The sequence below is a fragment of the Onychomys torridus genome, chromosome 2 (assembly GCF_903995425.1).
Source record: "Onychomys torridus chromosome 2, mOncTor1.1, whole genome shotgun sequence".
In the NCBI taxonomy this organism is placed as follows: domain Eukaryota; kingdom Metazoa; phylum Chordata; class Mammalia; order Rodentia; family Cricetidae; genus Onychomys; species Onychomys torridus.
In genome coordinates, this window is record NC_050444.1 from 112890803 (window position 1) to 113126220 (window position 235418).

The window sequence follows — 235418 nt, forward strand, 5'->3', positions numbered from 1 at the left end:
CCCTGCTCTCAGCTACTCCATACAGTGCAGAACAGGTTTTTCAGCCTGTGCTTTGCCCTGAAACCCTGATACCCGATAAGTTTTGGCTCCACTTTGAGTATAGAAGATAACTGTGTACCTGGGTGAACATATGAATGAAGCCATCTGTCTGTCACCACTCATGGAGCAATGATTGATAAATGACTTATTCTAGATTGTAGAAAGAAAGTCACCCTAGAAATTTATTGGCATGAACTGGTATAGTAGGGGCACATGGGTATATTAGAACATATAGGGAAATATGTTTCACTTTGTGTACAGAAGCATGTCTTTTGCCCAAGTAAAATTTGGTCTCATCTTGAGAATAAGCACCATAGCCTTGCAGACATAGTTGTCTATCAGAAGTTGTATTCACAGCAAGCCTCCACAGGCTATGAGATGAAGAAAAGATCTCTACCACTTTCAAATGAACCAATTTAGCATCCAGAAGCAAATGCACATTTATGAAGGAGGCACAAAGCAAATTGAAGGTATAATTTTATGATATGACATAATGATTTCCATGCTGTTTCTAACCCACCATTTCATGTTTCCAAAAACTTTCTTTACAGGAGGAACCAACATTCTCATTGCAACCCTCAGATGAAAAGATTTATAAGTAATTTATTCAACATCAATTTGGAGATCACAGTAGTCTAGGACATAGATCCAATAACCTTAGCCTAATTCCTCTTCCTCTCATCTTTCCCCAGTCACCTCCCTTGTCTCCCTTTACATATGTGTTGCCCCAGTGGCTCAGAGCATTCCTCAGTTCTTCCTGTTCTTTCTTTTTCTGTGTCTGACATCACAGTCTGGGGACAGCGCAGAGGCGGTGACTGACTGGGGAAAGGGTGATACCCATTCTGAACTTCAGGCTCAGCTTCTCATTGACTGGCGGCTTGAAGGTAAACTTTTGCACAAGAGCAGTGAAGAAAATAAAGAGCTCAGACCTGGCCAGTTGTTCTCCGGGGCAAGCTCGCTTTCCTGCAGGAAATAAACAAGATGAGATACTTTCTCAGCTGCAATTGATGTATGCAGGGACTGGTGTTTCCATTTTCTCCTTCAAATCCTGAACTGTCCCTGGGCTTTGTGTCCAGCTGTTTATTTATGTCTCATATGTGTCTGAATGTGGAATGTTCCACTGAATGTGGAACTCCATGATCACAGTCTACATGTGGGATAATAGAAAGGAGAGGCCTGAGCTGGCTGAGAGAATGTATGACTAGTCTCAAGGCTTTTCAAATTCACTTACAAACATATATGATATACTACACAATGGCTGAACAGCAAAATCATGGACTGCCATAGAACTCTTTTGAGGAGAGATAGCTTAATGATTAAGGTTTTTTACTACTCTATCAGAGGACTGGAGTTCAGATCTCTGCACCCATATCAGGAGGTGCACAAAATCCTGCAACTTAAGATCCAAGAGATTCAATGCCCCTTTCTGGCCTCCATGGGCACCATCACATGTACACAAAGACACGTTCCCACATATGTAAATAAAATAAAATACATCTTAGAGAATGAAAAAATATAAGCAGGTCCAAGAGCTGAATCCCTAGCATGAAAGACAGAGTCATACAGGTTGCCCTTGCAGAAGTTCTAGCTTGTAAATGGCAGGCAACTAGAAACAGATGAAGCCTGGGTCAACTAGAACAGATCAAGGCTTGACATCTCTGCATTCATTTTGTACCTGTCTCCTGTCTCAAACATTGAGTCAGATTCCTCCTCAACTCTCCAGACAGGCATGTCCATCATTTAGTAAGTGCACATGCAAATTTGGCCATCATCCCTTTCAAGGATGAAGATACCAAGACAGGAGGATCTAAGGTGTGGCTATCAAATTGACAATAGCCAGTGATTCTCCTGAAGAGCCTGTAGTAGCATCTAGAAGTCTTCAGTGATTCTCTTAATATCATTCATGAGTAGCAGAGCCTTGCTTGGTGAGACTGTCCCCTAAGCAGGACCTGTCATCTCATAGAGAACAACTGCTCTGCTTCCCTTAAGAACCTCTGCTCTGACAGGACCATATACTGCAAAGAAAATGGAGAGTGCTGCTCACTGTCTGCATGGGCAATGGAGATTTGCTCAGCACCAAATGCAAATTGCTCATAGAAGTGGATGCTTTCTGAAGACTAATGTCCCGTATGACCAGAACTGAGATAATAATCAGCAAGATTCAATGTGATATAGACCAAGGTGGCCTGAGAGTACATATGCCTCTTTTTACCCTTTTGGTATAATCTGAGCACTCATGTCCACAGACTTGAAGACATGTTAGGCAGCTATGTGTTCTACTTCCCTGTATCATGGAAAATATAAAATTACTTGCCTGTCTTTCTTCATTATATTTTGCTTAATTTCTGGAGAAAACATTAGTGGGACTATCTCATGCCACAAATCATTTCCTGGCTTAGGATTCTGGTTACATTGTCCTTCATCTCAGGCACCTCTGTGGCATGGATGGTTAACACATGACATGATGACACCATTGATTTCAGATGCTATGATTAGCTGTGGTGTCTTTTTGTACTCTTCACATGGGGCATGTGTCCCCAACCTTTGTATAACTTTCAAGCGTTCATTTTCTTAAAGATGACAGGAGATATTTTTCTAATTATTTCATTATCTACCTAATGGGCAGACTGGGGCCATAAGCATCTGCCTTGTTTGGAAGACATGACTCCTGTTACATGGTGTTCTCATCTAACCTCTGCTGGCAGTTGGTTTTGAGATTTTATTGTTGGAGAACACTTGATGATGATGGTGTCTACCATGTTCTTCCTTAAACAGCATTTTAATTTTTGTGAGTGAACATATTTTGAGACTGTAAATAAACTAATCTTCATCTGCATGTTTCTATTGGTATTTCTCTTTCAAATTTTGCATGTAGCTGAAAAATGTGACATTAAAATTCTATCACATCTCTTATATATATTGCCATTCTTAAAAAAAAACAAAAACTAATCTTTATTTTTATTTTATGTATGTTGGTGTTTTGTCTGCATGTATGTCTTTGCACCACATGTGTGCAGTGCCCATTGTGGCCAGTAGAAGGGATCAGATATCCTGAGACTGGAACTAGAGATGGTTGTGAGCTGCCATGTGGTACTGAGAATCAAATGTGGGTCCTCTGGAAGAGCAAACAGTGCTCTTAACCACTGAGACCCCTACATCTCCAGGCCCTGTGTTGACATTCTAATAATGGTTGCGCTCTCTCTATTTTATCACTCATGAATATCAGTAAGTGTTACAACCTGGTGCTAGCCAGTACTTGTTTTAAAATCCCAAACATTTCTCACTTGGACATTTAAGCTGGCATTTTCTGATTTTTGGATAATAGTGTATTAAAAAATTATAGTATTCCCTTCCCCTGAATTGAATTTTGTCATTTTCCAGAAGTCCTTGTTCTTTTTATCAAACAATAATATGTACAATATAATATGAAAGACCTGGTCATGAAGTTTGCAGTGTCAGTCATGGAGCGACAGTTCCCAAGTTGGACCCAACAGGCCTTTGTGCTTTTCTGTTTTGTCTCTAGAGCTATTTATCACAACTGTATGAGCATCCAGGATGAGATGTAAAGCAGGAGAACCAAGATTATCTAAACTAATGACCCCATGATCAGTATGGGTTCTTACAAAGCTATGATTAGTAATAGGTTCTTACAAAGTAATAAAGATTGTGACTGCTTATTAAACAGAAAGATGTTGACTAATACATAGGACATGAACTTGAAATGGATGGGCCTGTATTCAGGTGGCAAGTTACAGTCTGGATGTAATATAAAGAGAACTAAACTTCAAGTTAAAACATAAGTCTTGAACCCTGTTCTGTCAATTCTTTGGGCATGTGATCATGAATAAGAAGGAAGTCTCTTCTTATCTCTCCTTGTTTATTACTATTATTATTATTATTATTAACTACATTGCTGTGGTGATTATGTGACACAATTGTTCTGTTAAGTGAAGTATATAATTTACAGTAATGATAGCAATCTTAATCATAGCACCAATGTTTCTGTGTGTTGCCACTTTTATTTTACAGCTGGTGCAGACGGGAGAATTGTTTAAACTGGGTGAGGCCTGAGGCCCCTTTTGGAATAACATTTTTATAGTGAGGAAAAGGCATGTTGAAGGGCAGAAATGGGCCTGGAGGAACATTTTTCTGTGGAAGCCATGATGGGGGTCTACTCACATTCTTCTCAGGAATTATAACACAAAGCATTTACTTGGAAAATAAAAAAGATCATCTTCCTAGACTTTCCATATTTCATGGATCTGATTCATTAACTTAGAATAATTGAATAAGTGAAATATGTAGCTGAGGTTTTGTACTACAATTCAAAACTTTAAAAGTTTTTATTAACTGGAAGACTGAAAAGAGTCTCTGAATGTCATCAGCTTTCCTATTAAAGTGAGTTGAGAACAGTGAACAAGGGAACAGACAGTCCCAGATGGAAAGACAAAGAGGTCAGAAGCAGCCCCTGAAAGACATAACCAGGGCAGTCCAGTCCCAATCAACACTGGCTCTGGATCCACACTAGCATGCAGGCAAATGCAGGCTCCTCTCGGCCTGAGCCTCAGTGTCATGAGAAGTGACATTGCCTCAGATAGTCCAACAACTCAATAACATGTCAAACATTCCGGTGTGGCTTCTGGGCAGCATTTAGTCACCTTCTGCAGACAATGTTTTCAAACACAAACTTCAGTGGGAGAAAATTTAGTGGATATTGAGCTCTAGCTGCAGCACACTTGGCTAGATCTGTGTCCTTACCTCTGCAGTGATGACTAATTTCAACTAGAAAGGCTGCAGGGGAACACATGCTCCAAGGGGCAGCTCTGCTTCATCTATCCCACTACTTTTCTGCTTTTAGGGTGGATGTTTGATAGGTAATAATTGCTTAGAACACATTTATCAAATTAAAGAATTGTAAGGCTGCTTGAGAAAACATATGCAACATATATAAACCAATATTTAGAATATACTAGAACATTTGGTTATGGATTTAGCAATACTGCTGCTACAGTCTTCAGCAACTTGCCTGGCAGAAAACACAAGGGAGAAAAAAAATCATCACTGCATTCCCTTTCTTGCTTATCAGGTGGTGTAGCAAATGCATGTACTAACTATATTTAACAAAGAGGATTGTAATTTACAAAGATAATACCTATTTAGGCAGTGTTTATGGGACTGAAGCCAATTCACTTAATCAAATGCCAGTTAAAACTCAGCTCTCTTCCTTATAGTAGGTAGCCATTCTAGCCTTGGCTTGGAAGTTCCAACACCCACTGAGGCTTCAGTAGTGGTCACGCCTAGAAGGCAGTACTGAGAGAGGATGCTGAAGACCCAGGATCCAAATTCGAGGGAGCTCTTGGTGCCTGGACCCTGGACACTGGAGGTAGACTGAGCAGAGTTCTCCAGAGAACACCGCCAGACTGTGCCATACCTTTGCCAGATCCTCCAACCTACCTATCCCTTCATTTGTAAGTTACCCCACAAAATATACCTTCCCTTTAACTACATAGCTGGAGAACTTCTCTCCAGGTGCCACCAAGCCCCCGCAGTCCCACAACCCACCTATAAAATAATCATTCAGATGCTTATATTACTTATAAACTGTATAGCCACGCCAGGTTTCTTGTTGTCTACTTTTCTATCTTAAATTAACCCATTTGTATTAATCTATAAGTTGCCACGGGGACTCATGGCTTACTGGTACCTTACATCTTGCTTGTCATGGCAGCAGCTGGCAGGTCTCTCCTCAGACTTCCACTTCCCCAAATTCTCCTCTCTGCTTGTCCCACCTATACTTCCTGCCTAGCTACTGGCCAATCAGTATTTTATTTATTAACCAATCAGAGCAGCACATTTGACATACAGAACATCCCACAGCACTTCCTTCTAAGGAGTTATTCCCTTAAAAAGAATTTGTGACCAAACTGCCTACACAGTGGAAGTATCCACTTCTCTGCTCAGCAAAAGGAAGAGATTAGGTCTCTGCTGTCAGTGCTGTAGAAAACAGAACGAAGAAAGTTGAAATCTCCATCAGAAGCAAGGAAGCATTGATAGTGTATGTGTGGAGGTGCTGGACTGAAACCAATTGCAAAATGGAGATCTGCTGGGAAGGCTCATCTGTAAGGATCCCAGAAAGAAGGGAAGGGATGAGATGGAACTCTGAACTCTCTCCTGTGCATCACAACTCACCCATTGAGAAAGGCAGGAAAGATTCTCTCTTCTTAAACTGTCCATTTTCCAAAAAGTGCTCTGGATTGAAGATGTCTGGGGTGGCCCATTCTTTCGGGTCCATGTGCAGTGCAGTCAAATTGGTATGGACTACAGTACCCTAGAGAAGGTAGTAAAGACTCAAGACAATGTAAGGACAAGACACGGACAGATGGCTGGTGGTTACCAAACTTCCATGCCTGAGCCTACTTACCTTTGGCAGGTGGAATCCAGCCAATGTAGTGTCAACTGTCACTTCCCTGGGAACATTTAGAGGGATGATATTCCCCATTCTCAGCACCTCATGGACAACAGCATTGGTGTAGGGCATGGCGTCTCGGTCAGCCAGGCTGGGCTGCTTCTCCTGGCCAATCACTCTGTCAATTTCAGCCTGTACTTTTTCTTCAAGGAAACAAGATGCTCCATTAAGTTTTAAACTTCAATGCTTTCTTCTAAAGATAGAGAAAGCTGTCTTCCAAAACTTATTTGCTTTTATTTCATCCAGTGTCCTGATTGTGAGGAAATAAAAGTTCTCTACCCTTTAAAAAGTCTGATATAGAAAACTGCAGCCTCTCTACCTTTCTTCAAGCCTGCAGCATAACTATGGATTTATATATATCCTGAAGTTAATAATCAGAATGGCCATGGCTGAGCTCATATCAGTGTCTATTCAGACATCTATAAATAAATACTTTTTACTGAAAATATTATCATCAGTACACTTTTGCTTTTTTTTCTTGTAGAGTCTATGAATTCTAAGATTAGGACATCAACAGATTTCTTTTCTTTCTTTCTTTCTTTTTGCTTTTTATTTTTATTTTATTTTATTTGTTTTTGGTTTGTCAAGACAGGTTTTCTCTGTGTAGCTTTGCGCCTTTCCTGGATCTTGCTCTGTAGCCCAGGCTGGCCCTGAACTCACAGAGATCCGCCTGCCTCTGCCTCCTGAGTGCTGGGATTAAAGGTGTGAGCCACCACCACCTGGCTGACAGATTTCTTGTCTGGTAACGACAAATTTCTTTGTTATAGTTGAGAAATCCTCGTTGGATCATCATGCCATAAGGTGGAAAGAACCCATCTACTTCCTCTTCCTAAAGCACAAACTCCCTTCATAACAGTGAATCACCTCCTCATACCATCCCATTGGTAAATAAGTTTCAATGAGTTTATAGGGAAGCCACAAACATTGAGACCACAGTGTATCCACCGACTAATTTCTCAAGGGTATATGTCATCATGGGCAATGAATTGTAATGTGTTTCTGGGCAAGGTTGATGGTGAAACTAGTAATACTTTATGAGCTTCAATTTCTTCATCTGATTATTGAGAATAAATCAGCTTTATCGTAAGGGCATTCTGAGATTTCCTGATTCTGCATAATCATTAAAAACAATTGTAGATATTCCTCTTAATATCTTCACTATTTTAGAGCAGTAGAGATTCAGCTGTTAACCTGATTTTCAAGGTAAAGATCTAATTTCCCAGATTCCCTGAAGAGGAAATGTGACTGAATTTTGCAAGTAAAACGTAAATGCTGTGGGATGGTCCTTCTGTAAGCTGTGAATGGTTATTTCTCTCATTGATTGATAATAAAGCTGTTTTGGCCTATTTCAAGGCAGGGTACAGTTAGGCAGAACAATCAAAGAACTCAGAGGAAGAGGAGAGGAGTCTACAGAGACACAAGAAGCCACTTAAGAGGCTTCAGAGGATCAGTAATCCAGGGACCACATGGCAATACATTGATTAATAGAAATCCGTTAATTTAAATGTAAAAGCTTGTTATGTTGGGGACTTGGTTTTGCTTTTGTTTCTACAGGAGAAGAAAAGCTATGGATACCATAACCTCTTAATTAGAAGAGGTGATAGTTCATTAACCAGCATGACCATTCAATTTAAACTAAGTTATACCACTAACAAATGCTTTTCATTTAATCAGATATAACTTGCCAAAAGGGAACCCAAAGTTCGGCTTGGGGAAGGCTTTTGTTTTTGTCTTTCAGGAGAATGAAGGCTAAGGAATCTGGAGAACACTGGACAAATGAGACACCTGAAGAAAAAGGACAAATCATCCAGAAAAGATGTCTCAAAACAAAGAGTAAATTGGTCTATTGGTGTATCACATATAAAATTTTATGTCTTCCTAAATGTTTGTTTCTGCTGTTCTTTACAGATACTTAATGCAAATAGTCTTTATGTAGTCCCAGTTCAATTAAAAATTAAAGCTAGCTTTGGAGTTGGAGTGTGGTTCTCTCCTTCTCTAAACTCAAGCATGCTTGTCAAAAGAAAATGCAAAATCTCTGTATCATGTCAGAAGAGCCATCTGATATGGGGCAGATGAAAGCCAAACTTAAGGGACTATTCTGCTGCCACTAATCTCATAATTATTTAGTACTATTTTGATTCTTTAAGACTTTTACTAAGGTATGACTTTTATATCAAAATTTATAAGATTAATATACATATATACTTTAAACTCTTGTCATGATATTAATGGTCATATAGAGCACTAACTAATCCTAGACAAAGGCTTCATTTAGTCTCTTGCACATGTTTTCATGTTTGCGTCTCTATCAGTTTTCTGCAGGGAACCATGACTGTGCCTAACAGCAACTTTAAAGCCTCCAAAAAGATGACGAGGCCCCACAATGATGAATCCATCAGGATGATGATAATACCACTAATTTGACAAACGTCACCCAAATATGAGCTTTTGACTACAAACTGCTCAGGACAATTTCAAGATGGCTAGCTGAGATGATCCAGCCTCACAGACTACTGGAGAGAGCACTGGCGACAAGCCCTGCATTTTCACATTATGGACAACAAATGATACAGCGAACTCTACCAGAACTTGACAATTAACCCCCAAATTTTACTTTTCAGGATCCCCTAAAGATACCCTTGCCCCTAGAAAGCAGGAAGTAATTTTAAGAACACAACACCCATATTCCCAAGAGGTGGGGTGGGTGGTTTTTGGCCATTCAATGGGTTTTGGATAATTGTCATTGTTTAGGATGGTTGGTTACAAGTTGTTAATTGATAATGGTCAGGAAAAAAGCTAAAAGAGGAGATTAAATTCAGTATTTTTGTTTGAAAAAAAGAAAAAGAAAAAGAGGATATACATAAGAGGTAGATTACTGAATCTACTCTGCAAAGAAAAAAGAGAGAATATGGGTATGATAACATAAAAAGGTAGATTATTGAATCTATTTTTAAAAGGCAACTACTAGTTTTAAATATATTACATTGGATTGTATTTTTTGTATATTATATACAAATTATGTATATTGATACAAATTTGAGTTGATTTGTTAGAAAATGCTATACATATATTTCTATCTTGTTCAATGTCTTGCACCTATACAGTTCATTTAACAATGTAATACAATTTGCTAATCCTTGAAAGTTATTATTACCAACTAATTAGGATACAAAGAAATATAAGTTAGTAGTTTGTCATTACAATTGAACTTATAGTCATATTACGTATGTTTTCAAGGCCAAGCAGAAATATATTTTAGACAGACAGATCATCATTTTCAAACCCTTCATAGATCTGAATAATATGGCATTTAAGATGTTTTAATAACAGATTTTTTTTCTTTTTTTATGACTATGAAACATGTCTGCTCCTGGAAGGACCAATCTACTTCAGAGAAGATGATGTGCATTGAAGAAACTCCATATGGAGCTTACCTTCATTGTGGCAAAAGTTAGTCACTGGGCAAGAAAGTGACCTTACCTCAACTGCTGACAGTATGCTGTCCAAAATGGAAAATCAGGACACACAAAAATGACTGTTGATCCTTGCCAGGACAAAGTAGGAAGGCTCTTTAGAAAATCCTGCATCATAGATGAGTCTGTCAGATATGCTAATCCTATAGGCCAAAGATGATGCCCCAATGTTGCAGAGAAACTTCGTGTGACTGTCTAGGCAGCTGGCTGTTTCTATCATAATTCACATTTTTTGGAAGTTGCTTACTTGCACTTACTGTTTGTTTTACTAGGTAATATTATTTCCTTCTCAGGTCTCTGAGAGAGTTGAAGATTAGATAGTTATACTTATAGTTTTCCCTGTTAACAATTTTAGAAAAGAAACTCACTAAAGAGGTGTAAAGTGTATATATATAGTTTGCAAGACATCAAAAGATATTTTTGGTAATGCAAATTAGGATAGAAGATAAATTAGATACAATCCTTTGCATTCACAAAGATAGGACAGATAATGGAATATTTTCTCTGAATTTGTCAAAAGCAAATGGACTAGACATTGTTGATGTATTTATTGCCTGTATATACTGTATATAGTTTTTCTCAGATTAGTTATAACTTTTTTATTTTAGACAAAAAAGGGGAAATGTGGTGATATTTTATTTGTGCTCTAATAAATAAAGCTTATCTGGGGATCAGAGGCAAAAACCAGCCATTATATTAAACATAGAGGTCAGGCAGTGGTAGCACATGCCTTTAATCCTAGCATTTGGGAGGCAAAGTTCCATCCAGGTCTCATGAGTTCAAGGCCACATTGGGAACAGAGCCAGACATGGTGGCACACACCTTTAATCCCAGTGTTAGTTAACCATAGAAGTCTGGAGGTCTAAACAGACAGACAGGAAGCGATAGAGCTGGGCAGATAGAGGAAGTGATGCAGCTGGACAGAGAGAGGAAGTAACATGGCAGGGCACAGAAAGGTATGTAGGCATGAGTATATAGGACGTGGCTCTCTTTTTGGCTGAGGATTTCTTCGAGGTAAGACATGGCTGGCTTGTTCTCTGATCTTTCAGCTTTCACCCCAATACCTGGCTCCAGGATTTTTTTTTTTTTTTATTAATAAGTCCGTTTAGCAACTTGTGTTACAAGAGCGAGTTTATATAAGCTTGAGCCATCGACCAAGCATTTATAATTAATATAAGCCTCTGTGTGTAATATAAGTGGCTGCTGGGCATTTGGGAGTTGTCTGAAGGACAGAAACTTCCATTTACAAATAAGTATACACAATGTATCATCCTTGAAACCAGGCTTGTAGAGACAATGTCTACTTCCTTCTCTAGTTTTCTCCCTGGGGTGCAAAGGCAGTCCTCATAGGAGCCACTGCAGAGTCTGTGAGCCTCAGCTGAGCTCATCACTGCTATAAGGTGAAAGGAATTTGGAACCCGAGGCCCTTTACAAGGTCCTGCATGGTTCTTTGTCCTGAGAGAGATTATATATACATGTCTAACACTGGCACTACCATACACATAAAAATGTGACAAGGGAATAAAATTCACCTAATGTAAATCAGATCTCAAACACTATGATGATTTTGAGGTAGGGCAGTTTGTGTCCATGATCATCTTGAGTTTTCAGCAGTCTTGCCTCAGTATCTTAAGCATTTATATTAATGATGTAGATCACTACTCATAGTTCTTTCAATTTTTAAGTGTACAATGATATAATACTAAATATACGTTGGGAGATATTTGATCATACTGAGAAACCCAAGTTTGTATTTTAATAAATTAAATAAAATTAACCTTGGGTTGGGAGACTGAGTTAGCAACTAGTTGACAGAAAATAATAATGGGTCATCAGAGGGCATCTTGAAGAGACAGAGAAATGCACTGGAAGTAGTAGGGAGGGGTTTTGAGTGGTGTGGCTTTTTTGTTGGGGGAGCAGAAAGACATGCTTCTGGGAGACACCAGCTATGAGAGAGGGCTAGCTAGTTGCTACTCAGCCTCTCTGAGCTAGCAGGTTTTCACTTCAGCCTTTGACTCTCAAGTTTTACTTCTAAATAGAATGATATTGGTTTTGTTAAAGCTACCTTTAGCAGCAGTGGCAGAGCCAATTCCAGAGGGAACAGAATTCCTACCAGGCTGCCACTGGAGAAGCAGGCAGGTAATGTGGATTGCAATTGCTGACTGAAAAGACAGTAGGTTAAGGTGCAGCCACTGTGCCGAAGTTGAAACAACAAATATATCTATATTGTTGGAAAGCAGTGGCAGGACCAGTTTATTGTGCAAAACAAACTACTTCTTCACAATTCTTGGTTTATCCCTCTTATAGTCGACCTTCTATTTTTACAAATGTAACTATTCTATATTCCAGAAAATTTATATAATGAAATATATAAGATATTTGTCTTCCATATTCATGGATGCATCTAGATGTTTTTCCTTGAGGGCTGAATTTCTGCACTTAACTTTACTCATGGTTAATGAGTATCTTCGGGTGCTTCCAACAGCTGACTACTGTTAATACTACAAAATGAACATGAATTAAAGTTCTATCAATTAATATACTGGATAGTGACATGGCTTAGCACTTATTACCAAAGCTGATGATATATGATTGAGTTCAGGAATCCATATGATGGAAAAGACCAACTTCCTTAAGTTGTTATTCAATCTCCATATGTACACTTGTAAAGACAGCATGCAAGTGCACACATACACAGACAAAATAAAAAATATATTTAAAAAGCTTTTAAAAATATGCTGATATCTTAGAATCTTTTTCAGAAAGCAAGCCTGAGCTGTAATTCAATAGGCTCTAAGCTTTCTTCAAAATGGAACCTTCATCAAGAAAGGCATTTTAGATAGTAGCCCAGATGTGCATAATATAAATACAGAATATATATATATATATATATATATATATATATATATATATATATATATATATATAATATGTATTAATAACATTTGTGTGTGTGGATAACTTAGAGTAAATTGATTGCCAAACAAGCATGAGAACATGAGTTGGAATTATAGAACAAAGGCAAGAAAGCCAGATGTGGAAATCTGCACTTGTTTGTCACCCTAGCACTTGTGAGGCAGAGACAGACAGATCCCTGAGCAGGCAGAGCGGTGCAAATCACAAGACATCAGCTACCAGAATAAAGAATTAGGACAGTACTCAAACTGGGAAGGGTTGTTATAAATGAAGGAGGGTGTGGATGAATGCTGTGTGGTAAATCCACTCTTTGCTGGAACATACCACAATGTAAACTTACTTCTCTCTTTACTCCTGAACTCCAAGATTGCTGATGGTACAGAGTGTAATATCTGCACTCCAGGAACAGTCACAGTCCTGAGGTCAGTTCAGGATGTGCCTCTCCCAAGTGCACAGCGCCTCACAGCGCTGCCCCTCTTCTCACTCCACCAGGCCCTCCTCTTACCCCATTCTGCCTGAGTTAGATGCACTCTCATGGGCTCACCTTGGACTTCTGGGTAGAGGGCCATGTAGAGCAGAGCCCAGCGCAGGGTCGTGGATGTTGTCTCTGTTCCAGCAAGGAAGAGGTCCAGAGTGCTGCAGATGAGGCTTTCTTCATTGAAACTTGTAGCAGTCTTGTCTGGGTGCTAGAAAAGACAGTGTGAATTTGTTTATTCAAAGGATTTGTGATTGTCTCATAATAACCGGTCCTCGCCCTGAGGAATGAATTGCATTAAGTCATTTAGAGTGATGCTCCCTTTGATATTCAACAGGTGACTTTGCTGATACCAGAAAGATTAATATGAATTTTCTGTACTCATTGGTTCTCCAATCTTGCAAAGTCAAAACCTCACTGATTCCATCAAGAGTTATTCATGGCAAAACATCACCTTTGCTCACTTCCTCTAGAAGCATCTGTTTGCTAATACTGCTCTTAATATTGTTGTTCTCATACCTATACTTTATATGGTAAATTATTTGTCTCTTCTTCTGGGCATAAATATTGCTTATATCAATATTATATCAGGAAGATGAAATAAGAGAGAAAATAGCGCACACACACACACACACACACACACACACACACACACACACACTACCATTTGCTCCAGGCAGAGGAGTCCATAATCCAGTGAGCTGAAACTTCTATGACAAATTCAGTGATTTGTGTTTGCCAGAGGTATACTAGGATCAAGGCCTTACATTTTACTGCATGGCTTGAATCCAAGATGTTCCCCCACAGGCTCATGTATTAAATACTTGGTTCCTTGCACTGATAGTATTTGGGGAAGTTCTTAGAAATAGGAATATAGCATCTAGCTGAAGGAACTTGATTCTTGTAGGGAGCGATGGTAACTCTTAGAGTCACACCAAACCCATGGTTCCTTCCTTGCTTGCTGCTTCCTGCTGCTCGGTGATGTGAAAGCCTCCACCATACCCTTCTGCCCCATGAGCTGAGCTGCTTTGCCATTCACCATGATGAACTGAAACGTCCTAAATCTTGATCAGAATACATTTTTGCCTTTTTTCACTTGTTGCTACCACATATTGTTGTCACATGATGCAGAGTTAACTAATATGTTCCCTCAGCATCTTCTTGCTTTGATCTATTATTGAATAGTGCTGATATGGAGTCCAGGGAAAGGTAAGTGCCCCACCTTCATATGAAAGTTAAAAAAATCTCTACCATTTACTTATCTGAGGTTTGTCTCTGCAGTGGGGTCTGAGTTAGGAAGACTAACCAGCCCTGAGCCAACTCATAGCAAAATAAAGCTCTGAAATTTAACTGCTATTTTTATTTTGTGTGTATCTCCTTCAGATATGGGAAAATGACCAAGGAGGAGAATAACAAAGAATCTGTGTCTCACCAGTACCTCAAGCCAATATAAAGGGTAGCAAACCCCTTATTTCTAAAGACCTCAACAACCCTAGGTTATGTTATCATACATTTATAAATGATTATTCCTATGTTTTACTCTCAAGGATGTGTTAAGTAATGACTTACAAAGATGTTCATATTTTCATCCTTACAATCATAGCATGTTATTCAATGCACAAAATAGATCTTGTACATATAATTAATCTCAGGAGGAAAGGTTATCCAGAGTTATCCTTAGGAAAGGGCCCTCCAGGGTTAGAGCAGGATAAATGAGATGTAAAGGGATCAGAAAGGAAAGAGAAGTTGCAGTCTTGGCATTGAAGATGGAGCAGGGAGCCACAGAAACAAACATCAATGTTCCCTAGTAGATTAGAGATATGGACAATGAAGTTTCTATTGTCTCCCAAAGTAGCTTCCCTGGGATGGCAGGATTACAGAGACGATCTAGAATTATGAGAGAATAAATCTCTGCTATGCTAAAACTCTACCTTTGTGATAGCCTGATGCTGACTCAATTGCAAGCTATGCTACAACACTCTTTCTGAAAGAAGACACAGCAGGCATCTTCCCACCTTTGTCATTTCCTTGAGGAAAGCATCAATGAAGTCTCTCGGCTCATCAGGATTCCAGTCTTTGCGGTGATTGTCAACTATATCAGAAACACACGATTTCAGTTTTCCCCAGGTAGCTATTGCTGTTTGGTGTTGTCCAGGAAGATGTTTCATTATCCATGGCAACATATTATAGAACTAATTAGGGAGAAGAAAGAGATCATGGAGACAACATAAAGTCACTTTCTGTTTCAAGACAGTTTTGACTTTCCCTCTTCACCTTCTACACTGGAACTGTTAGAACACCTGAACTGCTGTTTCCTTTATATCCAGTGGTGGGCATTTCACCACTCTGTGCAAAACACATCAGCTTCAGACTACTTTGCACTGGTCCAACTGTTTCCACTCTAGGACACACATTGGCATAGCATTCAGTAGTTGTCCCAATTCTGTTCCTCATGTCATCAAGACACCGAAGGGCCAAAGGATGAAGGTACTCAGAAGTGAGATCAGGCTGGGAAGTATACAAGGGGAGATAGCTACAAATTGAGCTTATCAACTGAAATTAACACTGGAATTTGATATTTCTGAGTCTGAGATCATGGGCTGGGTCAAATTATGGAGCTAACCTCTTGTGGTTCATTGCTGTGGTGATCAGTACTCAGGGGCCCTGAATATGTAAAGGCAGGCCTTCTTGATTCTCACACTCCCAACACACTTGGGATACACCTCCACCTGAAAGTCTCACTAGGGGTTTTAATCTAGGAAGTCTTGGTAGTGTGAGAAGATGTGACCTGATCACAAAATGCAAAGCTAATTATGACCTGCAGAGGCCTCTGTTACCCACAGAAGGAAAAGAGCATCTGTGAAGACAATTCTGAAGACAGGAGATGCTTGTTCCAGCACAGACTCAGCAACAGCGTAAGCCAAAGACAAGACAAGACAGGAGTCCACAGACTCAGCTCACCTCCTCCATGCATGTAACCAGCAGTCTCCAATTTTTAATGACCTAGAACGCACCTGAGTCAGTTGCCTTTTCTTTATTGTTCTCTTTTGTCTGCTTTTTTTTCTCATTATATTTTTAAGTTTTAAGTGGACACTGTTTTTTTTAAAAAATATTATTATTACATTTTTAGTTTTTATTTCCCTTCATGAGTTCATCTAATGCTATTTATCATTTTTTATATTTAGAGACAGTAATGTTTCTCTTCCATAAATTATTTGTATAACCCCTTGCATTTTATATATGCCTTGCAATTTGGCAGTATTTTGACTTTACTTCGTTGACTTTTAAAAATAGTATCTTTATATTTTGCTTATTTTCTTACATTTATCTAATTTTACTTTTCAACTTTTTTATTGCTGAGCAATATTTTTGATGCCCCCCCTTAAATGTCTTGTGTTTTTCTTTTCTCCCTTATAACACTTCTCTCCACTACCTTATTATTGAACCTTACTTCTCTTTTTTCTCCCTTTTCTGGTCTCCTTCCTTTATCTCACTTATTTATGTTTCCACACTTACCTTATATAATTTTGATTCATAGTAAATCTCACAGCACCCTTCACATTATCATTTCAACAGAGACTTTTTGGTGAACTATCAATAATTTTAAGTGTGTTTTTATATCTATATAGTTTACCAATGCTGCTAGAACAGTTTCTTTCCATTTGCAAATGATACTAGCCTTCAAGAACAGGCTGCCCAATATGAAGATCATTTCAAAGAATCCAGAACAGATATCCCAATCAATAATGCATATATTAAAACAAATGCAAGAAACAAAAAGTGTAAGATGATGCCTCTAAAAATCATAACTTGATTTAAAGACCCTGAAATATGTCAAAGTCAAATACTGGGTCTTCAAGTATTTTCTGGTCAAAATGATCAGAGATTGAAAGAGATACAAACAGGCAGACGAATCTAGTATGGGCTCTAGAGGTGAAAGTCAGCCAAGTGGAGGAAACTGTAGCATAAATCTTAAAAGGTCTTATTAATAAAAAAAAACCTGGAACCATGTAGTGCCATACAGCCTAAACCTATGTTTAATATAGTGGCCATTCTGTTCTCTGACTCTCAGATAAGTTTATTGGGGTGAACAATATATCAACCACAGGAAAGAGAGGAAAGGAGGAGAAAGAGAGCAAAAAGATGAAAAATGGGCAGAATAGGAGAAAATATAGCAAGGAGATGGAGATTTTATAAAAGCAAATAACAAACAAATAGAAGTGTTGGAAATTTTAAAGTTGAATCAAAAATAAGACAAAACAAAACACAAAAAAAAACAAGCAAAAATCCTCATCAGAAAACACCAACAACAGTTTCCACCAAAGAGAAGATCCAGAAGGGAGAACACTGCTGAGGAGAAGCTACATTCCAACAACAGTAACTAAAAATGTAAGTAATGACCACAACCAGAATGTTGAAGAACCATGATATGATCAAGAGACCAAGCCAGGAATGTGCAGGATTTTATTCAGAAGCTGAGCTAAAAAGTAAAGGGATGGAGAATGAATTCAATTAAATTATAGCAGAAAGTTTACCAAGTCAAAGAAACAAAAAGACACTCAAATACAAGAGTCATTGAGATCCCAAAATAAACATGACGAAATAAGAACATCTCCATGTGAAATCCAAACTGTAAAGGAAAGAAGCAATATTTAAAGTTCAAAAGTGTTCATCCCAGGGGATGGCTCATTTAGTAAAGGTGTTGGCTGCCCAAGCCTGCCACCCACACCTTCTTCACACACATGTAATTAAATAAAAAAAAATTCCCTCTGACATGCAATGACCACCAAGGCAACACTGAAGAAGATGCTTAATCGGGTGCTAAACACAGAGAAGAAAGAAAGGTAAGTCTCTAGTTTGAGAACACAGGAAAGAAAAATTTAATGAGAACAGCTGAATAAAGAAGAGCTAGGAATGAATCCATCATGTCTAACACAGTAAACAAACCAATCCTTAATACTAATCAAGGGCAAAGGAAAAACCAAATAATCTGAGCAACCAGGAAAAACAAACCTGACAGAGCTGCTGTAACTAGTTAACCTCTCTCCGTGATAACCTTAGCCATGAAGCAAACAGAAACTGGAAACAAGCTGGGCTCGCCACTCTGATGTTAAATCAAAATTAGCTAGAAGAGATAAAGAAGGCCACTACACTCCATAAAAGGAACAATTAGCCAATTAGAACAATTGTAAATATATATGCTCCAAAATTTGGGACTCTCAATTTCATAAAACAAACAACAAGGAATACGAAGTTCAGACAGATTCTCATGCAATCATTGTGGGAATGTCAGCACTCCACTCCCATTCCTGCACAGGACATCCCAGTAAAAACCAGCAGAGAAAATTCAGAGCTAAACTGCACCTTAGATCGAATGGACTTAACAGACATCTGGAGAGGATTCCTTCTATCCAAATGAAACAAATTATTTTCTTCCTAGCTGTACCTGAAATTTTCTGTAAAATAAAGACTCAAGTCTTACTAAATACAAAAGAATGAAATAGTGTTAGATCCAAATAGACCATAGTGTGATAAAACTTAAAATCAATAGCAAAAACACTACAGAAACTACACAAACACATAGAGGCTGAAAAATAATTCCTTGAATGAACAGTGGCTCATTGAAAAAAACATGGAAAAATTGCCAAGCTCCTAGAACCAAATAAAGATGAAAGCTCAACCTATCAGATATTTCAGAGATAGCTAAGGCAATTCTAAGATGAATGTTTATATACAGATAAGCATAAGAACATACAGCCCAGCAACATGGGGGTAAAGATTGAATCCTAAAGGGCTACCTCTTATGGCATTACAATATTGACAGCTTCAAGTGAATGGACATGTAAATAGTGGAACTGGTTTTTAATCTTTTATGTCTAAATGGAAATATAAGAAAAATGGGTGGATGTGGCAACATGAATACTTAAAATATTTACAACAATGTTATTTATAAAAACCTTAATTTAGAAACAACTAAATTTCTAATCATTGAGAAAAGATTAATGAACAATGACAAAGGGTTAATAAAGAGGAGCATTGTACACAGGAAGAAAGCTAGAAAGTATACTTGGGGAATGCATGCATGATATAAGAAGAGAGGTATTGGAGAGACAGGGGAAAAATCAAAAATAATATCTCCATACTTTAAAAAAGAGCAGCATTTGGACATGCATAAATATCACATAAATGTTGGTATTTCATTAAAATATTAAAAATACTTTGTACACAGTAAGTTTTCTTATCAAAAACTTCCAAATCAACAGATCAGTTTGTATCAAACTCAACTTGAAGACATTATATTTATCTTCAAAAAGTTCTGAGAACAAAAAGAAAGAACCTACCTGTACTTGAATTAGCCCCAGTCCAACTTTCTCCCAAAATAAAGGAAGCCAGAATGCTTACATGGACCATCAGTGAGGAACCCAAATACATGGCCGCATCCAGTAACCTCAGCAGCTCCTGAAACTGACTGTCATGGTACTCAAAACGTTCGCCAAAAGTGATGGAGCAAATGATATTGGAAACAGCATTGTTGATCTTGAAATGAGGGTCAAAAGGCTGTCCTGGAGGTGGATAAAGAAATAGATGCATCTTTCAAAGATACTGGTTTCTTAATTCCATATAACAGAGAACCATGTAGGAGGCTCTGGGTATAGCTTGCTATGAGGTTTAACATACCACAAAGAATCTGTCAGTATCTGGGAATCCAGACTGATGACCAGGCCTTAAATGCAGTCCTGTGTCTAATGACCATTTGTTTGCTTAGCTGCATAACTCCTGGGGCATGTTCATAGCTACATGTTCACTGCTCAATCCTCAGTGCTCAGCACAGGGCAGGGCCCATGACAAGCACTTAGACACTTAGGAAGAATCCTTTCAATGAATGAAAGGGCCATAGCCTCCAGCACCTCCCTGTGAAATGCCCACCTCCCTCTTCTCCTATGGCTTCCACAAGGTGTCTGGCTTCCTCTTGTATGCGCTGTTCTAAGCTCTTCTTTCCCAATCCAAAGTTCCTCAGTGTCATCAGGGCAAACCTTCTTTGTTCCTTCCATGTCTGGCCTCTGGAGAAGATCAACCCTGGAAGGAAGAGATTCAGCGTTATGACATTGTGATTCTGATCTAAAATTACCTGAGAAACTGGCTGGGCACGTGCATGATGGAAGGAGAAGGGCCAATAGGGGGCTTGACAGCTAACTAGGCAGAATTTCACAAAGCAAAGGAGCATAATGGCTAGCGTCTCCTGGTGGTTTGCAACATCACACAGTTTTGTCAGTATTTCTAATATATACTTTAATTTAATACTCTTAGAAAACCCAAAGTCTTATTACCAGAACATTCCAGATCTATTAAAATGGATAGAAAAATTTGATAAAAGGTTAAAGTAAAATTTTTAAGGGAACATGGTTACTAGGTAGCTAATGAAGTGATCAATTTCAAGTCTCCCCAGAACCAATGCATCTACACTTTGTATTCAGAGTGCCCACATTTTTGTAAATATATGTTACACACACACACACACACACACACACACACACACACACACACACACACACAGAGTATAATATAGATATATCTTGTTATCTATGTTAAGATAAATGCTAAGAACCTATCCTGGTACCACAATCTGTATTAGTTGGGGTTCTCTAAAGCAGTAGTTCTCAACCTTCCTAATGCTGCTCATGTTGTAATAACCTCCAACCATAAAATTATTTTTGTGCTTGTTCACAACTGTAGTTTGGATGCTGTTATGAATCATAATATAAATGTCTGATATTTTCAATGGTCTTAGGTGATCCATGTGAAAAGGTCATTCCACCCCCAAGAGGTTCGTGACCCACAGGTTGAGAACCACTGCTCTAAAGGACTAGAGGTGATAGAATGAATCTAGAGATATTAAAGGGGGTATTTATTAGAGTGGCTTATAAGCTAGTCCCAAAATGACTGTTTCCTGAGGAAAGGTCAATAATTCTATGATTTTTTTAATCCATGAGGCTGGATGTCTCAGGTAGTCTTCCGTATACATTGGAATCCTAATGAAGTAGATTCTAATACCCACGAAGGAATTCTTTATCAGCAGGATAGTTGAACTTGCCAGTGAGAATGAAGGCAAGATAGCAAAAGGCAAAAGTTTTCTTTTTCCATGTCCTTTTATGTGGGCTGCCAACAGAAGATGTGGTCCAAATTTAGGGTGGGTCTTCTGATCTCAAATAATCCAGATTTAGGGTGAGTGTTCTTATCTCAAATAATCCAATGAAACAAAATTCCTCATTGTGTGCTCAGTTGCTAGAACTTTAATTGATTCCAAATGCAGTTAAGCTGACAACCAAGGTTAGTAATCAAACTCCTGGTGGAGTTCTCTCAGCATCCTGGCATCTAGATCATAGAGTCATGTTGCCTTCCCTCTGGCATGCCTGGCCTTGTGTTGATAAGGCTTCAAAGCCATCACCCTGGTCTAATCCACAGTCTGCTCTTGCAGCTGCAATGTGTAAGATCCCACACTTCATACTGAAAACAAGTTTCCCAATGCCTTTTCTCCAGTCTCTATCTGATATCGAAAGTAAGGTCTCTGCTAAAAAACATGCAGAATCTTTCCTAGCTGTTAGAATAAAAATTAACATTCAGCAAACACTGCTTGTTCTCTTTCTTATCAAGCTCAGAAATATCAAGGGCACTTAATTATGTCCTTTAAATACCATACCTGCAACACTAGATGTCTTTTAGTTCCTCAACACTCTCTCCTTCTTGTCATTTCAAGGATATTATATTCCCTTGAGTAATATATTTTCTGGTCTTTAAATGAATGTAATTTACTCAGAGAAGCTTTTCCAGAATCCTTAGACAATGTTAAAGCCTTCTTCATTGATTGCCAAAGGCCATGGCATAGTACTGCAGATGACATCTAACTTTCAAGGTGTCAAACCACCAGATGAATAATTCTCTGATGGGGAACCTCATTCAGCATGGACTGTGAGATCACAGACTCCAGAATATTGTTTGCTTCTGTCTGTAATTTCACATGTCATATTGTAATTTTTTTTCTAAGAGGCTATAGAGAATCCCCCGTTACCTGTATTGGTTGTGTGTTTCTTTCAGGAATGCAGCCCTATCTACTGGGAACGTTATCTGTGAAGTTGATTCCTCCTTAAGCTGTATTGTCCATTTGATATCAATAATGTTAGCTTATACAGAGTTTTGATAAATAATTGAATACAACGTAATGCTACACAAGTAAGGAATTATAAGTCCTTGAGAGTTTTTTTTTTAAATCATAGCTCAGGCTGAAATAGGAAAATAGTTGTATCTTCCCAGCTCTAAGATAGCTTTCATACTATTAGTTGATTTAAAGCTTTAAAGTAACTTTAAGATTAGACAAGGTCTCTTGCTAATGGTTTTTTAGATAAATATTCCCTGTCTTAGTTCACAACAGCACACTGACATTTCTGGCGAGGTTGTAAATACAAAAAGCCTACTTATTGCTAGCTGGCAAATGATTTAGTCCTTGCACCCATTCCTAACCAAAATTTGTGAAACTATCTTCTGACTAGTCTAGGCTATAGAAAATAACTTCTCTGTACAGCTTAATGAGGGCTGCAGGTGTTTTTCAGAAAATTAGAAGTAACACACAGGACAAAAACAATATACTTTAAGATTTAAAATGATTCCAGTGTCACTGTGCCTTGGAGGATGTCAAAGTGAGCTTGTATTAAGAAAAGTAAGGTAAACCTGAGTTCCAATCAAAGCATTTAAGACACAGCTCTCTGTAAACACTCCCAGGCTAAGAGACATTGACATTTTTATGATTGTTAATTACAAAATGTTAGTTTAAAATGTTACTACACTTAGAAATATAGAATATGTGCATGATTTCTTTACCTTTCTTAGAATTCTCCTTTAACTTCTTTAAACTTTAACTCCTTTAAAAACTCCAAATCACTAGTTCTTTCTTTAAAGCTGCAGCTGTAAATTACAGCCTTACTAATTAAGAAGTTGAGATTTATTACACGTGTGTTGTCAGGACAACTCTGTTTCTTATCATTTACTTAAGAGTTGAAATGCGATCCTCAAATGCAAGTCTTATATCACCTGAAGGATTCTGTTTGGGTATATATGGCTGTGAAGAACAAAGAAAATGCAGAGACAACACGAGAAAATAAAGGCAAGTAACCACCTAGGGTATGTATGAGTTTTCCCCCTATTCCCTAAAAAATCCCTCAATAGAAAAGTCTTAGTTTTGTGATGCTGTGGCATTCTCTCTGAGGCCTGCTGCAGCCTGAAGCTGGCTCCCTGGGCTGTAGTAATTGATACTGCTTTACTATTTTATATCCTGTTATTAACTTATACTGTGCTGGCTGGTTTTATGTTAAGCTAAATTCATTCTAGAGTGGAAAGTCTCAATTGAGAAAATGTCTACTTAAGATAGGGCTGTAGGCATGCCTGTAGGGCATTTTCTTAATTAATGTTTGGTGTGGGAGGGTCCAGTCCATGTGGGTGGTGCCAAGCCTAGGCTAGTGGTCCTGGATTCTATAAGAAAGCAGGCTGAATAAGCCATGAGGAGAAAGACGGTAAGCAGTATTCCTCCATGTCCTCTGCATCAGCTCCTGCCTCTAAGTTCTTGCCCTGAGTTTCTGTCCTGACTTCCTTTGATGATGAACAGTGATATGGAAGCATAAGCCAAATAAACCTTTTCATTCTCAAGTTTCTTTGGTCATGGTATTTCATCACAGCAATAGCAACTCTAAGACATGTATTTAGCACTTACCTTCTTATAGCAGACAACACAGTGAATTGATGTGGAATTATTTCAAGGAGCAATTAGAAGCATCTAAAATGCTGTTTTCTTGGATTAATAGATTTCAAATTCTGTTTTCAGCTTATGACTTTATTTGATGATGATATAAAGTATTCATACTAATAAATTGTAACATTAGCTAGGAGCCTAGAGATCTCATGACTCTAATGATGATGTATAAGCAGCTATCAGCAAGATGTAGTTCAAAAGCTGACTTCTATCCATTTTCCTAGGGTCAGAGTGGGAAAAATGGAAGTGAGAGCACATTGTGTCTGGCTGTGTTTGGTGCTGTGGTTACTTCTTATCAAATCATCAAGAGTTAGTTTTAATAAACATGTGAGTTCACCTGGTCTCTACTAGGACACACTATAAATCATCTTATGGGTGTTTTCATCCAAGAAATGTGGTATCCAGCTTCTAATAATGATGGCATTTCATGAAGGGATCGGCTTATGGGAGTGTTAGATAAATAAGGCATATAGATGCCTTTTATATATCATAAAAATTACAATACATCTTATAAAATGTGGTGATATTTTATTTGTGCTCTAGTTAAAAATCTTGCCTGGAGATCAGAGGGAAAAAGCAGCCATTATAAGTAAACATAAAAGCCGTGCAATGTTAGCACACACCTTTAATCCTATTACTTGGGAGGCAGGGATCTGTCTGGATCTCTGTGAGTTCAAGGCCACTCTGGGAACAGAGCCAGGCATGGTGGCACAAGCATTAAATTCCAACACTAGTTAACCATGAAGGTCTGGAGGTTTGTACAGATAGACAGGAAGTGACAGAGCTGGGCAGGAAGAGGAAGTGATGTAGCTGGACAGAGAGAGCAAATCAGATGGCAGAACAGCAAGGCATATAGGTGTGGGTAGACAGGAAGTATCTTGCTCTTGGAAGCTGTGGAGTTGGTGAGGTGAGGTTAGCTTGTGACTGTTCCTACTCCTCTGATCTCTCTCAGATTTTCACCCCTATATCTGGCTTCATGTTTTCTATTAATAAGACCGTTTAGAAATTTGTTTACAACAACACATAAAAGACTTACCATTTTCATTAAAGATATGTTTTTGCATAGGAAATTTAGGGCGACTTATAAAGTTTTCATCCAGGTGAGTAAAGGCTTCTTTGATTAAAGGCAGACTGCTTATAATCACGGAAGACATGATTCCCAAATCCAGACTGATAACATTCCCATACTTCTTCACAAGCTGTAAAATATTTCAATAATTAGAGGTGAGTGTGCTCATACCTATGTATCCAGGGATGGTAGGCACATGTGTAGAACATGCTAATCATATTGACAAGTCCTCATTTCCCTGTGAATGATAAACTTTGTATGGTGATATTTTATTTGTGCTGAAATGTGGTGATTTTTTTTTTGTGCTTTAATAATGCTTGCTTGGGGATCAGGGGAAAAGGCCAGCCATTTTAAGTAAACAAAAAGTCAGGCAGCACATGCTCTTAATCCTGTCATTTATCAGGCAGGTCTCTGTGTGTTCAAGGCTATACTAGGGAACAGAGCCAAACATGGTGGCACACGCCTTTAACCCCAATAACAACCATAGAGTCCTAGAGTTCTGTTCAGCCAGACAGTGACAAGGAAGTGAGTTAGCTGGGCTAAGATAGTCAATGAGAGGGCAGAACAGCAAGGCAATAAATGTGTGGGCAAGTCGGGAAGTAGCTCTTATTTGGAAGCTGCAGAGTTGGTGAGGTAAGGTAGGCTGGTGGCTTTCCCTATTTCCCTGATCTCTCTAAGGCCTTTACCCCTATATTTGCTCTGTGTTTTTTATTTAATAAGACCATTAAGAAATTCATCTACAACCTTGGTTTATGGAAATGGTCTTACATTTCTCTTCTTTGCTATTGCACTAACTAAACTCAAATTCACTGCAAGAATGGAATTTACCAATACAAATTCATTAACATGAATCAATGAGTGGATGGTGTCATAATGTGTATCCACAGAAGAAGGCTTGAGGACATAAATTTCAATAAATAAGCAAATTCTCTAACATCCAGCATTCTACAGTCTAGGGAAGGCAGAGAACACAGTGTATGCAAACTGCCAAAGACAAGTCTGCTGTAGCAAGCACAGAATAAGAAAATATATTTTTACATTGATTGATTGACTGACTGTGTGTGTGTGGGGTGGGGGGGGCGGTGTTGTGCTTGTGGAGGTCAGTGGACAATTTTCCAGAGTCTGTTCTCTCCTCTCACTGTGTGAGTCCAGGTGATCAAATTCAGATTACCAAGTTTTGCAGCAAGTGCCCTTACCCACTGTGCTGCCTCTGTGGCTTGCAAGCACTGAATTCACAGTAAATAAAAAGATCTTTTGATGGTTTGCTTGCATAAATCACTATGATAGCAGAAGCAATAGCAAAATAACTGTGGCTATTTAAATAATAGAATGTATTTAGAGGAGGGCTCTGGTAATAGAAGCAACAGAAAGACAGAGAAGCAGAGCCCAGAGACTGCAGATGGGTCATGCAGCATTCAGGTCATAAAATTCTTGCCTAATATGCAAAAATCCAAGTGCGTTCTCAGGAGTCTGATCTGATAAGATGTTAAAGATGAATAAAAGGAAAGGAAGGAGAGTGGAATGAGCATCAACTCATATAAGACATCCTAACAGTGACTTGGAATTTATTAAATAATTTTCTATATACAATGATCATATAAGGTATACTTAAGACCATTGTATGTTGGGGTCCCATTGTTACAGCTAGCTTGAAGTACATGCTAATATCTAACTTGTGTATCACATGCCCACTTCAGTCTGATAGGACTTTGTCTTGTTTGAGTAACATTCCTATAATAATTCTGTGAACTACTACAGAGAAAGCTAAGAAACTATGAGTTGGAGGGAAGTACAGTTCACACATGCTCAACAAGCAGCCCAGCTTCTTCCTGACCTCATTCTGTTTTAAATGATGTCATTTTAATTGATTTAAAATATCTCATCCCTTTACTACACTAGACACTTTAAACATTCCTTCTAAGCACAGCACAATTGATTTTACTTTCTATCAAAGGCTAGGCCCAGAGCTGCCTGTCCATCTAGATTTCATATGATATCACAATTGATTACCAGAATCCACAGGACTTATTTGACCATAGACTGTTCTGTGTTTGCCTGTCATGCTAAGTCTGGGAATAAATATCTCTTGTTACCAAATGTCATTTTTCTTCTATGTAGGATTTGTGAAAACAGTAAGTGTTGAGTCAAATCATGAAGGTTCAGGCCCTTGTTTTGTCATTATCTCACTGAACGACATGGAGGCATCAGATCACCCTTTCTTCAATGGGTTTACTCAGTGGAAAATGAAATGATAGTAGATGACTGCTCATGTGACTCTATGTGCTTATCATGGAGTCTGAATGAAGGGGAGAATAAAACCCAAAAGGAAGGCCATGGGTCAGCTTGTGAGGATTGTTTCCTAATAGCAAGAATTAAAATTTAATTATGACTAATTGTATCATTTAGCTCCATTTGTTTACACCCAGATATCAACATGTAAACCCATAGAAAACACAAAATAAAGGAATGAGAAATTACTGGACTGGCATGATGTTCCCAGCCTCAGGATCATCATGGCCTATTGTGAGACAACAGACACATTACCCAACCTCATAATGATTGTGTAGCAAGACATAGATCGAATATTATAACTCTGACAAGATAAAACAAAAGCATGTCATTTTTTTTTCCTCCCCTCCGCCCTCACGTCTCCCAGAGCCAAGACCCTCCTGGGGACCCAACTCAACCTGGTGGATTCAGCTCAACCTGGTAGATTCAGTACAGGCAGGTCCAGTCCCCTCCCTCCAGCCCGAACAAAGTGTCCCCGTGTAAGGCCAAGGCTCCAAACAGCCAGCCCATGCACCAAGGACAGGTCCAGGTCCCACTGCCTGGGCGCCCCCCAAACAGTTCAAGTGGTATAGTGGTGAGCAAAGCATGCCATTTTATTCTTGCGATTTATGAAAGCATTTCCCAGGAGCAAAACTCCAACCAAAGTTTATCTCTTTTGCTAAAATACAAGAAAACTGAGGTTTGATTTTGGTGTTTGGAGACAGGGTTTCTCTGTGTAGCCTTGACTGTCTGGAAACTGGCTCTGCATACAAGGCTGGCCTCGAACTTACAGACATCCACCTGCCTCTGCCTCTTGAGTACTGGGATTAGGGCCTGCACCACCACTGAGCTGGGATTTCTTAAGTGAGCATGTTTAGAAGCTAACCCTTTGCTTGGCCTTAGCCACTGAGAGTCTTAGAGCCCCGCCCACCTCCACACACTCCCGGAAGTCACAGATCTAGCAGTTCAGGATTAGGTCAGGGCAGAGCCAGGCACCCTCATCCCTTCCTACCTGTTGGATCGCCAGGTGTGACTGCTCTGAGTCTAACTGGAATATGTTGCCCACAAAGGGCAGGCGTCGCGGCCCTGGAGGGAAGTTCTTGGGGCGCCGGCTTCTGAAGTAGTCAGCCAGAAACAAGAAGATGACAGCAGCCAGCAGCAGAGTCCGGAGATGGAGCGCTGCCCAGATGGAGGCCACCAGGGAGCCCGCGGCGGCGAGCATGGCTGGTACCCGAGCAGACTCCAGAGGACTGAGGGTCTGAGCTGAGGCTCAGGGCTCCTAGCCTTAAACCTCTTGGCTAAATATATTCCTGCCCCCTCTCAACCACACCCTTCCATTTCCTTCTGATGCCCTTTGACCCAGACAGCACAGACACCTTGTCCTTACAGCCCCACCTCTCCTTCTCTGAACAGAGCTCTTAGCCACTCCTTCCTGGTAGCCCAGGACCCAACCCCCAAGAGGAGCTCACACTCTCTGCCCTGCCCCTTCATAAACTTAATTACATAAACCTTCAAACTTCAGTTACTTTACGAACTAAGAAGAATTTGGGTTTAATTTGGTAATTATAACTTGCACTTACTTATAAACTACTTTGTCACTATGGACATGATAGAAAACTTAAGTACCTGTAGACAGTACGTAGATACACATAGCTGTAACTGAAGGTGGTTGGTTGTCAAATCTGATTTTGTAGCTTCTTATATAGATCTTGCCAGTTTTTTTTTTTTAGTAGCTTTAAGCAATTGTGAATTACAAGTTTATACTCCTAAAGGTATGAGTCAATACTAAGCAGAAAACTTGATTTTTAAAGACCCCAAACTCAGCCTGAGCAGTGATGAGGCTTTGAGCAGGTTGAGCAGTCACTGACAGCTTCATTTTAAAATGGTCTTTTTTCTTTTACTATAAATTGGATGAGATAAGAACTTTGAAATACTCAAGTTTTGAATCCTAACCATAAAAAGAAAATATGTCCTTTTTACATGTATTACAGCCCAGTAAGATCCTTCCTTACGATTTTCATTTATATATTAAGAATATCAAGGAAAGAGGTATCTTGATAGAGGGAGTCATTATGAGGTTAGGGAGAAACCTGGTGCTAGGGAAATTCCCAGGAATTCACAAGTATGACCCCAGCTAAAACTTCAAGCAATAGTGGAGAGGGTGCCTGAACCGGTCTTCCCTGTAATCAGATTGATGACCAACCTAATCCTCATTATAGAACCTTCATCCAGTAACTGATGGAAGCAGATGCAGAGATCCACAGCTAAGCACTGGGCAGAGCTCCCAGGAGTCCAGTCCAAGAGAGGGAGGAGGGACTGTATGAGCAAAGGGTCATGATTAGGATGGGGAAACCTACAGAGACAGCTGACCTGAGCTAGAGGGAGCTTACTGACTCTGGACTGATAGCTTGGGAATCTGTATGGAACTGAACTAGGCCCTCTGAATGTGGGTGACAGTTGTGTGGCTTGGAAAGTTTTTTGGGCCACTATCAGTGGGACCAGGATTTCTCCCTAGTGCATAGACCAGTTTTTTGGAGCCCATTCCTTATGGAGGAATACCTTGCTCAGCCTCAATAGGGGCGGTGGGGGAGGGGAGTGGTTGTTCCTGCCTCAACTTGATGTGCTCAACTGACTTTATTGAATCCCCATGGGAGGTCTTATTTTTTCTGAGGAGTGGGTGTGGAGTGGGATGGGGAGAAGGTTGGGAGTGAGCCAGTTGATATGTAAGATGAAAAAAGCTTTTAAATAAAAAAAATTGAAAACAATTTATTTTAATAGGGTTTTTAAAATACATTTGTAAGGGGAATTTTGATTAACATAAAACATTTTGTGCCATATATTTCTTATTTTCCCATGACTATTACTTAATTGAAATAAAATTATAATTAATTTTTTTTCATTAGAACCTGTTTTGGAAGAAAAGCCTTGTGAAAATCTATGTGCATAACTCTCATAGTCTAATGAAACATTAGTCCTACAATTCCAATGAATGATGTTTTATATAAACAACATGTTAGGGTTTTTATAAAACACTTAATCAACCTCCAAATAAAATTTCAATAAATTTTAAGAACTTTAGCCTACCTGTATAAGGCAGTATATATTTATCAAGCCTTTTAATAAATAACCCCAACACTCACATTTATAAATATGTACTTGTGCATTTTAATTGAGCATTCTCTCTCTATATATGCATATATGTATATACAGTACTCAATGCAAGTAAATAAAAAATTAAAGTAGTCATAAGATTTGTCACTTAGTTTTTATGTGGGACACAAAACAACATGTTGCAATAATTATCATAGCTAGACTAGTCAAAATTACATGCAATCCAGCTATGCCCAGTATAATAACCAGGTAGAAAGCTTATATATCTTTATCTCTTTATGATATGAGAAAGACTGAGTAAAATGATCAAAAGGTCAAGTTTATCATGTGGACTTAAGGTAACATCCTTTTCTATTATTAGAGCTAACTATCTGAGGGTGAAATGTCATTACAGATAAAACTACCACACTCAATGTTATGTAAGTTAAAAAAATTCTCTTTTAATTTGTAGCAGGACTAAACTACATTTCCCATGCCTGCTTGCATATCTAAATGAAAGAAGAGGAACTATATGAAAGTATAGCATCCTGGACTAGCTGTCAGCTACTTGCTTAGACCCAATCTTGCCTGTATTTTATCCTGTTCTACATAAAGGTGATCTGTCCCATATTTACCTGACATTTGGTCATCACTAGTTCTTAGGTGGCTACTTTCCCTCTAGACTTCTTTAGTGTCCCTATAGATCAGAAATGATTCCACCCACTGATAATCTATGGAACATATGTTAAGTTACCCACCATGATAAGATCCTAATGCACATCCAGTACAAAGTCTAACAACAGCTGGAGTTTTATCTTCTTAAGAAATCAAAATGCAATGAGTTTGATTTCACCTATGATGGCCTTAAAAGTTAGAGGACTCAGTCCCTTCTCAGAAAATCTGGGGGTGGGGAAGCAGGCAGAGTCTCTTTTGTCTAAGCAATTAACCTTCCATAAAAAAGAGAACATGAAGATAAGGGAAGGATCAGAAGGTCCCTTGAGTAGTTTAGGAGAAACATAACCATCCTAATGTGATTTGAGAAAGCACAGTCCCCATCTTGTCTCGGACTCTCTCTTTTAGGCCAGAGTGGGACATCAGGACATCTGGAAGCACGTTTATGAAGGTGGCCCCTAGAAAAGTCACATGTTATTTCATCTACTCAGGAATAGGGTTTGGATGGGTCGAGATTTCTATCTTTGGTGCCAGTGGTTGTTGGTTTTAATAAGCGGCACTGTTACTGTGTGAGAAAGGTCACGGAGCATGTCAAAACTATCAAGTTTTATTAGGAGAGGGGAGAGACAGAAGAGAGTGACTAGGCCTGTGGAAGACAGGTGCAGAGAGGTGGGCAGGGGGGAAAGGAGAAGAAAGAAGAGGAAGGGGAGGAATCACTGTCCTGCTTCCTATGGATTCCCCTGCACATGTGTATATGGGTGTATGCCAAACATACATAGATTGCATGATCATGCAGTGCAAGGATTATGTAGGACATAACCCTTACTTGGCAACTGAACTGTGCATATGTGGTCATGTAAATGGAGGAGTGGCCAGGTATCCTAACAGTGTTACTTTTCAAACTAAGTGGGAACACAAGGTAACTTGTACATCATGCTTAGCAAGAAAGATAAGCTGAGTGATGATCAGGCAAACTCACGAAGAATGCTTCAAGACAGATTCTGGCATGAGCACCTACAAATCTTAGTTGGAACAGAGACATACCTGTACATTGTCATCAACAGCAACCTGAAGAGTTCCACTAGACTTCCCAGGACCCAACTCATGCCTAATCAGGATTTTTGATTTGTGGTATAGTAAAACAACAACAACAACAAAATAAAACCAACAACAACAAAAAAATCCAACTTTTAATGAAAGCTTAAGCATGAGAGTTAAGAGAAAGAAAGCTCTTCAAAGAGAGACTAAGACATCCAAATGGAGGTGAGAAAGAGCTGCTCAGTGGGAAGCAGCCTTTGAGTTTTTAAGCATAGAGGAAGATGTTCTCTTCTTTTGTTTATATCTTAAACTAAGCTGTAAGTATCTTCTCTTTTGAAAGGTAATTTTGCTCCCCTTGGAGATAAAGTATGATGAGGCAAAGTCCAAAGATGATAGTTGAGGTATGAGTCTGAAAATAGTTACATTTCTTTGACTGTTGATCAAATCAAGGGAAACTGGAGCCATGGAAAGCAATCACCAAAATCCACCTGAAGAGATAATACTGGCAGTTTGGATAGAGGGGAACCATATTGGTGCCTGTCTCATCCAAGGAAAAGTGGTTTATTTTGGAGGTTTCCACATTTGGGCACCATAACTGTTGGCATAAAATGCAAACTTCACCTGAAAGAGTAGGATCTAATTTACTCTAGACATAAGTGTGAGTAACCATGGCCCAGGAACACAGATTCATTTAACCCTAAATTTCATGTTGCAATGTGGTAACAATTTCATGAAGGGTTATAGTAACAGAAAAGGAAGGGACTCTTCAAATACATCGATGGACCCATCAGAAATCTGTGATAGAGGCCCAGAGGCTGTTACCCTCTGATGATAATCCCAGTCTTTTGGTTGGTGCAGTCAGTCCTCTGCTCAATTAATAGATTCCGAAGTTTGCAATTTGGTCATACACAACAGTCAATTATTAGTGACTAATAAGGGCACTAAGGATAATCTGTATTTGTCCCTGGGCCTGCAGCACTTCAATCTCTGCAGTCATTGCAGTTCTAATCAGTTAATCAGCCTTGCAGAAGATGCATTGAGGAAAGTTCTTTATAGGAACATCCATTCACAAGCACTTTGAGGAAACTGCTATTGACATACATGTAATCATAGAAAATACTGTTTTTTTTTTTCTATTTTTGTATCCCCTGAATTACAGCAGATTAGATTTTATAAGGTCAGGTTGGTTTCTAAGATAGTTAGGGTGAAAATAATCCTCCCTCAGAGTTCCTGAAAAAAATTAACAATACTCTAGCCACTTCATTTCTGCATTTACTTTCGAAAATATTGTTAAATCCTTTAAAGTCCTTTAGGAGGTAGAGGTAGAGGAAGTAAGTCGCTCTAGGTGAATTTGAGTTAGTTTAGCTTGACCCCATTTGCTGTTTTCTCTCTCAGCTTCCTGTGTGTATACTAAATATGGTCTGGCTGCCTCCCCATTGCCTGGTGGGTGAGCTTCATACTCCTGGTGCAATGCCTTCTCAATTATGACAAACTCTATACCCTGGAAGTATAAGGCAAAACAAATCCTTTTCTTCTCTAAATCAATGTTTTGGATGGTCAGAGTATCCTATCTAAGCAAAAGAAATGGAAAGAATGTAATTGCTAAAATGCTTTCTGCTTGGCAAACTTAATATGTAAATTTGAAAGATTAATTTTAGAAACAATTTAAGTGTAGAACTCCCTTTATATGATTTGTTTTTTTTTTTTCTATATGAGGTGGACATCTATTTTGTCTGTATTGACATGTATTTTGTCCTGCATTACATGAGGTAATTATTAATTGATAATATATTATTGTTGTAAGTAAAGTTATGAGTCAATATTTTAATATCTAACTTGGTATACAAATTATAAAATTATCAAGATAAAACTAATATCACAAAAAGGCAGTGTTATGTTTTAGTCTCTCTGTTTCATTGTGTCATTAAAAAGAATATTTGTGTTTGCAACAGAAAATGTTCTTGGAATATCAGCGGGAATATATATATATATATATATATATATATATATATATATATATATATATATATATATATAAAATGCTGACAGAAGTAGCATAACAAAATGTAAAAGTTTGTTTACTTTTCATTTTTTTAGATAAGTTTCTACTGAATGCACAATGGCTATGCCTACAAATGCCATTCACTATTTGTCTGGAATATAGAAATAAATTGATAAGGCTTATAGAGAAATAAATCTTAAAAGAAAAGAATTATCTGTAGTCACGTTGAACATAACAAAAGTGCTGTTTATTTTTTTAGGATTTTTATACAACTTTTTATGCTACTGCTTTTTTTAAATTAAAGTTTTTTTTTCATTTTATATACCATCTCCAGTTCCCCCTCCCTCCCCTTCTCTCTCCTCCCCATCTCCCTCCATCCCAACCCCCATCCACTCCTCAGAGGGGATAAGACCTCAATTGGGTGGTTAACAGAAGCTGGTATACCAAGGTGAGGCAGGGCCTACCCTCTCCTCCTTGCATCAAAGCTGAGCAAGGTATCCCACCACAGGGAATGGGCTCCAAAAAGCCAGTTCATGCACCTGGGATAAGTCCTAGTCCCATTGCCCGGGGCCCCACAAACAGCTCAAGCCTCACAACTGTCACCCACATTCAGAGGGCCTAGTTCAGTCCCAGAATGGGGAAAGGTTTTCACCAACCCCACATCTGACAGAGGGCCGGTCTCCAAAATATATAAAGAACTCAAGAAACTAGACATCAAAATACCAAATAATTTAATTAAAAAATGGTGTACATATCTAAACAAAAATACTTAGCAGAAAAATTTCAAATGACTGAAAGACATTTAAGGAATTGTTCAACATCCTTAGGCACCAGGGAAACCCAAATCAAAAAGACACTGAGCTGTTATACTTGTTGGAAAGGCTAAAACCAAAAACACTGATGACAGCTTACATTGGAGAAGATGTGGAGTAAGAGGAACACTCCTCTATTGCTAGTGGGAGTGCAAACTTGTATAACCAGTCTGGAAATCAGTATGGCAGTTTATTGGAGCATTGGTAACCAAACTATCTAAAGACCAAGCAATACCACTTTTAGGCATATACCTAAAATATATTCAATCATACCACAAGGACACTTGTTCAAATATGTTCATAGCAGCATTATTCATAATAGTCAGAACCTGGAAACAAGCTAGATGTCCCTCAAATGAAGAATGGATAAAGAAACTGAGGTACATTTACACAATGGAGTATTACTCAGCAGTAAAAAATAATATGAAATTTACAGGCAAATGGTTGGAACTAGTAAAAATCATCCTGAGTGAGGTAATCCACACATAGAAAGACAAACACAGTATGTACTCACTCATAACTGGATAGCAAAGGCAAAGCAAAGGATAACCAGGATACAATCCACAACCCCAGAGAAGCTAGGTAAAAAGGAAGACCCTAAGAGAGACAGGCATGGAGCACTCTAGGAAGGGGAAATAGTTAACTGGGAGGAGAGTAGAAGGGAGGGTTGAAGGAGGGGAACATGAGGGATCAAGATGGCCGAGTTGGGGGAGGGATGGAGAGGCAGAGCATTGAAAGAGACGTCTTGATAGAGGGAGCCATTATGGGTAAGGGAGAAACCTGGTGCTAGAGAAAGTCCAAGTATTCCACAAAGATAACCCCAACTAAGACTCCTAGCAACTGTGGAGAGAGAGCCTGAACTGGCCTTCCCCTGTAATCAGAATAGTGACTACCCTAATTGTCATCATAAAACCAAACTGATGGAAGCAGATGCAGTGATCCTTAGTCAAGTACTGGGCTGAGTTCCTGAAGAGCAGTTGAAGAGAGGGAAGGGGGATCCTATGAGCAAGGGAGTTCAAGTCAAGTTCATGATGGGAAAAACCACAGAGACAGGTGACCTGAGCTAGTGGGAGTTCACAGACTGGGGACTGACAGCTGGGGGAAAGGGTTATCCTTAAAAGAGAATTTAAAGGCTGGGAGGTTGGCTCAGTGGTATCAGTGCTTGCTTCCAAGCTTGTTAACCTGAATTGGATCCCTGACACCCAAGTCTTAGAAATTATTTACATACACAGGTTTACACAAACATACACATACATACACACCATTCAGTATATTAAAAAGAATAAAAACTATTTAGTACTCTATGTGTACTATTAATTTTTCAGACATTTGATAAAAATCAAAGTTTATTTAAGTATTAGCTTATGTTAAAGTATTGTAAATGACCACTTTTTTTAAGTGCTTGATGAAATATATGAAGCATGAAATAAACCTTCTTAAGAACTTCAGAGGATACAGTTCAGTAATTTTAAATACATTCACACTTTTTATATTGAAAATTCATACAATGTACTCTGGAGACAGTTTACCCTGTCCATCTCCCAGATCCCCCCCCCACCCCCCATCCATCTGACTCCGCACTTTTTTTTTAGTCTTTAGAAAACAGGCAAATATAAAAGAAAACAAACCATTATTTAAAAAAAAATCTCAAGAAACACACACACACATACTCCATAAAAACACAAAATCAGAAACTATAATACACAAGCAAAACACAAAAAACACAGAAAGCATTATAAGACAAAGAGTTCTATGAAAACACTATTGGACTCTTTTTGTATTGGCCATCAACTACTGGGCAGAGAGCCTGTCCATAAGTGTGATTTTTATACCCAGTGAGATTCCATTGAAAAAAAAGTGACTTTTCCTTTGCAAGTGGTTGAAATGATGATTTATAAGCAAGCATTTTTAAGTGATTTGAAGGATGGAAGGCGACTCAGTGGTTAAGATCAGTGATTACTTTTACAGAGGACCAGACTTTGTCTCTGATCACCCATATCAGGTGGCTGTACCTATACCTCCAGCTGCAAGAGATATGATGCCATGGCCTCTGCAATTTCCTGTATTCATGTGCATATACCCATACATAGATAAATACACATGATTAAAAATAAATGTTTGTTTTAAAATTTGTTTCAGTGCATTTAATTATCTATATAACTTCATTTTTCTATAGACACATACAAAGATGTGTGTCTAAACTTTATATAGTTTGTAAAAATTATCAGAATTAAAGGCATGTGAGTTTAGTACATGAAACTCTAACATTAACTGAATGTGCTCTGTGTTCTTGGTTGTATTATTTGTGATATTTGTTGGTGAGGCATATTTCACCACAAGATTTAGTGAGAAAAAACAAGAGTAGAGAAATGTAACCATCTTGGCAGGAATGAAGATATTTAGGAGACATTTGGCCCCCTCCTTTTATTATCAAATTACAGAGACATTGCATTGTAAGGAACTGAACCTTCTCCAGGAAGGAAAAGACTAGGAGCTAAATGCCATCAGAGAAAGGGTGTGTCTCCCAGAAAGGGATTTCACTTGGTACTGATGACTTGTCAAGCCACCTTAAAGTAGAGCCAAGACAATGACCATGAGTGGGATCCCATCATTACCTAGATATGCATATCTCTGGACCCATATTTAATTCAAATCTCATGTTAAAAATCTAAAGGTAGATTTGGAGCTGGTGACACTGGACCTCTTTGATCCTCCTCCCAATGTGTCTACATTGAGTAAACCTTTTCTTTCTTTCCTTGAAGTCTTATTTATGTGACCAACTGAGGAAGGTTGCACAAGCTGGGCTTATTAGGACTTCCTGGGGTGTAGGTGAATTTCTAAATGAGAAAACTTCTGACTATGCTTGGGTCCATCCTAAACTTCAATTCAGAGGAATCAGGGAATGTTAAGTTCCACAGATGGAACCAGAGGCTGAAGGTTAAATTTGTCTAGCAGAGATCACCATCACCAACATGACCAGTAACAGTTGCTGAGACAACCTGAATTGAGGGTTATAAGATGATATAGGCACCTGGATGGTTGAGCAAGGCAGAGCCCACTCCCCAGCTTTCTTGGCTCCCTTACTACTCAATTCTTGGACTCTGTGAAGATCAAGAGTCCCCAAGGATATTCTCAGTCATCTAGCATATGAAGAAATGTGCAGAGCAGATATATTATCAGAAGATGTCAGACTGAGAATACTTGGGCTTTATTAGTATCTGTAGTGGTTTAAATGAGAAATATCTCTCATAGGCTTATGTATTTGAACACTTGGTCTCTGGTTGATAGTGGTGATTGGGAGAGTTATGAACCCTTTAGGAGATAGAGGCTTGCTAGAAGAAGAACATCTCTGGGGATGGGCTTTGAGTGTTTATAGCCTTGGCTCACTCCACTTTGCTCCCTTTGCTTCCTTCATGTTCATGGAACTGTCTGTGATTTCTCAGTTTCTGGCTCTGGTCCCTGCTGCCATGTCTTCTCTGCAATATTGGAGTCTCCCTCTGGAACCATAGCCAAAATAAACTCTTTAATTCTTAAGTTGTCTTTTAAGTTCTGTTACAACAAGGGAAAGTGACTAACATTGATACTGGAACTCATTTTTTGATAAGAAGAACAATGTGGAAGATATTGGATCTTGCAAATAGCAAAATGATTCACTACTGTAATCAGAGCCTAAGAAGCTACTCTTTAGGAGCATAGAAGACAGAAGTACTGAGTATAATATGCAGTGGGGGTGCATCTCATGAGGTTGCAAAGGGAAGCAAGGTGTGCAACTACATGGGCTAAAGGTAATTTGTATGATATTTTGTCAAAGACTGGCTGCCATCTATTATTGTCATCAGAACTTGTGTGAAGCTAACTTAAAAGCAATGGATTCATTACTATGACAAAGGAGATTTCAAAACAGCATGATATTGCATCTGTGGCTATTAACAATAACTCTTATGCAGGTCTACCATGAAAAGAATGAAGTAGCCCAGAAACAAGTGGAAAAACAACAACAACAACAAACAAACATAGCTTGGAGAGCAAAAGGACATTAGGATGCTTAATGGTAGAGTCAAGACACGTGCTGAAAGAGAGGCTGCCATAGTTAAGAAGGTTAGCACTCTCAAAGAGTTGTTGCTCTGTACTGAAAAAAAGCAAGGGCGCCCAAGAGCAATATCCCACCTACTAAGTGGCCAACTTGTGAAAGGAGAAATCCCAAGGGGTTGCTTGTCCCCAAAAGGCAATTGCTTTACCTAGGAAGGCTGATGCTAACTTTAGGGAAATAATTCCAACTACAATAACATCAGAAACAATCAGACCTGTCCCTAGGAATAACCCCATGAAGGAATGGAGTGAAGAGGTTGCAAAACCAAGAAGAAAGATATTAAAGAAGATCCTAGACAATGGAAGGACCCTTCATGTTCATGGACTAGAATAATCAGTATTTTGAAATTTGTTCTATTACCAAAATTAATCTGTGTGCTCTCCTTGACAATGCCAATAATACCTATATGGTTATAGGAAAAAAAATCATAAAATTTTATGGAAGCACAAAAGGCTTCAGTAAGTCAAAGCAATCCTGAACAGAAGAGCATTTGCTGAAGGCACCATAGTACAATTATACTACTGAGCCATAGTAACAAAATAAGCATGGTATTGGCAGTATTGGCACAAAACACATATGTAGATCATAGAATAGAATAGAGGACCTTAAATCCACACTACTATAGTCAAATGATAACGTGTGCACTCACATACTAGGGTTGACAACATGTCCTGGATAAGCCAGTTAAACAAACCAAAATTAATACTAAAAAGCAAGCTGGGTATGGTGGGACACACCTTTAATTCTAGCACTTGAAAGACAGAAGGAGATGGATCTCTTTTTGGTTCCAGGCCAGCCTGATGTAAAAATCCAGTTCCAGGACAGTCAGGGCTGTCACACAGAGAAACCATGTCTTGGAAAACAAAAACCAGAATAAACAAACAAATCCAAACAAACAGGCAAAAAAATTGTAAAAGGCAGGAAACATGAGATTTATTTAATTTGGTCACAATTAAAACTGGGGCAGAGAGATCTAGGTAATTCCTATTCCACACCCATTATTGAGGTCCTGAAATGAAGCTAACATTTACATATGAGGCAAGAGATATGGCTAGCTAAACATCTAGCCAAGATGTGGTTCCACCCATCGTTGTCTCAGATCGAAGTCCCTTAGTAAGTTCAACTGAAAAGTTATAAATCTTTCTCCAGGAGACAAGATCCTTTTCTGGAAGGTAAATTTGTTCCCTAGCCAAACCCCAGGGCTTCACATTTGTCTTCTCTAGTAGGAGATTCCTCGGTTAATTTTAATGTCTTGAGTTCCATGGTTTCAATAATTTGATATCCAAAGAGAGAGGCATGAGTGTTTCTTTTGAATATATTAATTACTGCCAGACTTACTGGTGGACTGCACAACAAAAGAGATAAGTAACCAGTCAAGGGATAGCCTATAGAATAGGAAAAAAAAAAAGACTTTCTCTGCTATTCTCTTAACAGGTGGTTAATGACCAGACTATATAAAGTACTAACAAACAACCCAATACATTTCACAAATAAACTAAATAGATATTTCTCAAAAGAAGAAATACAAATGCTTAATAAATATATGACAAGGTTTTCACCATGCTCAGTCCCAGAAAATACAAATGACAACTCCACTGAGATGCCTTGTTACCCAAATCAGACTGTCTACCATCTCTGAAACAAAAGCAAACTATGATGGCAATGAACTGTTCCTGGTTTTATGAGAACCGGAGCCTCAGGCTCTGGCAGCCTTAAGGCTCTAGACTTGGTCACCTTTCCTCAATAGGACAATTTAACAGACACACAGAAAAAGGTGATTAATTCAATGTGGCCATGCTGGGAAGAAGAGTAAAGAGGTCCATTGATTGCCCAAACCCATCTTGGTTCCTATCATCAAGTTGAGGTTTAAGTGGAAGACAAGAAATGCCCACAGCTAGGCAGGCCTGGCCAAGGTTTAAAAATCCCCCATCATTAAGAATAGTTGTCTGGGGACCAGTGTCTCCTATGAAGTAGTCTGACAAGTTGTCAGGATGTAAGTTCCTCTTCACCCCTCTTCTTCTCCCAGAATGACTTTTCTGGGGAAATGTCAATCCCTAGGGGACAATTATTTCAATAGTTTAATAGCCAATCTAGTGGTAGTTACACATTTGACCCTTTAGAAGATCTTCATGTCACCACAGTTAGAGAAACTTTAATGATTGTTGGTGATAATGAATGTAAATAATTAATCCACCCTATATGGACATAAATATAGCAGATCCTTAAAAAAACTAGAACTTAGGTATAATCTAGCTACTCCACTCCTGGGCATATACCCATAGTAATAAAATTCAGGATGCAATAAAGATAACTGTATATCCATTTTTCATTTATGCACAATATAATAAAGATACTACATTAATCTTTCCTGGGAAGATGTAGACAAATGACTATTCACCTTAGCCAGGACAGCAATGAAAGAACAAGGTACTGCTCTACCAATGCCCAACTTGTCCAATCAATGTGTTTATTGGACTTAGTCACAGAGCATAGGTGAACCAAACCTTTTATTGAACTGTCTACAAATTTGATCATCTGATAAAGTTGTCAGTGAATATGGAGAGGTTAGAATGTTACAAGTCCAGAGACCAATTACAATTTATATCATGGTTTCTTTGGCTACACTTACAGTTTTTCCTTGTTTATTTGTTCTTTTATGACCAATTTAGGTTTGTCTAGATGGATAGTATCATCTGCATGATTATACACTGGGAACAGGGGTTGACAAGAGATAGAAAGCATTTTTCTTTTGTTTTGTTTATTAGAGTGTTTTAGCGATAGAACAATTGCTTTTGACAGGTCACTTTCCGTGGTTTTTAAATGTTATAGGGCCAAGAGTATGTGGTATTTGGCACTCACAATCAAGGAGGAACAAAATGATAGAAGTATTTACTTTTATCCAGGTCTAACTTGAGATCATCTCTGACTAGTGTGGGGCTGAGGACCAACTTTTGAAACTCTACACTCACAGTCACCCTATTTGCAAGTGGAGGAACACAGTCTGAAACCTTAATGAGTGAGTGCTGTCCACGCTACAGAAAGGTAATACTGTAATTGATATTTTCCATTAGAGGGCACTATTTATCCTCCAGTCTGAGATTAGGCCAGACCCCAGTGCAGTAAAACAGCACGTATTTCCTTTTTGAAGCTTGGGACAAATTGATACAGTCTAGGGGTATCTTGTTTCTTGTTTGCATGACTAAAGTAACATATATTGGAACATTTTCCATATCTCCTTCTATAATAGACTTGGCAAAAATGAGGATAGTAGGTGGGACCACACCTTTCCTGAGACTGCTTGCATTTACATATACTTGGCTCTCTAGTTAGACTTTCTTCTCACCACAGGACCCTGAGGATGACTCAGGGGGGGGGGGTTTCTGGATCTCTTTGTCCCTCTTCCTAATATGGCAAAATTTAATGAATAGCCTTTTTTATGTTTCCCACCTTTAATTTAGCTCTTTTATTGGCTTATTTAGGTAGGATGGTCAGGCCTGGCTTGGAGCATAGGTAGTGGCCCACAAGTTCAGTAACACATTGTCTTCCACTCCAGAGTACCCTCTGAAGATTTTCTCTTATCTATCCTCCCCTCATGAACAATGGGAAGGAGAAGCCTTTTGGACTAACCCCTCTTTTTGATGGAGAACAGAATTCTTCCATGTTTCTTGACCTTCCTCAGTAGTGACAAAGACTGTAATATCCTGTAACCTTGATGGTCCTTCTTGCATTTTGGGTGGTTAATCTTAGTCTGTCTGTGTAGGACCTACCATCCAAAAAACCCTCTGAAGAAAATATTAGCCCTCATGTATCAGGGGGATCAGCAAGCTTTTAATGACTACATGAGTCTGGGAAGGTGCTGGCTCCCTTGTGGTTTATGCCTCTCATAACTGCTTTACTGCCAGAGGATACATTTTATCTTCCAGTTCATGTATAGAGTAGGAGCATGGATCCTTTTACCAGGTGAGAGACTTCCATGTGCTTTGTAGCATCCCTAGAACTCCAAGGTTTAGGAGCACGTAGATAATTAAAGCTGCATGTTGGAAGAAGTCTATGAAAGTCTAGGAGTAGTGACTGCAGTACTACTTCCAAAAGATACTGCACTATTTTTGATTGTGTGACAAAGATGTGAACTTCTTTGAGCATGCCATAATAAGATTCCTCATCTTTCTCTTTTGGTGCTCAGATCATAAGTTGACCCTTCAGGCTTGAATGAACTCAAGTGGACAAAGGCTGGCTACTAGGAGAAAAACTGTGGAGCACCTTGCCCCAACTACTCAACTTTTCCTCTCAGGAAGCCTTCTTTGTTACAGCGGTACTAGGCCAGCTTTGCCTCAAGCCTATGGTTTCCTATACTTCTGCCTTGTACAAGCAACCCATCCATACCCAGTAAGACCCATTACCTTCTTTATTCTAAGACCTTCAAGGTCTTGCCTTATTTTAAATACTCACTGTGCAATGGTTGATCTACGTCACTTTATAGGAGGGTGGTGATGAGAAAATTCATTTCTTGAGACACCTTTGTACACTAGGGGTCAGGCAGAAGAGAAGAGCAGAAAGGCACATACATATATTGTCCAAATATAAGTGAGGAATGATGACTATACATTGCATTCACAAAATGTTTGTATAATTCTTGAATGGGAAAAAGACTTATTCTTTATAGAATATCCAATGAACTTAGAAAAAAGGAGACTTTTCCCCTTTTTTATTAAGAATTTTTTCATTCATTTTACATACCAATCAAAGATTCTCCCCCTTCCCTCCTCCTGCCCCCCCTCCAGCCTCCTCCTCTCAACCCTCTCCACATACCCTCCCACAAGAAGGCAAGGCCTCTCATGGGGAAGCACATCCAGTAGGGGCATGTCTGAGCCCTTCCTCCTGTCTCAAGGCTACAGGAGGTGTTCCATCTTAGGTAGTGGGCCCAAAAAAGCTCACTCATGCACCAGGGATGGATACTGACCCCACAACCAGGGGGACCCCCCAAGCAGATCAAGCTACACAACTATCTCCCCATGCAGAGGGCCTAGCTCAATCCCATAGGAGACATGTTTTATGGGTAGAAAATTCCATTAGGAGTCACAGTGAATGTCTTCCAAAGGGTCTGGTTCATTTCAGTTACATGATACTTGGTCCTGTGTTCCATTACTTTCTGACATCAGGCTGATGCCACCAAAATTTTTATATTAATTATGTTTAGTGTGTTGTGATTAGGTTGTGTTCTGACCTCATACTCCATTCCTTGTAAAATAATGGTTTTGTTGTTGTTGTTGTTGTCTAGAAAGACTTCATTTTACAAGCAGCTATTGACTCTATTTTTAAGATGACTATGGACTTGCATAAACAGCACCATCTGACTGTCACTACCCAAACAGCATAGACTGATGAGTGATTTGCTATTTGTAGAAAGAATGTCACCCTGTTAATTCATTGGGGGTGAATTGGTACTGTAGGAGCACATGGGTATATTGAAATCTTATCAGGAAAACCAGGCCCCAAACTTACTAGACAGATGAGACCAAGGGAGAGGTATAATGTCATTACAAGGACACCATATCAAGATAGACACCATCAATGTGATTGGGGTAGCCCCTTGACCTGTCATTTAACTTCCTAGTGTTTTCACTGTGAATAAAACTCCTGAAAATAAGCTGTGTTGGCAAAGACTGATTGACAGGTTAGAAGTTTAGTATTTTTGAGAGAGGTTGGAATATTATAGGTCTAAGGCTAATTAACTTATCTTGGACCAGCTTTAACCCAGGAACATCCAGCCATTCCTTGCTAACTTCTGTGTGGAAATTCACATTCTGAGATGAATAGATAAAAATATTTGGGATTCATGGACTTTTCAGATCCTCTGTCTTCTGCCAATTTAAAGTAAAGAATGTCATCAGGACGCATCCTGCTCTAATCATTTCTCTGATGCACTTCTAGAGTATTTTAGACATGTCTTGATACATGGCATTTTTGTTTTGTAAAAGCATAAAACTTGGTGCAACTGCTTCTTTGATGTAACATGGAATTTACGATAACTTAAACCTGTGTTCGGCCTTGGTCCCTCAGAATGGATCCAGAATAAACTATTTCTTATTCCCTTTAAGATGAGAGCCATGTTTTTTACAACCATATCAACAGCATCAAAGACCAACAGACAGAGAATTCCCAACAACCCCATGGGCCCCAGATTGGCTTATGTATCTGAACAGAAAATCTTTATCATTCTTCTCCCCAAACTTGCTTCTGTGGTTTGCTTATTGGTAACTACATGTTCCCTGGCCCTGAATCGGAGGGTAAGATCCAGCTATAATATGTAAATCACAGAAACTGTTTCAATGGTGCTTTCTTTGTCTGTGTGAGATGAGTGAATCATCCCTTTCCACCTGACTTCCAGGAAGACCACTCAGAGGCCAAGCAAGATAAGGCAGCTAAGGCCTTCCAAACAAGAGAGCCTTCAAATCTTATTTCTGTCAGTGCCCCAGAAGCCCAGTTCTAACTCTTATGCTCTCTTGGTACCATTTCCAAATGAACCCTTTCAGCGGTCCAGGAGTAAATCCATGTCTACAACTGGAGAAAGGAAGAGACTTGAAGGCACACCCTTGTGATTTGAGTTATGACTTAAACACCATTTTAATACATCATGTCATTTTACATATAATTTAAAAATGGAAATAGTCATCATTCCTTTAGCAAATTTTATGAGCTCCTAAATCCTATAACCAGTATCATCAACTTGGGAGTCCAGCAGTGTAGGAATCTGATTCAATTTCCTCTCTCCAGTGCTCCCATCTTTCCTCAGTTGCCTTCATTCTGTCTCCTCCTGTATGTGTATGCCATTCTCTTTTCTTTTCTTTTCTCTTTCTTTTTCCAGCATCACAGTCTGGGGACAGCACAGATGCGGTGACTGACTGGGGAAAGGGTCAGGCCCATTCTGAACTTCAGGCTCAGCTTCTCATTGACTGGGGGCTTGAAGGTAAACTTTTGCATAAGAGCAGTGAAGAAAACGAACAGCTCAGTTCTGGCCAATTGTTCTCCCAGGCAAGCTCTCTTCCCTGCAGGACAAAAGCCAAAGACGAGTCATATTCTCAGCTGACTTTGGTTCATGTTGTAAATGCTGAGCTGATCCTGTACTTTGTGTCCAGCTGATTATTTCTAACATCCTCCTGATTTGGCCCTTAAAGTCCCATTCAAGGTGGTAGATCCTGACCTTTGGCATAACAATGTAACTTAGACATGTGTTTTCACTTTGCCTGTCCAGGAAATTGCTATTTTCCCAGGTATCCTGGTCCTTGCATTGAATAATATGTAGAAGGTAAGACATGGGCAGGAGGCATTCTCCCAACTCCAAGAGCCACTGCTGTATGTTACCTCATGCCATACACGTATGCACATGTTGCTTATATCTATTTGTGTGTATCATGTATCAACATATGTATTGGGTCTATATCCAGCCTATTTACAATCTACATGTTAGTATCTGTATTGAATATCTGGGTTCACATGATTGATCTCTGATGATCCAGGACAACCCTAGCACTCCACTGTTCTCTTCCTTAGCGAACATCCTTCTCACATATCCCAACAGCACTGCAGGACTCCACACAGTCTCTAACTTATCTTTATGCCCATGTTTGTGTGGATGTATTTGTCCATATGTGTGCTCATTGTGTGAGGATATCAGAGGACAGCTATGGGTATTGATCTTCAAGTGCTACACTCACCACTGTATTTATATAGGGTCCTTTGTGCCATGTAGGTCTGGAAATGAGTCTCAAAGACCCTTCATCTTAAGTGCTAGGATTATAAGCACATGCCACCATGCTCCAAGGTTTTATGTAAGTTCTGGGGATCAAATTATGTTCTTTGCTTCCAAGGCAAGCACTTTGCCAAGTGAGCTGTCTCCTCTGCCACAAAGTATGTTCTTTCTTGCAAAAAAATACATTTTAGAATGAAAAAAATTTTAAGGAAAAGTCAGGGAAAAGAAATCTATAAAGATGATAACAAAGATGCTTAGACTAGCATCCAGACAAAACTGTTATTAATAAAATAAAAGCAGACCTGAAAGGTGCACAGTAAACATAAATATGTTATGATGATGTCAGTATCTTATGTAACATCTGTGCTTTTTTGCCATCATGTTTCATTCATCTGTGTTCTCCACATGCTCCTCCTGTTGCCTGCCATGAATAGCATGGCTAACAACCCATTGAACTCCTGAGATTCTCCTGTAAGAATCCACATACCATGATATGCAGCATTAGGACTCAGGGTTAATGACCTGACCTATCTGCAACCCCCTATGTGACTATGACTAAACCACTCCTTGTCATGAAGCTAAGCTTTCCTCCTTTGGCAGTTATGTAGGACAGTCTCTTCCCTCTCACTGAGCATAGCTGAGCAGGTGTCAATTAGTTGTTCCGCATGGAGCACATGATTTAAAGCTTGGCCTGTGTGATAGGTAATATCTATTACTGTGGTGGTTGGATTGAGAATGTGCCCCCTAAGCTTATATATTTTAATGCTTAGTCACCAGAGAGTGAAACTCTTTTGAGAAGAATTAGGAGGTGTGGAATTCTTGGAGGAGTTGTGTCACTGGAAGTGGGCTTTGAGGTTTCAAAAACCATGTAAGCCCCATCACACTCTCTGTCTCTTTGTCTCTGTGCTTCCCTGCCTGTGCATCAGCATGTAAAGCTCTCAGATATTGCTCCAGTGCCATGTCTGTCTGCCTTTTGCAATCATGATCATGGGCTAATACTTTGAAGTTATATGCAAGCCCCCAATTAAGTGCTTTCTTTTTATAAGAGTTGCCCTGCTCATGAGGTGTTTTCACAACAATAGAATAGTAACCAAGTCAGTGACCATCTTGACTGAGAGATGCCCAGAAAAACCAATGTCTGTCTGTGAGGTCATTTCAGACATGATTGGCATGTGGGTCATTGAAGTGAGAAGAAAGACCTGTCCTGAGCTCAGCTGATAGCATCGAGTTGGCAGGTACTTGCCACTTTGCAGGCTTGACTCTTCCTGAACCCTTGTGTTGCTGTGTCTGCTCATGACCATCACATTCCAGCTCTCTCCAACTCTGCAGAGACTTTTGAGTACTCAGGCACAGGCTGCATCATACGTTCTTATCTCAAGGCTTTCAGGTCTTTGAACTGGGAAGCCACTAGTTACCCACTTCATTTCTTCCAGTTTTTCATTTTCTACCCTCTCTCATTCATTAGTTATCTCTACTAAGGGCCCAGTTCACTATAGGAAGTTTCACTATTGAGCACATGGTCCTGGGTGGCATAAGAAAGCAGGCTGAGTAAGCCACTGGGAACAAGCCAATAAGCCTAACCTGTCCATGGCCTGTGCTTCAATTTCTGTCTCCATGTTCCTGCCTTGAGGACCTACCTTGGTTTTGTCAGTGATGGACTGTGATCAGGAAGTACAAGCTAAATAAATTAATTTCCTCTTCAAGTTACTTTTGGTCATGGTTTTTATCATAGCAACAAACAGCAAACTAAGACAGGGAATTTCGATGACTGAGGAAGACTGGAATTTTGGAATAACTGGGCAGGGAAAACTTACTCCTTTATGGTCAACACCCTCCACCCAGGGGAGTGCATCATCTGTAGGTTGGCTTCACTAACTTGTCTCTTATAGTATCACCAATGAGTACATCTCTTCAAAGAAGCACTGCCTGTGCTCATATCTAGTCCTTCACAGGAGATGGCAGTCACTAAGCTGGGAAACTTATGTGACAATGTTCAGCTAGATCATGTAACCTGAATATATATATATATATATATATATATATATATATATATATATATATATATATATATATATATATAGTTTACTTTCTGTTCATTGTTGACAAGGACTTCACTTACAGGCTTGGTTGCCAACTGTATCACTATTGAGAAATGGTGGAAAATTAAGTAGGTGTGTACCTAAGGTAGGTCATTTGAGCCATGCCTCTGATGGGATATCTGTAATCTGGAGACATCTTTTCCTTGATTCCTGGTCCCTGTGAGGTAGATATGTTCTTCACCACACACTTCCAACCAATGCTGTGTGTCATCTCAGGCACAGGTCACATGACCATGGACTGAGACCTCTGAAACCATGAGCCAAACCAAGCTACCTCCTGAGAAGTTATTCATCTCAGATATTGTTTCAGTGAGGAAAGCTGATAGACACAGACCCTCTCCCTTCCACCAAAAACCAGAAGAATGACCTATTGAGTGAAATAAGAGGGTTGACTTAGGTCATCACCAATGATCTTCATTAACCATGCCCTTAAGTTCTATGTCACCACTTTTAAATTAAAAAATACTCTTATTTAATACAATATTAATATAATTTATATCTATATAATTATATTAATTAATATTAATTATTCTAATGAATAGGAAGCTATTTATTAATTGACTCTAACATGGACAGACATAAATCAGCAGAATGTGCGAAATTATGAATTAGTTTTCTATCTTCTGTGATAACATACAAATAATAATTGTATAGCTGGTTATCTTTTCCAAGGGAAGAGAGCTGCCTAATATAACAGTTCCAGGAATGTTGTCTATAGAAAGTTCTAGAAATGATGAAGGAAAGCAGCTATATGCCAAAAACAGGGCTGTGGTAGAAAATACAGACTGCTGCTTTGTCAACCCAGGGAGTTTTTCAGGTTTGCTTCTTCTGGTCCTCATTGGGCACCTCCACGTAACTGAATTTCATTCACCTCTACCAGAAAGAAATGCTGAAAAAAGAACATCTGACTGCCCTTGGGCCATGGTTTCTTTTTATTTTTTACTGAGATTTCACAGCTATTCCAAAGACTGTAGGATTTTTCCTCCCTTGTAACTGGGGCTGTTCTTATGGATTTTATAGGTCACCAGAAGTCATGGGGTGACAGTCCCAGCCTAGATCTTACCAGGCCTGTGTGCTCCTTCTTTGTTTCTTGGGTTCTTAAGCCACACCATATGAAAGCCTAGGATAACATGTTTGTCAGGTTAACCAAGATCAGCTAAGCCATTGATCTGACCTGGAAACCTCTGAGGATAATATGCTCTTTGGAAATAATACAGTTTTGGATAGTTGTTACAGAGCAAGATTCTAACTAATACGTAGGCCATGGACTCAGGCAACCCTAAAGCAGAAAGGTCTATAACTAGGGTGGTCAGTTGCCATGCATATGTAATAGAGAAAGAACTAAAAAAGAACTGAAAACTTAAGCCTGGTCTGCTCTGCCAGTTCTTGTGTTCATGGTTTTGTATTAGAAAAAGCTCTCCTCTTAATTGGAGTTTGCTTATCTGACTAAATAGACACTAAGGTCCCTTTCCTATAGGATTACTAACAACTAAATTACCTTGATGACTGTCTGAGATAATTTGTCTGCTAATGAACCTCTAATTAAGAGAGAATTAAATAATTCTCAGTAGCAAAGTGTCAGTGAGACTCTGTGTTGCTGTTTTTGCTTTACAGCTGGTATGGATAAGAGAACCTTTTAAACTGGATGACACATGAAGCCCCCAAGGAGAAAAGAGTGCAATATGAAGAGATGCATATATGCAGCCTTCACTTGGCCTAGGGGATCAACTTCCTATGGAAGCCATGGGGATCTACCAACATTCCTTTCACTGCAATCCTAGGAAAAAACACATAGAGTACTTATAAAGAGTCATATTCTCAGACTCTCAGGATCTGCTTCAGTAACTAAGAATAAATAGAATATATGAAACATGTAGCTGAGAATTTGAGCTGTGATTCAGTTACTTTTAATTTTTTTTTTTTTTTTTGTGAACAGGAAGACAAGACAGATGTCCTCTATTTGGTCAATTTCCCCATTAAAGTGAATTATGAAAAGTCAACAAAGGTGATCCAGAAACATAGAGAAAGTAAGGAGAACCGAACCAGTTCCAACCAGACACCATTAGTGAAGCCTAGAATTCCACAGTGTGGCTTCTGGATATCATTTAGTCACCTTCTCCAGAAAGTGTTAGGAAACACAAGCTTCAATGTGAGAAAATCTGCTGAGCTCTAGCTGCAGCACGTTTGGCTAGGTTTGTGTCATTATCTCTTCAGTGCTCTCTGGTTCCAGCTTTAAAGGCCACAGTAGGACACATGCTACAAGAAACTGTTATGCTTCATCTTTCCTACTACTATCCTGCTTTCAGGTGTGTGTTGGACATGGAATATATGCTCAGTACATATTTATGGAACTAAGGAACTGCAGAACTATTTGAAAATACATGTGCCATGCATAGAGGCAAATAATTGTAATAACTAGGGCATTTTGTTGCTAGTTCAACAATTGTAAGACAACAAGTATTCAGTTACAATTGGCTGGGTAGAAAACACAAGAGAGGGTCATCATTACATCTTTCCCTAACCATCAATTTGAACAACATAGATGTATCTAACTATAATTTTAAAGCATGCTTAAAATAATAAAAGACAAAAGCCTTACTTGTTCAAGGAGTTCTTCTATAGGACAGAGCCAAATCCAGCTATGTAAATGACATTTCCAATTTTTGATTGATACTCTCATTGCAATGAGTAGGTAGCCACCTTCCTATGACTCCTTCCCATCTCATTACAAATCTGATATATTAGCATTTGAGAACCAATCACTTGAACATAATTTGGACACTAAAAATCATTGAAAAGATGGCATGTATTCAGATTTATTTATGAAGAGGAGGCAGGGTTTGGGTCTCTAGTGGAAAACAGGACAAAGGAAACCAAAATTTCACTCAGAGGCAAGGAAGAGTTTGAGAGACAGAAGTGCCCTTAAGCAGTGCTGTGTCTTGAGAACACGGAGCTGTAAACAACAGCTGTGAAGACAGCTGCATGGGATGGACCATATTGGAGATGTTCCATTAGAGTGGAGGTCTCTAGGGAGATGACTAGGGAAAGGATGAGACAGGAATCTGACTTGTTTCCTCACAACTCACCCATTGAGAATGGCAGAAAGGATTCCCTCTTCTTAAACAGACCATTCTCCAAAAAGTGCTCTGGATTGAAGGTGTCTGGAGTGGCCCACTCTTTGGGGTCCCTGTGTAGAGCAGTCAAATTGGTCAGGACCATGGTCCCCTAAGGAAGACAGAAAAGAGTCAAGTCTTGATGTTTGGAACAGACTCACACAAGGGATAGAGGTTCCCAAGCTCCCATTATTCTTCACACTCTCAGCTCCTTAAAAATCCTGTCCTTAGTCCCTATCAATGGTGGATTGGTCCTTAGGACAGTACAATGCTACTAGTCTGCACTTTATCACATAATGCAGGTCTGTCAGAAGAGTGTAGTGGCATTGTGTTCCCCAAAATATTGTGCACCCTAATAAACTTATCTGGGGTCAGAGAACAGAACAGCCACTAGATACAGAGGCTAGAAAATGGTGGCACTCACGCCTTTAATCCTAGTATTCCAGAGGCAGAAATCCATCTGGATCTCTGTGAGTTCAAGGCCACATTGGAAACAGCCAGGCATGGTGACACATGCCTTTAATCCCAAGAAATGAGCCTTTAATCAATCCCGGGAAGTGAGGGCAGAAAGCAGAAAGGTATATAAGGTGTGAAAACCAGGAACTAGGCTGGTTAAGCATTCAGGCTTTTGAGAAGTAGTTCAGCTGAGATTCATTTGGATAAGGACTCAGAGGCTTCCAGTCTGAGGAAACAGGGTCAGCTGAGGAAATGGTGAGGTGAAGTAGCTGTGGCTTGTTCTGCTTCTCTAATCTTCCAGCATTCACCCACATAATTGGCCTCAGGTTTGATTTTATTAATAAGTACCTCTAAGATTCATGCAACAGGAAGAGGGCAGCATATGCCTAGGGAAACCACACCTGACCATTTATGAGAAGATAAATGGACATTTGGTGAACAATCATCAACCCGGGTCCTTCCTACAGAGACATATGATGACGAAGCCTGTCTCTGGAGTTAAATGAATGGTTCTATCTGTGTTTCTAGGGTAGAATCTTCTGGTTCCAGCTCTGAAGACTTTTCTGGATAACAAAACATTCTGAGTATATAAGACAAAGTATTACAGATCCACAGAGGCTACTTCTGGCAGTTAATCTTGATTCTGCATTCTAGTAATTGAAAATTGTCTGTAGATTAGAAAAGAACACCACTGAGAGTAGCCATGAGGAGATTTCTAGAGATCACTAATTAAATGGCAGTAAACTTTCCCTGACTATGTGGCACCATCCCCCATGTTGAAGAACTGGATGGAGTAAATGGGGTGGGGAGATGGCCCCCTGCAGGCTTTCTTTCTTTCCATGACCACCAGCGTGAGGAACAATCTGCTAAACCACCTCCTTGCTGCCATGCTGAACTGAAACCTAGGGCATTCATTTTGTCACTGCCAAGAAATGTCTGACTTTGGTTTAGTGTCCAGTGAATAGAAAGAATTGTGCCTTGAACAGAAGAAGTGTGATGTACAGAGGTCAGGAAACCTCTGTACAGAAATCCTGAGGAGATCCTAAGCTGGGTTGTACATTTCATCTGTGATCAGAGGGAATGTAAGAGAGATCCATGAAGAAACGTATAAGAGAGATCTTTCAGTGTCTAATGTAGCAACTCCTCGGCAGTCAGTACAAAGAGCCAGAATAGTTCTGGATCCCAACTCTTCTGAGGCTGTATATTGTAGTGCAGTGATCTTAGGTAAACTTCTTTCCCAGAGTCTCTACTTTCTGTTGTTCAAATCTTAGATTGTCTTTTAATAAAAACCCAGAGCCAGATGTTTGAGTAAAAGCTGAAAGATCAGAGAAGCAGAGCAAGTCACAGCCAACCTCACCTAGAAAGGGTCTCAACTGAACTCTTTCCTCTTTCCTCATGCCTTATATACCTTTCTCTTCCCAGCCATGTCACTTCCTGGGATTAAAGGCAAGTGTGCTTCCCAGTACTGGGATTAAATGTGTGGGCCACCAACCACTGCCTGTCTCTATTTGCAGTGTGGCCTTGAACTCACAGAGTTCCAGTGGGTTCTCTGCCTCCTGAGTGATAGGATTAAAGGTGTGTGCCACCACTCTCTGGCCTCTATGTCTAATCTAGTGGCTGTTCTGTCCTCAGATCCCCAGGCAAGTTTATTGGAGTACACAATATATCACTACAACTTTCTAAGGTATAAAGTAGGTATCAATTGTTAGGAAAAAGGAATTAAGACATTTTGACATCATAAACATCCTCAGCACATGATTGCTTGGCAAACACCCCCTCCTTTTATCTCTCCCTTTCTTATAATTAATGTTTCACTTTGGATTTGTTTTCTTTGTGAGATAGAAAGATCTCAACTGTGGAGAGTAAGCAAGAGCTGGAAATCACCTATGAGCACAAATATGACAAAGAATTCCTGACACCTGTGAAGCCACATTAACGTCAGAAGATGCTAGGATATCCTTCAACTAATAAAGCCAACTTTTACTTTGCTGAAATCAAAGCAGATTCTACCAAGGAATCTTCCTTTCTCTACTCCCCTCTATATCCATAAATATCACTTAGACACATTGCATAAAGCTCTGTTTTTCTGGGAACAATATCTTTCTCAATTTAAATGATTTCTTGGGGCAGAAATGCATGTTACTTTTTATGTTTAGATTCCTCAGATGATGCCAAGGATGGACTGGACCATTGGAATCTGAGAGTGCAAAGTTACCTTGGGTAGATGGAATCCAGCAAGGGTGCTATCTGCTGTTACTTCCCTGGGAACATTCAAGGGGATGATGTTGCCCATCCTCTGCACCTCATGGATGACAGCATTGGTGTAGGGCATGGATTCTCGGTCAGCTGTGCTTGGCTGCCTCCCATGGCCAATCACTCTGTCAATCTCAGCGTGCACTTTTTCTGGAAGAAAATGGGGGATGAGGGTGGGGGCTCTGTTAGTTTCAAAGTTTGGTGCTTTCTTCTGAAGACAGTTGTCTCCATGATGTTATATCCTTAATTTCACCCCATGTTTTGTTTACAAAGAAATACCATGTTCCTCAACTCCTCAAAGGATAGTTTTAGAAAACTATTTACTCTGACTTTCATGTGCTTACAACATAACCATTGCTTTCCACTTAACCCTGAACTGAATAGCTGGCATCAGTATGGCTAAGCTCATAAGAGGGCCCTATTCATGCTTTTGCAAATTATATCCTTTCACCTTGTGGTCTATGAAAAATAAAAGCTTGGTTTTCAGAGTTTGAGAGTCTGGAAAATCTACAATCAGGAGATTTCTTGTGTAAGGATGAACTTTCTGTCTCATAGTTGGCAAAAGTTTGCTAGTTTCATAAAGAGAGAGGAATCTCTTTGGTTCCTGTTTATAAAAATAAAATTTAAAAACTATTCTATTTTTCTATTTGTGTGCATTTGCACATGTTTGGAGTGCAAAAGTAGAGTCCATAAGACAACTTGTAAGCATCAGTTGTCTTCTTGTGCCCTCTTGATGTCAGGGATTGAACTCAGGTTTTCAGGATTACAGGAAATAGCTTTACCAGTTGATTAATCTAACTGGCCTGGCCATACCTCTTTTAAAGGCACTATAGCCCTTCACAAAGATAAACATCCCCTAACACCATCCCAGTTGTAATTAAGTGTCAAGAAATGAATTTCTAGGGAGGATACAAACTTTCACTCACTAGTCTCTTTAGACTGATTTCTTAAGGAAATGTATCATAGTGGAAGGTACATTACAAACTCTTAGGGAACACGGTTGTTGCTGAAGCTGCTAACATTTTCCCAGGCTGTTTCCTCATTTGACTACTAAGAGTAAACAGGCCTTTGTTCAAGAATGTTTTGATAATTACATGACATTATATAAACATAAGAAATAATTTAAACAGCTATCCATACTCATATAATTTCCCACTTTATATACTAATAGAGACAGCACTGTTGTCCAGCTAAAAACTTAATTTCCTAGATTGCTTTTGGAATAAATGTGATGATCATGTGACTAAGTTCTGTCTGTGAAAATGCAAATAGACATGATTTTTTATTCTGGGACAAGCTCTGGGAAGATGGCTCTCTGCTTCCTTCACCTCTTCCTTTCCTGTGGAAACAAAGACAGTCTTCATAGGAGCCACCTTAGAGAGTGTTGATTCTTACTTCCAGCCTAACTCAGCAACAAGTTGAAAGGGTTTAGAATAATAAGTGCACTACAGGGTCTAGTTTAGATGTTTTTTCTGTGAGAAAACTAAATGTCTATCAGTGCACTACATTCCATAAATACGTAAACAGGCATATACATAGAACAAAAAAATCACAGAAGTCATCCTTTGTTTTTGAGGTAGGGTCTTCCCTTGTACCAAATAACCTCAAACTTATATTACTTAGACTCCCAAGTATTATGGTTAATTGTTTGTTCCACTGACCACAGATATTCATAGCACAATTTTTAAATGTATAGACCAATATTATTAAGTCTATTCATATTATTGTGGATGTAACTGCCAAGACATTTTCTTCTGAAACTGAAACTTCATGTTTACTAAATACACTCAGGTTATCATCCTCGTCCAACTTTTTGTATCTAGGAAATTTACTGTTCTAGATAACTTATTTGAATTGGATAGAACAGTTTGCACAAATTGTAATTTGTTACTTAACTTAGCACTGTGTCCAGAAAGCTCATCCATGCTACAGTAGTTATTAAAACTGTTTTCCCTCATGACTGAATTGCCTCTCTGGTTCATGTATGTCATACTTTATCTATTTGAGATCCACAAATTCTCTGTTTGGTCCTATCTCTTGACTCCTGTGCATATTGCAAAATGAACATGTGTGCAATATCTGTCACGTAAGTCAAGTGATACTCTGGAGCTTCTGCTACAGAAGTCAAATCTGATCCTCAATGGCATTCAAAGTTTGTAAAACTTAAATACTCAGGTAGACATGCATTTTAAATTGCAACCCAAGGTGCATGCTGTAGAATTTTGATAAAAATGTTTCCCATAGACTCATCTATCTGAACACTTGATGCAAGTCCTTGGCACTGTATATTGAAGTTTTTGAACCTTTAGGAGATGTAGCCTTGCTGGAAGAAATATGTCACTGGGGTCACCTTTGAAAGTTAGCAGTCTTGTCCCATTTCCAGTTTTCTTTCTGCTTCCTGTGTGTAGTTGGCATGTGATTGTTCTGTGAATCTGTTGACATGCCTCCCTCAAATTTATGGAGTCTCTTCTTGGACACATAAACCAAAGAAACTCTTCCTTCCATAAGTTTCTTTTTGTCATGAAATTTGATCTAGTTATAGTAGAATAACTAATACAGAAATTGGTACAAAGAAATGGGGTTGCTACTGGGAAGAACCTGAGCATGTTAGGCTTTATTTTATTTTACTTATTTTTGAGAAATATAGAAGACATTGAAACACTGGGTTAGACTGGTTCACTGCTCTAAATAGAGCTTAATAGGCCATTCAAGTAGCAGCCTGAAAGACAATAGTGTAGGCCAAGATCATGAGGTTTCAGACAGAAGTAAGGTCTTTATTAGAAACTCAGTAGTTGTAGGCCATTGGTTATCCTTCTGCCCTTGTCCTAAGATCTTTCCTGAGACTAAATTAAAAAAGGATGACTAGACTACTACTCACAACTCCAGGGAGGCTACTTAGTAAAGAAGACCCTAAGAAAGACACAGGAATCGTCCAATGACAGAGAAATGGATGAGATCTACATGAGAAAACTGGACATGAGGGGGGCTAATCAAGGGCAAGGGTCGGGGAAAAGAGAGCTTAGGGGAGCAGGAGATCAAGCTGGATCAAGAACAGAGAGGGAGAACAAGGAAAGAGAGATCATGATAATGAAGGCCCCATGGGAATAGGAAGAAGCAAAGTGCTAGAGAGGTCCCCAGAAATCCACAAAGATACCTCCACAATAGACTACTGGCAATAGTCAAGAGAAAGCCCGAACTGACCTACTCTGGTGATCGGATGGCTGAACACCCTAACTGTTGTGATAGAACTCTCATCCAATGACTGTAGTGGGTAGCCATTCCAGCCTTGGCCTGGAAGTTCCAACCCCCATTGAGGCTCTGGTAATGGTCACACCTATAAGGCGGGGCTCAGGGAGGACACTGAAGACCCAGGATCAAGAGGAGAGGCTTCTCTTGGTTCCAGGACCCTGGACACAGGAGGTAGACTAAGCAGAGTTCTCCAGAGAACACCACCAGACTGCGCCATCCCTTTCCCAGACCCTGTAACCTATCCCTTCATTTGTAAGCTACCCCACAAAATAAACCTCCCTTTTAACTACATGGAGTGACTTTAATAATTTCACTAATAAATGACTGATGGAAGTGGATGCAGAGATTCATGGCCAGGCCCCAGGTGGAGCTCCAGGAGTCCAATTGGCAAGAAAGAGGAGGGATTGTAAGAACAAGAGATGTTGAGACCATGATTGGAAAAAGCACAGGGACAAATAGTCAAACTAATGGAAACACATGAACTATGAACCAATAGTTGAGGAGCCCCCATGGAACTGAATCAGGCCCTCTGGATAAGTGAGACAATTGAATAGCTTGAACTGTTTGGGAGACACCCAGGCAGTGGGACCGGGACCTGTCCTTAGTGCATGAGCTGGCTGTTTGGAACCTGGGCCTTATGCAGGGACACTTTGCTCAGCCTGGGAGGAGGGAGGAGGGGACTGGACCTTCCTGGACTGAATTTATCAGGTTGAGCTGAATCCCCAGGGGAGTCCTTGCCTTGGAGGAGATGGGAATGGGGGGTGGGTTAGGGGAGGGCAGGGACGGGGGACAGGGAACGGGAGGAGGGAGGACAGGGGAATCTATGGCTGATATGTAAAATTAAATTAATTATAAAATTTAAAAAATAAGTAAAAAAAATTGAAAAAAATAATGAGCTACTACTGTTTTTTGCATAAAAAATTAAAGAAAGCATAACATTGATTCTGTGGCATGGCTATTATAGGTTATTCTTAATTCTATGACTAAAAACAGCAAGTTGTGTAGAATGAAAGTATATATATATATATATATATATATACATACATATATACATATACATACATATATACATATACATACATACACACACACACACACACACACATATATATATATATGTGTGTGTGTGTGTGTGTGTGTGTGTGTGTGTACATACTTTGGAAAGAAAAAGAGCACCAAGAAGGTTAATGTTTTCCCCAAAGCTCCTAGTGGACAAGATTCTGTCATTGTTCAATAATTTACTTTATTAAGGAGAGGCTTAGTGATCTTCACTGAAAAATGGAAAGGATTCCCTGACATTAAGACCCAGTTAAACTTTCAAATTGTGGAAAGAGAAGGTCTAAGGAAGTAAGTCTCCTGCCTCTGCAAAACAAAAGCCATTGCAGATGTGATCCAAAGGACCAAGGGGCTGTCACAAACTGGCAGCTGAACTAGTCATTGCCATCCTCATGCTTTGGAGGTATGGGAGATGCAAGAGTGAAGGAGGGCACAACGATGATTTCTTTGGAGTTTCAGAGAGAGCTAGTGAGGAAAGGTAACATCTAACAGTAGAGTCCTCATTAGAAGGCCATTAAAAATTATTGCATGGAGATTTGAAAGTGAAGGCTGAGTTGCAGTAGAGCTCCTAAGGCACTGGAGATGATAGACCCACGAGATACCGACAAAGGAGGCTGCATACAGGGAGTGTAACTAGCCCTAGAAAGAGATTTGCGATGTAGGCAGCAAAGTTAAATGGGTGGAGCTCTCTTAGTCCCATGAAACTAAATGTCCAGACATCAGCCATGGAATTACAGGATTTGGTATTTGACTTATTGGGTTTTAGTTTTTCTTTGTTTCAGTACTTCCTCACTATACCTCCATTCTTCACTGTTGGAATGGGAATAAATATTCTCGGCCACTTTCTGGTAGATGTATGTAAACATATTTTAGGGTTTTACAATGAGTCACAGTTAAGAGATTGACTTGAGTCTTAGAACAGACTTTGGATTTTTGAACAGTATTGAGGCTGTTAAAGACTATAGGGACTTTCAAAGTTAGATTAAATGCATTTTTCGTCCTAACAGCCATGACCCTAGAGGGACCAAAGGTCCAAATGAAGAAGATTAAATGATGTACTGTATAGGCTCTAGTTTTATAATACTTAGTCCTAGGTGGTGGTGCTATTGGGGAAGCCATGGAACCTTTATGAGGCAGAGCCTTGCTGGAGGAAGTATGTTACTAGGGATGGTTTTGTGGGTTTCTCTACTTGCTCTACTTCAGGGTTTTTCTTTGCTTCATTTTCACAGTTGAGATATGATGTCTCAGTTCTTGCTCAGGCTTCCCACTTCTATACTTTCTGCATAGTTGTCGACTCTGTCAGTCAAAATAAACTCTCACATATATAAGGTACTTTTGACTATTGTATTTTATCACAACAATGGCAATGTAGGTAAGATACATATGAATACATATAGAAACTAATATATACATTTTACATCATGAAAGAGAAAGATTGGTTATGAAGAATGCTCAGTCAGTAAAATGACAACCATGCTCACATGAGGGTCTGAGTTTGATCCCCAGAATTCATATAAAAAGTCCAGGTATGGTGGCATGCATGTCTAATCCCAGTTTAGTGGGGAGGCGTAGACAGACAGATTCCTGACTCACTGGTCAGGCAGTCTTGCATACTTAGTGAGTTCCAGACCAGAGAAAGATCCTGTATCAAGTATGGAGCCCAAGAAATGACCGATTTATCTTTACTACTTGGAAAACAATGTGACCACTACTCTTCATCTTTGGCAAAAAAAGAGTTGTCTTGAATGTGCTACAGTGAGTTTATGCCTCACTCACAAATGCTTAACAGAATTTGGAATTTTTATGACATGAAAATATTCTTGTATCCCACCTGATAAACTAACTCTTCTATAATCTAGAGAAATAAAAATAATGGCGTGGGCCACTATTTCTGAAGGGATGAAAGTCCCTGGGGAGGCATAAATGATGTGTAAAACCCCATAATGGGGCACACTTGGTCATATCTCAGGGGAGAGAATGGCAATAATTTGCCAGGCAGTCAGTGCTTAGCAGAATTTATACCATCTTAGGAGGTAGTATCTTAGAAGCTTCTTCTGAAATATAAAACAACAACAACAACAAAAAACCACAATGGGATGATACATTCTCATTAGGTAAAAAGCCCAATACCATTCTTACAGGCAAGACTAAGGACAATGCCAATGGAGAAAATGTAATGCATGGAGATAACATGCAGAGTATGTGTGGTTGAGCCTGGACAGATAGAGGTAAAATCACAGGAGGCCAGGTATCTGACTGAGGCATCTGGATGGTATTCAGGGCAAAATAGGAAGTCAATGTTGAAAAGAAAGAAGGGACTGAATGAATATTCATTAGACTGTGCCACTTTTTGCAGTAACCTACTTCATTGACAGCTGATTTATTGAAAACTACTGGTAGCAATAGTCCATGGGAGTATACAGCAGATGACAACCAGTGTTCAGGAGGCTAACCCACCAGACTCTCTGATGGGGAACCTCACCTGGCAAGACCATGGAGTTACTGATTGCTAATGACCAGTTGCTCTTGTCTGTAATTTCTCTCATATGCCATTTCATTTCTTCCCTAAGAATAGCTATGGCTGTTCTCCCAATGCTTGTTTGTTTATCTCATGTATATATTCCATCTATTGGGCACAGATATTCATGGATTGTCAGAAATATGACTTCTCATTTAGCAGTATAAAATTGACATATAGAAAATATACCAGGATATGCTTCATAAGTACATCTGTTGTCCCACAAGGACTGTAGACACTTAAAGCCTGCTTCGTTCCTTTTGCTGAGACTAACTGTACACAATCATCTCATCTTTACCTCAGAGCAGTTCAAAATACCCTAAAGACTTTTTGTAAATGCATCCTAAGTTTAAAACTTTACAGCTATGCACAAGGTCAGAGTTGCAGGTGTCTAACGATGGTTATCCATATAAAGCACCCTAAGAAAATCACACCAATTCTTCACTTGCCAAGTCTGCTGACAATAGACCTGTGTTTCAAAGTTGTCATTGGGTACTGTACACTCCCAATCTAGTCATAGTCTTACTCTTGTAACCTTGGAACCTTGTGTTGTCATGATAAATGATTCTGTCATTATCGCTTACCCTAGGAATGTGCTTTTGACCAATGACAAGTAACTCATAATTTTTTCTATTGCTATAAGCCTCCTGTGAAAGAAGAATTTTTAGGCTAGAGCAGCAGCTAGTGAAGATTTAGAATTAGGACAAGAAAATTAGATGAATAGGCAGAACAATAAAGAGACAACATAAGAAGAAGGAGTGTGTGAGTTGATAATTTGGCCTCAGTTTCTTATGTTTCTCTCGCTTGTTGTATCTTCTTTTCTGGACCCTGAAGAGGTCTGAGTGGCTGATACCTGATGAACCTCATTACTGATTTCTTTATATTGCCCTAGAATTAAAGATTCTTCAAAGCATAGAGTATAAAGTCTGTACCTGTGAATTATCAGAATCCTGAAAGGATGTAAAAAGACACTTTCTAAGGACATCTCTCCTCCCAGCTGTTCAATATGTTCTGTTCTAACTTCTAATCTATTTAGCTTTTGGCCACATCTAAGCAATGACTTCCAGAAGCACCACTGTGCCTTGTCTAGGCACATTCAGCATATGCTGACCTTGAACTTCTGAGTCTACAGACACGTAGAGCAGAGCCCAGCGCAGTGTGGTGGATGTTGTCTCTGTTCCAGCGAAGAAGAGGTCCAGAGTGCTGCAGATAAGGTTTTCTTCATTAAAACTTGTAGTTTTGTCTGGGTACTAGAAAAGACAGTGTACATTTATTTTAATTTTTTAGTTAGAGGATTTATAATTATCTCAAGAATAGAATCTTGAAACTGGGAAACAAATATGGAAGGAATCTTTCAGAAGGACATTCCCTTTGCCCTCTTTGGGTAGTATTGTTCTCCTTCAAATGAGAGGTTGATTAAAAGCACATAAGTAGGTAAAAGTAAAGACAATTGTTTTCTTATGATTATACTTTTGAAGAAGCTTTTAGTAAAATGGTAAACAATTGGATACAAAGGAGCACTTGGTTTCATGTATCATTTACATGACTAAGTTGTGACATAGCCTGGAGTGTTCACTTTACATTTCTCCACTTCAGTTTTATAGCAAGAGAATAACACTTATGATGGTTGTTCTTGGTGTCACCTCGATTATATCTGGAATTAACTAAAACCCAAATTGTTAGGTATAACTGTGAGAGATTTTTCTTATTTAGATCATTTAAATTGGGGAGACCTCTATGTAACTAGATATTTTGAGGTGGGTGGGAAGGTCCACCTTAAATCAGCCACACCTGCTGGTGGCAGACTCTATAGGGGATGTGGAAAAACATAGTGTTTGCTCTTCACCTACTTGTCCTTTCTCTCACTGACAAGTCAATGCTTTCACTGGCCTCAAAGCCTACTTCTTTAGGATTCTGGCATAAACTGAAGATTAGCTGAGACCTCCAGCCTTGTGGACTGAACAACTACTGGATTCTTATACTTTCTGTTGGTAGAACACCACTGTTGGGCTAGCTGGACCATAGACTTTAAGTTACTCTAGTTAATCCAATATATATGCATATATGTGTGTGTGTATGTATGTAATCATATTCTAATATGTCTTGTAGGCTGTGATGCAGCTAATTCAACAATGCCTGTCAACAAGAGAAAGAATACACACACACATATATTATATATATTCTATTAGTTTTGTTCCTCTAAAAAATCCTGAACAATACAACACACATTTTAAGCATGATAAATTATGTGACATGAAATAAGACTATAGCAAATGCTCTCTGGTTGCCCATTTCCTCCATTAATCCTTTATTATCAAAACCTCTGGGGTCCTATCAGTTGTCCTTTAGAATGTAATATTATCTTTACTAACTTTCTCTGGAATCATGAATTTGTTAATGTTGCTCTTAATGTTGATGGCCTCACACCTAAACTCCATATGGTAAATAATTTGCCACTTCCTCTAGGGATATAATTTTACTTCTATTGATATTATTCCAGGAAGATGAAATAAAAGAGAAGGTAGAAAGGCGTATGCCATTGTGCACTTGGTCAGAGGAGGAACCTGGAATCCAGTGAGTCATAGATTCTATGAAGATGCTGTGATGTGGATTCCCATGAGGCCTACTGATATTACAGCAGTACAATTAGTGTTATAACATGAATGTAAATAATCCCCTACAGGCTTATATTTTGAATGCTTGGTTCCTAGTTCTAAATTACTGTGACTAATTTAGAGGTTCGGGAGAATTAGGAGGTAGGGTCCATCATGGGGTGACAGATTCAATGTTATAACAAGGACCTGGACTCTTTGTTTCTTCTTCCTGATATACAATGATGTGCAAGCTCCCGCACACCCCTCTGCTACCATGAGCTAAGCTGTTCTGCCATTCCTTCTCTGTCATCATGAATCAATAGCCTCTGAAATAATGAAACAAAGTCAATCTTTAATCTCTTAAGTTGCTTCTGTGAGTAAAGTCACAATGATTCAGAGGCAGCTCACACATGCAAATGGCTGCAAATGGCCTATCAAGTTCTAGTAAGACTAGGCACCTCCCCTCCCCTCATATTAAAGCTGCACAACTCACCCTAGTAGGAGGAAAAGGATCCAAAAAGGAGGCGAAAGAGTCAGAGATAGTACCCACTCCCACTGTGAGGAATCCCATAAGAAGACGAAGCTACACAAACCATAACATGTCTGTAGAGGGCCTAGGTCAGACCCATGCAGGCTCCCTGCTTTTCAGTCACTTTGAGGTCCTTTGAGCCTCGGTTAGTTGATTCTGTGGGCTTTCTTGAGTCCTCTGGAAGCTTTTTCTCCCTCTTCTGCAGGATACTTGAACTCTGCCTAATACTTGGCTGTGGGTCCTGCATCTGCTTCCATCAATTGCTGGATGAAGCCTCTCTGATGGTGATTTTGCTAGGCTCCTGTCTACAAGTATAGCAGAATATCATTAGGAATCATTTCATTGATTTTTTTTCTGGTTGTGTTTGATTCTATCCTAGGTCTCTGGGTTATCCAGCCTCTGGTTCCAGGCCCTCTAGGCAGTGTCAGGGGTGGGCTCCCTCTCTTGGCATGGGTCTCAAGTGGGACCTGTCACTGGCTAGCCACACCCACAATTTCTGTACCACCTTTACTCCAGAACATCTTGCAGGCAGGACAATTTGTAGGTCGAGGGTTTTGTGTCAAAGGTAGGCTTCTCAATCCATCCACTGGAAATCTTGCCTGGTTACAAGAGATGACTTATTCAGAATACTTATCCCCATTGCTAGGAGTCTTAGCTAGGGTCACCCTCATAGATTCCTGTTGAGTTTCCATTGCACTGGGTTTCTAGCTCATCCCTAAGATGGCTCCCAGTTCCAGTTATCTCTCCCATACTCTCTCACCCCCATCCTCACCCTACATTATCCCTCTTGTTCTCATCCCCACCTGCCCTGAATCTACCCATGACATATATTCTATTTTCCCTTTCCAGGGAGATTCATGCTTCTCCTTGAGCCTTCCTTGCTTTTCAGTCTCTCTAGGCCTGTGGATTGCAGTTTGATTATCCTTTACTTCCATTCACTTATGAGTGATTCCAGAGCATCTTTGTCTTCTGGTCTGGGTTACCTCACTCAGAATGATTCCCCCCCCCCCAGTTTCATCCACTTGCCTTCAAATTTCATGATGATGATATATATATCTATCTATATCTATATCTATCTATCTATCTATATCTATATCTATCTATCTATCTATCTCTCTCTATATATATAGCTGAGCAATACTTCATTGTGTAAATGTACCACATTTTCTTTGGTTGAGGAATATCTTGTTTTTTCCCCCTTTTCTGGCTATTGCAAATAAAGCTAGTATGAATATAGTTGAACAAGTATCCTTGTGGTAGTATTGGTCTTCCTTTGGGTATATACCTAAGAGTCATGAAGTAATTCCTAATGATATTCTTCTGTACTCATAGTCAGGAGCCTAGAAAATCATCATCAGATCTTGAGGTAGACTGATTCACAAATTTCTGAGAAGCTGCCATATTGATTTCCAAGATGGCTGTGCAAGTTTGCACTCTCATTAGCACTGGAGGACTGTTCCTCTTGCTCCCCATCCTCCCCAGCATGAGCTGTCACTTGTGTTTTTGATCTTGGCCATTTTGACAGCTGCAAGATGGAATACTGGAAACATTTGGTTAGTATTTCCATAATGACTAAGGATGTTGAACATTTCTTTAAGTGCTTCTTGGGAATTTGTGATTTCTCAGTTGAGACTTCTCTGTTTAGATCTGTACCCTATTTTAAAATTTGTATTATTTGGTTTGTTGACATCTAATTTCTTGAATTCTTTATACATTTTGGTAATTAGCCCTCTGTCAGATGTGAAATTGGTAAAATTTTTTCCCATTCTGTAGGTTGCATTTTGTCCTATTGATGCTATCCTTTGCTTTACACAAACTTTTCAGTTTAATGAGCTCCCATTTATTAATTGTTGATCTTAGTGTCTGCAGTATTCATATTCTGTTCAGGAAATTGTCTCCTGTGCCAGTGTTTTCAAGGTTATTCCCTACTTCCTCTTCTATTAAGTCCAGTGTATATAATTTTATGTTGAAGACTTTGATCCAATTGGACTTGAGTTTTGTACAGGGTGACAGATATTGATCTACTTGCATTCTTCTACATGCTGACATCCAGTTGGACATGCACCATTTATGGAAGATACTTTCTTTTTTCCCCATTGTATTATTCTGGCTTCTTTATAAAAAATTAGATGTCCATAGGTGTACAGATTTGTGTCTGGGTCTTTGATTTGTCTTTATCGATCAACCTTTCTTTTTATGTCAATATCATGTGGTTTCTCTTACTATAACTCTATAGTAGAGCTTAAAATTAGGGATAGTGGTTCCTCCAGAAGTCCTTTTATTGTACAGGATTGTTTTAGCTACCCTGGGTTTTCTGTTTTTCCATATGAAGTTGAGTATTATTCTTTCAAGGTTTGTAAAGAATTGTGTTGGAAGTTTGATGGGGATTGCATTGAAACTGTAGATTGCTTTTGGTAGGATGGTCATTTTTCCTATATTAACCCTACTGATCTATGAGCATGGGAGATCTTTCCATCTTCTGATATCTTCCTCAATTTCCTTCTTCAAAGACAGAAATTCTTGTCATACAGTTTTTTTCACTTGCTTGGCTATAGTTATCCCACAATATTTTATATTATTTGTAGCTATTGTGAAAGGTATTATTTCCCTAACTTATTTCTCAGCCTGCTTATCATCTGCATGTTTGAGGGCTACTGATTTTTTTCAGTTAATTTTTGTGTCCATCCACTTCACTGTAGCTGTTTATCATCTGTAGGAGTTCCATAGTAGAATTCTTCAAACTGTGCTAGTTCCATGGTTAGCACTCTGGCCTCTGAAACCTTCACTTCTAATATTATTTCTGGAATAATGCTATTATGTATTTCTAAAATACTATTCATAACTTATATTCTCATGGCATGTTAATCATTGACCTACAAAGATGCCCAGATCTTCATTTTATAACCTGTGCATAGTACTTGCTAAGCTAAAATAGATTTTGCAGATGTGACTAATTTGAGAGAGGAATATTAGCCTGAATAATTCTTATTAGAGGGGACTTGGGTATAAGAACTAGAAAGAGGAGATGTAAAGATGGAAACAGATAATGATAGAGGAAAGACTCTACAAGCTTAATATTGAAGATGGAAGAAAGAGCCATAGCAAGGAATATCAGTGCTCTCTGAGAACTTGGAGCATTGTGGTGATGAGATCTCTATAATCCTAAGAAGAAGCTCAGCGGGCCAACAAACATAGAGATTAATTTAGTACTGAAAGAGTGCAAAGTAATACCATTAAATGTATGGCAATATGATGCAAGATCAATTGGGAACTAATAAACCATCATTTTTTTTTTTTCTAAAAAGACCCAAGCAGCATCTTCCTCACCTTTGCCATTTCTGTGAAGAAAGCATCAATGAAATCTCTTGGCTCAACAGGATTCCAATCTTTCCGGTGACTGTCCATCATATGGGAAACAAACAATTGCAGTTTTTCCCAGTTTCTGAAAACTGTTTGATGTGGTCCAGGAAGATATTTCATTATGGATGGAAAGACATTGTAGAGCTAATAAGGAAAAATAAGGAAGTCTTGGAGACACAGTGCTGTGTAATTTTCTACATTTCTAAACAGTCTTGTCCTTCCCTCTGCTACTTTTAGTGTAACTTTTGGCCATCCCTGTCACTGCTGTGTATACAGGTGTTCAACTATGTCCTGCAAAACATATGAAGCCCCAGCCCACTTTTCACTAGCCCTGCTTCTTGCCCCCTGGTCATATACCATCACCTGTCCTATCTGAATTCTGGCGTGCTATTCAGTTTTTTTTTTTTTTTTTTTTTTTGGTTCCACTATTCATGCCTTCTCAGATCACTTTGCAAATAGAGAGAATACTTACCAATTGTTGTGGAATGTTCTCTATGCTGTGAATGTATTGCTATGATTGATTGATTAAAAAACAAAAACCAAAAAAACCCCAAAACAAACAAACAAAAAAACAGAAACAAAAAAAAACAAAAAACAACAACAAAAAAAATCCACCGATTGGCCAGTAGCCAAGCAGGAAATATAGATGGGACTAGCAGAGAGGAGAATTAGGGAAACAGGAAGGTGGAGTGGAGGAGATGCTGCCAGCCGCCACAATGAGGAACAGGATGTAAAGTACTGGTAAGCCATGAGCCATGTGGCAAGGTATAGATTAATAGAAATTGGTTAATTTTATATAGAAGAACTAGATAACAAGAAGGCTGTCATGGTCATACAGTTTGTAAGAAATATAAGTCTCTGTGTGTTTACTCAGTTGGGTCTGATCGGCTGCAGGACTGGCAAGTGAGAGAGATTTGTCCTGACTTTGGGACAGGCAAGACTGGAGAAAACTTCAGCTACAAATGGCACCCAACCAATTTTATTAGAAGGCTTCACTCCTTGAATTACAATCCTCAAAAATCATCTACTACACTCAAAATCAGATACAGTGCCTTGTACCTAAAAGCCCTACAGAGATGCAACCCTCCAAATCCTTTTCATTATCCTTGATTCTCTACACTGTCCAGCCAGGGTGGCATCTATGATCATATTGAGGAAATTTCTTTTTCACGTCTAAGCAGTTTTTATTCATTGTGCCTAGAAAGTATCTTTGAAACTAGTATGATCCTATAGGCTTCTTTCTAATCCTTTGTCAGGACTCATTTTCCCTCACAGAAATTACCACACAATGTGTCCCCAACACAATTCAATTTTCATATGTTGAGATGGAAAAGTAAAATGGATGATGAATATGTTACAATAATATTTAGTGGGAAACAGATTGCACAGCACAGTGAAAAAAATAACAATACTTGAAATGAGGCAGATGTGTGGTTGTTACTTCTGCTACCTCAGGTTTGGTGACAGTAATAGTAATATTAATAATTTCAATATTATTAATAATACTAAAGAATGTCAATATCCATTGCTATTAGCAATATTATTAATAATATTAAAATGTGCACATATTTAATATTATTAATAACATTAATTTAGATAAATATTTAATATTATTAATATTATTAAGTATTTACCAGTGGCATTCACTCTGTGTGTATGACGCACCAAACATTTCATAGAGGTCTGGTGGATAACTATCTATACTTGCTTGCATACTCTTGTACCAGGTTTCACACATCATGTGGCATCATTTTATATGTAGAGGGTCACTGTGAAAATTAATGGACATGTACTTTTCAGTGTCTATCAAAGCGCCTCATATAATTATTATGTCAACAATATTTATTATCACTCTCTAGTCCCTCTTTGTTCCTTCTAATATCCTCACCTGCCGGTACATAACCTAGAAGTTGGCTGGGCACTCGCAGAACTTTACTGACTTCCTAGGCTCTATTTACTAGGAGGAAAGCAAAGGAGGTGCTGGACTTGGAACTACCACCATTAAAATAAGGAACATAAAATATTATAGATATTAGGAGCAACAGATCAAATTCTTTAAGCTCCTTTTCTTACCTATAAGACATACTAGCCAGTTCATCAGTTTTTAGTGAGGGCATCCCTGAACTTGATGGGAAAGTGCTGGTGGGGATAGGATAAGGTAGAATAAATCCACTTTTGGGTGCATCATAGAGAAGTGGATGCATAGAAACAGAAGGTCTTAGAGGGAAAGGGAACTTGTGGAGGACTAGTAACTGTACTTCAGATCCATTTTCTCTGGAACCCTTACGTACCCAAGCACACTATGCCTGCAAGGGGAAGGTGATGAAAGCAATATTTTATACAGAAGAGGAACAAAACAATGTCAATCATGAGGACAGGGAAGAATAAATTATATAAAATGGCTGAACTAATGAGAGCTATGAAGAAATTTATTTTAATTAACACAACTAACAAGCCAATTTGTAACAGCAATAAAGTAGAAAGCAAAAATGAACACTAATTCAACACACACACACACACACACACACACACACACACACACACACACACACGAGAGAGAGAGAGAGAGAGACAGAGAGACAGAGAGAGACAGAGAGACAGAGACAGAGAGAGACACAGAGAGAGACAGAGAGACAGAGACAGAGAGAGACAGAAAGAGAGAGGGGACATAGAATAGATGAAGAAACATACACTAATGTATTGTTTCTAAGAAACATACCTTACAGTCAAGTGTACCCACAGCTGGGGAGTTATTAGAGAGAAAATAAGGTATAATTGAGCAAAAGAAAATTAAAAAACATACAATTCTAACTATCCTGGTATCTGAGAAAGTAGATTTCAAGTCCAAACTAGTTGAAAGTGACTTTTATAAAAGCACTATAAGTTAGTAAAGAGAACAATCAGGACAATTGTAACTAAACATAACTCAAATCAAATTCAGGGCTGCCAAATTCACAGAATAAACAATAATGAAGATAAAATGCCAGAGGAAGCTTAAGTTAATACAGGGTGATTTCAGTAAGCTATTCTCATCTCTAGATAGCTTCTTCATAATGAAAATCAAAAGGAGAAAGGATTAAATTACACTTTAGATATAACTCCTTAAGAGATAGCTAGAGGATATTCCTTCCAACAGAAACATACACATAGAACCTTATCCAAAATGGAAAATACTCTGCACCAAGATGAACTCTTACCAGAAACAAAAGAAATAAAAATTATTTTTTGAGCTGAACAAGGACCATAGCAATGACATACCTATGAGACCCCAACCTTACACAAAGAACTACAGGCAACTAAGAAATGCGGAGAATGATAGAAAAAGTCTTCCCCAGGAAGAGTCCACCAATTGGTTATCCAATACCAATTCATCATCTGTGAAAACATACATGAAAGTAACATTATACAGGCTAAGCAGGTTGTATTCTATATTTAGGGATATGTATATATATATATGGACATGTACACAAGAATCAATAATTAATGAAAAATTGAGGCTGTGGTTTTGAAAGAGAGCAAGGAGGGGTATTTGAATGTGTTTGGAGGGAAGAAAGGGAAGGAAGAGATGGTAAAATTGTATTATAATATTAAAAATGTAATAAATAACTTTAAAAAATTCTCACTAAAAAGACCCAGATTAGTGGATGTATGCACTTGAACATTGGCACCAGAATATTTATGAATATATTATTCTTTATTTTTTTTTAAAGATTTACTTATTTATTGTGTATACAGTATTCTGCCTGCATGTGTCCCTGCAGGCCAGAAGAGGGCAACAGATCTCATTACAAGTGGTTGTGAGCCACCATGTGGTTGCTGGGAATTGAACTCAGGACCTCTGGAAGAGCAGTCAGTGCTCTTAACCACTGAGCCATCTCTCCAGCCCGAATATATTATTCTTAATACCCTAAAACTAGGGAAAACTCAGATACCTAACCACAGAGAAAATGACAACACATTCAGACACTGTACTGCATATAAAGAGGAATCTTAAAACAAGTTGATGAGCTAGAAAGTATACTCAGAAAGTGATACTGAGGTAGGAAGAGAGAGACATAGAAGGATATAATCATAGTCAATGATAACATTGTTATTTGTTTTCAAAAGGGAAAATCCCATATACATGGATATATTCCAATGTACATATTAAAATAGTTCATATAATAGTTAGAAATGCTTTACATATGCTAAGTTCTTATATTACCAATAGGTTAGTATCAAATTCAACTTTTAAGACATTATATAATAGCTTCAAAAAGTCTCGCAAATGAAAAGAAAAACATATCTGTTTATTAATCAGTCCCAATCCAATATTCTTTCCAAAATATGCAAAGGCAAAGAGCTTACCAGGCACATCTTTGATGCTTCCAAACATGTGGCCTCATCTAATAACCTCAGCAGCTCCTGAAACTGACTGTCCTCATACCCAAAACGCTCCCCGAAGGTGATGGAGCAAATGATATTGGAAACTGCATTGTTGATCTTGAAGTGAGGGTCAAAAGGCTGTCCTGAGGTGGGGAGAGGTCATATGTCTTTTTTTTTTTCATTTTTCTTCATTATGAAAATTTCTACTCACTCCAATGCTATCCACAGACTCCCCCTCCTCCCTCCTCCCACCCCAGCCCTCTTTCCCAAGCCACCCCGCATTTCCACATCCCCCAAATCGAGGTCTCCCATGGGGAGTCAGCAGAGCCCTGCACACTGAGCCTAGGCAGGTCCAAGCCCCTTACCACTGCACCAAGGCTGTGCAAGGTGTCTCACCACAAGAACCAGATTCCAGAAGCCTGCCCATAGACCAGGGACAGATCCCGATCCCCTTGCCTGGGTGCCCCCCAAATGGTTCGAGCCAAACAACCGTCTTCCCTATCCAGAGGGCCTAGTCCAGTCCCATGGGGTCGCCACAGCCACCAGCCCACAGTTCATGGGCTTCCACTAGTGTGGCCAGTCATCTCTGCACATCCTCCCATCATGATCTCAATGTCCCTTGCCTGCAGTGTCTCTCCTCTCTCTCAATTGGATTCTCAGAGCTCAGCCTGGTGCCTGGCTGCCTCCATCTGTCACTGGACAAAGGCTCTATGTTGACAGCTAGGTTATTTGCTAGGCTGGTCACCAGAGTAGATCAGTCAAGGCACCCTCTGGACTGCTGTCAGCAGACCAAAGGTGGGGTCAACCTAATGGATTCCTGAGAGCCTCCCCAGCACCCTATCTCTTCCTATTCCCATGTTGTCTTCATCTATCACGGTATCTTCCTCCCTGCCCTCCCACTCTGTCCCTGTTCCAGCTTGACCTTCCCATTTCCCTGTTCTCATCTCCCACTCCATACTCTCTGCCACCCCACCCCCCACCCAGTCCACTCACGTAGATATCTTCCACTTCTCCTTCACAAGATCATCCATGTGTCCCTCCTAGGGTCTTTTCCTGTTAGCTAACCTCTCTGGAGTTGTGGATTGCTGTCTGGCCTCCCTTCCCTCCCATTTAGTATCCACTTATGAGTGAGTACATACTGTGTTTGTCCTTCTGAGTCTGGGTTACCACACTCAAGATGATATTTTCTAGATCCATCCATTTTAAAATAATCTTTCAAAGATGCTGGTTTGTTTCCTTCCTTCTAACCTTTTTCTTTCTTTCCTTCTTTCTTTCTTTTTCTTTCTTTCTTTCTTTCTTTCTTTCTTTCTTTCTTTCTTTCTTTCTTTCTTTCTTTCTTCCTTCCTTCCTTCTTCCTTCCTTCCTTCCTTCCTTTCTCTCTCTCTCTCTCTGTATCCCTTCCTTCCTTTCTTCCTTCCTATTTCCTTTCTTACCCTCTCTCTCTATCTTTCTTTCATTTTTTATAAAGATTCTACACTCTGTGACATAAAGTATGTACAACAGAGAATCATATGAAAAGCTCTAGCTACAGCCCTCTACAGGGGGCCTGGCATGATTCAAGGTCTTTTTCAATATCTGTGAAGTCACATAGAGAACCAAGCTTTAAGTTCAACCATTTGTTTAATGACCCATTTGTTTGCTTAGTTGTGCAACTTCTGGGTCAAGAGCATGGCTAGATGTTCACTGTTCAGTCCTCAGTGCCTAGCACAGTGCAGACCAAAGACTAGGATTTAGACAATTAATAACAATCTGTTCAATGAATGAAAGGGCCACAGCCTCCTGCACTGCCCTATAAAGGGCTCACCTTCCTCCTCTCCTATGGCATCTGCAAGATGGAGGGCCTCCTCCTGTATTAGCTGCTCTAAGCTCTTCTTCCCCAATCCAAAGTTCTTGAGTGTCATTAGTGCGAACCTTCTTTGCTCCTTCCATGTCTGACCATTGGACATGATCAATCCTCAAAAGAAGAGATTCAACATTATGGCATTGTGATACTGGCTTAAAAGTACCAAGAAAGTACTAAGATATGTGCAAAGTGGAGAAGAAAGGCCAATAAGTGAATTGTTAGCTATCCACAGACAATCACAATGCAAGTTACTAACATGTTCTGGTAACTTGCAACAGTACATAGTTTAGTAAGTACTTCTTATATAATTTCGTACTGATAGAAACTCTATAGGTTTATCACCAACTAGCAAAATGTCCATTTCAATTGGTAAAACACTTAGGTATGATAATAAATTTAAAGTAATCTTTGAAAGACAACAAGTAGGTGGATATCCAGGTGTTCAAGTTTCCCTGGTTCTCAAGCCCCCCGTTGATTAGTAGGAAGATATGTATTTATGTTACAATGAGTACCAGGAATAAGCTCATGGATAGGACAAGTTACACATTCCTAACAAAGCAACAAAGGCATTATAGAAGAGGTTCTAGCAAAGACAAAATTAAAAAGGTGACAAAATGACTTAAGAAGTTAAGAAGGATGAATATTCCTCATACATACATACTCACATAGGCACAGAGGTGCAGCAGAGGAGGGACATGCTGCTGTGATTAGCAGCCAGCATGTCTCAGTGCACATATAATGCCAAATTCCTGTCCAGATGTTACCATTCAGAACAATATTCAACTCCTTAAAGAAAGGTCCTGGTTTCCAGATCATGTATACATTCATCAACTCAGTCATTTATTTACTGAAGCTCTACTTTCTATTCTGCATCTTTCAGTTACATTACAGGTTTCCCAACTTATTCTTTGCCAGAAATTTCCTATAACTTTTATTGTTTTATTTTAACTATCAAATCTTGAAACATTGGAGTGTTTTAAGACTAGATCTAAAACCTCCCTTCTATACCAAACTTTGTTTCAGGAAATCTAATGATCTCCAATAATTTAAATAACCTCTTTTTTCCACTCATGTTTAACTTTATATTTTATAATTTAATTTAATTTTACATATCAGCCATGGGTTCCCCAGTCCTCCCCTCTCCTGCCCCCACTTTCCCCCCAGCCCAACCCCTATTCCCATCTCCTCCAGGGCAAAGACTCCCCTGGGGATTCAGCTCAACCTGGTAGATTCATTCTAGGCAGGTCCAGTCCCCTCCTCCCAGGCTGAGCAAAGTGTCCCTGCATAAGCCCCAGGTTCCAAACAGCCAGCTCATGCACTAAGGACAGGTCCCAGTCCCAATGCCTGGATGCCTCCCAAACAGTTCAAGCTATTCAACTGTCTCACTTATCCAGAGGGCCTGATCCATTTGGGGGCTCCTCAGCTTTTGGTTCATAGTTCATGTGTTTCCATTAGTTTGGCTATTTGTCCCTGTGCTATTTCCAATCTTGGTCTCAACAATTCTCACTCATACAATCCCTTCTCTTTCTCACAAATTTGACTCCTGGAGCTCCACCTGGGGCCTGTCTGAGGATCTCTGCATCCACTCTGCATCATTATTGGATGAGAGTTCTATCATGACAGTTAGGGTGTTTGGTCATCTGATCACCAGAGTAGGTCAGTTTGGGCTTTCTCTTGACCATTGCCAGTAGTCTACAGTAGATGTAGCTTTGTGGATTTTTGGGGACCAATATAGCACTTTGCTTCTTCCTATTCTCATGTGGTCTTCATTTATCATGGTCTCTTATTCCTTGTTCTTCCTCTCTGTTCTTGATTCAGCTGGGATCTCCTCTTTCCCTAAGCTCTATTTCCCTTGAATCTTGCCCTTCAGTACCCCCACTCATGTCTAGGTTGTTCATGTAGATCTCATCTATTCCTCTGTCATTGGGCGATTCCTGTGTCTTTCTTAGTGTCCTGTTTTCTAGGTAGCCTCCCTGGGGTTGTGAGTAGCAGTCTAGTTATCTTTGTTTTACATCTAGTATCCTCCTATGAGTGAGTACATGCCATGTTTGTCTTTCTGAGTTTGGGTTACCTCACTCAGGATGATTTTTTTTCTAGATCCATCCATTTGCCTGCAAACCTCATGATGTCATTGTTTTTCTCTGCTGAGTAGTACTCCATTGTGTATATGTACCACATTTTGTTTATCCATTCTTCAGTTGAAGGGCATCTAGGTTGTTTCCAGGTTCTGGCTATTACAAACAATGCTGATATGAACATAGCTGAGCAAATGCCCTTGTGGTATGATTGAGCATTCCTTGGGTATATGCCCAAGAGTGGTATAGCTGGGTCTTGGGGGAGATGGATTCCCAATTTTCTAAGGATTTCCAAACTGGCTGTACAAGCTTGCATTCCCACCAGCAGTGGAGGAGAGTTCCCCTTGCTCCACATCCTCTCCAGCATCAGCTGTCTTCAGTGTTTGTGATCTCAGCCATTCTGACAGGTGTATCTGACAGGTATCTCAGAGTTGTTTTTATTTGCATTTCCTGGATAATTAGGGATGTTGAGCAATTCCTTAAGTGTCTTTCAGCCATTTGAGCTTTCTCTGTTGAGAATTTTCTGTTTAGTTCTATAGCCCATTTCTTAATTGGACTGTTGGGCACTTTGATGTCTAATTTCTGGAGTTCTTTATATATTCTGGATATCAGCCCTCTGTCAGATGTAGGGTTGGTGAAGACCTTTATCCATTTTGTAGGCTGTTGGTTTGTCTTGTTGACTGTGTTGTTTGCTCTAAAAAAGCTTCTCAGTTTCAACAGGTCCCATTGATTGATTGTTTCTCTCAGTGTGTGTGCCACTGGTGTTATATTTAGGAAGTGATCTCCTATGCCAATGCATTCAAGACAACTTCCTACTTCCTCTTCTATCAGGTTCAGAGTAACTGGATTTATGTTGAGGTCTTTGATCCACTTGGACTTAAGTTTTGTGCATAGTGACAGATATGGATCTATTTGCAGCCTTCTACACATTGACATCTAGTTATTCCAGCCCCATTTGTTAAAGATGCTTTCTTTTTTCCATTGTACAGTTTTGGCTTCTTTGTCAAAAATTACATGTTCATAGGTGTGAGCATTAATGTCAGGGTCTTTAATTTGATTCCATTGGTCCACATGTTGGTTTTTATGCCAGTACCAAGCTGTTTTATTTAATTGCTGTAGCTCCATAGTAGAGCTTGAGGTGGGGGATTGTGATGCCACCAGAGGCTGTTTTATTATACAGGATTCTTTTGGCTTTCCTGTGTTTTTGGTCTTCCATATGAAGTTGAGTATTATTCTTTCCAGGTATGTGAAGAATTGTGTTAGTATTTTGATGGGGATTGCATTGAATCTGTAGATTGCTTTTGGTAAGGTCGCCATTTTTACTATGTTAATCCTGCCTATCCATGAGCATGGCAGATCTTTCCATTTTCTGAAATCTTCAATTTCTTATTTCAGGGACATAATGTTCTCGTCATATAGGTCCTTCATTTGCTTAGTTAGAGATACGCCAAGGTATTTTATATCATTTGTGGCTATTGTAAAGGGTGATGTATCTCTGATTTCCTTCTCAGCTTGTTTGTCTATTGTATATAGGAGGGCTACTGATTTTTTTGAGTTGATCTTGTATCCTGCTATGTTGCTGAAGGTGTTTATTAGCTGTATCAGTTCCTTGGTTGAATTTTTGGGGTCACTTATGTACACTATCATGCCATCTGAAAATAGGGAAAGCTTGACTTCTTCCTTTCCAATTTGTATCCCCTTAATCTCCTTATGTTGTCTTATAGCTCTGGCTAGAACTTCAAGTATTATATTGAATAAGAATGGGGAGAGGGGGCAGCCTTGCCTTGTTCCTGATTTTAGTCGTATTGCTTTGAGTTTCTCTCTATTTAATTTGATGTTGGCTGTTGGCTTGTTGTAAATTGCCTTTATTATGTTTAGATATGTTCCCTGTATTCCTGATCACTCTAAGACCTTTATCATGAAGGGGTGTTGGATTTTGTCAAATACCTTTTCTGCATCTAGTGAGATGATCATGGTTTTTGTTTTTGTTTTTTGTTTTTTGTTTTCCTTTGAGTTTGTTTATATGGTGTATTACATTGATGGACTTTCGTATGTTGAACCACCCTTGCATTCCTGGGATGAAGCCTACTTGATCATGGTGGATAATTGTTTTGATGTGTTCTTGGAGTCTGTTTGCCAGTATTATATTGAGTATTTTTGCATCAATGTTCATGAGGGAGATTGGTCTGTAGTTCTCTTTCTTTGTTGCATCTTTGTTTGGTTTAGGAATCAGGGTAATTGTAGCCTCATAGAAGGAGTTTGGTAATATACCTTCTGCTTCTATTGTGTGTAACAAATTAAAGAGTATTGGTATTAACTATTCTTTGAAGATCTGGTAGAATTCTTCACTGAAACCATCTGGTCCTGGGCTTGTTTTGGTTGGGAGACTTTTAATGACTGATTCTATTTCCTTAGGGTTTATTGGACTATTTAAATGGTTTATCTGGTCTTGATTTAACTTAGGATGTGGTACCTATCCAGAAAATTATCAATTTCTTTTAGATTTTCCAGTTTTGTGGAGTAGAGGTTTTTGAAGTATGACCTGATGATTCTCTGGATTTCTTCATTGTCTTTTGTTATGTCCCCCTTAAAAACCTCTTTTAATAGTCAAACTGTAGTTTGTCCCAGAAGGCACACACTCCTGAATCACACATGTGATTATAAACACTGCTGTTATAGAACTTACACTCATCAAATATATGACAGATGTCATTATTAGATTCCTGAAACTCTCAAATGGAAGTCAACACCACTAAGGACATTGTCTTCTGCCATTGTTATCTTTACTCACTCACAGCTCCTGCAGTCTCCTGAGAACTCCATTTTCCTGGCATCTAAGTCATATGTCATGATGGCTTCTCTCTTGAATGACTTCATTCCATGAACCTGAATGACACCATCCCAGTCTAACCTACTGTCATTTTTGTCATCTTAAGTGTTCAGACTCCTTCTTGTATAACTTACAGTGATAATATCTTTGCTATAGTCCTTCTGTTCTCTACCTGGCATCCTAAGTGTGCCTCAAAATGTGTAATAATGGAATTTTTTCTCCCAACTGAACTACTTAAGAGTTTCTCTTGATGATATGAAAAACCAAGAGCTTGGCTCTTTCTTGCCAGACTCAACAGTTTTATGTCCACTTAATATGTCTTTCAGATACTACACTTGCACAGTGGATACCTTTCGATTCTTCAAGATCCCTGTTTTCTTATCTCTTCAGGGATATTCTATCCCTATTGTGTAATTTTTTTAAACTACTAAATGAAAATGTCATTATTTCAAAAACTTTTCATGAACCCTAAGCCAACTTGGATGTCTTTGATAAATGCTTTACTATTGTAGTATGACAGGTTTTTAATCAATATAGATAATTGATTCAGACTTTCTTGTTAGATGAACTATGTATCACAGAATGAGAATGATTTTTATCTATTCTGTTCAGTACTAATCAATTATGGCAATGATTCTGTTTCTTTTAGCAGATAATGTAGTCAAAGATGTACAATTAATGGCTGATTATTTCAAGGAGCAATTTGAAATGTCTAAAAATGAAGTTTTTATAGGCTAATATAGTTGGAATTTGTTTTAAACTTTCAGAAAGTTAAGTTGATTTAATGATTACTTTGCCTATTCATACTATCAAATGTCTATTCTCACACTGTCTGGAATGATAGAGATCCCCGTGCAGCATGGCTTTAATGATGTAGTTAAAGGAGTCATAATCAAGAAGAGCAGCCCCAGGAGGAAGCTGACTCACATCCATTTTTGTAGGACAGAGGGTTGGATTTGAAAAAGGGAAGTGAAGGCTTAGCATGTCTGGCTGTGGAAGGAATGTTGTTACTTCCTAGCCATGCATCCAGAGTTCTTCTGCAGGACCTGTGATTTCTCTAAGTGTCTGTAACAGGGATGCACTGTAAGTCCTTCGATTTTTGTTTCATCTAGGAAATGTTGCAGCTAGCTGACTTTGAAGATAACATTTCATGAAGGAATTTGTTTATAAGAATGTTGTACAATTACAGACGTAGAGGTACTTTTAATGAATCATATGCACACTTCATGCTGTACTACAAAGAATATATGCATTTTTTTTTTTTTACAAATTTCATACATGTAGTACATGTTGATCATACCCATTTTTCACTCCCTCCCTATACCTGTCCCTGGAACTTCTCCTAATATGTGTTCCATTTTCCATTAAAATTCAAGTTTTGTAAAAAAACAACCCTCTAAAATCAACAGTGCTGCCAGTCAAACTTACCATTATTTTTAAAGACACGTTCTCTGAGAGGAGTAATGGGGCGTTTCAAAAAGTTTTGTTCCATTTGAGTGAAAGCTTCTTTGATTAAGGGCAGTCCAGTTATGACCACTGAAGGGATGTTACCAAAATCCAGGCTAATTAGGTTTCCATACTTCTTCACAAACTGAAAAACATTTCAATAGCCATAGTTAAGTGTGTCTGTGTCAGTGTATCAAGGGATGTCAGACATGTGGGAGTCTAATGGGACTTGCGTTGAAAGGCCTCTATGTTAATATGAATGGAAGGATGCACCTTGGTCTATGGAAGTGTTTCTGATAAGGTTTTCTTGTACTCTGAATTAAGTTCAAATTCAAATTAAAATGGAATGTATTTTATAAAAATCATTGGTATAGGTCAGTATGAATTGGGTGGGCATCTATCATGTACTCCTAAAAGAAGGTATAAGGATATAAGTGTCAACAAATAAACAATGTCTCCACTCAACCATTCTAAAGTCCAATAAAAGCAGAGAAAAAGACTCATGTGACCTTATAAATGCTGAGGAAGTTCTGAGCATGTTTTGTACAGCTTGCAAGGACTTCTTAGAAAATCAAATGTCTGCTTATCTATAGGATGATGCTGTGTAGACAGCATCTGCTAGACATGGAGATGTATATGTGTAAACAATAAGACTAAAAAACTAAGAGGAATCCATACATATCTGTGTGGGAAAAGTCCTTGATGTAACAGGAATGTTTCAGTACTATTTTTTCATCTCAGCTTCACCAAATTCCAATTCTCTTTAGAATTTTAAATTTCTTCTTATACTTCCGTTCATGCATTTACCAACAAGAATTGAGTGAGTATCAAGTTTCCCTAGAAGTGTCTTAAAGAAAGCAAGCTCTCTAACCTGGAATCTAGTGAAGATAGAAAATGAAAGGCATCAGTCCTCAGAGTTTGAACTGTCTTTATGCAAGTCTGTTGTAGAAATCAAGGAAGCCTGAGTGAAAATTATAATATCAGTGTAGGGAAGAGAATATTCTCTGTTTAATCATTAGTATATATGGAAATGTAATAAAGACTTGATTTCTAGAATTGGAGACATCTCTGAAAATCTGAAGTGACGAAAGCATGTAGGCTCTATGTTTAACTGACTGTGGGTTCCTGGGACAGCTGCTTTCTTCCAAGTCTTAGACTCCCAGTTATGAAAGAGTAAAAAAAAAAAATCCTCCCTCAAATTGTTCTGTGGGGCATAATGAGAATGGCACTGTGAGAAGCACTCTGTTTAGTTCCAGGCACCCAGCCACTCATTGCATCTTTGACAAATGAATGAGCTCTGTGTTCAAAGGCTTGGAGATACAAATGCATGGTGAGAGCCAGGATAAGAGCCTACCAATCCCAGACAGCCATACACACTGTGTGGGTATTCAGCATGCTTTGTGCTTTACCTAATAATTTATAACCATTCTACTGTAGTTAGGTTCACCATCCTGAAAAGGCAAATAAGTTGTAGGCAGAGTAATCTAGATAAACTTAGCTTTTGCCTGGTGGACAGAAGTTGTCAGGCATTATATCAGATTGAAAACAAATACATTAATGTTGAGAATCCATAAGACCTTAGAGTTCAATGGTAGATAGACTGCAGAGCAGCCATGAGAACAAGAAGGTAGTTTAGTAGAGGAGAGTGCCCATTAAATGTATAATGTATAGACATTGTTTGGTTTGAATGATGTGATGTGATCAATATCAATGTTCCTTGCACCTGTGTGCTCAAGAGTCAGAAATATGTAGACCCAAGATCTGCTTTTTGTCTACCTGTGTCTTGTCTAACTGCAATAGTAGTTTCAAAGAGAAGGATTCAGTTCTTTCAGGTATCTTGGTCTTCTACCCATCTCCATGCATTGTTGCCCTACCACTTTGAGACCTGAACTTGTGGGAACAGTGTCAAATCATATGTCATGATTTGGGCTCATCTGAGAATTTTACACCCACATTGAAGATGATCTAGACTCAGTTTTCTCTTTGTTACTGATCCATAGACCTTAATAATTTCATTTAACCCCAGTCAGTCTGCCCTGTCTTGGTCATAAACGCAGAACCAATAAGTGAATGTATTTTAGTTTAAGAGCTATCATTAATAGATGTATGACTATCCAATAAATTTCTTATTTCATTTTGGTTAATACCCAGTGAAGAAGTACTGGGAATTTCTTCAAATTTGGTTTAATCTAAATGACTCCTCATTGACTCATGTACCACTTAGATTTTGTACTTGAACTTGAGAAGGATCCAGAGGCTAAGTTCTGAGGTAAAAGACCTCATCTACTTGCCTATGTATAATTCCTAGTTCAGCAGAATTATATCAATAAGTTTTTGCTGTGGATATAGCTCTGTGTAAATAAAGTTCTGATTGGCCAGTGGCCAGGCAGGAAGTATAGGTGGGACAAGAGAGAAGAGAATTCTGGGAAGTAGAAGGCTGGAGAGAGACACTGTCAGCCGCTGCCATGAAAAGCAACATGTAAAGACACTGGTAAGCCACAAACCAAGTGGCAAAGTATAAATTAATAGAAATGGGTTAATTTAAGATAGAAGAACTAGATAACAAGAAGACTGCCAAGGCCATACAGTTTATAAGTAATATAAGTCTCTGTGTGCTTATTTGGTTGGATCTGAGCGACTGTGGGACTGGTGGGTGAGAGAGATTTGTCCTGACTGTGGGCCAGGAAGGAAAACTCTAACTACAAGTTTCATATTGTTGCCAAATAAGTAAAGATCAGGAAGTCAATTGAGTCTGCATCTCTAGCCTTATGATTCTCAAATGTCTCCATTCAGTCTCCAATTGTTTCATGTGGATTAAATGACCCAGATGATGTCTCAGGATATGTCAGAAGACAGGACATGTTTGTTAACTATGTAACATTAAGCCAATAATTTTTAAAAAGGATAAAAGGAAGGTAGGCCATAGCTGAAGAGATGGTTTAGTTGGAAGGTTGCTCTTTAAGATAATCTGGATTCTATACATAGCACCCACATGACTGCTCACAGCTGTCCATAACTCCCATTCCAGGGTATCTGACACTCTCTGCAGGCCTCTGTGGGCACCAGGCAGGCATGCAAGCACAGAAATACATACAGGCAAAGCATTCATATACATAAAAAATAAAATAGTTAAAAAAAATATAAGCTAGTCCAGAATGCTAAAACAGGATTAAATATAAAACTAATAATAGAAAAATAAAGAACAATGGATTAAAATATGAAATAAATACTTAAGGAAGGCAACAGGGCAGAACATTAATAGGAGAAATGAAATCTCCAAATGTAGAGTAAGGAACAAGGATCAGCAGAGGGAATGCTTAAAAGAAAGAGAAATTTCATTCCAAGGATTAGTGAGACAAGACATTGAGTAATGAAGGAGCAACTTGAGAAAGATTTCACTATTTAAAAATTTGTAAATTTAAGAAATGAAACAGAGTCACTCAGAAAGAAAATAAAATTGTAGCAATTAATTTTCCCATAATGAGTAGGTAAGAAAGTTTATTAGCCTTCATTCTTAAAGCATTGGGCATTGAGGTGTGTGTGTGTGTGTGTGTGTGTGTGTGTGTGTGTGTGTGTGTGTTCCTAATGGGGACAAGAAACCCATAATCTCTGTCTTCTCAAAGTTTAATATGTTTCTTTGCATTATTGTTTATGTTCATTTGTGTCAATATGTATGTGAATGAATATGGAGACCAGAGTTTAATCCTAGGCATCTCTCTAAGGGGCCATACAATTGTTTTTTGTTGTTGTTGTTTGTTTTGTTTTTTTTTTTTTTTTTTTTTATAATCAAGGTCTCTCATTGGCCTGAGAAAGTTATGCTTGCTAGTCCATAAGCCTGGGAAATTTACTTGTCTGATCCTCCCTAGTCTTGAGATTAGAAATCCAGGCTACTACACTGGGCTTTTTTATGTAGGTTCTGGGTGCTGAACTCAGATCTTTCCACCTGCATGGTAAACATCTCCCCTCCAAAGGTCACTGCCAAGTGTTATCACAATTCAGTGCAGATCAACATTCAGTTCTTATCATCACAGTGTCTATCAATTACCTGACAAGGGAAAGTTGGTAAACATATGAGAGAACAGGAGCAGGTCAGGCTCCTGGAAGAAGTAGCTGCTCATTAAAAGTGAGGTGGGATGCAAGATGGAGGAGTGTGGTGGTTATATTTGTGACTTCTGGATCATAGGTCATCAAAGTTTCTTGCTTGTCAATTCCTCTTCCACATGAACCAGAACACATACAAATGAAACTATTGGAGGATTAAAGCAGTAATCCAAAAGCAACTGGATATCTCAGGTGAGCCTCAGGTACAAAGCAGTCTTTGTATCTTGTATATCTAGCCTCCAGATTTAACCCCATTTTGAGAGGTTAAAAATGTTAATCTTGTTTACACCATTGTATTTGGGGTGCTTTGTCACAATTAACTAGAAATGAATGCAAATATCTAATTTACATACCACTTTTCAGGTTGAAGAAACTTTCTTGTAAGAATGTTCCAGGGCTGAAGAGATGGCTCAGTGGTTAGAGACCTTCCTGCCCTTACAGGGGACCACAGTTTGGTTTCTAGCACCCATGTTGGCTCACAACTGCTTGTATTTCCATTTCTAAGGGCTCCAATAGTGTTCTCATCTGGCCTCTACAGGTATGTGCTCATACAGATATACACATACACACACAAATGAAAATAAAATAAATGTTTAAGAAAAAAATGTTCTTATAATAATTCAGTAGGTTGTACTAGAGAAACCTGCTATCCCACTGTGTGCTGTGAATGTGTTGCTCTGATTTGATTAATAATAAAATGCTGATTAGCCAGTAGCCAGGCAAGAAGTATAGGCAGGCCAAGAGATAGGAAAATTCTGAGAACAAGAAGGCTAAGTGAGGAGATACCAGCCCACCACTCAGGGAACAATATATAATGACAGACAGGTAAAGCCATAGAACATGTGGCAACATATAGATTAACAAAAATGAACTGAGTTTAAATGTAAGAGCTAGTCAATGGCCTGAGCTAATGGCCAAACAGTTTTAATTAACATAAGCCTCTGTGTGTTTACTTGGGTCTGAATGGCTACAGTACCAGAAAAACTTCAGCTACAAAAACCAGAGAAATTATGAAGTGGAAGGGAATACAGTTCCCACATGATGAAAAAGATCAACTTCGTCATTTTCATCATGTTTTAACTCATGCCAGCTCCTCCATTTAAAATAACTTATCCTTTTTTCTCTACTAGATATTGATTAAATATTCCTTTTATTGGTAGCCCAATGTAAGCCATCATTCACCCAAAGACTATCCCAGAACTTCTCACTCATTGTGATCTGATGTGATGCCACAATTGGTGACCAGAATCTACATATGATCATCTTGCATTGTGCCTGCCATGGTAAGCAATTAATAAATGTCTATTCACTAAATAATTCCATGGATAAACAGACTCTAATTGTTTGAAGAGCCAGGAAATGTAGGGAATACATGTTCAGACAAATCATGTTGTCATTTAAGCCCTTCATTGTCATTACCTCAGGGATCAATATGGGAAAGTTAGATTCCTGTTCTTCTCAGCAAGCTTACTCAGTGAAGTGTGGAAATGCTACCAGAAGGCAGCTCACAAGTGTGCCTGTCATGGAGCCTAAAGGAAAAGGAGCATGGGAACCAGAAGTAAGGTCTCCAGACTATGATGATTGTTTCCCAATGGCAAGAATCCAAATAATTATAAGTAAATTGTCCCTTTTACTCCACTTGCTCATACATAGAAATTTCAAAATGTAAACTCACATAAAGTACAAACTAAATGGATGAAAAATGACTCAGCTGGGAAGAAAAGCCCCAGTGGTTCATCAGAACAATTGTGTGACACTAGGCATTTCACCTAAGCCCTGTAGTCTCATCTAATTTAGTGGCAAAAGGAAGATATAACTCAATATTTTTAATTAATTCAGGATCAAGTAAAATAATCTCTTGATCTACCATGACAGAAGGTAAACTTTAATTGGACATTACTATTTTTCCCAAAGCCATGAAAAACGCAGACCAGCAGGACAAAATCTCTGCCTTCTGTGTGTTGTGAGTTTAACACCATAAAACCACATGGATGTCCCTAACCTACCATGGACTGCAGTAGTGGGTGGGGTTCCCAGGTGCAACCTTGCTACTTACTCTGCCTTTGCATCACATCTGGGCTGAGTCTCTGAGCAGAACTGTGAGACACACAGCTTCACTGTTACAAAGAGTCTGCAGCAGAGCCTGTAGTGAAATCTGATCTCTCCCCTTCTCTTATGGTAACACAGATGTCTCTTCCTCATTGAAAAGTTGAAGGAAGATATCTCTGACTTTTATGCCCCACTGGTGGGTGTGGTCCCCTTACTCTGATGGAGCCCCGAGTTCTGCAGCTATCCTCATTCTCACTGAACTATGCTGATGAGGCTTTGGGGTGAATTTCTGTGAGAGTGGGGACCATAGACTGAGGTTACATTCATACAATAGACCCATTTTAACCAAAATTTACTTTTCAATTACCATTCAAAAAGGAGAGTATTCAGATCCCCATAGTCTACCTCTGCAAGTAAAATTACTTTAAAACAGGAATATCTCAAGTCTACTGAGATGACACACTTTGGAATTCAGAATTATGAAAGATTTTAAAATCAACTGTCATAAGTTTTTCAAATATCAACATGTCTCAACAAAGAAATGAAATATACAAGGACAGAAAGCTGCAATGATGTAAATGGAGATCTGTACAAAAGATCTTGGCAAAGAAACCATGTGAGAACCAGCTTGGGCAGTGCAGAGAAAGCAGATGGTTAACAGCAAGATCAGACAAGCACCAGACATGTTATAGCTGTGCCTCAATGCCCATCTCTCCCTGAAAATCAGGAAAGAGAAAGTGTAGATGAGAAAATCTTGAAGAACGGTTGAAACTACCTAGTCTCACAAAATACAAACCTGCCATGAAGAAAGCAAGCTTAACTAAGCAAAATCTCCACAATCAAAATAGAAACTACAAACAGAAAATCTCTTGGAAGCAGAGAGAAAATAACTGACCACTTATGGGGAAACCACAAAGGCAATAATGAAGTGGGAAAATATCTAAAAATGATAAGTGTAGTAGATCTTCAAACTAGTGTCCTACCATCCAGAAAGACAGTATAAGAATGGAGGGGAAAGGCAGTCGGAGGAGAGGCAGAATGAAGAAGTTTCCTTCTTCCACAGCCTCCTCTGAAGGAACGGAGAGATAAAGTGCTTGATGTCAGAAAGGTAACTAAACTTGAAAGGTCAGAAAAAAGACAGTAACAGAGGATGAGTAAGGGAAAAAGACAACAGACTTCTTTGTCTTTGAGTTCCAGCTGCACTGGACACTGAAGAGCAGGTCAATGTGTGATGTGGGTCTCAGTGTGTGGGGACAACACCTGAGCAGTGTGTCCTCCCTGTTTGCAGCCTTGTAGCAGCTTCACTTCACATAGAAATGATGTGAGCAAAGTCTCATGACTGTACATGAATGTGGAATAACACAGAGCAGTGGCTGAGAGGATGGAAAAATAGGTGTAAAGAGAGAAGATGAAGAAAAAGGCATCTACTGGGAAAGTGTCCAAGAAACACAGAGGGAGCGGAAAATGGAAGAGTAAAGTAACAGAAATCCAAACAGAAAGCAATAAAAATAAAGAGTAAACATCCTTGTATAACAATAAATACACAAAATGATCTAGTCTCCCAAGCTAATGGTAAGAGGCAGAAATAAAATAAGGAACCAAAATGTAGGAATAATTACTTTAAAAAACTGACTCAAGCATACTCTTTCTAGGCAAAGAAATTGCTACAGATAAAAAGGGACGTTGCAAAGGAGGCTGATCAGTGAAGCAAAATTAACTGCTGATCTTAAATGTGTAGGACACATACACACACACACACACACACACACACACAGAGACAGAGACAGAGACAGAGACAGAGAGACAGAGAGAGACACAGAGAGAGAGACATACACATACACACACACAGAGACAGAGACAGAGACAGACAGACACACACACACACACACACACACACACACACACACACACAGGATTGCAACTGGAGAGGAAGAGGGAGAGATAGGAGGACAAACAGACTCCCAGTGGAGCTGGAGACTTGACTGCATCTTTCTCTGTATTACGTACTTGATCACGTAATTAGGTGAACAGTCAGCAAGGATGCACAAAGACTAAACAAGGGTCAATAAGAGAAAATTGATATTACAGAAAATTCTGATCAAGAGAGCAGTTTTTTGGTTTATTTTATTTTATTTTTTTTAATTCCCTGGTTGAGTGTTTAACAAATTAAGTGAAGGAGCACTTACACATTTCTTAAAGCAGCAGTATTTATTTAACAAGGTGAACTATTCTGTCATCCATCTACTTAACATACTTAGAAGAAATGAAATTATTATGTAGTATTTTGTCAAATCACAATGGATTAACAATGGAAATCTTTCATATACAGATAAGAAAATCAACTTTTTGGCATCAAAACATCTTGTGTCATAAATGAAGGCAAAGATTAGAAACCAGCTCTACTGGCTGAGTTAGCCTAGGGCCAGCATCAGCCTATAGCTGTGTCCTCCCGCCCCCAGTGCCAGGATCCCTGTTCCTGCAGCTCAGGATTGGGGCATGGCACAGCCAGGCACCCTTGTCCTTTCTTACCTGCTGAATCACCAGATGCGACTGCTCCAAATCCAATTGGAACAAGTTGCCCACAAAGGGCAGGCGCCAGGGCCCAGGAGGGTAGTTCTTGGGGCGCCTGTTTTTTAGGTAGTTGGTCAGGAACAGGAAGGTGACAGCAGCCAGCAGCAGAGTCCTAGGATGGAGCACTGCCCAGATGGCGGCCACCAGGGAGCCATGTGTGACAAGCATGGTAAAGGTTTGAGCTGGGGCCCTTTCCCTGGGTCTCTTCCTGTTGCTGAATGTAGAGACAGCGCCTTTGCTAAGTTTCACCCTGTTCCTTGCAGACCACGCCCCTGCTCTCAGTCCTACCAGAGCCCCTGCTTTGTGCATTGTTCATACCATCTCCATTGGCCCCGCCCCATCTCTCTGTTCTGCCTGGGAGCCTATATCCTGCTCATCAGTGCTGGGTAATGCTGGAGGCTTCCACAGAGCCCTCTGCTTCTCTGCACTTTTACCCAATCTCTTCCAGGCTCCTCCCTCCTAACCTTTATGCTGGTGCTCTCCGCTTAGTCCTTTCTCCCAAGTCCTTTCTACCTGCAAGTACTTCTCCTCCATCCCTAGGTAGGTGCCAGGCATTGTGTTCCCAGCACTCCCCTCAGTGTGGTTTAAAAGGGCTGGCAAAGAGTAGTTGCTTTTTTAGAAATTTGTTTCTCTGAAGCCTTAGTGTGGCTCTGGGAATTGTGATTTACATCCCAGCGGACTCCTGGTTTGTAAACAAGCTTTCTCCAGTGCTGGCAACCTATTCAGAGGAGAGAGATTGTGTGTTGGGGGGTGACCAGATTTGTGAGGCTGCAGCACCTGTGACATAACAGAGAAAAGTCACCACTGGGAACTTTCTGAAATGATTCCTCCCCATGAACGGTGCTGTGCAGGTATGAAGGTGAGGAAAGCTGTTTAAAGCTGTATGTGTTTTTTAAAATCTTATTTGGGTAGCCATTCCAGCTTTGATCTGGAAGTTCCAACCCCTATTGAGACTTAGGTAACTGTTATACCTACAAGGCGGGGCCGAGAGTGGACCCTGAAGACCCTAGAGCCAGATGTGCAGGCTCTCTTGGTGCCTGGACCCTGGACGCTGGAGGTAGACCGAGCAGAGTTCTCCAGAGAACACCGCCGGACTGTGCCACACTTTTCCAGACCCTGTTACCTATCCCTTCATTTGTGAGTTACCCCACAAAATAAACCTCCCTTTTAACTACATGGGGTTGCCTTAGTAATTGCACCAATAGGCATTCATTCTTAAGTTTAGCACATTAATGCCAATTTATTTGAATGTTTGTAATCCCTTTGCCCAATTCCATCAAGACTAGTATATATTCTGAAAGTGGAAGGCTCTAAAATTTCTCATATTCACAATTGATATCTGATATATAATATCCTATTGACAAATAATAATAAAATTGAATATAGTATCATGATTCTTGGTTTCAAAGTCCAGATGTATCCACCCTTACCAAGAAGAGGAAATGATTCCTATTATTTGGCTTCCACATGAGTATACATGGGTGTTAGAAAAACAATATAACTTTACCAAATAAGAACTACCAGTTGCAGCTTATAGAAAGGGAAGAGATTTTTACCAACTTCCATCTGAAAGAGGGCTAATATCCAAAATACATAAATAACACAAGAAGCTTGATATCAAAAAACCAAATAACCCAATTTTAAAATTGGAGCATATATCTAAACAGAGAAGTTCCAAGTAGGAAATTAAAATGGCTGAAAAAGACCTAAAGAAATACTCAGCATTGTTAGCCATCAGGGAAATATAAATCAGAACTATTTAGAAATTCCCTCTTATATCTGTCAGAATAGCTAAGCTCAATAATACAAATGACAGCTCATGCTGGCAAGGATGTAGAACAAGAGAAATACTTCACCATTGCTGGTGGAAGTGCAAATGTGTACAGTCACTATGGATATTAGTAGAGTGGTTCCTCAGAAAAATGGGGATTGATCTGTCTCCAGAGCCAGCTATACCACTCTTGCTTATATACCCAAAGAATATTTCATCCTACCATACAGACACTTGCTCAACTATGTTCATTGATGCTTTATTCACAATAGCTAGAAATTATCTAAAACAACCTAGATAACCCTCAACTGAAGATTGGATAAAGAAAACGAGGGACATATACACAATGGTGAATTACTCAGCTCATTAAAAATATGGAATCATGAAATTTGCAGGCAATGGATGGAACTAGAAATAAATCATGCTGAGTGATGTAATCCAAACCAAGAAAGATAAAGATAGTATGTATTCATTTACATCTGGATATTAGCCATTAAATATGATAATCAAGGAGCAATCCAAAGACCCAGAGAGGTAGGTATAGAGTAAGGAACTAGAGGGGAATATATGAATCTTACTGGGATGAGAAAATAGAATATATTTTATGGGTGGATTGCAACAGAGAGGGATAGAAGGACAAGAATGGGAGGATCAGTTGGCAAGAGGGAGGGAAGATGACATTGATGAAGGAAATGGGCAGAGAGACAGCTAGAATTGAAGGCCACTGGAGGGGAAGTATAGAAACCTAGTGCAGTGGAAACTTCCTGTAGTATAGGAAGGTGATCTACTGAATTCTCCAAATAATGAAGGAGACAGAACCTCTACTTACCATCCCTGATCAGCAAAGGAAGGTTCCAGTTCCAGGACTGAGTTTCATCCAATTGAGTTTTTGGCTCAAGTGTCCCATGGAAATCCCCAAGAAACTTAGGCTATTGTCAAGAGAACAGGTTTCTCTCCACAAAGTGACACAAAGGCCATATTACTGAAGACAACACCCACACAACACATTGAATATGGAGAGGTAGAGCTGGTGCCTATATAGAACATTCACTCCCATGTTCTAGTGCCAATTACAGAGAAAGGTACTCTGCAAGCTACCAAAAGAGAAAAGGAAATGCCAACGAAACCCAACTTCGAAACCTTTGATCTACAAAGCGATATTGATTTCAGCATATGCTAGGGCAATGATGGCATAAACCTTGGGGGAATAACTAATTGATGTTTGCTTTGCCTTTGCCCTTAGGCCACTACATATGATGGAACTCATAACTCATCCTGCTTGTGTAACCAAGAGCTAGAGTCTAGAGAGCCTAGATACTTAGCATAAAATCAAGCTATGCTTGTTTTAAAAAAGGTAACAATAAATGACTCTTAATAATATTCTACTATAATCATAGATCTCAGAGATCCATGCCTTATTCAGCCATCATCAGAGAAGCTTCCTTCTGCAGCAGATGGAAACAAATATAGAGACCCACAGCTAGATGTTTTTTACTCTTTAGGGGGGCCCACCATCTGGTTCCCAATAAATTGCTTATGGAGGTTTATTTTTAATTATAAATGCCAGGCCTTACCTTGGCTTTTTTCTTGCCAGATTTTATTAACTTCAATTATCCTATCTACCTTTGGCTTCTGGACTGTTTCCTTTCCTTACTTTTACTTTGACTCTCTGGCTGGCTGTGTGGCAGTCTGTCTGGTCCCTTGAGTCCTTCTCTGGCTCCTTCTTCTATCTCAGATTTCTTCTGTTTATTCTCTCTGCCTTCCAGCCCCACTTATCCTTTCTCCTGCCTCACTATTGGCCATTCAGGTCTTTATTAGACCATCAGGTGTTTTAGGCAGGCAAAGTAACACAGATTCACAGAGTTAAACAAATGCACATAAAAGAAGGCAACATACCTTTGCATCATTAAACAAATGTTCCACAGCATAAACAAATGTATCATATGTTCAAATAATATTCTACAGCAGACAGACATTACACACAGAAACACTAGAAGACTCAGATCTAAATGAGATGTCTCCATTTCAAACACCTCTCCTCAGGCCTCAGGGAACCCCATGGATGTGGAGGCAGAATGAGTGGGGAGACAGAGGGATGGAAGACAGCAGAAGAAGGCACTCAAAATCAACTGAGTCAAGCTTGTAAGAACACACAAAAACTGAAGCAGCAAGCAGAGGGTCTGCTTGGGTCTTCACCAGGTTCTCTGCATATACATTTTTTAGTTTAGTATTTTAATGGGACCCCTGAGTCTGTGAAGGAATTGGTCTCTGATTCTTGTTCCTATACTTGGGCCTTTTTTCTTATGTTTGTTTGCTTTGCCCATCCTCAATATGGAGGTTTTGGTTTTATGACATATTTTATTTTGCTATGTTTTATTGGTATCTCTTAGAAGTATGAGAGCCAGAAAGGGAGTGAATACAGATGGCACAGGAGATGAGAGAAACTGAGTAGATGCTGGTGGAAACTGATATTAAAATATATTGAATGAGAAAAGAATCTACTTTCAATAAAAAGGGGCAGGGAGAAACCATTAGCAGAGTTACCATGTTTTTGGATACTGCCACATACCCAAACTTAAAGGGATGAAAGAAAGGAATATCTACTTGTATGTGGAAATTACTGAGATTGAGAAATCCTCTTTGAGACAAGCTCTCATTCTGAACCTTACACTTCTATGATCATCCTGCCATCAACAACACTCTTTTTTTTGTTTTTTGTTTTTAGTTTTTGTTTGTTTGTTTGTTTTTTATTGTTCAGGTAAAACACAAATTTGGAAAATTCCATAAAAAACCACAATGAAGAATAAACCTTATTTGAACTAAATAATGACTAAAACATAACACCAAAAATTCTTGAAGAATACTGTTGTGCAAAAAATTACTCTTAATTGAGACAGTCCATTCTTGAGGGGGGTTCCTGAGACACAGGAAGTAAATAACAAACACGTTTCATGAAGTTCCTGAAACTTACTAGATTCAAAAAGTCATTCCCCAAGCTTATAGTAGCTTGTCAAAGTCCAACTTGCAGGTAGTCTTATAGATGAATTTTTGTTATTCAACACTCAATGCTGGGGTGGATATTTTTTATGACATGGCCACATTTGAGTTACCCATGCTTCTACATGTAACCTCTTTCTTGAACACATATAATGAAACTCTAATAAACTCACTGGTTCACCAATTTATTTGGTTGGAATCAATACTTTGTTTTGTTATTGGTTCCCTACCAGGAGTGAGGAGACATTTGTTCATATTTAGCAAGTAAAAGACATACAACAAAAATGGCTAGTCTCATTTGGTCCCCTCTCTCCTAACTAACTATACTCATTTTAATTTAGGTTGACATTTTTAAAAGGGCATATTTTCACCATTGATAAGTTTTGTGGGGTTAATGGCATGGGTGAGTTGGGAAATCATGATAATATAATTTTGAGTCCCTAGCACCTGAATTAAAAGATTGTTATGATAACCTCAACTCTGGGAATGTGGGATACAGAGATGATCAGAATCATGGCACATACTGCCTAGCCAGTTTAGCTGAATTATTGAGTTCCGGGTCCACTGAGAGACCCTGTCTCAGAATACATCAATGTCAACTTCTGGTCTATACACACACACACACACACACACACACACACACACACACACACACACAGAGGTTTCCTATGTATCTGTAAAGTACAATGGTCTTTACAAAAACTGCCCAATTCCATAAGGTATATTTTTTCTATCGTGTGTGTGTGTGTGTGTGTGTGTGTGTGTGTGTGTGTGTCCAGAAAGTTGGAGGAAAAACTGTATAATTGCTAAGATTGTTGAAGGACCATCAATATCTCTCTATTGAAAGTTACCAATCTGATCTAGGTTTAAAAACCTTAATCCTGAAACCTTTTGAATTACTGGATTTGCCTTTTATATTCACATATACTTGAAGTATGGATGCTCCTCCCACACTAAAGTAATACATATAAAGGAGACTAATCCATTACTGCAAAAATATATTTTGTAAGGATTAAAGAGGGCTATGAAATTATTTAAAAGTGAATAAATGAATTGCTATCCTTAAAGGAATTTATAGAGGTTGATGTCTTGTTTCACTTATAAATGTTGGGGTCTTCTGTAAAAGAAGGAGCTCTGTCTTAATATGAATTGTAGAACTAAGACTACAAAGGAAATTCTTGCTGATATTGTTAGCTTGATAGCATTATCAGAAGCTCTGGGTCTTGACTAGTTCCACATAAGTGCTCACAATGTATTAATGTCCTATTCTGTTTGCTTGGAAAAGCACAACTAACAAAAACACAAATTTTGGTACTGAGAATAGTTATAGAGGAAACGAAACCACAAGGGCTTCTATCTTAGCTTCCTGAGTAGCTGGGACTGTAAGCAAGTGCTACTGCAGCTGCAAGGAAGTTATTCTTAAAAATACCTCCTTTGTGGATTCAGTACAGGCAGGTCCAGTAGGAGATGGGAATGGAGGGGAGGGGCTGGGGGGAAGGTAGGGGTGGGGCAGGAGGGAGGAGGACAGGGGAACTCATGGCTGATGTGTAAAATTAAAACACAAATATAATAAGTAAAAAAAAAAAGGAGAAAAAGTATCTCCTTTGATCTTGGATTGGGTTCCAGAAATTGATTCCCTATGGTTGTTGTATAAGTTCGAAATTAAATTGCAAATTGCTACTGCTGAAATAGAAAGTAGAAATATAATGCATAACTGGATACTAAGGAGGAAGGGGTCAAGGGCTGACACTTAAATGTGGAGACAAAGTGGTGTAATGGACAATATATTCCAAATGACCATCAGCATACAATAAAAAGGAGATATAGTAATGACTAGTTGAATATAGTGTCCTTAAACTGAAGCTAATATGATGGTCAATGCATTAGTACATTTTTACCTGATCTCTTAAGAGTATCAAAATCAAAAGAATAAATGTATATCTTGAATAGAAACAGAATGTCACAGTTTTTCAAGTTTGTAGACAAACCATTTAGAGACCCAGATTCTCTTGATTGAAGGGAAGTTGAGTCTCCTAGCAGATGGGCACTGCTACAATGGCAACAGTTAACAGCTTCTCAGAATGCCTCAAGTTGGGTGGCCTTTTTCCCTAGAGTGATTATATATTGAGGGACAGCAGATGATTAGAACTTTTGGTAATGATTGAATGCTGGTTCTGAATTGAAATTAGTAACAAGAGAACAAAGATGCCATTGTGATCTGTTCATCAGAGTAGGAGGTTATATAGATTAGGCAACAAATAGAAATTGAGTTCAGATACATTACACAGTAGGTATAGTGGAAAACTAAATCCATCTTGTTACTGACACAGTTCTGATGTAATGTAACAGAGTGGACATATATGTTTTGTCTAATTGGGAGAGTATACATGAGTTACTGAGAGGCCTTTGGGTGCCAGGTTGGCACGGGTGGATGAATATGGTAGGGTTAATTTTAAGTAATCTTGACTGCACAATAAAGTAACAGATATTTGTTCAAATATTACTTAAGGTTTTAGTTTGAGAGTGTTTTGTGGTTTTCTGTTTCCTTTTTTTGAAAACAAAAACAAAAACAAAAAAACCTCAAGTCCAACTGGATCAAAGATCTAAATATAAATCCAGTTACATTGAACGCTATAGAAGAAAAAGTGGGGAATAGCCTTGAATTCATTGGCACAGGAGACAACTTCCTGAATAGAAAACAAGTAGCACTGACACAATATTGACCATTAATAAATGGGATCTCCAGAAACTGAGCCACTTCTATAAGGAAAAGGGCACTTTCTAAAGGACCAAACAGCAGCCTACAAAATCTGAAAGTATCTTCCCCAACCATACATGTGATAGAGGACTAATATCCAAAATATATGAAGAACTCAAGGAATAAGATCTCTGTGTATATTATAGTTTCAAGTTTAATGTTTGTATGAGATTCACGGATAAGAAACAAGTGGATCTCTCATTTTTGTATCTTTTCTAAAGCTTTTTCTTCTGTTTATTTTGGTGTTTTAGTTTTTGTTTTGCCTTCTTAAACTTTATTTTGTTATATCTTATAATTGTCTCTTAGAAACCTGTTGTTTTCTAATGAGAGACAGAAAGAGGGTGGATCTACATGTGAGTGGAGATGGGTAGAAGCTTGGAGAAACAGGAGAGGAAACGGTATCAGGATATATTATGTCAACAACACTCTTAAGGGAGGTTTAATCATGGCACCCATTTTCTTTTTGTGACTTTCTGCCTATTGACCTCTTTATCCAAAGACTGCTACAACCTCCTAGGATGAGTTAAATTTAGGATGCAGTTTAGTACAATGATGTGTTTTCTAATTGCTCCTAAATGAGAACCATGTACCACTTTAGCTACATTTTTTGCTTTGGATTTCTTTGACTGTGGGGATCTTTTCACATCCTTTATATCTCTCTGTCTTTAAAAATATTTTTAGATATATTTACTTTATGTATATGAGTGTTTTGTTGGCATGTATGTCTGTGTACTATGTGATGTCTGGTGCCCTCTGAGTTCAGAGGAGGGGGAAAGGTCTGCTGAAACTAGAGTGATGAACAGTTGTGAGCTTCCATGTGGGACTTAGGAATTGAACCCAGGTTGGATAAGTCTTTGCAACCTGAAGGTCTCTCTGCTAACACAGCAATCCAAATGAAACCAAATCAGGAAAAGACCCAGTTTAATGGATAAAACGTTCCTGGGTGATTCCCTGGCCCCTCAGACAGGAGAGAGGGAGGAGAGACCAGAAGAACCAATGGTATGTTTTCTGGGATGCAGCTTATATATCCTGTGGGAGTGGTCTTGAGCCTCTCTGGGAAAGAGGCTATGTTTGGCAGGCTTTCAAGGAGTGGTGTTGGGGAAGAGATGAGTGAGGGCAGTTGAGGTAGATCTTCCATCAGAACAAGCTGTGCTTTGCAGGCTTTGAAGGGGTGGGTTTAGGGAAAGAGATAGGGCAGGGGAGTTGAGGCGGATCTTCCAACAGAACATTCCAGGTTTTTGGGTATAGGGATGACAGGGTCCCAGGGGTTGAGGTAAGCAACCACCCAAACAGGGTTGTCACCAAGAACAGATGCTCTAACCTGCTGAGCATCTTTCCAGGTTGAGCCATCTCTCCAGGTTCCCCTCCCATCTTTTTTGATCAACATGGACATGAGTCTTCTTCATTCGTTAAAATGGTTCCATGTATTGTATAGACTCTTCAGAATGGCAAGCTTTATTGTAAAACAGATTTAAATCTGCAAGTGTGGTCGTGGTGGCCAAGGTGTCTCTCTCCAGAAAGCACTATACTGCCATCTATTCTGTTTGAAGGATGTGAGCCCAGGCCTGCAAGGCTATCTACATTACTAGGCCATCTCAACAGGGCAACTTGTGAAAGATTAATATAGCCTAAAGGGGGCAGAACCCCAGGTACCCTGTAGTAGGAGCAGGATGGGCAGCAAAATAAAAGTATTTTAGGTGGGTTATAGCTGAAAAACAGCCAATTTGACAACTGGGCTGAACAGAACAACCATATGGAATCATGCAATAGTGCACTAATTAAATGGCAAGTTACCATGATCAATTGAGTGGTAAGAAGGAATATCAAGAACCTATGTATGAAATGATTACAAATAGTATTGTACTGTAATAAAATGATCACAAATCTAGTGAGCTCTCTCTAGGATCACAAAAAAAGAAGTGACCCCATGTTTGGAGTGAGGTTGTAATGCTGTGTAGCATTTCTCTCCAGGATGACAAGGCCACTGCAGTGCCAACACAGAGCAGCTGTGGTCACCTGTTTGATAACTTTGATGCATGTAAACAATTGACATTGCCTCACAGAGAGATAAGAGAGGTTCATGAAGTTGGTAAAGCCCCTTGCAGAGATTACATAGGTGGTAGACAGGTGCTATGTGGTGGGATTGGGAGGGGACTGTCCATTTGCTCTGCTGCCTGAGGATCAGCAGGGAACTTTTTGGTGAAAGCTGCCCTTGAATCATACATGCTCTTGCAAGTGACTCCAAGAAATGTATTGGTTCATCAACCTGTGTACATTGTCTGTGGCCTATTGGTACCCTCTGAATCTGAGCTGCATAGACATAGTTTCTTATGGCTTCCCATAAACTTCATGAGACTGGCATAGTAGGAATAAATCAACCTTTGTTTCATTCCTTATTGAGTCCTGTGCAACATTTCACACTTCTGAATCTTGTATGTTCCATCACATGGTGAGATTTCTGCTCTCACACCTCTACTGTAGAGGAAGGAAATAGAAGCTTACAGATTTAAACATCTTCATGAAATCACAAAACCCATGCAGATATCCCTGGGTGTTTCCTCCTAATTTTCCCCATGGTTCTCCACACAAAATTTGGATTATCAGAATTAGGTGAACTCAAGAGAACAAAAGGTTGACTCTAGGAGTAGAGCTCTTGAGTTTCCTTTTGTGACTGAGATGTTTCCTATCAGAAGAAGCAATCTTAGATAGTTACCAGGCTAGACCTCACCTCAGTTCTGTCATATCCTGAACTGCACAATGGTGTTTGTAGTCCAGCTATCCAACCAGACACATTTTTTTCAGACTGAGGGCATTGCATGTACCCTTCTGTGCCTCTCTGTTCTAAGACATAAAGCCTTCTTATTTATTTTTAATTTTTGTTGCACCATACTTGTGTCTGTGGTTCTTCAGAGGAGAAAGAAGATTCACATCCTGAGATTCCATTTGGAAAACACCCTGCTTTATCATCATATGCCTTGTTGTACAGATGCCAGGAAGCAGCATGGTTTTTTTTTTTCTTTTTTCCGGAGCTGAGGACCGAACCCAGGGCCTTGCGCTTGCTAGGCAAGCGCTCTACCACTGAGCTAAATCCCCAACCCCAGATGCCAGGAAGAAATGAAGAAGGAATAGACAATAGAGCAGCAAAAGTACATAAAAAATATTCCTTACAAATTTCATTAACATAACTGTGGTATAAAAGTATAATTCTTCAAGGAGAAGGAGCCTTATCTTTTATAGGATTTCCAGCAAACTTTAAGAAAAAAAGAGAGACATGCTACATAGGTAGAAATTCCATTAGGTGTCACAGTTAACCACTCCCAAAGTTTTTAGTTCTTTATGGTAACATTGTACTTGGCCCTGCCTTCAGGAGTCAGAGTGAGATACCAGTATTTTTGTGTTTTGTTATGTACTCACTCATAGATGGATACTAGATGTAAAGCAAAGGATGACTAGACTGCTAATCACAACTCCAGGGAGGCTACCTAGTAAAGAGGACCCCAAGAAAGACACGGATTGCACAATGACAGAGAAATGGATGAGATCTACATGAGAAAACTGGACGTGATGGGGGGTAATGAAGGGCAAGGGTCGAGGGAAAGAGAGCTTAGGGAAGCAGGAGATCCCAGCTGGTTCAAGAACAGAGAGGGAGAACAAGGAAAGAGAGACCATGATAAACGAAGGCCTCATGGGAATAGGAAGAAGCAAAGTGCTAGAGAGGTCCCCAGAAAAAGAAAAAGAAAAAGAAAATAAATTACTGTGTTTTGTGTGTTCAGGTCAAGTTGAGCCTCTCTAAGTTATTCCATATCCTGTAAAACAGTGGTTTTTCAGAATGCACTTTATCTTGAGAGATTGCTTTACACAAGCAGATTTTGACTCAGTTTTGAGGATGATTGTGTACCTGGGTGGACACATTTGTGGTACCATTTCTCCAGTATGATGGAAGAAGCACAGACTGATGAATAACATTGCTGGTTGCAGAAAGAGTGCCAGGCTATACATTTCTGAGAGTGATTTGGGATTGTAAGGGCATATGGGCATATTACAATCTTATTAAAGTAACAAGGTCCCCAAACTTTCTGGACACACCAGATGAAGGAAAGGATGGAACTCCAGAACCAGGACACAATAAAGAGGCAGGCAATGGCACTACAGGGGTGATAGTCTGCCTTGACTTGTTGTGGTAATGGGAGTCTTGAGAGGGCACTAGAACTGAAAGAAGGCCAAACAATAAACAGCCATATGGGCTTGTCAATGTCCAGCCCAGATATTGGTGCGAGCTGACATGTACTGTCATGAATGAAGACTGACCATGTATCTCTCTTGCAGCTCCCTGTCTTCCTTTTCCCCTCTCATTATAGCTGTCAGTGTCTTGTAGTTTAAAATATCCAATCACAGTGTATATAGCAATATACAGGAGAAGGGAACCAAAGTCTTATAAAACATTTCATTTTATGTATTGTTTTTATTTTTTTATCTCAACAGATATAAAAAAATTGGAATAACCTCCTGTGTTCTATCAGACCACCATGGTTTAAAGTTAGATTTCAACAACAAAAATTACAGAAAGCCTACAATATAATGGAGACTTAATAATGCTCAGCTGAATCACCAATGAGCCAAGGAAGAAATAAAGAAATTAAAGATTTCTTAGTGATCAATGAAAATGAATATACCACATACCCAGACTTATGGGACGCTATGAAAGCAGTGCTAAAAGGAAAATTCATAGCACTAAGTGCCCACATAAAGAAGTTGGAGAAATCTCACACTAGTGACTTAACAGCACACCTGAAAGCCCTAGAACAAGAAGAAGCAAAGTCACCCAGGAGGAATAGATTCCAGGAAAAAATCAAATTGAGAGCAGAAATCAACAAAATAGAAACAAAGAGAATAATACAAAGAATCAATGAAACAAAGAGTTGATTCTTTAAGAAAATCAACAAGATAGACAAACCCTTATCCAAACTAACCAAAAGGCAGAGAGAGAGCATCCAAATTAGCAAAATAAGAAATGAAAAGGGAGACTTAACAACTAACACTGAGGAAATCCAGAAAATCATCAGGTCATACTTTAAAAACCTCTACTCCACAAAACTGGAAAATCTAAAAGAAATGGATAATTTTCTGGATAGGTACCACATACCTAAGTGCATTGTTTTTAAACTAAGTCTCTATTATTCTGTCAATAAAACTCAGGAGCCAGATACTGGGATGAAAACCTGCTAGCTCAGAGAGGCAGAGAAAGCACCTAGCTGCTTCTGTCTCAGCTGATATAACAGAAAGAGCACATTCTCCTCAAACCAAAAAGATCTCAAACTGAATGTCCCCCTCTGCTACTTCCTGTGCATAGCTCTACCCATCTTCCTGACTCCCCTTACTCTCTCTGGTGACTTCCTGTCTCCTAGTTGCTTGCTCCACCTCTTGACCTGTGGAAATTTGCTTTTATTTAATTCTGTTTAGAATAAGTGGAAAGCTCTTGGGTTAAAGGTGTGTGCTAGGGCTGAGCCACACCACAATTACAAACAGGTATTTCCAGTAAATAACACAATCAGAGGGTTCACAATGTGATAAAATATCCTAAAAATTTCCCACTTTTTATATAAAAAAAGAAAAGGTTTTAACTCTAACACAGTAAAACTATTTACAACAATGAAGCTATTTCTTCCAAGCTTCACAAAGTCCCTATTGGTTGTACTTGGCAGTCTTATGATTATGTATTTTTATTTTTATTTATTTATTTTGGTTTTTCAAGACAGGGTTTCCCTGTGTAGCTTTGCGCCTTTCCTGGAACTCACTTGGTAGCCCAGGCTGGCCTCGAATTCATAGAGATCCGCCTGGCTCTGCCTCCCAAGTGCTGGGATTAAAGGCATGTGCCACCACCACCTGGCTTGATTATGTGATATGACCAAATTTTCGTCAGTCCATATGACAAGATTTCTGGGAGGTCAGTTGTAAGTTGGAGGTAACACTTGGCCAATTTACTTTTTTCTTGGGACATGTTCTCTTGATAGTTTGTTCCCCCCACTTTTTTTTTCTTTTCAGATGTGTCACTTGTCAGGTGGTCTCTGGATCCCTTAGTTGAATGCTTTTCCTATCCTGGAAAGATTAAAGAAAATGTCCCATCCTAATTCTAGGGGGGTGAGTGTTCCATTTTGGGCAGGTATTGAATTTCCTGGGCCAAAATGATCTCGGCAAGAATTATCTTTCAATTAAAATTATTTGAAAGTTTGAAGCTAAATATATCTCAGTATGTGTGGATAAATATACCTATATTCATTCCCCTTTCTTTTTATATGTACATTCAAGATTTAAGTTTATTTATTTTTATTACATAAAGGACATTCACTTTGAATTTCAGCCTGCCTATTGCAACTGGCTTATAAATTTAAATCATTGTAATTCATATGTGCCTGCCTCTGCCTCCTAAGTATTGTCATTAAAGGAATGTTCTTCTCAAGTACTGAGATTAAGGTTGTGAACCACAACTTGGCTATGGATTCCTTATAATAGTTATTCACATAGGGTTGTCCTGGTTTAATTTGGTTCTCCATTTCCTCTTATTTTTTAGTGTTAGAGGAAACTTTCAAGTTTTTCAAATGTGTAATCTAACGTTCTTGCTGATTTATTCTGAATTTGTTTCCAGGACAGTTTTAATATTCCAGTCTTATGAGTCATATTTTCCATAATAGTGTCTACTGGAGCCCTTCAATTACCATATGCCTTCCAAGCCTGATTCCAGGTTTGTTTATGTGTGATCAGGAATTATCAAGCCTGAGATTCAAGGTCATGGTCTAACTACCACTTACAAAAGGAAACTGATTTGACACCACTTGCTTTGCCTGCCTGTGCCTGGGGAAACATCCCTGCTCTGCTGTTTCCAGGACTTCTTGGAGATAGAGCTACATATGAGGGACACATTTGTCATTTAAAAGACTCTTCATGGACTCTTCCTATGGATGTAGCCAGAAACTCAGCTCTGATCCTTATTCTTTCTTTGCACCACTTTAAAACAACATTTTAATGGGCCAGAAACAAATGCATATCTAGGAAAGGAGGGAGGCAAACTGAGGGCACACCTCTTGAGATGTGAATTATGATGCACTTAGCATTTTTAATTCAGCAATTCATTTTCAGTGCATTCTCTTTAAGGGAGGAATCACCAGTCTCCTTGAAACTTTTAGATAAAAAGATATGCCACTGAGCTCATAAATAACTTGCCCACTACCAAATTAGGGGTCAACAGTCCAGTAATTTGATTCTTTTTTTTAGTCCAATTCCTTCAATATTTCTTGAATCACCTTCATTCTCTGACATTGTTCTTCTCTCATGTGAGCAAGGTCCAGAAGCTTCACAGCATACACCATTTCTCCTGTACTCTTTTCTTTTTTCTTCTCCAGCATCACAGTCTGGGGACAGCACAGATTTGGTAGCTGACTGGGGAAAGGGTGAGGCTCTTTCTGAACTTCAGGCTCAGCTTCTCATTGACTGGCGGCTTGAAGGCAAACTTTTGCATGAGAGCAGTGAAGAAAATGAACAGCTCAGACCTGGCCAATTGTTCTCCCAGGCAAGCTCTCTTTCCTGCAGGACAAAAGCAGATGAGTCACTTTTCATCTGACTTTGGGACATCAAGGCACAGATGCCTCCAACTTCCTATTGTAAATGCCAAGCTGATCCTGGACTATGTGTTCAGGGGATTATGCCTAACATCTTCCTGATTTGGCCATTAGAAACAAAAGCTGGTATTTCCTGATCTTTGGCATAGCTATATGACTCAGATTTGTGTTTTCATTTTGCCAACCCAAGAAATTGCCGTCATCCCAGGTATTCTATTCATTGAATAATGATATGTAGAAAATAAGGCCTTGGCAAGAGACATTCTCACAACACTGGAAGCCATTGCTCTGGGACATCTCACACCATACATACATGCACAAACTGTACTTATCTGAATGTGTGTATAGCCACATGTATTTGTGTCTTCATCCATTTCTGAACCTTTCAACTCCTCAGTCTCTCTATGGAATATCTGTGTTGACATGGGTGATTGTTGATGATCTAGGACAGCCCTCGCATGCCACTGTTCTCTTCCTCACCATGTGAACATCCTCACCATGCATTCCAACAGTACTGCAGATTTCCAGTCCCTAAACTATGTTTAAGCTCCTGTTTCTGTGGATGTGTCTGCTCATTTATATGTCTGCTCATTATGTGTACACATGTTTGCATATGTGTGTGGATACCAGAGGACAACCATGGTGGTTCATCCTCAAATGCTATAATCCTTATCTATTTAAAATAGGTTCTTAACTGCCTTGCAACTTGCCAAGTAGGTCTGGCTACTGAGTCCCAAGAGACACTGAATTCAACCACTAAGATTATAAGTACATGACACCATGCTCTAAAATTTTATGTGACTTCTGGGGATCATATTGTTTTATATACTTCCATGGCAAGTGTTTTACCCAGTTAGAGGTCTTCTCTGCCACTAAGTGCTTTTTTAAAAATAATATATTTTTGACTGAACAAAGTTTTAAAAGCATCAGGAAAAAGAAATTTATAAAGACTATAACAAAATGCTTAGAACAGCATTCAGAAAAAAAACTAAGATTAATATTTTGACATATTTTGAATGTCTTCTTGGTGCCTCTACCAAAGGCATGTTAGCAAGAATGATGGTATGCCCCATTCTCTGCAGGCTAATGTTTAAAAAGCTGCATTGGGGGTTTGGGGATTTAGCTCAGTGGTAGAGCGCTTGCCTAGCAAGCGCAAGGCCCTGGGTTCGGTCCTCAGCTCTGGCAAAACAAAAACAAAAACAAAACAAACAAAAAGCTGCATTGGACTTCAAAGACATTAAACACTGTAGAATTTTCTGATGTATTCTGCTTCCACTTTGTTACATACCTAACACAGTTTGTTGAGGAAATAAATGAAAGCAGACCTAAAAAGGTGCATAGTAAACATAAAGGTGTGATGATGATGATGATGTCCTTGTATTATGTAACGTCTGTGTTTTTCACCATGTTGTTTCACTCATTTCTGTTCTCCTCATGCTCCTCCTGTTGTCTGTTATTTATAATATGGCTAACAACTCATTAAGTTCCCAAGATTTTTCTGTAAGAATCTATACACCATTACATGCAGAGTTACAGTTCAGGGTTAATGACCTGACCTGTCTGTAATCCCCTCTGATACTGTGACTAAGCCACTCCTTGTCATGAACCACAGCCTTCCTAATATGGCAATTGTGGTAGTCTGAATACAATTGGCCTCCATAAACTCATAGAGAATTGTGCTACTGAGCAGTGTGGTTTTGTTGTAGTAGGTAGTATGGCCTTGTTGGAGGAAGTGTGTCTCTGTGGAGGTGTGCTTAGAGGTTTCATATATTATCAAGTTATGCCCAGTATCTCAGACCTACTGTGGGATGTCTTTCTGTATGCTGTGAATATGTGTGGCTCCCACTGGATAATAAATAAAGCCGTTTTGGCCTATGGCCAGAAAGCTTACAGCCAGGCAGGAAATCCAAGCAGAGATGCAGGGAGAAGTGCAGAGTTGAGAGAGACATGAGTCCAATACAAAGGAGCAACAAGATGCCATCAGACTGGTAATGTCATGGCCACATGGCAATATATAGATAAATAGGAATGGATTAATTTAAGATGAATGAGTTACCTAGCAGGAAACATGCCATAGGCCATACAGTTTGTAATTAATATAAGCCTCTGAGTGATTATTTTGTAAGTGGCTGGGGGACCTCGGGACAGGGTAGGACACAGGAAAACATGTGGCTCCACAGACTACTTCAGGTTGCCTGTAGGTCAAGATGTAAGAACCCTCATCTCCTTCTTGATCACCATGTCTGTCTGTATGCTGCCTTGCTTCCCACCATAGCAACAATGGACTAAACCCCTGAAATGTAGATGATTCACCCCAATTAAATGTTTTGCCTTATAATAGTTGGTTTGATCATGGTGTATGTTCTCAGCAAAAGAAACACTAAGAAGAAAATAATTATGTGAAACAGTCTCTTTCCTACCTCTGTGCAAGGCAGGGTGTATGTGAATTAGTTGTTCAGCATGGAGCAAATGATTTAAGCTTGGCCTATGTGATGGGTAATCTTGATTACTGTGATGGTTGGATTGGAATATCCCCCATAATGTCATAAATTTGAATACTTATTCACAAGGCACTGAAACTCTTTTGAGAAGAATTAGGACATGTCACCTTCTTGAAGGAAATGTGTCACTGGAAGGGGGTTTGAGATTTCAAAAAACATACCATGCTCAATCTTTCTCTCTTTCTCTCTCTCTCTCTCTCTCTCTCTCTCTCTCTCTCCTCTCTCTCTCTGTTAATGTCTGTCTCTCTGTCTTTCTGCCTATAGATTAGAATATAAAACTCCCAGATATTGCTCCAGTGCCATATCTGTCTGCTTCTTGCCATAAGGATCATGGACTAATCCTCTGAAACTATAAGCAAGCTCCCAATTAAATGTTTTCTTTTATGAGTCACCTTGTTCATGAAGTGTCTTCATAACAGAACAGTAACCAAGTCAGTGACCATCTTGACTGAGAGATGCCTAGAAAATCAAGGTCTGTCTATGAGGTCATTTCAGACATGATTGGCATGTGGGTCATTGAAGTGAGAAGAAAGATCTGTCCTGAGCATGGTTGATAGAATCCAGTTGGCAGGCATTTGCCACTTGGCAGGCTTGACTCTTCCTGAACCCCTGTGACTGTGTTGCTGTGTTTGATCATGACTATCATATTCAAGCTCTCTCCAACTCTGCAGAGACTTTTGATTACTGAGACACAGACCTAATCATAGGTCCTTCCTATCCCCAGGCTTTCAGGTTTGTGGAATGGGAAATCACTACTTACCCACCTCTCTTCCTCTCCAACTCTCCAGAGGCCATTTTGTCAATATGTACCTGTGACTATGTAAATAAACCTAATAATATTAATATATACTGTTGGAGGTGTATGTCCAAAGATAATCCTGTCCAATGTTGGTATCAGAACTCACACTTGAGAAGAAAAATTTCTTTTTCTTTTTTTCCTTTTCCTATCCTCTCTCTTTAGTTATTTCTTTCTACTAAGGGCCTAGTTTACTGTGGGAAGTTCCACCCTTAAGCACATGGTCATGGATGTTATAACAAAGCAGGCTGATTAAGTCATAGAAACAAACATATAAGCCTATCCCCTTCACATCCTGTTCTTCACTTTCTGTCTCCAGGTTCCTCTCTTAGTTTTCTTTAGACTATGATCAGGAAGTACAAGCTAAATAAATTATTTCCTCCTTAAGTTACATTTGGTCATGGTTTTTAATCACAGAAACAGACAGCAAACTAAGAAAATTTCAATGACTGACAAAGATTGGAATTCTGGACAAATTCTTAAGATAAAATGTTTCCCCCAACATCCACCCTGGGGAGTAGATGTTTATCATAATATCAGTTAAGAATACATCTCAAGGATGCACTGTCAGAGCTCATATCTGGTCTCTCCTTGGAGACTACAGATACTCATCTGGGAGACATGAATGATTTGAGAACATTCACCCAGGCTTTGAAACTTGAATGTATGTAGTTTAGTTGTTTTCATTGTTGACAAGTACTTCATCTAAAGATTGGTTGCCAACTGTGTCACTACTGGGAGGTGGTGGAAAATTAAGCAGGTGTGCACCTGACATAGGTCACTTGCACCATGCCCTCATGGGATATCTGCAATCTGATAGCATCTTTCCCTTGCTTCTTGCCCACCATGAGATGGCTGCATTCTTCAGCTACATATTGCTAACAAACATGCATTCCTCCTAGGAAGCTGTTCATTTAGATATTGTTTCAGTGAGGGAAAGTTGACAAACATAGCCTGGTCTAAAGTTTATTTTGACTATTTCCATTTAAAAAAAGCAGAAAATGAGCTATTGTGTGAAATATGAGGGTTGAACTAGGCTATCACCAAAGGTCTTCAGTAACTTTGCCATTGTGTTGTATGTCATCAGTTGCAAATTAAGAAAGAAACTCTTTTATTTAATATTATATAATATTTGTTTCAATATAGTTATATTAATTAATATTAATTATATTAAAATATATCAAGCTGTCAATTTGTTGATCTTAACATGGATGGAAAAATAAGGAGAACATGTGAAATTATAAATTTGTTTTCTATATTTTGTGATAACATACAAATAATAATTATATAGCTGCTAATTTTTTCCTAGACAAAAGAAGCTGCCTAATATAAGAGCTCTGGGAATGTTGTCTTTGGAAAGTTCTAGATATGCTGAATGGAGGCAGCTGTGTGCCAAAAATAGGACTGTGATAGAAAAATCAGACTGCTGCTTTTTCAACCCCAGGATTTTTTCACTTTTGCCTCTTCCGGTCCTCACTGGGCATCTCCAGGTAACTGAATTTTATGCACCTTCACGAAAAAGAAATGTTGAGAGCAAAACACACACCTGTTCTCTTGCGTTGGTTTTTTGTTATACTCACTGGGACTTCACAACAATACCAAAGTCTGTAGTACATTCCTCCCCTTGAACTGGAATGGTTTAATGATTTTCTTTTTGAGACTAGGTTTCTCTGTGTAGCTTTGTGCCTTTCCTGGAACTCACTCTGTAGCCAAGGCTGGCCTTGAATTCAGAGAGATACACCAGCCTCTGACTCCCAAGTTCTAGGATTAAAGGTGTGTGCCACCACTGCCCGGTGGTTTAATGACTTTTATAGGTCACCAGAAGTCATGGGTTGACAGTTCCAGCCTGACTCTTAAAAGGCCTGTGTGCTTCTGCTCTGTTTCTTGGGATCTTAAGCAATACCATATGAAAACCCAGTATAACGTGTATGGCAGGTTAACTAAGATTAGGTAAGGCACTTATTGGACCTGAAAATCTCTGAAGATAATATACTCTTTGGAAATAATAAAGTTTGGGATAGTTGTTATTCAGCAAGATTCTAACTAACACATAGGTCATGGACTCAGGGAATCCTACAGTGGAAGGGTCTATAACTGGGGAGGTCAGTTGCCATGCATATGTAATAGAGAAAGAACTAAAATAGGACTGAAAACTTAAGCCTGATCTGCTCTGCCAAGTCTTTGGGCAAAAGGTCTTGAAAAAGAAAAAGTTCCCCTCTTAACTGGAGTTTGCTTATCATATTAAATAGATATTAATGCCTTGTTGCTACTGGATTACTAACAACTACATCACTTTTGTGATTGTTTGAGGTAATTTGTCTGGTAATAAACCCTCTAATTCAGTGAAAGAAAAACAATCCTCAGTAGCAAACAGCAGTGAGGTTCTGTGTGATCCTGTTTTCATTTTACAGCTGTGTGGATATGAGGACATTTTAAATATGATGAGACATGAAGCATTTATGGCACCACAATTTCCATCAGAGGCAAGGAGAGCTTGGGAGGTAAGAGTAGTCGGACACAGTGCCAGGTCCAGGGAACACTGGGCTCCAAATAACAGCAACCTGGATATGTGCTGAGTGGAGGTCAAACTAGAGTGGAGGTCTCTAGGGAGAAGAGGAGGAAAGGGATGAAGTAAGATACTGAACTGTTACTTCCTCATTACCACTCACCAATTGAGAATGGCAGAAAAGACTCTCTCTTCTTAAACTGTCCATTCTCCAAAAAGTGCTCTGGATTGAAGGTGTCTGGAGTGGTCCACTCTTTGGGGTCCCTGTGCAGAGCAGTCAAATTGGTCAGGACCATGGTTCCCTAAGGAAGACAGCCAAGAGTCAAGGCTTGATATATGGAACAGACCCAGACAAAGGATGGCGGTTCCTAAGCTCCCATTACTCTTTACACCCTCAGCTCTTTGAAAAATCCAGTCCTTAAGTAAAGATCAATAATGTATTTTGTGTCCTTAGGATATTATAGTGCATTAGTCTGCTATTTATTACAAAATTCTGGTCTGTGGAAAGGGAGGCAACATGTGACCATCCATGGGAAGATGATTGGACATTGGGTGAACAATCATCAACCCAGCTCCTTCCTACAGTGAGGACCATGGAAGGTCTGCAAAAGAAATGATGAGTCTTCCATCATTGTTTTTCTATTCTTAGATCTCAGTGTGGAGGCCTGTGAACCCAGTCCCTCAGCATGGTTAGGAACACATCAAAGAAACAGAGTAAGGAAGCCCAGTCCATCAAGCTCCCTGGCATGGTGCCTGTACTTCCCAGAGTGCATCTAAAGGCTCACTGACTCATCCTATCCTTCTGTAGTGGGTAGCTGTTCAATCTTTGCCCTGGAAGTATTACACCCATTGAGGCTTTTAGTAACTGTCACACCTACAAGGCAGGGCCAAGACAGGAGCTTTTAAGACCCGTGATACTGATGTGCTGGCTCTCTTGGTTCCTGGATCTTGGATGCTGGAGATAGAACAAGCAGAGTTCTCCAGAGAACACCGCTGGACTGCACTACACTTCCTGGACCCTGTAACCTATCCCTTTACTTGTAAGTTACCCACAAAATAAACCTCCCTTTTAACTACGTGGAGTTGTCTTAATAATTCCACCAATACCCATCAGTGAGCTGATTCATTCTATCAATCTCTTTTGATTTTGTAATGTCAATTACTATTTCTCACTGCCACCTAAGTGCTCTCTTTGATCCATATCTCCTCCACCACCATTGACAATGCCAACTATGCTGTAATTGCAACTTAACCACACCATACTCTCACCTTTCCTCCTTTAATTACTACTTTGCAGTATGTTTCCATCAGTCTAAGTATTAAGAAGTATTATCTAATTCTCTAGGATGAGTTTGCCTCACTGCCTTTTCTGTCACGGGCTGGTATTTATTTTCTCAAATATGACAGTTTTCCATTTCTTCTAATTCCTGTAATCATTTTGTCATGAGCAATTGTCCTCCTCAAATCTTGTCTAAGTGAAGTCATACACTCTTTATATTCACAGCACTAGTGTCTTTTTCTTTGTTGCCTCCCATACTCTGCTTCTCGCTCTAGCCTATCTACCCATAGAAAGAATCCAGAGGTTTCCCCTGTGCATTCTCATTATTTATAAACTGGCACTGACATGCTTATTTTGTTCTGGATGTTTTAAGGACAGAAAAATTTTCAGCTGTGTAAACAATGAAATGTATAACTGCTATGTGGAATGGGAAGCTCTGCATGTTTGACCTCTTTTCCTGTGAGGACTGCACATGACCTGTTCTGGGCTTCCACTGCATTGTACAGCTATAGAAATTAATGCTATGAGACATTAACAATTTTCTTAGAGTCACACAGTAGGCAGAGATGCAGCTATTTCTGGAACTAGATCCCTGTAAAGTCAAAGCCACTGCCTCCCTTTGGTATTATCCAGTTAGATCATCAGTGTCTAGATCTTCTGTTAGAGTTGACCTTGTCAATCATTTTTTGAAGACTTGTGATGAAAAGGCCTGTGTCTGGGGTCTGGGGTTAAATGAATGGATTGTATCTGTGTTTCTAGAGTGGACTGCTCTTTTCCCAGCTCTGAAGACTTTCCTGGAGAACAACATGTTCTGAGTATCTAATACAAAGTATTACAGATCCACAGAGGCTACCTCTGGTATTTAATCCTGATTCTGGACTCTTGTATTTGATAATTGTCAAGACAATTACAAAAGATCACCACTGATAATAACTGTGAGGACATTTCTAGAGATCATTAACTAATGACAGTAGACTTTCCTTGGCTATGTGGCACCATAGTCTATGTTGAAGAACTAGATGGAATAAAACAGGTGGAGAATTAACCTTTTTCAGGCTGTCTTTCTTTTCCTGGTCATCATCATGAGGACTAATTTACTGAGACACCTTCTTGCTGGATGCTGAACTGAAGCCTCAGAAAATTATTTTCTCAATGCCAAGAAATGTCTAGTCTTTGTTCAGTATACAGTAAACAGAAAGAATAGAAAGGATTGTGCCTTGAACAGAAGGAGTGTAAATTGCCCAGGAGTACACTCTGTAGAAATTCTGAGTAGATCCTAAGCTGGGTTGTGCATTTCCTCTGTGATCAGAGGAATCCATGAGAAAAAGTATAAGAGAGATCTTTTGATGTCTAATGATGCAAGTCCTTGGCAGTATAAATAACCAGAATAGTTCTGGATCCCAAATCTTATAAAGCTGTAATTTGTAGTGGAGATATCTTAGGTAAACTTAATTCCTGGAGTCTCAACATTCTAATTTATAAGTGAGGATCAATTGTTCTGAAAAGGGAATTAAGGCATTTTGACATCATAAGCATCCTCAGCACATGATTGCTTGGCAACCACATGCTTTTATCTCTTCCTTCCTTATAATTAATGTTTCACTTTGGACTGGTTTACTTTGTGAGAAAGTTCTCAACTATGGATAATAAACAAGAGCTGGAAATCATCTATGAGAGCAGATATGGCAAAGTACTACTGACTCCTGTGAGGCTACATTAACATCAGAAGATGCTAGGATGGCTTTCAAATAATAAAGCTTTTACTTTGTTTGCTGAAATCAAAGCAGATTCCACCAAGGAATCATTTTTTTTTCTCTACTCTCCTCTATACTCATAAATATCACTTAGACACATTGCAGGAAAGCTCTTTTTTCTGGGAGCAGTATCTCTCTCTCTCTCTCTCTCTCTCTCTCTCTCTCTCTCTCTCTCAATTTAAATGATTTCTTTGGGCAGAAATACATGTTACTTTTTATGTTTAGATTCCTCAGATGATGCCAAGGATGGACTGGACCATTGGAATCTGAGAGTGCAAAGTCACCTTGGGTAGATGGAATGCAGCAAGGGTGCAATCTGCTGTTACTTCCCTGGGAACACTCAACGGGATGATGTTGTCCATCCTCTGCACCTCGTGGATGACAGGATTGGTGTAGCGCATGGACTCTCAGTCAGCTGTGCTTGGCTGCCTTCCATGGCCAATCACTCTGTCAGTCTCAGCCTGTACTTTTTCTGCCAGAAAACAGGGGCTATGTTAGTTTAAAAGTTTAGTGTCTTTTCTGAAGACAGAGAAGTTATCTCCAAGAAGTTATTCTCTTACATTTCATCCAGTGTTCTTTTTATAAAGGAACACCATGTTCCTCAACTCTTCAAAGGACTGCTTTGAAAACCTGCCAATTGTAATTTTCCTTGTTCTTACAAAATAACATAGCTTTCCACCTACCCTGAACCAATTAGCTGTGATCAGCATGGTTAATCGCATAGTACTACCAAGTTGAGTTACCCCTTAATGTCTCCCTCTATCAATGTCTCTTTCATTGCTCTCCTAATCCATCCATCCTCCAGCTCTACCATCCCATTCCCTCATGTTCTCATCCCCCATCCCCTACTATTTATTGCCCCCCACCATGTTATCTCCAGTTTACTCATCTGGATCTCCTCTATTTCCCCTTCCCAAAGTGATCCGTACATCTCTCTTAGGGTCCTACTTGTTTTCCTAGCTTCTCTGGAGCTGTGGAACTGGCAGTGTGATCAGGATCTATCCCTGGTACATGAGTCGGCTTTCTGGATCCCATTATCTATGGTCAATGGTTGGACACTTTGCTCACCACTGAAAATGTGAGGAGTGGCTTGGTCTTTCCTTAACTAAATGTACCAGTCTTAACTGTTCCCCCATGGGAAAACTTACCCTGTTGGGGGAGGAGATAAGGGGTGGGGGGAAGCATGAGGGTCAGGTGTAGGGATGAGAGAGGGATCTGAATAAAAGAAGAGAGAGAAAAAACCAAAGAATCCAAAAGTTTAGTTTTCTGAGTTTGGCAGCCTGGGAAACTTACAATCAAGGCATCAGGAGATTTCAATGATTAATCTTGTCTCATGGTTGGCAAAGCTTTACTGTTTTCTAGTGTCATAAGGGGAAGGAATCCATTATGGTTTCTGCTTCTAAAAATAAAAATGTAAAAACTTCTAGTTTTCTATTAGTCCAAGAGTAAAGTCCATAAGGTAGCTTGTAGGAGTCAATTCTCTTCTTGTGCCCTCTGGATGCTGACATTGAACTCAGGTGGTCAGGTTGGCAGGAAGTCCTTTTACCAGTGAACCATCTCACTGGCTTGTCCTGTATCTCCTAATACCACTCAATTGGTAATTATATTTCAAGAAATGAGTTTATAAGGGGGACACAGCTTTTCAAACTACTGAGTATCTGTTGGCTGTGATTTCTTAAGGAGGTGTCTCAGAGTAGAAGGCCAAGGCAAGCTGTTGGTGACCATTATTAGCTGCTGAAGCCACTTTTATTCTTTCAGGATCAGTTCCCTCATCTAACTATGAAGAATAAACAGGCCTTGTTTTGAGCAATTGAAACTGCTCACTGTCCCTCATGTATTTTACCCATTTTTTTATTAATAAAGATTCCACTGATGCCTAGCTAAAAACTTAAAATCTTAATTTCCTAGATTCCTTTGTAGTAAATGTGAGCATCTGACTGTGTTCTGGCCAGGAAAATGCAGATAGATATGAAACTTTATCCTGGGACAAGGTCTAAAAGGATGGCTCCCTGCTTCTTTCCCCACTTCCTTTCCTGTGGATACAAAAGCTGTCCTCATGGGAGCCACTTTGGAAAGTGTTGATCCTCTTTCCCAGTTTTACTCTGCCACAAGTTAAAGGAGTTGGAATAATAAGCCCATTATAGGTGTAGTTTAAACATTTCTTCTGTGAGAGAAATAAATGTATATCAGTGTACTACAGTCCATAAATACTAAAATGGGCATATGCATATAACAAAAATTATCATGATAGCCTTACTTTGTTTTTGTGGTAGAGTATTCCCTTATAGCCAGATAACCTCAGGTTTCTATTACTCTTGCTTTGTACTCTCAAGTATTTGGATTAATTATGTGTTCCACTAATTATGGACCTTCATAGTAATTTTTAAGTGTATAAACCAATAACTATACCACAGACACAATTGAAATTTTTGTGCCAAAGAAATTACTTCATTACTTTTAATCACAGCCTCAGGCAAGTTCTTACAGCAAGAGCAAAGGCCACTGGATTCTTGGTCAAAGTATCACATAGTGGCCAACAACTCAGTTGAAAATCAAAACCTCACTTACTTCTGAAGCCTTATGATGTAGGCCTATAGAATAATATTAACATATGATTGTCTATATAATTGTCAAGGAATTTTCATCTGAAAATGAAACTTAATGTTTATAAATGCACTCAAGTTCCCTTCCCTCATTCAACTTTTGGTGTGTAAGAAATTTATTATTCCAGATAAATCATTTGCATTGGGTAGGACAGTTTCTGTAATTTTGCAATTGAAATTTAGTGTCTTGTTTTAAAAGCTCATTTATGCTCGAGTAGTTATCTCTAGCTCATGTATGCCATGCTTTATCTATTCACGGTTCATCAATTCTCTGGTTGGTCCTACATCTTAACTCCTGTGAATATTGCAATAGAACACTAGTGCAATATCTGTCATGTAAATCTAATGATATTCTGGAGCCTCTGCTACAGAAGTCAAGTCTGATCCTCAAAAGCACTCAAACTTTTTTAAAACTTATAGTCAGGTGTACATGCATTTTAAATTGCAACCCAAGATGTATGTTGTAGAATTTTGAATAAAAGTCTTTCCCATAGGCTCAGATAGCTGAAGACTTGGTGGAAGTCCTTGGCACTGTCTGTGGAGGTTATGGAACCTTTAGGAGATATAGCCTTGCTGGAAGAAGTATACCACTTGCATAAGCTTTGAAAGTTTATAGTCTTGCCACATTTCCAGTTTTCTCTCTGCTTCTTGTGTGCACATCTGTTGAGATGTGAATTTTTAGTTTTCTCTTCTTGCCATCTCCATTAATGGAGTCTCTTCTTGGAACTACAAAACAAAACAAAACAAACTCTTCCTTCACTAAATTGCTTTTGGTCATGGAATTTTATCTAGTCATAGAAGAATAACTAATACAGAGTTGATATAAAGAAATGGGGTTACTACTATAAAGATACTTAACATGTTAGGCTTTATAATATTTATTTTAGAGAAATGATAAAGACTTCACAACATTGGAATAGAGAAGTGATTCACTGCTATAAGCAGAGATTAATGGGTCATTCTAGTATGAGACTGAAAGACAGTAGTGTAGGCCTGGATTATGAGGTTTCAGAAGGAAGTAAGATCTTGATTTGCAACTGAGTTACAAATCACTCATGTGATAAATTGACCAAGAATCTGATCACCTCTTCTGCTCTTGCCCTAAGAACTTGCCTGAGGCTATGATAAAAAGTAATGGAGTAATTTCTTTTTTTAATTAAGAAAAATTTTTATTCATTTTACATACCAAAGATCCCCTTCTTCCCTCCTCCTGCCCCTCCAGCTTCCTCCTCCCAACACATCCCACTTCCTTCCTAGAAGAAAATAAAGCCTTCCATGGGAAGGTACATTTAGTAGAGGCAGGTCAAAGCCACTCCCTTTGCTTCATGGCAGTGCAAAGTGTCCCATCACAGGTAGTGGGCTCCAAAAATCCTGTTCATGCACCAGAGATGGATTCTGTTCCTACTCCAGGGGGCCCCTTAAGAAGATCAAACTATACAACTGTCCTGATATGCAGAGGGTCTAGTCCAGTCCCATGGAGTATCCACAGGTGTTAGTCAAAATTTCATAAGTTTCCACTAGCTTGGTTTGATTGTCACTGTATGTTTCCTCATTGTGATGTGGATGATCATGCTCAAAGAATCTTTCTTCTCTCTCTGCCACTGGACTCCTGGAGCTTGGCCTGTTGTTTGGTTGTAGATCTCTGCCTCAGCTTCCATTGGTTGCTGGAGAAAGGCTCTATGATTACAGTTACAGTATTCACCAATGTGATTACTGGTATAACCCTGTTCAGGCACCCTTTCAACTGTTGCTCTTAGTCTAAGCTAGGATCATCCTTGGGGATTCCTGGGAACTTCCCTAGCACCAAGTTTCTCCTTATCCCCATGTTGTCTCTCCCTATCATGGTATCTTTTTCATTGCTCTCCCAATTAGAGTAATATTTTTTGGCATAAAAATTTCAATTGAGTTTGTGGTATGATTATCACTCTATTTTTGGGTCTATGCTATGATTAAAAAGAGCAAGTTGTGCAGAATGAAGTTAAAAATATACAGATTGGAAAGAAAAGGAGTACTAAAATCTTAATAGTGACCACCCAAACCTTTGGTGGACAACAGGCTCTCATTGTTAAAGAAATTACTGCCATTAAGGAGAGACCTATTGCTGTTCACCAAAAACAAAGGGGGAATTTCCCTGAAAGTAAGACTTTAGATAAGCTTCTACAGAAAGAAAAGTCACAAGGAGTCAAGTCTCCTGCTTCTGGAAAACAAAAGCTAATGCAAATGTGATCCAAAAAGCCAAAGGTCCATCAAAACCTGGCAGCTGTATTTGTCAGTTCATCATCATGCTTTGGAGTTATGGCAGATACAAGAATAAAGAACTTGATAATTCTTTTCATGGCATTTCAGACAGTTACTGAGGAAAGGTAACAACTAACAGTAGAGTCCTCATTAGAAGGCCATGAAAGGCCATTGCATGAAATTTTGGATGTGAAGTCTGGGATATAGTAGAACTCACAAGGTGTTTGAGATGCCAGACCCATGAGACACCAGCAAAGGAGGCCTTGTACAGGGAGTGTAACCAGCCATAGAGAGAGAATTATGATGCAGACAGACACCCTTTTGGCTCTCATGTTAGGAGCCATCTTAGTGCCATGCAACTAAATTTCCAGATATTAGCCATGGACTTACAGAATTTTGTATTTGCCCTGTTGGGTTTCACTCTTGCTTTGTTTCAGTATTTCCTCACTGTATCTCCATTCTTTCCTTCATGAATGGAAATGTATATTCTCTGCCACTGTATGCTGGAACTATATAAATCTGTGTTTTGGTTTTACAGTAGGTTACAGATAAGAGATTGCCTTGAGTATTAGAAGAGGCTTTGGACTTTTGAACAGTATTGAGACTGTTAAAGACTATGGGGACTTTTAATGTTAGACTAAATAAATTTTGCATCGTAACATAGCCATGAGGCTATAGGGACTAAAGACCAAATGGAGAGAAGTAAATGAGAAATGTACTTTATAGGCTGTAGAATTTAAACACTTAGTCCTGGGTGGTGGGGGTATTTGAGAAGCCAGGGTATCTTTAGGAAATAGAGTCTTACTGGAGGAAGTATGTTACTAGGGATGGACTTTCAGGGTTTCTACCCTTGCCCTACTTCCAGTTTTGTTTTGCTTTGTGTTTGCAGTTTAGATGTGATTTCTCAGCTTCCTGCTCCTGCTTCTCACTGCCATTCTTCATGTGTAGTTATAGACTCTGTCAGCCAAAAAACCCTCTCCTATACATAAGTTAGCTTTAGTATAGTACTTTATCATAGCAGTAGAAATTTGGGTAACATATATAAAAGTAAATATAGAAACTAATATATAGAATTTGCATCAAGAAAGAAAAGAGGTTGGTTGTGAAAGAAGCTCATTCATTAAATTGATAGTAATGCAAACACAGGTCCTGAGTTTGAACCCTAGAATTTATGTAAAAATTTCTGATATGGTTGCATGCACTCACATTCTAGTGTGTGGAGTCTCAGAGACAGGCAGATTCCTATGCCTTACTGACCAGACAGTCTAGTTTGGTGAGTTCCAGGTCAGTGAAAAACCCTGTCTCAATAATTGGATGGAGCCTGAGAAATGACCAATTTATTTTTACTATGTGGGACACATAGTGATCACTATTCTTAGTTTCATCTTGGGGCAAAATAGTTGACTTGATTGTGCTACAGTGACTTTATGTTTCATTCATATATTCTTACAACAATTAAAAGAATGTCCTGTTACATGAAAATTCTTAATCACAATTGCTAAACCAATTCTTCTATAATCTGGAGGAATAAAAATGATGGGATGGTCCAATATTTCTGAAGGGGTAAAAATATCTATGGGGTCATAAACAATGTGTAAATCCCAATGATGGAGCATCTTGTGGCATTTCTCAAGAGAACCCATGGAAGAAATTTGCCCAGACAGCCAATTATTAGCAGAATATAAAACATCTTAATGTGTAATATCTGAGAAGATTCTTCTGAAAGCTCAAGATATTGGGATAGTACATGCTTGGTAGAGGGAAATCCCAATACCATACTTACAGGCAAGAATAAGGAAAATGCCAGTGGAGAAAATGAAATGTAGGGAGGCACCATGCAGAGTGTGTGTGATAGAGTCTGGACAGACAGAAGTGACATCAACAGGATGCCAGGTATCTGACTAAGGAATCTGGATGGTGTCCAGGGAAAATAGGAAGGCACTGCTGGAAAGGAAGGAGGGAATGAGTAGACTTAGATGCAACAGTGTCACTCACTGATGGAACCTATCACAGTGACAGCTGAATTCTCTATATCTCCCCAAAACTGAAGATTCTTCAAAGCACAGGCTATATATAAAATCTGCACCAATGACTTATTTCAATTCTCATAATACATGTGAAGGCCATGCTCTTTCCCCAATACATCCACAGTTTGCCTCGTAAGTGTTCTGTTTTCCAATCTGTCATTCAAGCTCCCAGCCCCAGCTAAGCAACAACTTTCAGAAGCACCATTCTTCCTTGTCCAGGTGCATTCAGCATTTGTTCACCTTGCACTTCTTGGTGTACAGACATGTAGAGCAGAGCCCAGCGCAGTGTCGCAGCCGTTGTCTCTGTTCCAGCAAAGAAGAGGTCCAGAGTGCTGCAGATGAGGTTTTCTTCATTGAAGCTTGTAGTCGTCTTGTCTGGGTGCTAGAAAAGACAGTGCGTATTGTTTTAGTTAGAGGATATGCTTATTTATTTATTCTCTTCTCACACATTCCATCATGACTCCAGTTTCCTTCCCTCCCCCCCACCTTCTTCCAGATATCTCCCACTCTTCTCTTACCAAGATCCACTTCTTGGTTTCCCTTCAGAAAAGAGCTGGCCTCCCAGGGCTACGACCTGAACATGGCTGAACAAGTTACAAAAAGACTAGGTACAAACCCTCATGTCAAGGCTGAACAAGGCAGCCCAGTAGGAGGAAAAGGGTATGCAGACAGATCAGTCAAAAGAGTCAAAGACACCTATATTCTTCCTGTTAAATATAACCATTATGTTATATATATATTTCAAAATAGACTAGTTGTCCCTGCTAATGAATCACAGGAGAATAGATTTCCAAGTGTCTGGTTGTTGAACCAAGTTCAGGCATAAATCAACTGTAGTGCCATTTTTTTTCACTTGCAAAAATCTGGCTGATAGCATTATAGACATAACTCCTTGCACACATTCTCTCAGCAATTGACTCTCTGCATGAACTCCTAAATCTCAGCTTTATGATACAAGATTCTAGGTTCTGCCAACTAACTGTTTATGTTTAGGCCCTGGGACACTTCTAAGGTTGTTGTCCCTCAAAGTGTGGAGCACTCAAGTATTATGTGTCTCCAGCTTGCTCACCAGGGAGCTTGCTTCACAGCCAAGCCTTGCCATGGTTATAGTCAGTATAACATTCCAAGTCAGTGAGAAATCACAGGATTTCACATGTGTTATCAGAAAGGCTCTTCTTCTTTTTTGTTTTTAACTCAAGAAATGTAATGTGACCCTCAATATGTAACTCATATATTGTCTAGAGTTTTCAGTTGAAGAGAGATGTAGCTGTGTGATAACAAATATTTTCAAAGAGAGATCTTTCAAGATGAAGTTAAAAAAAAGTAAGTTACCATCAGGATGTGTGTGTTCCTTTCTTAATACCACTCAGATAGAAAAGTTTAGCTCTCACTCACATCATGAATTTTTTTCTGCATATCCTGGGTGAAGTCTTAGAGTTGGATCTCTAAAGACTGCAATAAACAGTATAATTAGTATTATGATATGAATCTGATACATCCCCTAAAGGCTCGGCTCATGTTTTTAATGCTTTGTTCCTACTTCCTGGTACTAATTTGAAAGTTCAGGAGAATTAGGAGGTAGAGCCCTCTGGACAGTCCATCCTCAGGAAGGTACTCAAAGTTATACCAAGGCCCTGGACTCTGCCTTTGTTTCTACTTCCCAGTACATAATGGTGTGCAGGCTCCAGCACACCCCTCTGCCACCATGAGCTAAGCTGCTTTGCCATTCTTTCTCTGCCATAATGGATTAAAAACTCCTGATATTGTGAACCAAAATAAATATTCAATCTCTTAAATTGTTTCTGCAGAATATAGCCACAAAGATGCGGTGGTAACACCTACATGCAACAGGCTGCTTTCTGGACTTTTTGTGGTTGGAGAGTCTTGATACAGATTTAGTGGAAGGCAGTAGCCCCACTCAGGCCTTGAAGTTAAAGTCTAGCATTCAATTAAACTGCCTCTGTCCTGCAGTGGGAACTGAGATGGGGAGTGTGACTGGCCTTAGACTAACTCATCAAATACTAGAACTCTGAAATTTAGTTGCTACTTTTTCTTTGTGCATAGTTACCTCACCTGAGGGTAGGAACAAGGAGGGGCATTCAGTGTCAGTGCCTGCCGTTTTCAGGATATCATGCCAAACAGCAGTGGACCCTTCACTTTTAATGATATTCCTGGTGTAATGCTATTATGGATTTCTAAAATACATTTATAGTTTATAGTTGTACTGTGTGTTAATCATTGACCTACAAAAATGGCCAGATCTTCTTTTCATAACCTGTGCATGTTACTTAATAAGCTAAATTAAATATGTGATTAATTAGACAGAGGAATATTAGCCTGGATTATCCTTATTAGAGGGGGCTTGAGCACAAGAACCAGAGAGAGAAGATGTAAAAATGGATAGAGACGATGAGAGAGGAAAGATGCTAAAAGCTTCATACTGAAGATGAATGAAAGAGTCATACATAGCAAAAGATATCAGTGCCCTCTGAGAACCTGGAACATTGTGGTGATGGGATTTCTACATCCTCAAAAGAACTCAGTTGACAAGTAATAATAGGAATTCATCTAGTACAGAATCAGTGCAATGTTATACCCTTAGACCTATGGCAATGTGATGCAGGATCAATTGGAAACCACTAAAACATTATATTTTTCTTCTAAGAAGACCCAGGCAGTATCTTCCTCACCTTTGCCATTTCTGTGAAGAAAGCATCAATGAAATCTCTTGGCTCAACAGGATTCCAATCTTTCTGGTGACTGTCTATCATATGGGAAACAAACAATTTCAGTTTTTCCCAGTTTTTGAAAACTGTTTGATGTGATCCAGGAAGATATTACATTATGGATGGAAAGACATTGTAGAGCTTATAAAGAAAAAAAGAAAATCTTGTAGATACAATGAAGTAACATTTCTACATTTCTAAACAATCTTGTCCTTCCCTCTGCTTTTGTTAGTGGAACTTTGAGGTCATCTTAGTTTCTGATTTTCTTCTCACTACTGCACATGCAGGAGTTTCAATTGTGCCATGCAAAATGTATGAAGCAATAGGCTGCTTATCACTAGCCTAGCTCCTTGCTCCCCAGTCTACATCATCATCTCTCCTATCTGAATGGTGGCATATTAGTCAACCATTATTTTGATTTCATTGCTCATGCCTTCTCAGACCATTTTGCAAATAGTTTCAGCAGAGATTATTTGCCAAAGTGATCACATGGTTCCACTCCTTGACTTAAATCCTCAAAAGCCATCCACTGCATTCTAAGTTGGCCACACCACTTTGAACCGGTAAACATTACAGAGCAGGAACCCTCAAAATCTTCATCTCTATCCATGTTTCAACACTGTCCAGCCATGGTCACTGCTATGATCACATGGAGGTCATTCTCTTTCAGGTCTATGCAGTTGGTATTGATTATGACTAGACAATATTTCTGAAACTAGCATGATCCCTGCCCTTCACTTCATGAAAATAATGTTCAAAAGCCATGTCCTTGGAGCTTTGCTATTTGATTATAGTGAAAGTTATAGGCATCTTGTGTGGGAGCCTGTTTTCAGGTTCCTTGTGGTTTTACCCAGCGGGTCCACATAGAGAGGATGTTTAGGACCGTGGGCCTGAGTGCAGGTGTCTGAGATGGTCTACACTTGGCTGTGCTGGGTGGAGGTCTTTTGATCCACCCCTTGGTGTCTCTATAAATACCCTGGGTCAGAGACAGTTAGGGCCCATTGGAATAGGTTCCAGGACCTCTCGAGGCTATCCTGTATTTTCTGTTTATCTCCACAATCTAAATCCTTCTATCTAATATTTCTTCTGCTTGCACTCAAGAAAGCTCTGGGGAGCTTTGGGGTTGGTGTGTAAATGCTCCGCAATCTTGTCAACTCTTTCTAATACTTTGTCAGGATTTACTTTCCCTCAGAGAAATTACACTACTATATAATGTTCAGGAAGCTGTGAATGCTGGTGTCCCCAACATGATTTAATTTCCATGTGGTAAGATCGCAATTTTTATTAAAGTAAATTGGATGGTGAATAAAGTTTCAATATATTGGGGTAAACAGTATAGCACAGTGTTAAACCAGTAATACTTAAAATAAGGCAGTTGTGTGGTTTTACCTTCTGTTATCTTAAGGTTCGATAATAATTATAACAATATTCATAAAATTAATATTATTTACATTAAAGGAGGCCAACACTTATTATTAATATTATTATTAATAACATTAAAGTTTGTCAATATTGAAAATCATTAGTAACATTGAAGTATATCAATATTTAATATTACTAATAATATTAAGCAATCTTAGTATGAGACTGTTTACTAATGAAATATCTCTCTGTCTGCACACTGAATGGTATGAAATGTAAAGCATTACACAGAGATCTGGTGGATTGCTGTCTATATTTACATGTTTACTTTTGTACTAGGTTTCAGATGCTGAATATTTTATATGTAGAGGGACTTTGTGAAAATTAGTGGACATGTGCTTTTGCAGTGTCTATCAAAGTGCCTAATGTAATTGGCCATGTCAATAATATTTTTATTATCACTCTTTGCTACCTCTTTCGCCTGATACATACACCTAGAAGTTGACTGGGCACTCACTGAACTCCACTGACTTCCTAGGTTCTGCTTATAAGAAGGAAAGCAATGGAGCTGATGGGCTTGGAATCACCATGACTAAGAGTTAAAACAAGGAACATAAAATAGTGTAGACAATAAGTGCAACCTACTCATTCTTCATGCCCCTTTTCTTATCTAAAAGTCATGCTAACCAGTTCATCAGGTTTAGTGAGGCATTCCTGACCTTGAGGAGAAAGTGCTTGTGGGAATAAAATAAGTGAGAATAACTCCACTCTGGGGTGTATCATAGAGAAGTGGATGCATGGAAACAGATGAACTTTGAAAGGACCATGAACTGTACTTCAGATTCATTCTCTCTGGATCCATTGTGTAGCCCCTGTATGCTAAATCTAAAAGATCCACAACTGTTAACTCTACACACTCCAAAAGAGATGTCCAAATGAATATAATGTCTAGCACAGAAACTCAATAAATATGAAAACACAAGCTGGGGGGGATGCCACTAAAAATCATTACCCCCTGAACAAATGAACTCATAGTTACTAAAAACAAGGTAAGTGATACATGAAGAGTTCAAAGGTTTTCTTATAGAAATGATTAAAAGAGCATGCAAATAGGCAGTTGGATTCTATACAGGACCTGGACAGGAAAGACAGGAAGGTAAGGAAAAAAGACAACAGAAACAATAAGAAAATCAGTAACATGGTTGAATAGATTAGTAACATGGGAGACACATGCAGCAAAGAAATAAATTTTGAAGAAAAAAATGAAAATGTTAAGATATGACCAGCTTGAGGGGTCAAATAAAAACACACAATGGAAAACATCACCAACAGACTAAATTAAACAGAAGACTATTGAGGATGGAGGACAATGTTGAAAGACATTGCATTCGAATTTCAATAAAGAAAAATAATGAGCATTACTACATTGTCTAAGAATTCTGGGATACAATCAAGAAACTTATCTATACACATAGTGTGCTATAGCCAGAAACACATACCATTTTTCACTGATAATGAGGGGCTAAAGAGAGGACTCAGCAATTAACAGCTCTTGCTACTGCTTCAAAGGACCTGGGTTTGATTCCCAGTACTAAAATTGTGGCTTACAACCTCCTGTAACTCCAGTTTCAGGGATCTAAGGCTCTTTTCTGGCCTCAAAGGCACTGCATACATGGGGTACAAACATACACACAGGCCAACCTACCACATGCACAAAGTAACTTCCCATACACATAAAATAAAAATAAATCTTAAAAAAATTAAATGATATTGGCCTCAAGTACATACACACAGCCAATGTACTCCACCAGGATCTGAAGCCTTTCAACCTGCTTATCAACACCACCTGTGACCTTAAGATATGTGACTTTGGCCTAGCCCATCTTGCTGACCCTAAGTCTGACCACACTGGCTTTCTGATGGAATATGTGGCCACACGCTAGTACCAAGCCCCAGAGATCATACTTAACTCCAAGGGCTATACCAAATCCATCAACATTTGGTCTGTGGGCTGCATCTTGGCTGAGATGCTCTCCAACAGGACCATCTTCCCTGGCAAGAACTACCTGGACCAGCTCAACCACATTCTAGGTATCTTGGGCTCCCCATCCCAGGAGGACCTTAATTGTGTTATCAACATGAAGGCTCGAAACTACCTGCAGTCTCTGCCATCTAAAACAAAGGTGGCATGGGCCAAGCTTTTTCCCAAATCTGACTCCAAGCACTTGACCTGCTGGACCGGATGTTAACCTTCAACCCCAACAAGTGCATTACAGTGGAAGAAACACTGGCTCAGCCATACCTGGCACAGTACTATGACCTGACAGATGAGACAGTGGCTGAGGAGCCCTTTATCTTTGACATGGAGCTGGATGATCTCCCTAAGGAGTGGCTGAAGGAATTGATCTTCCAAGAGATAGCCCGCTTCCAGCCAGGGGCACCAGAGGCCCCCTAACATGAACAGGCATCCCTGTGCCCCAGGACCTGGTCCTGCTCATACCTGCTCCTTCTCTGCAGATTGTTAGAAAATGAACTCTGCTCAACCTGGACCCCAGAGAGTAAACCTTGCCACTTTCTTTCACTTTGCTGGGGTCTCCTGCTTCAGGCAGGCTCCTCTCACCCCAATCCTCTGCCCCATCTCCCCGGGTTCTGAGTGGTGAGGTGGTTGCAGAGCTGAGCTCTGCTGCTCTGCCTTTATCTACCGCTGCTAGCCTTGGCTCTGGCAGACCATTCTGGAGTGGAAGGGCTATGCTGCCCTAGGACCTATGCTACAGAGGGGTGGAGGGCACTGAGTAGGGACTCAGGCTAAGCTCTGCCTACTACTCATCTTGTTGGGACCCCACCCTATTTCCCCCAAAGGAACATTCCTAAGTCTCAAAGGCTAGTTTCCCTGAGGAGCCAGGCCAAGCCAAACCCTCTCCCTCTCCAAACTGCCACATGTAACAACACTCTTACTGCTTCTGTGTGTGGGTTATTGGAAGTGGAGGTGGGACCCATGGACAGCTGGTGCCCCTCCCCATCTACCCGTGCCTATATCAAATATATAAATATAGAGATGTGTATATGGATAAAAAAATTTAAATGAGAGAAAAGTAAGTATATTTCAAAGAAAGCAAAAACTAAGGCAATTCAGCTCTACTAATCCAGCAATGGAGAAGGTAATTAAAGAAGCATTACACACAGAAGAGGCACAAAAGTAACATTAATATGAGGACACAGGAAAGACTACAAAATGGCTGAACTATGAAGGAATCTATTTTAATAAACATAATTAACAAGCCAACTGGGCAACAGTGATAGAAAAGAAAACAACAACAAAAAAATAAACACTAATTCAACCAACCAGAGAAATAACTATCAAAATTATAGGAATTATTTTAGGTAGTGTCAATGCCTCCAACACAGAAAAAAAAAACAAAAACAACAACAACAACAACAACAACAACAACAGACTGGACTGCATGAAAAAAACTAGACTAATATTGTACCTTGTTGCTGAGGGTACCCATAGACTGAGAATTATTAGTGGGAAAATAAACAACCACTGAACAAAAGAAAATTAAAAACGTAGGGTTTTAACTCTCTTGGTATCTGTGAAAGTAGATTTCAAACCGCAAGTAGTTCAATATGACTTTTAAAAGGCACTACAAATTAATAAAGAACAGTTACTCAGTCAGCAAAATTGTAACTAAATAATACTCAAATCAGATTCAGGGCTGCCAAACTCATGAAATCAAAAATAATTAAAGTAAAAATAGCAGAGGAGTCCTGAAGTAATAATAATAAAGGATGATTTGGGTAAGTTGCTCAATCATAGTGAACAACATTACTATTTGTTTTTAAAAAAGGGAAATACATACATACATACATGTATATGTATAAATATCAGTAATAAAATAGTTCATGTAAATTATAGAAATGTTTTATATATGCTAAGTTCTTATATTATAAATTGGTTTATATCAAATTTAACTGTTAAGACATTATATAACAGCTTTAAAACTCCCCCAAATAAAAAGAAAAGTCTGTTTTTTAATCAATCCAAATCCAATATTCTTTTCAAATATGCAAAGGTAGAGATCTTACCACACACATCATTGATGCTTCCAAACATACAACCTCATTTAATAACCTCAGCAGCTCCTGAAACTGACCATCATCATACTCAAAGTGCTTCCCAAAGGTGATGGAGCAAATGATATTGGAAATCCCATTGGAGATCTTGAAGTTAGGGTCAAAAGGTTGTCCTGGAGGTAGGGAGAGGTCATGTGTCTTTCAAAGATACAGGTTTGTTTCCTTTTTCTTTCTCTTTCTTTCTTTCTTTCTTTCTTTCTTTCTTTCTTTCTTTCTTCCTTTCCCTTCCTTTTTTCCTTCCTTCCTTCCTTCCTTCCTTCCTTCCTTCCTTCCTTCCTTCCTTCCTTATCTTCTTTATGTTTTTACAAAGATTCTACACTGTGGGACATAAAATATATACAATAGAGTATCATATGAAAAGCTCTGGCTACAGCCCTCTCCAGGGGGCCTGGCAATTCAAGGTCTTTTTCAATATCTGTGAAGTCACATAGAGAACCAAGCTTTAAGTTCAACCATTTGTTTAATGACCCATTTGTTTGCTTAGTTGTAGAACTCCTGGGGCAAGGGCATGGCTAGATTTTCACTGTTCAGTCCTCAGTGCCTAGCAAAGACTAGGATTTAGACAATTAATAACAATCTTTTCAATGAATGAAAGGGGCACAGCCTCCTGTACTATCCTGTAAAGGGTTTGCATGGGATGTCTTTCTGTATGCTGTGAATGTGTGTTGCTCTGATTTGGTTGATAATTAAAACACTGATTGGCCAGTAGCTAGGCAGGTAGTATAGGCAGGATCAGAACAGAGGAGAATTCTGGGAAATGGAAGGCTGAGAGGAGACTCTGCTAGCTGCTGCCACTATGAGAAGTAAGATGTTAAGATACTGGTGAGCCACAAGCCACATGGCAAGGTATAGATTTATAAAAATGGGTTAATTTAAGATAGAAGAACTAGATAGCAAGAAGCCTGCCATGGCCATACAGTTTATAAGTAATAAAAGTCTCTGTGTGTTTACTTGGGTCTGTGTGACTGCAGGAGCTGGGTGGACACATGATAACTCCAACAACAAAAGCTCACCTTCCTCCTCTCCTGTGGCATCTGCAAGTGGAGGGCCTCCTCCTGTATGTGCTGCTCTAAGCTCTTCTTCCCCATTCCAAAGTTCTTGAGTGTCATTAGTGCGAACCTTCTTTGTTCCTTCCATGTCTGGCCATTGGAGAAGATCAACCCTGAAAAGAAGAGATTCAGCATTATAGCACTGTGATTCTGGCTGAAAAGTATCAGAAAAATGGTTATATTAAGACATGTTTACAGAGGAAAAGGAAGGCCATAAAGGGAATTGATAGCTATCTACAGATAATCTCAATGCAAGTGATTAACATGTTCTGGTGATTTGAAACAGTACATAGTATAGTAAGTACTTCTTATGTATTATATAACTTTGTACTGATAGAAACTCTAAAAGTTTATCACCAACAAGAAAAATGTCCATTTCAGTTGATAAAACACTGAAGTATGATAATAAATTCAAAGTAATCCATGAAAGACAACAAGTAGGTGGACATCCAGGTGTTGTTCAAGTTTCCCTGGTTCTAAGGCCCCAAATTGATTAGTCAAAATATGTCTACTTATGTTACAATGAATGCCAAGAATTAAATCATGGATAGGACAAGGCACACATTACTAACAAGGCAACATAGGCATTATAGAAGAAGTTCTAGTGAACACAAATTTTGAAAGATGACAAAGTGCCTCATGAAGTTAAGAAGGATGAGTATTTCTCACACCACATACACATATGTACAGAGAGGTGGAGGAAAAGAGAAACATGATGGTGTTCTCAGCATCAGCTTTGCCTCAGGGTACATATAGTGCCATTCTCCTGTCCATGTCATATATTTCAGAACAATGATCTACACTTTAAGCACAGGTCTTGGTCTCTATCTCATGTATTATTTCTTCAATTCAGTAATTATTTTCTGAAAATATTCTTTCCATTCTGTATCCGTGAGTTGTAGATTTTCTTCCTAATACTTTGCTAGAAATTTTCTATAACTTTTGTCATTTTATTTTTTTCTATTAAATCTTGAAACATTGGAGTTTTTTAAGACAAGGTCTAACCTTCCTTCCATACCAAACTTTGTTACAGGAAGTCTAATGAAATCCTATAATTTAAATAACCCCTTCTGATAGTCAAACTGTAGTTTGTCTCAGAAAGCACACACTTCTGAATAATGTTCCTGATCATAAACCTTGCCTATTACAGGACTTATACTCACCACATGAATGACAGATGTCATTATTAGATTCCTGAAACTCCCAAATGGAAGTCAACACCACTAATCACCCTGTCTTCTGTCATTGTCATCTTTGATCACTCACAGCTCCTGCAGTCTCCTGAGAACCCCATTTTCCTGCCATGTAAGTCATATGTCATGATGGCTTCTCTCTTGAATGGACTTCAGTCCATGATCCTGAATGGCATCATCCCAGTCTAATTTATTGTCATTTTTTGTCATCTTGAGTGTTCAAACTTCTTTTTTTATAACTCACAGTGATAATATTTTTGCTATCATTCTTCTGTTCTTTACCTGACATCCTAAGTGTGCCTCAAAAATGTGTAGTATTTGGTCTTTTTCTCCCAACCAAAAAACCTTGAGAGTTTCTCTTGCTGTTATGATGAAAACCAAGAATGGGCTCTTTCTTGCCAGACTCAACAGTTTAATGTTCACTTAAACATGTCATTCAGATATAGCACTTGCCACATGGGATATCTTGCAATTCTTTCAGATCCCTCCTTTCTTGTTCCTTCAAAGAAATTCTATCCCTACTGAATATTTTTCATAGTATTAAATGAACATTATTTCAAAAACTTTTCCTAAATCCTAAGCCAACTTGGATGTCTTTGATAAATGCTTAATTATTATAGCATGACTCAGACTTTCTTGTTAGATGAAGTATGTGTCACAAAACAAAAATGATTTTTTTATATATTCTAGTCACAATTAATCATGTATGCCACTGATTGTGCTTCTCATAGCAGATAATACAGTCAATGATGTACTATTAGTGGATGATTATTCAAAGGTATAATTAGGAAATTGCAAACATTTGTATAGGTTAATACAATTGAAGTCTGTTTTCAACTTTCAAACATATAAGTTTATTAAATGCCCACATTGTATACTCATACTAGTCTATTCTTACACTGTCTGAAATGCTGGAGAAACCTGTGTGGCATGCTTTTAATTATGTAGTTTAAGGAGCTATAAGAAAGCCCCAGGAGGAAGCTGACTCACATCCATTTTCCTATGGCAGAGGGTTGGAGTGGAAAAAGGGAAATAAAGATACAGTGTGTTTTGCTGTGGAAGGAGCTGCTGCTACTTCTCATCCACACATCTAGATTTAGTCAGCAGGATATGCGGTTTTCTGTCTCTCTTACAGGGAGAGACTGTAATTTGCTTTGATCTAGGAAGCTGAGCAGACAGCTGAATTTAAAGATACATTTTGTGAAGTATTTTGTTCACAAGAATGATGTAAAATTACAGACAAAGAGGTATCTTAACATCACATACACACACCTTATAATTTACTATAAGCACTATTATCTGTACCTCTTTCTTTTTTAAAAATTTCATACAGGCGCAATACATCTTGTTCATACATTTTTTCCACTCTTTCCATACAGCCCTACCTGGAACCTTTCCTAACCAACCTTTGTCCCAATTTCAATTAAAACTCATGTTTGTTTTTTTATTTTTTTCATCTTGAATAACCTACTAAAGTCAACAGTGCTGCTAATCAAACTTACTAAAGATGTGTTCTCTGAGAGGTGTAATGGGGCGTTTCAAGAAGTTTTGTTCCATTTGAGAAAAAACTTCTTTGATTAAGATCATTCCGGTTAAGACCACTGAGGGGATGTAACCAAAATCCAGGCTAATTAGGTTTCCATACTTTTTCACAAACTGAAAAACATTTCAAAAACCATAGTTAAGTATGTCTGTGTCAGGGTGTCAAGGAATAGCAGACATGTGTGTGCCTAATGGGACTTGTGTCAAGAGGTCTGGTCTCTATGTTAATGTGAATGGAGGGATGCACCTTGGACTATGGAAGAGTTTCTGGAACGGTTTTCTCCACCTCAGAATTAAATTCTAATTTATTGAAAATGGAATTTACTTTTTAAAATATCATTTATTTATTTCAGTATGAATTAAGTAGGCATATATCATGTACTCTTAAAGGAAAGTATAAACATGTACGTAGTTGGAGAGCTTTTCTCCAGGTCCCACTAAGCCCCAGTAGTCTGGTAGCCTACTTATAAAATGAACACACAGATGCTTATATTATTTAAACTGCTTGGCCATTAGCTCAGGCCTGCCATTGTCTAGCTCTTACTCTTATATTCAGCCCATTTCTATTAATCTATACTTTGCCACATGGCTCGTGGATTACCTGTACCTTACATCTCACTTGTCATAGCAGCTGCTGGCCTGTCTCTCTTCCCCAGCTTTCACTCCCAGAATTCTCTTCTCTGCTTGTCCCGCCTATACTTCCTGCCTGGCTACTGGCCAATCAGTGTTTTATTTACTAACCAATCAGAACACATTTGGCATATAGAACATCCCACAGCACATGTAAGTTTCAAAAAATATGCAGTGTCTCTCCTGATGCTTCCTAAGTCCACTGAAGGCAGAGAATAACACACATGTGCCTTGACAAGGGCTGAAGAAGGTCTGTGGATGTTTTTTACACGTTAAACGGACTTTTTAGAAAATCAAATATCTGTTTATACAGAGGATAATGTTGTTTACTCAGCATTTGCTAAATATGAGATATACATGTGTAATAATGAGACTAACACTGAAGGGAGTTCATGCACCTGAGTGTGGAAAAGGCATCTTGGTGTAAGAAGAATGTTACAATACTTTCCTCCTCATATACACTCCATCAAATTCTAATTCACTTTACAATTTGAAGTTTCTTCTTAAACTTATATTCATGCATTCACCAATAAGAATTGAGTGAAATCAGTGTTTCCCTTGATTAAATCATGAAGATATAAGTGTTTTAAAGAAAGCAAGGTCTGTAATTATTTTAGGGTTTCTGAAGAGACACCATGACCACAACAACTTTTATAAAGGAAAAACATTTAAGTGAGGCGGCTTACACTTTCAGATGTCTAGTCCATTATCATCATGGTACAACATGGTAGTGTGCAAACAAACATGGAGAAGAAGCTGGGAGTACTTACATTTTGACTCACAGGCAACAGGAAATAGCCTTTCTCATTGGTCATGGCTTGAACATGTGTGAGACCTCAAAACCTGCCTCCACATTGACATAATTCTTCCAACCAGACCACACATACTCTAACAAAGCCACACCTCATAATAGTGCTACTGTTTTTAGAGGACATTTTCTTTGAAACCATCACATTCTACTTCCTGAACCCCAAAGGCTTTTAACCATACCTTAATGCAAAAATGCATTTGTTCCAACTTCAAAAGTCCCCATAGTCTATAATAGTCTGAAACTTATTTACAAGTCTAAAGTTCAAAGTCTCTTCTGAGATTCATGTAATCTCTTATGTGTAATACACTGTGAGATCAATATCAAAAAGCAGATAACATGCTTCCAACATATAACGGCATAGGACATACACTACATTCCAAAATGTAGGGAAGGGAGCATAGTGAAGAAATACTGGACCAAAGCAAGACCAAAAACCAGCTGAGCAAATTCCAAACTCTGCATCTTCATGTCTGATGCCAAAGTATTCTTCAGATACACAACTCCTTTCAGTTTTTTGACTGCAGCATACTTCTTTGTCTTGGACTGGTTCCACTTCCTGTCAGTGATTCCTCTTGGCAGATATCCCACATCTCTGGTATCTCCAACATCTTGGGGCCTCCAAGTCTACCCAGATTTCATGTGAATTGCTTTATGAAATGGCCATCCAAATTTCAAATGAACATATTTATGAAATGGCCTCTCTAGGCCTCATTGAGGGACACCCCTGACTCATGTCTGGCCCCAATGGCTTTCCTTACATGTGGAAGTAAATCCCTTTCTCCTGTCCTTGACTCTAAAGCCAGAACAGCATGGCCAAAGCTGCTGCTTGCTGGGGCGGTAACCTGCCCTCCTCATTCATTACATCTTTACCAACATTCTATTTTCAACAATACTTAATCTTGGTTATTCTGGAACTTCCTCTATAGACCAGGATAGATGCAGACTCAGAAGTCTGACAGCCTCTACCTCTGGAGTGCTGTAATTAAAGGCACGTAGCACCACACCCAGTTCTAAGCTTTTCTTTAATCTCTTTCACCAGTTGGAAATTGAGTTGGGTGGGATCTTGGCCTCAGGTTACCATATCATTTATTTCATTTCTCAGACTGTTTATTTCCTTTAACAAAGAATTTAGCTCCATTCTAGTTCCTGGTGCTCTTCTTTTCTTTAAATTGCAGATTTTGTAATTTACCCTGCTCAGCTTGTTCCTTCTCATTATAAATCTTCATTAGAGTTACCACTGATAATAATCATGTGTCAGTCTATACTATGCTGTTTTAAGATTTCCTCTGCCAAAAGAATTAATCCAAAAGTCTTCACTTTAGCCTAAGACAGCCTCTTCTGACAAGAGCTAAAGGCAGCCACTTTCTTCACCAAAATATCTCTAGGCCACATACAAAAATTCTTCTCCTCTAAAACCTCTTGAACCAGCCCCTACAGTTAACTCTTAGTACTACTGTCTTCCATGCTCCTAATAGTATGGCCCATTAATCAGCACTTAAATCATTCAACTGCTTTTCTAATCCACAGCACCAAAGTCCATATTACTTCAAATAAAGGCATGGTCATGTCTATCATAGCAATTCTTTACTTCCTTGTACCAACTTGTGTCTTAATTAGGGTTTCTATTGCTGTGAAGAAACACCATGACATGGCAACTCTTGTAAAGGAAGAACATTTAACTGGGGTGGTTCATATTTTCAGAGGTTTAGTTCATTATTATCATTGTGTGATATGGTAATGTGCAGTCAGACATAGTTCTGGAAGAGCTGAGAGTGTTAACATCTTGACTTGCAGGCAACAGGAAGTTGTCTCATTTGTCATGGCTTGAGTATATATGAAACCTCAAAGCCTGCCTCCATATTGACACACTTCCTCCAACAAGACTGCACCTACTCCAACAAGGCCACACCTCCCAATAGTGTCAACCCCTTTGGGAGCCATTTTCTTTCAAACCACCACACTAACCTAGTGTCTAGTAAGGGCAGAGAAACAAGGGTGTCAGTACTCAGAGAATTCGAGCTGTTTATGCATTTGTGTGTTGCAGAAAGCATCAAATGTCTTAACAAAACTTACAGTATCAGACTATGGAAGAGAATGCTCTCTGTTTAACTATTAGTACAGAGGTTCTCAGCCTTCCAAATGATGTATTCTTTTAAACTCAAGTTGTTGTGACCCCTGCAACCATAAAATTATTTCATTGCTACTTTAAAACTGTACTTATGCTACTGTTGTGGACTGAAATGTAAATATATGATATGCAGGATGTCTGCTATGTGACCCCAAAGATATTGCAACCACAGTATGAAAACCACTATATTAGTAGCTACAGAAAATACATTAAAGGATGGAGGCTCTGAGTAGCTATATCTCTGGAGATCTGGAGAGATATAAACATGTAGGTTCTATAGTTAACTAACTCTGGGCTCTTGGAAAAGGTATTCTCTTTCAAATCTCAGCTTCCCAGTTATAAGAGTAAAAATGTTTTTCCCAGTCAAAAGATTCTGTGAAGAAGAAGGAGACCAGCACTGTGTAAAACACTTTCTTTAGTTCCAGGATCTAGTCACCCACTGTATCTCTGAGAAATCAATGACCTTGTGTTCAAAGGCTCCAGGATAAATCTGCATGGTGAGCCAGTATAAGAGCCTATTGGTCCCAGGCAGTCATACTCATTGAATGAATGCTAAGTATGTGTCTTACTTAGAATTTTATTGCTGTGAAGAGACACCATAACCACAATACATTTATAAAGGAAGACATTTAATTGTGGCTGGCTTACTGTTCAGAGGATTAGTCCATAATTATCATGGTAGAAAGCATGATGGCATGCAGGCAGACATAGCCCTGGAGAGGTAGCTGGGAGTTCTCTATCTGGATCCACAGGCAGCAGGAAGTGAATGTGAACCACTAGACTTGGTTTGAGCTTCTGAGATTTCAAAGACCATCTTCTAGGACATACTTCCTCCAACAAAGACATACATATTCCAACAAAGCCAATCCTTCTAGTAGTGCCACTCCCTATGAACCTATGTAAGCTATTTTTATTCAAACCACAAATTATGCTTTGGGATTTACTCCATTCTTTATACCTGCTATACTGCAGTTAGGGTTTTCTTTATCATTGTGAAATGGAAAGTAAGTTGTAGGTGAAGTTATCTAGCCAAACACAGCTTTGGCATGGGAAAGTTGCCAGGCATTATGTAATATTTGAAGACAAATACATCAATATTGATATGTCCCTTGGGCCTTAGAATTAGTGTAAGTAAAGAGTATGGGGAGCAGTCATGAGGACAAAGAGGTAGTTTCAGAAAGAATGAGAGTGTCCATGAAATTCACAATGTAAAAATGTTTGGTTTGAATGACACTGTGTGATCAATATCAAAGGTCCTTCCACCTGTGTGCTCAAGAGTCAGAACTATGTAGACATCAGCTCTGTCTTTTCTATAGCTGGGACTTGTCTAACTGCAACAGTGTTATCAAACAGAAGTGTTCAATTTTTTCATGTATCTTTGGACTTCTACCACATCCCCAACTTCATGTAGTGTCACCCTACAACTTTGAGACTTGAACCAATGGGAACAGCACTAACTCAGATGTCACAATTTGGTCTCATCTGAGAATCTTGTACCCACACTAAAGATTGAGCCTAGACTCTGTCTTATCTTTGTTCTTTATCCATAGTCCTTAATAACTTCATTTCACCTCATTCAATCTACTGTGTCTTAGTCATAAGCACAGAGCCAGTAAGTAAAGATATATTTTAAGAGATATCAGAAATAGATGCATAAAATCAAGTACAGTCTCAATTTGGTGAATGTACAATGAAGAAGTTCTGGAAACAACTGAAAATCTGGTTTAAGCTAAAAGACTCCTCATGGCAATGTGTACTACCCAGATTTTGTCCTTGAACTTTAGAAGGAACCAGAGACTAAGGACTAAGGTAAATGACTTTTTACCTTTTTATCATCTCTTAGCCTATGTATATTTCTAGTTCAACAGAAGTATATCACTAAGTTTTATATTGTTACCAACCGTAGAAAGATGAGCAGGTCAATTGCGCTTTGGATCTCTAGCCGCATGGTTCTCAAATGTGTCAGTTCTGTCTGCAATTAAATGACCCAGATTATGTCACAGAATATGTCATAAATTAGGGTATGTTTTTCACTATGTAACATTAAGTCAATAAAAAATAATTTAAGAAGAGGATAAAATGACGATCGGTCATGGCTGGAGGGGTAGCGGTGGTGAAACAGCTCTTACAGATGATCTGATTTCTATTCCCAGGACCCACATGCCTGCTCCTAACTGTCTGTAAATCCCAGGCCAGGGGATCCAACTCCTTCTCTGGCCCTTGTGGGCACCAGGCATGCATGTAATGCACAGGCATAGATCCAGGCAAAACATTCACATGCATAAAATAACAAACTAATTATTTCAGAATAAAATAGTACCAAAGGCTAAAACAGGCTTAAAAATGGAACCAATGCTAGAAAAATGAACCACGATGGATTAAAATAAGAGATACAATGTTTTTGAAAAGCTATAGATACAGAACATTAATAGTAGGTGTGAAATAACCAAATGTAGTATAAAAGAACAAGGTTTAGCAGAGGGAATGTTTCACAGAAAAGAGAAAATTCATTCCAAGGATTAGTGAGACAAGACACTGAGCAATGAAGAGCAACTTGAGATGGAATTTATTATATCATGGCTCCTAAACTTAGGATAAAACAAAACAGAGTCACCCAGAAAGAAAATGAAAAACATAGCAATTATCATTCCCATAAAGAGTAGGTAAGAGCAAGGCGGTGGTGGAACAAGTCAGGCATGGTGGCATATGCCTTTAATCTCAGCAATCAAAAGGCTAGGTGGATCTCTGTGAGTGCAGTCAGCCTGGGCTACAGATTGAGTTCCAGGAAAGGCACAAAAGTACACAGAGAAACCCTGTCTTGAAAAACCAAAAAAAGAAAAAAATAGGTAATAAGAAAGTTTATTAACCTGCATTTTTAAAGTATTGGTCATTGAGGTGTGTGTGTGTGTGTGTGTGTGTGTGTGTGTGTGTGTGTGTGTGTGTGTGTATGTGATCCTATTGGGAACAAGAATTTCATTGTTTCTGTTGCCTCAAAGTTTAACATGTTTCTCTGCATCTTTGTTTATGTTCATTTGTGAGCATCAGTATGGAAGCCAGAGTTCAATCCCAGGCATCTTTCTGAGTGGCCATACACTTTGGGTTTTTGTTTGTTTGTTTTTGTTTTTTGAGTAAGGGTCTCTCATTTGTTTTAAAAAGCTATGATGGCTAGCTCAGGCATCCTGGAGATTTACTTGTCTGATCCTCCCTAGTCTTGAAATTACAAATTCAGGCTACTACACTGGGTTTTTTCATGTAGGTTTTGAGGACTGAACTCAGATCTTTCCACCTGCATGGTAAACATCATCCAGCCAGAGATCAATGCCAAGTGCTAGGAAGTTTGGTAAGTTTAGCTTCAAGAAATTCACAATGCAATGCAGATCAACATTCAGTTCTTATCATCATGTTGTCTATCAATTGTCAGACAAGGGAATGTTGGGAAGCCCTTGAGAGAACCAGGAGCAGGTCTGGCTCCTGGAAGAAGTAGCTGCTCATGAAAAGTGAGGTGGGGGCCAGGCTGTGGTGGTGCACACCTTTAATCCCAGCTCTCAGAAGGCAGAGGCAGTAGATCTCTGTGAGTTTGAGGCCAGCCTGGTCTACAGAGTGAGTTCCAGGAAAGGTACAGAGCTACATAGAGAAACCCTGTCTCAAAAAAACAAAACAAAAAAGAACAGAAAAGAATAGAAAACTAGGAAAATGAGGTGAGAAGCAAGACTGCTTCTAAAGTGAAGCATCTCACTGCCTGCTGAAGTAGTGAAGTTGTTTAGTTTACAGCCAGAAGCCTGGAGGAGTTTTAGTAGGAAAATTAATCCAGTGGGTCTTCAATAATTTGAATGGACCTCTAGCCTGATTGAATCCAGATTCTTGTTCTTACTATGTTTTTACTTTGGGGACTAGTGAGGTATTAAGTGTCTTGATTTTTAAATATGTGAATTATAGAATGTTACTACTTTGCATGCTTAACTTTATTGCTATAAAAAAGCAATGATACAAAAATGAAAACCCAAATTATCACTGCTGTTTATATATTATGTAATGTATTTTTATGGGGCAATGGGAACAAAAGAACAGAAGAGCAGAGATCAGATAGCAGACATATGAGTTTATATAGCAATCAGGTCACATAAGCAATACCTGATGTACAAAAACCTCAGAGGTGTTTATCTGTTAAATACTCCAGCTGCTTTGCCTTTGAGAGGTCCTGAATTCAATTCCCAGCAAGCACATGGTAGCTTACAGCAACGTGTTATGGGATCTGATGCCCTCTTCCTGTAGCAAGAATACATGCATATAAAGCACTCATACATAATATACATAAACAAATAAATCTTTGGGGCAAAAAACAAAAAACAAAACCCAATTGTTTTTCTTGGAGTTTGTTACTTTCATTTATTAAGAAAGAGGCATAATATTATGAGAAAAATAAATAAATGAGTATGTATTAGGTATTTTTGTATTGCCTTGAATTCATTGACTAATTTTATACTTATCCAATAAAATGCCCCATTTTTTTTAAAGCATGTTCAGAGATTTAGTGCTGATTTAGAGTACAATAGTGGCATGGCAGTCATGAGGATAATCAAGAACTTTCTAACTGGACCTGGATCATGTATCACAGGGAAAGTTCATGTCTGGTACTGTAAACATAGTCAAAAACATATGACTTGGAAAAATAGGCCATAGGGGTGAAGCTACAGTTGTTATTTTAAAAGGTTCTGCTGTCAAAATGACTTTGAAATGTTTGTGTTTATTACCCATAAATCTGTATTGTTTTCAACTTTAATCGGGGAAGCTTCTTACTGCAGTGGATAGCAGTTAGTTCAGAGATCCATACACAGCCAAAATAGTACATAAGTAATTGTGAGTCTTCAGATTCAGATGGATCATCTATATTACTATCTCCTCATTTAAGATTGAGGAAACATTGTGGAAGACTCAGTGGAACAAATGTAAGAGGTAATTAATGAGAAAGAGAACTGTGACCTACTTACTTCTGCTCATGACATGGCTACTGCAGACATGAATATTGAGCAAGTATGAATAAGAGATAACTGATACTATAGGAAATTGTGATCAAGAGAATTGATTTTTTGTTTGATGTTTTTCCTGGATGAGTATTTAACAAAAACTAAGCTAAGAGGCACTTGAGTACACATTTCTTAAAGCGGCAGTGCTTATTTATCAAGATGAATTTTTGCCTCATCCAGTAACCTTGATATACTCAAATGAATTGAAATCATACATAGTATGTAGTCAGACCATAATGAGATAACAATATGGATAACAATGGATATCTTTCATACAAGGATAAAAAATGAACTTTTTGGCACTAAAACATCACGCTTTTTAAAGGAGGCCATGGAATAGAAACCAGCTTTACTGGCTGGATTAGGTGATGGGGAACATTAGTCTACATATATATGCCCTTTTCCCCTGCAGCTGGGATCCCTGTTTCTGCAGCTCAGGATTGGGTCATGACACACCCACACAGCCCCTAGCCCCTTCTTACCTGCTGAATACCCACATGCAGTTGTGAGACATCTAAGTCAAACTGGAACAAGTTGCCCACAAAGGGCAGGTGCCAGGGCCCTGGAGGGTAGTTCTTGGGGCGTCGGCTTTTGAGGTAGTCAGCCAGGATCAGGAAGATGACAGAAGCCAGCAGCAGAGTCAGGGGATGGAGCACTGACCAGATGGTGGCCATGAGGGTGACAATGGCAGTTAGCAAGGCAAGGGTCTGAGTTGGGGCCTTTCCCCTGGGTCACAGCTTGGTGCTGACAGTACTGACAGTCTGTCTGCTAATTTCCAACCTGTTCCTTGCAGATCTGTCCTCTCTGTGTCCTACCAGAGCCCTTATCTTTTGTTTTGTTCAGACCAGTTCTACTGGTCCCTCCCCATCTCTCTGCCCTGCCTCTTTCCACCTCTTCAGCCTTGGATAACACTGAAATGTTCACAGAGCCTCCTGTTCCTCCACTCTCTTACTCAGTCTTCTCCAGCCTCCTTCTTCCTAAGCCCTGCCCTAGTGTGCTCTGCTCTGTCCTTTCCCCCAAGTAATGCCCTGCTATAGGCACCGGGGTTTTTACTCCTAGGTGCCAGGCAAAATGTTCTCAGAATTTACATGGAATGTGGTTTTAAAAAGCTGGCTAAGAGTGAACAAAACATTCCTAGACAAAACCATATTTAAACAATACCTATGCACAAATCCAGCCTTATGGAAAGCACTGGAACGAAAATTCCAATCTAAGAAAGTTAGATGCACCCTTGAAAATACAGTCAATAGATAGCCCCACAGCAGCAAATTCCAAAGACGGGAAACACACACCCACTACTACCAAAAGACAACAGGAATTAACAATCACTGGTCATTAATATAACTTAATATCAGTGGACTCAATTTGCCTATAAAAAGACACAGGCTAACAGAATGGGTATGAAAACAGGATCCATTCTTCAGCTGCATACAAGTAACATACCTCAACTTCAAAGACAGACATTACCCCAGATTAAAAGGCTGGGAAAAGACTTTCCATTCAAATGGATTTAAGAAGCAAGCTGGTGTAGCTATCCTAATATCTAACAAAATAGACCTAAAACTAAAATCAGTCAAAAGAGATTGGGAAGGTATTACATAATTATCACAGGAAAAATCCACCAAGATGAAGTCTCAGTTCTGAACATTTATGCCACAAATACAAGGACACCCACATATGTAAAAGAAATATTAATCTTAAAGTATATCAAACCTTACACATTAATAGTGGAAGACTACAACACCCCGCTCTCACCAATGGACAGGTCTGGCAGACAGAAATTAATAGAAAAATGAGGAATCTAACAGATGCTATGATTCAAATGGACTTAATAAATATCTATAGAACATTCCACCCTAACAAAAAAGTATATATCTTCTTCTTAGCAACCCATGGAGCCCTCTCTAAAATTGACCACATACTTGATCACAAAGCGAAAATCAACAATACAAAAAAATTGGAATAACCTCCTGTATTTTATTGGATTACCATGGCTTAAAGTTAGAATTCAATGAAAATGAATGTTCAATATACCCAAATCCATGGGACATTTATGAAAGCAGTGCTAAGAGGAAAATGCATAGCACTAAATGCCCACATAAAGAAGTAAGAGAAATCTCACACTAATGAATTAACAGCACATATAAAAACTCTAGAATGAAAAGAAGCAAACTCACTCAGGAGGAATAAATGCCAGGAAATAATCAAATTGAGAGATGAAATCAATAAAACAAAAACAAAGAGAATAATACAAAGAATCAATGAAACAGTTGGTTCTTTGAGAAAAATCAATAAAATAGGCAAACCCTTTAGTTATCCAAACTAACTAAAAGGCAAACAAAGAACATCAAAATTAACAAAATCAGAAATGAAAAAGGAGACATAACAACAGACAATGATCAAATACAATCATCAGGTCATACTTCAAAAACCTATACTCCACAAAACTTTTAAAAAATGTTACCACATACCAAAATTTAATCAAGAACAGATAAAAAATTTAAATCAATCTATAACCCTGAAAGCATTAGAAAGTCATTAAAAGTCTCCCAACCAAAAAAAAAAAAAGCCCCAAACCAGATGGTTTCAGTGCAGATTCTACCATATTTTCAAAGAAGAGCTACTACTAATACTCCTCAAATTGTTCCACACAATAGAAACAGAGGCTACAGTTATCCTGACACCCAAACCACACAAAGATGCAACAAAGAAAGAGAATTACAGACCAATTTCCATCATGAACATTGATGTAAAAATACTCAATAAAATACTGGCAAACCAAATTTAAAAACACATCAAAAATGCTTATCCACCATAATCAAGTAGGCTTCATCCCAGAGATGCAAGGATGGTTCAACATATGACAATCTGTCAATGTAATATACCATATAAACAAACTGAAAGAAAAAACAATATATGATCATCTCATTAGATGCTGAAAAAGCCTTCCACAAAATATAACACCCTTCAATATAAATGTCTTGGAAAGATAAGTAATAAAAGGAACATACCTAAACATAATAAATGCAATTTATAGCAAGTCAACAGCCAACATCAAATTAAATGGAGAGAAACTCAAAGTTATTCCACTAAAATCAGGAACAAGACAAGGCTGTCCACTCTTCCCATATCTATTCAATGTAGTACTCAAAGTCCCGCTAGAGCAATAAGAAAACAAAAGGAGATCAAATGGATACAAATTAGAAAGAAAGAAGTCAGACTTTTGCTATTTGCAGACAATATGATAGTATGCATAAGTGACCCCAAAAATTCTACCAGGAAACTCCTACAGCTTATAAACACCTTCAGTAGTGTGGCAGGATAGAAAATTAACTCAGAAAAGTCAATAGCTCTCCTATATATAAACAATAAATGGGCTGAGAAAGAAATCAGAGAAAAAATACTATTTATCATAGCCACAAATTACATAGAATACCATAGAGTATGCTAACTTAGCAAGTAAAGGACCTGTATGAAAAGAACTTTAAGTCTCTGAAAAAGAAATTGAAGAAGACATCAGAAAATTTAAAAAAACAAAACAAACAAACAAACAAAAAAAACCAACAACTCCCATGCTCATGGATAGGTAGGATTAACATAGTAAAAATTGTAATCTTACCAAAAGCAAACTACAGATTTAATGTTATCCCCATCAAAATCCCAAAACAATTCTTCACATCCATCAAAAGAAAAATACTCAGCTTCATATGGAAATACCAAAAAAAAAAAAAAAACAAAAACAAAAACCAAAAACCCAGGATAGCCAAAAGAATCCTGTACAATAAAACAACCTCTAGAGGCATCACAATACCTGACCTCAAGCTCTATGATAGAGCTATAGTAATAAAAACAGGCATAAAAACTAACATGTGGACCAATGGAATAAAATTGAAGACCCTGACATTAACCTATACACCTATGAACACTTGATTTGACAAAGAAGCCAAAACTATACAATGGAAAAAGAAAGCGTTTGCAACAAATGGTGCTGGCATAATTGGATGTCAACATGTAGAAGATTGAAAATATATCCATATTTATTACCATGCACAAAACTCAAGTTCAAGTGCATCAAAGACTTCAAAATAAATCCAGTTACACTGAACCTGATAAAAGAGAAAGTAGAAAGTAGTCTTGAACACATTGGCACAGGAGACTGCTTTCTAAATTAAACACCAGTAGCACAGACACTGAGCAACAATTAATAAATCAGACCTCTAGAAACTGAGAAACTTCTGTAAAGCAGAAGACATGGTCAATAAGACAAAATGACAGCATACATAAAGGGAAAAGATCTTCACCAACCCCACATCTGACAGAGGGCTGATCTCCAAAATATATAAAGAACTTAAGAAACTAGACATCAAAATAGCAAACAATACAATTAAAAAATGGGCTACAGAGCTAAACAGAAAATTCTCAACAGAATGATCTCAAATGGCTGAAAGACATTTAAGGAATTACTCAACATCCTTAGTCATCAGGGAAATGCAAATCAAAATGACTCTGAGATACCATCTTAACACCTGTCAGAATGGCTAAGATAAAAAAAAAAAAAAAACAAAAAAAAAAAAAAAAAAAAAAAAAAAAAACAACTGATAGTTTTGGAGAGGATGTGGAGCAAGGGAAACACTCCTACACTGTTGGTGGGAGTGCGAACTTGTACAGCCACTTTGGAAATTAGTATGGAAGTTTCTCAGAAAATTGAGAATCAATCTTCTTGAAGACCCAGCTATAGCACTCTTGGGCTTATACCCAGGGAATGCTCAGTCATACCACAAGGACACATGCTCAGCTATGTTCATAGCAGCATTGTTCCTTTTTTTTTTTTTTTTTTTTTTTTGAGACAGGGAATTGAGATTTACGTTTCAGAGTGCTCCTGGTTTGGAAACAAGCTTTTCCAGTGCTGGCAACTTTCCTGAGACACTACTATAGACAGCAATACCTTGCATTTCTGGGTTGTGGCCATATGCCAGAGGCCTCTGTCACAGAGATCCCAAGATCCCTTTTCTTCCCTCTGCCCTTTTTATAAATTGTTTTCAAGGATGTAAAATGTTTTTGTTTATTCTTTAAAATTTGAGACAATATATTTTGATCATAGGCTTTGCCCTCCCCCAAATCCTTCCTGATGTTACCCACCTTCCTACCCACCAAACTTCATGTGCTTTCTCCCTTCAAAAAGAAAAACCAAAAATTTTAAAAGAAAATTGTGTGTGTGTGTGTGTGTGTGTGTGTGTGTGTGTGTGTGTATGTGTGTTAGATGTTAGGGACAGAGAGGAAATGTGGTAGGTTTGGGAAGTCAATGAGACTAACTGTTCTTCAGGTGAGAGTCTCTGTGAAATTATTAGTACCACTGAACATATGGCAAGGTTCTGAAGAAAACAATCAATACCAGCAAACAAAGTGAAATCCATTCTTAAAGGTTCTGAGGGGCTTGGAGGTCCTACAGCAGGATGCAAAGTAATTAAAACATGGCCTAAGTTACATGTCCCTAGTCACTGGCACCAGAGGAAGAGGGGCCATTAGGCCCTTTGAGTGAGTTGTAAGAAGAGAAAGGCTGCAAAGTCTCAGCATGTGGTCTCACATTTTTATTTATTATTTTGAGATAGGGTCTCACAAAGTACCTATGGTTGGACTGGAACTACTATGTTGTCCAGGCTCATCTGAAACTCACAGAGATCCACCTGTCTCTCCCTCTCTAGTGCTGGGATTAAAGGTGTGTGCCACACTCCAGGCTGCTGGTCTTACCTTTAAGCAGTACCTTTCAGAGGAGAGAGACTTTTGTGTGGGGTGGAATGGTGGTGACCAGATTTGTGAGACTTCGGCACCTGTCACATAACAGAGAAAAGTTACCACTAGGGATTTTCTGAAATAATTCCCTCCCATGAATTGTGTTGTACAGTGATGAAGGTAAGGAAAGCTCTTTAAAGCTGTATGTGGTATTTTTTAAGCTTGTTTTGGGCATTCATTCTCAAGTTCAGAGCAATAATGCTAATTTATTTGAGTGCTTGTAATCCCTTTCCCAAATTCCATCAACATCTGAATATATACTCTGAAATGGATTTGCCCTGTAACTTCTCATATTCAAAACTGATATCTGTTGTATAATATTTTATTGACAAATAATAATAAAATTGAATATGCTATTATGATTCTTAATTTCAAAGTCCAGATGCATTCCTATTATTTGACTTCCATGTGAGTATACATGGGTGTTAGAAAAGCAGTATAATTAACCAAATAAGAAACTACCATTTGCAACCTACAGAGAGTGAAGAGATTTTTACCCACTACCATCTGAAAGACGGCTAATAACCAAAATACATAAAAAACACAAGAAACTTGATATCAAAAAACAAAGTAACCCAATTAAAAACTGGAGTACATATCTAAACAGAGAAGTCTCAAAAAAGAAATTCAAATGGTTGAGAATGACCTAAAGAAATGTTCAGCATTGTTAGCCATCAGGGAAATGCAAATCAGAACTATTTAGAGATTTCCTCTTATATCTGTCAGAATAGCTAAGATCAATAATACAAATGACAGCCCCTGCTGGCAAGGATGTGGAACAAGAGAAATACTTCACCCTTGCTGGTGGGAGTGCAAATGTGTACAATCACTATAGACATTAGTACAGTGGTTTCTCAGAAAAATGGAAATTGATCTACCTCCAGAGCCAGCTCCACCATTCTTAATTATATACCCAAAGAATCTTTCATCCTATTGTTCAATTATGTTCATTGCTGCGCTATCCACAATAGCCAGAAATTATCTAGGAAATAACCTACATAACCCTCAACTGAAGATTGGATAAAAAAAATTGGTACATATACACAATGGAGTATTACTCAGCTCATTAAAAAGATGAATTTTGTAGGCAAATGGATGGAACTAGAAAAAATTATCATGCTAAATGATGTAATCCAAACTCAGAAAGATAAAGATAGTATGTATTAGCTTATATCTGGAAAATAGCCATCAAATAAATGATAATCTAGGTACAATCCATAAACCCAGAGAGGTCAGGTATAGAGGAAGGGACTGGGGGGAATACATGAATCTCCCTGGGAGGAGAAAATAGAACAGATTTTATGGGTGGATTTCAGCAGAGGGGGATGGAAGGACAAGAATAGGAAGATCAGTTGTCAAGAGAAGGAAGATGACATTAATGGAGGAAATGGGCAGACAGCTAGAGTTGAAGGCTAGTGGAAGGGAGGTATAGCAACCTAGTGCAGTGGAAACTTCCTGTAATATAGGAAGGTGATTCTACTGAATTCTCCAAATAATGAAGGAGACAGAACCTCTAGTGGCCATCTCTTACCAGCAAAGGAAGGTTCCAGTGCCAGGACTGAGTTTCATCTAATTGAGTTGTTGGCTCAAGTGTCCCATGGAAATCCCCAAGCAACTCAGGCTAATGTCAAGAGACTAGGTTTCTCTTCACAAACTGACACAAAGGCCATATTACTGAAGACAACACCCATACAACACATTGAATATGGAGAGGTAAAGCTGGTGTCTATATAGAACATTCACTCCCATGTTCTAGTGCCAATTACAGGGAAAGGTACTCTGCAGGCTATCAAAAGAGAAAAGGAAACACCAACCAAACCCAACCACAAAACCTTTGATCTACAAAGTGATCTTGATTTCAGAATATGCTAAGACAATGATGGCATAAACCTTGGGGGAATAACTAATTGATGTTTGATTTGACCTAAGGCCAGTCTGTAAGATGGAATTCATACCTCACCCTGACTGTCTCACCAAGAACCATAGTCTAGACAGCCCAGACACTTAGGATAAAATCAAGCAATACTGGTCTTAAAAAAGTAACAATAAATGACTCTTAATGATATTCTACTATAATCATAGATCTCAGAGATTCGTGCCTTATTCAGCCATCATCAGAGAAGCTTCCTTCTGTAGCAGATGGGAAAAAGTATAGAGACCTACAGCCAGATGTTATTGGTTGTTTTTGCTCTTTAGAGGGGCCCACCAACCAGCTCCCAAACAAATCACACATGGAGGTTTATTTTTAATTATAAATGCCAGGCCTTACCTTGGCTTATTTCTTGCTAGATTTTTTTAACTTAAAATATCCCATCTACCTTTTACCTCTGGGCTGTTTCCTTTTCTTACTTTTCTTTGATTCCCTGGCTAACTGTGTGGCAGTCTGGCTGGCCCCTTGAGTTCTTCTCTTATTCCTTCTTCCTTTCTAGATTTATTCTTCTATTTATTCTCTCTGCCTTCCAGCCCCACCTATCCTTTCTCCTGCCTCACTATTGGCCATTCAGGTCTTTATTAGACCATCAGGTGTTTGAGACAGGCAAAGTAACACAGATTCACAGAGTTAAACAAATGCATATAAAAGAAGGCAACATATCTTTGCATCATTAAACAAATGTTCCACAGCATAAACAAATGCAACATATCTTCAAATAATATTCTACAACAGACAGACATTACACACAGAGAAAAACACTGGGAGACTCAGATCTAAATGAGATGTCTTCATTTCAAACACCTCTCCTAAGACCTCAGGGAACCCCATGGATGTGGAGGCAGAATAAGTGGGGAGACAGAGGGATGGAAGACACCAGAAGAAGGCACTCAAAATCAACTGAGTCAAGCTTGTAAGAACTCACAAAAACTGAAGCAGCAAGCACAGGGTCTGCTTGGGTCTTCACCAGGTTCTCTGCATATACATTTTTTAGTTTAGTATTTTAATGGGACCCCTGAGTCTGTGAAGGAATTAGTCTCTGATTCTTGCTCCTATACTTGGGGCCTTTTTTCTTATGTTTGTTTGCTTTACTCATTCTCAATGTGGAGGTTTTGGTTTTATAACATATTTTATTTTGCTATATTTTATTGATATCTCTTAGAAGCATGAGAGCCAGAAAGGGAGTGAATACAGATGGCACAGGAGATGCGAGAAACAGAGTAGATGCTGGTGGAAACTGATATCAAAATATATTGAATGAGAAAAGAATCTATTTTCAATAAAAAAAGGGGGCAGGGAGAAACCTTAGCAGAGTTACCATGTTTTTGGATACTGCCACATACCCAAACTTAAAGGGATGAAAGAAAGGAACATCTACTTGTATGTGGAAATTACTGAGATTGAGAGATCCTCTTTGATACAAGGTCTCATTCCTGAACCTTACACTTCTATGATCATCTTGCCTTCAACAACACTCTTAAGGATGGTTTAATCAGGGCTCCCACGTCCTTTTTGTTATTTCCTACCTATTGACCCCTTTATCCAATGAGTGCTATAACCTCCTAGGATGAGTTAATATAGGATGCACTTCAGTACACAGATATGTTTTCTTATTGCTCCTAAATGGGAACCACATACCATTTTAGCCACATTTTTTGCTTTGGTTTTCTTTGAATATGGGGACCATCTCACATCCTTTACATCTCTCTCTCTTTAAAAATATTTTTGGATATATTTACTTTATATATCTGCGTGTTTTGTTGGCATGTATGTCTGTGTACCACATGCATGCATGATACCCTCTGAGTTCAGAAGAGGGTAATGAGTCTGCTGAACCTAGAGTTTTGAATAGTTGTGAGCTTCCATGTGGGTCTTGGGAATTGAACCCGGGCTGGATAAGTCTTTGCACCTTGAAGGCCTCTCTGCTGATGCAGCAATCCAAATTAAACTGAATCAGGAGAAGACCCACTTCATGGGTAAAATGTTCCTGGGTGTTCCCCTGCTCCCTCAGACAGGAGACAGGGAGGAGAGACCAGAAGAAACAAGTGTCTGTTTTTTGGGATGCAACTTATATACCCTGTGGGAGTGCTCTGAACCTCTCTGGGAAAGGAGCTGTATTTGTTGGGCTTTGAAGGGGCAGGTTTGGGGGAAGACATAGGGGAGGGGAGTTGAGGTGGATCTTCCAACAGAACATTCCAGGTCTTTGGGTAGAGGGATGCCCTGGGTGCCAGAGGTTGAGGTGACAAACAGGGTTGTCACCAAGAACAGATGCTCTAACCTGCTGAGCATCTTTCCAGGTTGAGCCATCTCTCCAGGTTCTCCTCCCATCTTTTTGATTAACAGGAAGATCAATCTTCTTCATTAGGTAAAATTTTTTCATGTACTGTGTAGACTTTTCAGGATGTCAAGCTTTATTGTAAAACAGATTTAGATCTGTGAGTGTGGTAGTGGTGGTTGAGGTGTCTCTCTCCAGAATTCATTATAATGCTCCCATTCTGTTTGAAGGATGTGAGCCCTGGCATGCAAGGCTATCTACACTAAAAGGCCATCTCAACAAGGCAACTTTTGAAAGATTAATTTGGCCTGAAGGGAGCAGAACCCCAGGTGCCCTGTAGTAGGAGCAGATCTGACAGCAAGATAAAATCATTTTATGTGGGTTACACCTGAAAAACAGCCATTTTGAACATAACTATCATAGGGAATCACACAATAGTGCACTAATTAAATGGCAAGTTACCATGATCAATTGAGTGGTAAGAAGGAATATCAAGAATCAATGTATTAAATGATTACAAATAGTATTGTACTGTAATAAATGATCACAAATCTGGTGAGCTCTCTCTACGATCACAAAAGGAGAAGTGACCCCATGTTTGGAGTGAGGTTGTGATGCTGTGTAGCATTTCCCTCCAGGACGACAAGGCCACTGCAGTGCCAACACAGAGCAGCTGTGGTCACCTGTTTGATAACTTTGATGCATGGAAACTATTGACATTGCCTCATAGAGAGATAGGAGAGGTTCATGAAGTTGGCAAAGCCCCTTGCAGAGGTTACATAGGTGGTAGACAGTTGCTATGTGGTGGGATTGGGAGGGGACTGTCCATTTGCTCAGCTGCCTGAGGATCAGCAGGGAACTTTTTGGTGAAAGCTGCCCTTGAATCATACATGCTCTTGTAAATGTATTGGTTCATCAACATATGTGCATTGTCTGTGGCCTATTGGTACCCCCTGAATCTGAGCTGCATAGACATAGTTCCTTATGGCTTCCCATAAACCTCCTGAGACTGGCATAGTAGGAATAAATCAACCTTTATTTCATTCCTGTATGAATCCTGTGCTCTTTTGAATCTTATTCTTTCCATCAGATGGTGAGATTTCTGGTCTTACACCCCTCTCTAGAGGATGGAAACAGAAGTTTACAGATTTAAACATCTTCATGAAATCACAAAACCCATGCGGATATCCCTGGGTGCTTCCTCCTAGCATCCCTCAACTTTCCCCATGGTTCTCCACACAAAATTTGGATAATCAGAATTAGGTGAACTCAAGAGAACAAAGGGTTGACTCTAGGAGTAGAGCTCCTTATGTATTTTTAATTTTTACTGCACAGTACCTGTGTCTATGTTTTTTTGGAGAAAGATAGAAGATTCACATCCTGAGACTCCATTTGGAAAACACACTGCTTTGTCATCATATGCTTTGTAGAACAGAAACCAGGAAGAAATGAAGAGGGAAAAAGACAATAGAGCAGCAAAAGTAAATAAAAAACGTTCCTTACAAATTTCATTAACAAAACTGTGATACTACAATATAATTCTTGAAGGGGAAGGAGCCTCATCTTCTATAGAATTTCCAGTAAACTTCAAGAAACAAAGGAGACATGCTTTTTAGGTAGAAATTTCCATTTGATGTCACAGTTAATCACTCCCAAATTTTCTAGTTCTTTATAGTAACATTGTACTTGGCCCTGAGACCTCACACCTTCAGGACTCAGAGTGAGATACCAGTACTTTTGTGTTTTGTTAAAAAAAATTACTGTGTTTGTGTGTTCTATGGTAATATTTTATTTGTGCTGAAATGTGATTTTATTTGTGTGTTAATAAAGTTGCCTGGGGATCAGAGCTAAGAGCAAGCCATTAAGCAAAATCTGGTAGTGGTAATGCATGTCTGTGGTGATATTGTGTTCCCCAAAATATTTTGCACCCTAATAAACTTATCTGGGGTCAAAGAACAGAACATCCACTAGATATAGAGGCCAGAAAATGGTGGCACACATGCCTTTAATTCTAGCATTCCAGAGGCAGAGATCTGTTTGGATCTCTATTATTTCAAAGCTACACTGGAAACAGCCAGGCATGGTAACAAGACCCTTTAATCCCAGGAAGTGATGACAGGAAGCAGATAGGTATTTAAGGCATGAGGACTAGGAACTAGAGCTTGTAAAGCATTTAGGCTTTTAGCAGCAGTTCAGCTGAATTCATTTGGATGAGGACACAGAGGCTTCCAGTCTGAGGAAACAGGATCATCTGAGGAATTAGCAAGGTGAGGAAATTGTGGCCCATTCTGCTTCTCTGATCTTCCAGCATTCACCCCAATACCTGGCTTCAGGTTTGTTTTTATTAATAAGAACTTTTAAGATTCATGCTACACATGCCCTTAATCTGAACACATGGCAGGCAAAGTCTCTATGTGTTAAGGGACACAGCCAGCATGGTGACTGACACACGCCTTTAATACCAGTACCAACCATAGAGATCTGGAGTCTGTATAGACAGGCAGTGAGGAGAAAGTCATGTGCTTGGGTTTAGAATCAATAAGAAGGCAGAATAGGGGGTTGGGGATTTAGCTCAGTGGTAGAGCACTTGCCTAGCAAGTGCACAGCCCTGGGTTCGATCCCCAGCTCCACAAAAAAAAAAAAAAAAAAAAAAAAAAAAAAAAAAAGGCAGAATAGAAAAGCAATAAAAAGACAGGACACAGGAAGAAGGTCTCTCTCTCAGGGGGAAGGAAAGCAATGAGTGATAAGATAAGGTGGTCTTAGCACTTGGCTACTGCTAGATCTCTGGGCTTTTAACTCTTTATTTGGCTCTGTCTCTTATTTAATAAGACTGTTTAGAATTACATCTACATTTGCCACCTACATGGCAAGAATTCATTAAAAACAGTTGATGATTATGACCCAGCTCTAGCCTGGCTCAGCCACAGTTTACAGGCCCCTGGCCCGGCCAAAGCTACCAGTCTCTCTGCACTCTGTCAGAGCTATACTCGACTGTAGCTGCAGCAGCTACATGCAGTTGATAGATAATGGAATTATTTTCTCTGAGTTTGCCAAGTGCAAATACACTAGACATCGTTTAAGTATTTATTGCTTGTACATATTGTATATAATTATTGTTTATAGTTTTTCTTGTATTAGTTATAACTTTTTTTCTTTTTTCTTTTTATTAGCATAGAAGGGGGAGATATAGTGATATTTTAATTGTGCTGAAATGTGATTTTATTTATATGTTAATAAAGTTGCCTGGGGATCAGAACTAAGAGCAAGCCTTTAAGCAAAATTCTGGTAGTGGTAGCACATGCCCTTAATCCAATCACATGGCAGGCAAAGTCTCTGTGTGTTCAAGGACACAGCCAGCATGGTGATACATGCCTTCAATCCCAGTACAATTCATAGAGAACTGGAGGTCTGTATAGACAAGCAGTGATGAGAAAGTCATGTGGTTGGGTTTAGAGCCAATGAGAAGGCAGAACAGAAAGGCAATAAGACAGGATACAGGAAGGTCTCTCTCAGGGGAAAGGAAAGCAGTGAGTGGTAAAACAAGGTGGTTTTAGCTCTTAGCTACTGCTCAATCTCAGGGCTATTAACTCTTTAATTGCCTCTGTGTTTCTTATTTAATAAGACCTGATAAAATTCGAATCATTAAAAGCTGAATATTTACCTCCTAAAGAGGTTAATTCTGGATACCAAGATTTTGGTGACTTTACATTTTCATATGATCCTGTGTGTAATAAATCGGCAATTTCAATGCAATTTATTTGTGTATTTAGCTTTGGTGTCTGATCATTTATAGGTGATTGACAAAATACCTGTTTTCTGGCCTCTTCTGAATTTTTTTTTTGTTTTATCTACTGAAGCTTTTCTATCATCCAGAGAAGCATGGTTTTTAAAAACAGGCATTAAATCTTTTAATTGCTCTGTGAATGAGTTTCTCTAATGCTGATGTAGAATAATTTAATCAAATTTGATATTAGGACCTTTAGGAGGCCCCCTAGGGTTTTTCCTGATGGCAAAGGGTTACCTTGCCTGTCCATTGTTGATCTGAATTTATTAGGCCAATGACAGCCTTTGCCACACCTTCTTCACACTACAGAAGGCTGAGGCATTTTGCTCACATTATCTCTAGAAAAACCATTGTTTATAGGAATGCCTTGATAAAATTCCTTTTCAAATAACCTTGCTTCTCACAATTAAAACATCTGACATTTTGATTTTTCTTATAACTTTTAGAAATCAGTTCTCCTTTCAGAGTAGCATCACAAATGACAGATCCAATATCAATTATATTTCTGATCCACTCATCTGTTGGTACTGATGTTGACTTTAATTGCCTATTAATTTGAATTCTCAATTAGCATTTTAAAAAGCCAATGATTCAATTAATATTTGTCTGACTTCTGGATCTGGTACTATTCTATTAATAGCTGAAGTCAATCTTTGTATAAAAAAAATCAGTGAAGCCTTCTTTTGGGCCTTATATAATTTTATTAAGTGACTCAGACCTCTTTCCTGATTCATCAACCTTGTCCCAAGCATTTAAAGATGCTAAATTACATAACATCATGGTATCATCATCAACTTCAAGCTACTTTTGTAATTTGGCATATTTACCTTCACCTAGGAACTGCTCTTGGGAAATATAAATACCTCTAGCCCAATTTTGCTGTTCTATGGCTCTAGCTTCATCTTTCTTTCTTTCTTTCTTTCTTTCTTTCTTTTTTTTTTTTTTTTTTTTTTTTTTTTTTTTTTTTTTTTGGTTTTTCTGAGACAGGGTTTTTCTGTGTAGTTTTGATGCCTGTCCTGGGTCTCACTCTATAGACAAGGCTGGCCTTGATCTCACAGAGATCTGCCTGGCTCTGCCTCCCAAGTGCTGGGATTAAATGTGTGTGCCACCACCATCTGGCCTAGCTTTGTAGTTAGAGTTTTCCTGCCTGGCCCAGTCAGGACAAATCTCTCTTACCCGCCAGTCCCACAGTCACTCAGACCCAACCAAGAAAGCATACAGAGACTTATATTGTTTACAAACTGTATGGCAGGCTTTTTGTTATTTACTTCTTTTATCTTAAATTAACCCATTTCTATAAATCTATACTTTGTCATGTGACTTGTGGCTTACCATTACCTTACATCTTTTTTGCCATGGCGGTGGCTGGCAGTGTCTCCCCTCAGCCTTCCTATTCCCAGCCTTCTCCTCTTCCTTGTCCCGCCTACCCTATCCTTCCTGTCTGGCTACTAGCTAATCAGCATTTTATTTATACAGAGTGATATCCATAGCATAGCTTTGTCTTTCAACCATGTCTGCCATTGTTGAAAGACAATGAGGACCAGCTTCCAATATTACTATTGCCAAATCTTTCTAGTCTTGGGGGTAAATTCTGTTGTGAGTCACTCATGAATTAAATACCTGCTTCACACAGAGTGAATGCATACCATATGAAACAACCAATTCCTTAAACTCATCAAATTTAATATTTTTATAGAATTCCACTTCACTTCTACATAACCCTGGGGGTGCTTATCCTTGCTGGTAGTTCTTGTATAGTAAATGGGTAAACAATGATTGGCTTTCTAACAACCTTGGACCTCTCTTCAGTTCTATCATGAGGTGGTGTGGTAAGTTCTTGTCTAAATTTCTCTGTTTCTGATTTTTTCTTACTTTCATTTATAAGTCTTTCTAAGGAGTGTGTCTTACCAATCCACTTTTCATATTCCATACAAAAAATCCACTATGGCTATTAAGGAAAAAATATGAATTACCAGACTGTTAGTAATTGCAATCAATATTACAATTACTCAGTAAAGTCATTTATCTTTCCATTTGCTGCTTCTATTTTCAAGCCATCTAAAGTAGCATTATATAGGGCCCTAATGTCCTGTATTATAATATTTCCCATCCTTAATGAGGGAAAGATTTAAAAAAAAAATATTACTTAACTCTCTCCTTGAGGACTTCCCAAGTAACTTCACAAATCTGATGATTTAATGATTTCTCTGTCTGTGTGGTCATGCCACCTGTTGGAGTGCCATATTTTTTTTTTAACTAAGTCTCTGTGGTTCTATTTTATCAATAAAGAATTGGGATTCAGATGCTGGAGTGAAAACTTGTTAGCTCAGAGAGGCAGAGAAAACACGCAGCTGCTTCCTCCTCTGCCATTTTCCCAGACCAAGTACTTTCTCCTAAACCATATCAAACCAAAAAGACCTCCAAACTCATGTCCCTCCCTACTACTTCTTGTGAATCTCTCTATTGATCTTCCTAACTTATCCTTTCTAGTTACTTCCTGTCAACAGGTTGCTTGCTTTGCCTCTTGACCTATGGAATGTTGTTTTTATTTAATCCAGTTATAATATTTAAAAAACTCTTGTATTAAAGGTATATGCTAAGGTTGAGCTACACCACAACTTGACACAGGTTATTTCAGTGAATAACACAGTCTCAGTTTTCACAGTGTGATCAAATATCCTGCAACACCTGTGATGTTGAGGGGGGGGGGTCAGTGTTTATGGACCAATGTCCTCTGGCCCTTCTGGTATGCATATAATAAAACTGCTCCATAGTCAGGTTGTGTTGATGGCTCATTCATTTAATCCCAGAACTTGGAAGGCAGAGGCAGGACTATCTCTGAGGTCACAGCCAGCCTGGTCTATACAGGGCATTCCAAGATAGCCAAGGCTCCACAGAGAAATCCTGTCTTGGGGGGAAAACAAGCACCTAACTGCTTCTTGATACACAGCTTGGATGTCTCTTAAGAGGGTTTCCTCCAGACTGTCATTTGATCCTTTGGTTTTTGTGTCATAAACCAACAGGCACATGACTTCTAATTGTTCCAGGGGATTCAGCCTTGCTCAGGTACTTGGAGACAGAAAATCATTTCTGAAAGTTCTTGGAAATCAGTACAAGGCACTCCAAGACCAACTTCTTAGAACAAAGGAGATTCATTTGCCTCTAAGGGACAAAGGCATGTGTGGTGATATTTTATTTGTCCTGAAATGTGGTGATATTTTATTTATGTGTTAATAAATAAAGCATGCCTGGAGATCAAGGGGGAAAAGACCAGCCATTTTTATGTAAACACAGAAGTCAGGCAGTGGTAGCACACATCCTTAATCTGATCACATGGCAGGCAGGGTCTCTGTGTGTTCAAGGACACACTAGGGAACAGCCAAGCATAGTAACACATGCCTTTAATCCCAGTACCAACCATAGAGACCTGGATGTCTGTACAGACAGGCAGGGACAAGGAAGTGAGATGGCTAGGTTAAGAGGCAATGAGAGGGCAGAATAGCAAGGCAATAAAAATATGGGTAGACAGGAAGTAGCTCTCTTAGGAAGCTAGGGTGGAGTGGTGAGTTAAGGTTAGCAAGTGGCTCTCACTATTTCTCTGATCTCTAAGGCTTTTACTCCTATATTACTTCTGTATTTTTTATTTAATAAGACTGTTTAGAAATTCATCTACAGGCATGGAATAAGAGACAATGACAAGAGAAAGGGGAACATGGACAAGAGGAAAGCAACAAGTGGATAGAAAGGAGACAGACATATCCCTTAGACAAATAGAAATTCATCAACGGGAAGTGGGAAACCCAGTTTTAAGATGAGTTGTTTTGTTTTGTTTGGGCATGACAATTTGAGAGGTCAAAAGGGGGCTTTTGATTACTGGACTTCAATAGAGTTGGACCTTGTTGGTCAGCCTCAGGTGGAGAAAGTAGTCATATAACATAACAGACCTTGAAGAGTTTAATATAACAGTTTATCAAGGCAGAGGGAATGAAGGAAGGGTAAGTCCTGCCTGAGTCATGCCATAATAGGGTCTACTGGAGCCCCTCAATTACCATATGCCTTCCAAGCCTGATTCCAGGTTTGCTTATGTGTGATCAGGAATTACCAAGCCTGAGATTCAAGGTCATGGTCAAACTACCACTTACAAAAGGAAACTGATTTGACACCACTTGCTTTGCCTGCCTGTGCCTGGGGAAACATCCCTGCTCTGCTGTTTCCAGGACTTCTTGGAGATAGATATACATGTTAGGAACATATCTGTCATTTGCAAGACTCTTCATAGCCTCTTCCTATAGATGTAGCCAGAAACTCAGCTCTAATCCTTATTCTCTCTTTTCACCACTTTAAACCAACATTTCAATGGGCCAGAAACAAATGCATGTCTAGGAAAAGAGGAAGGAGGCAAACAGAAGGCACACCTCTTGAGATGCAAATAGTGATGCACTTAGTATTTTTAATTCAGCAATTCATTTTCAGTACATTCTCTTTAAGGGAGGAATCATCATACTCCTTGCAACTTTTAGATATAAAGATATGCCATTGAGCTCATAAATGATTTACCCACCACCAAATTTGGGACCAACGGTCCAGTAATTTGATTCATTTTTTTAGTCCAATTTCTTCAATATTTCTTGAATTGCCTTCGTTCTCTGACATTGTTCTCCTCTCATGTGAGCAAGGTCCAGAAGCTTCACACCATACACCATTTCTCCTGTACTCTTTTCTTTTTTCTTCTCCAGCATCACAGTCTGGGGACAGCACAGATGCGGTGACTGACTGGGGAAAGGGTGAGGCTCTTTCTGAACTTCAGGCTCAGCTTCTCATTGACTGGCGGCTTGAAGGTAAACTTTTGCATGAGAGCAGTGAAGAAAATGAACAGCTCAGACCTGGCCAATTGTTCTCCCAGGCAAGCTCTCTTTCCTGCAGGACAAAAGCAGATGAGTCACTTTTCATCTGACTTTGGGACATCAAGGCACAGATGCCTCCAACTTCCTATTGTAAATGCCAAGCTGATCCTGGACTATGTGTTCAGGGGATTATGCCTAACATCTTCCTTATTTGGCCATTAGAAATAAAAGCTGGTATTTCCTGATCTTTGGCATAGCTAAATATCTCAGATTTGTGTTTTCATTTTGCCAATCCAAGAAATTGCCATCTTTCCAGTTATCCTGGTTTTATTCATTGAATAATGATATGTAGAAAATAAGATGGTGGCAAGAGACATTCTCACAACTCTGGAAGCCATCGCTCTGGGTCATCTCACACCATACACACATGCATAAGTTGTATTTATCTAAGTGTGTGTATAGACACATGTATTTGTGTCTACATCCATTTCTGTACCTAACAACTCCTCAGTCACTCTATTGGATATCAGCATTGAGATGGGTGATTTTGATGATCTAGAACATCACTAGCATGACTGTTCATGGGTGTTCATCTTCAAATGCTATAACCCTCATCTATTATAAATACATTCTTAACTGTCTTGCAACTTGTCAAGTAGGTCTAGCTACTGATTCTCAAAAGACACTGCATTCAACTACTAGGATTATAAGCACATGACACCATTTTCCAAAATTTTATGTGACTTCTGGGGATCACATTATTTTATACTTCCAAGGCAAGTGCTTTAAAAAGTGTGATGTCTCCTCTGCCACCAAGTGCTTTTTAAAGAATAATATATTTTTGACTGAACAAAGTTTTAAAAACATCAGGAAAAAATAAATTTATAAAGACTATAACAAAATGGCTAGAACAGGATTCAGAAAAAAATTAAGATTAAAATTTGGTCATATTTTCCAATGTCTTCTTGGTGTTTCTAACAAGGACATGGTAGCAGGAATGATAGTATGCCTCATTCTCTGTAGGCTAATGTTAAAAAGCTGCATTGGACTTCAAAGACATTAAACACTAGAATTTTCTGATGTATGCCTCTTTCCACTTGTTACCTGCCTAACAGTTTGTTGAGGAAATAAATGAAAGCAGACCTGAAATGGTGCATAGTAAACATAAATGTGTTATGATGATGATGATGATGATGATGTCATTGTGTTATGTAACATCTGTGTTTTTCACCATGTTGTTTCCTTGATTTCTATTCTACTCATGTACCTCCTGTTGTCTGTCATGAATAACATGGCTAACAGCTCATTAAGTTCCCAAGATTCTCCTGTAAGAATCTATAAATCATTATATGCAAAGTTAGGATACAGGGTTAATGACCTAACTTGTCTGCCACCCTCTCTGATACTGTGACTAAGCCACTCCTGGTCACGTACCACAGCCTTCCTAATATGGCAACTGTGGTAGATTGAATGTAATTGGCCTCCATAAACTCATAGAGAATTGTACTACTGAGCAGTGTGGTTTTGTTGTAGTAGGTAGTATGGCCTTGATGGAGGAAGTGTGTCTCTGTGGAGGTGTGCTTAGAGGTTTCATATATTATCAAATTATGCCCAGTATCTCAGACCTACTGTGGGATGTCTTTCTGTATGCTGTGAATATGTGTGGCTCCCACTGGATAATAAATAAAGCCGTTTTGGCCTATGGCCAGAAAGCTTACAGCCAGGCAGGAAATCCAAGCAGAGATGCAGGGAGAAGTGCAGAGTTGAGAGAGACCTGAGTCTAATACAAAAGGAGCAACAAGATGCCATCAGACTGGTAATGCCATGGCCACATGGCAACATATAGATAAATAGGAATGGATTAATTTAAGATGAATGAGTTACCTAGCAGGAAACATGCCATAGGCCATACAATTTGTAATTAATATAAGCCTCTGAGTGATTATTTTGTAAGTGGCTGGGGGACCTCAGGAGAGGGCAGGACATAGGAAAACCTACATAGACCACTTCCTGTTGCATGTGGGTCAAGATGTAAGAACCCTCAGCTCCTTCTTGATCACCATGTCTGTTTGCATGATGCCTTGCTTCCCACCATAGCAACAATGGACTAAACATCTGAAATGTAGATTATCTACCCCAATTAAATGTTTTACTTTATAATAGTTGGTTTGATCATGGTGTCTCTTCACAATGCTAGAAACCTGTTTGGAACCTTGGGCTTACACATGGACACATGCTCAGCCTGGAAGGAGGGGACGGGACCTGCCTGTACTGAATCCACCAGGTTTAAATGAGTCCCCAGAGGTGTCTTGGTCCTGAAGGACATGGGAGTGGAGGGGAGGGGCTGGGGGGAAGGTGGGGGTGAGAGCGGGAGAGGGGAGGATAGGGGAACCCATGGCTGATGTGTAAAATTAAAACACAAATATAATAATAATTAAAAAAATAGAAACCCTAACTAAGACAGTAATTATATGAAACAGTCTCTTCCCTCCCTCTGTGCAAGGCTGGGAGTGTGTGAATTAGTTGTTCAACATGGAGCATATTATTAAAAGCTTGTCCTATATTATGGATAATCTTGATTACTGTGATGGTTAGATTGGAATGTCCTCCTAAGGTCATAAATTTGAATACTTATTCACAAGGCAGTGAAACTCTTTTGAGAAGAATTAGGAGGTGTGGCCTTGTTTGAGGTATGCCACAGGAAGGGGTTTTGAGATTTCAAAAACCACACAAGGCTTTCTCTCTCTCTCTCTCTCTCTCTCTCTCTCTCTCTCTCTCTCTCTCTCTCTCTCCTATCTGTCTGTCTCTGTCTTTCTGTCTTTCTGCCTATGGATAAAGATGTAAAATTGTCAGGTATTGCTCCAATGCCATATCTGTCTGCTTCTTGCCATTAAGGATCATGGACTAATCCTCTGAAACTATAAGTTCCTAATTAAATACTTTCTTTTATGAGTCAACTTGCTCATGAAGTGTCTTCACAACAAAGTACAGTAACCAAGCCAGTGACCATCTTGACTGAGAGATGCCTAGAAAATCAAGGTCTGCCTGTGAGGTCATTTTGGAGATGATTGTCATGTGGGTCATTGAAGTGAGAAGAAAGATCTGTCCTGAGCATGGTTGATAGAATCCAGTTGACTGGCACTTGCCACTTGGCAAGCCTAAGATTTCCTGAACCCCTGTGACTGTGTTACTGTGCTTGCTCATGACAATCACATTCCAGCTCTCTCCAGCTCTGCAGAGACTTTTGGTTACTCAGGCACAGACTGCATCACAGGTCCTTCATATCTCCAGTCTTTCAGGTTTTTTAGAATGGAAATCAATAGTTACCCACTTCTCTTCCTCTCCAACTTACCAGAGGCCATTTTGTCATCATATACCTGTGACTATGTAAATAAAATTAGTAATATTAATATATACTGTTGGAAGAGTATGTCCAAGCTGGGTGGTATTGGCGCACGCCTTTAATCCCAGCACTCGGGAGGCTGGTGCAGGTGGATCTCTGTGAGTTCAAGGCCAGCCTAGTCTCCAAAGCAAGTTCCAGGAAAGGCACAAAGCTACACAGAGAAATCCTGTCTCAAAAACAAACAAACAAACAAAACAAACAAACAAAAAAAGGAAGAGTATGTACAATGATAATCCTAACCAATGTTGGTATCAGAGTTCATGCTTGAGAAGAAAAATTTGTTTTTATGTTTTTCCTTTTTCCACTCTCTCTTTAGTTATTTCTTTCTACTAAGGGCCTAGTTTACTGTGAGAAGTTCCACCCTTAAGCACATGGTCATGGGTGTTATAACAAAGCAGGCTGATTAAGTCATAGAAATAAGCATATAAGCTTATCCCCTTCACATCCTGCTCTTCACTTTCTGTCTCCAGGTTCCTCTCTTAGTTTTCTTTAGACTGTGATCAGGAAGTACAAGCTAAATAAATTATTTCCTCCTGAAGTTGCATTTGGTCATGGTTTTTATCACAGTAACAGACAGCAGACTAAGACAGAGAATTTTAGCCAGGTGTTGGTGGCGCATGCTTTTAATCCCAGCTCTCGGGAGGCAGAGGCAGGCAGATCTTTGTGAGTTCGAGGCCAGCCTGGTCTCCAAAGTTCCAGGAAAGGTGCAAAGCTACACAGAGAAACCCTGTCTGGAAAAACAAAAAACAAAAAAACAAACAAAACAAAAAAGACGGAATATCAATGACTGAGCAAGATCGGAATTCTGGGCAAATTCTTAAGATAAAACTTTTCTATAGTCCTCCATAATCCATCCTGGGGAGTACATGTTTTTCATAGTATCAGTTAAGAATGCATTTCAGCCAGTGGTGGTGATGTGCACCTTTATCCCAGCACTCCGGAGGCAGAGCCAGACAGATCTCTGTGAGTTCACGGCCAGCCTGTGCTACCAAGTGAGTACCAGGAAAGGTGCAAAGCTACACAGAGAAACCCTGTCTCGAAAAACCGGGAAAAAAAAAAAGAATACATCTCAAGGATGCACTGTCAGAGCTCATATCTGGTCTGGTCTTTCCTTGGAGACTACTGACACTCATCTGGGAGACTTGAATGATATGAGAACATTCACCCAGACTTTGAAACTTGAATGTAAGTAGTCTAGTTATTTTCATTGTTGACAAGTACTTTATCTACAGGCTTTGTTGCCGACTATGTGGCACTATTAGGAAGTGATGAAAAATTAAGTAGGTGTCTGCCTAACATAGGTCACTTGCACCATGTCCTGATGAGATATCTACAATATCATAGTATTTTTCCCTTGCTTCTTTCCCACCATGAGATGGCTGCATTCTTCAGCCACATATTGATAACAAATATATCTTCCTCCTAAGAAGTTGTTCATTCAGATATTGTTTCAGTGAGGGAAAGCTAACAAACATAGCTTAGTCTAAAGGTTACTTTGAATCTTTCCCTTAAAAAAAAAAAAAAGCGGAAAATGACCTATTGCATGAAATATGAGGGTCGACCTGGGCTATCACCAATGGTATTTCAGTAACCATGCCATTGTGTTCTATGGCACCAGTTGCAAATTTTAAAAAACTCTCTTATTTATTATTGTATAATATTTGTTTCAATATAGTAATAATAATTAATATTAATTATATAAACATATATCAAGCTGTCAATTTGTTGACTTAACATGGGTGGATATAAATCAAGAGAACATATGAAATTATAAAATTGTTTTATATATTCTGTGATAACATACAAAAAACAATTGTATAGCTTGGTTATCTTTTCTAAGAGAGGAGAAACTGCCTAATATAACAGCTCCAGAGATGTAGTCTTTAGGAAGTTCTAGAAATGCTGTAGTCAAGCAGCTACATGCCAAAGATAGATCAGTGGTAGAAAATCCAGACTGCTGCTTTGTCAACCCAGGGAGTTTTTCAGGTTTCCCTCTTCTTGTCCTTATTGGGTATCTCCAGGTAACTTTCATGCACCTCCACCAGAAATAAATGCTGAAAACAATACATCCAACTGCTCTCTTGCCTTGATTTCTTGTTATATTCTCTGGGACTTCACAACTATTCCAAAGTCTGTAGGACTTTCCTCCCCTTGAACTGGAATGGTTTAATGATTTTATAGGTCACCAGAAATCATGGGGTAACAGTCCCAGCCTGGATTTACCAGGCCTGTGTGCTTCTTCTCTGTTTCTTGGGATCTTAAGCAATACCATATGAAAACCCAGGATAATGTGTATGGCAGGTTAACCAAGATTATGTAAGGCACTGATCAGACCTGGAAACCTCTGAGGATAATATACTCTTTGGAAATAATAAAGTTTAGGATAGTAGTTATACAGCAAGAGTCTAACTAATACATAGGTCATGAACTCAGGGAATCCAAAAGTGGAAAGGCCTATAAATGGGGTGGTCAGTTGCCATGCATATGTAATAGAGAAAGAACTAAAATAGGACTGAAAACTTAAGCCTGATCTGCTCTGCCAAGTCTTTGGGCAAAAGGTCTTGAATAAGAAAAAGCTCTCCTCTTAATTGAAGTTTGCTTACACATTAAATAGACAATAATACCCTCTTCCTATTTAATTACTAACAATTACGTCACCTTTCTGGTGTCGGGTAATTTGTCTGCTTATGAACCCTCTATTTAAGAGAAAGCAATATGATCCTCAGTAGCAAACAGCAGTGAGGTTCTGTGTGATCCTGTTTTCATTTTATAGCTGTGTGGATATGAGGACATTTTAAATGTGATGAGACATGAAGCATTTATGGCACCACAATTTCCATCAGAGGCAAGGAGAGCTTGGGAGGTAAGAGTAGTTGGACACAGTGCCAGGTGCAGGGAACACTGGGCTCCAAATAACAGCAACCTGGATATGTACTGAGTGAGGCCATATGGAGATGTTCAAATTAGAGTGGAGGTACCTAGTGAGAGATGAGGAGAGGGATGAATTAGAATTCTGACCTCTTTCAACCCCATTACCACTCACCAATTGAGAATGGCAGAAAAGATTCTCTCTTCTTAAACTGTCCATTCTCCAAAAAGTGCTCTGGATTGAAGGTGTCTGGAGTTTTCCATTCTTTGGGGTCCCTGTGCAGAGCAGTCAAATTGGTCAGGACCATGGTTCCCTAAGGAAGACAGCCAAGAGTCAAGGCTTGATATATGGAACAGACCCAGACAAAGGATGGCAGTTCCTAAGCTCCCATTACTCTTTACACCCTCAGCTCTTTGAAAAATCCAGTCCTTAAGTAAAGATCAATAATGTATTTTGTGTCCTTAGGATATTATAATGCATTAGTCTGCTATTTATTACAAAATTCTGGTCTGTGGAAAGGGAGGCAACATGTGATCATCCCTGGGAAGATGATTGGACATCGGGTGAACAATCATCAACCCAGTTCCTTCCTACAGTGAGGACCATGGAAGGTCTGCAAAAGAAATGATGAGTCTTCCATCATTGCTTTTCTATTCTTAGTTCTCAGTGTGGAGGCCTGTGAATCCAGTCCCTCAGCATGGTTAGGAACACATCAAAGAAGCAGAGTAAGGAAGCCCAGTCCATCAGGCTCCCTGGCATGGTGCCTGGACTTCCCAGAGTACACCTAAAGGCTCACTGACTCATCCTCCCCATCAGTGACTTGATCCATTCTATCAATCTCTTTTGATTTTGTAATGTCAGTTACTACTTCCCACTGCAACCATAATGCTCTCTTTGATCCTTATCTCCTCCTCTGCAGTTGACAATGCCAGCTGTGCCTTGATTGCAACTTAACCACATCATACTCTCACCTCTCCTCATTGTCATTACTACTCCGCAGTATGCTCCATCAGTCTTAGTATTAGGAGGTATTATCTAATTCTCTAGGATGAGTTTGCCTCATTGCCTGTTCTGCTATGGGCTGGTATTTATTTTCTCAAATATGACAGTTCTACATTCATTACAATTCTGTGTGATCACTGTTTCCTTTGTCATGAGCAATCATCCTCCCCAAATCTTGTCTAAGTGAAATCAAGCACTCTTTTTATTGTCAGCACTGGCATCTTTTTCCTTAGACCCTTTGTTGTTGCCTCCCATACTCTGCTCCCTACTCTAGTCTATCTGCCTGTTGAAAGAACAGAAGTGTTTCCCCCTGTGCATTCTCATTATTTATAAGTTAGCATATACATTCTTATTTTGTTCAGGATGTTTTAAGGACAGAAAATCTTCAGCTGTGTAAGCAATAAAATGTATAACTGCTATGTGGAATGGGAAGCTCTGCCTGTTTGACTTCTTTTCCTGTGAGGACTGCACACGACTTGTTCTTGGCTTCCACTGAATTATACAGATGTAGAAATTAATGCTACGAGTGACTAACAATTTTCTTAGAGTCACACAGTAGGCAGAGATGCAGCTACTTCTGGAACTAGATCCCTGTGAGGTCAAAGCCATTGCTTCCCTTGGGTATTATCAAGTTAGATCATCAGTGTCTAGATCTTCTGTTAGAGTTGACCTTGTCAATCATTTTTTGAAGACTTGTGATGAGAAGGCCTGTGTTTGGGGTCTGGGGTTAAATGAATGGATTGTATCTGTGTTTCTAGAGTTGACTGTTCTTGTCCCAGCTTTGAAGACTTTCCTGGAGAACAACATGTTCTGAGTATCTAATACAAAGTATTACAGATCCACAGAGGCTACCTCTGGTATTTAATCCTGATTCTGGACTCTTGTATTTGATAATTGTCAAGGCAATTACAAAAGATCACCACTGATAATAGCTATGAGGACATTTCTAGAGATCATTAACTAATGGCAGTTGTTGTGGGATGTTCTGTATGTCAAATGTGTTGCTCTGATTGTTTAAAATAAATAAAGTGCTGATTGGCCAGTAGCCAGGCAGGAAGGATAGGGTAGGCGGGTCAAGGAAGAGGAGAAGGCTGGGAACAGGAAGGCTGGGAGGAGACACTGCCAGCTGCTACCATGAGTAGCAACATGTAAAGACACTGGTAAGCCACAAGCCATGTGGCAAAGTATAGATTAATAGAAATGGGATAAATATAAGAGTAAGAGCTAGACAGTGGTAGGCCTGAGCTAATGGCCAAGCAGTTTAAATAATATAAGTGTCTGTATGATCATTTTATATGTGGGTTATGGGACCGTGGGGGCTTAGTGGCACCTGGAGAGAAGCTCTCCAACTACAGGCAGTAGTCTTTCCCTGGCTATGTGGTACCATAGTCTATGTTGAAGAACTGTGTGGAATAAATCAGGTGGAGAGTTAACCTTTTCCAGGCTGTCTTTCTTTTCTTGGTCATCATCATGAGGACTGATTTGCTGAGCCATCCACTTGCTGCCATGCTGAACGGAAGCCTCAGAAATTTATTTTCTCACTGCCAAGAAATGTCTAGTCTTTGTTCAGCATATAGTAAACAGAAGAATGGAAAGGATTGTGCCTTGAACAGAGGGAGTATGGTGTGGTCAGAAAAGCTCTCTGCAAAAATCCCAAGTAGATCCTAAGGTGGTTGTGCATTTTGTCTGTGATCAGATGGAATGTTAGAGGAATCCATGAGGAAATGTTTAAGAGAGAACTTTTGATGTCTAATGTAGCAAGTCCTTGGCAGTACAAATAACTAGAATAGTTCTGGATCCCAACTCTTCTGAGGCTGTATATTGTAGTGGAGAGATCTTAGGTGAACTTAATTCCCAGAGTCTCAATATTCTAATGTATAAAGTGAGGATCAATTATTATGAAAAGGGAATTAAGTCATTTTCACATCATAAGCATCCTCAGCACATGTTTGCTTGGCAACCACCTGCTTTTATCTCTCCATTCCTTATAATTAATGTTTCACTTTGGACTGGTTTTCTTTGTGAGATAGAAAAAAAAATCTCAACTATGGAGAGTAAGCAGAGCTGGAAATTGTATAAGGTCACAGATATGACAAAGAACTACTAACTCCTGGGAACCCACATTAAAATTAACATTAGAAGATGCTAGGGTGTTCTTAAGCTAATAAAGCCAACTTAAACTTTATTTGCTGAAATCAAAGCAGATTCCACCAAGGAATCTTCCTTTCTCTACTCCCCTCTATACCCATAAATATCACTTAGACACATTGCAGGAAAGCATTTTTTTCTTTCTTTTTTTTTTCTTTTTCTGGGAACAATATCTCTTTCTCAGTTGATTTCTTGGGGCAGAAACACATGTTACTTTTTATGTTTAGATTCCTTAGATGATGCCAAGGATGGGTTGGAGCACTGGAATCAGAGAGTGCAAAGTTACCTTGGGCAGGTGGAATCCAGCCAGTGTGCTATCTGATGTAACTTCCCTGGGAACATTCAAGGGGGCGATGTTGCCCATCCTCTGCACCTCATGGATGACAGCATTGGTGTAGGGCATGGACTCACGGTCAGCTGTGCCTGGCTGCCTCCCATGGCCAATCACTCTGTCAATCTCAGCCTGTACCTTTCCTGCCAGAAAACAGGGGATCTGAAATTTAAAAGTTTAGTGTCTTATCTGAAGACAGAGAATTTGTCTCCATGTAGTTATCCTCCTAATTTCATCCCATTTTCTTCATATAAATGAACACCATGTTCCTCAGTTCCTCAAAGGACCACTTGGAAAAACTGTCACCTGTGTAATTTTCCTTATTCTTACAAAATAACATAGATTTCCACCTATCCTGAACTGATTAGCTATGATCATCATGGCTAATCACATAGTACTATCAAATTTGGCTTCTCAAATAAGTTCCCTTCAACTAGTGGTCTATAAAAAACAAAAATTTAGTTTTCTGAGCTTGGCAGTCTGGGAAACCTACAATCAAGGCATCAGGAGATTCCTTACCTGATAAGGATTAATATTGTCTCATAGTCATTACTGTGACCAAGTATAATAAGTGGAAGGGATCTTTTTTGGTTCCTGCTTTTAAAAATAAAAATTTAAAAACTTATATTTTTTCTATTAGTCCAAGAGTGAAGTCCATAGGACAGCTTGTAGGAGTCAATTCTCTTTTTGTGTCCTCTGGATGCTGGCATTGAACTCAGGTGGTCAGGTTTGCAGGAAATCCCTTTACCAGCTGAACTATCTCACTGGCTTATCCTGTATCTCTTTTTAAATGCACTACCAACCAAGGCTTATCACCTCCTAATACCACACATTGGTAATTATATTTCAAGAAAGGAGTTTATAAGGAGGACACAATCTTTCAATCTACTGAATGTCTGTTGGCTATGATTTCTTAAGGAGATGTCTCAGAGTAGAAGGCACAGAGCAAGGTGTTGGTGAACATTATTTTCTGCTGATACCACTTTGATTATTCCAGGCTCAGGTTCCTCATCTAACTACTAAGAATAAACAGGCCTTATTTTAAGGATGTTTCTATAATTACATAGACTGAAACAAACTAAACAAGTAATTGAAACTGCTTGCTCTCCCCCATGTAGTTTACCCATTTTCTATATTAATAGAGATTTCACTGATGCCCAGGTAACATTTAAAAACTTAATTACCTAGATTCATTTGTAGTAAATGTAAGCATGTGACTATGTTTTGGTCAGGAAAATGCAAATAAACATGAAACTTTATCCTGGGACAAGGTCTGAAAAGATGGCTCCCTGCTTCCTTCCCCTCTTTCTTTCCTGTGGATACAAAGGCTGTTCTCATGGGAGCCACCTTAAATTGTTGATCTTCACTCCCAGTTTAATACACAACAAGTTAAAAGGATTTGGAATAATAAGCCCATTAAAGGGTGCAGTTTAAATGTTTCTTCTGTGAAAGAAATAAATGTATATTCATGTATGACAGTCCATAAATACTTAAATGGGCATATGTATATAATCAAAATTATCATGATAGCCATGCTTTGTTTTTATGGTTTTGGAGCATAACCTCAGGCAAGTTCTTAGGGGAAGAGCAGAAGGCCACCAGATAATTGGTCAAAGTATCACATGAGTGGCTGACAATTCAATTGCAAATCAAGACCTTGCTTCCCTCTGAAGCCTTGTGATCTAGATCTCTGGTATAATATTAACATATTATTTTGAATGGTCAAGGAATTTTCATCTGAAAATGAAACTTAATGTTTATAAATACACTCAAGTTCTCATTCCTCATTCAACTTTTTGTGTCTAAAAAATTTACTATTCTAGATAAGTCATTTGCATTGGGTAGGACAGTTTCTAAAATTTGGAGTTGTTTTCTTAACTTAGTATCTTGTCCTGAAAGCTCATCTATGCTAGAGTAGTTAGCAAAACTTCTTTTCTTCATGACAGAATATCCTCTCTAGCTCATGCATGCCATGCTTTATCTATTCATGGTCCATCAATTCTCTGATTGGTCCTATATCTTGACTCCTGTGAATATTGCAAAATGAAAGTGAGTGCAATATCTGTCATGTAAGTTTAGTGATATTCTGGAGCCTCTGCTACAGAAGTCAAATCTGATCCTCAATAGTAGTCAAAGTTTTTAAAACTTAAATAGTCAGGTGAACTTGTATTTTAAATTGCAATACAAGATGTATGTTATAAAATTTTGAATAAAAAATGTTTTCCATAGGCTCAGGTATCTGAACACTTGGTGCAAGTCCTTGGCACTTTCTGTGGAGGTTATAGAACCTTTAGGAGATGTAGCCTTGCTGGAAGAACTATGTCACCTGCATCAGCTTTGAAAGTTAATAGCCTTGCCCCCATTTCCAGTTTTCTCTCTGCTTCCTATGTATAGTTGAGATGTGAATTTTCAGTTTTCCTTTCTGGCTATCTACACCATGGCTTCCCCACATTAATGGAGTCTCTTCTTGGAACTACAAACTAAAACAAGCTCTTCCTTCAATAAATTGCTTTTGGTCATGGAATTTTATCCAGTCATAGAAGAATAACTAATACAGAAATTGATACAAAGAAATGAGGTTACTGCTATGAAGACATTTAATATGTTAGGCTTCATGTTATTTATTTTGGTCTCTAAAATATGGAAGACTTCAGAACATTGGAATAAAAATGTGACTCACTGCTATAAGCACAGATTAATGGCTCATTCTAATAGTCTGAAAGACAGTAGTGTAGGCTTAGGTAATGAGGTTTCAGAAGCAAATAAGAACTTGATTTGCAACTGAATTGCTAATCACTCATGCAATACTGTGATGGAGAATCTGGTGGCTTTCTGCTCTTGCCTGAGAAGTTGCCTGAGGTTATGATGAAAAGTTATGAAGTGATTTCTTTGACACAAATATTTCAATTGAATCTGTGGCATGGTTATCACTAGTTATTCTTAGGTCTATTATTAAAAAGAGCAAGTTGTGCAGAATAAAATTAAAAATATAGAGCTTAGAAAGAAAAGGAGGACTAAAAGCTTAATGTTTTCCCCAACCTCTAATGGACAACAGGCTGTCATCGTTAAAGAAATTACTGCAATTAAGGAGAGGCATATTGCTGTTCACAGAAACAATGGGAGACTTTCCCCAAAGTAATACCTTATATAAGCTTCCAACTTGCAAAAAAAAAAAAAAAAAAAAAAAAAAAAAAAAAAAAAAAAAGTTCCAAGGAGGTGAGTTCCCTGCTTCTGGAAAACAAAAGCTAATACAAATGAGATCCAAAAGGCCAAAGGACTATTACAACTTGGCAGCTGAACTTGTCAGTTCATCATCATGCTTTGGTTGGGGGATACAAGAGTGAAGGACTTGATGATTCTTTTTATGGCATTCCAGACACCTACTGAGGAAAGGTAACAACTGACAGTAAAGTCCTCATTAGAAGGCTATGAAAGGCCATTGCATGACATTTTGAAATTGAAGGCTGGGATGCAGTAGAACCCATAGGGTGTTTGAGATGCCAGACCCATGAGACACCAGCAAAGGAGGCCTCATACAGGGAATGTAACCAGCCATAGAGAGAGATTTATGTTGTAGACAGACACCATTTTGGCTCTCATATTAGGAGTCATCATAGTCTCATGAAACTAAATTTCCATATATAAGCCATAGATTTACAGAATTTCACACTTGAACTGTTGGGTTTCACTCTTGCTATGTTTCAGTATTTCCTCACTATATCTCCTTCATGAATGGGAATGTATATTCTCTGCCACTGTATACTGGAACTATACAAATCTGTGTATTGGTTTTATAGTAGGTCACAGTTAAGAGATTGCCTTAAATCTTGGAAGAGGCTTTGGACTTTTGAACAGTATTGAAACTGTTAAAGACAATGGAGACTTTTAATGTTAGACTAAATAAATTTTGCATCATAACATAGCCATGAGGCTATAGGGACCAAAGACCAAATGGAGAGGAATAAATGAGAAATGTACTTTATAGGCTGTAGAATTTAAACACTTAGTCCTAGGTGGTGGGGCTGCTTGAGAAGCCAGGGTATCTTTAGGAAATAGAGCCTTACTGGAGGAAGTATGTCACTAGGGATAGACTTTTAGGGTTTCTATCCTTGAGCTACTTCCAGTTTTGTCTTGCTTTGTGTTTGCAGTTTAGATGTGATTTCTCAGCTTCCTGCTCCTGCTTCTCACTGCCATCCTTCATGTGTAGTTATAGACTCTGTCATTCAAAATAAGCTCTCCTATACATAAGTTAGCTTTAGTTATAGTATTTTATCACAGCAGTGGGAATGTGGGTAGAATATATATACAATAACAAATATTTTGCATCAAGAAAAAAAAGAGGTTGGTTAAGAAGAAAGCTCATTGAGCAGCTTGATAGCTATACAAACACAAGTACATGAATTTGATCCCTAGAATTCATGTAAAAAATTCTGCTACGGTTGCGTGCACTTCTGATTCTAGTATACTGGGAAGCCGAGACAGGCAGATTCCTGTGGCTTACTAACCAGACAGTCTAGTGTATTTGGTGAGTTCCAGGTCAGTGAAAGAACCTGTCTCATAAATTGGATGGAGCCCAAGAAATGACCAATTTATTTGTACTATGTGGGACACATAGTGATCACTATTCTTAGTTTCATCTTAGGGCAAAATAGTTGAATTGAATATGCTACAATGACTTCGTTCTTCGCTCATATATTCTTTCCACAATTAAAAAATATCACATAACATGAAAAATATTATTATTATTATTATTATTATTTTTGAGACAGGATTTCTTTTTGTAGCTTTGGAACCTTTCTGCAACTCACTCTGTAGCCCAGGCAGTCCTCAAACTCACAGAGATCTGCTTTCCTCTGCTTCCCGAGTGCTGGGATAAAGGCATGTGCCACCACTGTCCAGCTATGAAAACTATTCTTAACTCCCACCTGATAAACCAATTATTCTGTAATCTGGAGCAATAAAAATGATGGGATGGTCCACTATTTCTGAAGCAGTAAAAGTCACTCTGGGTTATTAAATAATGTATAAAGCTAGGTAATCAGGCATCTTGTGGCATTTTTCAAGGGAGCTCATGGCTACAATTGCCAGGCAATCAATTCTTAGTACAATATAAAACATCTTAATGTGTAATATCTGAGAAATTCTTCTGAAAGCTCAAGATATTGGGATAGTACATGCTTGGTAGAGGGAAATCCCAATACCATACTTACAGGCAAGAATAAGGAAAATGCCAATGGAGAAAATGAAATGTAGGGAGGCACCATGCAGAGTGTGTGTGATAGAGTCTGGACAGACAGAAGTGACATCAACAGGATGCCAGGTATCTGACTAAGGCATCTGGATGGTGTCCAGAGAAAATAGGAAGGCACTGCTGGAAAGGAAGGAGGGAATGAGTAGACTTAGATGCAACAGTGTCACTCACTGATGGAACCTATCACAGTGACAGCTGAATTCTCTATATCTCCCCAAAACTGAAGATTCTTCAAAGCACAGGCTATATATAAAATCTGCACCGATGACTTATCTCAATTCTCATGATACATGTGAAGGCCATGCTCTTTCCCCAATACATCCACAGTTTGCCTTGTAAGTGTTCTGTTTTCCAATCTGTCATTAAAGCTCCCAGCCCCAGCTAAGCAACAACTTTCAGAAGCACCATTCTTCCTTGTCCAGGTGCATTCAGCATTTGTTCACCTTGCACTTCTTGGTGTACAGACATGTAGAGCAGAGCCCAGCGCAGTGTCGCAGCCGTTGTCTCTGTTCCAGCAAAGAAGAGGTCCAGAGTGCTGCAGATGAGGTTTTCTTCATTGAAACTTGTAGTCGTCTTGTCTGGGTGCTAGAAAAGACAGTGTGTATTGTTTTACTTAGAAGATTTTTTTTTTGTTTATTTTCTATCTGTCTATCTATCTATCTATCTATCTATCTATCTATCTATCTATCTATCTATATCCTCTTCTCACACATCACACACATCCTGACTGCAGTTTTCCTCCCTCCATTTCTCCCAGATACCTCCCACCCTTCTCTTTCCCAGATCCACTTCTTGTTTTCCCTTGAGAAAAGAGCTTGCCTCTCAGGTCTATGAACCAAACATGACCTAACAAGTTACAAAAACACTAGGCCCAAGCCCTCATGTCAAGGCTGTACAAAGCAGCCAGTAGGAAGAAAAGGGTATGGAGAGCAGTTAAAAGTGTCAAGGACAACCCCACTCTCCCTGTTAAATATAGCCATTATCTATATTCTAATATATTAGGATACATTAGATATATGTAAAATATACCATATATAGTATATTATATTTACTACTATATTATAACATATATTAGAATGGCTTGCAGATTGTTATCTAGCTAGTGCAACAATGGCTATCTAGCATTTTATATATATATCAGCTCTGTTTCTCTATAGAACCCTAAGTAAAACAACATACATCTACCATACATCTATACATCTTAATCATAGAAAATTATATGGGAATATAGCAAATACCTAACCTATGTTTTTGTTTGCTACAGAAAGACTAAAATGAAATTTCCATGTTCAGTAGTTGTGCTATTTCCTCATTAGTCTTTCATTGCGAAAACCTTTTAAGTCCTATCAATAGTTCTTTGAAATGTAGTATTATCTTTGCCAACCTCTGGAAGCATCAATTTGTTAATATTTCTCCTGGTATTGATGGTCTCACACCTGAATTAACCATATGGTGAGTATTTTGCTTCATCTTCTAGGGATAAAACATTGCTTCTATTGTTTTTATGCCAGGAAAATGAAATAAAAGAGAAGGTAGAAAGGCATGTACCACTGTACACTTGTTCAGAAGAGGAACCTGGAATTCAGTGAGTCAAAGATCCTATGACAGATGTGGTAATGCCGATTCCTGGAGGCCTACTGAGATAATAACACTTGCCGTGGTGTGTGGCATAATACAGCAGATGACAACTGATATTCATAAGGTCAATCTACCAGATGAATAACTCTCTGATGGAAGAACCTCATCAAGCAAGGCTTATGGGGCCAATGCCTATGGATACTGTTTTGCTTCTGTCTGTAATTTTTCTCACATGCCACTACATTTCTTCCCTAAATACAGCTATGGGCATTTCTTCCACTGCCAGTGTGTTTATCTCCTGAACAGATTCCACCTACTGGGCACACATATATAGGTGGGTGGTCAGGAAGATGATTTCTTCTCAAGCTGTATAGTTTTGATGGATAGAAATAATACCTGGATTTTTTCACAGCTCAGGCTGACAGAGGAAAATAACAGTATTCTTGGCTACAAAGATAGCTTTTTACACTTTTAGCTAATTTTAAACCTCAGAGTAAATTCAAAGTAGACTAGTTGCTCCTGCAAATGAATCACAGAAGGACAGATTCCCAGGTGTCTGGCTGTTGAACCAAGGTCAGGCATAAAGTAAATTTAATGCCAGTTCTTAACTTGCAAAAGTCTGGATCATAACATTATACATATAACTACCTGCACAAATTCTCTGAGCAACTGACTTTCTGTATGAACTTTTAAATCTCAGTTTTATGACACAAGACTCAAGGTTCAGCCAATTTATGTTTTATGTTTAGGTCCTGGGATTCTTTTAAGGTCACTATCCTTCAAGAAAGAGCTGAGCACTCCAACACTATGTGCCTCCTGCCTGCTCCTCTGGGAGCTTGCCTAACAGCCAAGCATTGCCATGGTCATGGTCAGCATAACATTCCAATTCTGAGAGAAACTGGATTATTTCACATGTGTTGTGATAAAGGCTCTTTTTTTTTTTTTTTTTTTTTACTCAAGAAATGCAGTGTGACCCTCAATATGTAACTCATATAATGTCTAGAGTTTTCTGTTGGAGAGAGATGTAGTTGTATGGTAACAGATACTTTCAAAGAAAGAGAATTTTCAAGCTAAAGTAAAAAAGAAAGTTATCATCAGGACGTGTGTGTTTCTTTCCTAATACCCCTCAGATAGAAAAGTTTAGTTCTCATTGACATCATGGATTTTTTTTTGCATACCCTGGGTGCAGACTTGGAGTGGATCTGTAAAGAGTGTAATAAGCAGTATAATTAACGTTATGATCTGAATCTGAAATATCCCTTACAGGTGCATGTTTTTAATGCTTGGTTATTACTTGCTATGACTAATTTGGTGGTTCAAGAGAATTAGGAGGTAGAGCCCTTTGGAGAGTCCATCCTCAGGAAGGTACTCAAAGATATAACAAGGCCTTGGACTCTGTCTTTGGTCCTGCTTCCCAGTACATAATGATGTACAGGCTCCCGCACACCCCTCTGCCACCATGAGCTAAGCTGCTCTGCCATTCCTTCTCTGTCATAATGGATTAAAAACTCTGAAATTGTGAACCAAAATAAATACTCAATCTCATAAATTGTTTCTGCAGAGTATTGTCACAAAGATGTGGTGCTAACACCTACATGCAACAGGCTTCTTTCTGGCTTTTTGTGTGGTTGGAGAGTCTTGATACAGATTAGTGGAAGGCAGTAGCCCCACTCAGGCCTTGAAGTTAAAGTCTAGCATTCAATTAAACTGCTTCTACCCTTCAGCAGGAACTGAGATGAGAAGAATGACTGTCCTCAGAGCAACTCATCCAATACTACAATTCTGAAGTTTAATTGCTACTTTTTCTTTGTGTATAGTTACTTCACCTAAGGGTAAGTGGCACAGTCACACCTGAATTGAATGGCAGAAATCATAAAGCCAGCACAGCTGCTTGACAAAGATCCAGCAAAGCTGAGCTGCATGATGGCTGCCTTGCCACCTTTGGTTTTTGTGGCACTTTTAATATTTGTACAATTTGGGGATATTGGATTGATGAAAAATTTCTTATCAATTATTTTTGCCTTTTCCTAGGAATGCTACCTTTAAGCTTCCCCAGGAAATTCCTGAACATACCATTTCCCCTGCTTTTAGTGAGATATCCTTATCTACTTGAAGGTCTTCCTTATATCTTAGAGGTTGTGACATATAAAGAAGCAAGAGATCTCTTCATGAGCCTATGAGACATTCTTGAAACAGCTGTCTCTGTACTTACTCAGAAAAAAATAATCAAAACAAAGTAAATTTAAAAAGGTCAACAAGAGCAGCCCACCGAACTCTGCAATCTACATAACCAGCCCCCATACTCATCTGCCTGAGAACCCAGCCACTTCCTGAGACACAGAAACCAAACCTGCCAGCTCTCATTGGACCAAGAGCTGAGTGACTCTGTTCATACCCAGAGAGTCCTGCCCCTTGGACCCATCCATGGGGCACAGGTCCCCCAAACCCCTGCCCAACTCTGTCCCAGTTGCCGACCAGCAGGCAGAGCACCTGGGGAAGGCCCCCACCAAGACCCCCCACCAGATCCTGCAATCTACATGCCCTACCCACATGCCCATCTGCCTGAGAACCCAGCCACTTCCTGAGGCAGGGAAACCAAACCACCAGCTCTCATTGGACAAAGAGCTCTCATTGGAACAAGAATAACCTTCTGAGATAAGGAATCTGCCACCCCTCATTAGACCAAGAGTGACTTTTTGAGACATACAATCTGACACCTTTCATTGGACCAAGTTCCTGAAACAGAATCTGTCAGCTCTGACTGGACCAAGAGCCCTAATAAGACCAAGAGTGGCTTGGTAAGTCACAGAATCAACAAGCTTGGGTTGACCCAAGAGCAGCTCCCTGAGACACAGAATCTGCCTGCTCCAATTAGACCAAGAACTAAAATTGGACTCAGAGGGGGCCCCTGAGACACAGACACAACAAGCACAGAGTGGACCAATAGCAATTCACTCAGACACAGATAGCTCTCATACCTATTAGAGGAGCAGATGGGCAGACATTAAAGCAAAATTACACACAACAACATAAAGAGCAATATGGCATCACCAGAACCTAGCCCTCCTCCAGCAGCAAGAACTGAACATCAAAATGTAGAAAAACAGAAGAAAGCAACTTTAAGAATAGCATCACGAAGATGCTAGAGGCCTTTAAAAAATGAAAAATGAAATTGAGGAAAATACAAACAAAAAATTGGAAGAAATCAATAAAAGAAATAGGGGAAAAGACAAATTAAAAATTGGAATAAATCAATAAATCCCTTAAAGAAAGCCAAGAAAACCATGTAAAAGCAATTAAATATGTGAGGGAAACAGTTCAACACATGAAAAGGGAAACAGAAACAATGAAGACACAAACAGAGGGAGTGCTGGAAATAGAAAATCTGAGTAAATGAACAGAAACACAGTGAAAGCATAATCAACAGAATATAGGAGATGGAAGAGAGAATCTCTGGTGTAGAAGATACAATAGAGGAAACAGATTCATCAGTCAAAGAAAATACCAAAGCCAAAAAAGTCATAACACAAAATGTCCAGGGAATCTGGGACACTATGAAAAGACCAAATCTAAGAATAATAGGGATAGAAGAAGGAGAAGAACACCAACTCAAAGGCACAGAAAATATATTCAACAAGATCATAAAAGAAAAATTTCCCAACTTAAAGAAGGAAATACCTATGAAGATACAAGAAGCCTATAGAACAACAAACAGACTAGACCACCCCCAAAAGTCTCTTTGCCACATAATAATTAAACAACTAAACCTACAGAATAAAGAAAAAATATTAAGACCAGCAAAGAAAAAGGTCAAGTGACTTATAAAGGCAAACCCATCAGAATAACACTCGATTTCTTAATAGAAACTTTGAAAGCCAGAAGGACCTGGACAGACGTAATGCAGACTCTAAGAGACCATGGATGCCAGCCTAGACTAATATACATAGCAAAACTTTCAATCACCATAGACAGAGTGAACAAGACATTCCAAGACAAAACCAGATTTAAACAGTACCTATGCACAAATCCAGCCCTACAGAAAGCACTAGAAGGAAAATTCCAACCTAAGGAAGACAGATACACCCACGAAAACACAGGCAGTAGATTAGTCCAGAGCAGTAAATCCCAAAGAAGAGAAATACACGCACAAGATATCAGGAATTAACAATCACTGGTCGTTAATATTCCTTAATGTCAATGGACTTAATTCACCTATAAAAAGACACAGGCTAACAGAATGGATACAAAACAGGACCCATCTTTCTGCTGTATATAAGAAACAAACCTCAGTTTCAAAGATAGACACTACTTCAGAATAAAAGGCTGGGAAAAGTCTTACCAATCAAATGGTCTTAAGAAGCAAGCTGGTATAGCTATTCTAATATATAAAAAAATAGACTTCAAACTAAAATCAATCAAAAGAGATCAAGAAGGACATTACATACTTATCACAGGAAAGATCCACCAAGATGAAGTTTCAATTCTGAACATTTATGCCCCAAACACAAGGGCACACACATATGTAAAAGAAACATTACTAAAGCTTAAATCCCACATAAAACTTTACACATTAATAGTGGGAGACTTCTACACCCCTCTCTCACCATTGGACAGATCTGCCAAATCAAAACTTAACACGGAAATAAGGGTCTTAACTGATGTTATGACTCAAATGGACTTAATTGATATCTACAGAACATTCCACCCTAACAACAAAGAATATACCTTCTTCTCAGCACCCTATGGAATCTTCTCTAAATCAACCACATACTCAGTCACAAAGAAAACATCAACAGATACAAAAATATTGGAATAACCTCCTGTATTTTATCAGACAACCATGGTTTAAAGTTACATTTCAATAACAACAAAAATTACAGAAATCCTACAATCTCATGGAAACTGAATAATGCTCAACTGAATCACCAATGGGTCAAGGAAGAAGTAAAGAAAGAAATTAAAGATTTCCCAGAGATGAAATAAAATGAATATACTATAAACCCAAACTTATGGGACACTATAAAAGCAATGCTAAGAGGAAAATTCACAGCACTAAATGCCCACATAAAGAAGTTGGAGAAATCTCACACCAGTGACTTAGCAGCATACGTGAAAGCTCTAGAACAAGAAGAAGTAAAGTCACCCAGGAGGAATTGACATCAAGAAATAATCCAATTGAGAGCTAAAATCAATAAAATAGAAACAAAGAGAACAATACAAAGAATCAATGAAACAAAGAGTTGGTTCTTTGAGAAAATCAACAACATAGACAAGATCTTGTCCAGACTAACCAAAAGGCAGAGAGAAAGCATCCAAATTAGAAAAATCAGAAATGAAAAGGGGTACATAACAACAGACAATAGGGAAATCCAGAGAATCACCAGGTCATACGTCAAAGACCTGTACTCCACAAAATTGGAAAATCTAAAAGAAATGGACAACTTTCTGGATAGGTACCACATCCGGAAGTTAAATCAAGACCAGATAAACTATTTAAATAGACCAATAACCCCTAAGAAAATAGAAACAGTCATTAAAAGCCTCCCAACCAAAAAAAAAAAAAAGTCCAGGACTAGATGGTTTCAACACAAAATTCTACCAGATCTTCAAAGATCAGTTAATATCAATACTTTTTAAATTGTTCCACACAATAGAAACAGAAGGAACAATTATGAAACTTGTTCTATGAGGTAACCGTTATTCTGATTACCAAGGCTAAGATGCATAAGATGCAACAAAGAAAGAGAATTACAGATCAATCTTCCTCATGAATATTGATGCAAAAATACTCAATAAAATATTGGCAAACAGACTCCAAGAACACATCAAAACAATTATCCACCATGATCAAGTAGGCTTCATCCCGGAGATGCAAGGTTGGTTTAACATATGAAAGTCTGTCAATGTAATATACCATATAAGCAAACTGAAAGAAAAAAACCACATGATCATTTCATTATATTCTGAAAAAGGCTTCCACAAAATCCAACACCCCTTCATGATAAAGGTCTTAGAGAGATCAGGAATACAGGGAACATACCTAAACATAATAAAGGCAATTTACATCAAGCCAACAGCCAATATCAAGGTAAATAGAGAGAAACTCAAAGTGATTTCACTAAAATCAGGAACAAGACAAGGCTGTCCACTTTTCCCCTATTTGTTTGATATAGTACTTGAACTTATAGCTAGAGCAATAAGACAACAAAAGGAGATCAAGGGGATACAAATTGAAAAGGAAGAAGTCAAACTTTCACTATCTGCAGATGACATGAGTATACATAAGTGACCCCAAAAATTTGACCAAGGAACTCTTACAGCTGATAAACAACTTCAGTAATGTGGCAGGATATAAGACTAACTTTAAAAAAATCAGTAGCCCTCCTATATACAAATGGCAAACTGGCTGAGAAAGAAATCAAAGAAACGTCACCCTTTACAATAGCCACAAATAATATAAAATACCTTGGGGTAACTCTAACTAAGCAAGTGAAGGACCTGTATGACAAGAACTTTAAGTGCCTGAAGAAAGAATTTGAAGAAGATATTAGAAAATTGAAAGATCTCCCATAGTCATGGATAGGTGGGATTAACATAGTAAAAATGGCAATGTTGTCAAAAGCAATCTGCAAATTCAATGCAATCCTCATCAAAATTGCAACACAATTCTCACAGACCTGGAAAGAACAATACTCAACTTCATATGGAAAAACAAAAAACTCAGGATAGCCAAAAGAATCCTGTACAATAACACAACCTCTGGAGGCATCATGATTCCTGACTTTAAGCTCTACTATAGAGCTATAGTAATAAAACCAGCTTGGTGCTGGCATAAAAACAGACAGGTAGACCAATAAACTGAACTGAAGACCCTGAAATTAATCCTCATATGTATGAACACCCAATTTTTGACAAAGAAGCCAAAACTGTACAATGGAAAAAAGAAAGTATCTTCAACAAATGGTGCTAACATAACTGGATGGCAACATGTAGAAGATTGAAAATACATCCATATCTGTCACTGTGCACAAAACCTAAGTCCAAGTGGATCAAAGATTGCAACATAAATCCAGTTACTCTGAACCTGATAGAAGAAAAAGTAGGAAGTAGTCTTGAATGCATTGGCACCAGAGATCACTTCGTAAATATAACACCAGTAGCACAGACACTGAGAGCAACAACTAATAAATGGGACTTCTTGAAACTGAGAAGCTTTTGTAGGGCAAAGGACATAGTCATTAAGACAAAACAATAGCCTACAGAATGGGAAAAGATCTTTACCAATGCCACATCTGACAGAGGCTTGATCTCCAGAATATATAAAGAACTCAAGAAACTAGACATCAAAAAACCTAACAGTCCAATTAAAATTTGGGCTATAGAGCTAAACAGAGAATTCTCAACAGAAGACGCTCAAATGGCTAAAAGACATTCAAGGGATTGCTCAATATCTTTAATCATCAGGGAAATGCAAATCAAAATGACTCTGAGATACCATCTTACACCTGTCAGAAAGGCTAAGATAAAAAAACACTGAAGAGAGCTTATGGTGGAGAGGATGTGGAGCACAGGGAACACTCCTCCACTCTTGGTGGGAATGAAAACTGGTACAGCCACTTTGGAAATCAGTATGGAAGTTTCTCAGAAAACTTGACTTGATCTCCCTCAAGACCCAGCTATACTATTCTTGGGCATATACCCAAGGAATATTCAATCATACCACAAAGACACATTTTCAAATACGTTCATATAAGCATTATTTGTAATCATGGGAACCTGGAAACACCCTAGATGCCCTTCAACCAAAGAATAGATAAAGAAAATGTGGTAAATATAGACAATGGAGTACTACTCAGCAGAGAAAACCAGTGACATTATGAGGTTTGTAGGAAAATGGATGTATCTAGAAAAAAATCATCCTGAGTGAGGTAACCCAGACTCAGAAAGACAAACATGGTATGTACTCAGTCATAAGTGGATACTAGATGTAAAGCAAAAGATAACCAGACTGCAACTCACAGCTCCAGGGAGGCTACTTAGTAATGAGGACCCTAGGAAAGACACAGGGATTGCCCAAGGATAGAGAAGTGGATGAGGTCTACATGAGCAAACTGGGGGTGAGGTGGGGTAATAGAAGGCAAGTGTCAAAGGAAAGAGAGCTTAGGGTAGTGGGAAGTCCTAGCTGGATCAGGAACAGAGTGGGAAAACAAGGAAAGAGATAACATGATAAATGAAGTCACCATGGGAATAGGAAGAATCAGAGTCCTAGAGAGGTCCCCAGGAATCCACAAAGATGACTCCACTATAGACTACTGGTAATGGTTGAGAGGGTGCCTGAGCTGACCTACTTTGTTAATCAGATGGCTGGACACCCTAATTGTCATGATAGAACCCTCATCCAGTGACTGATGGAAGCAGATGCAGAGATTCATTGCCAAGCTTCAGGCAGACCTCCAAGAGTCCAATAGATGAGAGAGAGAAGGGATCATATGAGCAAGAGATATAGAGACCATGATTGGAAAAAGTACAGAGACAACTAGTCAAACTAGTGGAAACACATGAACTGTGATCCAATAGCTGAGGAACTTCTATTGAACTGGACTAGGCCCTCCGGATAAATGAAACAGTTGTTTAGCTTGAACTGTTTAGGGGTCCCCCAGGCAGTAAGACTGGCACCTGTCCTCAGTGCATGACCTAGCTTTTTGGAACCTAGTGCCTATGCTCTTTGCTCAGCCTTGGTGCAAGGAGGAGGGGATTAGACCTATCTCAACTGAATGTACCAGGCTCTGCTGACTCCCCAGGGCAATCCTTGCCTTGGAGGAGGTGGAAATGGGGGTGGGGTGGGGAGGAATACTGGGGGGAAGGAGGAGGGAGAACAGAGGAATCCATGGTTGAGATGTAAAATGAACAGAAAATCTCTTACTGAAAAGAAAAGAAAAGAAAAGAAAAAAAAGGTCAATAAGATTTGGTGGGCTAGAGGAGTTGGCCACCATTCAGATTATAGTCCTCGTCCCACTGTACATTCAGACAATTATAGAGCATACAACTCACCCTAATTAGAGACATATTGATGAGCAAAGTATAGTGTGAAAAGATTATGAGACATCAGGACCTCCCTTTCTTAGAAAAATTAGCACATATAGAGCCACTGTGGTGACCTATTACCAAAGAACAATAGAATTCCAGGATTAGACATACAGAAAAATTCTATAAAGATATAAATATGAACATTGTATAATGCCAGAATTTGAATAATGACACAGCAGCTTTGGCTTGAGGATTTTTTCCTGGGTACTCTGATCATTAAGAGTTAATAATACACTGCTAGGGACATGGCAAAAGCCCAGGGTGGCTTGAAGCTTTTGTTTTGGTCTAGTGTCATTGAAGGAACCAAAGCTATCAGCCTGAGAAAAGGCTGTCATATGTGCTAGATTCTCTAAAATTTGGTTATAGAGTTAATGAGTAACAATGATAACTTTGTATATTAACTTGAGGGAAAATGATTGGAAAAAATAACTCTGTTCTGTCATAGTATAGTAATGATGACTAAAAGATGAGATGAGCAAAAAGAAGTGAAACACATGTCCAGAAACAAAAATGGTGTGATCTATGTTTCAGAACATCATGGATGTATCTCTACTTGCTAAATTCTGTATAAATAAAAAAGCACCCTGGCTGCTAGTCAGTCAGGCTTCAAGATTCTCCCCCAAACCATGGCATGGCTCATTTTCTTCTCCTGATGACTACTTCCATCCTCTGCTGGAACCTGTACCACTGGGGATGACTCCCATATGCTTCCTCTATGTCTATCTGTACTAAAGTGAAACTAAGAAGTATCTCAAGTAGCTCATGTCTGATGCTTCCACTGCCGCTCTTGCATACACACATCTTCAGACTCTGCCCTCAACTGTACTCCAGTAGGTAAGGTCAAGGAGAGGCATTCAGTGCCAATATTTGCCATTTTCAAGACCTCATGCAAAACAGCAGTGAACCCTCTACTTCTAATGATATTCCTGGTGCAATGTTATTATGCATTTTTAAAATATATTTATAATCTATAGTTGTACTCTGTGTTAATCATTGACCTACAAAGATGCCCAGATCTTCTTTTTATAACTTGTGTATGGTATTAGTAAGCTAAAATTAACTTTGAAGATGTGACAAATTAGAGAGAAGAATATTAGCCTGAATTATCCTTATTAGAGGGGGCTTGAGAATAAGAGCCAGAGAGAGGGGATGTAAAGATGGAAACAGACGATAAGAGAGGAAAGATGTTACAAGCTTGATCCTGAAGATGGAGGAAGGAGCCATAACAAAGGAAATCATTGCCCTCTGAGAATGTGGAGCATTGTGGTGATGGGATCTCTATAATTCTCTGAAAAAATCTTACCTGACCAGTAGAAATAGGAATTCATCTAAAACTGAGCCAGTGCAATGTTATACCCTTAAATACATGGCATTGTAATGCAGTATCAACCAGAAATTACAAAATCAATATATTTTTTTTTCTAAAAAGACCCAGGCAGCATTAGCTCACCTTTGCCATTTCTGTAAAGAAAGCATCAATGAAATCTCTTGGCTCAAGAGGATTCCAATCTTTCCGGTGACTGTCCATCATATGGGAAACAAACAATTTCAGTTTTTCCCAGTTTCTGAAAACTGTTTGATGTGATCCAGGAAGATATTTCATTATGGATGGAAAGACATTGTAGAGCTTATAAAGAAAAATACGAAAGTCTTAGAGACACAATGGAGTAACATTTCTATATTTCTAAACAATCTTGTCCTTCCCTCTACTTCTGTTAGTGGAACTTTGAGGTCATCTTAGTTTCTGATTTTCTTCTCACTACTGCACATGCAAGATTTTCAATTGTGCCATGCAAAATGTATGAAGCAACAGGCTGCTTATCACTGGACCAGCTCCTTGCTCCCTGGTCTACATCATCATCTCTCCTATCTGAATGGTGGCATATTTTCAACCATTATTTTGATTCCATTGCTCATGCCTTCTCAGACCATTTTGCAAATAGTTTCAGGAGAGATTATTTGCCAAAGTGATCACATGGCTCCACTCCTTGACTTACAATCTTCAAAAACCATCCACTGCATTCTAAGTTGGCCACACCACTTGGAAGTAAGCATTACAGAGCAGGAACCCTCAAAATCTTCATCTCTATCCATGTTTCAACACTGTCCAGCCATGGTCACTGCTATGATCACATGGAGGTCATTCTCTTTCAGGTCTATGCAGTTGGTATTGATTATGACTAGACAATATTGCTGAAACTAGCATGATCCCTGTCTCTCACTTCATGAAAATAATGTTCAAAAGCAATGTCCTTGGAGCTTTGCTATTTGATTATAGTGAAAGTTATAGGTATCTTGTCACACCCTTCTAATCCTTTATCAGGATTTATTTTCTTTCAGAGTAATTACCATTAATATGTATTGCGCAGGCAGCTGTGTAGGCTGGTATCACCAATAACCAACATGATTTAATTTCCATATGGTAAGATGGCAATCTTTACTGAAGTAAATTGGATGGTGAGTAAAGTTTCAATATTTTACAATAAACAGTATAGCATAGTGTAAAATCAATAATACTTACAATAAGGCAGTTATGTGGTTATAACTTCTGCTACCTTCAGGTTTGATAACAGTTATGACAATATTCATAAAATTAAGATTATTTATATTAAAGTAGATCAACACTTATTATTAATAATATTATTAATAACATTAAAGTTTGTCAATATTTAAAATCATTAGTAACATTAAAGTATATCAATATTTATATTACTAATAATATTAAGTAATGTTAATATTAGACTGTTTACTAGTGGAGTGTCTCACTGCACACTGAATTATATGAAATGTAAAGCATTACACAGAAGTCTGGTGGATTGCTGTCTATATTTGCATGTGTACTTTTGTACCAGGTTTCAGACATTATTCTGCATCAATCTATATGTAGAGGGAATTAGAAAAATTAATGGACATATACGTTTGCAGTGTCTATCAAAGTGCCTAATGTAATTGGCTATGTCAAGAATGTTTTTATTGTCACTCTTTGCCACCTCTTTATTCCCTTCTAAGATTTCACCCTGATACATACACCTAGAAGTTGACTGGGTACTCACTGAACTCCACTGACTTGCTAGGCTCTGCTTATAAGAAGGAAAGCAATGGAGCTGATGGGCTTGGAATCACCATGACTAAGAGTTAAAACAAGGAACATAAAATAGTGTAGACAATAAGTGCAACCTATCTCATTCTTCATGCCCCTTTTCTTATCTAAAAGTCATGCTAACCAGTTCATCAGGTTTAGTGAGGCATTCCTGACCTTGAGGAGAAAGTGCTTGTGGGAATAAGATAAGTGAGCATAACTCCACTTTGGGGTGTATCATAGAGAAGTGGATGCATGGAAACAGAAGGTCTTAAAGAGAAAGTGAACTTTAAAAGGACCATGAACTGTACTTCCGATTCATTCTCTCTGGGTCCATTGTGTAGCTTTGGTATGCTAAATCTAAAAGATCCACAACTGTTAACTCCACACACTCGTAAAAAGATGTCCAAGTAAACATAACTCCTAGTACAGAAACACAATAAATATGAAAACACAAGCTGGGGAGATGCCACTAAAAATCATCACCCCCTGAACAAATGAACTCAAACTTACAAAAAACAAGGTAAGTGATACATGAAGAGTTCAAAGGTTTTTTTTTTTTTTTTTTTTAATAGAAATAACCAGTGGCCTAAAAGAGCATGCAAATAGGCAAATGAATTCTATACAGGACCTGGACAGGAAATCAGGAAGGTAAAGAAAAAAGACAACAGAAACAATGAGAAAATCAGTAACATGGTTGAAAAGGTCACTAACATGGAAGACACATGCAGCAAAGAAAAAAATTTGAAGAAAAAATGAAAATGTTAAAATACAAAACTTCTTGAGGAGTCAAATAAAAACATACAATGGAAAACATTACCAACAGATTAAGCTAAACAGAAGACTACTGGGAATGGAGGACAACATTGAGAAATATTGTATTCAAATATCAATAAAGAAAAATAATGAGTGTGACTACATTGTCTAAGAACTCTGGGATACAATCAAGAAAGTAATCCTATACACATATGGTGCTAGAGCCAGGAAAAAATATCATTTAGTACTGATAATGAGGGGTAAAGAGAGGACTCAGTAGTTAATAGCTATGGCTACTGTTTCAAAGGAGCTAGGTTTGATTCACAGTACCAAAATTATGGTTTTCAACCTCCTATAATTCAAGTTGCAGGGGATGCAAGGCTCTTTTCTAGTCTTCAAGGCACTGCACATGTGGGGCACAAATATACAGACAGGCAAACCTCCCACATGCATAAAAAATAACTTCCATACACATAAAATAAAAATAAATCTTAAAAATTTAAATGAGAGAAAAATAAGTATATTTCAAGGAAAGTAAATACTAAGGCAATTCAGTTCTACTAAGCTAGCAATGGAGAAGCTGTTTAAAGAAGCATTACACATAGAAGAGGAACAAAAGTAATGTCAATCATGAGGACACAGAAAAGACTACAAAATGGCTGTACTGCTGTGGGATGTTCTATATATTAAATGTGTTGCTCTGATTGGTTAATAAATAAAACACTAATTGGCCAGTAGCCAGGCAGAATGTATAAATGAGACAAAGAGATAGGAGAATTCTGGAAAGTGAAAGGCTAAGGCAGCGAGATGCTGACAGCCACCACCATGACAAGTGAGATGTAAGCTACAAATGAGCCACAACGAGCCATGTGACAACTTATAGATTAATAAAAATGGGTTAATTTAAGATATAAGAACAGTTAACAAAAAGCCTGGCATGGCCATACAGTTTGTAAACAATGTAAGTCTCTGTGTGTTTACTTGGTTAGGTGTGAATGGCTGTGTGACTGGTGGGTAAGAGATTTGTTCTGACCTTGGGCCAGGCAGGACCAAAAAAACTATAACTACACTGTACTATGAAGGAATCTATTTTAATTAACACAATTAACAGGCCAGCATGCAACAGTGATAGAAAAGAAAGCAAAAAATAAATACTAATTCTACAAACCATAGAAATAACTCTCAAAATTATAGGAATTAGTGAGGTAGTGGGAATTATTAAACAATAATTTGAAATGTCAATGCCTCCAACACAGCAAAAAAAAAAAAAAAATAGACTGCATGACAAAACCTAGACTAACATTGTACTGTTTCTAAGGAATAGACCTTGTTGCTAAGGGCACCCACAGACTGAGAGTTACCAGAGAGTAAATGAACTACCATCTAGCAAATGAAAATTGAAAAGATATAGTTCTAACTATCCTGATATCCATGAAAGTAGATTTCAAAACCAAAATAGTTGCATGTGACTTTTAAAAAGGCACTATAAATTAATAAAGAACAGTTACTCAGTCAGCACAATTTTAACTAAATATTATTCAAATCAAATTCATGGCTGCCAAACTCACAAAATCCAACATAATTAAAGTAAAAAATACCAGAGGAGTCCTGAAGTAATAATAATAAAGGATGATTTGAGTAAGCTACACAATCATAGCGAATAACATTAGTATTTGTTTTTAAGAAGGGAAATTCATACATACATGTATATGTACCAATGTCAATAATGAAATAGTTCATATAAATGCTAGAAATGTTTTGTATATGCTAAATTCATATATTATAAATTGGTTTATATCAAATTCAACTGTTAAGACATTATATAATAGCTTCAAATAGCCCCAAATTAAAAAAAAAAACAACCCTATTTTGAATGATTCCTAATCCAATATTCTTTCCAAATATGCAAAGGTAGAGAAATCTTACCACACACATCATTGATGCTTCCAAATATATGACCTCATTTGATAACTTCAGCAGCTCCTGAAACTGACCATCACCATACTCAAAGCGCTTCCCAAAGGTGATGGAGCAAATGATATTGGAAACTCCATTGGTGATCTTGAAGTTAGGGTCAAAAGGCTGTGCTGGAGGTAGGGAGAAGCCATGTGTCTTTCAAAGATATTCGTTTTTTTTTTTCCTTCCTTCCTTCCTTCTTTCTTTCCTCCCTTTCTTCATCCTTTCCTTCTTTCTGTCTTACTTCTTTCTGTTTTTACAAAGATTCTACACTGTGTGACATAAAATATGCACAATAGAGCATCATATGAAAAGCTCTGCCTACAGTCCTCTACAGAGGTCCTGGCACAATTCAAGATCTTTGTCAATATCTGTGACGTCACATAGAGAACCAAGCTTTAAGTTCAACAATTTGTTTAATGACCCATTTGTTTGCTTAGCTGTAGAACTCCTGGGGCAAGGGCATGGCTAGATGTTCACTGTTCAGTCCTCAGTGCCTAGCACAGTGCAGACCAAAGACTAGGATTTAGACAATAGGAAACTATTCAATGAAAGAAAGGGCCATAGCCTCCTGCACTGCCCTGTAGAGGGCTCACCTTCCTCCTCTCCTATGGCATCTACAAGGTGGAGGGCCTCCTCCTTTATGCGCTGCTCTAGGCTCTTCTTCCCCAATCCAAAGTTCTTGAGTGTCATTAGTGCAAACCTTCTTTGCTCCTTCCATGTCTGGCCACTAGACATGAGCAATCCTGGAAAGAAGAGATTCAGCATTATGGCATTGTGATTCTTGTTAAAAGTTCCAGAAAAAACTGTTATATTTAAGACATGTGTACAGAAGACAAGAAAGGCCAATAAGTGAATTGATAGCTGTCTATAGATAATCTCAATGCAAGTGACTAACATGTTTTGGTGACTTGAAACAGTATGTAGTTTAGTAAGTACTTCTTATATATTGTACAACTTTGTACTGATAGAAACTCTACAAGTTTATCACCAACTAGCAAAATGTCCATTTCAATTGATAAAACACTGAAGTATGATAATAAATTTAAAGTAATCCTTGAACAACAACAAGTAGGTGGACATCTAGGTGTTCAAGTTTCCCTGCTTCTAAAGCCCCAAATGGATTATTTGAAATATGTCTATTTATGGCACAATGAGAACCAGGAACACACTCATGCATAGGACAGGGCACACATTACAAACAAAACAACAAAGGCATTATAGAAGAAGTTCTAGCAAACAGATTTTGAAAGATGACAAAGTGACTCATGAAGTTAAGAAGGATGAGTATTTCTCACACCACATACACATATGCACAGAGAAGTGGAGGAAAAGTGGAACATGCTGGTGTTCTCAGCATCAGTTTTGCCTCAGGTACATACAGTGTTATTCTCCTTCCATGTCTTACATTTCAGAACGATGTTCAATTCTTTAAACACAGGTCTTGGCCTCTATCTAATGTATTCTTTCATCAATTCAGTCATTTATATCCTGAAACTCTCCTTTCTATTCTGGATGCTTGAACTGCAGATTTTCTTCCTAAAACTTTGCTAGAAATTTTCTATAATTTTTGTTGTTTTACTTTTTTCTATAAAATCTTGAAACATTGGAGTTAAGCCTAGGTCTAAAACCTCCCTTCCATATCAAACTTTGTTACAGGAAATCTAATGAACTCCTATAATTTAAATAACCCCTTCTGATAGTCAAACTGTAGTTTGTCTCAGAAGGCACACACTCCTGAATCACACATGTAATTATAAACACTGCATTTACAGAACTTACACTCACCACATGTATGACAGATGTTATTATTATATTCCTGAAACTCCCAAATGGAAGTCAACACCACTAATCACCCTGTCTTCTGTCATTGTCATCTTTGATCACTCACAGCTCCTGCAGTCTCCTGAGAACTCCATTTTCCTGGCATCTAAGTCATATGTCATGATGGCTTCTCTCTTGAATGACTCAGTCCCTGATCCTGAATGGCACCATCCCAGTCTAACCTACTGTCATTTTTGTCATCTTGAGTGTTCAGACTCCTTCTTGTATAACTTACAGTGATAATATCTTTGCTATAGTCCTTCTGTTCTCTACTTGGCATCCTAAGTGTGCCTCAAAATGTGTAATAATGGAATTTCTTCTCCCAACCGAACTACTTAAGGGTCTCTCTTGATGTTATGGTAGAAAAGTCAAGAGCTGGGCTCTTTCTTGCCAGACTCAACAGTTTTATGTCCACTTAATATGTCCTTCAGATACTATACTTGCCACCTTTGATACCTTTCAATACTTCAAGATCCTTGCTTTCTTGTCTCTTCAGGGATATTCTATCCCTATTGTGTATTTTTTTAAACTACTAAATGAATACCATTATTTCAAAAACTTTTCCTGAATCCTAAGCCAACTTGAATATCTTTGATAAATTCTTTACTATTGTAGTATGACAGGTTTTTAATCAATATAGCTAATTGATTCAGACTTTCTTGTTAGATGAATTATGTGTCACAGAATGAGAATGATTTTTATCTATTCTGGTCAGTATTAATCACATATGTCCCTGACTGTGTTTCTCATAGCATATAATACAGTCAATGATGTACTATTAGTGGTTGATTGTTTCAAGGTATAATTAGGAAATGGTAAAAATTTGTTTAGGTTAATACAATTGAAGTCTGTTTTCAACTTTCTGACATATAAGTTGATCTAATGATCACTTTGTGTACTCATGCTAGTCTTCTCACACTGTCTGGAATGTTAGAGATCCCTGTGTGGCATGGCTTTAACGATGTAGTTAAGGAGTCATAAGAAAGAAGAGTATCCCCAGGAGTAAGCTGACTCACATCCATTTTCTTGGGGCAGAGAGTTGGAGTGGGAAAAAGAGAAGTGAAGGCACAGTGTGTCTTGCTGTGGAAGAAGATGCTGTTACTTCTTATCTAGTTTTAGTCAGAGGGATATGTTTTTTCTGTCTCACAGCAAAACGCTCTAATTTTCTTTGAGCTAGGGAATTCGGCAGGCAGCTGGATCTAAAGATAACATTTCATGAAGTGTTTTATTCATAAGAATGTTGAAAATTACAGACATAGAGGTACAGTTAACATCACATACACACACCTTATAATTTATTATGAGCAATATTATCTGTACTTCTTTCTTTTTAAAAATTTCATATGGGTGCAATACATCTTTTTTTTTTTTAAGATTTATTTATTTATTAAATATACAGTGTTCTGCCTGCATGTGTCCTTGCAAGCCAGAAGAGGGCACCAGATCTCATTACACATGGTTGTGAGCCACCATGTGGTTGCTGGGAATTGAACTCAGGACCTCTGGAAGAGCAGTCAGTGCTCTTGACCACTGAGCCCTCTCTCCAGCCCCCAGTGCAATACATCTTGTTCATGTTTTTTTTTTTTACTCCCGCCATGCAGTTCCACCTGTAACCTCTCCTAACCAATATGTGTCCCATTGTCAATTAAATTCAGATTTTTAAAAAATTTTTTGAATAACCTACTAAAGTCAACAGTACTGATAATCAAACTTACCAGTGTTATTAAAGACACGTTCTCTGAGTGGCATCATGGGGCGTTTCAAAAAATTGTGTTCCATGTGAGTTAAAACTTCTTTGATTAAGGGCATGCCAGTTATGACCACTGAGGGGATGTTACCAAAATCCAGGCTAATGAGGTTTCCATACTTCTTCACAAACTGAAAAACATTTCAAAAGCCAGAGTTAAGTGTGTCTGTGTCAGTGTATCAAGGAATGGCAGACATATGTGTGCCTAATGAGTCTTGTGTTGAGAGGTCTCCATGTTAACATAAATGGAGGGGTGCACCTTGGTCTGTGGAAGTGTTTCTGAAATATTTTCTCTGTATCTCAACTAAATTAATTCAAGAAAAATGCAATTTACCCTTTAAAATGTTATTTATAAATGTCAGTATGAATTGAGTGGGTATCTATCATATACTATTAAAGGAATGTATAAGCACATAAGTTTCAAAAATTATGCAATATCTCTCCTGATTCTTCCTAAGTCCACCGAAGGCAGAGATTAAAACACATGTGACCTGACAAGGGATGAGGAAGGTCTGTGTGTGTTTTTTACAGCTTGCATGGACTTGTTAGAAAGTCAAATATCCGTTTATCCAGAGGATAATGCTGTTTACTCAGCATCTGCTAGATATGAAATGTACATGTGTAATAATGAAACTGACAATGAAGGGAGTTCATGCACCTGTGTGTTGAAAAGGTACCTTGGTGTAAGAAAAACATTACAGTACTTTTCTCTTCATATTCACTCTAGCAAATTCTAATTCAGTTGACAATGAAGTTTCCTCTTAAACTTTTTTCATGCTTTCACCAATAAGAATTCAGTGAGAATCAATGTTTCCCTAGACTAAATCATGAAGATATCATTGTTTTAAAGAAAGCAAGGTCTCTAATTGTTTTAGAGTTTCTATATCTCTGAATAGATACCATGACCACAGCAACTCTTATAAAGGAAAAATATTTAAGTGAGGTGGCCTACATTTTCAGAGGTTTAGTCCAGTATCATCATGGTGCAACATGGTGTTCAAGCAAACCTGAAGAAGTAGCTGAGAGTACTTACATTTGAGTCACAGGCAACAGGAAAAGCTCTGTCTCATTAGTTATGGATTGAACATGTGTGAGACTTCAAAGCCTGCCTCCTCAGTGACATACTTCTTCCAACCAGACCACACATACTCTAACAATGCCATACCTTCTAATAGTGCTACTCCCTTTGGAGGACTTTTTTTTAAAGCATCACATTCCACTTTCTGAACCCAAAAGGCTTTTAGCCATACCATATTGCAAAAATACATTCAGTCCAACTTCAAAATTCTCCATAGTCTATAATAGACTGAACCTTTATTTACAAGTCTAAAATTTAAAGTCTCTTCTGAGATTCATGTAATCTCTTAAGTGTAATATCCTGTAAGATCAATATTAAAAAGCAGATAACATACTTCCAATATGTAATGGCATAGGACATACACTACCATTCCCAAATGAGAGCATAGTGAAGTAATATTGGACCAAAGCAAGACCAAAAACCTGCTGGGAAAATTCCAAAATCTACATCTCCCTGTCTGATGTCAAAGTACTTTTCAGATCTCCAACTCCTTTCAGCTTTTTTGACTGCAACATATGTCTTTGTCTTGGGCTGGTTCCACTCCATGTCAGCAATTCCCCTTGACAGGTATCCTATATGTCTGGTATCTCCAACATCTTTGGGTCTCCAAGGGTATTGAGATTTCAAATGGACAGCTTTATAGAATGACCTCTCTAGGCCTCTATTGAGTAACATCCCTGACACATGCCTGACCTCAATGGCTTTCCTTAAACATGGAAGAAAAATCCATAGTTCATTTCTCCTAACCTTGACTATAAAGTCAGAACCATAAGGCCAAAGCTGCCCAATTGTGCTGCTTGCTGGGGCAGTAACATGCCCTCCTAATTAACTACATCTATACCAGCTTTCTATTTTCAATGGTTAACTTCACTGCCTAAGCTTGGTTGTTCTGGAACTTGCTGTATAGACCAGGATGGCCTCAAACTCAGAGATCTACCAGCCTCTACCTCTGTAGTGCTGTAATTAAAGGCATATAGCACCACACCCAGTTCTAAGCTTTTCTTTAATTCCCTTTCATAAGTTGGAAACTTAGTTGGGTGGGATTGTGGCCTGAGGTCACCACATTGTTGATTTCATTTCTCAATCTGTTTATCTCCTTTAACACAGGATTTAACTCTATTCTTATTCCTGGTGTTCTTTTTCTCCTAAAATTGAAGATTTTGTAATTTACCATGCTCAGCTTGTTTCTTTTCATTATAAATCATTAGAGTTTCCACTAATAACCAGGTGTCAGTCTATACTAGGCTATTTTGAGATTTCCTCTGCCATTAGAATTAATCCAAAAGTCTTCACTTTAGCCTCAGGCAGCCTCTTCAGACAAAAGCAAAGGGCAGCCACTTTCTCCACCAATATGTCTCAAGAAAGATCTCTAGACCACATACTAAAATTCTTCTCCTATAAAACCTCTTGAGCCAACCCTCCACAGTTCAAATAACTCTTAGCACCACTGTTTTCCATGCTCCTACTAGTATGGTCCATTAATCAGCACTTAAAACATTCAACTGCTTTTCTAATCTACAGTCCCAAAGTCCATATTCCATCAAAGAAACACATGGTCAGGCCTATCATAGCAATACTTCAGTTCCTTGTATCAACTTCTGTCTTAATTAGAGTTTCTACTGCTGAAAAAAAAGACACCATGACCTTGACAACTCTTGTAAAAGAAAACTATTTAACTAGGGTGGCTCACATTTTCAAAGGTTTAGTCCATTATTATTTTGGTGTGACACAACAACGTGCAGGCAGACATGTTTCTGGAGTAGCTGAGAGTCTTTACATCTTGACTTGCAGGCAACAGGAAGTTGTCTCATTGGTCATGGCTTGGGCATATATGAAACCTCAAAGCCTGCCTCCATACTGACACACTTGCTCCAACAAGACCACACCTACTCCAACAAGGCCACACCTCCCAATAATGCCACCCCCTTTTGGAGCCATTTTCTTTCAGACCACCACACTAACCTAGTGTCTAATAAAGGCAGAGAAATAAGGGTGTCAGTACTCAGAGAATTCGAGCTGTCTATGCATATGTGTGTTGCAGAAAGCATCAAAAGCCTTAAAAAAACTTACAATATCAGTGTAGGAAAGAGAACACTCTGTGTTTACCTGTTAGTACAGTGACTCTCAACCTTCCTAATGATGTGCCTTTTAACCTCAAATTTTTGTGACTCCTCCAAACATAAAATTATTTCATTGCTACTTTAAAACTGTACTTTTGTTACTGTTGTAGATCGAGTATAAATACATGATATTCAGGATATGTGACCCCAAAGAGGTTGCAACCCACAGGTTGAGAACAACTGTATTAGTAGATACAGAAAAAAAATTAAAGGATGGAGGCTCAGAGTGGTTATATCTCTGAAGATCTGGATAGAAGTAAACATGTAGGTTCTATAGTTAACTAACTGTGGGCTCTTGGAGCAAGTGCTCTCTTTCTAGTCTCAGACCCCCAGTTATAAGAATAAAAAAGTATTTTCCCTCAAAAAGTTCTGTGAAGAAGGAGACCAGTACTGTGTAAAACACTTTGTTTACTTCCAGGACCCAGTCACCCACTGTATTTCTGAGAAATGAATGAGCTGGTGTTCAAAGGCTCACGGATAAATCTGCATGCTGAGCCAGTATAAGAGCCTACTGGTCCCAGACATACTCATTGAATGAATGCTAAGTATGTCTCTCAGTTAGGGTTTTATTGCTGTGAAGAGACACCATGACCACAACAACTCTTATAAAGGAAAACATTTAATTGGGGCTGGCTTGCTGTTCAGAGGTTTAGTCCATTATCATTATGGTAGGAAGCATGATGGCATGCAGGTAGACATGGTCCTGGAGAGGTAGCTGGGAGTTCTACATGTGGATCAGTAGGCAGTAGAAAGTAAATGTGAACCACTAGATCTGCTTTGAACTTCTGAGACTTCAAAGACCATCCCCTATTGACACACTCACTCCAACAAAGAAACACCTACTCCAACAGGCCACATATAGTAATAGTAGCACTCCCTATAAATCTATATGAGCTGTATTTATTCAAACCACAGATTATTCCTTGTGATTTACTCCATTCTTTAAAGCTGTTCTACTGTAGTTAGGATTTTCTTCATCATTCTGAAAAAGCCAATAAGTTGTAGGTGAAGTAATCTAGCTAAACCTAGCTTTGGCATGGAGAAGTTGCCAGGCATTATGTAATATTTGAAGACATAGACAACAATATTGATACGTCCCTTGGGCCTTAGAGTTAATGAAAGTTATAGTATGAGGAGCAGTCATGAGAACAAAGAGGTAGTTTCAGAAAGAATGAATGTCTATGAAATTCACAATATACAAATCATGGTTTGGTTTGAATGACACTGTGTGATCAATATCAAAGGTCCTTCCACCTGTGTGCTCAAGAGTTAGAACTATGTAGACATCAGCTCTGTCTTTTCTCTAGATGGGACTTGTCTAACTGCAACAGTGTTATCAAACAGTTCAATATCTTCACATATCTTTGGTCTTCTACCACATCCCCAACTTCATGTAGTGTCATCCTAAATCTTTGAGACTTGAACCCATGGGAACAGCACTAAATCAGATGTCACAATTTGGTCTCATCTGAGAATCTTGTACCCACATTAAATATTGAGCCTGGAATCAGTCTTCCCTTTGTTTTTTTATCCCTAGTCCTTAATAACTTCATTTCACCTCAATGAAATGTCAATCTGCTGTTTCTTAGTCATAAGCACAGAGCCAATAAGTAAAGATATATTTTAAGAGATATCAGCAATGGATGCATAAAATTCAAGTACATTTCTTATATCAATTTGGGGACTGTCCAATGAAGAAGTTCTGGAAACAACTGAAAATCTGATTTAAGCTAAAGGACTCCTCACTGGCAATGTGTACTACCCAGATTTTGTCCTTGAACTTGAGAAGGAACTAGAGGCTAAGGACTAAGATAAATGACTTTTTACATTTTTATCATCTCTTAGCCTATGTATATTTCTAGTTCAACAGAAGTATATCACAAAGGTTTTTTTAATGTTAATTTTTAAAATTTATTTTCTATTATCAGCTTGATACAGTATAAATTCTTATACTAAGAGTGAAAAATTTCATTGAAGCTTCCCCAGAAATTGAGTAAAACCAAAACTTTTTATAAGCCACAGTCATCCTAGGTTCCTCCCTGCTATATAGCTTCCCTGGTTCTGTGGGTTGAAGTCTGGTTGTTCTTTGCTTTATAACTAGAATCTACTTATGAGTGAGTACAACCCATGTTTGTCCTTCTGGGTTTGGCTTACCTCAATCAGGATGATATTTCCAAGTTCCATTCATTTGCCTGAAATTTTCATGCTGTCATTGTTTTTCTCTGCTGAGTTGTACTCCATTGTGTACATGTACCTCATTTTTTAAATCCATTCTTCAGTAGACAGGTATCTAGATTGTTTCCAGGTTCTAGCTACTACAAATAGTGCTGCTATGAACATAGTTGAGCATGTATCTTTGTGGTATGATTGAGCATCCCTTGGGTTTATGCCCAAGAGTGGTATGGCTGGGACTTGAGGTAGATTGATTCCCAATTTTCTTAGAAACCACCATACTGATTTCCAAAGTGGTTGTACAAGTTTGCATTCCCACCAACAATGGGGGAGTGTTCCCTTTGCTCCACAGACTGTCATTAGTGTTTATGATCATAGCCATTCTGACAGGTGTAAGGTGGTATCTCAGAGTCATTTTGTTATTGTTACCAACCGTAGAAAGATGAGCAGGTCAATTGACCTTTGGATCTCTAGCCTCATGATTCTGAAATGTGTCGGTTCTGTCTGCAGTTAAATGACTCATATTATGTCTCAGAATATATCGTAAGTCAGGGCATGTTTTTCACTGTGCAATATTAAGTCAACAGAAATAATTTTAAGAAGAGGATAAAATGACGATCGGTCATGGCTGGAGGTGTAGCGGTGGTGAAACAGCTCTTACAGATGATCTGATTTCTATTCCCAGGACCCACATGCCTGCTCCTAACTGTCTGTAAATCCAAGGCCAGGGGATCCAACTCCTTCTCTGGCCTCTGTGGGCACCAGGCATGCATGTAATGCACAGGCATAGTTCCAGGCAATACATTCATATACATAAAATAACAAAATAATTATTTTAGAATAAGGTAGTCCAGAAGGTTAAAACAGGCTTAAAAATGGAACCAATGCTTAAAAAAAACAATGATGGATTTAAATAAGAGATACAATGTTTAAGAAAAGCTATAGATACAGAACATTAATAGTAGGAGTGAAATAAACAAACGTAGTATAAAAGAACAAGGTTCAGCAGAGGGAATGTTTAGAAGAAAAGAGAAATTTCATTCCAAGGATTAGATTAGTGAGACAAGACACTGAGTAATGATGAGCAACTTAATAGAGTTCACTATGTCAAAGTTCTTAACCTTAAGATGCAATAAAACAGAGACACCTAGAAAGAAAATGAAAAAAAATGGCAGAGGTTAACTTTCCCACAAGGAGTATGTAAGAAGATTTATTATCCTAAATTCTTAAAGCATTGGTCATTGCAGTATGAGTGTGTGTGTGTGTGTGTGTGTGTGTGTGTGTGTGTGTGTGTGTGTGTGTATGTGTCTATGTTCCTAATGGGCACAAGAATATCATTGTAACTGCTGCCTCAAAGTTTAACATGTTTCTGTCCATGTTTGTGTATGTTCATTTGTGTGCCTGAGGATGAAGGCCAGAGTTCAATCCCAGGCATCTCTCTGAGGGGCCATATACTTTGATTTTTGTTGTTGTTTGTTTGTTTGGTTTGGTTTTTTGAGTCAAGGTCTCTCATTGGCCCCAGAAAACTATGCTGGCTAGCTCTTGAGTCCTGAAATTTTACTTGTCTGATCCTTCCTCGTCTTGAGATGACAAATACAGGCAACTACATTCGACTTTTTTATGTAGGTTCTGGGGACTGAACTCAGATCTTTTCACGTGCATGGTTAACATCACCCAGCCAAAGACCAATGCCAAGTACTAGGAAGTTTGGTAAGTTTAACTTCAAGAAATTCACAATTCAAGGCAGATCAACATTCAGTTCTTATCATTATGGTGTCTACAATTATCTGACCAGGGAAAGTCAGCAAGCACCTGAGAGAACCAGGTGCAGGTCAGGCTCCTGGAAGAAGTAGCTACTCATGAAAAGTAAGGTGGGAAGCAAGACTGCTGAGCACCCTTTAGGGTGAAGTGTCTCACAGCCTGCTGCAGTAGTGACCTTGCTTAGTTTCTGGCTAGAAGCCTGAAGGAGTTTGAGTAGGAAAATTAATCCAATGGGTCTTCAATAATTCGAATTGACAGACCTCTAGCATGCTTGAATTCAGATTCTTGTTCTTTCTATGTGCTTTTGTTTACTCTGGAGAAAAATTAGTTAGGTTTTAAATGTCTTGATTTATATATATATATGAATTATAGAATTTTACTACTTTTCATGCTTAACTTTATTATCATAAAAATGACACAAAAATAAAACTAAAATTATCATTGCTGTTTATATATTAAGTAATGTATTTTATAAGATGATAATGGGAACAAAGGAATGGAGGAGCAGAGCTCAGATAGCAGGCATATGAGTTTATATAGCAATTAAGTCACATAAACAATACCTGATATGCAAAACTTAGAGGTGTTTATCTGTTAAATACTTTGACTGCTTTGCTCTTCGAGGGGTCCTGGCTTCCATTCTCAACAAGTACATGGTGGCTTACAGCAATGTATTATGAGATCTGATGCCCTCTTCTTGAAAGCATACATGCATACAAAGCACTCATACATAATATACATAAACAAATAAATTTGGGGGGGCAAAAGAAAAAACAAAAAACAAAACCCAACTGGTTTTCCTGGAGTTTGTTGCTATCATTTATTAAAGAAGATGCATAATATAAAAAGAAAAATATGTACATACTAGGTATTTTTGTATTGCCTTGAATTTATTGAGTAATTTTATACTTATCCAATAAAACACTCCAGTCCTTCTTTAAAAGCATGCTCAGGGATTTGGTGCTGATTTAGAGTGTAATAGCAGCATGGCAGTCATGAAGGTAATCAAGAACTTTCTAATTGGACCTGGATCATGTATCACAGGGAAAGTTCATGTCTGGTATTGTAAATATGGTCAAAAACACATGACGTGGAAAAATAGGCCATGGGGGTGAAGCTACAGTTGTTATTTTAAAAGGTCATGGTGTCAAATTACTTTGAAAAATCTGTGTTTATTACCCATAAATCTGTATTGTTCTCTACTTTGATGGGGGGAAGCTTCTTATTGCAGTAGATAGCAGTTAGTTCAGAGATCCATACACAGCCAAAATGTCACATAAGTAACTGAGTTTTCAAATTTGGATGGATCATCTATATTAATATCTCCTCATTTAAGATTGAGGAAAAATTGTGGAAGACTGGGTGGAATAAATGTAAGAAGTAATTAATGATATGGAGAACTGTGAACTACTTACTTCTGCTCATGACATGGCTATTGCAGACATGAATATTGAGCAAGTATGAATAAGAGCTAAATGATACTATAGAAAATTATGATCAAGAGAATTGATTTTTTTTTCCTGGATGAGTGTTTAACAAACTAAGCTAAGGGGCACTTTAAGCAGTGCTTATTTATCAAGATGAACTCTTGCCTCATCAAGCAACCTTGACATACTCAAATGAACTGAAATCATGCATAGTATGTTGTCAGACCATAATGAGATAACAATGGATGTCTTTCATATTAGGATAAGAAAATGAAATTTTTTTGGCATTAAAACACCATGCCCCTTAAAGTAGACTATAGATTAGAAACTTGCTTTACTGGCTGGGTTAGGTGATGGGGAGCATCAGTCTACATACATGTCTTCCTGCCCCCAGGGCCAGGATCCCTGTTTCTGTAGCTCAGGATTTGGTCATGACACAGCCACACACCCTAGCCCCTTCTTACCTGCTGAATACCCACATGCAGTTGTGAGACATCTAAGTCAAACTGGAACAAGTTGCCCACAAAGGGCAGGCGCCAGGGCCCTGGAGGGTAGTTCTTGGGGCGTCGGCTTTTGAGGTAGTCAGCCAGGATCAGGAAGATGACAGAAGCCAGCAGCAGAGTCATGGGATGAAGCACTGACCAGATGGTGGCCTTGAGGGAGACAATGGTGGTTAGCATGGCAAGTGTCTATGTTGGGGCCTGTCCCCTGGGTCACAGCCTGGTGCTGACAGTACTGACAGTCTGTCTGCTAATTTCCACCCTGTTCCTTGCAGATCACTTCTGTGTCCTACTAGAGCCCTTGTCCTTTGTTTTGTTCAGACCAGTCCTACTTGTCCCTCCCCATCTCTCTGTCCTGCCTCTCCCCAGCTCCTCAGCTCTGGATAACACTGGAGATATTCAAAGAGCCTCCTGTTCCTCCCCATTCTTAGCCAATCTCCTCCAGCCTTCATTTTCCTAAGCCCTGCCCTAGTGTGCTCTGCTCTGCCCCTTCCCCCAAGTCGTGCTCACCTGCAGGCACTGTGTTTTCTACTCCTATGTTCCAGGACCCTGGTCTCAGAATTTAAAGGAAATGTGGTTGTAAAAAGCTGGCTAAATGTTTGGGTTCATAGTTCTGCTGCAACAGGATTCCATGTAGATGTGGGTCTCCTGTACTTCTGCCTGGTTCATGTTGATGTCCATGGCCCATTGCCACTAAAGAACATGCAGATGTCTATAGTTTGTGCTCCTGCAGAAGACACTGTTGATGTCCCTAGTGTGTGTTTTCACTGAAGATTACATGAATGTCTCTAGTCAGTGCTGCTGCCTGAAGCCATGCTGATATCCTGGGGATGGGCTTCCACCAGGGACTGTTTGGTACCAGTGGCCATGTTGCCCCAGAGGCTATGCTGATGACCATGGTCTATGCTGCTACCAAGGGCTATGATGGTGTTTTTGTCCTGTGCTGCAGCAGAAGGCTGTGTTGGACTATATTGCCACTGTAGATCTTGCTGAGGTCCCTGGCATATGCTGATACTGCAGGCCTGTGGATATCTGTGGTCTGTGCTATTATTAGACCGTGTGAATGTTCATGATCTGTGACCCTTCTGGCTATAAATTACAAAGAATCATCTTTTGCAGTGGTACCAACTGAGACTCACAACTGAGATAGACATAGAAGACTTCTGTGACAACTCCTACCTTAACCTCCCTTCCCAAAATAACAGCCTAGACTGGAAGCCATAGAAGAAAAATTGTGGTAAGGATGCTGAAGTGTGGCTCTCCAACATTGGTGACATTGGAAAATGGGTGGAGTGGGGGTGAGGAAGGACTAAATTTTTGAGTTTGAGCATGCTTCAGTGACTATATGGGAAATACAGATGAGATTTTTTTGTTATTTGGGTTTTGGCGGTGTTGATATTGGTGAGGGGCAGAATTGGGAGGAGCGGAAAGTGAGTGTGATGGGGAAATTTATGTGAAATTCTCAAATAATCAATAAAAGTTTAAGGTTGAGGGATAAAAGGGGGGCTGTCTAAGAGTGGTTAGTTTTTCAGAATTAGTTTTTCTGAAGCCTTTGTGTGTCTCTGGGAATTGAGATTTACAGCCCAGAGTACTCCTGGTTTGGAAGCAAGTTTTTCCCAGTGCTGGCAACCTTCCTGAGAAATAACACAACTATGGACAGCAATACCTTGCATTCCTGGGTTCTGACCATATGCCAGAGTCCTCCGTCACAGAGCTTTCCAACTCCCTCTTTTCTTCCTTCTGTCCTTTTTATAAAGTTTTTACAAGCATGTAAAATGTTTTTGTTTATTCTTTGAGAATTCTAGACAATGTATTTAATCATATATTTTCCCTCCCCCAACTCCTCCTTGTTCCACCCTCCAAACTTCATGTGCTTTTTCTCTTCAAAAACAAAAACAAACATTTAAAAAAATTATGTTGTGTATGTGTGTCATTCAGGCAGTCTTTGTGCTCTTGCCTCCCACTGTGTGGGTTTCTTCTTCCTGTCTCCCTGCATCTGTCCCTCAGGCAGCTTTCTCCCACCCCTGCAGGTTGTGGGCTTTCCCTAGGTCCATACCCTGGGATGCTGCCATTCTAGCTCAGTTGCCTCAACTAGTGCTTGTGCTCACTCAGGTTTTTTGCTGCTGCTGCCACCACTGCAAAGTCACAGCCTATGCCTCAGCCATTGGCTGCCTGTGAGCAGGTACAGGTTCCCCCAGCCTGTCCTATGCAGCACAGTAGCAGCCTAAGTCACCATGATAGCCCTATTGACTAGGTACCATGTGCCCCAACTCTGCCAGGTGAGCACTGCTGCTGAAGCTTGCAACCCCCACATAGCTCAGCTGTTGCCTTTGTCACTGCTGTGAACAAACTGAAAAGTCTGCAGATCTGGTGGGACACCTGGAAATTCTTAAGCAGAGAATCAGATTTTATTTAAAAACAATCTTTCCCATGTTAAGAATGGGGAATATTATTAACTGCAGTCAGTTAGAGCTATGTACAGTTCTACAATGGATGGCTTGAAAATGGAAAAAAATAAATGAAGGGATAACTATCTTAGCTGGAATTGACATAATATTGGTTACTATTATTATTAGTTTGGCAATTCATATTTTATTCTTTAAAAAGTGATTTGATAACTGTGACAAACACAAAAACCCGACTGATAAGATAAAAGCCTTAGAAAGATATATTAAGAAAACTAGGAAAAATATTCACACACTGACAGAGTAATTTAGAGCAGAACCTACTACATCATTGCATGATGAAACTGAAGAGGAATGACAAAGTTTATTAGAAACCAGCATTATTTTATCTAATTACCATACAAGAATGACTACCAGATGATAAGCACACACAAGGATATGCAGAAGTTAACTAGAATACTGTAGAAATGTTAGATTTGAGGAGATTTAAGGAAGCAGTCATTTCATATGGTATGCTTTCTTATTCACCCCAAGTGAAGAAGATATTACATTCATGGGCAACTCATATAGAATTATTTTGCAAGACTGGAAAGATTTAGCTACAGCAATACTGGAAGCTGGTCCTCAGTTACAATGGAGAACATGGGGGAAAGAGGAAGCTAGGGACCTAGAACAACAAAATAGGGCTAGAGGAATTTATATTTCATTAGGTCAGTTTCAAGGTGAAGGCCAGTATGCTGATTTACAAAGACAGTTTGGATTTGATGATCACATCTTGGTGCTATGTCATCTAGTAGCTTTGAATGTTTGGGACAAGGCTGAAGAATCAGGAAAGAGGACTGAGTCATTTAATAAAATAATACAAAGCCAAAAAGAAGCCTTCACTGACTTTTTGCAAAGATTGACTTCAGTTATAAATAGAATATCATATTCAGAAGTTAGACGAATATTAATTGAATATTGGCTTCTGAAAATGTTAATTCAGGATGCAAAATAATGATTAGGCTTTAGAAGGAATATCAACATCCATAGATAAATAGATCCAAAATGCAGCTGATGTTGTACCTCACACTTATGATGCTACTTGGATAGAAGTGATTTCTAAAAAATCTGAAGAAAAAGCAAAATGTCAGATGTTTTAATTGTGGGAGGCAAGATCATCTAAAAAGGGATTGTAGGCAAGCTGTATCTAGGAATAATGATTTTTTCCAAAGATAATTCAAACCGAAGGCCCCAGTTTTCCGGAGTATGTAGAAGGTGTGTCAAAGATCAGCACTGAAGTAATAAATGCAGATCAGCAAGTGACAGGCAAGGTAATCCTTTATGTCATTGTGAAATGTTTTAGGGGCCTTCTCAGAGACTGCAGTATCAGATTTGTTTCAATCACTCCCTGTCCAGGAAACTCATCCACAGAGCAATTAAAAGACTTAATACCTGTTTTTAAAAATCGTACTGCTCTGGATGACAGAAGAACTTTAGAATATAACATGAAAATTTCAGGAGAGATCATGAAACAATTGTTTTGGCAAACTTTTATAAATGATCATAGACCAAAGCTAAAAATATGAATAGATGGCACTGTAATTGAAGGTTTAGTTGGCATAGGCTCCAAGGTAACTAAAATTTCACCAAAATTTTGGCAGCCAGATTGGCCTCTTCAGAAAATATTCAGTTTCTAGGGATTATAGCTTTATCTCAAGTAAAGCAAAATACAAGGTTGGTTAAGTGTATAGGGCCAGAAGGACAGATGCAAAAATTAAAGCCATATGTGGCTAACATTGCAGTGAATTTATGAGGACATGATTTGTAACATCAATAGAAAGCACAGATTAACATTCCTTCAGTCTCAGAAATAAATCATAAAATAAAGAATGTTTCTGAGAGAATATTAAAAGGTATTATCAATAAGTCATTGGCCATTCAGATTATATATAAGCAGGGCAAAAACAGCTGTTGATCTTTCAAAGATACCAACAGCCTAACCCTTAAAATGGTTAACTGACAAACCTGTATGTATGTAACAATGACCTTTGACATCATAAAATTTATAGGGCCTGGACCAGCTTGTAGAGAAGCAGCTAAATGTGAACATATTGAAGAATAAAGCAGTCCTTGGAATTCTCCTGTATTTGTCATTAAAAGGAAATTGAAAATGAAGAATGCTAATAGATTTAAGGTGATTCAGCCAATGGACTTTTTATAGCCTGTAATTCCCTTGCCTTCTTTATTACCTAAAGGGTGGTCTATTATAACAATTGATTTAAAAGACTGCGTTTTCACTATACCTTTACAAAAACAGGATAGAGAAAAATTTTTCTTCACAGTGCCTTCTTATGACAGTTCCCAGCCTGTTAAAAGCTGCTAGTGGAAAGTTCATCCACAAGGAATGTTAAACAAGCCCCACATTGTGTCAATATTTGTACAACAGCCATTGGTAATAATTCATAAACAGTTTCTTCAATATATAATTTACCATTATGTGGATGATATCTTACTAGCTGATTCAAATGCAGATATATTATCAAAAGTGTTTGATAAAGGAAAGATAATTTTGCCTTGTTGGAGATTACAAATTGCTCCTGAAAAAAATACAAAGAGAAGAATCTATTAATTACCTAGCATATAATATGGGTTTACAGAAAATTCAACCACACAAAGTACAAATGAGGAGAGATCAATCATTAACTCTTAATTATTTTCCAAAATTGCTGGGAGTAATTAACTGGCAATGGCCTATTATCAGAATAACAACTCAAGAACTAAATAATTTATTTCAAATCTTACAAGGTGATAAAGATTTAGACAGTACAATATATATATATATATATATATATATATATATATATATATATATATATATATATATATATATCAGCCAAGGCCGAGAAATAAATGGCTTTGGTAGAACAGAAATAACAGGATACACATGTGGATTGCTTGGATCCAGAGCTTGATTGAATTCTGGTTATTTTGCCTTCTACTCATTCTCTCAGAGAAATTCTTATGCAGAGAGAACATTATATTTTAGAATGGATATGTTACCACAGAAATAGAGTAAAAAACATAAAGACTTATGTAGACAAGGTTTCTTAAATGATTCTGAAAGGAAAATTGAGACTTTGTCAATCAGCAGAAATATACTCAGCAGAAATTTTGAATGCTGAAATTTCCTCTTTATGGGCAGAAAATGAACACTGGCAAAGAGTTTTCAGTAATTTTGGGGAGAGATTAGTTGCGGTAGACCATGGAGGCCAGCTTCCAGGTCTGCTCCAGGGCAAATAAAAAGAAATGCCTCAGAGTAGCAAGGCCTTAGGAAACTTTTTTTAATTTGAGGGTATTTAGAAATAAGTTTCTATCTGACTGACAAAATAAGGAAACACATGCTTTCTGGTGGTAACTTTCCCTTTTACTTCATCTTAAAAATGGTCTGTTTCTTTCAGTTACATATCTTCACACTATGACATTCTATGTATATATAACTGCATATCTTTAGTTACATACATATGGCCACACATCTCCATATACAGTTACATCCATTTTCACTCACTCTTTTCTCACTCACACTCTCATTCATTCATTCTCTCATATTTCTCTTATCCTCTCTATTGCTTCTTCTTCATCTCTCAGTAGGCACACATACAATTAACTCACATTCTGCATAGCTTCCTCTTCTACATTGCGGTTGTCCCTCTCACAGTCAAAGTGTGCACAATTATAAGCTACATTTTCAGGGTCCAACCCACAATCATAACACATAAGTCATACAGTTTTTCCCAGGCTAGTTAGGTCACAAAGACATCCAATGAGTAAATGCTTGGCCTTGCATGTAACTATTTCCCAGAAAGAGATTGACATTGAAATGCAGGACTTAACCATAACAGTAGCAGGCTGAACCTTGAGTGGTAGGAGTACGTGCAGAAAAAGAATTATTGCAGGGAGTTATGTCTACCAAAGTTGATTCGGCTCTGGCTGTGAATCATCATCAAAGAGCACTTGGAATCTTGTCTTTGTGTATTTTTTACAGGGGCAGCTTAATCTGTTTTGGTTTTTTTTTCTGGTCTAAAATTAGCTGTTTTTGTGACTGAGAATACCGTTACTTTCCTGTGTCAGTGAAGAAAAATATCCTAGTATTATTTCTATACATCAGAATTATACAGTTCAAGCAGAAATCATTTTCCTGGCAAATGTGTACCCAAAGATGTAAAACACATTACCAAGGAACCCTACAGCTGTTCTTTTTAGGGAGGTATAATGGTAGCACATGAGAAAGTTACAGATAAAAAACCACCTGGTTTCCATGGCCAGTGACCCCACAGTTAGTGGGTCAATTGTGAAATATTAGTTGTTTCCTGCTGTAAACTAGCGGGGCCCTCAGCAATTATCAACAAATATCTCAAATCAAGAGATTTAAATTTATAAAAAAGAACTAATTGGATCCTCCCTAGCATGGTATGAAAAGCATCAATTTCTGCAGCCCCTACATATTATACTGATGCAAATAATTCAGGAAAGGCATGCTACATGTCAGGAAAAATAAGTAAAGTGGCTCAAATCCCTGATGATTCAGTACAAAAGTAAGAATTATATGCTATTCTCATGGTATTACTAGATTTCCCAGGACCTATTGATATAGTTACTGACTCTGAATGTGCAGAAATAGTTGTTGTACATATTGAAACTTCAGAATTAATTCCAGATTTTCAGAACTATGTTATTTATTCAACTATAACAAGTAAGCAGAAATAGAAATCATCTATTGTATATAATATATATACACATATATATCAGATCCCATAATGGTCTATCAGGCTCTTTAGCACAATGTAATGATGAAATTCATCATATATTAATAGTAAAAGTCCTAAATTCCATAGAATTTCAAACTAAATGCTACGTTCATTGCAAAGGTTTGAAGAAACATTTTTCTATCACTTGGCAACAAGCCAAGTAAATTATAAGGAAATGTCCTTCTTGTTCTCTATATAACCAAACTCCACTAAATGCAGGAAATAACCCAAAAAGTAATCAAAGAAATTAAATTTGGCAAAGGGATGTGTTTCAATTTGCAGAGTTTGGAAAATTAAAGTATGAGCACTATTCCATAGATACATATTCAGTATTTCAATGAGCAAATACATTAAATTCTGAAAGGCTGATTCTGCAGTTATACATTTATTAGAAGCTATAGACATTATGTGAACACTTGTACAAATTAATATTGACAATGCTCCAGCATATGTCTCTAATAAAATGAAATATTTTTATATATTACAACATAAAGCATATTACAGGTATACCAAACAATCCTATGGAACAAGCATCTATAGAAAAATCTAATCATACTTTAAAAGATACACTTAATAAGCAGAAAGGAGTAATAAGAACCATGAGAGATAGATTACACAATGATATTTTAACTTTAAATTTTTTTAATGCTAATGAGAAAAGAATGACAGTTGCAGAGAGACTATGGACACTAGGAAAAAACTGTTGAATTAAATCAGCCTGTATACTTTTAAGACATGTTCACCTCAGAATAGAGACCAGGGTATGTGTTATATTGGGGAAGAGGTTTTCCTTTGTTTCCATGGAAGAAGAAAATCTATGGATTCTGTCAAGATTGGCAAAAATTAGATTTGAACTGGAGAGACCTCTTGGCTTATCAAACCACATGGCCATTCAATCTAAACTTGATTGTAATAATAATAAATGCCTTTCATTTGAGCAAATATAACCTGCCAAAAAAAAAGGGAAATTCACAAAGTTAAGATTGGGATAGGGTTTTGTTTTGTCATTGCAGGAAAATAAAAGCATCCAACTAAGGAATTTGAAGACCATTGGACAAATGAGACATCAGAAGAAGAAGGATGAATCATCCAGAGAAAATGTCCCAAGAAAAACCATAAAGTGGCCTAATGTTATTGCACACTTCTAACAGCATAGAATTCCATAAATCTTTCCAAATATTTGTTTCTGCTGTATTCCACAGACATACAAGGCAAAGGGTCTTTATGTAGTCCCAACTCAAATTGAAAACTAAAGCTGGCTTTGGAGTTGGAGCATACTTGTTAAAGGAAAATCCAAAGTTGCAGTCTCATGTCAAAGGAGCCACCTGGTATTGGACAGGAGAAAGTCAAAATTAAGGGAATATCCTTTTGTCTGTCTCTTTGTCTCTCTGTCTCTGTCTCTGTCTGCCTGTGGTGTGGTGTGTGTGTGTGTGTGTGTGTGTGTGTGTCATTCTCTTTAGCTCTCTGGAACTTTCTGTCTCTTTGTGTCTGTATCTTTTCCTGCTGGTCAGGATATAAAATTCTCAGATACTGCTGTAGTGCCATGCCTGATTGCATCCTTCCATAATGATCATTGAGTACTCTGCTGAAACTGTAAGTAAGCCCCCAATTAATTACTTTCTTTTATGAGTTGCCTTGTTCTTGCTGTCTTCACAGCAATAGAAGAGTTACTAAGACAGTTACCTTTATGACTAAGAGATGCCTATAAAATCAGGGTCTGTCCGTGAGGTCATTTCAGAGATGACTGATGTGGGTCATTGAAGTATTAAGAAAGACCAGTACTGAGCATGGCTGATAGTATCCAATTGGCCTGCACTTGCCACCTGGCAAGCCTGATTCTTCCTGAACCCCTGTGTCTGTGTTGCTGCATCAGCTCATGACAATCACATTCCAGCTCTCTCCAACTCTGAAAAAGACTTTCAGGTATTCAGACATAGGCTGAAATATAGCTCTTTCTTATCTCAAGGCTTTAAGGTTTTTTAGAAGGGTAAGCCTCTTGTCATACACTTCTCTTTCCAACTTGCTGAAGGCTATTTTATCATCATACACATGTGACTGCATAAACAAAACTAGTAATATTAAAACACAGTATTGTTGATGTCAGAGCTCATAATAGAGAATAAGAATTATATTCTGTATTTCCTTTTCCTACCATCTCTCTTTCCTAACTCCTTTCTAAGGATGCCATATACTGTGGGAAGTTCCACCATCAAGCACGTGGTCTTGGGTGGCATAGGAAAGCAGGCTGAGTAATCCATGGACACAACCTAATAAGCCTAGACTCTCCATGGCCTGTACTGTAGTTACTGTCTCCAGGTTCCTTGCATTCCTACCATGGTTTCCTTCAGTGATGGACTGTGATCAAGAAGTACAAGCTAAATAAACCCTTTTCTTTCCTCTGTAAGTTAATTTTGGTCATTTTTTTTTTATCATAGCATTCGACAGCAAACTAAGATAGGGAATTTAAATGACTGAGGAAGATTGGCATTTTGGAATAATTGGGAAAGGAAAACCTACTCCTTTTTTGGTCACCATCCTCCACCCAGGGGAGTGCATCAGGTTTAGCCCTCACTAATGTGTCTCTCATGGTATCAGCCAGGGTACATCTCTTCAAAGAAGCACTGTTAGTTCACATATCTGGTCTTTCTCTGGTGATGGCAGTCACTAAACTGGGAAACTTGAATGATATGACAGTATTCACCTTGGCTGTGTTACTGGAATGTATGTGGTTTAGTTTTGTTCATTCTTGTCAAGATCTATACCTACAGGCTTGGTTGCCAACTGTGGCACTATTGGGAAGTGGTGGACTAATAAGTAGGTGTGGTACCAAAGGTAGGTCATTTGAGATGTGCCCTTGATGGGAAATCTGCATTCTGGAGACATCCTTTTCTTGCTTCCTGATCCCTATGAGATAGCCATATTCTTCTGCCAGACACTTCCAACAAATGCTCTGTCTCATTTCAGGCACAGGTCACTTGATCACAGACTGAGACTTCTGAAAACATGTGCCAAACCAAGCTTCCTCCTGAGAAGTTGTAAAGCTCAGATATTGTTTCAGTGAGGGAAAGCTGACAGACAGACACAGTCTGAGCTAAAGGCTGCTTGGACACTTTCACTTTCACCAAACAAACAAACAAACCCAAACAAAAACAAAAAAACAAAACAGAAAAATAACCTATTGAGTGAAATAAGAGGGTTGACTTAGGCTATTGCCAATGGTCTTCACTAATCCTGCCCTTATGTTCTATGATATCACTTGTAAATTAAAAAGAAATAAAACTCTAATATATTATTTATATCAATATAATTATATTAATTAGTATTAATTGTATTCATGAATAGAAAGGTATCTATTAATTTGTTGATTCTAACAGAGGAGAGCTTATATCAGAACATGGGAATGTATGATTTAGATTTGTCTTCTGTGATAACATACAAATAATTGTTCAGCTAGCTATCTTTTCCTAAGATGAGAACTTGCCTAAGATAACAGCTCTGGGAATGTTGTCCTTAGAAATTTCTAGAAATACTGAAGGAAAGAAGCTACATGCAAAATACAGGGCTGTGGTAGAAAATCCAGACTGCTGCCTGGTCAACCCAGGGGGGTTTCAGGTTTACCTCTTCTGGTCCTCATTGGGCATCTCCAGGTAACTGAATTTCATGCACTTCTACCAGAAAGAAATGCTGAAAGCAGAACACCTGACTGCCCTCTTGCCTTGGTTTCTTTTTATTTTTACTGGTATTTCACAGCTATTCCAATGACTGTAGGATTTTCTTCTCATGGAGCAGCAGTTGGTCTTGTGGTTTTTATAGGTCATAATGTGACAGTTCCTAGCCTGGATCTAACCAGGTCCAGGTGCTTCTGCTCTGTTTCTTGGGATCTTAAGCAACACCATATGAAAGCTGAGGATAACATCTATGGCAGGTTAACCAAGGTTATCTAAGATACTTATGTGACCTGGAAACCTCTGGAGGATAATATACTCTTTGGAAATAAAACAGTTTTGGATACTTGTTACACAGCAAGATTCTAACTAACACATAGGTCATGGACTCAGGGAACCTTAAAGTGGAAGGGTCTATAACTGGGGAGGTCAGTTGCCATGCATCTGTAATAGAGAAAGAACTAAAATAGGACTGAAAACTTAAGCCTTATCTGCTCTGCCAGTTCCTTGTGCTCATGGTCTTGAATAAGATAAAGCTCTCCTCTTCATTGGAGTCTGTTTATCTGACTAAAAAGATACTAATGTCCCTTTCCTATAGGATTACTAACAACTTCATTGCCTTGGTGATTGCCTGAGATAATTTGTCTACTAACAAACCTCTAATTAAGAAGGAATAAAATAATTCTCATTAGCAAAGTGTCAGTGAGACTCTGTGTTGCTGTTTTTGTTTTACAGCTGTTATGGATAGGAGAACCTTTTAAACTGGATGGCCCATGAAGCCCCCATGGGGAAAAGAGTTTGCAATATGAAGAGATGCATATATGCAGCCTTCACTTGCCCTAGGGGATCAACTTCCTATGGAAGCCCTGGGGATCTACCAACATTCCTTTCACTGCAGTCCTAGGAAACAACACAAAAAGCACTTACAAAAGAGTCATATTCCCAGACTTTCAGGATCTGCTTCAGTAACTAAGAATAAATAGAATATATGAAACACATAGCTGAGAATTGGAGCTATAAATCAGATCATTTTAATTTTTTGTGAACAGGAAGATAGGACAAGTGTCCTCTCTTTTGTCAGCTTCCCTATTAAAATGAATTGTGAAAGGTCAACAAAGTTGACCCAGTACCATAGGGAAAGGTAAAGAGAACAGAACCAGTTCCAGCCAGACACCATCAATAAAGTTCAGAATTCTATGGTGTGGCTTCTGGTCATCATTTAGTCACTTTCTGCAGATAGTGTTAGGAGACAAAAGCTTCATTGTGAGAAAATCTGATGGGCATTGAGCTCTAACTGCTGTGGCTTTGTTTGAGTAGGTGTGGCCTTGTTGGAGGAAGTACACTGTGGAGATAGACATTGTGGTCTCCTATGCTCAAACTATGCCCTATGTCACAGTTCATTGCCTGCTGCCTGCAGATCAAGATGTAGAACTCTCAGCTCTTTTTCGAACACCATGTCTGTCTGTATGTGGCCATGTCCTGCCTTGATGATAATGACTAAATCTCTGAAACTGTAAGACAGCCCAATTAAATATTTTCTTTATGAGAATTGCTGAGGTCATGGTGTCTCTTCACAGCAGTAGAAACCCAACTAAGACATATATATTTAATTTCTGTTGGTAGACTGATGGGATCACAGGCAGTAAGCCTTTCATATACGTGTGTGTGTGTGTGTGTGTGTGTGTGTGTGTGTGTGTGTGTGTGTGTGTTCTATTATTTCCATTTCTCTAGAGAACACCAAATAATACAAAACACAGCTGAATCATGATACAATAAGTGAAATTAAATGGGAATATAGAAAATCCTAAACAAATGTTTTTGTTCACCACAGAAATGATAAAGTGATATTTCCATGTCCAGTGTTTGTGCTATTTCCCCATTAATCTTTCATTGTGAAAACCTCTCTGGTCCTATAAGCAGTTCTTTAGAATTTAATAGTACATTTACCAACCTTCTGTAGAAGCAATAATTTGTTAATATTTGTCTTATTGTTGATGGTCTCACACTTGAACTTCATATGGTAAATAGTTGACCTCCTCCTAAAGATATAAAAAGTTTCTTCTATTTATATTATTTCAGGAAGATGAATAAGAGAGAAGGTAGAAAGGCATGTGCCATTTTACACTTGGTCAGAGGAAGAACTTGGAATACAGTGAGTCAAATATTCTATGACAGATGCAGTGATGTGGATTACCCAGAGGCCTACTGAGATTATAGCAGTACAATTAGTGTTGTGACATGAATGTAAATCATCCCCTACAGGGTCATTTTGAATGTTTGGTGCCTAGTTACTGAGACTAATTTAGAGGTTCAGGAGGATCAGGAGGTAGGGTCCATCATGAGGTGATGGATTCAATGTTATACCAAGGCCCTGGACTCTGCCTATTGTTCTTTCATGTGCAAGATTTAGGGGTGCATAGAGAATTAAAGCTGCATGTTGGAAGAAGTCTGTGAAAATCTGGGAGTAGTGACTGCAGTACTATTTCCAAAAGATACTGCACTGTTTTTGATTGTGTGACCAAGATGTGAGATTCTTTGAGCATGCCATAATAAGATTCTTCATCTTTCTCTTTTTGTCCTCAGTTCATAAGATTTCCCTTCAGCCTTAAATGAACTCAAGTGGACAAAGCCTGGATACCAGGAGAAGACCTCTGGAGCACCTTCCCCAGCTACCCAGCTTCTCCTATCAGGAATCCTTCTTTGTTTCAGAGCCACCAGGTCAGCTTGTCATTTCCTAGACCTCTGCCTTATACAAGCAACCTATCCATACCAGCCAGACACATTGTCTTCTATATGCTAAGTCATTCAAGGTCCTGCTTTATTTTAAATATTTTCAGCAGAATGGTTGGTCTGAATCACTTTCTAGGAAGTTGGTGGTAAGAAGATTCACTTTCAGACATCCTTTTACACTGGGGATGAGATAGAAGAGCAGAGAAGTACTCTAGTGTCCAAAAAGAAGTGAGGAATCATGGTTATATATTGCATTCACAAAATGTTTGTTTAATTCTTGAATGGGAAAGAGACTTATTCATTATAGTATATCCAATGAACTTAGAAAAAAGGAGACATGATTTTTGGGTGGAAATTTCCATTAGCAGTCATAGTGAATGTCTTCCAAAAGGTTCAGGTTCATTCCAGTTACATGATACTTGGTCCTGGGACCTACTGCTTTCTGAAATCAGGCTGAGGGTCCCAACATTTTTGTATTTATTGTATTTAGTATGTTCTGATTAGGTTGTGTTCCGATCATGCTCTATATCTTGTAAAATAATGGATTTGTTGTTGTTGTTGCCCAGAAAGACTTCATTTTACAAGAAAATTTTGACTCTATTTTGAAGATAGAGGATGACTGTGGACTTGGGAAGACATATGAATAGTACCATTTGCCTGTCACTACCTAAACAGCATAGACTGATGAGTGAGTTACTGTTTGGAGAAAGAATGTCACCCTGTTAATTTATTGGGAGTGAATTGTTACAGTGGTGGCACATGAATATACTGAAATCTTATCAGGAAAACCAGGCCCCCAAATTATTAGACAAATGAGACCAAGGGAGAGGTATAATGTCATCATATGGACACCATAAAAATATAGACACCATCAGCTGGGCGGTGATGGCGCACGCCTTTAATCCCAGCACTCAGGAGGCAGAAGCAGGCAGATCTCTGTGAGTTCAAGGCCAGCCTGGTCTACAAAGCAAGTTCCAGGAGAGGTGCAAAGCTACACAAGAGAAACTCTGTCTCAAAAAACAAACAAAAACAACAACAAAAAAAGATTGACACCATCAATGTGATGATGGTAGCCCATTGTCATGTCATTTAACTTCCTAGTGTTTTCAATGTGAATAAAAACTCCTGAAAATAAGCTGTGTCGGCAAAGACTGATTGACTGGTTAGAAGTTTAGTATTTTTGAGAGCGGTTGGAATGTTACAGGTCCAAGGCTAATTGCCTTATCTTCAACCAGCTTTAACCTCCAGGAACATCCAGTCATTCCTTGCTAACTTCTGTGTGAAGCTTCACATCCTGGGATGAACAGATAAAAATGTTTGGTATTTAAGGACTTTCCAGACCCACTGTCTTCCACCAAATTAAAAGCAAAGAATGTCATTGGGACTCATGTAAGGCCTATAGGGACCCCCCCCACCCCCCGCATCTTGTTGTAATCATTTCTCTGATGTACCACTAAAGTATTTTAGACTTGCCTTGATACATCATATTTTTTTTTATAAAACCATAAAATCTGATGCAACTACTTCTTTGATGTAACATGGAATGTGTGATAACCTAAACTTGTATTCCTGGACCATGGTCCCTCAGAATGGATCCAGAATAAACTACTTATTACTCACTTTAAGATGAGAGCCATGATTTTTTGCACCCAGATCAACAACATCAAGGACGAACAGACAGGATTGGCTCATGTATCTGAACAGAAAATCTTTACCATTCTTCCCTCCCCCCCACAACTTCCTTCTAAGGTTTGCTTATTGGTAACTAAGTGTTCCCTGGCCCTGGGTCAGAGAGTAAGATCCAGCTATAATATATGAATCACAGAAACTGTTTCAATGATATTTCTTTGTCTATGTGAGACAAGTGAATTATCTCTTTCCATCTGACTTCTAGGACGACTACTCACAGGCAGAATAAGATAAAGCAACTACAGGCTTTCTAAACAAGAGACCCTTCAAGTTTCTGTGGCTGCCCCAGAAGCCTAGTTCTAACTCTTATGTTCTCTTGGTACCATTTCCAAATGAACCCCTTCAAAAGTCCAGATGTAAATCCATGTCTACAACAGGAGGCAGGAAAAGACTCGAAGGTACATTGTTGTGATTTGAGTTATGACTTAAATACCATCTTAATACATCATGTCATTTTACATATAATTAAAAATGGAAATAGACATTATTCTTTTAGCAACCTTTATAAGTTTGTAAGTCCTATAACCAGTATCAACTTGTATAACCATAGGTGTTGATCCTCAAGTGCCATACCCACCAACATATTTATATATGTGCCTCAGAACTTGCCATGTAGATCTAGCCATTGAGTCCCAAAAGACACTTCATTTCAAGTGCTAGGATTATAAGCACATGCCACCATGCTCCAAGGTTTTATGAGTTCTGGAGATCAAATTATGTTCTTTGCTTCTAAGGCAAGCACTTTGCCAAGTGAGCTGTCTCCTCTGCCACATGTTTCTACTTTGTTACCTGCCTAATACAGATAGATTGTTGAGGAGATAAAAATCAAAGAAGACCTGAAAAAGTGCATAGTAAATATAAATGCGTTATGATGATGATGTCAGTATCTTATGTAACATCTGTGGGGTTTTTTTGTCATTGTATTTCATTCATCTATATTCTCCACATATTCCTCCTGTTGTCTGCCATGAATAGCATGGCTAACAACCCATTGAATTCCTAAGATTCTCCTGTAAGAATCCGCATACCAAGATATGCAACGTTTGCATTCCCACCAACAGTGGAGGAGTGCTCCCCTGCTCCACATCCTCTCCAACGTAAGCTGTCTTCATTGCTTTGGATCTTAGCCATTCTGACAGGATCATGATAGGAAGACATGCAGAGATGACTGGCCACACTGGTGGAAGAACATGAACTGTAGACTTGTGGCTGTGGAGCCCCCATGGGACTGGACCAGGCCCTCTGGATACGCAAGATGGTTGTTTGGCTCAAACTGTTTAGGGGGGCACCCAGACAGGGGGATTGGGATCTGACCCTGATGCACGAGCAGGCTTTTGGGAGCCCAGTGACTGTGGTGTGAGCAGCGTTGGTGCAGTAGGGAGTGGCTTGGATCTGTATAGGCTCAGTGTACTGGCCTCTGCTGACTCCCCATGGGAGACTTTGATTTGGGGGGTGTGGGATGTGGGGTGGCTTGGGAGGGAGGACTAGGGGGTGGGAGAAGGGAGGAGATGGTAAAGTGGGTAGCCATTCCAGCCTTGGCCTGGAAGTTCCAATCCCCATTGAGGCTTCGGTAATGGTCACGCCTACAAGGTAGGGCTGAGAGAGGACACTGAAGACCCAGGATCCAAAGGAGAGGGATCTGTTGGTGCCCAGACCCTGGACACTGGAGGTAGACCAAGCAGAGTTCTTCAGAGAACACTGCCAGTCTGTGCCATACCTTTGTCAGACCCTATAACCTACCTATCCCTTCATTTGTAAGTTACGCCACAAAATAAATCTCCCTTTTAACTATGTGGAGTGGCCTTAATAATTGCACCAATATCTGGCGCCCAACTAGGAAGCTGTTTTTAGTTCCATTTTGGAATCTTCTTTCTCAGGTTTTAGGTGTAAACTCTTGCCAACCCGTTGGGCACCATTTGTAGCTGGAAAGTTTTCTCCAGGTCCTATCCTACCAAGCCCTGTCAGTCCAACAGCCCACTTATAAAATAAACACACAGATGTTTATATTATTTAAAAACTGTATGGCCATCGCACGCTTCTTGTTATCTACTTCTTCTTTCTTAAATTAACCCATTTCTATTAATCTATAAGTTGCCACATGGCTTGTGACTTACCTGTACCTTACATCTCGCTTGTCATGGCAGTGGCTGGCAGCTCTCTCTGCCTCCACCTTCCACTTCCCAGAATTCTTTTCTCTGCTTGTCCCACCTATACTTCCTTCCTGGCTACTGGCCAATCAGTGTTCTATTTTAAACAATCAGAGCAACACATTTGACATACTTGAACATCCCACAGCAAGATGGGATCTGTGGGTGGTATGTAGAATGAGTAGAAAATTTCTTAATAAAGAAAAAAAAGATATGTAATGTTAGGACTCAGGGTTAATGACCTGACCTGTCTGCAATCCCATTTGTAACTGTGACTATACCACTCTTTGCCATGAAGCTAAGCTTTCTTCCTTTGGCAGTTGTGTGAAACAGTCTCTTCCCTTTCTCTGAGCAGGGCTGAGCAGGTGGTGATGTTTGTTTTCAGCTAAGCAGGTTGAATTAGTTGTTCAGCATGGAGCATGTGGTTTAAATCTTGGCCTGTGTGGTAGGTAATCTTGATTACTGTGGTAGTTGGACTGAGAATGTCCTCCATAAGTGCATGTGTTTCAATGCTTAGTCACCAGGGAGTGAAACTCTTTTGAGAAGAATTAGGAGATATGGACTTGATAGAGGATATGTGTTACTAGAAGTAGCCCTTGAGGTTTCAAAAATCATACCTGCCCAATCATTCTCTCTGTCTCAGTCTCTGCCTGTTCTCAGATACTGCTCTAATGCTATGCCTGTCTGCTTCTTGCCATAATGATCATGGACTAATCCTCTGAAACTGTAAGCAAGCCCCCATTTAAATGCTTTTTTAAAAATAAGAGTTACCCTGCTCATGAGGTGTTTTCACAACAATAGAACAGTAACCAAGTCGATGACCATCTTGACTGAGATGCCTAGAAAATCAAGGTCTATTTGTGAGGTCATTTCAGAGATGATTGACATGTGAGTCATTAAGAAGAAAGACCTACCCTGAGCAAGGCTGATAGTGTCCAGAAGGCTGGCACTTGCCACTTGGCAGGCCTGACTCTTCCTGAACCCTTATGATTGTGTTGCTGTGTCTGCTCATGACCATCACATTCCAGCTCTCTTCAACTTTGTAGGAGACTTTTCAGTACACAGGCAGATACTGTATCATAGGTCCTTCTTATCTCCAGGCTTTCAGGTTTTTTGAACTGGGAAGCCACTAGTTACCCACTTCTCTTCCTGTCTAACTTGCCAAAGGCCAGTTTGTCATCATGTACCTTTGACTGTGTAAATAAAACTAGTAAATTTAATAATATACACTGTTGTTAGAGTCTTTCCATGTTGGTGTTAGAGCTCATGACAGAAGAAAAAGTTCTTCTTCCATTTGTCCTTTTTCTACCCTCTCTCATTCCTTACTAATCTCTGCTAGGGACACAGTTCATTGTTGGAAGTTCCATCCTTGAGCACATGGTCCTGAGTAGCATATGAAAGCAGACTGAGTAAGCCATGGGAACAACCTAATAAGCTTAGACTCTCCATGGCCTGTGCTTCAGTTTCTGTCTCCAGGTTTTTTGAGTTCCTACTGTGGTTTCCTTGAGTGATGGACTGTGATCATGAAGTAAAAGCAAAATAAACCCTTTACTTTCCTCTGTAAGTTACTTTTGGTAATGGTTTTTTATCACAGCAATAGACAGCAAACTAAGATAGGGAATTTAAATGATTGAGGAAGAATGGCATTTTGGAATAATTGGGAAGGAAAACCTATTCTTTTTTGGTCACTACCCTCCACCCAGGGGAGTACATCAGGTGTAGCTCTCATTAACATGTCTCTTATAGTATTAGGGAAGGGTGCCTATCTTCAAAGACACACTGTCAGTGCTCATATCTGGTCCTTTCCTGAAAATGGCTGTCACTCTGTTGAGAAATGTGAATGATGTGACATGTTCAACTTGGCCATGTAACTTGAATGAATGTAGCATAGGTTTTGTTTAGTGTTCAATGTAGTGAAGGACTTCACCTACAGACTTGGTTGCCAACTGTAGCACTATTGGGAAGTAGTGGACTATTAAGCAGGTGTGTACCAAAGGTAGGTCATTTGAGCTGTGCTCCTGATTCGATATCTGCATTATGGAGGCATCTTTTTCTTGCTTCCTGATCCCTATGAAGTAGCCATATTCTTCTGCTACACACTCCAACAAATGCTCTGTCTCACTTCAGGCACAGGTCACTTGATCACAGACTGATACTTCTGAAAACATGTGCCAAACCAAGCTTCCTCCTGAGAAGTTGTAAAGCTCAGATATTGTTTCAGTGAGGGAAAGCTGACAGACACAGTCTGGGCTAAAGGCTGCTTGGACCCTTTCACTTTCACAAAAAACAAAACAAAACAAAAAGAACCACCAAACAAAAAACAAACAAACAAAACAAAACAGAAAAATAACCTATTGAGTGAAATAAGAGGGTTGACTTAGGCTATTGCCAATGGTCTTCACTAATCCTGCCCTTACATTCTATGATATCACTTGTAAATTAAAAAGAAAATAAAACTCTAATATATTATTTATATCAATATAATTATATTAATTAGTATTAATTGTATTCATGAGTAGAAAGGTATCTATTAATTTGTTGATTCTAACAGAGGAGAGCTTATATCAGAACATGGGAATATATGATTTAGATTTGTCTTCTGTGATAACATACAAATAATTGTTCAGCTGGCTATCTTTTCCAAAGATGAGAACTTGCCTAAGATAACAGCTCTGGGAATGTTGTCCTTAGAAATTTCTAGAAATACTGAAGGAAAGAAGCTACATGCAAAATACAGGGCTGTGGTAGAAAATCCAGACTGCTGCCTGGTCAACCCAGGGGGGTTTCAGGTTTACCTCTTCTGGTCCTCATTGGGCATCTCCAGGTAACTGAATTTCATGCACTTCTACCAGAAAAGAAATGCTGAAAGCAGAACACCTGACTGCCCTCTTGCCTTGGTTTCTTTTTATTTTTACTGGTATTTCACAGCTATTCCAATGACTGTAGGATTTTCTTCTCATGGAGCAGCAGTTGGTCTTGTAGTTTTTATAGGTCATAATGTGACAGTTCCTAGCCTGGATCTAACCAGGTCCAGGTGCTTCTGCTCTGTTTCTTGGGATCTTAAGCAACACCATATGAAAGCTGAGGATAACATCTATGGCAGGTTAACCAAGGTTATCTAAGATACTTATGTGACCTGGAAACCTCTGGAGGATAATATACTCTTTGGAAATAAAACAGTTTTGGATACTTGTTACACAGCAAGATTCTAACTAACACATAGGTCATGGACTCAGGGAACCTTAAAGTGGAAGGGTCTATAACTGGGGAGGTCAGTTGCCATGCATCTGTAATAGAGAAAGAACTAAAATAGGACTGAAAACTTAAGCCTTATCTGCTCTGCCAGTTCCTTGTGCTCATGGTTTTGAATAAGATAAATCTCTCCTCTTCACTGGAGTCTGTTTATCTGACTAAAAAGATACTAATGTCCCTTTCCTATAGGATTACTAACAACTTCATTGCCTTGGTGATTGCCTGAGATAATTTGTCTACTAACAAACCTCTAATTAAGAAGGAATAAAATAATTCTCATTAGCAAAGTGTCAGTGAGACTCTGTGTTGCTGTTTTTGTTTTACAGCTGTTATGGATAGGAGAACCTTTTAAACTGGATGACCCATGAAGCCCCCATGGGGAAAAGAGTTTGCAATATGAAGAGATGCATATATGCAGCCTTCACTTGCCCTAGGGGATCAACTTCCAATGGAAGCCCTGGGGATCTACCAACATTCCTTTCACTGCAGTCCTAGGAAACAACACAAAAAACACTTACAAAAGAGTCATATTCCCAGACTTTCAGGATCTGCTTCAGTAACTAAGAATAAATAGAATATATGAAACACATAGCTGAGACTTGGAACTATAATTCAGATGATTTTAATTTTTTATGAACAGGAAGACAGGACAGATGTCTTCTCTTTTGTCAGCTTCCCTATTAAAGTGAATTGTGAAAGGTCAACAAAGTTGACCTAGAAGCACAGGGAAAGGTAAAGAGAACAGAACCAGTTCCAGCTGGACACCATTAGTAAAGTCCAGAATTCCACAGTGAGGCTTCTGGGCATCAGTTAGTCACCTTCTGAAGACTGTATTAGGAAACACAAGCTTTATTGTGAGAAAATCTGATGGGCATTGAGCTCTAACTGCTGTGGCTTTGTTTGAGTAGGTGTGGCTTTGTTGGAGGAAGTATGCTGTTTTGGGGGTAGACATTGTGGTCTCCTATACTGAAACTATGCCCCATGTCACAGTTCATTGCCTGTTCCCTGCAGATCAAGATAGAACTCTTAGCTTTCTCCAGCAGCAAGCAGGTCAGTCTGCATGTTGCTGTGTCCTGCCTTGGTGATAATGACAAACTCTCTGAAACTGTACAGCTGTCCAATTAAATATTTTCATTTATAAGAATTTCTGTGGTCATTGTTTCTCTTCACAGCAGTTGAAAACCAAGTAAGACCTATATACATACACATACATACTATATATATAATTTATATATGTATATTATATATAAAATTTCTGTTGGTAGACTAGCTGGATCACAGACATTATGTCTCTCATATATATACATATATAGATATGTACATATATGTTATACATACATTATATGTGTGTGTGTGTGTGTGTGTGTGTGTGTGTGTATTCTATCAGTTCCATTTCTTTAGAGAATCCCAAATAATACAAAACACATCTTCATGATGATAAAATATGTGAATTTAAATGGGAATATAGCAAATAGTAAACAAATGTTTTTGTTCACCACAGAAAGAATAAAGTGTAATTTCCATGTTCAGTGGTTGTGCTATTCCCCCATTAACTTTTCAGTGTGAAAACCTCTCGGGTCCTACCATTAGTAGTTCCTTAGAATGTAATATTACATTTACTAAACTTTTCTACAAGCATTAATTTGTTAATATTTGTCTTAATGTTGGTGGTTTCACACCTGAAATCTGTATGGTAGATAATTTGCCTCCTGTTCTATGGATACAATGTTGATTTTATTGATATTATGCCAGGAAGATGAAATAAGGCAGAAGGTAGACAGGCATGTACCATTGTACACTTGGTCAGAAGAGGAACCTGGAACCCAGTGAGTCAAATATTCTATGACAGATGCGGTGATGCAGATTAGCTGGAGGCCTATTGAGATTATCACAGTATAATTAAGTTTATGATCTGAATCTGAAACATCCCCTACATGTTGATGTTTTTAATGCTTGGTTCCTACTTCCTGGGACTAATTTGGGGGTTCAGGAGAATTAGGAGGTAGAGCCCTTTGGAGAGTTCATCTTCAGAAAGATACTCAAAGATACAACAAAGCCTTGGAATCTGTCTTTGGTTCTGCTTCCCAGAACATAATGATGTACAGGCTCCAGCACACCCTTCTGCTACCATGAAATAAGCTGCTCTGCCATCCCTTCTCTGTCATAATGGATTTAAAAACTCCTGAAAGTTGGGCAGTAGTCACACATGCCCTTAATCCCAGCACTCAGGAGGCAGAGCTAGGTGGATCTCTGTGAGTTCGAGGCCAGCAGGTCTACAGAGCAAGATCCAGGACAGGCACCAAAACTACACAGAGAAACCCTGTCTCGACAAAACAAATAAACAAAACAACATTTAAAAAAAACCTCCTGAAACTGTGAACTAAAATAAATATTTAATCTCTTAAATTGTTTCTGCAGAGTATTGTTACAAAGATGCAACAGGCTACTTTCTGGCCTTTTGTGTGGTTGCAGAGTTTTGATACAGATTTAGTGGAAGGCAGTAGCCCCACCCAGGCCTTGAAGTTAAAGTCTAGCATTCAATTAAACTGCCTCTGACCTGCAGTGGGAACTGAGATGGGGAGGGTGACTGGCATCAGAATAACTCATCAAATACTACAACTCTGAAGTTTAATTGCTACTTTTTCTTTGTGTATAGTTACTTCACCTAAGGGTAAAGGTAAAAAAGGGGAACAGAGGGCCAATACATGCCATTTTCAGGATCTCATCCCAAATAGCAGTGATACCTAATGATATTCCTGTTGTACTGCTGCTATGCATTTCTAAAATAATATGCATTATTTGTATTTGCACTGTTTGTTAATCATTGATCTACAAAAATTCAGAGGTCTTCTTTTTATAACCTGCACATGTTACTTGATAAGCTAAAATTGACTTTGAAGATGTGATTAATTTGAGAGAGTAATAATAGCCTAAATTATCCTTATTAGAGGAGACTTGAGCATAAGAACTAGAAAGAGGAAATGTAAAGATGGAAACAGACAATGAAAGAGGAAAGATGCTATAAGCTTGATACTGAAGATGGATGAAGAGCCATAGCAAATGATATCAGTGCCTCTGAGAACTTGGAGCATGGTGGTGATGGGATCTCTATAATTCTCATAGGAAGCTCACCTGACCAGTAGGAATAGGGATTCATCTAGTATTGAATCATTGCAATGTTATACCCTTAAACATACGGCAATGTGATGCAGGATCAATTGGAACCTACTAAACCACCATATTTTTTTCTAAAAAGTCTCAGGCAACATCTTCCTCATTTTTGTCCTTTTTATAAGGAAAGCATCAATGAAATGCTCAACAGGATTTCAGTCTTTTCAGTGACTGTCCATCATATGGGAAACCAACAATTTCAGTTTTTCCCTTTTTCTGCAAATGGTTTGATTTGGTCCAGAAAGATATTTAACTTGTGATGGAAAGACATTGCAGAGTTTATAAAGAAAAATAAGAAAATCTTGGAGACACAATTGAATAACTTTTCCACATTTCTAAATAATCTTGTCCTTCTATCTGTTACTTTTAGTGAAAATTTGGGGCCATCTTGGTTTCTAGTTTACCTCTCACCACTGCATACACATGTGTTTCAATTGTGCCACACAAAACATATGAAGCAACCGGCCACTTTTCACCACTAGCCCAATTCCTTGCTTCCTGGTCTATACCATCATGTCTCCTATCTGAATGTTGGCATACTGTTCAATCATTTTTCTGATTCTTTTCTTAATATTTTCTCAGATAGTTTTGCAAATAGTTTATAGAGAGAATATTACCAATGTGTTCACATGGCTTTACTCCTTGACTTATAATCCTCAAAAGCATCCACTACACTCAAAGTCAGATGTAGTGATTTCTACCTATAAACCCTACAGAGATGGAACCCCCAAATCTTCATCATTAATTATTTTTCCCTACACTGTCCAGCCATAGTGACCTCTATGATCACATCCTGGGCATTTTCTTTCAGGTCGATGCAGTGAAGACAGAGAATAAGATACATGTGACCTGACAAGGGCAGAGGAAGTTCTGTGCATGTTTTGTACAGCTTGCATGGACTTCTTAGAAAATCAAATGTCTGTTTGTCCACACGATAATGCCATCTACACAGCATCTGCTAGACATGAGATGTACATGTATAAATAATGAGACTAAAACTGGGTGGAGTCCATGCACCTGTGTGTGAACAAAGCACTTTGGTGTAACAGGATTGTTTCAGTACTTTTTTTCTTCATCTCCACTTCACCAAACTCCAATTCACTTTAAAACTTGATATTTCTTCTTATATTTTCATTCATACATTCACCAGTAAGAACTGAGTGAGCATCAGTCCTTTCCTAGACTAAATCATGAAGACATATGTTTTAAAAAAGTAAGATATCTGCTATGTGACCTCAAAGGGGTTGCATCCCACAGATTGAGAGCCACTGTATTAGTAGATATGGAGAATGTGATAAAGGGTGGAGACTCGAGTGGTTACATCTCTGAAGATCGGGAGTAATATGAACCTGTAGCTTCTATGGTTAACTAACTATGGGCTCTTTTAAGCCTCAGACCCCCAGTTATGAAAGAATAAAAAATTACTCTTCCTTCCAAGGATTCCCTAGGGAAGAATGAGAACTTCATGATGAGAAGCACTTTGTTTAGTTCCAGGTACCCAGCCACCCACTGTATCTCAGACAAATGAATTATCTCTGTGTTCAAAGGTTCAGGGATACAAATGCATGGTGAGCCAGGACAATAACCTACTGGTACCAGACGGCCACACTCACTGAGTGAATGCCTAGTATGTGTCCTAGTTAGAGTTTTATTGCTGTGAAGAGGCACCATGACCATGACAACTCTTAAAAAAGAAAATATTTAATGGGGACTGGCTTACTCTTCAGAGGTTTAGTCCATTATCGTCACAGTAGGAAGCATGGTGGCATGTAGGCAGACATTGAGCTAGAGACTTAGGTGGGAGTTCTGTATCTGGATCAATAGGCACCAGGAAGTGCTATGAGCTACACTAAGCCTATTTGAACCTCTGTGACCTCAAAGACTACCCTCTGATAACACACTTCCTCCAACAAAGCCACACCTACTGAACAAGTCCACATTTCCTAACTCCCTGTGGACCCATGGAGGCCATTTTTATTCAAACCACTACAGTATGCTTTGTGAATTCATCCATTCTTTATAACTGTTCTAATGTAGTTTCTTCTTCTTTCTGAAAAGGTAAAAATTATATGTGAAGTAATATAGTCAAACCATACTTTTGCCCCGAGGAAAAAATTTGGCAGGCATGTAAGGTTTGAAGACAAATACAACAATGCTGAGATGTACATAGGACATTACAATTTATTAGAAGATAGAATGTTGGGAGCAGTCATGAAGACAAGGAGGTAATCTGAGGGAAGAATGAGAGTGTCCATAAAACACATAATGTACATAACATGGTTTGGTTTGAATTACAGTTTAATCAATATCAAAGTTCCTTCCACCTGTGTGCTCAAGAGTCAGAACTATGTAGATACGAACTCTGCCTTCTTTCTACTTGGGTCTTGTCTAACAACAAGTGGTATCTTGTTTAGCCTCTAACAACAGAGGTATCAAACAGAAGGTTCAATCCCTTCAGGTATCTTTGGTTCTCACTGTACCCTGTACCCCACTTCATGTACTGTCACCCTACCACTTTGAGACTTGAACCTATGGGGACAGTGTCAAATCAGATGTCATGATTTGGTCTCATCTGAGAATCTTGTACCCATATTAAAGACAGCCTGGACTCAGTCTTCCCTTCGTTCTTTCACCATAGTCCTTAATAACTTCATTTCACCTCAGCCAGTCTGTCCTGTCCTGATGATACGCACAGAGCTAATAAGTGAAAGCTTTATTTTAAGAGATATCTGTAATGGATACCTAAAAGTCACGTAAATTTCTAATTTCCTCTTGTGAGTGCTCAATGAATAATCTCTGGAAACAACTGAAAATCTGGTTTAAACTAAATGACTCCTCACTGACAACATGTACCACCTACATTTTGTGCTTGAACTTGAGAAGAATCCAGAGGCCAAGTACTGAGGTGAGTGGCTTTTCCCATTTTTATCATCTCTTTGCCTATATATGCTTCTAGCTCAGCAGAATTATATCAATGTTTTATATTGTTACCTATCATATAAAAGATGAGCAGGTCAACTGATCTCTGGATCTCTAGCCCTAGGATTCTCAAATGTGTCAGTTTTGTTTGCCATTGTTTGATGTAGATTAAGTGACCCAGATGATGTTTCAGAATATGTCATGAGACAAATTATGTTTTTCCTTGTGCATCATTAAGTCAATAAGAAAAGTAATTTAAAAAGAGGATAAAAGGAAGATAGGCCACGGCTGTGATGATGGCTGAGTGATGAGGCAGCTCTTCCAGATGATCTGGGTTCTATTCCCAGCACCCACACACCTGCACACAACTGTCTGTAACTCCCATTCCAGGGGGTCCAATGCCTTCTTATGCTATCCGTGGACACCAGAAATTTATGCAATGCACACACATACATGCAAGCAAGGTATTAATATACCTAAAATAAGAAAACAATTTTTTAAAAAATATAAGATAGTTCAGAAGGCTAAAACAGACTTTAAAATAGAACTAATAATAGAAAAATGAAAAACAATTGATTAAAATAGGAGACATAATGTTTAAGGAAAACAATAAGACGGGACATTAATAGTAGGAATGAAATCTTCAAATGTAGTATGAAAGAACAAGGTTCAGCAGAGGGAATGTTTGGAAGAAAAGAGAAATTTCATGCTAAGACTTAGTGAGACAGGACAATGAGCAATGAAGAGCAACTTGAGAAAGAGTTCACTATGTCACAGTTCCCAAATTTAGGAGGGAACAAAACAGAGTCACCCAGAAAGAAAAGGAAAAGAAATGTAGCAATTCAAGTTTCTATAAAGAGTAGGTAAGAAGGCGTATTAGCCCAAGTTCTTAATACACTGAGCAGTGTTATCTCTCTCTCCCTCTCTCTTTGTGTGTGTGCTCCTAATGGGCACAAGAAAGCCATAATCTCTGTTGCCTCAAAGTTTAATGTTTCTTTGCATCTTTGTGTATGTTCATTTGTGTCCATGTGTATGTGCATGACTATGGAGACCTGAGTTCAACACCAGGCATCTTTCTGAGGGGCCGTACACTTTGGTTTGTTATTGTTGTTGTTTTTTAATTTTTGAGCCAAGGTCCCTCATTGGTTCAAAAAAGCTATGCTGGCTAGCTCGTGATTCCTGGAGATTGATTTGTCTGATCATCCCTAGTCTTGAGATGACAAATCCAGACTACTACACTGGGCTTTTTTATGTAGATTCTGGAGACTGAACTCAGATCTTCTCATCAGTATGGTAAACATCATCCAGCCAAAGATTAATGCCAAGTATTTGAAAGTTTGGTAAGTTTGGCTTCAAGAAATGAAACTCACAATGCAATGCAGATCAACACTCAGTTGTTATCATGGTGTCCATCAATTACCCAACAAGTGAAAGTTGGCTAGCACCTGAGAGAATCAGGTGCAGGTCAGGCTCCTGGAAGAAGTAGCTGCTCATGAAAAGTGAGGTGGGAAACAAGACTGTGGAGCACCCTTTAGGGTGAAGTGTCTCACTGCCTGCTGCAGTAGTGACCTTGCTTAGTTTCCAGCCAGAAGCCTGAAGGAGTTTGAGTATGAAAGTTAAACCAATGGGTGTTCAGTAATTTGAATGGAGAGACCTCTAGCCTGGCACTGTGCCTCCAACCCTAGGTGCCAGGCACTGTGTTCCAAGAACTCACACAAAACGTGGTTTAAAAGGGCTGGCTAAATGTTTGGAGCTGTCGACCTGCCACAGGAAACCATGTAGATTCGAGTGGCCTGTGCTGCCACCTGAGGCCATGTTGAGATCCACGGCCCATATTAATAGTGAAGACCATGCAGACAACTAACTGCAGTTTGTGCTCCTGCAGAAGGCAATGTTGATGTCCTTGGCTCTGTCTGTCATCATACTGGTACACTTGTTGCCCCAGAGGCCATGCTCATGTCCATTGCTTGTGCAGCTGCTGAGGGCTATGATAGTGTTCATGGTCCATGATGTGACAGAGGGTTGTGTTGATATCTGTATTACCACAGGAGACCATGCTGAGGTCCCTGACACATGCTGATACTGGAGGCTATGTGGATGTCTGTGGTTCATGCTGTCATCAGAACTAGGTGGATGCTCATGATCCATGCTCCTGCTGACAGCAAAGTGCAAGGAATATTCTTTTGCAGTGGTATCAATGACTAAACAGCAGAGTAACAGTTGAGAGAGACATAGAAAGCTTCTGTGACAAGCTTAACCTGTATCCACCCCCCTCCCAAAAGTAAGCCTAGACTGGAAGCCATAGAAGAAAACTCTTAAAAATGCCTTTAATCCCAGCACTCAGGAGGCAGAGGCAGGCAGACCTCTGTGAATTCGAGGCCAGCCTGGTCCCCAAAGTGAGTTCCAGGAAAGACGCAAAGCTACACAGAGAAACCTTGTCCAAAAAAACCAAAAAAAAAAAAAAAAAGAAAAGATAAAAATTGTGATACGGATGTTGAGTTGTAGCTCCCCTCCCCATCATTGAAGGTCTAGGGGTGGGGAAGGACTTATCTTTAAGAGGCTGGGCCCTGGGAGTTTGACCATGCTCCAGTGAGTATATGGGCAACACAAATTGGAATTGTTTGTTTTTTTTTGGGGGGGGGTGTTAATATTCTGACCCACTCCTTGAAATCCTGCCCCTTGGGCCTATCCTGCATCCTGATGTAAAGGCCTTATTTTAAGGAAAAACTCCTTCTCTCTCTCTCTCTCTCTCTCTCTCTCTCTCTCTCTCTCTCTCTCTCTCCATTCCCATGAGATGTGCATACCTCTGCTCTTTCTCCTTTCTCTTTCTTCCCTGCCCCTCTTTTCTATCTTTCTCTTCATCTCTCTATTATAAACTCTCCATGTGGATGCAGTGCCTGGGGGTGAATGACTTTCCAAGTGCTTCCCGCCCCCTGCACTGCCCCCCCCTACCTCCCCACTCCCCCCCCCCCCGCCCGCATTGCCCCAGCTGCACCTGTCCAGCTTTCCCTCAAGAGTGAGATATCCTGGCCAGCTAGGGTTTCCCTGCTCCTACAAATTTATAACACTGTGAGTATCACAAGGGTGGAGGGGTGGACCTGAGAGAACAGAGGAGTGTGTGTGATTATGTGAAATTTCCAAATAAACAATAAAAATATTACGTTGGGTGAAACAGTGGGGACTGGCTAAGAGTGATTATTCTCCTAAAAATTAGTTTCTCCTAAACCTTTGTGTGGCTCTGGGAATTGTGATTTACATCCCAGCGGACTCCTGGTTTGTAAACAAGCGTTCCCCAGTGCTGACAACCTTCCTGGGAAGCAAGGCTACTGTAGACAGTGACACTGATTATGCCAGAGACCTCTACCACTGAACTTCTTCCCTCCCTCTTTTTCTCTCTCCCTCCCTCTTTTCTTTCCTCTTTCCCCTTTCAAATATTTAAAATTCCTTTGTTTATTCTTTGAGAATTCCAGACAATGAATTTTGATCATATGCTTTCCCCACCCCAGCCCCTCCAAGATCTTACCCACCATTCTACCTACCAACCTTCATGCTCTTTCTCTCTTAAAAAATTAAAACAAAATTATTTGTGTGTGTGTGTGTGTGTGTGTGTGTGTGTGTGTGTGTGTGTGTGTGTGTGTTAAATGTTAGGGACCCAGAGGAAAGGTGGTAGGTTTGGGAGTTTGAAGACCAATTCTTCTTCAGGTGAGAGTTTTTATAAAACTACCAGCGCCATTGACAGCATGGCAAGGTTCTGGAGAGAGCAGCAGCCAGTACCAGCTAACAAAGTGAAGTCCATTCTTAAAGGTTCTGAGGGGGTTGAAGGTCCCACAGCAGGAGGCAAAGTAATTAAAATGTGGCCTATGTTAGGTGTCTCTGGTCACTGGCACCAGAGGAGGAGGGTTGATTAGGCCTTTGTGAGGAGAGAAAGGCTGCAAGGTCTCAGCAAGTGGCCTCACATTTTTATTTATTATTTTGAGAGAGGGTCTCACTAAGTAGCAATGGTTAGCCTGGAATGATTATGTTGGCCAGGCTGTCCTGACACTCAGAGATCCACCTGCCCCTGCCTCTCCAGGGCTGGGATTAAAGGTGTGCACCACACACCACCTTTTCAGGGGAGAGAGATTGTGTGTGGAGGTGGGGTGAGTAAATGAAAAGAAGCAATAAAAAGGAAAGGACACGACTGCTCCTAGGTATGGTGGGAAAGTTTGTTACAGAGATGTGGGAGAGCATAGGCATATATCTGGGGGAGTTCAGGGTCAACATGATCAGACTGAGCTGGGCCATGTGGGGAGACTAGAAGGGAAAGGGGAACGAGGGGAACCAGGTGGCTAAAGGTACAAAAAGTAGCAAGTAACCTAAATGTCTTAATTATATAAGGAAGAGCATCTGAGGGAAGGGGAGCCTAGCCCCTGGGCTGGACAGCTAGGTAGGGTATGCCAACCATATCCTGCAACAGGTAGGGCCTAAGGGATGCTGGAAGTACTTAGAGGCCAGGTCTGCTGTGATATGCCAATAGGCACATCAGCCATTTGTCTGGGATTTGAACCTTAACAGTGGGGGTGGCCAGATTTATAAAGATGCAGCACCTGTCACATAACAGGGAAGTCACCACTGGGAAGTTTTTGAAATAATTCCCTTCCCATAAAGTTTGCTGTGCAGTTATGAAGGTGAGGAAAGGTGTTCAGAGCTGTACATGTTTTTAAATTTTTGTTTTGGGTATCTGTCCTCAAGTTGGGAACACTAATGTCAATTTATTTGTGGGTTTATAATCGCTTTTTCCCAATCCCGTCAAGACTAGAATATGTGCTCCAAAATGGTAAGGCCTGCAACTTGTCATATTCACCACTGGCATCTGATGTATAATATACTGTTGATAAATTATAATAAATACTGAATATATTATCATGATTCTTGATTTCTAAGTCCAGTGGCATCTATGCTTACCAAGTAGAGGAAGTGATTCCTAGCATTTGGCTTCCACATTTAGAGAGACACCATGAGTGTATTAAGAAAGCAATATAATTTTACCAAATA

General features: G+C 38.9%; 3 protein-coding genes and 2 pseudogenes across 5 annotated transcripts; 1 reads left to right on the plus strand and 4 right to left on the minus strand.

Annotated features, from left to right (window-relative positions):
* Positions 1 to 701: 701 nt before the first annotated feature.
* On the minus strand, positions 702 to 28828 carry LOC118578283 (cytochrome P450 2J3-like). Of its 3 annotated transcripts, XM_036179098.1 has the most exons (9): positions 28517 to 28828; positions 25204 to 25366; positions 20297 to 20446; positions 19772 to 19932; positions 15385 to 15561; positions 13439 to 13580; positions 6461 to 6648; positions 6229 to 6367; positions 702 to 1002 (listed from the first exon to the last, which is right to left on the minus strand). In XM_036179098.1, exons 1-9 carry the CDS (start codon positions 28724 to 28726, stop codon positions 824 to 826), a joined length of 1509 nt encoding a protein of 502 aa, XP_036034991.1. In that variant the 5' UTR covers positions 28727 to 28828; the 3' UTR covers positions 702 to 823. The 3 variants fall into 3 exon arrangements, with proteins under 3 accessions (XP_036034991.1, XP_036034992.1, XP_036034993.1); XM_036179099.1 differs by lacking the exon at positions 6229 to 6367 and having other exon boundaries at positions 822 to 1002; XM_036179100.1 differs by lacking the exons at positions 6229 to 6367; positions 15385 to 15561 and having other exon boundaries at positions 822 to 1002.
* Positions 28829 to 45807: 16979 nt separating this feature from the next.
* Positions 45808 to 89738, minus strand: LOC118578830 (cytochrome P450 2J3-like). Its single transcript, XM_036180067.1, has 9 exons — positions 89424 to 89738; positions 80727 to 80889; positions 74355 to 74504; positions 72533 to 72693; positions 68153 to 68329; positions 62814 to 62952; positions 54842 to 55029; positions 52144 to 52282; positions 45808 to 46254 (listed from the first exon to the last, which is right to left on the minus strand). The coding sequence occupies exons 1-9, from the start codon at positions 89631 to 89633 to the stop codon at positions 46076 to 46078; spliced, it is 1506 nt and encodes a 501-aa protein (XP_036035960.1). The 5' UTR covers positions 89634 to 89738; the 3' UTR covers positions 45808 to 46075.
* A 14652-nt stretch (positions 89739 to 104390) lies between these two features.
* Positions 104391 to 153975, minus strand: LOC118577929 (annotated as a pseudogene).
* Positions 123664 to 126886, plus strand: LOC118577377 (annotated as a pseudogene).
* Positions 153976 to 159400: 5425 nt separating the features above from the next.
* On the minus strand, positions 159401 to 203799 carry LOC118578446 (cytochrome P450 2J3-like). Its single transcript, XM_036179393.1, has 9 exons — positions 203584 to 203799; positions 194530 to 194692; positions 191587 to 191736; positions 190961 to 191121; positions 186650 to 186826; positions 174978 to 175119; positions 169239 to 169426; positions 165977 to 166115; positions 159401 to 159603 (listed from the first exon to the last, which is right to left on the minus strand). The coding sequence occupies exons 1-9, from the start codon at positions 203797 to 203799 to the stop codon at positions 159425 to 159427; spliced, it is 1515 nt and encodes a 504-aa protein (XP_036035286.1). The 3' UTR covers positions 159401 to 159424.
* Between the last annotated feature and the right edge of the window lie 31619 nt (positions 203800 to 235418).

Excerpts from the sequence above, each read along its gene's own strand:
- LOC118578283 (XM_036179098.1), bottom strand. The coding sequence starts at position 28,726 with ATGCTCGCCGCCGCGGGCTCCCTGGTGGCCTCCATCTGGGCAGCGCTC. Across the intron at positions 19,933-20,296 it reads AGCCATAGGAGAAGAGGGAG|GACAGCCTTTTGACCCTCAT; the intron begins GTGGGCATTTCA and ends ATCCACCTCCAG. Across the intron at positions 6,368-6,460 it reads CTGGATTCCACCTGCCAAAG|GGTACTGTAGTCCATACCAA; the intron begins GTAAGTAGGCTC and ends TACCTTCTCTAG.
- LOC118578830 (XM_036180067.1), bottom strand. The coding sequence starts at position 89,633 with ATGCTTGTCACACATGGCTCCCTGGTGGCCGCCATCTGGGCAGTGCTC. Across the intron at positions 80,890-89,423 it reads CGCATCTGGTGATTCAGCAG|TTTGTGAAGAAGTATGGAAA; the intron begins GTAAGAAAGGAC and ends AATGTTTTTCAG. Across the intron at positions 52,283-54,841 it reads CTGGATTCCATCTACCCAAG|GGGACCATGGTCCTGACCAA; the intron begins GTAACTTTGCAC and ends TGTCTTCCTTAG.
- LOC118578446 (XM_036179393.1), bottom strand. The coding sequence starts at position 203,799 with ATGCTAACCACCATTGTCTCCCTCAAGGCCACCATCTGGTCAGTGCTT. Across the intron at positions 194,693-203,583 it reads TGCATGTGGGTATTCAGCAG|TTTGTGAAGAAGTATGGAAA; the intron begins GTAAGAAGGGGC and ends AATGTTTTTCAG. Across the intron at positions 159,604-165,976 it reads TTTTCTGCCATTCTCAATTG|GAAAGAGAGCTTGCCTGGGA; the intron begins GTGAGTGGTAAT and ends TTTGTCCTGCAG.